At 28.7% G+C, this 288,358-nt stretch overlaps 1 protein-coding gene across 2 annotated transcripts; it reads left to right on the forward strand.

Annotated features, from left to right (window-relative positions):
* Window positions 1-27,021: 27,021 nt before the first annotated feature.
* On the forward strand, window positions 27,022-192,039 carry LOC107441897 (synaptogenesis protein syg-2). Of its 2 annotated transcripts, none has more exons than XM_043044077.3 (14): window positions 27,022-27,543; window positions 114,785-115,120; window positions 117,697-117,807; window positions 130,322-130,525; window positions 137,383-137,682; window positions 139,129-139,419; window positions 141,989-142,276; window positions 155,608-155,907; window positions 158,275-158,400; window positions 166,500-166,527; window positions 168,764-168,855; window positions 172,714-172,860; window positions 179,814-179,935; window positions 190,064-192,039. In XM_043044077.3, exons 1-12 carry the CDS (start codon window positions 27,462-27,464, stop codon window positions 172,821-172,823), a joined length of 2,268 nt encoding a protein of 755 aa, XP_042900011.1. In that variant the 5' UTR covers window positions 27,022-27,461; the 3' UTR covers window positions 172,824-172,860; window positions 179,814-179,935; window positions 190,064-192,039. The 2 variants fall into 2 exon arrangements, with proteins under 2 accessions (XP_042900011.1, XP_042900008.1); XM_043044074.3 differs by having other exon boundaries at window positions 27,074-27,543; window positions 158,272-158,400.
* The last annotated feature ends 96,319 nt before the right edge of the window (window positions 192,040-288,358 follow it).

Here is a 288,358-nt window from a genome sequence, read left to right on the forward strand (position 1 = left end):
AGGTATAATGTTGTTATTGTCATGTTTCAGATAAATTAATGATAAGTACATGCACGTGATATGCTATAACATATAAAAAGATCGGTTTGACGCTGATAGATATAGATATCTTCATTAATGATATTTTTTAAAATTTGTTTCAACTTAAATAAACAGTTAAATAGAACCATACTTTCGTTCAAAATAAACCATAACACTATGACCGTAAATTTAAGTTTAAGAAAAATGATAACTTGATTCAATCTCTTACATGATAATTTCTGTTTACGATAAATGTCAATTGATGCATTTTCTTCGAAAAACTTTTTTATATATTTTATTTTATATTTGCATTTATTATATTTGTATATTGCGGATTTATTATATATTTGCAAAATTACCATTAGGCTGAAAGAACAATATTTTACAGAAATATTTCAGATTAAATTAATATTTCTAAAAGCAATGATAAAACATTAGTAATATTTGAGTCAATATTTCAAACCATAAACAGATATAATATCAATAATGAGAATAAATATTCAAATAGAAAAAACCTCAATCATATTTAAAAAAATTATTGCGGATTAAAACAGTAAAAATTTTTGTAAATATAATTTTTAAATGCCAATATATAACAGACTTTTTGTTCTGAATGGTCTGTAAAATTAGGAAAAAAATAACTGAATACTTTTTCTCGTTAGAAATTTATTTTTATAACATGTTCTACAAAATAAATTCCTAGTGTTAGTTATGAATCATTATTTTTTTCTATTATCTAATCGATATCCATCTTAACAATAATAGTAATGTTCTTCATAACATCAATGTCTGTTAGATAATTGACATTCTTCTATTTGTGTGATAATTGTGGTGGTATACTTTCTGTTTCACTTAAGCTTATTTGGTAGAGGTTCGATCTAATCCGCTTACTACCATCTTCTAATCACCTAAGGAAGAACAACAACGTAAAGAAAAAGAATAACACAAGATCGGTTTTACTTCAGCTATACTATTACTAAGTTAAATCGTAAACAGACTCATAAAAAGATTATTACGTTGGGTAATAGAATTTAAATGTGCTATATCATTACAGTGAGTATAATGTTGTTGTAGATCGGAAAAAGCTTATATTCCTGTGCATGACTTATCGTTGTTCTTTATTATGGTTTCGTTTATTTCGCTTAATACAATAAAGTGAAATGTATTTTTATGAAATATTTATTTTATAGATATTTGAAATAATATTGCATGTTCTTTTTTGTAGATTTAAGATTAAAGATTTGATTTAAAAGTTTTATTTCAGTGTCGTGGTTTCTTTTTTTAAATACTAGAATATTGAAATAAAAGTTCTTTAAAAATGTTTTTATGTTGGATTTTCATATGTATGATATGGTTTTGATAAAGTCATCTAAAGACAATTAAAAAAGGTGTATCAATTGGATTTGGTGCGATATTTATTGTTTTGATATAAGGTATTATTTCCACCTAGGATGTGATGCTACAATGTTTTTGTAAAAAAAATTCCGAACTTAGAAGACAAATTTTTTGGTTCCTTATTTTTGACTTTGTGTCTCCAAACGCGAATAATTCTTTACCAACTTACTAACTAGACACTATATTCAACCAACCTTCTTAAAAGACTAGGAAAAAAACATTATGTATTACGGCAAGACTATTGGGGGAGATCTTTTTGCATTATTTACTGGTACTTTCACTGGGAAAAGAAGGTAATCACATAAAGCACTCAACCAGACGTTTATACAAAATTTCTTGTAAGCATTATTTAATTCTCAGAGTTTTACTGTGACCTAAATAAATTGCATTAAGCTTTAATGTTTACGACTATGTCATCATCTAACTAGATATTTAAAAAAAATCATAGTAGCAGAAATAATCAAGGCATAAGCAGAATTCTTTTTGCATTTCTAAATGTATTAATCATTTGTACAACAGATTTATTAAGAAATCATCAGTATATCTATAAGTTAGTTAAATGAAATTTTTCTTCACTTTTTTTTAAACAATAATATAATAAAATCGTATTTTTCACTTAAAGAAAAAAATATCTCGAAAATATTATCATTATAAGAACAGTGACTAGCTTTCCTTGTTCTTGTGCCATCAAACTGCAAACAATCAATCATATAAAACTGAACTAGCTGACCATAGTTTAATGTTACGGGAATCTTGAAGACAGACTTAATTTTACCTGTCTTCCATGCTACGCAATAAAAATTTTTCTGAAAGCTAAGTCCCTATTTATTTAGTCAAAATTTAATATTTTGGAGCATTTTTATTCAATTTCATTTTTTAAAGCGGAACTTCGGAAATTTAGTTTAAAAAAGCAATAAATTTTAAGATCCTAAATGTTTTTTAAGTTCATATACAAGTCCTACAGAAATTAGTGATATTTTAAAAAATTCTTATAAATTGAAAATTTTAAAATTGGCTAATAATCTACAATAAAAACAGTTTAATGAATAAAATTGAGCAGTAACTATTACAAAATATTAGTCAGTGACTAAATACATAAAAAATAAAAACTCATGAAAATCTCCATAGGTCAACAAGTAGAACAGGAGAAGTAAAATCTTAATTCACTCTTTTCAGCGCTCATTCAGGCAACTGATTGTTTTAAATATCTATTTAATAAAATATATTTCAAATCATAAAAAAAATCCATGGATGTTTCGATTATTAAAACGATAAATAAAGAAATTTTTATTAAAGAAATTATTGTTAAAAAAATAATATAATATATAAAATTGATGCTTTTTGCTTCAATTAAGTACTTTTCATTAAAATATTACTTTTCAAATTAACAATTTATTATTTACATAAATACCATCAACATTTTAAACAGAATAAATCATAAATTTTTTTACAAACATATAGTAATGAAAAATTTTAATGTTAATCATTTTTAACTTAGTTATTTTTTGAAAAGGGCGTGTATGCATGCTATAAAAAAAATACTATAATATTTCTTTAGAATGAGAAATATCGTTAGCATATATTTAACTAAAAAATTATATTTCTTTTTAAGCAAATATGTACAGGATAAACAAGTAAAGATTTAATTTTAACCTTTTTTAACTCACTTATATAAATTCTATTGAAATGCTTAAGGACATAGAAATGCATAAAAATACTTTTTTTAAAAAAAAAAAATCTTTTTCCTTATAAATGGGAAAAAATGCTTTTGTTTTTCTAGAAATATATACTAGTTAAAAATGTTAAGTTTTAATTTTAACCTTTTTCTCTATTTTAGTTATATTTTGAAGAAAAACTGATGCTGTAAAAATATAAAAATATATCTTTTCGAATATTTTATTCACTTTACTATTCTATCATCTTATGCCTTTCATTTTCACATGTTTTCCCATTTTTTCTCCTCTACCGTCGTCAAACAAAAAACTACTTTGCAAGCATTGCACAAGTGCTCCCAATTTTTTCTTCTTCACTTTGGGAAATGTCTTTTTTTTTTTTCGCTTCTTAAGACTTATCCCCTTTTACAGCTGAACATTGTCCATGACAATGAAAAGAGATAGGAAAAAAATATCCAGACGTTTTCCACAAGGGTATAATGAAAATAATTCTTTCTTGGTTAGTTTTTTACCATCCATTCTTTCTGGTGACACCATTAGAATATAAGTGCCTTTCTAGTTTCCTTACCTTTTTTCAAATATTCAACTAAAGAAAAGAAATTCTAATGATGAATAGCTTGAAGGTGAAAACCCAATTAGCCGACCCTGAAAGAGACCGAAATTGAGAGAAGTTCCTTTATTTGACAAGTATATGGTTAAATCAAAAATTTAGATTTTAACTTGGAGACATGCAGCTCAAAATGACTTGAATAATGCATCTAGACTCCTTAAATTCAGCATTTGGAGCTTAATTATTCTTTGATATTTAATTTTTAATAAAATAAAATCTTACTCTAGATTATATGTTATATACTTAATGCAATTTCACCTGATATATCTGGTTTAACTATTACACCAAGAAAAAAAAAGTCAAAACTACTAGAATATCGTAAAATTTACCATGTTCTAAATCCTACAAGAGCACTGAGAAGCTCAATATTTTTTTCTGAAAAGCATTGGTAGAATTAACAATAAATAATAGGTGATAAAATTTAGTAAATACTACGAAGTTTGGTAATTTTACTATGATTCTTTAGATCAGGGGTTTCCAACTTACATGAGGACGGGGGCCACAATTAACATCACAAATCAAATGGCGGGCCGCAATTTTAACAAAATTTTATGTAGGACTCTTTTATGTTTGAAGGAACATTAAATATTACTGTCAGATTTTTATATCAAGTTGTACAAAATAAAAGTATTGAATTACAAATTAAAATAAGAAGTAGATTTTTAAAAATATTTGATTGCATATTGAAAAATTCGGGCTACAATAACTTTAATGTGCACCTATGTATTAAACAATTAATGTGCAACAGATATCTATTTGTTAAGATTTAAAACTTGGTGTAAAGGTTGGTATTAAAACTTACATAGTAGCCACCAAATTGTAAAGTGAGAAAATTGAGATTTGCCTGCTGCAACCACCAGAGAATAGATAGTTACATTTTAAATTTAAAATTGACAAATGTGTCTAAATATTTTCGTCCAAAATGAGTGGTTTCAGAAAGTTAAACCGGAGAATTTCTTCGAGAAAATTTATGATACACACATGCTGAATTATATTCACAAAATACAAAAAAAAATGAAATAAAAAAAGAGCAATAAATACACGATTATTTTTGTATTTGAATAAATATTTTCCTGGATGCAAAACGTGAGAAATAAATTTTTTTGCACCGTTGATATGTTAAATTTCACAGAAACGAAGAAACTAGGTTTTGATTAACGAGAAAAGTATTTTGAACCCATACAGATTTTTTTACGAAAATTGTCCGCAAAAAATGACAACTAATATATTTTAGTTCGCGGGCCACAAAAAAAAGCTTTGCGGGCCGGATGCGGCCCTCGGTCCGCCAGTTGGAAACCACTGCTTTAGATCATGGTATAAAATCATTTATTCAGTTAAATTTATTTTCATTTCTGTATTTCTCCCTAAATGCGTGACAATAAGAACTACAATTTTGAAAACCAGAATTCCCTATAAATTATTACTAGAACTGTAGCGGAAAAAATATCAAATTAATGGTTTGGAGTTTTATTACCACAATTATGATTTTTTTTACCTTAAATGTCATTACTATACAGTATGGTAATTTCATCAAGATTTTTTATAAGATACAACCGTTTTCTACCGTGATATCATGTAAAGTGTCACATTAAAATATATTTTCCATAGCTTTGAAACGCTGATATTAAATATATTAGTGTATTGCCATTCAAATATACCAGTACAGTGTATTTAAAGAAATCGTACATTAAAAATCTGAATTATCGGGAACTACTATCCAATTTTGCTCAAATTTTGAATTCTGCACAATTACATACAATGTACAAAGAATTTGTAAAATTACATAATGCACATCAAAATTATATTATTTTAAATGATGCAGAAATTGTATATCTTACATTTTAAAATTGCTTCGATCATTATTAAAGAAAACAAAAAGTAATATACGTTACTAATAGTTTATCTTTTGATAAACGAATTTTATTATTGTGAGTAAAAATGTTTCAATTCGCTTAAAAAGTTATCGAAATATGGGGAAATACGCAAAAAGTAAAATTGACTTTAGAGTTAAGAACTTTGGACCACTCTCCTGAAAAATTTATTAGAATCATATTTTCCAGATTTCAACTACACTCTCATCTACCCCCTACATACTAAGGTAAATATAATCCTTAATAAAATAAAATCTACAAAGGAAATATAGAAATCAACATCACAAACATAAATAAAAAGTAATCATTTGGAAATATTCACCTCTTAAAATATTCATTTCAACTACATTATGAACGTATCTAAATTTTTACATAATAACAGAAAATTCTTTGAAATACCAATTACGACTAGTATGCCTGTTATTAGATGAAATAAATTATTTATCCTTAAGGTAACATGTATCGATCATTTTCTCGATGCTTTCAGGGAGCATTCGGTTTTTATTTTCAAAATATGCGGCTTTCTTTCTTTAAGCGAAATTTCGAAATGAATAAGCAAAATTATTCATAAACAAGTTTTATTCCTGTATATTTATACTGCAACAAAATTGAACAATGAAGCATTATTGGTTTGTTTTGCTTGAAATTTAGAGGAAGGTTGAATAATTAACTTTACATTTCAATTTCGAAGTAAAGTAAGCTGTGTTAAGGTATCCTGATATGCCTGACAAGTTTCTGAATTGAAATATTAGACATGAATTTTTACTTTTTCAAAATTTTGCACTAAGTACAATAAAAAACTAGATTTTAGTTACTACTAGACGGAGAAAGAAATTCTGATGAAATTATTAATAGGCATCTTAATGACATTTCTAGTAAAAGAACGATGCTTCTGCTAAATAAAATCAAAATATACGTTATTTAAACCAATTTATATTATTGGCAGTTTTCCAGTTCATGTGGTAGCGGTTTACCGGAAATACTGGTCTTCAAAATTAGAATTCTTATTACCAAATATTTAGTAAAAAATTCAAAACTGAAAAATAAAATTAACTGAATAAATGTTAGGCCATGCTCTAAGGTATCGTGATAAAATTACTAAATTCTCCCACATTTATTAAATTTTATCACACATTGTAGAACCATTTATGTTATTGTTAATTTTACTGAAATAATTATTAAAGCGCATCGGTAAAAGTTACCTAGTTTTATGATTTAGCCATAGCTCTAGAAACTTACTATATTTTGGTTGGTTTTACCTTTTTTTCTCAGTGAATAATTGGTTGCTGATGGTGATGATAATCAATTCACATCCTATGTTAATAGTATGTGATACGTAAAAACGTACAGGCGTCTGATTTCGTGGCACGTGTGTTCATACGTAAAGTAATTAGTCTTAAGAGAAACTATTCTTAGAACTTTTATGCCTAGAACGTTTTGTACCATGACTTGAACCCTATCTCCGAACCCTCAGTGCGAAATCTTTTCCTGGAATATGTATTCGCACCAATGATAAATGTATTCTTAGGGTTACATACCCTCATTGCACTACGTCAGGGGTGGCGAACCTTTATACACCAACGTGCCATTTTTTCTAAACAAATGTTTAATGAGGTCATAGACGTGCCGTCAAATAATTTTGACCTCGTGATTATTGGGAAAATAATAATACTAAATACTATCAACTCAAAAAACTCTTTATTTACACTGAAAAAAAAACATTTTGCCATGTCTTAAAACAGCTTAAAGTAACATCAGTGTGACTTCTGTTGCTGCAGATTCGATGACAAATAACTTGTATTAGGTTGTAAGATGTTAGTTTAAGCAGGACTGTTAATTTGTATTGCTAGTTATTTATTGTTAGCTTGCTTTTTATGGTTATTAATTGTTTTTTTAGCATTAATTGTTAATTTTTTTATTAATAATTGTTTAGTATTTTTTTTTTGTGAATTTAGTATTTGTTTTATTTTAATTTTTACACATGCTTTATAGTATAATAACATGTGTGTAATAACAATTCATAGTGTAATTACTATTGTAATCGGTGGCGTGCCCAATATATTGTGTCTCGTGCCATAAATGGCACGCGTGCCATTGGTTCGCCATCCCTGCACTACGTGAATCCGCATACGTAAAGACTGTGCTCGCTGCATTAATTTAATTTATCCACGTGGATATATTGAAATAGAAATGGCACGTAGCACGTAAGAGTGTATGAATGCGCATTTGAAAACTGGATACAATGGGAACGTAACACAGACAGTATTTAAGGTGAATTGTTTGACGGAACTAAAACATTAATATATACTTGTTAATAGGAAAAAAAACTACATTTTCTTCAAGAGTACTTAAGGTGGAAATAAATCGACCTGTTTCGAGAGCTCCAAACAGTGAGCTCAAATTTAAGATCAAATAGCCATTCACGTTTGAACTTGTCCACTCTTTCCACTTGAAGTTCGAACATCGTTTTATGTAGCTCAGTAATTACGCTTCACGATTCCTTCACATCCATGCTCGTTAGCATTAATTGGCAAACTAGTTTACACATGTAGACCCTTAAAAAGTTTAGTTTCGCACAAATGTTCAATAAGTCTTTTCATTTTTTTTTTATTTTCCAACTTATTCGAGCATTTAAACCATCTACAAAATCCTACACAATATAAATATTGTTTTCCGAAAATATATTTTAAAGTAATTCTATGCTTTTCATTCATAATAATATTATAATATAAAAAGTAATAACAGTATAATTAATTAACAGTATAATGTAATTGAGGAATTTTATCAGTCACTAGTACTTCACAAGCGCAATATTAAATTATATTTTAAAACGTGTATGCAAAAGCTTATTTTCAAATTAATTTTCTAACAATAACTTTTTTTTTAATGCTGTGGTTTAAATATTTATGCACTTTCTTATATACTTAAAACCATATTATGCTTTTATAAAATTAGCTTTTTCTAACAATATCCAGTGAATAATTCAAAAAGTTGTTTTAAATACGCTTAATATTCTATTAACAGGTGCTTCCGAGAACTTTAGAATAAAATTTTGGTTACAAAATGTGTTGTGTATTATCCCAAGTGGATCATATCTTCGAAAAGATAGAGAGAAAAAAATTACGAAACTCGAAAGTAAATCCCAGAGGCTGGAATTTAAATATCTAAGGCTGAAGTAATGCTTGCATTTATTTACTTAAATATTTAGTGGAAGTAAAGTAATCTTTACATTAAAATACAAGTCTGAAATTTTATACATGAATAAATTATTTAACATAGTCTTGATTCATAAAGTTACGGTTGAATCAACCCTTATAAATTTGGTTACTACCTCAAAATTAATTAAAGTTAGGAAACTGCTCCATATAACATTTTAACACTCTAAATATTTTAACTGAAAAAGCAAAACTTTCTAAATACCTTACTTTATTTCGCTGGAATTCACATCATAAAATGCAAAAACGTAGTCTATATTTAAAGAAGCAGCATAAATATTTAATAAAATTTGAAGGTTTAATGTAGCATATTTTTAACTTGAGAAATATGTTAAGTGTAAAAAAAATATTTTAATGGCAGGTATTAAATTATTTAATTTATGCTTCATTAGATTTAAATTTTTCATTGCTTTGTATTTTTTAAGAAAGATAACTTTCCTAAATAACAAAAAAAAAATTGTTTTTTAATTTTTTTTTTAAATTTATCTTTTTAAACATTAAGATGAAAAAATGCCCATAAGAGTTGAATTTTTTGAGATTTTTTATTCTATTACTATTATTACGACAGTTATTTCTAAATATTATTATTTTGCTAGAGATTTAATACTTTGCTATGAAGCTCTATCATCCGCTCAGTAACGCTTGCCAAATTCCGTAATTTCTGTCGCAGTTCCCTTTAAATTGCCTCTCAATCTGAACTTACTCCAGTCACTCATTGAGTACGTCATTTCCGTCTAATTTTGTTATTGTTTTGCATAATTTGTTGAAGTTTTAAGTTTAGATTAAACAGTTCATAAAGCTTTTCGACAACAAAAAATTCCAAGCATATATTTGGTTTCTCTGTAGAAAATTCTAAATGTATACATTTCAATAATAATTGGAAATGGCAAACAGTTTAATGACGTTTTTTTGAGAGCACGATTCGAAATTTTAACGTTAATAAACACAACAGCTATAAGTTCTCTATTTTATCGCAAAGTTCTAAAATTCTAACAAAATTAAATTTATAGAAAGTTTATTCGTTTCTATAGTATTCAAACATTCTTTTAATATATCAATATTGCCTAACTAGTAATTCGGCTTGTTTCAGACTTCCATTGCCCTTGAAAGAAATATCTAAATAGAAATAAGTTATTCGAAAATTTGAATTTGCTTATGTCTGCTTCCTTGCTTGATATTGCAATTCATTGTTGCAACGCGAAAAAAAGAGACTTCATTGAATTTTTAATATTATGCATCGAATTTCAGCAATAGTGTTTTATAGAATAAGGCGATTATAGAACATATTTATTTTAATTATACAGTTTAGTTGACTGACATTTAACTTTTATAATATTCTCGTCCATTATAAATGCTTGATTTGATTCAGTGGTCAAGTTAATGTGATATTCCAATGCACAAGTGTTTTTAACTTCCAGGTTTTCGCAAGACCTCTTATTTTCATTCCCGTAGGATTGATTATTTTTCACGCATTTCTTTATAATTTATAGTTAGTTCTTTCTGTTCCACGTCTGAGACATAATGAAACTTGAAGATCAAAAGCAGCATTTCCTGTATATAATAGACAGCATACTTTGCTATTAAATAAAAACGTAACAGTTGTAGGTTACTATTAAGCATCCCCATTTATAGTGATTTAAGAATCAGCATCATATTGCTTTAAAATTCGTTGAAATTTTGAACGAACCTACAGTCTCGCACCACTCACTGTTTTCCTCTTTCTGCCCGATTGATCTCTTTCTCCTTCTGTCAAGCAGGGTTTTGTAGCACAGGATTTGAAGACGTTGCTTATTTATGTATTGCAAATTTTAAAAAACATTTGATTTTCAGTTAAGTTGCATTACGGACAAAATATTTCCAACAGAATTGACGCATGCGCAATGGCTTTACATCTTACCTACGGGAGGGTACTGAATGTAACGCTAAAGCGTATAATCTTCCTAATATAGATTTTTACTTTGTTTTGTAATTACTATGTGTTTAATTGACCTAGCTTTTGAACGTTAATTTATATATTTTTTATTTTTAGTTTTAAAACATATCCACTGTAAAAAATACTTCATAATTGAAAAATACATACATTTGGGCTCAAAACAATTTCAGCGAATGCAGCCTTTTTAAAGTCAATTCCATTCCAATTACTAGATCCATATACCTTACACTATTTTAAAAAGTGCTTAAAATGCCTGTTGCATTTTAATTAAAATTTAATATTTTATCTCTTTTCTTTTCCTTTGAAATTATTAATAAGAAAGGAAAAGTAATGGATTGAAAAGAAAGAGATAAAATAAAGATTCATTCCAACTTAAAGTTTCTTCTTGGCGACTAAATTCAGATAAAGAGCCACACGTGTCTTTGTATCCAATAACTTTATTCCCCCTTTTGATGCACAAAATAAATGTTTTGCATTCCTAAACATATTGAAGAGTCTTATTTGAAAGATAAGATTCCCCCAACGCTTTCTAATTTATTGACGATCAGTGAATGCTGGATCAGAACCGTAAATCATTTAGGAAATGACAAAAGAAAACAAGAAAATAGGAATTCCCTTTTTCACTTCCAATTTTATGACTTTGAAAGAGAAATAGTCATTTCTTACAAAAATGGAAACATTTACTGAATTTTCTTATGTTTTAAAACTCGGTTGTTATGATACAGTATTTATGGATTGGATCCTTTCCAAATGTATTTTACCGAAATGAGGTAGTTTAGTGGCATCAAATTAAAATGAATATAAAATTGTGGAAACCAATGTCGTGATTGTTCCGAATTCGAAAATCGATTTTTTATGCATATTGTGTTTAAAAAGAAAACCTTTGTTCACTTTTAGTTATTCCTTGAATGTTTACATTGAATCGATACAAAGTTTCAAGTTTTATTGAATTATTTGTCTGCACGGATCAAGTTATAACAAAGTAATCATGAAGTTTCCTATCATGCTATATTAAAATATACTTTTGAAAACGTTTAAGATGATAAATAGATTGAGATATGATTAAGAAATTGGATTAAATCGTAATTAGTTAACTTGAAAAAACTTAAATTATTTTATTAATTGGGGTAAGATGCGAATGAATCTTATGTCGATAATAAATAACTGATGCAATTGAAAATTAGTGCAATATATTATATATGCTCATTGCATGCATTAAGGTAAACAGTAAAAAAAACCCTGCTTAAACTACCGTACCGTATGGTAATGACATTTCTGGAAACATTTATTGAATTTTCTTATGTTTTAAAACTCCGTAGTTTTGATACCATATTTATAAATTGGACCCTTCCCAAATGTATTTTATAGACTTGAGGTGGCTTAGTGGTATCAAATTAAAATGAATATAGAATTGTAAAAACCAATGTTGTGATTGTTTCGAATTTAGAAATGGAATTTTTATGTATATTGTGTTTGGTAAAGATACATTTGTTTACTTTTATTATACCTTAATTGTTTACATTGAATTGGTATAAAGGTTCAAATTTTATTGAATTATTTATCTGCATGGATTGAGTTTTAACAATTTTATTATGAAGTTTCATATCTTGTTTATGATATGTGGATATGCTATATATGAGGTTTTATGTTTGAAAATGTTTAAATAATAAATAGATTGAAATTGAATTAAATTATACTTATTTTGGAAAAAATCCAATTATTTTATAAGTTGAGGTAAGATGTGAATGAATTATATCATGATAATAAATAACTGGTACAATTTAAAGTTATTGCAATATATATTACATCCGGTCATTTTACGCTTTGAGGCTTAATTTGCTACACAATAGAAATAATAAAAATTTAAAAGTCTATAACTCCCTATATTTTTTTGAGAAATTTGATTGCAATTGATTAACCATACTTTTTTTCTTAGTGTAGAAAGAAAGTGTTCTTAGTGTTCATTCAAAAGTATGGACTACCAGAATATGGTAAGTTTTAACGCGTTTCCGGCTCTATCAAAACACCGAATAGCTTGGTAATTTTTAATGAAGTGCATTGATAATGATCATGGTAAAAATAACATTAAAACTATAGTGTTTTAATACGTAATAAAATTTAATAAATGTCACAAAGTTTGGTAATTTTTTCAAGATACCATAGAGTGTGCATGAAAAATTGTCTTTTATGATTTAATTTACTTTTTAGTTTGGTATTTGTTGCTAAATGTGTGGTAATAAGATATTTTGAAATCCAGATTTTTCGGTAAGCCCGTATCATATGAGCGGGAAAAAATATAGAATGAAATACCAATATTTGGTTTTATTACCAGGTTCTTTTTAACAGTACGGTAATTTTACTTGAGCTTTTATCACCGTGTATAAATTACTTTAAGTCAAAATTTACATTCAATGATTAGATGAAAATAACTTTTTTATTTTATTTTATAACCGTCTTTGAACAGCAGACCCAAGTCGTTGAACAGCAGACCCAATTTATAGGTTTACGATTACTAATGTTCAACTCCCTAGCCTTATAAGACAAAGGAACTCCCCAATCAAGTATTGAGAGAAATATACCTTCGTGAAACACACTTTGATGGAATTAACTCGAATTCGCGCTACATGTAGAGGAATACCACGTGAACATCCCATGGTTTGCCAGACGGCAAAGGGACTCTAACCCATGATCAGTCTACCACTGTGGATATTTCACTTCAGCACTACGGTCAGTGCAAGCTAGATGCGAACTCGTATCGACCAGCCTTCGCAGGAATTCGAACCCACTTCACCTCATTGGAAGGCGAACGCTCTATTCCCGGAGCCATCGTTGCTCAGAGATGAAAATAATTGATAAATTTCTTGAATGAATGCTTATTCGTATATAATGCATACAATAGCGATTTGAAGTATTTTGTTATTTTATCATTATGTACCTTAACAATGAAAAAGGTCTTATGCAATAGTTTATTTTACAAGCCAGACGGAATTGTCTGGAAAGTAACCTAAGGCGTAAACTATCAAGTATCAAAAGAATTATTGTCTAGACTGGTAATATAATGTAAGGAAAATATATTATTTTCATTACGTTTTATACAGGCTGTTCGGAACTGAAGGGAAAAGACAAAAATCTATCTTATGAACTATTTGATTGAGTTTACTATTATATCAAAAGTATGCACTGAATAAACAAGATGAGCAGTAAATCTTTTTTGCATGGGTATTAATCCAAACGTGTGCATGATAGTTCAACAGAGATAAGTTAATTTTTAGTATATGTTTAGTGATTCAGTTTGTAATAATATAAAGAAGAAAAAAATCTTTTATTGGAGTGATTTTATGGCATGAAGCACATTGTTAAAAATGACAGAAGTATACCTTGGTTAAATAAGGTTATGATTAATAACTTATATTTATATGGATATTAAACTCGTTCTTTACATATCGGTCCAGCAAATATGAGATAACTTTTTTTGTGCACTAAGAAATTAACTTATAGTCTTCATATATGATCATAAAAATGTCGTATATTTGAAATTCAATTTCTCAGGAAGTATTTGACTGATTTCACCCGAATTTTGTATTTTGTCATGTAAAGTTACATTCTTTGAAATGATGTAAAAAAGTGTATACCTTGCAATTCAAAATCTTTCAGACAATAAAAAAATAAAATAATAAAAAATTGTAAATGTTTACTAAAAGTTTATCTTTGGATAAACGAATTTTATAATTGTGTGCGAAATTTTCTCCATTCATTTGGAAAATTTTCAAGATAATGCGAAATACCCAAAGTTAAATTATTAAGGAATCCAAATTTTGCAATGCTTTTTGGTCGAACCAGTTATTCTTAACCAGTTGACCATTTGAACCAGTTATTCTTAAACATTTTAAGCAAATTAAATTAAACCTTTCTTGTAATAAATTATTGTGATATTAATTTCTTCCTCAGTATTGAATTTTAAATTAATTGATTATTTTTAAGGTCGTCAGTAGAGGGTTTAAAATGAAGATAAAAAAATGTATGTCAAATTATTCTCGATTTAATTAAATGCTTGACGAAATTCAAATGTTTTCACTTAATTTTCCACTTCTTTTATTTAATTCTTTGATTGCTTGTGTATTTACTCATTAATATCAGCTATTGATTTTGCACAATTCTTAAGTAATGCGGCGTGTATTATTTTATAAGTATTTTAAACCAGGACTGATGCGTCATGGCATTATCTATGTTAAACAAATTATTTGGGAATTTTTTCATTTTTAGGAGGATAAAATTTTTGTATTAGAATGAAATTGCAGACTAATTTTTTAAAAACTAGTTTGCAGCAGTGATTTTAAATCGCTAAAAACTGTAACTATGAATATATAAGGACCGAAAATGTAAATTTTTTATATAACTGATGTAATTGAAGTATATTTCTTAATATTGGTTAATATAAAAAGGAATGCACAATCACATTTATTTTATCAGATAAAAATTTTACGCTATTGCTTCTAAAATTGAAAATTTATATTTATATTTTTTATACAATAATTACTAATTTAAATTTGAAAGTTTTTGTTTTCATTTGCTTAATAACCAACGATGTGCTTACAAATGTAAAGCATAATTATGTAGAAAAAAGTTTGTTGTTATGCATAATTATGTAGAAAATATTAGATAATTTAGTGAGGACAAAATGAACTTTCTCTAACTGAAAATATATTTCGAGTTAAATTAGTAAAAACTAATTCTAAGTATTTTAATTGAGTAAAAAATTTAGTTTTAAAAGCAATTAAAAGAGAATTAATGGATTTAATTTTATGGAATAAAAGAAACTCAAATATTTAACAATTTTTTGAGCTGGCTTACTTTAAAATGGTAAATCATTTAGTTTTCTTCACAATTTCTCTCAAATAAGGGAGACAATTATATTATTGAGCTTTAACGGCGACACAAATTTTCTTAATAGTGTCTTGTTTTTCTAAGTAAACAAATTAATCAGTCATAGCAAGCATTCTTGTTCGTATTCTTGTTTTAAAATTAATTAGAATTTAAAATACTCTGAGAATTGCAGAAAATAAACTCACAATGAGACTTTTTCAAATGATAAATGTGAATTTATCTTAGGGCGGATTTTAAAGCTATAAAGCCCAAATCCAGGCTGTGGTGCCAGTGATGAAGATGAGGATGAATTTATCATGTTTCTCCTCATACAGTGTTCATTTCATCATTTTACAAGTAATTTTGTATGTTTTTATTTATGTTATGGTTTACTAATAATTACCATTATATCTGACTTTATTTGTTAATTTCATGATCATAAATTGGACGCATGCACTTTGAATATTGAACTGTTTTTAAACCGTGTGGTTGGCTCAGCGTGTCCCATTTTGCACCATGTGCCCTTAAACTATATTTTCAATTATATCCTTCCCACCCATAACCAGAGAAAGAGTAAACTCATAAATTTTTTAATAATTGTAATCTAAAAAATCATTCGGCCGAGATAGCCTGGTTGGAGATGGACTCGCGTTTGTAAAACGGATGTTCGAATCCAGCCAGCCGAAAACTCCTCGTGTATTAAATGGTGACTGATGCACGTTAAATCTGACGGGTCACAAACTCCTCCATGTTCGCATAACAAATCAATACCGCTGGGGGTACTGAATTGGAATTTGATCATTCTTTGGTTCAGGGCAAAATCGAGATCTGTGAATGAATGAATGGATGCATGAATTAGTCCTCCTCATAAACCGGTGTGACGTATGGGTGTAGCAGAAGTCGAATTTTTGGTCATAGATGGCACAGCTGGAAAATAAGAACAATCGCACCCTGTGACTGACGACAACAACAAGAACAACAAAAGATCATTCTGTGATACCTATATATCCTAGTAAAAGTGAATACTCAAATTTAGCTAAACTGTTTGCTTTTTTGGCGAAACCTTTTCCCAGTGCGAACTTCGAATTACATTTTGGATTACATTAATTGCATTTTGTCAAAGTAATGAAATGACTATCATATCTAACTAGGAACCATATTTCGTCAAAAGTAAAGATATATTTTGTCATTTTAGTTCCGATCGTTTAATCTTGATTCTTATTTCGTCATTCAAGTTTTCACTTTCCCATATTGCACTGCAATGAAGTTCCGAATTGAGGAAACATTTTCATCAGTTATTTGAGAGTTCACGTTCCGTCATATGATTTTGTAACGAAAATATTCTCAAAATTAACGAAATACAGCTCAAGGAATGCTGAATCATCAAGTGAGAGTTTCATTTTTGAGAATGCTCTATCATCGAATCCATTTCTGACAATTTTAATTTTTTAAAAACAAATTAGCTTATTTTAAATGACTTAATCATAATTATTTTTGCTCATCAATCGAAAATAAAATACAGAAACTATTAAAAATACATCTTTCCATTTATTTGCTGGCTTAAAAAAAGACTTTATTGCCTACTTAAAGATTAAAAGCAAATGCAGACAATATATAGTAAAAGAAAGCAATTTAATGTATCTACGTACCTAAAAAAGGATTTATTCATAAATCAATAAAGTTTATTTACTAAAACAGTCATTTCATTTCAAACCTATCATTGCACGATATATTTGTCATTTAAAAATATAATCAATGGAACCGCTCTTGTTTATCCACCCATATGTCCACAACCCCCAAATTCATCATTTAACATTTTTAATCGTTTTCTTAATTGACTTATTTAAAATTATGATGGTTTTTCTCGACTCCAATTGAGACTAAAATCTAAATTCGTCGGAACGAAAGTATTTTTAAAATTAAAGTACAGTTTTTTAATTTATTTATGTTCTAAAAAAAATATTCCATTTCATGCAAGATAATTAAAAGTAAATGTAGACAGTAAAGCATGAAAATCAATTACAATGTCTCTCTTTCGAAAGAAATAATTCAACTTGTCATCTCTCATGTCGTGCCTTTTAGCAAAACTATCTCTACATTAAGCAATAATAAGCAAATCTTATTACCCTTTAATATTTCAACATCTTTCGCAAACACGCATCTTTGAAAATCTACCGACCAAAAATGTAAGAGACATTTTCTTCTGATATGAGATAATTATCTTGGCATTTTCCCATGGCAGAAAGAATTGGGTAATTTGTCGCCAAATCTCCGATGCACGTCATGTCTTTCTCATTCAGTTGGGGGATTTAGAGGGCCCCCAAGCAAATTTTCAAGTCTTCTCCTAACATCGATTCTGGAAAGCATACGTAATTCTCTAAGACAAGTATGTTCGGGTAGGTTTCTAAAGGGACCAAAAAGTATAAAGTAATTAACTATCGCACATAGTGAAGTATTTTAACTTAGTTGAAAATGCACAACTTTATCTTTGCACAATGAAAACTCAGCATTAATGTTTGTTAAAAAGTAATTGACAACTGGATACTATATTTTTGAAATATTTAGATTCATATGTGACAGTTTATTTTATTTACATTTGGCTAAAGTGTAATAAATATGCATTTTGTCTTCAGATATTTGCATTTTGCATTAAATTATTTGTAATTTTTTGTTTTAGAATGATTACTAATGTAAATAATTTTTCTGGCTATTGTAGAATGAATCTGAATTTTATTTACATGAAAACAATATATTACAGCTGTACGTCACTTAAAACTTTATTAAAAATTGTAAACACAAAAAAACTGTGGCATATCTTAAAGAGTGTAACTTATTAAAAATTTTAGAAATTTTTAAATTTTTAATTAAAAATTAAAAAAATTAATATAAGTTTTGCTTTTTATTTATTTTGTAAGTTTATACATTTTTTAATATATTTTTTTTTCTTTTCAAGTTTATGACAAATCAAATGTAAATGAAATTTATTTGCTCAAAAACAATAGAAAAACTGAAAATTGTTTAATACTTCGAAAATCGGAATAAACCAGTTTTGTATATTCGGCACTGAGAAAAAAGTATGGCCAAAACTACCTGAATATTGTAATACGTAACATGTTTCTGGCTCTCTGGGAACACCAAACAGCTCGGTGCTCTTTGTCAAAGCACTGCGTTAATGATTTTGATAAAATAAACGATAAAATGTGGCTTTATAACACGTAATAAAATTTTTGAAAAGTTTTAAATTTTTTTAATTTTATCATGTTATTTAAGAGCTGGCTTAAAAGGCATTTATTCGTTTAGATTTACTTTTCAGTTTTGTCTTTTGGTTTTTATTACAAGATTTGTTTTTCATAAATGTTCTGATTATGGAGAACGGTAACTTTACCAGAATTTCTTTTATCCGTAAGGTTATTTTAAGCGTAAATCTAATAAACAAAATTCTAAAATCTATTTAAAAAAGGAAGTTACGTACTGAGTCGATTACCAGGAATCCATGGTTTTTTTCAACTTGAATAACGAACATGTCTGGTCAAAAGAAGCATTATGGCTTTTTCAATTTTACTTATATTTTAGTTTTTCAGATAATCGAGTTTCTAATCTATGTTAATCATAATAGTTATATACTAAGAAAATTAAATGAACTTAAAAACTCTATTTCAAGGAATGGGAAAATGGGAAATTAGGATACTAAACAGATTTATTTTATGTTTTTTTTATCAGTTTTCACATCAATCAATGTATCGCTCTTCAATTTTACTGCAATGTATGCATTAGTACCATGTATGTGATTTCCTTTTAGATAAAGTTTATTTACTTTTTTTAAAACAGTTGCCCTACTATTTAACACAGCGCTCCACAAGTTTCATTGTTACAGCTGCATATTTTGATGACTAGGTTAGAACGTGGAGCTTTCTGCAAGGTATTATTTCTGCAAATAAATCACGTTTGTCCGATCAGCTCTTTGTATAAAATTAACACTATGCAGCAGATATATATGAAATTAAAATTTAGTATTATAAAGACGTGTTACAGTGGTTACGAAAAACGATGACTTCTCCGGAATATTGCCAAATACCTTAGGGCCTCTTTCAGCCTACCATTTTCTAGGTATAAGGATCAATATTTAAATTCACATAAGATGAAGACTTGCATGTTTAAACAGACATCTAAATAGAATTGTTTTAATGTATGTAAAGTTGCATTGATTTAAATTTATTATTTCTGAAATTATGCACAAAAAGGAAAAAAGCTGTAACGTAAACACTCGGCTCCAAATTTCTAGTGGTTGTGATTTATAATGCAAGAAATTCAGAATTTTTCCGAATATTGCAGTGCAAGTATTGAAAAGTTTCTGTAAAGTTGGTGTGTTTAAAAAATATGACAAGACAGGAACACTCATACAACGTTGCGAAAAGTTTGTCAGAACTGTGGCAGAAAAGCATGTTTTAAGTGACATTCCGGGAGTAATAAAAATGTGATATCTAGAGCAAATAACTGCAGGGTGACGTTCTCGAAGTACATTTTCCTTCTAAAACAGATTTTTTTAACGAAATAATAGAAATAAATTTATTTCACGCTGACAGTAGATCATAGCATCATTTTAAACTCATAATTAGGAGAGTTCCATTAACTTTTTTATAGTTACTTTCACTAAATTCTTCAAGTGGCAAATTTTCGATGTTTCTTGATTTAAGCAAAGCGAAAATTCTTCCAGCAGTTGTAAGAGAGTTACAGGATCGGCATTGCCGAAATGAAAAATAACGTAGCAGCGTGGCTTTTTTTTTCTGTATCCAATGATTAAATATTTTGTATAGGAATTTGATTATTAACTGGAGAGTCTTATTATCCACTGACGTTATTCTAATTGAAGACTTTTAGAGACGTTTATTTTAACTATCACTAGAGTACACTCGACGCTTTCTGCGCCCTTAACTTTTTTTTGGCATATTTTTATTTATGGGTGCAATTTAAGAGGTTCTTATGTTCCACACAGGAGAGAAATCTCAAAAATCAGGTGGAAAATGTGAACTAGGTGAACTTGCTGAGTAAGAATATCCATAATTAGCGCAGCAGAAGCTACTTATAAAACTTGAGCCGACTCCATCCACAGGATAAGTCACGGAATGGTATTCATACAGTGCTACACTCTAAAAACAGCACAATTTAAATTAAAGTCACACGCACTATGTGACATTTATTTTCTTCATACAACAGTAACATAATTATTGTTTCTCGTGGATATAAAAGGCACCATGAAAACCAAGGTACAACAAGTTCTTTGTTCATTGAAAGGCACTAAAGTAATTTGCTGCGCTTTTGCAATGCTGCGCCTTTCCAGCATTATACCAGATATAAATACAAACATAATTTTCGGTAAATGCGCATCGTTTTCACGCACTTCGTTTCCGCCATCCGATTCCAACTGCCCTTGCCACAACAGTGCATTTTGTTGCAATATTGTCGTAGACTTAGAGCACAAATTTACAAAAGACATATTGCGACGGCTAACGGTTAATATGGAAGCAAAAAATTAGAAGGGAAGTTGGAATTGTGAAATCATCCAATGTGGTTTTCGTCAATATTTCACTTTAACCTTAAAGTGAAATATTGTTACTTATATTTCATAATTATTAGAAATAATATATTTTATTCAACAACACATCTTTTTTGAGAATAACATCCTACTTTATAACTGTTGTGAGTTTTATAACTGCTATGCAAAGTTTTGTAGCCAGTGCACTGTATTGATTTTGAAAATGGTGCATATTATCAATATAAAATGCCGCAGAAACATTAATACGTGTCATCACTTAAATGTATGAATCATTGAAAGAAAAACATATGAAAATAAGAGAGGCATATATATTGTATCTTTAAAATACCTGCTTCAATGAGTGGTACATGAGCGTAGAATGTGATTCACTTTGTGATTGCAAATTTTAGAGGTACAATTTACATTTTAAATTCAGAGGCCAAAATGCTTCATTTCTGCCTTTAGAGGTATTGTTCTTAGATTGTACACACAATATTAGGTGATGGTCGTTATCATATAACAAACAATATTAATGTAGCGAATCCTAGCTTTTGAGTTTTCCGCTTGAAATTTCCCTTATTCGAAAATCTGAAACTTCAGCATTCGGTTTCACAAAAGTCAAATTTTACTATAGTTTTTCCAACCACTAAGGTTCGTTCTTATTTACACAGGGCACACTTTAATCAATACTATCTTATTATGTGAATTTTTTTTGTCAGTACTTTATACATAAACGCAAAGAACAACATGGCGACTGAATAGTTTCTATCATTCTTTAATCTGAGCAGAAATTCCCCCCCCCTCAGGAATCTGGTATAAAGTATAACTGAAAAGCATAGTTTCACAGGTTAAGGGAAAGAGAAGACAAAGATTACTTGGCCCTTACCCTCGAACTAATTTGGATTAAATCAATGCTAACAACTTACACATCAAATATAAATATTTAAACTTTAAGGTTAGCGTGTGAAAGCTAATACTCATTCAAGATTTGCAAACGGACTAATCTACTCTCTGCTAATCTGTTGTACGGCAACTAAAGAAACCTAACAAAACCGAGTTAAACCTAAACAAAATATCTTATTTTACTACAAATCAACGTTTTTCAGTTCTGTAAACGACGAGACGTTACATTGTTCATTTTATCTGCATCATTACTTTTTTTGGCAAATATATCATTGTATCGAATATAAAAACTGTCTGTAGCATTTTATTGTTCGATATTTGTTACGTTTCTCATAGAGTGATTTTGTTATGCAGTTAATCATCATTGCCCTCATATCCAAGTATTTGCAATCTTAATAACTGCGTATCTGTGAAAACTGCAAAGACAATTGGAATGTGTTTTAATTTCATGATAATCACTGTCCTTATATTTTGATTCTTGTATGTATACATAGAAATAAAATGCAGTTTTAAACGCCGCTGTTGAGGAGTCGCCTAATTTTTTTTTTATCTCTGAGAGTTTTTCAATGAATACCCTGCAATAAACTGTTAAGCCAAAAAGTAATACAGCTATTATTAACTGGATATTGTTAATTTATTGTTTAATGCAGTATACGCGGCCCATTAACTCTTCACAGATTACACTCGGTAAAAAAAAAAAAATTGTCTGTTGCATGAAATTTTTTCACGGATTTTGAATATTTTCTAGTCACTAATTTCAAGTCTGCAATAGAGGTTTTTTTCTATCTAAGTGATATTTATTTAAATGACTTTTTAGGCTATTTTTTGTCGAAATGAACAAGTTTGGAAAATTATGTGCGACAGTGGATCACATAAATGTTGCCACAAACTTCTGGGGTAGGTAGGACAGATCATCAGGATAAAAATTACAAAGAAACTCATTCCAGGAAGTGTGGTCATATGCCTCTAGGGGCGATTTCCTATAATAACTTTTTGTGTGTGTGTGTGTGATTCTAAACAGGTCATAATAGAGAAGAGCTTCTAATCGCGTACAGTGACATTTCCAGTCATGGTCTTTTACGCAGTTTTAATACATAACGTTTTTAAATCTTGTACATTTAAATAAAAAAAATAGACTAAAAAGGACATTTAAAAAAATCTGTAGCCTTAGGAGCAAAATTAATTTCAGATTTGGAATCCCCACATTCCAAATTATGCAAGTTTAAGTATGCACCAAAAATATTGTTTCTTAGTATCATCGACATAAATTTAAATATAAATCTAAGTAACTATCAATATCATGCATATAATAATATAATAAGGGGTGTTAAAAAACTTTTGAGCAGTTATCATGAAACAGTGGGAGTAATGATTTTTCTAGAAAAAATTAAACAGATTAGCACAACAGAAATAAATTAATTGTAATCTTAAATTTATTGTTCATATTCGCATTATTTTTTTCTCAATAAAGCCATTTGTTTACCGCTTATAAATCTGCATTAGTTAGAGACGTATATTTAAGTATAAATACGCATAGCTATTTCTATTACATAGATAATAATGTATGATTAAAAAAAAATATATTTTTTTTTTTCAGAAGGAAGTGCGTGATGATGAACCGTAAGTCTAATACTTATTCAAGAAGAATGTTTAAAATTGAAATGAAAGTAGTTTTTGTAAAAAAAGGAATAAACGCTTTAAGTGAGTTCGTGAGTTTTCACCTCAAACCTATTTTTCGCAGTAAAAAATGTTGATGACAGCAATGTTAACACCTCATATCGTGATATTATTTTATGTATATGAGTGATTTATAATTTTATTTTGTTTACACAAATTAATTTACAAATTATGTATGTGGCATATATGTTTTTCATTCTTACATATTTATATATTTTAATTTTCTTTAAAAGCATATTTTTCTCATGTTGCAAAACTAAAAATGCAAATTCATTCCTTGTAAAATCTTTTATTTTATAATTTTTTTTCAGAATTTTTTTTAAAAATAATTTAAGCAGTTTAAATATTTAAGTAATTACCATCGCAGTATTTTCAAAACGCATGTTATGATATGATCTATTTATTGATTTAAAGAATATTCTAGTAACCAGAAATTTATTTTCTATTCATTTATACGCTTATAATTTTCTTTATAATATCATTGATTTAAATAAATCGCTTTGCGTAAAATATTCTTATAATTGCCAAAATTACTTGTTTTTATTTCTCTATTTATTTTTTTCAAAAAACGACTGATCTTTTTAAATTTGATCTGCTTTCTGATATATATATACACACTCGCATTGAACTAAACAAAAAATGAACAAAACAACTGGTAGCATCGGTAGCATAATTTTTGAAAATAAGACTAACATTTGTTCGTGGTGAATTAGTTTCCAATAAGTTTCGCAGAACAAAGAAGAAGGAAAAAAAATGCAAGTTATCCACAATGTGACATCAAATAACCTGACTTAATTAACTAAGTTAAACTAAACAAGAAATTATTAATACTATTAAGAAAAACGGTTATACATAATCCTGCTTTATTTTATGAACTTATTTTGACAAATTTCGCAAGGTAATCCATGAAGCAACAGTAATTAGTTCGAAGCAATAATAAATTAACCAATCTTATAATTTGGGAGAAACAAACTAAAGTATATAATAAGCTTCTTCATATTGAGGCAAGAGTATCGATGAAATTTCACTGTTTTTTTTCTAATTTTTTTAAACACTTTCAAAATTAATCTACTTATTATTCATGATTCAAAATATTTAAAATGATTTTTCCCCAAACATAGCAACACGGCATTTAATGTAATCTAATGTATTTTTTATCTCTTTTCAATCTGGCATAGAGATGTATTTGCAAACTAAACTCACGCACCTTTCTAACTTACTTTGTAAATCAAATATGTCTCTTATCTTTGAATCTATTTTTAAAATAACGATAAACAGAAAAATACTCTAATTTGCATAAAAAATAAATAAATGCTTTTTTTAAATTTTTATTTACATGAGAACATTACTTTTCCAAACAAATATTTATTAGAAATATATCGTTTTGTTGAAAGCACGAAATCTTCTAAAGATTCGGTAGTTTTAATTGTATATTAGATAATTAAATGACTAGGCATACAATAACGTTTTAATCAAAGCTAGTATTTGTACATATATTTTTAACTGTAAATGTTATTAGATATTTAAAATAAGTGCTAAAATAATATTTTTTTAAAAACCTTTTAATATTTGTTCCTTTTATTCCGGCTATATCCTTCTCATTGCTAATGCTCGAAAGCTTTTACCTGGGTAACTATAGGTAATACCTTTTTCATTAATTAAATGTCAAAAATATATTTCTCTTATTCCATCAACTAATATGTTTATTGTTTTATGGTAGAATTTTGATCAAATGAGATATCGAAAAAAAATTTATCCTACTTTTGTTCACTACCTTGCATTAAATTAATTAAAATAATTAGTGGAATGACTGATCCTACATATTTTATAAGTAACATAATTTATCTAATAGGAACTTCTCGCTGAAGAGTTAAAAGAAAAATGAAAAACTACTGTACGTTTATTTATAAACAATACTTCATAAACAATAATTTCATTATATTACCAATATGGTGGTACACAGTCCGTTTCATAAAGGTAAAAATTCACCTTTCAAATTTCAAAGTCATTGGTTGATTTCAAACTCAATGGATATTTCACTGTTCCATGTATACTATTTACAAATGAAAAAAGATATACTGAGTGGTCCTAAAATATGTGTCAAAAATGTAAAGGTAGGTAGAGGGGACATAAATAAGCATATTTCGGATAGGAATGTGTGTGCGGTAATGGCACATTAAAGCACAAGCTTGTAAAGCAGTATGAATCATAGGAAACTGAAAAGACAAGTAAAGAGTAAAGAAAATTCGATTCCCTACCGGCTCAAGACCGTACACACAATCTTATGCGAAATATGCTTAGGTCCCCTCTACCTAAATTTGCATTTTTGACATATATTTTAGGACCACCCTGTATATTTAGCCTGATGATGAGTTCACATTGGCTTAGATGAAAAATTAGAGAATATCAAAATGGTAAAAAAATTGACATGGTGAGGTTTCTAACTCGTCCATTGTGAGACATGAAGAGCAAATAAAATATTTCAACATAAAAATAAATATTGGTTTCAAAATCTCTCATGATATCAAAGAAAACCATCAATATTTTCTCTACATTTGTGAACTCATTAAAAACTAAATATTTATCTAAAATTTTAATCAAATTAAATGCAATGCAAAATATTTTTTGCTGCAATGTGAAAAATTAAGCCTTAATAGCTACGCAGCCAATTATAAACTTATTTGTATTGTTTTCTCAGGAAATTTTGACCAGAGCTGTTAAGGTTTCATGAAATCAAATGAAAATATTTAAAACAAATTCAATTACAGAACAATTTCATTCACCTATTTTTTCAAAATTATTTATTATCATAAATTGATCTATGCATAAGATAATATAATAAAGATAATTAAATGAGATTATTTAAAATTTTGATGGAAAAAAAAAGATGGTTTTATGAAATTATTTTTCTAACTCCATCAAAATAAATTAAAAGTAGTCTAGTAAAGGAATAACTTGCCACATCTAATGATTTCTGATTTTTTTCTAAATAAAATATAACGTATATAGTATTATATATAGAATTTAAAATAAAATTCGCAATCTATAAACTTCTACTTCTTTCTTATTTATAGTGTTTTATTTTAAAATACAGTGAAAAGTCTAGAGAAAAAGACATATGCATGGCACGTTTCGAAATGCCAACATAAAATATTCTTAATTTAAATTTTCTTCCTCGGCTTCTGATAGAGCTTGCAGGATAAAAAACAAATTTCCAACAGTTGATTTCTTCCGTGAAAATCCATTTATTACAAATCCTGCCCAAAATCATGATAAGATGTTTTTCACACCCGTCCGAATAAAGTAACCCCTCACCCCTCTTAAAATGAGAGACATGGACTCGTTCAGCCAGCGATTCGGTCGAAGAGGAGTTTCAACCAGAGATCCTAGAGTTCTTCTCCCGAAAACACCTCTCTTCCGAATTCTAACGTCGGAATTCTCTCATCTCTCTCTGAAGAAGGAAATTTTTTCCTGAAAACAGGAGAGAGAGAAAAGTTTTCTTCAGAAAATTTAATTCCCGGAGCTTCGTGCAAAAGGAGTTCGTGGAATTTTTATCGTGCTCTTACTCTCCTATTGTTTAAACTGTCTTCAGAAGTCATTGCTTGGAAAATTGGAATTTAGTTAGTGCGGTAGTTCTTGAACAGGAAAATTATAAAAGGGAAATAAAAAGAACCTTCTTCGTTATGTTCTTATTTTGCAGGAAAAGAAATTTTCTTTTAGTGTTGATGTGAGGTATTATTTTTGGGAGTTTTCAAACAAAAGGCATCATGATACTTTCAGTGGTTTTGAAAGGATTATTTATTGTTTCTTTTCTTTGTTTAACCTCATTTGCAATGGATTCAATTAGTGGTGAGTAAACTTTTTTGTTTAAATAATTGATTATGCTTTATATTTAAGATTAAAATGTGATAAAATCTGCATATTTTTTACAGAATATCGTATACGGATTTTTCTTAGATTTTAAGAGATCTCTAGACTCTTTCTAAGATTTTATTAAATTTGAAAATGTTTAAATTTCTGTTTCAAAAACTATACAGTATCTCATGCGATTATTGGTTTAGGAAAATAGAAGCGTGTATTTAAAATAAATTACTACTTTTTTTCTTAATTAGTTCAGACAGTTTAATTTTTTCAAATATAATAAAACAGGATAAACACGATAATTTATTCATAAATTTTATGTATTCTGTTAATTTTTTTCAGTGCAGGTGTCTTTAGTAATAATAATAAATTAGTGAATATAAAATGGCTATATGTTTTTCAAGACGTTTTTCCCATTGATTCGCTGTTAACTGTCAATTCATATAGTTTTTCTTTAACAATATTATCAAGCATGTCGATTATATTTGGGAAGGGAGGAATGAAAAATAATTTACACTAAATAGTTTATCTGTAGCAGAAATTTATAAATATTATGAAATAATTAAATAATATGTATATTACTTTATGAACATCATTTAAAAAGAAATTAAGAGTCTAATCGTTCTTCTGCATTTATTTTACACATAATTATAATTAAGTAATTTATAATATAGTAATATTACAGAATTATTTAAAAAAATTATTGCATGTAAATATTAAATATATTTTATTTATTTTTGATCGTGTAAGTGCCAACATGTGTCTTTTAATTAATTTTATCCCTTTTTCTCAATTAATTTTATTCTTGTATATAAAACATAAGAGTTTAATATTCAAATTAAAAACGAAAAATATACGTCATACTAAATTTAGATGGAGATTTTTATAACTAAGTAATTTTTTTCATGTGATAAAATTCCTTAATTCGCATTTATAATCACCATATTAAACATGATAAAAAGTTAAGAAATTGAATGTGAATTATTTAACTTTTAAAATGTTATTTTTTTAAACTATTTTCCCTCCCGAAAGGTCAGATAAATATGTTTATTAACAGTTTCCATTAATTCAGAAATATAATTCTTTTGTTTTGTAAATGCAATATTTTTTTTATAAAACAATATTTAATTTTAAGTCACCTTAGTAACCATGTACACTATTTAATTAGATATATATGCAAACGTTCACATTTATATTTTGTTTTCCACAGGTTTTTCAAGTATGTAGATGTAGATGATAAATTGTTTTTTTTTTGTAGTTATAGCCCACAACTATATTGGAGATTAATAACATTGAGAGAAATAACCAACAATGTAACCACAATTTTATACAAAGCAAAAAAAAAAGATATTTGGGTCAATTGGAATTATTATAATACGAGTGTGAATCATATCTTTTGGTAGAGTCTTTCTAATAATAAATATTTTTGGCTTTACTTTATAAGTATTTAATTTGCTGTGCGAAGTCACTACTAAATAAGTCACTATGAAGTGATTTGTTTTATTGTGGGATAAAACATAGACTAGAAAAAATAGTTTATCCGAGTCCAATTAATTGAGATTTTATGCTCACTTTTCATCGTTTAGTATATATTTGCTTTTCACTTAAAAAGTTGCTTTAAATGCTTCTTTATTACGCTTCGAAATTCAACTTGACTATAATGAAAGTCGTCAACAAAAAAAGATTTCAAGAGTGGAATAAATTTGCATGAATTACTTATGAAAATGATAATGCACAGATGATTTCGTTTAAAATTATGCAATTTTAAATATAGTCTTTATAAAGCAATGGCCCAAAGGACTTTTACTAATGAAGATTGCCTTTCATTTCAAATATCCTATATTCCTTGCTTCAAACACGCAAGAATAAATAAAGATTACCGTTTGAAAAATGTTTTGCAATTTCAGAAGAATGTAAGTAAGGAAATATTTGTGTGAAAGATGCAATGGATTTATCTTCTTCTGTAAGACACTCGTGAATAGTAGAAGCTTCAAGACTGCAGAGATAATTTGTCATCTTTCGTTAAGACTCTGAAGAATTTTAGGTTAATTTCAAAGAATATGATTCGACCAGAAATTTCATAATAGTTTGATCAGAACATATATATATATATATATGTATATATATATGTCCATTTATTCTTTTCTTGTATACAATAATCTTTTATATTTATTCTCAAAGCTACTTATTGAATTGGATTTTATTTTTGCTAACATAAATTGTTTTCTTACTTGGTTCGAACGAAAAACAATGTTCGGCAGAGAAACGTTTAGTTAGTTAATCGTTTAATCCTGGCAAAACAATAGTTTCGGGAAGATAACTCAGCTCTTAATAGGAAGCATGTAATAGGGACATATTTTCTAGATGTACCGAAATAATTTATCAGATCTGTTTATATTTCCATTTCTATACGTAGCTTTATTTTATATTGATAATTCCTAATAATTTATTTTCAATTCGTTTCAAATTCAATTTTTAAAGTTTACCCTTACTCAGACCAAAAAAAAAATGCTTATTTAAGATACAAATGTTTGACTTTTTAAAGTTAAAATTATCACCTGACAACGACTTTCAAATTGATAGCTCAATTGAATTGAATCCATTCAATTGAAATAAATGATAGCTCAGATTACGCTTCTACTCAAAAACTCTATAGGCCATATAAAGTACATAGTATTTTTTTATAAATACTTAAGAACAATCATCCAGTTTTGTTATAGAATATTTGAAGTGTTATTTTTCTGGAATTTTTACTCCTATTAAACCAATATTTAAATAAATGAAAAATAATATGACAGTAAATTATTATTTTTACCACCATTAACACAAATTATACATTTACTAACTGTTGTTTAGACATAAAATGTTTTGATTGATTTGATGATCTGGTTAGAGATTTTGTTAACCATAGCAAAACACAAAGCAAACTCAAAGAATATTTAATAAAAATCAAATGCTTTAGGAATGGTATCACCTGCAACTAAATAAACGATTCCACTATAATATGATGTTGCATTTTAATTTTTGAGAATAATTATTATTATGATTAAATTATTACTAAGTTTTCAGGAAGTTTTTAAATTACAAATAAGTTTTTAAATTTATTCTTTTGCTTTTTGCGCAAGTTTATAATTCACAAAATATGAAACGTAGTTTTATTTTCTATTAAACATTATTTGACTAAGTAAAGCAAATTTATATGCATGCAGATCACCTTTGAATTATATATTTAAACATACAGATCACCATTGCTTATCTTGTCAAATTATCTGAAATATAACTTACAAAAGAATACCATCATTTATTGTTGAGGTTTCTCTTAAAAAATTTATTTTAAAATCTCTCATACATAGGGAAATGTTAAAAACAACAGTATTTCTCTTAATTAATATCCATTTCACTTATTTACGGTACAAGAAATTAACTGTATCACTTATATATTTTTTATTCTATTTCATATTTCATTATTCTGATTCATTATCAGTTTTAGATGTACAAAGAAAAATCTTGGAATTAAATTTTATTTTGAAGGATTTCTGATGCGATTTAAAACCCAATACTGTCCATAATAACTCATGACACCATCACTGCAGGAAAATCAGAGTGACAAGCAACATGATTAAAATGAAATATCTAGGTTTCCACATTTGTTTATTTATTCAACTCACATACATAATTTCCAGAAAATATCCACTAATTTGTTCTTACGTGCTGGTTTTACCAAACTAAATATTCTACAAAACTAAAATAATGAGTTGTTTTTTTTTAATCATGCATAGTATTAAAAAATTTATAATTTTTCATTGAAAAATTTTTTACACTGTTTTGTAACTTTCTACTCCTACTATTAAAATAATAATTAGTAAAATATTGTTTTAAATACGTAATTTTAAAAGATGTAAATTGTGCAAAAGAAAATGAAATAATTCGCTGTTATTTTCTTAATTTTTTATTAGTTAATAGTAACTCGGAATAAATTTTTTAACTTTATAAAGGTGTACTTTGCTTTTATTCTGTGTCGTCTCTGGTAAAACAAGAATGGATCATGAGAAATTGTTGTTCGTTAAAAAATACCCAATACTTTGTAAGGAATATTTCAGAAATTTTTTTTACATATATTTAATGCATTTTAATGCGTTTGTCTTAGAGAAAGTAGTTTCATATTTTACCTACAGTCACAATGAATATTAGAATTTAGAGGTCAAGAATAATGGTAATAACTATTTTTACCTCAATTTATACTAAGGTTTATGAACCTCACCCGATTAAGCGTTGGACTCGCTTTTAGTAAATTGGATAAGAGTGAATCAAACTACCTGACATCTTCCCAGATTAGACCCGTTTGTTTTAGCTTTGCTTTACAGATAGAAATCACGGTGTATTTCTATTTCAATTTTTTTCTGGGTTTTGTGAAAGGGACGTAATTTAAAAAGAGAATTCTAACTAACAAATTTATTCACCCTTTTTCTTATTCTATCATCCAATCTATATCCACTGAAAAGCTTGGAAGATTGACGTAGACGTGTGTATGTAAATAGAATAGATATGCTTCCAATCAGAGTATCACTGAGGCAGTTATCAGAGCCTTCAGAAGAAAGTTTCCACACAAAAAAAATTAGATCGGTTCTTGCAGCCACAGTGACAGGTAATCGAAGTTTAAGAAAGTTTAACAGAGTGACAGTCGGTGCATGACAGATAGAATTTTGCACATCCGAGGTAGGGATAAAATTTGGATCTTCGTGCTGGAGCATTTTACAAGTGTACCGGAAATATCGTTAATATTGTAAAACAATTTATCTTCGAAATCACCGCCGGTGGAAAGAGATCGCGAGAGAAGAGCGAGACCGAGGATTGCTCACGAGAATCATTATATGTGAAAGAAGTGCAAACCTTCTTCAAATTGCCAACCGGGTTTTAATACTGGGTATTAAAAAGTAAGTGCCTGCGTGCTAATGAAATGTTCAACAGACTATCACTGATATTGACATTCGGAGTTCAAACACTATTCACATACCACCGTTGACTAGACGACTGAAAACTTTAAGGCTCAGCTGGGTCCACCAACACCACTGTTGTTAACTGCAAATATGCTTTACTTGAGAAGTTTTATTTGCAATTTAATCTGATGGACGGACAGGTATGGATATGCAGACAAACTCTAGAAACCGTAGAACATATCAACAGATGATTACTTAAGGTGCTGGATGCTCCGTCATAGTATAAGAGGTAAGTAGGGAAATGCGACACCTAACTCGGCAAGAGAAGCTAAAAACCCTTAAATAAAGGTGTAAAAAAAATACACCTAAGTCAGAAAATGAGATTATGTTTTGCACCAAAAACAGCCTCATTAATAAACCTCAATTTCAACCACATTTACATCTCACAAAATCAATCTCATGTATAATTCATAAGAAAAAAAATTACTTGAGTTCTGGTGAAATTATTCATACCTCAAATATACGTAATTGCTTAAAGTGTAGCAAAAATTATCTGTACACCTCAAAACCAACCTCCTTAACTCGTTGCTCTAACGTAGATTTCCATCAACATCAAAACAATATCAAGTGTGAATAGAACAACTTTATACACCTTGATTATATACCTAGGGAGGTAGATATTTTAAGGTTGTCTTTCAACTTCGATTAAACCTCAAATCAACCTTGACAACTCAAACCAACCGCAAATAAACCTCAAAAATACATTAAATTTCTGAAAGGGAAATGGCTCCAAAAACACTTATTTGACTTTAGACGCTTCGATTGACAATTAAAATCTCCTAATCTGAACAAAGTTGAGCACATTAGGAATGCTTTGCAACGTGATAATCAATAGAGATCTCAACCACATCATATGCTTGTAAATTCAATGACAGCCCGATAGTTTCAGAATTTACAGAAGTGAAACCACTAAGATTTAAAGGAATATTATCCAATGACCGGGGCGACAAAATGGCATTAAGCAGTTCTACCTTTTTTGAGGGGAGGAAGGAGTTATGCATTAATTCAAAATTGAATATTAAATTCTGAAAGCACACAGAGATTCCTAAGTTTTGAAACAGTAATATCCAGTTTAATAAAAATATTGGTGTCATCACCAAGTACTACATACAATTTCGCTTTATCGTGGAAGGCCTTCTGATATAATTCCTATTTTTTGCTGTTAAATAAACTAATGAATGTGATTAATTAGATAATAATCATAACAAAATTAAGATAAATTTAAATAGATGTTTGTTTATTATTGATATTCATATACTATTCGCAATAATTATAGAAATTTTACACATAACGTTATATTTACGAGTTAAAAAATTGACTTTATATTTTATTGGATGACGTTGTCTTTAGAAGTACAAAATGTGAATTATAAATTAAGTTACAAATGAATTGTATAAGGAATAAATATGAAGAAAATATTTTTCATATCGTCTTTAAGCATTATTTGTTTGAAGATTATCGGAAGTTGAATAAAATTTAACAAATGAAGTTTCTTTCTCCCATTTACCAAAAAGTTAGACCTGATACTCTTGCCTTCCAATTTAAAAAACATTTCTTTAATAATTACATTTGGCTAACCATTATTGCGGTTGCTTTTGCGTAATTTGATGTCTGTTCTCATAAGAAGGAGCAGACAATTTACCATTTTCATTGCTTAAAGTCATAGAGAAGATCTGTCAGAACGATAGCAAGTCAGTGTTTCTCAAGCAAAGACTTGAAATACACATTGATAGTTGCCTAAATACACTTATTATCAACAACAGTCACATGATACTCATATCACATTATTGTATTATATCGGAATATTACAATATCGAGTTACCACTAAAATAACAGGCAGAAGTAGTTAATCACGAAACATAGTAAAAAAACTTCATTATTTAATCAATTTAAATTCAATTAACATCAGTTCTAAGTGTAGCTAATCTCGAACTAAAATATAATGTACTGCATACTATGTATAAATGTTTTAAAACAGTAGATTTGGTGCGTAATGCCTTTATTTGAACTTTGTCCCTTTGAACCCTACATTTAATTCAATGCAATGCATACTACGTATACTAAAAAGAGTATAAGTAGCAAATATGCTACTGGACAAGAAGCTAAAATAGTGTACTAAAAATATTTTACTAAGTTTCTGATTACTTTTTATTGATATTTCATATGATAAGTTTCATTATTTTCTGTATAAGTGAGAAAAGGTTATAATATATATATATATATATATTACTATAATATACTATAAAAGATATATATATACTATATATTATATCTTTTGCTCTGATGTAATATTTTTCATTAAATTAGCAAAATGAGTAATGAATACTCAAAAGACATATCGGATACTTAAAAGGAATTATTGTGCATCTTCACCAAATAGTAAAAAAAAAAAAAAAAAGGACAGTTTTAAGAAGAAAAGGCTTGTAAATACTTCAGGAACGACTTTATTTCGGTTTTCAGCAAATTCAGAGACTTAAATAAGAAGCCGCGCTGCATTATCTTGCTTTGTTTTGTCTAGATAACAAGGAAAAAACACAGCTACTGTAGTTTTGCATCTTAAGATGCTTTTACAATGCAGCGAATATTCATTGTTAACGATGCAATAAAAAGTACCGCCAGGGTTTTAGTTCTTTTGTTCTTAAACATTTAAGGTGGCTTTTTAGCTACTTTTTCTTCTCGAATTCAAACTTTTCTTTCTAAGACATTTGTAAGAAATTATTCTGTATAATACTTAGGAGACATGTTAATACCTATAATTAACGTATGATTTTATTTATTGTAAAATACATTTTTTATTAGTTGTAAAAAATACGTTTAAGAGTAAACTTAGTTTTTTACTATGATCAAGATTCATGCATTCATTTTTAAAAAAAAAAAACATTTTTCGCTAAAAATGAATTATTTGCTATATATATATATATATATATATATATATATATATATATATATATATATATATATATATATATATATATATATATATATATATATATATATATATATATATATATATATATATATATATATACTGAGTTTACGACTGGTGACTAGCTTTGCATTTTTGAACCCAATCGAGAAGACTCCTGGATCAAGACAAGCATTAGGAAAAACAAGCCTTTGTGGTGGAGGACTTTTCGGTGGAACTAACTCGCATTTGCTTTATATGGAGAGGAAAACCATAGTTCGGCTGACGACAAGGGGATTCGAACCCCTAATCTGCTTGTCATTGAGGATATTTCACGTTAGCAGTGTGGTGGGAGCGAGCCGGGAGCAGAGTCAGCATCAGTCAACAATCGGTGTAATTCGAACCTGGGCCACCTCATTGGGAGGTGAATGCTCTATCCCCTGACAAATTGGGCCTAAAAGTATATATGTATATAAGTACATAAGTATATGTATAATTGGAATTAAAAGAATAATAACTATGAGGTATTTATTTTACTTGCCTCCACTAAGACCATCCATACCCAAAAATATGGTGTTTTCGAGGTTGACAAGTGAGAAACGGTATACTTGATGTAGAAAATGAGGTTATGCTTTCAGCCAAAAATAGCATTATCAATAAATCTCAATTTCAACCACATTTACACCTCATAAATAGTTAAGCACTACTTTTAGTTGAAATGAGGGGAAATAATTCACACTTCAAATATACTTATTTGCTTGAAGTTAAGAAACTAATAGTAGAACTAATATTGATTCAGATGTATAGAGGCCGGTTCAATATTTGGATCCCTTAATGTTAGTTTTTTTGAGTATTCTCCATATCTCGATAAAGTTTTAAAAGAAATGAAAAGTTTTTGCACACAATTATAAAATTCGTTTTAGCTAAAGATGATTCCATGAAAAAAAATAAATTTTAATAATTATTATTTTTTTTATTTTATTTAATAATAGTCAAAAAAATTTTGAATTTTGAAATATAAAATTCTTGACATTATTTTAAAGTATTTAATTTTTGCATGGCGAAATACAAATTTTCAGCGAAATTGGTCGAATAGTTCCTGAGAAATCAAATTTTAAAAATACGACTTTTTTAAAATATGGTATATATGATAACTTTCATTAAGAATGTAGATGAGGTACTCTGTTTTGTTATCCTCGTAGAATTATGATTGTTGTAAGCATACTAAACATATCTTTAATATTTCCCTGTAAAACTGTTTTCCCAATTTATAAATATATCAAAATATTTTTCTTTGTCTTTAAAATTATCAGCTGTTTGTATCCCACAATCTGATCTAACTTTATAAATAATACTGATAATACATTATAAATAATACTGATGATACTTTATAAATAATACTGATAATACTTTATGATAATACTCCGAAAATGTTTCAGAATATCTAAAAAAACTAAAATAGTTTTGCTTCTTCATATTCCATTACACCTTTGAAAAATATTTGTATAAGTGAATAATATCTTTTGAAACTATACGAATTACTTTAAAAGCTATTTTTGCGAATTCTAACGGTTTTATAAACACAAATAAAATATAAATAAATGATATGTAGACAAAAAATATCTATACGTTTATTTTCTTTCTCGCAAATTGAAAAAAAAATTCCGAAATACCTGCTACTTTTTTGACTCTCAACTGAATAACAACGGAAATCAATTTCAAATGATGGCATACTTTTTCCTTTGGGTATAGAAGATCCATTTCATAAATACTCGATTTCGCACCAAAAGAATGAAAACAACTTTTCAATTTTTAGCTCCCTTAGTATCGATGAGGACGAAAAATATCTTATAGATACACTTGAAAAGTTAGAATAGGAAAAAAATTTGACTTTTTTTCTCCATTTTGAAAACTGAAGAAGACTTCAATGATTTATGTATGCACTGATATGAAAATCGATGAGGTCGACTAGTCGCGAACTTTGGCGTCACCCATAAACGATTTAGTCTCACATATGGCCTGCAGGAGACGAAAAATTGAATATCTTTATAGAGTTTTCATTATCACTCAGTATTGGATTTTTTATGTTTTCTTATATTCATAAAGGAGAAGTTTTTACACTGAAAATATTATTATGACTGCTAATTCTTTCTTTATAAAAGTCTAGGGGTAATTTTAAATAACTTTCGTTTTTAAAAGAAAATGAAAGTAATGTTAAATTTTCGGTGTTTTATTTTCTGCAGTCATAAGTGAAGTAATTTGTTCTTATTTAGTTTTTAAGGCTACAAATTTCAGAATTAAATGTTTCAAAAGTAACGTGATTTGCAAAAAATAATACGCTAATAAAAAGTGACTTTTATTTATGTAAATTTTTTTAAATGTTCTTTTCTTCGTATAGAATACTTATTAAATAATTAACCTAATAATTATAACGTTTTTGAAGGAATTTGGGAAGTAACTAAGCGTTCCAATGGCTACGTAATTCGCAAAAATCATGTGCTGATAGATATAGGCATTAACATATGTTAATTTGCTTAAGGAAATCGTTTTTTAAAAAAATAATATTTATTAAATATAACAATACTATCATCATTGATTTGGTTGACGGGAATTTTATTGCTAACAATTATTAGGTATGCACTGATATGAAAATTGATGAAGTTGACAAGACCCGTACTTTGGCGTCTCCTATAAACTTTTTAGTCTCACATATGGCCTGCAGCAGACGAAAAATTGAATATCTTTATAGAGTTTTCATTATCACTCAGTATTGGATTTTTTATGTTTTCTTATATTCATGAAGGAAAAGTTCTTACACTGAAAATATTATTACGACTGCTAATTCTTTCTTTATAAAAGTCTAGGGGTAATTTTAAATAACTTTCGTTTTTAAAAGAAGATGAAAGTAATGTTAAAATTTCAGTGTTTTATTTTTGACAGTGATAAAGGAAGTCGTTTGTTCTTATTTATCAAGACTACAAATTTCAGAATCAAACGTTTCAATAGCAATGTGATTTGAAAAAAATAATACTCTGATAGACATTGAGGATTATTTGCGCTACTTTCTTTCAAAAAAGGTTCTTTTTCATGTGGAATATTTCTTAAATAAATAAACTAACAATAATAACGTTTTTGAAGAAATTTTGAAAGAAACTAAACGTTACAACGTCAACGCGATTTGCAAAACTCAATGAGATGATAGATATTAACAGTAATACATGCTAATTTGCTTAAGATAAATGTTTTTAAAAAATTTCAAATTTCTTAAATAAACTAATAATACAATCCTCATTGTTTTGGTAATCGGGAATTTTATTGGTAATAATTATTAGGTATAACGCACTGATATGAAAATTGATGAAGTTGATTAGTATTGAAGTTTGGAGTCACCCATAAGCGAGTTAGCCTCACATAAGTCCTGCAGGAGACGAAAAATTAAATATCTTTTTTAAGTTTTCATTATTCCTCATCATTGGATTTTTTATGTTGCTTTTTATATTCATGACGGAGAAAGTATTTACATTGAAAATAATGTTTTGACTGCTAATTCTTTCTTTGTACATGTCCAGGTGTACTTTGAAATCACTTAATGGAAAGCAATGTTAGAATTTCAGTGTTTTATTTTTTGACAATGATAAATTAATTCATTTATTCTAATTTAGTTCTTAAAGCTACAAAGGTCTCAATAGAGACGTGATTTGCAAAAAATAATGCTCTGAAAGAAATTGGCATGCTAATTTGTTTAATAAAAGTGTTTTTAACATTTTGAATATTTATTAAATAATTTAACTAATAATACAATCTTCGTTGTTTGGGTAGACGGGAATTTTGTAGATAATAGTTATTAGGTTTTCACTGATATAAAAATTAATCATGTCAACTTGTCACAAACTTTGGCGTCACCCATAAACGATATAGTCTCACATATGACCTGCAGGAGACGAAAAACTGATTACTTTTAATGAGTTTTCATTATCACTCAGTATTGATTTTGTTTCGTTTTTTAATATTTTTGAAGGAGAAGGTTTCGTCTGTGAAAATATTATTATGCCTGTTAATTCTTTCTTTCATTTGAATAATTTCCGAAATTCGTTTGTTCTAATTTTGTTTTTTAAAGTCAGAATGCCCTGGATTAACTGTTGCAACAGCAACGATTAATGAGCTGATAGATATTGACATTAATTTACGTGAATTTGTTTAAAAATATTTTTAATATTTCAAATATTTCTTAAATAATTAAACTAATATTACAATATTCATATATTTGCATGACACTGATTATGTAGACATTATTATGTCCACACTCATATAAAAATGCATGAAGTCGCTAATCGTGAATTCTCACGTCACGTCACCTATAGACAATTTAGTTTCCAGTAGAGAAAAAATTTTATATCTTTATAGAATCTTCATTTTCATAACTTGAGTTTATGTTTTTTATATGTTTCTGAAAGATACGTTTTTTACGGTGAAAATAATACCACTGCTGACTTTTTCGTTGTGAATGACTCCGATAATTGCTTTTATTTTTGGAAGAAAATAAAAATTAGTTTAGAATTTTAGTGTTTCATTTTTAAGCAGTGATAGAATCACTCCTGCGAAATATAGGATTAACTTCCAATAAATAACGTCATTTTGATAAATAGCGTCGTTTTTAATGGCGAAAATACCAGGATTTAGTTTTGCGATAGCGATAATTTGTGTTATAGATATATCAAACCTTTCGAATATTCATTTAAAACTTATCTAATACTACAATCCTCAATATGATGATTGACGTGACTGATGTTGGCAATACTTATTATAATTGTGCTGATATACAAATCAATGAAGAGAACTTGATGCAAATTTTGGTGTTTTTCATAAGTGGTTTAGTCTCTTATAGAGCCTGCAAAAAACGAAAAATCAATTTTGGCTATTGAGTTTTCCGCATTGGTTTTGAATGCGTCATTTATATCTCTCTCTTTCGTTGGGTAACATTTAATAATTATTCAGGTAGAGACGTGGTGGCTCAGGAGGTAGAGCGTTTGCCTCCCAATGAGGTGAATCTAGTTCGAATCCCAGCCATGGTCGATACGAATTTCGCACCTATTTTGCACCAACCGCAGTGCTAAGTTAAATATCCTCAGTGGTAGAAGGATCATGGGTTAGAGTGTCCTTGCCATCATGCTAACCGTGGAAGGTATTCTCAGTTTCCCCCTCCATGTAAAGCAAATACGGGTTAGTTCCCTCAAAAAGTTCTCCAAGAAGGCAAATTTCTTCCAATACTTGATCTATGAGTTCACTTGTCTTCTGGATTAGGTATTAAATTACAAGGCTATGGAGATGGACATTGGTAGTCGTAATTTAAAAATTGAGTCGGCTACTCAACGACGGTCATAAAATAAAATAATTCAAGTAGTGTTGAATAATTAATTAGTTATATGTAAAATATTTATTTAGAATAATTTTGTATTTTTATAAAAATCAAAATAATTATTTGAATTTATGTTTTATCCTTTTTAAAATGGCTATACAACTTTTAAACATTATAACGGTGTTGTGGTGCCACAAACTGTCATACTAATGATCGGTGAAGGGTCCTACCTTTTTAAAGCAATAGAATGCATGTATTATACAATACTCAAATTATTTGTCAAGTGGTGAGTGAGGAAGTAACACAGCACGTAATGGATCATTGGAATCATTGGAACTAATTTATCTCACAGCAGCGATGGGAGAAACTTAAATACTTCTGCCACCTACTATGCTGAAATGTCTAAAATTAACTCAGCGTAGTTAATGTGATTTAATGACTACCGGCGTGGTTTGAAATTATTACTAAAATTCAATAAATAAAGAACTTTTGCTATATCGTGAACATCTCTAGAAAAAAAGTTTGTCGAAGTACTTCCGCGCTGACTTAGCCACGACCAACAGTTAAACAGGGAAATGATTTGGTTAATATATTGTTTAAAACTAATAAAGGTGTTAGGTTTAGAGGAAGGTTTGAAGAATTAGAATATTTAAATAAAGTCCTGCTGTACATTCGGCTTGGTTACCAGTAAAGTTCATATGTTGTACAAAATAATTTAAATAATAAAGGTCACCAAGCTGGTCTCCAAAGATGGCTAGTACATTAATAAAGGAGAAATTTTAGGTATGAAAAATATTATCTTTATAAATGTCCCTAGGTAATTTAAAATTGTTTTTTCAAGGAACTTGAAAATTATATGAGAAATTATGTTTCATTTTTCAACAGTGATAAAACCATTAGATAAAAATACCAAACTAATCTCGAGTATATGATGTCATTCGCACTAAACTAATTTTTAAAGCATCAAATTTGAATATGAACAAGAAATATCTACGAGTTATAGAGAGATTCATGATTTAGTGAAGATTGATATTATTTATTCATGCTTAAAAATTTAATTAAGAAAAATGTAAGCTAATTCTGAAAAATATTTTTTGATTTGGTGAGAATTCTGCACTAAACAAAATCTGATACTCTTCCGTACCGTATTACCGTATTTTATGACAGAGATATTCTCGTAAAAATAACATAATTCTTGTAACTTTAAGCCAAATATAAATAAATCATACATAAACCAAAGATAGATAGAAATAAGATATTCTAGTAAGCACAAACAGAAATATACATTATTTAAGCCATTTATATTGTAAGGAGTTCCGTTCTTATGGTAACGTTACCATATAAATGGTTACAAATTTATTATGTGTTTAAAAAATATTTTACTAAATATGTAATAGGTTGTATTACCACAGATTTATTAAAAAATACAAAACTGAGAAGTAAATTTAAGTAAATAAATACTTTGTATGCCATACTCTAATGTATCATGATGAGATTACCCAATTTTATTATAGATTATAATACAATATGTTATTTTTAAAGTGCTTCGGCAAAAATTACCATGCTCCTCAGTGTATAAACCTCTGTTGATAACACCTCATTCAGAAACACAATGAGTTTTACCATATTTATGTAGTTTTGACCATACTTTTTTTAAGTTTGTATTCACTAATTGTATGCATTGATCTAAAAATCAATGAAATCAGCATTGGTGTCTCCTATACACAATTTTTTCCCACAGGTAAATTACAATGGACGAAAAATTGATTTCGCTTATAGAGTTGGTTTTCATTTTCAATCAATATTGCTTTTTATAAGTTTTTGTTTCTGTTCAAAAAGCAAAGTTTTAATTCTGAAAATACAATTTATTTCCACTTATGTATTTATCCTGGTAAATCAAATCGTGGGGAAATTTTAAAGAGATTTAGTTTTTGAAAGTAAATAATCTAAAACTCTGTCTTTCATTTTTTTCATAAGAACATGTTTTTTCTATTCATAAAAGAACATTTTCGATGGTGAAAATGTAATTAATGGCTTTTAATCCTTTATCTGAGTAGGTGAATTCATGGGGTGTTTTTTTAAATTGGTGAGATAATCGGTACAGTTGCTTATTTGCATTTATTTGGTACTGTTTTAAACATTTATAACGTTTTTTTTTTTAATTGATAAAACTAAATACACAAACGCTATTGTTGGGAATTATGTAAGCACTATTATTGTGAAGGCTCTGATTCGTTAATCTAGGAGGTTAACGTGTCATACACATTGCTGTCACGTATAAACGAAATTTGTTTTCAATAGGAATTTACGCTTTTTTGCAGTAGATTGGATTAATCTTATAATTTCTATATAAATAAAAATTGTAATCGGAAGCATTTATAATATATTGTCAGTCATGTCCTTATTTTTGTGTATGTCTAGTAGCAAAATGTATTCTCTATTAAGATGAGTCTTAAAACATATATTTAGTTATTGAATTTTCATAAATTTCCAAACTTTTTATTAAAGCACATAAACAAGTAAAATTATTTTATTTTGGAAATAATTTCTTTCCAATTTTTGAAAGATTCGTTTAAATTTTTGAACCTTAGTTGAGGTGTAAAATAATGATATTGATTTCATAACAAATGATATTATTTTGTTACTTATCGTATTTACACATTCTTGCAATTTTGTGTGCATATGTATATATATATATATATACAGGTGGTTATCAAAATAATGGAAACACCCTAGATTATGAAGGTGTTCTGCTGTAAATGTTTTCTTTATGAAGGTATCTCCTAACATAATTGTTGACACTGGAGACCCCAGACGCTGATTGAGCTCTGCGGTCACTTTGGCTGCAGTTGTTTTCTTTTTAGACATTACAATCCGCTTCACTACCCGTCGGTCTCTTTCTCCTTCCGTCCACTATTTTGCTTTGCTGAACTTGTCTTTCCGCGCTGTGTGCATGCTGTCATGACTTTAGACACCGTACCTCTAGAAACGCCTAATAACTGGGATGTATCGGTCACTGTTGCTCCAACTAGTCGGGCTCCTACAATTTGGCGACTCTGAAAATCTGTGAGGTCTGACATTTTACGCTTCTAACAGAAAATCAAAACGTAGACAACTCTGCTAAAGCTCTCTCATACCACCTAATATATTTACTTTTTATATTAAAAAAAACTGATGTGTAAGATTATATTTTAATGCTTATGAAGCGAATTCTCAAATGTCGCTTTTATTCACAAGTGTTTCCATTATTTTGATAACCACCTGTATATATATATATATATATATATATATATATATATACATATGCACACAAAATTGCAAGAATGTGTAAATACGATAAGTATATATATATATATATATATATATAAAGTTGTATATGCTTTATTAAATATTCGGTAATAAGAAATACAATTTTGAAAACCAGATTATTTGGTAATCAGTTGCCCTATTAACGAAAAAATTACCGAATGATTAATTTAAATACCGTATATTTTGGTTTTTATAAACCAAATTATGTTTTTTTTTATCAGACATATAATTAAGATATAGAATGGTAATTTTACCAGAATATTTTTACTCCTTGCATTTTGGATCCTGAACAGAATTAAAAAGAGTGTATAATGGACATTTTTACTTTCTTAAAAAAAAAAACAGTTTTATGCTGAACCATAGCTTCCATACATTTAACAAAGTACGATACAGATGTGCTGCAGCTTTAATAAAGGGTTAAATTTAACCGTATTCTAGTCTTAGTCAATCATAATATCGACTATATTTGAACTAAATTATAGTTCAACGTAGTTCTGAATTTCTAACTGTGCAATTTAATTGAAAGCGTCTTTTAAAACAATACTTTCTAACATATTTGTTTACTTCATACTCAATGCACAACTGAAAAAGGTCATAAATTATCCTTTAAATACTCTCAAAAAATATAGTTCTGCATCAAACCTTAATATTGTATTTATTGTTTTTTTGAATCATAAATATGATGAAAATGTGCTGTAAGCTTCATAAAAGGCTAAATTAAATCATATGTCAGTTTAAGTTAAACCAGAGATTTGTGAAACCATTCTAAGGAGATACGAAATACTAATCGCGAAATTATATTCAGGAAGTACGATTATATGATTTAACTAATCATGGAATTAGATTTATGAAGTAGTATTATATGAAACTTAATGTGAAATTATGTTTAGAAAGAACGATTATATTATTTAACTTATTGTAAAATCATATTTAGGAAGTGCGATTATGTGATTTAACTTTAATCCATAACTGGGTTGAAAATAATATAAACGATATCATCGCTCAACATATTACAAAGTGTAATTAAGTTTTTTTTATTAACCGAACAAAATTTTAGACAAAAATTTATTTAGCAAAAAAGACTTGCTTCGACAATAAAATAGTATTTATAAGATACAAAACTATTTTTTAATGAAGTTTTCTATTTTAAAGTTGAGTTTACGTTGGTATGCATATCATTTTCTGCAAAAGTACTGCACTGCTCAAAGCAATTAAAGGATATTAAAAGTCTTGTATAAAATAACAGTAAAAGCAAATTCTGTTTACATAAAATGGAAGAAGAGAGTCACAATTGAGATTTTTTCTTATATTAAAACTTCACAGTAAGAAAAAAATTGAGAGTTTGACGTCAAAGAAGATTCTTCAACAGCAGCAAATTTCAAAATTCAAAATTCAACTTAATGTAAGACAAACGGAAAAGAATAATCGACATTCAGTAAGCACGCTGTCCTGAGACCTATTGTACTCCCTTACTCTGCAGTGCAGCAATTGGAGATGACAATTGCAGGGCACATCATGCTAACTTGATAAATGATTAACGTTTGGAGGAAGGAATCACACGAATCATTTGGCCAGCGTGTTCTCCGGACATGAAAAAAAATCGAGCATGTTTGAGACGTTCTAGGCAGATGAATTGCTGGACGCCTACCACCCCCACAATATCTCCAAGAACTGGAAAGAGCTACTCTGGAGGAATGGGCAGAATACCAAAGTCCTTCATTAATAACCTCATTGACTCGATGCAACGTTGCTGACCGTCCTGGAAACCATACCTCCTACTAAAACCGATTTTCTTTTAAGGAAACTCCTTTTGTTAGTTGTCTTTCTCATATGCACAAATTGTGTTTTTTTTTGTTTTTGTACCCAAATGCGCAATCAACGAATTTTTTTCTGACAAACAAGTATCATTTTTATCTCTAATAGCCTACTACGCTTGTCAATAATGTATCAATCATTCACACAATTTTCCCGATGCAAGATCAACTCACAACCTCAACATCCTTTGATGGTTTCGAGCAGTGTATTTTTTATAACGACATTGCTTTACGGAATTATTTTTAAAAATGAAGTTTAAGAAAATATGAATATAAAAAGCAAAATGGAGTTCCTTAATGTATACGAATCAGTAAGCATCTTCAGCGAAAATATTTCTCCCAAATTGATAGTTAATTTAATTGCTTAATGGCCCAATTTAGGTAATTACCTAACTGGCAATTCTATTTAAGGAGAAATAAGCTTTTTGATAAGTTAATCTAGATAGGTAATATTCAGGAAAATAAAGGGAAAGAAACATTCTTAAATAACTGAACTAAGAAAAAGAAAATCGATTCTTCTGAGACCATTATTATTTCTTAAGTTCATGACTACATGAATATCTATTTTTTAAGAATGGGTTGTAATACAACATTAAAGGAATATAATTAATTATAAATATTATGGTTTTAGTGCAAATATATAAATATGTATTCTTTTAGTTTTAATTGTTGAAGAGGTTTTCCTAAATAATACATAAGATAAAATAATATCGCTTATAAAAAAATTCTTTTGAGTTTGTTTTGAAGTTTACAGCGTAAAAAAATACACCTGAGGTAGAAAATGAGACTGAGTTTTGCCCCAACAATAACCTGATCAGTAAACTTCGATTTCAACCTCATTTACTCCTCATGAAATCAGCCTCATACGAACTTGAGTGATACTTTTAGTTGAAACCCAGTGAATCATTTGCACCTCAAATAGTCTTTTTTCCCCTCCGTATAGGAAATTAACCTGCACATTTCAAAAACAACATGTCTAAGCTGGTTGCCCTGAGGTAGATTTTTATCAACCCCAAAACAACCTCAACTGTGAGTAAAGCAACTTCATAGACTTTGATTATGAACTTTGGAATGTTGATTTTTTAAGGTTGTTTTTGAAGTCAACTTCAAATAAACCTCAAATAAATTTTAGCATTTCAAAACGACCAAAAAAAAAATCTAAAAAAAACATTAAATTTTGGTGGGGGCTATTTTCGAAAGTTAATGTTGAGAGCTAAAAATAAATATCCTTTATTTTCATATCTCAACAAAGTTAAAGCCATTTTACGACATTTTCTTCTAATTTTCCTCTTCTTTTTGTTCAATGTGTCTGCATACATTTAATTAGGATACAATTTTTGTTTCTCATTTTCCGAGTGTAGAAAAATAAACTTTTCATTTAACACATTTCTCTCTCTTGAAACAAAACTCATCGCCCTTTTCTCAGAAGGCTTTTTCTCGTGTTCAGTACTTGTGGCATTCATTATATGATCCTACGATAATACTATTGTTTTTTTTTAAATTGTGAATTACTTTGGAAACGTATTTAAGATTTTTTTCGGTGAATCAACCTATGTAATTACAGTGCGAAAAAGGTTACAGTTGCTGACCATCCTGAATAATTTTTGATCTAATCATCGAATTTTCAAGTTCTGGAATTGAAGCTAAATAGTCCAAACCAATTCGACAATGAATAGTCCGAAGGGGGTCTCAAATATGCTAATTTATTAGCACAAACAATATATAAAATATGATATTCGATATAAAACGGTACTTTTTTTAAATAAACATACCGTTTTTTCGACGAATTTAGATATTTGACCCCAAAATGTTCAGCAATCTGAGAAATATGGGTTCAATAATTTGGACAGGAGAGCGGCCCAAAATTCGAACTTTTTAATAAAAGTTTTATTTCGCCTTAATCGAGCACTTAAGCATATTTAGAAATAATTCTAAGCGAACATAATTTGCTAAATAAAATTCATTTATCCGAAATTACTTCGATGCAAAATGTAACTTTCAGTTAATATTTATTTTTTTTATCATTACTTAATAACAATCGAAAATCGTTTGAATTGCAATGTATACTATTTGTTCACATCATTCTGAAGAATACAGTTGCAATGGCAAAGTACAAAATTTCAGCTGAGATAGTTACTGAGAAATCGAAATTTAAAAAAGTTATTTTTGTTAAAACAATTTTGAACCTCTCTATGACAAAATTCTCTTGAAAAAACTATTGGAGTCATATTTCCGGGATTGAGGCTATCCCCTTCATTTTGCACGTCAAAAATTTCAATCCGTTGAAAAACGTCTGTCTGTTTTCAGTCTGATTTCACAACTGAAAATATCGTCTGCATTAAGTCTAATCTGTCTAATAATTTAGCACATTATAAGTCACAATCTCGAACAATTAAGGTTGAGTCATATCCGATCATTAGACCAAAAAAATTACAGGAAGGTCAGTTTTCATTATCAGTATTTTAATTTTTTTATTTTGTGACCGGTACGTCGTGATGCATTCCATATAATTCGTGCAAATTGCGATGAACATTTGTAGTGTTTTCATTTTTATCGGTATTAAAATCATTTTCTGAGCCAGCAGTGCTTGACTGGACCTTGCATCATTATTTCAGTTCAATTCCCTGGGGAAATGCAAACTTCAATAAATTTAAGAACAAAATTGAATTCAGGAAAATTCTGTAATTAGTTTATTTTTTAAAAAGTGACAATTTGAGAAATTAATTTCATTCTCAGAGGAAAAAGAATGAATAAAAACGAGTAAAATGTTAAATTAACTTCTGATTATTCATTATTGGGACTATATTTATTCCTCATAAAAGAAAAGGTGCAAGTAAAAGTTCAACTTTGGGCAAATTACTGTAAAAAACCAATAAACATAATGAGCATAAACTGACAAAACAAAATAAAATTATTATGATTTTCTCCTCACCACCATAAATTATTTTAACTCCACTGCCTATGGATACTGAAAAATATCTTTTGCTGCACTCTTTTAACACACTTCTGTAATGAATTGATTGCATCACACTGACATATGATTGCATCACACTGACATATGATTGCATCACACTGACATATGATTGCATCCCAGAATATGTTTCGAGGAAAGGAGTTCATTATTCAAGCATTATATAAGATTTAAATAAAGAAAATATAAAAAAACAATACATAATTTAAACTATTTTATTGGCTAATTTATTTTCCATAGAAAAAAAAGGAAATGTAACAATTGAAACCTAATTTAAATTATAAAATTTATATAAAGACTCTATTCTTGTCAGTTTCTTCGTTAAACCCAGTTTCATAATTTCAAATATTATTTGTAGCATTCTACAAATGCTTATGTTAAGATGATGAAACGTGTGGCTACAATATCTGGAGATTTGACTGTCATTAACGGAATCTTTAATTAACGTTTTGTGTTTTTCTCCTACAGATTATTATTTTTTTCTTCATAAATTTGATTTTTATGGTGCCTTTTTTCGCCACAAGACGTGCAGAATTTTCTGTTTGAGTACATTAGATAAAATTTTGTTAATTGCAAAAAAGAAAACAAATGTCTATTCTTTCATGTTTTAATAAATAGCAAAATAAAATAAAAGATCATAGTTATAGTAAAGTAAATACAGACAAATCAAACATTTACCGTACACAAAATATTTCGTTTTTTCGAATATTTATTTTGTTCACTGCACGTTGATCATTGTTGCAATATCAATAATAATATCATGTTGTTATCCACAAAAAGAAACGTTATTTTACATTTTAAGAAAATAAAAGTTATTATAATTTTTAGATCCCAATTGTTTCCCTCTAACAATAAAGTATATTTTTTGTTTAAGCCTTTAATTTGTATAATGGATGTTTTTTGTTGTAACAACAACAATAGGGACCAATTTTTAACTAATTGACAAACAAAGACAACTGCATTTTAGATTTAAATACAAATACATAATAATTATGTTTACTTCTTAATCCTTTGCTCACGTATAACTAAGAGGAAGAGTTGTACTCTGAGAATCAGAACTGTATTACTTTCTTAAGTATTTTACAAAAGAAGTGGTTCAGAATTAAAATAATATCAAGTTTTCTACACTCTAATTTTTTAAACCAGTTACATATATCACTTTTCAAGCATCTTGTCATAAGTATAATTTTGGTTTCTTTAGAGATTTTAGATTCCATTTTACTTTCATAGATTACAAAGATTACTTTTTTAAATAGTTCACAAAAAGAATGAAACTTTATTAAAGTTTCTATGAGTTAAATAGGATAGAGTGCAGACAAACATTCTGAAAGCATATTTATTTTCTCCTTTACACATTCAATTAAAATGTCGTTTACGATTTGGGCCAGTTTCAATAGTTAATCAACAGTTGGTCCAGTTTCAATAATCTATATTACTCCTCATGTAGGATTTAATCTTAACTTGGATAACATCCATTTATAAGCCTATATTTAAATTCTATAGTAATATGGATTTTAAATATGGATTATATTGAATTATTTTCCATTGACTACATTTCTTAAGTACTTTTGAGTACTTACAATCATGAAAATAGAATAGAGTGCTCCATATCTTATACACAAGATAAAATACTCAGTTTTTGCAGTATCTATTCTTATTTACCTATTTGATTGAATATGTTATTTCTACCTTTTATTTACTCAAGTAATCGAAAATGTCACTAACCGATCTGACCATTTTCATGATTTAGGAATTCATATTAATAATATGGAATCTAAACGTGGATTACATCCCCTGATTAGATTCTATTCAGATTCCATAGTAATATGGTATGTGAAAATGGATCAAGTGGGTTCCATACTTATGTGTCTTATAGCAAAAGTGAAACTTTATGGAAGTTTCTAAAAATAAAAATAGCATCAAGTGATGTATTTTTTAATCGCCTTCAGCAGAATCTCACTCTTTCACTTACGTATTTATCCACTAAATCAAAGATGTCATTTACCATTTTAACCATTTTCAAAATTTTAAATTTAATATTGATATGAAACTAGTAGCTGAAAACAAAAATACATAAAATGAAAAATAAAGACTTTTTGTTTTATTTTTTCCTTATCAATATTTTTGCCCATTGTTCTTTTTGGAAACATTTAGGGCGGAAAGAAACAGACCGTTGAGTTTGCTTCAGATTTCCTAAATATGTTTCGATACACGTTAACGGTAAACGCCAAAAAATATTTCATTTTTTCTAACTTTTCCTGAACAACAATTTCTTATCACTAAGTAACGGCATAGCTTGTGGTCTGCACATGAAGACTTGTTTTCTTATTTTATTTATAACTTTTTATAACTTTCTCCTGGGCAGATGGTTTAAAGAAAGTAAGAAAAAACAAGAATGAAAAACTTAGAAGAAAAAAAGAGGGGGGCAGTGTGTACCGATGTCATTTTTTAGAGTTGGCAAAGTTTCAAGATTGGCCGAAGTTTAAATGAAAAATAGAATCTCCAGAAACTGAAAATTTCTAAAGTGCACTTTGTACATTACGTAAAAGAATGGGGCCAATAAAGTGCAGTGAGAATTTATCGTGTCCTATCAATTTAAATTAGGAATTATTTTTGATAAAAAAATATTTATGTCAAGCAAAAGCTTTCAAAACTGACAAACCGGATCAATTTCATTTTAGCTTAAATAGAAGAGGAATTAAAATAATTAAAATGAAATAATTTGTGAAACATAATTGCGTAATTAGTAAAAAAGGAACATCTAACAGATATATAATATTCTTTTTTAAAAAAAAAAATTTTAATTAGTGCTCTATTAACTTAAATGTATTCGTGGTTATGAATTATGCTTTTATAATATATTTAACTCAATAATTTAACTTTCTAATTTTAAATTATACTATTTAAACTTTGATTTTCAATTATTTCTGTAATTTTAATTCGCTCATATTGATTTGATTACTTATTATTTAGTGAATGCAAAATTATCACATATCTATTATATATTTATAATTATGTATTATGCTGAAGGAAAAAGGAACATAAACATTGTCCTAGTAGAACTACAGGTTTAACGAAGTCATAAAATAATTGATAAAATACACTTACAAGACTCCTCAGACTGAAATATATACCACATACAAAATTTTAAAAAATAAATGAATAAATAACGAGGAAAAGCTTAAATTTCATATTTTTAAAAGACGTACTTTTCTTAATTGCACTTACAGGAAATACTTGTTGTTTTTCGTAAAAATATATTCATATCGAGCTTAAACTACTGGGAAATTGACAAAATGACTTTTCTTACGTAAATTTATGAAAACAGGTCTTTAAAGTGTGTACGTTTCATTGCGATTACTAGTTTTTTTGTTTTATAGCCTTTGCAGATGTTAAAATTATCATTTATAACACTTTTACATTAATAAGTCATTGAACCTACTGATATTGTTAGAAAGGCAAAGATGATATCTAATGAAAAGACTTGTATATTTAACTTCTGAAACACTAGAACTGTATTTTATCATTTCATCTTGTAATCCTTTTTGGTAAATTGGCCTGTTGATATTGATCTACAATTCACTAATTATACAGTATAAGACATTTAGAGTGCTAAATTTTATTTATTTGAGTAACAGTATCTAAAGTAAGAACAATGCAAATAATTAGGCATTTTTTACCCTCCCGAATTATATATATATTGTTGTCGTGTCAACTAATGTTAATTTATCACATGCAAAATGCATATATACCTCACAATTATGCATAGTCACTAACACTTGGTAACTCTAAACAATGCGCCTAATCTAGTTCCCGATGCTTTAAACTGCAAACTACTGTATCCATACGATAGAATGCGGTATTTTGATAATATACAACATTTAATCTACTAACAATGCGAGGACTGGAGTTATTGTCGTGTGACTCAGGCATCTTCTTTAAAACGTATTATATTATTTATGAAGGTATTAGTAAATATTTGTGAACCAAAATATAGCTATGTTACAATTTAATATACATAAATATAAGTTTTTTAATGCAGCGGAATATGGGATAATACCAAGTTTGAATAATATTTTTTTTCGAAATCTAAGAGTTTTATCGTGAAAATTAAAAGAAAAATATAAACGTGGAATGAGTATATCTTCTTACCAAATAAGTCACGTTCTTTTTTGTGCACGTCAGCGTTGTAGTAGCGTAAAATCATCATGCAAGGTAATTGAGGAACAAAGGTAAACCACAATTTTTGTTTTAACATGCTTCGTTTGGTCATTACAACACTTTTAGGGGTTCATAAATCAATATCGCGTTTTAATTAACGATGATTAATGAAATGGTTGTCAAAAAAAGCTTTATAATTGCTGGAGAGAAAATATTTTTGTCAGAAATTGCATCAAGGCTATATACTTTTTTTTTTCAAGCTTTGAAAAAATTTTTGTAATTTACATTAAGTTTTAAAAATAATCAGTGCTATTGATTTTCAAAAAAAATTAAACAATATTTGGAAATAATTTATGGAAGTATTTTTGGAGAAAAATTGAAAAGATTCAAAACATATGTATATTTTAAACATTTTATTTAAAATATTTCGTTCCTTTAACTTGTTATAAATAAAAGTTTGATTATTTTAGAATGCGTGGTAAATTATTTATTTATTTATATTTTATTTTTAAGAACATGTTTTGTATATAAATTACGAATCATGAATGAATTTTATCTTAAATAAAATGCAAATTTGAATTTAGGAATTAAAGTAATGTTTAGATAAATATTAAAAATGCATGTTCATGTTTGATCATTCGCATGTTTGAGCATGTTCATCAAGTTTGATTATTTTAGAATGCGTGGTAATTTATTTATTTATTTATATTTTATTTTTAAAAACATGTTTTGTATATAAATTGCAAATCATGAATGAATTTTATCTTAAATAAAATGCAAATTTGAATTTAGGAATTAAAGTAATGTTTAGATAAATATTAAAAACGCATGTTCAAGTAGAATTATATATATATATATATAGTATATATATATATATATATATATATATATATATATATATATATATATATATATATATATATATATATATATATATATATATATATATATATATATATATATATATATATATATACATTGTTTTGCATTCAATGTTATGTCGAAGTGATTTTTGATACTTTCAGCATCTACCCCAGTGTGTATTTTAATAAAAGGCAAAAATCACTGCTTCATTTCTATTTATTCTAATAAAACTGACAGACATAAAGATTCGCTTAGTGGCATATTTTTACTCATTTATACCCTGTCAGAAATTTCTTTTTTTTTAAAAAAAATAACAGAAAAATAAACGAAAATGAAATGAGATATAAGATAAGAACATGAATCATTTCATAGAAGATTTCGATAATTTACAATGATATCAAATAAAATTCATTCTTTTGTTTGTTCTAGTAATTGTAGAAATGCAGATAAATATCTCAATTATTATTTTGTATCCGTTACTTTTGACATTTTAACGATCGTAACTGAAAACAGTAAACCTAAAGTTGTCAAAAGCATTGATGTAAGGTTTAATATCATAAATGAAACTTACAAAAGTCAAACTATTCCAGTCAAACGCAGTAAAGTGGCTTTTACGATTTCTTACAAACGAAAAGGTAACTTTCTTTAGAGGCACAGAAGCCATTCATAAAGCTCATTGAGATGTCAAAAACATGAAACTTCATTTTATAGCATTTTCTACCCTTTAAAAAAGACACAAAATGTTCAAAATAAAACTCTTTTTTTACTATTTGTTTGCAAGATGGAAGAAATTTGATACTCTTCATAATTATGTTGTATGAAAAAAACTTTTTGAAAAAAATGCAAAATTATAAGTAAAAAAATTTTTTGTGTTTTTTTAAACAGTTGAAAATTTTTTATCGAAAATTGCATATTTTCTTTTTCAAATCTGCATAAACAGTAATATTCGTCACTTGTTCATAAATTAATAAATGCGTCCATTAATTTAATAGCTTTAAAAGTAAAATTTATGAGACAATATAATATAAAATTTTAATTTAATGTGTAATTTTATATCTGATACCGTTCACAAATGAATAAATGCGTGCCTAAATTCAATAGCTTTAAAAGTTAAAATTAGGAAACAATGCATGTTTTAATAAACAAAATAAAGAAAAACTATAAAAATGGCTTGTTTAGTAAATATTTTTTTTGTTCTCATCTCATATTAGTTATATTTTTTTTGCAGTATTTGGTAATGTAGTATTAAGTAATGTAGCATTAAGTAATGTAGTATTACGTAATGTAGTATTAAGTAATGTAATACAAAGTAGCCAATTTATTTTTTGATCACTTGATATGCAGTATATAAATATATACAAGATGGATATTGTGGTATATAAATATATGCTACAATTAAATTTTTAGTTCAAAATTTTAACTTTATTTTGATTTTCTTAGTCAGAATTTCTATATTATACAGAAACATTGCATTTGAACTTGAAAACGAAATATTCTTTTTAAATATTTCAATTGATTTGTTTTCTATTTTTGAAAAATTCAGATTCCTCCCATAAATTATACTGATCCTGCAAGTAATTTTTTTAAAAAATTGCAATGGTATATTTTAATTTAATTAAATAAAAATTGTCTGCACGACGAGCTTCTCTACTTTAGTTTGAAAACTGAGTAAGAAAGAAATTATGTTACTATATTATCCTAAATTTTGATATTATTTTAAATTTTAACGAATGTTTATATCTCTTTCAATTTATTCCCTTCTTTAACCTTTTGCTTGTGTAAAGTTAATTATTTCAAAACAAAATATGTATTGTAACTTTTCAGTTTATGAACGTTTTTTGTTGCGCCATTAGTGTTAAATTATAGATTTTGAATAAAACAACTATTTTTAACTTTCCTTGTATTGTTGAAATTAACTCAACCGGCAAATCAGAAAGAAAGAAGTCATTTTAAAATTAGTTTATTTTTGGTGGAGGCAAAGCATGAGAAAGGTGTGAGCATGAAAAAATCTAATATCTTCTAAATAATGATTATATATTTTTTGAAAACAATTCCTGAATAAATAATATTTTCTCTCAGAATTCAGGACATGTCCGAAAATTATTAAATGTAAAGTAAATGTAAATTTGTAAAGTTATGTATAAAAAAAATGCAAATTTGTAATGTAATGCTTCATATAAAATTTCTTTTGTATAAAGATGTTTTCTTTTTAATTGTGCAAAAATATCATTTTTTTTCTTCAAATTATTAAATATTTTTTGTAAGAAAATAGTATTAAGTATATACGTTCTTTAAACGATTTTGCAGCATTCCCTTGAATCATATTTCGTCGATATAAAATTACTTATTATAAAATCAGCTATATATCAAGAATATACGCGGATGGCATTTCTAAAAGCGTAAGGAAGCGGTAGTGCGAAGAATTAAGCTTAAAAATTTTTATATTTATACTTGTTCACTAAATAGTATATAATGATGAAAAAAAGAGTGAACAAGACAAGACAAGAAAAGAAAAAGCTCAAATTCATTCGCTTCATTGAAATAATGTATTAATTTAACGCAATGTTAGAAAAGTCTAATTTTTTTTTCAATATAAAAACTTTTAAATAGATATTAAAAAATATTGAAAAAAGTTAAATTGTTCAAAAGTTGTTTTCCTTTTTCTTAGTTTAATAGGTGCCGCAACTTTTTTGGCAATTCATCACGACGAATCTATGTTGGAAAATTAATTTGATTTTTTTATCCAAAGTTCGCTATTAATCTTGCTTTTCTCTAAAGTACTCCACATTTTTTTCTGATTTGAACTGTAAATATTCATTCTGAAATAAAATCTATTTACTTACAGTCTTTTGTTGAATTCCAACTTGCATCCTCTCAGGTATATAAACCCTTTCAGAAAACTTCTAGCGAGAATTCCCATTTTCTAGTCCATTAAATACGTGTTGTTGTTATAGATTGTTTTCATGTACGTCGTTTTCAATGAAATTTCTGTTTTATACAAATTACCTTCCAAGTGTGAAATCAAAATACAATCAGAAGGAATATTGTGATTGTTCATCAAAAGTTATTTCAGTTTTCCAAATTTTGAATTTTTCGGGAGAAAAATTAAGTAAAAAGTACTTTAATTATGAATAAAAATGTTAAATAATTCAAGTTTTTTACTTTAAAAGTTTTGATAATTTTGGATCATTTTCATATATCTATAAAAACAAAATCACATGGCGAAATAAATTTGGATGTTATTTTTTATAAGGATTTGCTTTGTAAAAGTATGCTGTTTATTTTAGATATTAATTGTAAGTTCTTATTCTGAAACTATGATTATTTATTGTGCATTTTTAGTATAAATTCCCATTTTCTTGCACCTGAAATACACGTGCAATGTCTGTTGTTTTCATTAAAATAAGTTATTTGTAGAAATTACATTAGAGGTGCAATTTCAAAATATTATAAAAAATGTTTTGTCTGTATTTAGAAAATAATTCAATTTCCTTATTCACAAATTTTGAATTTTATATAAATAACGTCTAGAAAAATAGTTCACTAACAATGAACTTTTTAATAATTTTGCTTATAGCAAAATTATCAAAAAATTCGAGAAGTGATCTTGCAAGTCAAAAATGTATGGTTATACACATATTTATTGGGGAAATTAACTAACTCATAAATTATTCCTTTTAGTCTATTCAGGAGAAATTTGTGACTCTAGCTTAACTTGACATTGTTCAAAAACTATGCTTTCAAGAACTTTCGGACTATCTATGTACACATGATTACTATAGTCAAAATATTTATGTTTCTACCAAAACTTTTTTGAATTTACCCGTTTACGCCACGTTGTTTTCTATATAACTTTCAAGCAATGAGGGGCAGTTTTATTTAAATGCATGGAGACTGTGATGACGGAACTAAAAACGTACAAGTCCATCAAGTAATGTGCTATTTGTGTAAAATGATAAGTCATCATCTAACTATTAAAGCATCAAAGACAGAATTAATAAAATTTAAATAACCGGATTAAATAACCGTATAAAGAACCTGTATTGCGGTTGCATCATCCGTGGAGTTCATTTTTACCGTAAGATATTAAACCAGGATTTTTACTGGAATATTTACATGATGAGTGTGACTCAGTGATTTTGCAGTAATTTTTACTTTAAAAACTATTGTATATCAGATTGTTTGTTCCAATAAAATAAATATTCCTACAAAAACGGTAATAAGATACTGCGCCCTAATTGCTGGTAGTTGTTGCCGTAATTTGATCCTTATCTTTTTATTTATTTTTACAGTGTACTTGAAATACAAATGGATTGGTATTATAAGTTAGAAGGCATCGAACTTTTTAAACTTCATTACTTTTAATTCACTCTTTTTTTAATCGTATTTTTATAATAGGGAGCTACTTAAATGGAATGTTGCAAGAGGCTGCCAACAGATGGAATAATAAATTCCACCTTATCTCATGAGTCAGATGGAGAGAAAGAAAAGTGTGATAAAGCCAATTCTGCTAACGAAATGGAAGTTAAAATTGAGCTTCTTTTTTTGCTGTTGGAATAAAGTATCGATGCTAATCATTTTAATACGCCAGTAGGAAAAATTATATAAAAATTGTCAGTTGTCATCAAAATAGTAAGTTGTGTTGCTAAGCATCAATTTCAAAAGACTAGGTTTCTATAGGTAGACTTGACACAATTGATAATGTTAAAATATAAACACAACTGATTATTTTTTTTTGAACTTTACCGAGTAATATTGCTATCTTGTGATTTAAATTCGGAATTACATTATTTAAAAATTGAACGCTTTAACAGCGATAATTTACTGTCTTCTACAAATCACTGACGTTGCTAAAATATAAACTCAATTTTTACCGTTTTTTTAATTTTTTTATTATTTTACTGAGTAATATAGCTATCTCGTAATTTAGATTCGAAATTTCAAGGTTACAAAATTAAATACGCTATCAGTGATAACTTACTTTCTTCAACAGACGGCCAATGTTGCTAAAAAGCTCAATTTTTACCATTTGTTGCTATATTTTACTGAGTAATATCGCTATCTTGAAATTTTGATTCAAAATTACAGGGTTAAAGAATTTAATGTTTTATCAGCGAGAACTTATTGTCTTCGACAAATTACCGATGTTGCTAAAACATAAACTCAGTTCTTACTATATTTGTTTTTGTTTTTTTACTGAGTAATATTGCTATCTAGAAATTTAGATTCGAAATTTCAGGGTAACGAAATGAAAGTTAACAGCGTGAATTTACAGTCTTCGACAAATCACCTATAGGTTTAAAACATAAAGAAAATCGATTTAGAAACATTCGTTGAAAGTTCCCTCTTTTGTCGTTTTTTTTATACCAAAACTGAATAAAATTGAAGGTGTATTTTTATTCGAATTTCTCAATAGCAGAAATTTTTATTATCCAATTTATCTAATTGCTCTCACCATGAAAGAAAGGAAGTGATCGTTTCAACAGAATGGAACTGCCCAAAATCGTACAACCAGCTGAAATATATGAGGTTTGAAAGTAATCAATGGAGAAGAATAAACCATACTACTTTCGAGTCTTACCGAGCTTCTTTTTCCAAAGGCTGTTAAAAATGGAAGTAGGGTAATTTTCGGAGTGGTCAAGAGTTCAAAGAAATTCAGTTTCGAACCATTCCAGTTGATTGGATTGGCGGAAAAAAGAACTTACACAACAGTAGCAAATTCGTTTTGGCTCCATTCTGATTCTTACTTTTTTCTCTAAGACACCTTTTGAAAATTAAAATCAAAAGCGTGCTAAGAAAATAGATAAGTTTAGTCTCTCTGAAAAAAGTAAGTTTGCGTTTTCAATATTTAATTAAATGGTCATTGTTTTATTAAATATTTCAACATCAATGATAGCTCGCATAATCTCCATTGTTTGATTTGAGTATTTTTTTAAAATAAAATACAAATAATAGAATAGATTACACAATTATATAAGGGTAGTATCTATTTACAATCAGTTACGTACATTCAGAAATAAGATAAACGTAAGAAATGCCACTTTCACGAAATAATATTAGAAAACTATAAATTAGAACTATGAAAACTATTAATAAGAAAACATTTAATAGGAATCAAAAGCTTACTTTAAGTTAAAAAAATAAAATTTTTGTTTGAAAAAAAGTTTTGTTATACGTATTTTCGTATTAAAAAATTTGCTATTAACTATAAAAAAACAGCAATTTTCTATTTATTTCACCCCTGTTCACAATTTCTTTTTTTGAAACATTTATCTTTCTCTTTTTAAAGAAAAATTTAAAAGTCATAGACATCAATGTATTATGTTTAAAATTGAATAATATAAGCTGGAATATATATATATGATATAAGATGGAATGTATATATATGTATGTCTATAAGTTCAAAATGAAGATAAAGCAAAGAAACATAACAGGCATATTAAAAAAGGGGTGAGGGAGGGAAAATAATAGTAAAAGAAAATAACAAACAACTGGGGGAAAAAAAAGCATGATATTTTTTTTTAAATCTGGAAAATAAAAGATGTAATCTTTTCATCAGCAAACACGATTATATCCGCAAAAAAAAAAATCCGCAGAATCAAAAAGCGCTGTTTTTGGGGGATATAATCGTGTGGGCTGATGAAAAGATTATATTTTTCATTTTCCGGATTTTTTTTTAAAAAAAAATTTTTTTTTTCAGTTGTTTGTTATTTTCTTTTATTATTATTTTTCTTCCCCCCCCTTTTTTTTTTCTTCATATGTCTGCTATTTTTCTTTGTTATATCTTCATTTTGAACTTATTTAATGAGTTCTGTTTGCTTGCAGCTCATGCGCAATAAATGAAACTTATTGTTTTTCTTAATTTTCTTCGTGTTTTTTTGTATTTATTCATTTTGCTATATATATATATATATATATATATATATATATATATATATATATATATATATATATATATATATATATATATATATATATATATATATATATATATATATATATATATATATATATATATATATAATGCTTTTCTGTATCGCACTGTTAGTAAAATTACTAAATGGAAAATTGGAAGAAGAAAAAAGTAAAGTGTGCTAAAATGGAAATATAAATAAAGGAGAAACATTTTTTTATACAGCAAATAACCTTAATGCCATGGTATACCGAAAATCTGTCTTTCACATTTAAGAGATACAACCAAATCTTAGTTGGTTTTCAGTAGGCTTAAAAGCATTTTTAGTGAAATCCGTTCATCAACTTAGTATTTCATTATGCTTTACACGGTGAGTTCTTTCTCAAATTTTTGGAAAAGGAATCTGCTTATCTCAAGAACAATAAAGACTGAAAAAGACGAACACAAAAGACGGAATATTCAGATTCATTACAAGGGAATGTTAAGTTAGAATGTTATCACTACAAAAGTCCATTTTTAACCTCTGCTGGCAAAATTTTTCTTCACGACAATCTTTGCTTTCTTTTCCAAAGTGCATAAAGTGCGTGACAAAAGAAATGAAAAAAAAAGAATAAAAAATGGTTTTGCGGTATACCGTGCTTGTAGTTTGACTTTTTGAATTAGTTATGCCTTATTTTTTCTGTACCCCTCTTCTCGAAGTGTTTTTGTAGATTCTATCTTGTTTAATTTTGCAAATACATTTGCTTAAATTTGTGCCGCGTTTCAGAAAAAAAAGAAATATATATTGCATGTATTTTTTATGCTTCTGTTTCTGTTGAATAATTTAGTAAGCAGAATTAGTGTATTGGTGAAACGAATGTACATTGTGTGGTTAACCTTGAAGTAACAGTGGTTAGATTAATAAAAAAATATTCTCTGTTTCATTTCAAAAATAAATAAAAGAGTTAAAAATTCAGTACGGAATGTTTTTACACGAAAACTTATAAAATGGAATGAAAATGGTAAAAGCATTTTTAAATACCATTGGAAAATATTTGTAATGGAATAATGTTAGAAATATTATTGGTATATTATTATTAGAAATTTAACAGAATATTAGAATAATATTGTCAGAAAATATTTGTAACACATAATTTTCACTATAACCGCAATTTGACATAAAATATTTTTTTCAAACTTCTTAAGTTAAATTCAACAAAAACAAAAATATCCAATAATTTAATAAATAAAATTATAATCCGTTACAATTGTTTTTTCAGTAAATGCATACGCATAGCCTCCGATAACCATTAATTTAGCGTAGTTTAAGAAGATTTATTTTGCGTTTGTAGCAAAGGTAATAAACTATTATACCTTTACCAGGTAATAGGTTTGTTCTAAAGTTATAAAAAATCTTTATTCAAATTTTGCGTGCTTTAAAAATTTCAGCTTCAGTTCGCTACCTTTAATAAGCGTTTATAATATATTTTGATAAACTCTGATAATATATTTTGACCAAAGTTGTAATTTTATGGAGAAAAAATCAAACATTCAATATAGACGCTTAAACAGCTCAATAAATTAAGATAAATGTTCGAAACTGTGAAAAATACAAAACTGCCATTCGTTTGGTTTTAAACGTAATCGCGTTTGATTCCCCCTTAACCTGTTTTTCACACATCCTTTTACATTGTGTATTAAAAATGAACGACCAGTTAAAAAAAAAAAAAAATTGAACGTACAAGTTGTAGAGTCTAACTCTCAGAGAAAGCTTCTCTTTTTGCTCCAAAGTATGAAAACGGAAATTTTTCAATTTTACTTTCAGACAGATTTGTGTCACAAATTTTTTTTTTTTTTTGCTAAAAATATTTTTTTAGCCTTTTTCAAGCAATTCTCTTCACGGTAGAACTTTGAATAAGTTAAAATTGACAGAGAATAAACACTAAATTTCCTTAGATAGGAACAAACAGTAATTTTTATTCTCCTTTTTAATTTTTGCTTCAATTTATTTTCCATACATTGAAACGAAACAAAATTCACTTTACTCCAGGCAATGTGATACTCAATGTTGTCTTTAATGGATTAGGGGAAATTTATTATAATAAATAATGAGTCTATATCCTAATTAAAAAACAAAGACAAAAACTTGTAAATCAATTTTTAATAACTTTCCGAAGAAGAAAAATTTAATTATTAATTGCACATCATTCATAAGTCAGAACTAATTTAATATAATTATTTTAATTCCTTAACTTTTAATTTTCTTTATACAAATGGTTTTTTAATGGTCGATGCAATTTTTATTCCTATTTGAAACTTTCATTTAAAAAAGCCATTCTTTTTTCCCCTATAATATTTCCAGCAAAATGCTTTAGTTGTTATGATGTATCGCTCTAAGTTATAACGTACATTAAAATGTATTTGTAAAGTACTGTTAGAGAAATCTGTATAATATCTTCCCAGATAGCTTTTTAATCATGCTTTTAATAGAGCAGCAATTTTTATGACAAATATCCAAAAAGACTTATAAATGATAAGCAAATATACCTTGCCAACTTTAAACAATGCTAAATTTATGTTATTATACGCGAAATGAGGTTCACATTAAGAGAGCATACAAAGCCGATATTGAATCGGAAAATACTCTACACCATCTTACCACGGTTGAGAAAATGAAATGCCGCATTTGAAAACCTTAACTTTCAAAGGAAAAAGAAAGTTCAAAAACAAGGTTTGCTATAAAAGCAAGGGAATTATATTTTTTATAAAGATTTATGCTTGCCTTTATTCTATCTATAAAAAAGTAATAATGGCACTGTATGAAAAATGATTACAGGTATATCCTGCCTCCTGCTGTAATCCTGTATCCTGCTTGTTGTGATTAACCAGTCAAACTTTTTGTATCAATCAAAAGAAGAGGCAAGTACTACGCTTGCTGTAAGGTTGCTTGCTGTCTGGGATAGCATAAATTTATTTACATTAATTATTATATGTTATTATTTTCCCTAAGACGAATTTTTAAAGTATTTAGAAATTGACTTTCGTTTTAAAGCATCTTCCTATTCCAAGCGTTGAAAGGCTTCCTTTTCAAGGAATGATCTCTGTGTAAAGTTAACACAAAAAATGTATTTTTAAATGTCACCATTTCATTAATTACGTAATTTGCGGATATCTCCTAAGTTTTGCAGATGAGATAAAAATTTTATTTTTCACGCTTATTAGTTGAATATTCAAGTACTGTAGTGTAGTTGATAATCACAGCAATTTTAATCTGCTGCTTTTTAAAAGTATTTGCATGCATTTAAAACAGAGTCTAATTTCAAATGATTAAACGGTAAAATGAAAGCATATCTGCCTGAAGCAGGCATATTTAAGCCATTGGTTCCTCCAGAAATCTACTCCATTCGAATGACTTTAAATTAAAGCAATAAGCTTTGAAGCCCAGTCATTATAAGATAATTATTAATCATTTAAATTAAGTAGCATTTCCCCCTACTCCCAAGGTAAACAGGAACAGATAATTTGCATACTGCTTCCGAATCTGTTGTTTCCTCTCTTAGATATCTAGAAGCCTCAATTACAACCTTAAGCTCTTGAAACTTAAAATTGTTGAGAGGAAGAAAAAAAAATGAGGACGCTCGCTTAGTTGCTTAATCAAGAGTTGCGAATCAACAATCTTCCCTGTAGTGGGAAAATGTACCGCATTAGGGCGGTACTGTACCCATCTCCCCTCATTCTGCACGTCGTTCATTTTGAACCCCAATTCTGACGGACTCTAATCCAACTCTTTGATTAAATTCTCTTGTCTTTTTTCTATTAACCGATTTGAGGCGGAAAGGATTTTTTGAAATCACTTCGCTTTTTTCTTTTTTGTTCTTCTCTTTTTAAGGAATAGAAGTGTGAGATTACTCTTTCCGCATTGTGAGTTTTTATAACTTTGTATAATACGATTTACTCGAGAGACTTTTCTTTTGTCCTTTCGTGAAATAATTTTCGTTTGATCAACTCTAATAAGTAGTGATACAATTCTTAGTTTTGTCAACTCTATTAACTGGTGTGAAGAGAAAAAAAATCTTTGCGATAATCGATACTATTTTTTTTCTTTTGGCTTTTTTAATTTGTTTTGATCACTACTCTTCTGAGGTTGTTTTTTTACTGTTTAAATATTGCTAAACTCTACAGTTACATTTTCGATGATAAATTAGTAAAATTAGATTTTGTAGAATTAATAAAAGGATTTTAATGCTTCTTGTCGGTATTTTTCTGGAATCTATGCTGCAATAATATATAAAAACGAGAATTCGTCAATTATGGATTAATTACTGGAATAATTACTGAGAATTTCTATAAATTTGCATATTACGATTGACTCGAAAGACTTTTCTTTTGTCCTTTCGTGAAACAATTTTCGTTTGTTCAACTCTAATACGTAGTGATACAATTCTTAGTTTTGTCAACTCTATTAATAGGCGTTAAAGAAAAATGCCATTCTGATGTACAATAGTTTCTTATTAATGTGGCAAGGTTGTTTTTGGTTTTGTTTTTTTGCTGTTAAAACATTGTCAAACTCTATATCTACAATTTCCTTTAAGAAACTATTAAAATCAACTTTCCGTAAAGTTAATCAAAGGATTTTAGGGCATTATATTCCTCTTTTTCTAGAATCTATAATATAATACGATTTACGTGAGAGACTTTCCTTTTGTCGTTTCGAGAAGTAATTTTTGTTTGTTCAACTCTAATACGTCGTGATATTCTTAGTTCTGTCTACTCGATTAACTGGTGTGAAGGGGAAAAATCCTTAAGTTGATCGACTTTTTGTTTTCTTTTGCTGTTAAGGTTGATTTTTCTTGTTGTTAAAGTATTGTCAAAATCTACATTTATATTTTCGATGGTAAATTAGTAAAATCAGCTCTTATAACACTAGTAAAAACATTTAAGTGCATCATATTCGTCTTTTTGAGAGTTTATGCGAACACTAATAAATAAAACAGAAAATGCCTCACTTACAGAATTGTATGCTGAAAAAAAGTTTGAGTATTTTTTTTAATAAATAAAACAGAAAATGCCTCACTTACAGAATTGTATGCTGAAAAAAAGTTTGAGTATTTTTTTTATTAATTTAGTAAACGAAACATTGAAAACAGTGTAAGAGTTTATAAAATATGACATCTGACATTTTTAGATAAAAATGAGGCGTTTTAAGAAAGTATATCGTAGGATATTATAAGATAAAAACAAGTAGACAAGGCAATATAAGGTATATTGCATGATAAATACATTATAAGACATCCATTAATATCCTCCAAGATTTGATTTGAGGAATAATCTCTAGATGCTTTTATACAGAAATTGCATCTCTGCATGGTGATTTTATGCATTTCAAACTTATTAAGTATATAAAAGCAGTTAGGTTATATTTAGTAATTTTAAAACAAAAAAGCTTTAGCTCTTAACCCTAGCGACTGACGCAAGATAGCAATTCTTGACTCCTGTACAAATGAACCTGAACCAACTAACCAACCAACCTTCAACATTTGATATTTTGTAAAACATTTACTGGTGGTAGTGAACTGGAGTTTTCTTTTTCTAAAAAAATGGTATTTTTATAAAGTTACTTTCTGAACATTCAGGTAAGCGAAACAAAATGAAAATTTGGTGCAGTTCAGAGATCATTCGTCTATCTTACTTTTTTTAATTCGTTTTAATTATATGTACTGGTGAACTAATTTTTTTAAATACAATCCATAAAAATATTAATTCATTCCCTTTGTTAACACTATTAGAAATATTTTCTTAAAGTGAGGAAGTTGCGTTGTAGTTGGAGAGTATAGGCGTTGTAAAAAAATTAAAACAAATCATTGCCATACTTTTTTGGAAAAAAGTTTGCAGTTTAGGAAAACGTTCTTAAAACTTGAAAAATAATGATTACATAGTTTTACTTATAAGTAAAGACAGGCAATAGAAATAGCATCATTAAAAATATGTTTTAAGAACTAAGTTTTGTATGCATGGTGATTTGCCGGTTTTGTCACAATCATGACACATGAAACTAATTAATAGCTTTTTCATACGATATTTTGTAAATATTTATCCATGCTTGGAATATAGCACGATGTATCAATACATAAGCCAACTTTATTCGTATTCATAAAATACTTGGGTAAAATTAATATTTCTCACTGTTCTTTTGCTGTGAATCACTCTACAAGTTCTTTAAAGAAACTTAAAATTAAAATTGATGTCGAAAAATAATTTTCAATAAAGATAGGAAATATTGTGTGCTACGTAGACTGAAACCAAAAAAAAAGAAAAAAAAAGAAACGTAAACAAAGCACAAGTGAAAGTATAGAAATGGACATACTATCTTTTTTGTTCTATAAACAAGATCTGCTTCAGTGTGTAAACACCATTTTCGGTGATTGATATATCCATTTCTATACCTTCCTTTGTGCTTTATTTACTTTTTTTGGCTTTAGTATAAATTCATGTTTGTATTGTTATTGTTATTTAAAAGCACTGCTATTGACCTCATTTTTATTATACAGCAGGCGTAACAGTGATACTTGGGCATATTCAGCGTTTCTAGGAATTAGAATATAGAGTGATTATACTGCGAAGAACAACAAAAAACTATAATTTCATGAAGGTCTTTTTATGAATGTGAGTCAGGGCATCAATATATAAAATGATTTCTATATCTTGTTCTGTGCTTCCGGGAATTAATATTTAGGGTGATTCTAAAATCCTATTCAGTGCCTTAAGGAATTTATCTATGGAAAGATTCCACGGAGGAAAAACAAAAAGATATTGTTATTTTAGTTAGGTTTCTTATAATTCTAAATAAAACTATTTTCCTCCACTGACATTTTTTGCTAAGAAATCACCCTAAAACTTGCAAATATGTACAAATTCAATGCATAAATTGTTTAGTATTATGCATTGCAGGCTAAGCAAATTTTATTTATTAATGCGCGAATTTTTTGAAATCCGCATTGTTTCTGAGCATACTTATGCAAATTAGATTCATTAATTACTTCACTTAATTTATATATGTTACGCACTACTTTTTACGAGATATACAACAAAAATAGCTTAAAACATTTTTCGTAAACAAAGCGTAAAAATAAAATTTTATAATTAAGGCATTAAGAAAAGAAAAGAAAAGAAAGCAATTTATTTACTAACGATTTTGAAAATTGAATGATAGCAGCAAGGAAATTTAAATAAAAATATTCATTTAAGAATTATATTCCCCAATATATGTTTAGTGCATTTTAATGCAAAAAAAAATAAGCAAATCAACATATGTAGATATGTAAAACAACAGTCTTCACAAATACACTTCTCTACGTATAATGTATATTCGTTATTTGTACAAAAAGAAATTTGTTTACACAAAATAAAATTCATTTTTTCAGATGTACTTTTGCATGAATTAGCATAAAACATATTTTATAATAATATATTCGATATTCTCTTTCAATACTCTATTTCATTATTTAGAAAAATTTTACATCTTTCTTTTTTCTTGAAAAAAATAACTAAGTCTTAATAAATTCTAAGTTGAATTACTACTTTCATTCTTAAATTATGCAATATACGAAAAGTAATTATTTACTTTTTTTGATATTCATGAGCTGGAAATCAGGTGCCAGGAGATTCAAAATACACATAGCAACAGGCAAGGAACGAGTTTTATTATTTTTAAATGACAATATTTGAGGTGTGAACTGTACAAAAATGAAATATTAATTTCAGAAAGAAGGAAAAATACACCTCTATTTCCGTCTAAAGAATGACTTTTAACCTTTCTGTATTGAATTATTGTCCTATGACTCTAAACGAATATTACTGCGTTCAATTAATTTCACACGCAACATGATAAATATTTTTTTAACAGATGCTCCATAGCAATTTCAATTCAAATTAGACATATGCGTATCTGTTTCGCATATCATATAATGAGTTAAATGGAATGGTAGAATTTTTAGAAATTTTTTTTATATATTAACACTTTTGTCTTTAAATGTTTTATCTTGTGTTTTTATATACATTTTACAAAAAAAAACTGTATATGCTATTTTCTTACTATCGTAAAATATTGTATTTTTTTACTTTTGAAATATTTCTTTCCATTACACGGAGAAAAAATGTTTTGTAAAATTATCGTACTGAATGGTATTGACATTTCTGTTCAGAGAATTAACATAATTCTAGTTATAATAACCAAAATGTACGGAATTTAAACCTCTCATTTGGCAATTTTTCTGCCCATTTGTTAACGGTTTACCAGAAATACTGGTTATTCAAAATTACAATTTTTATTACCACGAATTCTGTAGGAAAATACAAACCTGAAAAGTAAATTCAATAAAGTAAATGGATTTTATGCCATGATCTAAGGTATCATGGTAAAATTACAAATTTTACCACTGTCACCAAAGTTTAACGCAACTCATAAAACAGCATTTATGCATTAATATTTTCAAAGTCATGAACAAAGCGCTTCGGTAATTTTTACGGTGCTTTATAGTGTTCCCAAAGAGCATGATACGCTGTAAATTCCACCATATTCTTACAGATTAGACTATACATTTCTTCTCAGGGTAATAATACAAAAAACACATTTCGTTCAGTTCATACTAAAACAGTAAATTAACAAATGTTGTGTAAGAGAAGATTGAAAATGTATAGGATAATGACCATGACTTTACATATTGACTCAAAATGTGATTTTTAGCTCCCATAGTTAATGTAAATAATTGTTTTTATTATGAAATAATGCTATAGCAATAAATTTCTTTTCTCTGATACGTCCCGCTAGGGACTGGTCGTAAAGACACTATTCCCAGTTAAACACCATAAGTCAAGCATTATTGTTTACGGTCAGTAAGCAGGTGGGTGACCACTTTGAACAGCATGCTTTGGAATTAAGGATCATATCAGTCCTCGTTACTGTAATTCCTCGTTAAACTGTTCTATCTTAAAGTGTTCAACTTCACGCTCAGGTAGTTGTGCTACCAAAGTGAAGGATTCATCCCCCTTAAAGAGCATCAAAATTGTGATGACGTGTCTTCGGATCATCCTCAGGGATATTTTCCAGACCGTCCGTATATAAATTACCAAGTACCATTGTTTCCCTGATGCAATACTAATTTTTTTTATATTTCCAATGCAGCAGGCGATACAGACATTATCCTAACTCCGTACAGAGATAAAAAAAATACAAATACAGAAAGAGATGAAATATACAAAATACAAAAACAAAAGCAAAACATCAAACACAAAAATTAAATCAAGAACTTAAATTGAACAAATGTTCTCTGGCCTCCCAGTATCGGGAGTAGATGTAGTTCTTTGTGAGAACTGAACAGTTTAGAAGATGCTCAGCACTGCGGCAGAGGGGGTAGGCAGGATTATCCACTATTTTAAGACGGAAAAGATGAGCGTGTAAGCAATCGTGCTTGGTAGCAAGACAAAAGGCAGCTACAGCAGTGCTTCTTGGGCAATCGAGGAGATTAAGGATGTCATTTCCCCACGATTTTTCTTTTGTCCGTTCTTTTAGCAATGATATATGTGTTGTCTACAATACAATACTAACTTAATAAAAGCTATCTTTGATAATTATGCTTATTATCGATTTATATTTTGCATGTCGTATCTTGTTTTTTTTAATGTATTTTTTCTTGGCTAGTTATGTTTAATTTGTTTGTAGTCAAATATAGCCAATATTCTGATCAATTCATTCGTATTAAATTTCTTTCCCTGTCTTAAATGATAACCCAATACTCTTATAGCCTCAGATATTGTATATAATATTGCCAAGGAAAATGCACACGTGACACGAATTTATAAAAGACACTTTGAACGTTTGAGAATGGAGAAAAATGCAGGGAGAGAATTTAGCATTAATATTTCACCCTCTCAAAGTATTTTAGAAATTGTTGGTGCGTGTTTGCCAGGCACTTCTATTAAGTTGCATTGGGGTCTAAACACCATAAATTCATCATATAAAAAAGAATACGAGATGAAAATTTCAAGGTGGCACATATTTTTGTGGGATAAACCTAATGCATTTAGTTATAAGTACACGTAGTCAGCAATCGAAAAATCTACTCTAACTTCTATATCAATCAATTTCTAACTAACCATGGAGCTTAAGGCAGTTATCAGTCAAAATTGTTCGGGAAAGACCCGAACTGCAAAGTTTGAAAAACTTATGAAGATATCGAACACATACTTACTGTCTGTCCAGTTTATGATGATTTAAGAATGAAATTTTTCCCGAGAAATTTCAACTTTGATACCATTAAAAGAAACTATAACCAAAAGAAACTAAACAAAGGGATTGAAGAGATTTTTAAAAGACTTTTTGAAAGCAGAATGGAGGATCTGGCCAAAACCGACCCTTCCTGGCTGCACCGAAATGGGGGCGCGACAGGGTAAAGCCGAACTATAAGTACACGTACAAATTGAAAGGAATCAAATAGTTAAAGGACATTCTTAATTTACAAAATAATGCTTAGCTAACAATGTTTAAAACAAAACACCATAGTTTTTAGCAGTACTTGCTAATGGCATAATAATAATAATACTTTCGATAATTAAGATAATAATAATTTCGCAATACTTGCTACAAGATAAATTTGCTATGTATTGTTAATTCAAAAAAGTAAATGCCATGACCTTGAATAAATTTTTGCCTCGTTTAAAAATTCTAGGTAAATTTCACGCAACTTTAGCTATTATGTATTTTTTGTTGCAACAAGCTTCGAAAAATAACAAAGTACATACGATTACTTAAATATATAAGTTGTAAATTAGTTAAGCTCTTTCCTTGTATGGATAGCTTTTATTTAACAATGATTTTGTCTGGGTAAAAGACTAACTTACGTATAAGTTCCAAGATTCGAAAGTTAAATGTACGAATCACATACTAACTAAACATGTAACCTAAACGATTAATTAAATTCCTTATTTCTGAATTTTTATTCAATTTAATGCAATGTATTTTATTTCAAAAATTTTTATCGCTATATTTTATTGATTTTTCTGTAAATATTATAATTTCGTGTTTCTTGTATATTTTAATATAAAATTCAGATCTAGTCCATATTTAAATGCATTTGAAAATTTAGCTGGTGTACATTTGTGTTTGCTATCTCCATTAGATACAGTTTTTTGCTAATTATTACTTTTACAATTTTCAAAATTGGCATTCACAATATTAAAATGATTTTGTATCGATAAAATAAATGAAATTGGATTATTTTATATTTTCAAAATGATTTCATCAAAAAGTGTTAAAATTTATCCAATAAATTTTATAGCAATAAGATTTATTTTCGTCTTTGATTGTTTTTAGAAATTTCTAGAAGTAGATGAGACAATAACTGTTTTGATTAAAATTTTTTCATAAGAAACGGCATTCATGTAATTTTTCAAATCTTTTAATTGTCCCAATAACTTGTTTGAAATTCATGCTTGCATGACCTTTTATCTAAATAAGAGAAATTAGTTTCTTTTCCTAATGTGGACCTATGTGTGGTCTGTGTGTTATTCTGTTATTTTTTTTTTTTTTTTTTTTTTTTTTTTTTTTTTTAACGAAACAGTGATTTGTCGGATTTTTTGGGTGTAAGCGTCTCTGTTTTAGCAAAGTTAATAAACTTATTCCTTTTTATATACTGTAATGCAGCAGTTATGGTATTATAACTATTGTATGGATAAGTCCACACAGAAACTAATTGGTTTCCTTATTGAAAACTCTTTTATAAAAACTGATAAAACTCTTTTCATAAAAACTGATTAAAAAGTATAATTTTCTAATATAAATATCTTATCTGAATCATATCTAATATAATTATCTTTATCTGAAATTCTGAGGTTAAAAAATTTAGTTATTTTATAAATTTAAGTTACTTTGTATAATCTAACTGCAATAATAGCATTTGAACAAAACTAAATATACTTGTTTATAAGTCTGAGATTAATTACGTCTTGCTGCAATGAATTATGTTCTAAGAGATGCTAATGTTAAGGTGTAAAATAGCTTTTAAACATTAATCATTGTTTCTTCGTAAACAAATCATCAATCAAACCAAACGCATCAAAATAAAACAGTGGCTAAATATATTTCACAGTTTTTAACTTTCTATGATTTATTTCCGAATTCCTGAAAATTGAATTTTTTCTCCTTTTTTCAAACACTTGGTAGAGCGGGTTTAGCCTCAGTTTTCATGGTTGAATAAGAAAGTATATGGCTTCAAAATGTTTTTATGGTTATATCAAAATAGATTTTCAAAGAAGACCTGAGTTGTTTTGCAACAACTTAAAAAGGCTGAAAAGTCTTAGGATAAGTCTATCGTGTTGACGAGTAAGAAGTTGCTATGTTCTAAAAGCAAATATTTCTATAATTCTTTTTTCTCTAGAATTTAAAGGAAATGCTTTATAATATTGTGAATTCTGATTTTCTTTATGTAAGTTTGACTTTTTAAGTTTGAAGTGGCATGTATTTTTAGAACATTTCACGGAGATTTCCGCTTTCTCAATCCCACACTAAGATAAAAAAAATTCTCAAAGCTACCGGAATGCGGTATTCTAAAGACAAATATTTCTATAATTCTTTTTTCTCTAGAATTTGAAAGGAAATACTTTATGACATTGAGGATTATGATTTTTTTTATGTAAGTGTGGTTTTCTTAAGTTTGACGTAGCATGAATTTTTAGAACATTTCACGAAGATTTTGGAATCTCTAAGAAAAAGAAAATGGTCAAAACGATTAGAAGGGGTAAGAATCTATGTTTCTGTCTCCATGGGAAAACCAAAATGCAGGTCAATTTCTATCGAATCGTCTTGGTAATGATTTTGGTACAATTAACAATAGAATATGGTTTTAAAAAATGTGATAACATTTTGTAAATGCGTTGAAATTTGGCAATTTTATCACGATACCTTAGAGCTGGTCAGAAAAGCTATTGTTTTGGTTTGATTTACTTCTAGTTTTTTCATTTTTTACTAAATGTGTGGTGGTAAAAACTATATTTTTTAAATATAGAATTTCTGGTAAACCATTACTATTCGAAAAGAGGAATTTCCAAATGAAATATTGTTTAAAACATGCATTAAAATTCGATAAATGTGGTAGTTTTATCTTGAAAACTTACACCATGGCGTAAAGAAAATTAAATTGGTTAATTTTTTTTCAGTTCTATATTTTTACTAAATGTGTGGTAATAAGAACTATAATTTTAAAAACCAGAATTTCCTGTACACCATTATGATATGAACGGAAACCATTAAAATATGAATGGTTTAAATACTGTAAAGTTGTGTTTTTTTAACCAGAAATGTCATAATCACATAGTACAGTAATTTTTCTCGATTTTTTTCTGAGCAAAACTATAACAAAAGTATAATAAGAAATAAAAAAATAAAAAAGGTATTTTGCTTTGATATTACTGAAATACTAGTATTTTCATTCTTCGAAGCTGTTGTTTAATTTAAGAAACATGCATATTTTTTGTTCTTTTTTTGCATAAGTATAAACGCAAAATTCATAGTTTTTTGTTAATATTTATTTTACTATGTAGAACTAATTATACGTTATGCTGTAGACAGAGCATACTATTAACTTTGTATAACCAACCCATTTGCATACTACTTTAAGAAGAAAGCAATTTTTTAACCAAGTGGGTCGCGCAATATATATAAAAAGCTGCGATTATGATATAAAAAGCTATGATTGTAAAGTGCTTCAGAGCATTTAAGTTGTCCCTTAAAATTTAAATAATCAGAAAACTGCAGTTTAACGTAGTTTTAAAATCTTCGTCTCCCTGTGAAGCTCCAGTTAGTATTTAACTAAGCCCAACAAGTTTGGATAATATTCAAAACTTTACCCATTCTGTTAAAAAATATTACCATCCCTTAAATTCCAAATAGTCTGTACAAGATTATACTTTTATTGAGTTTTATTTTATTGTTACCAAATAATACCTGAAGATCAGCATGAATTTCCATAAGATCTTAGAAGAGTAAAACCACAGAGTAAAAGCTAGGCTTTAGCCAAAGTTTTATGAGTTTTGGAAATACATTTAGCCAAGTCTTTAAAATGAAGCCATCAGTCCTAGGGGAGAACTTAAAGGCTTGGCTTTAAGCCAGTTTTGAGGGGGATCGTGGATGACATTTGCTTTATTCCTTACTACTATCTTCTTCACTTTCTTTGAATTAACTCTTCTTCAGACAGTCGGCAAAATATATCTGAGACAGTCAGTGCTGCTTGCTTTTTTATTATTCTTCACAGTGGTTATAAAACAAAATAAGTGAAGAAACCGATCAAGATAAGACGTTACATTACTTTTTCTCTTTTTGATATTTAATGGTAAAAAATGTAATTTTTTGATACAGTTTTTCTTTTGAACTGAATTTATGAATTTATTTTAAGAGCCAGTTTTTTTCTGATTTTCAATTTCCTTTGTGATCGTTTTTTTTAAAAAACTTATTTCTTGATATGAAAAAAAAAGGTTAAGAAGGCTTAAAGCATTTTCAAAAACTGTTGTGCAAAAAATGAAAAAAAAAAACTATTTAAATAAATTAAAAATATCTGAATATTTTAAAGATCTAAAAAAGTGGATGTAATGTAAAGATTTAAAAAAAATTTCCGTAATGCATAATTTTTTTCTCGAATATTCATGTGCTGCCTCGTTAAAATACATAATCTCATTTTATTAAAGTAAACTATATATTGCAAGTCAGATTAAATTTTAAATAAATGTATTTATTTTTTAACAAAAATATTTACATTACTTGATAAAAACTCATATAAAAATATGAAGAAATATCAATGACCACATTTCTAAGAATAAATTAATTGTAACAAACGAAAATTTCAAAGGAAATTTACTGTTAAAGTGCTTAATTATTTCATAATTTTGTTGAAGACAAGCATTTTCTTCTGATAAATGGCTAAGCAAGCTTGCTTAAAATTGATTTTAATAAATCAATTTTTTTAGAATACCGTTTTAAATAATTTTACACTGTACTTTAACTTTTCATAATTTAGTCCTGTAGTTATGTCAGGAATATCACTCCACTATGTTATTCGCTGTTTTTGAAAATATTGAAGTGCAGTTCATTTTAAATTAATAGCAAATATAAATAAAGAATTGCGAATTTTCTCTTAAAATTATATTTTGTCAACTAAAGGAATTAGTACTAATATATTAGTACTAATATATTAGTATTAATATATTAATACTAATATTAATGTATTAATAATGTATTACTATTAATACTATATTAATACATTAATACTAATGTATTAATGTATTACATTCAGAACTGGTGCTAAAATATAATATACGTCTTTATTGACTATCAATAAAATATTAAAATATTCGGAGAATATATTAAACACAAATAATTAAAATCTGTATGTTGAAATTTATTGAGTTACTATTTATTTTTGAAAAATAATGAAAGGTGACAGCTTCAATTTGCGAACAAGTTATATGTGAGAATTAAAACCAAGAAGTTGTATTTCTAAAAGTAATGCAGAACAGGATATGATTAAAAAAAGTATAAACTTTATGCATCGGATATTATTTTTAATGTATAGCATGTTTGTGATCATCCTTCAATCAACTCAGATTACGCATAAAAAAGGTCGCTTCTTTTATTTCCCGTTTTGGTAAATATGATTAAAATTTTTTGGGGGGATGATGAATGTAAATAACGGAAATCGTTTATGTTATTTACTTTTTACCTCTCGAAATGTACCTCAAGTTTTAACTACATCTTGAACATAATCTTTAATGTTTTTTTTAATGGAATGATCATAAGGAAAAGCTTTATTCGCTGTAGCTGCTTGTGCGTTCCGTTCATTAAGACTTCCAACTATAGTGATTATAAGTAAAAGACAGTAAGTAGCATTTGATATTTAATCGTAAGTGAAAAAATGGTTACGTATCCACACTCCACGTGCATGAAATAAAGATATTTTAAACTACTAGTGAGCTGCACCCCCTTCTCGCTAACTCTGGCCAACCCCCGAAAATTGCTACGCAATCTTATATGGTTTGCTTCGCTCGCTACAAACTTAGATACGTTGCAAATGCACGAAATTCTAAGAATTCAAAACAATCATTCAAATCCATATAACAACTTTTTTTTTTAAAAAAAATTACATCTTTTTAGTAAATACTAAATCATTAAAATAAATTTGAATTCAAATAAAGGACATGTAATTCGTTAAACCTATTAGAAATGTGCTATAGTGTAAAATCTTAAAGCGTAACAGCACGACTGAGACTCATTTTTCAATGAATAACTAATAACAATAATAAAACAAATAAATTCGGGATATAAATCAAAAATCGACAAATAAATTCGCAATATATAAATTCGTGAAAAAAAGCGCTTTCGACAAAATACTTAAATAGACATCTATCGGAAAAGACTACTCACTTCTGCCTAGCTTAATAGTATGAGATTGCCGCAGCTGATAGGGTGAATTTCGGAAGAGATCACATTTGGGGAGAATGCTCTCTCTAGTTATTTCAGTTTCCGTTTTTAAAAGCGGTATATGTTGAGCCACCTCAACTAGATTTGGCATGTGGCATTTTTAGCGGCAATCATTGGTCGATTTTCCACCGTTGCCATTAGGGGAGTTGTAATGAGGCTTTTTTTTGTCGCCGTGTAAGAGAAATATATTTAGAGATTATACAGAATTGTACTTGATCTTCTTCATAAATAAAGAATTCGATATTTTATTAACATACCTTAAGTACAGCTATCATGGGCTTTACTCTTTATATTAAGAAAAATTGTATGGTCAAAACTACCAGAATATGGTAAAATTTATCATATTTCTAGCTCTATGGGTACATAAAAAAGCTCGGTAGGAAGCGCTTTAGTTAGGAATTCAGTAAAACTAATAATAAAATATTGTTTTATAATATGAGTCAAAATTTGGTAATTTTATTATTATGCCTTAGAGCAAGGTATAAAAACATTTATTCGGTTAAATGTGATTATTAGTTTATTAGTAATTTCTAAATTTAATTATCAGTTAAATTTAATTATTAGTTTAAATATGTGGTGATAAGAACTATATATATATATATATATATAACTTTTAAAACTAAAATTCCTGGCAAACCATTACTATATGAGCGGAAAAAATCCCAAATGAATGGTTTGATTAGCTAGAACAGTATATTTTGGTTACTTATCGCATATTTTGTTTTTATTAACTAAAATTATGACTTTTGCTTACAAGAAATATCATTAGCAGGCAGTATGGTATATTTATCAGATTTTTTTTTTCTGCTTATAACAGAACGTAACAGGAAATATTTTTTAAAATACAATGAACTTCCCTAACATAAGAAGAGGTATCGATAATAGCTTATATAAGAGATATAGAAAATAAGTATAGCTATATCTAAAACAAAACGGCACTATGCAATGCAATGGATATGAGAAAAAGAGAGGCTGTTCCTGCATTACATATTGCAAGAGTAGCTTTCTGTTCTATCCTATTTTAGCTCAAAATAATAGCATTGTTGAAGGTGTAAAATATGTCCTATAGCATAAAATCTCACCGATTATGAATTGTAAGCAACTGATAATAACAATGTTTGTTCGCCTATTTTTCACAACTGTTATGTCTCAATAGGTTACAAATTGCAATTCTGTTACAAATATGGCTTTCTTTATTTTAATTACCGGAACATTGAATTACGCCCATTAAAAAACTCGAAACGTGCGCATATTCTTATCTATTTTTATTTTATACTGCACTTACTGATTTATATTATCAACAATATCTTACCAACAGCGGGGACATAAATATTGCTTAGCAATAAAATACAGTTTTAATTAACATCTGATTCTAAAGAGAGTAATAAATTATTTGGAATATAATTTTCCTAGAGGTATTAAAGCCATTTGCGTGTTTTCTATTTCCTGCAACAATTAAAACGTTGATAAGAAACACCACAAAATTAACATAAAACGTTATCGCGCGTAATTTGAATCCCAATCTTTTTCAATAAATCACGGTCACACCCATACTTCACAAAGTTCTTGACATTAGGCCAACGATAATCCTCGAAGCCAAAATCGATAGTCTTCGTAAATTTTCGATATCTGTCAGAAACTTCGAAAGCTGAGGAACCGATAATTAAAAGGGCTTAACGTTGCCACCGGTTCCAAAACATCACGCACTCAACTATCGCGATATAGAATTATTACTCTTATATAATCGCCTCTGAAACTCTTGGTCGACCAAAAGAGATTTATGAATGAGATTATCGTAGTTCTACTTCTGATATTTTAATTTTTAAAAGGGAACAGGCCATTAAATTCTAAACTAACTCAATTTTATTTCCTTTTTCAGGCGTACACAAATAGTTCCGCATTACACACAGAGAGAGTCCCAAAGCGAACTTCAATAAATTACGATAACCTTTACTTTTAATACGATAATAAAATGTTCTATTTAAATGAAGCAGAATTAATCATGCCTTATTATCCTTTCTTGTAGATTTTAAAGGGATAAATATGATGGTTTAATATTTTGAATTTTATCTGTGATTAAAATCTTATCATTATACATTTCTAAGTTTTAAAGGCATATGTTTTGTAAAAAAAACAAAATATAAGTTGCTTTCTAATGCATGAATAAGCTGATTTCTAATACTTAAAATATGTACCGAGGCTGAAGATGCTGAATATGCTGCCATTCTTTAAGCCTCATGGCTTCTCTCCTCATGTCCTGTACAAACATATTGTATAGTTTTGTATATTTTTATTTTTTTTGTATATTTCTAATCATCTTGCGCCATCTAGGACATATTGAAAGCAAAACTTACGAAATTTTAGGCTTTATTCAACATTTGTTAGTTTATCTTAACAAGAATGTAATTTGACATTTATTTTACTAGATTCATTTTACTAGATTCATAATCATGTTAAGTTTGCGGAAAAATATTAGACAATTTTCATGCCTGATGTTATTTATTTATTTTTCTCTGAAGCTAGTTTAACGAAATAATACGACTGCAGGGATAGTGGGATAATGTTTGGGACACGGCTTGCTTGGTTATTCCCTAGACCCAAATATTTTTTTTTTTAAGTTAGGATCATTGGCTGTTATTTCTTGCATGATTCTAGATTCCTTACAGGATTCCTAATAAGATCTACAATGTGTTTCTTCAAAAGTAAAATTAAAACCTGAGCCATGTGTGTATTAAAACTCATACATGCATGGCAATAAAAAGTCGCGAATGGGCAGTGAAATATTAAATATTTCTTGTCCAATATTCCTTACAATAACATTTTCATGACCATTAAATTTCCAAACAAAACACTACCAAATCGAATCTAACAAATATTTCGAATCAATTTTAAACATTTAAAACTCGTTTTGGATAATGCAAATTTTGCATGTTTAATGTAGGCATGCAAAATTAGCACTGGTGATTCATGTATGATCTTTTGATGACGATCCTCGGGATCTTTTCTTTTGCCATGTAAATATCATCCAAAACATTTGCTCCTAAAAGAAAAAATATTTACGTAATGTTCTTATGGTAATATTTCCCTTATTTTGATCAACATTAAATGACATTCTATGCTTTCAGCAAATTTTCTGATTCTATACTTTGTGTAGTGAAAGCATTTCGCATGTTTTTTTTCTTCAAATTTATATAGATAAAAATTTAATCGCATAATAGATATTCAATAATGTATTAGAGTGAAAAATGGTGAAAAATGTCATTCTAAAAAAGTATTAAACATTTCTTGTCCAGTATTCATTACAATGATGTTTTTATAATCTATCTTAATTGGATATTATTATTAAAAAATATTTAAGTTTTAAAAAATTCATTATAAAATTAGATATATCAAATAGTCTGGACATTTGCAATAGTCGTTACTTACCAGAAAATGTGAACGTTCACCTCATTTCGGTCTCTTACTGAATAATATGAAGAGAAAGATAATACAAACCTCGAAACAAAATTTTATAACAAAACATAACACTAAACAAATTTCTATTCTTTCCATAGATATAAAATCTCTCCGTAAAATCTACAATATATTTTTTGAAATGTATAACCCAAAACTGTATCATATCTAAATTCTCAACCATACCTTATTGTGAAAAATGTCACAAAAAATAATCACTCTGAAAGAAATATCAAATAATTATTATCTAGTATTCCTGACAATGGTGTTTTTGTAATATATCTTAATCGGATATTCATAATATGAAATAAATATTCAAATGTTAAATAAATCAATATAAAATCAGATATATCAAATATTCTGGACACTCAAAAAAGTGACAATATGAATGTCGTTACTTACCGGAGAATGTCAACATTCAACACATTTCGTTGAATCATATATACCGAAAGAGAATACAAACCTCGAAGCGAAATTTTATAATAGAAAATAATATTAAACGACTTTCCATGCTTTCCATACATATAGAATCCTTCCGTAAAATCTACAGTATGTTTCTTCGAATGTATAACAGAAAACTGAATCATGTCTAGATGCTCAATCATGCATTATGGTAAAAAATCGCAAAAAAAGCCCTTTTGAGAGAAATATCAAACATTTCTCATCGCATTATAGTTATACAATAGAATTCAAGATTACATTTTGTTCAACGGAAAACTTATCGATAATATAAAACATGAGTTTATAAAGTTTGACAGGGTTTTTCTCATAGGAATAAAGAATATTCGAAAATGGTGTAAGAGATGCCATATTTTTCTTTTTCTTTAGACGAAATATTCAGTTGTATTTTGGATTCAAAGCTACTTTCAACGTTATGTTGAATTTAAGATTACGCTCACATCAAATATGTTTGGAATGCTCTACGTGAGATGTTGTTAAGAATTTTTTCTACAATATTTTCCAATTCCATTGAGCATAATTGATAAGAATAATACTAAAATTTCCCGGTTTAAAAAATAAGCTAAAAAAAGTACTGCTAACAATATATTTAACGTAAATCATAAAATGTATGCAGTCAATTAACTGTTTTCGTTTTAACTATAATATCCATAAAATGGTGTAAGAAATGCCTTATTTTTATTTTTATTTCTATTTAGATGGAATATTCAGTTGTATTTTGAATTCAAAGCGACTTTCAACGTTGCATTGAATTTAAGATAACGCTAATCAAATATGTTTAGAATGCTCTGAGCGAGATGCTGATAAGAGTTTACAATTAATAAAAACAATAGTATGTTTTCAATATCTGGAAACTAAACTAAAAGAAATTAATTATAATGATAAATTTGATGTAAATCGTAAAATCTATGCTGTCAAATAACTTTTATAGAACAATAATATTCATTAAACGGTGCAAGAGATGCCATATATATATTTTTTTGACGAAATGTTCAGCTTTATTTTGAATTCAAAGATACTTCCAACGTTCCATTAAATTTAAGATTACGCTTACATCAAATATGTTTTAAATGTTCTACGCGAGATGCTGTTCTGGGTTTTTTTGTTCGATTTTTCTAATTACATAAAGTTTAATTGATAAGAACAATAATGTGACTTTAATATTTGAAAAATAAGCTATGAACTCAATTAACGTTTTTTTAAGCGTCTTACATTCATTGAAAATATGTGTAAGTTACATCTTTTTCATAAGTTAAGTTTTAAATGTTTATACTATTTATAATGTATTTATAAGTCGTGATCTTGATAACAAAATAATATAATACATCTTATACTCTGCGAGATGCGTTAAGTGTTTTTTTGCAATGAATTTCTTATTTGAATGCTCGTATTTGACAAGAGATATTGCGTAACTTCAATATTTGGATAATAAACTATAAAAAATAATGATGATGCTATTATTACAAATAATAATAATTATAAATAAGAATAATTATAAATTTTATGTCAATCACAACATTAATTTAGTCAATTTAAGTGTTTTAATTACATTCACTAAAATATTTAAACGTTATATCTTCCTTGGTAAAATGAGAGTCCCACTGCCTCTAGTCATTGCTGTGATTCTTGTTATTTGCTTTTTTATCAGTCTTCGCTTCTAACTCCATTTAATCATCTGATCAAGTTATTTAATGTAATTTATGTAAAACAAAGCATAACTATTAGAATTCAATATTCATCTATTTAAAAAAAACTTACTTTCCCTTATAAAGAGATTCGGAAATGTATTTGTCGTGGCAGTATATTTCGAGAAAAAGTAGTATTTTACAAGTAGTATATATATATATATATATATATATATATATATATATATATATATATATATATATATATATATATATATATATATATATATATATATATATATATATATATATATATATATATAAGAGCGCCCAGGTGGCAGCCTGACCCTTCAGTGCAGTAGACGGGATCAGACGGTTATATCATGATTTCGAAGCGGTCACCTAAGAACTATGTTGTTCAATAATGGTTCAAGAGTTTTCCCTGTTTGCACTAAGTGTAACGACCAACAAGCTACTCCTGAACATATACTTCAATGCCTAAATATCTCTAAAGTGGACCTCTTTTCAGATCCACTTTTTCTTACAGACTTGCTCAGAGTCTCTGGAGTCATGGACTTGGTTTAGCTCCGCTAACCGTGGGGGCCAGCAACAACAACATATATAAAGAGAGAGAGAGAGGGAAATTTTTACAATAATTTGTTATGCACTTTTTAACTGATATCAACGATGTGTTCTAGTGACAACAATACTCAATTTTTTTATTATTTTGAATTAATGATACATTATTCATTATAACTAATATATTTTCCAGACTACTGAAGACATTAAATTTTATCCAACTTACAAGTAAATAAAACTCTAACAACCATAAAACCTCTTCTTAATCAAATAGTTTACTCAATCAAATGGAATATATCGTTTCCAAATATATCGCTATCTATAATAGAATGTATATGTATCATAGAATATATCGCTTGTTTCATTATCGTTGAATCAAAAAGAATACATCGTTTCAAAAATATACATCCCTTTGAGCATACATTAATCCAATAGTTTTCTTAAAACACCTGCAATAAACGCGAATCCAATAAATCATAAAGAGAACTGTCAATTCATTACATTGAATACCTGCAATTGAAGGAGAGCAGATCCATGTGAAGGAAAGGACTTGATATCCAGCTTAATCAGAGCAATCGAAATCCATTTACAAACTCATCCAAAGCATGTTTCTGATTAGTCAACTCTCCGGTTCGTGACACTCGGTGTAGAACAGCTTTATTTCCTGACATTGGTAGAGTTAGCGCTTTGTAACTAACACCCACTGAATGTAACCAATGAGTTGGAGCATATTGAATAAGTCGAGTTACTCTCGGTTAATTCAAGCTTTGTAGAACCGCTACAGGTTGTTTGATTATAATAATGTGCAAGGTAATTGGAATTTCAATTTGGATTTATAGTCACAGGGATTGGGCAGAAATGAAATTAAACAAGTTTAATAAACCCGACTCTATAATACATTCAGTAAAGAGAAAGATAAAATAAACATACATATAAGGATATCAAGAATTATATTTCAAGTATTATAATAGAGTTAATAATAAACTTAATTAGTAACGAATTTAACGAAAATAAATTAGTAAATAATAAATAATTAATATAGAATGGAATCCAAATTATTAAAACTAAATTGTTCGTTTGATTTTAAAATCGATGTCTTTACATTTTAGTATATTTTTGAAAACGGTTATCTTGAAATATTAAAAGAGAACTCAAAATAAATTAAATATTAAAATAGAAAAATGAAGTATATTTTTTTAATAAATTAAGCAGTTTGACAGTAAATATATTATGGAGAATACTGGTGAAACTAACATGCCTATTCTAATTTATTATATATAAGCAGTTCTATTTCAATTAAAATAGACTACATTTTCGTTTGAAGGGTAAAAACGAAAAAAAGATTATAAAGATTTAAACAAAAAAAGATGTTATGTCCAACTGAAATGTCAGGGAATTCCGGATCAAATTACGGTATGAAGTACGGGCAGTTTGTGTGCACCATCCATAAGAACCATTCTAACGTAATATATTATACAATAATTTTTACAGTAATATTTATTAAATTAGACTGAATCAGAGATTTTGTCCTATTAAGTGCTGTAAAAATTACGGTGTATAAGATTTTTTGTTCCATAACATATTCCATTAAAAATTGATTTTGCAATAAAATGAACCATCACTCTGAATGTCAGTAGTTCATCCGAATATTTTTACAGTGTATCTCTAACCACTAGATTTTAAGTAATAAAAAATAATTGGTAATAAATAAAATGTAAAGATAAAATATTTTTAGTCCACAACTCTTTAAAAAAGACAAATAATAGAGAATATAAACAAAATTTAAAGTGTTAATAACATTTAAAATGTCAATTTATACCGCATTTAGAATCTTATTGCTTAAAACAATTAAAATAAAAATAATTTAAGTGAGACTTGAAATATAAATGTGATTCATCATAAATTTCAAATACAAAAAAAAATTAAATAAATATATATTATATAAAATTATCAAATATATCTAATGTCACGAAGGCTAAGAAATTGCACGAGATCCACTCTCACATTGCTTTACATAGGAGCATTATTTTAGGGTCAGTAGGCACAGCTTAAAAAATATCATAGAGATGATTGTTTTCTTTTGTAAAAAATTAGATAAATAGCTTAAAGTCGGTTATAAGCTTATGCAGGCGTGTTAAATAGAGCATATATTTGAAGAGTTTATTATTCTTATGCGAAAGTCTCCAATTAAGAAAAGTTAGCACGAATTACATGAAAAATGTCTTGCATACCTGAATTGAAGTTTGAACAAATTTGCATGTTCTCGTGTTTTTCTTGTTTTACAAATTCCGCGATTTCAGCTTGTCACACACTGTCTGTCGCTTGTGTATTTTTAAATGTTAAAAATATATATCTTTTAATAAAACATATTAGGTATGAAAAGCTTTGGAAATTTTTGAAAAATTTGGATTTCTTATAATACTTTTAAAAGAGTTATATGTCAGTTATATATTTATTATTAAAATATGTGTTTCGTTTTTTCAAAATTTATAAACCATGTAACAGACATCAAAAAATTTGAACATTGAAATAAAATTTAAAAAAAATAACGCGAAACCCACTATATATAATTTTAATAAATATACTTATTTTTAATTTTGCATTTTTAATTATACATGCCATAAATATTCTTCAAAAAAGAATTGAAAAAAAGAAGGTTATACTATAAGGTTTACTAGTCAACTTGTCTTACATTATATAGTTTAAAATTTTAAATGTCCGAACTTTAGAAATCATGAAAATTAAATGGTAAAAAATAATTGTGAATTAAATTTCTGCATAAGTTAATTACTATTATATAGTTTAAAATTTTAAATGTCCGAACTTTAGAAATCATGAAAATTAAATGGTAAAAAATAATTGTGAATTAAATTTCTGCATAAGTTAATTACTCTCTTCAAAAAACATTGATAATTAATCCTTAAACAATGCTTAAATGCAAATTGAAAGCGGATTTTATTTAAATGCACAACACAATATCAAAAAAAAAATTCAACCAAATCACATTGGGCATTCAAATACAAATAAAATTCAATTAAAATTAAGATTCCTACAAAACGGTTAATAAAGAACGTTTATTTTAGATTTAACGAAACCCAAAAAATTTTGTAATTATCAAACTATATCTATGCCTTTAAAACTTTTGTCAATTTAATTAAATTTATCATCTGCTAGAATGAACCTCAACAAATTTTTCTGGAAAAAAATATGTTATGGATTAAAGTGAAATTGCAGTAAAAAAGGAGGCTTAGTTAAGTAAGATTATAAAAATGTATTTTTTTTAAAATCTTTTTAGAACAATATTAAATTTTCCCAACGAATAAAGACATTCTTAGGAAATCAGCTTCTTTTTGTTAAAATGCCTTCATTACATTGTATAAAACAATGTACCATTTTTATCCAATTTAACTACATTTATTTTGCATTGTTATAATTTATTTTATTTCATTTTTATAATTTATTTGGATTTTCAGATTTTTATAATTTATTATATTTTATTTTTATAATTAATTTGGATTTTTATAATATATTTTCATTTTCATTTACATTTTTTTTACTTTTTCAAAATTATATAATATGTTTTAATATTTTTCTTTTATATTCTGTTTAATGTTTTAACCTTTTAACGAACAACTAACTTTAATAGGCAATTACGATTTAAATTTTAATATTCGTTCTCATTGTGATCCATTTCTATAATATTATTTGAACGAACAATTAAAATAATTGGTTCTAAAGTTTGTTTCAATTAAAAGGCATTTTTCAACAATTATATTATCATATGTAAATCTTTTTTTGTATTTATATTTTCCAGCTCCATTTTATAATTACGAAGTTAAAAAAATCAGCGAATTGTTAGGGCAGGATATTCAGAATTAGAATTTTGACAAAAAAATCAGCAAAATGTTAGAGCAGGATATTCAGAATAAGGATTTCGACAAAGTAATGAATTCCTTAAAAAGCTGTTTAAGGAAAATTTTGGTACTCAAAATGGTAACCAAATATTATATTTTTAATGTAAATCTGGCTATATAAGAATGAATCTGGGAGAAATTAATTTTATGATATAGTTCTTATCAATTCGTTAAAAATATATTGTCGTGAGTTGCATTATATTAGACAAGCAGTGATTAATAAATATTTTTACAAATTGCAACTAAATTACAACTGAAGTTTGTCATCTGTCTTTTACTGTTTAGGTAGTTTAAAAATTTTCAATTTAGTGGGTATAAAATTTTTTGTTAAAACCTAATTTGCAAAATTAGATTCTCATTTCTCGCCATATACTATTAACTCCTTTTATTGAGAACTATTATCGAGGGTGATATTATTGACCTTCTAACAAAAACAAATTCATTAAATTTTCCGAAAATAAAGTGATTCAGTTCTAGTAATATACTTTCAGCTCTAAAGATTACATAAAATTCTTTAAATGCTCCAAGATATTTGGAAAACCGAATTGGGAACAATTAGGTGATTCCATTATCATAGACAATCTGTAAAGAATAAATATTTTGGCAACCAAAACTAATTGGAAAAAGGTAATTAAATTACAATATTAGACTTATTATTTTATACTGAAATGAGTATTTATCACTATTTGTGTTTTTCCTTTCAGTTATTAAACAAAATGACCCTAAAAATCTTGCATTAAAACTTTTTTTGCAAAAATTGAGTTCTATTTTTTCCCAAACAAGGAACATGCGATATATAGTACCAGTTAATTTTATTGACAACGGCCATCGACGGGAATATTATTGTCACTCGAACAAGAAAACTCGTCAAATATTCCTGAAATAACGCCATTCAGCTCTAATAATATACTTTCAGATCTAAATAGAGATTCGATAAAATACTCTTCTGGGAAGTTTTGTTTGTTACCAATCAGTTAGGAAGTTCTTTGCCGTGAATTCCATCATTATAGAGAATCACTGAATAAATAATATTTAAAAAATTAAAACAAATTTGAAGAAATGGTAATTACATTACTATTTTAGATAAAATGTTTTACACTGAAATAAGAATTTTTTTCAAAATTTTCGTTTTTTTTTCAGTTATTCCAAAACGTGATCTTTGAATTCTTACGTTGAAGCATTGTTTACGAAAATTGAGTTCTTCAAATTTTTCGTATACAAGGAGCAAACAGGATACATCACCAATTCATATTATTTGCAACTACCACAGATAGGAATGTTATTGACATTTGAAAAAGAAAACTCGCCAAATGTTCCAGAAATAAGGCCATTCAGTTCCAATAATATACTTTCAGATCCAAAAAGAGAGATTCCATAAAATACTTTCGGGAAGTGTTGATTGTTACCAATTCGTTAGGAAGTACCTTGCCGTGAATTCTAGCATCATAAACAGCCCTGGGATTGGGCAAGTAGTGGGCATTTCAGCCGTTAGTTTTGTGTCAGCTCACTGGAGCGAATCAATGCTCTTTTGATCTAGATTAATCTTTGCAATAAAGAGAAACAGTGAAGGGTGATACAGCTTAGAATTTCTAGAAAATATGAAATTTATATGAGTTATGAATAAAATGGTTTCCAGTATATCTCTTGTAATGATGATTTTGATATTCTACATAAAATTGAAACATGAGTGGTATTAGTAAACAATTGAGTGAAACTATTGAGATATCAGAAATCCCAATTTCATCAAAAGGTTTTGAGGACAGATGTGAGGGATTTTTTTAACAAATGATTCAATTATAGATGAATATGAAAAGATTCTTTCACAAAGATGACTTTTATAATATTTGACAAGTTTTAAAATTTTATCAGTTTGTTTTATTTTTATTCCTTTAATGTAACTATTTAGATATAATCATCTTTAGGAAATATTAACTAGATGCAAAAATAAAATTGAGAACAAAATTGCATTTCATTTACAACATTAAAGGGGTGTTTAAATAGTTTAAATGTGCCAAAGCGTATTGCAAAACTGTAGCTTTCTTTCTCATATATTTAATCACTAATTTATATTTAATAAACAACGTTAAAAGGGTGTTTAAATAATTTAAATACATCATACATATTGTATAAATGCGACTTTCTTTCTCATTAATTTAAGTAAAAAATTATATTTTGTTCACATCGTCAAAAGTGCTTTTAAATAAATTAATTATATAGAATTTTTTGCATAACTGCAACTTTCTTTTTCTCATAATTTTAAGAACAAACTTATATTTTATTTACAAAGTTAAAACTGTGTTCAAATACTTTAAATTTGTCAAATATATTGCATAATGCAGCTTTTTTATCATTATTTTAAGCAAAAAATTATAATAACATCAAAAGTGCACTTAAATAACTTAAATGTGTCAAATAATGTCTATCAATGTCAAATAATTCAACTTAAATGTGCTTACTTTAGCTTCAATTGCCATTGATGTTGCATATGCTGAAATAAAATCTAATCCTTCAAAACTAATTGCATTACAATCTGCAGAATATAAATTTTTAACTTATTTTATTAATCTTTAACGTGCTTGAATATGAAGGTACCACGCATTAATTATGCATTATTACTTAACAATTCTAGATTTCTTGAGATTTTAACGTGACATTTCAACATAATGGTTATCTCATGATTTTTGAATAAAACTACGAGGGTAAGAAGTTTTATGAGTTCTAATTCACAAAGTTCAGAACTTAAAGGCATTCTGCGTTTCTCAAAGCATCATTATGATAGGGTACATCAGCTATTTTATAATTAAAATATTTCACTAAATTTAATAAAAAAAGTGATAAAATTGTGTTTAATAATCTGTGTGATCTAATAAATTTGAACAGTTAAGATATACTGTATGAAATCAGTACACCATAATAAACCAAAGCGAAGCAAGAAAAGTTTTTACCATGCACAACCAAAGTATAATACGATCAAAGATTACCCGCAGAAGATTACCCTCAGATTAATTAACAGAGATTCATATTTCTTTGACTCTAATCAGTATAAATTAATAGAAATTACAAAAAGAATTTTTCTGTGTAAAATATTTTTGTTTCCCTTATTTAAAACTACTTTCTTTTCAAATATATTTGTCATTATTTCCTTGTAGTATTATGCGCTATTATTATATTTTTGAGTTTTGTTTCATAAATTGAAAGATTAAAACAAAAACTTTTGCTTCTTCATTAAAAAGCAATCTACTCTTTAAAAATGCTACTTGAAATCTTTTATCAGAAGTGTATTGTAAAATAATGAAGAAATTAAAAACGAGAAGTTTGCGTAAAATTACAGATCGTCCTCGCACTGGAGACTCGGTAATTTCATAGAAAAAAGCTAAGCACACTGAGTCTTAGACATAAGGCTGTTTCCTGTTCCAAAACCGTTACAGGCATAACATTAGAGAAAAAATAAAATCAGAGAGACTAAGAGAAAATGCAAATCCATCACATCTTTTATTTAGAGCCGGGAATCGAACACTTGTTAAAGCTGGGGTAGGTAAACACACAGGAGCAGCTATTTTCCAATGAAATAAATATCATTGCATTCTTATGTCTGAAAGAAAATCCTTTAAGATAAATGTACAAGGAAAATCCGACTATTTCTCAAACTTTGTAATCGAGAAAATCAAATTAATTAAGAACTTGCGTAATTTAAAAGAGGTTCTTTTTTCTCGCTGTAATATTCTGAAATTTTTTATCGTGCATGGTATTACCTTATTACGCAATATTTTATGATAAACTTTTTTAAACTGTATTTATCATTGTAAATGATCGATAGATATTTAACAATAAATAAATTGCAGTTGCTTTCACGATGAAATTTACGTAAAAATGTGTTCAGTCAAAATATGCAATTAATATAATGAGTAAGAAATTATAAAATATAATTACGAATTAATGGTAATACTTCATTCGGGGGTGTAAAAATCTGAAATCTAGATCCTAATCTTGAATTATTACTTCATTGAGCAGCGAGCCTAATTTTTTTAATTGTTCAAAATTAAAAATTTAAATGGTAGTTTGTTATGCATTAATCGCCAATTTAAACTAACACAAGGAAATTTTCGTCAATAATAATTTAGAAGTCTTTTTACTGTACCCTAAAATATTTCACACCGTTATTAAATAGTCGCTATGGAAAAATACATTTAACGAGTTTTAATAGTAAACTAAGCTTTTATATGAATTTCAGGAAAAGAATAAACATTATTTTAATGCAAGCAAGTAATAGTAGCGCATGTTACCATTGGGGAAAAAATAATTAGGTTTATATTTTTTACCAATAAAGTATGAAGCTAAATCAACGAAACTAAATTTGCACTAATACAGTAATGTATGTCAGAATATTTCAATTCAATATATTCTATTGAATACGAAATAATAAATAATAAAAAATAATGAATAATGATATTGTTCTGCATTAGTAGAGCTTGGGGATCTAAGCACGCCGGAAGAAGAACAGTATAAAAAATACAGATGGAGAGGATACAAATTCAAAATTTTTTTGGCAAAAAAAATCTAATAAAAATCAGGGAGGAAATAATTCAGATTGATTTTTCACAAAAATTGCGATACGATCACCATTTGTTGCTTTTTGAGAATTACTAAGTTTTGACGAATCAATAATATGGAAAATTGATTCCAGAAGAGAGTTATTGTATAATGAAAATGACCCGTGCTGAAGAAAAATGTTCGACAGTCTGGTTTTTTTCTTTCAGAATCAGCCTTCATGAATATAAAATGTTCTTTCAGTTAGATTTTCAATTATTTGAATTCGTCAAGCGTTCTTCTCAATATATTCTCAATATTCTTATTTTTTTTGTTTTCTTCGCATTGTCTGACAGAGCAACACCCTCGCATTGAAACCATTTCGAACGTTTGCTGGCCCACTTTGCAGTGATTCTTCGAGCCCATCTCCGTCAAAGTGATTTACTTTTTGGAAGATCCAAAATGACGTACTAGAATATTGTTGGGTTCGTTCGCACCTTTAAATGCTCTTATTTATATTTGCTCTTTATATCTTCGCACTTTTGCGTTTATATATTTTGCAACTGTTTTTTTACTGATGAAATCAAAATCTTAACATTCTAGCGTCAACATGGTTAGTCAACAATACAGAAGTCAGTGAAAATAAAATTTTATATTTTAAGTAATCAGTCTGTTGAAACTATAGTTTGTATCAACTTGTATTATCATTTTACTTACATATTTCTTAATAACTAAATATATTAATCAAAGTGAACATCTCTGCATGCCTTCAAAATCTTTAGAACTTCCGATGATTTTGGTAAAGCTAACAATAAATATGGTTTTATAACATGTAATAAAATTTGATAAATTGCCTTAGAGCATGGATAAAAACTATTTATTAGGTAAAATTTTTCTTGTATTTTTATTGAACGTATTGTAATAAGAGCTACGATTTTGAAAACCATAATTTCTGGTATTCTGTTAATAGTAATAATCAGTGGTTTAAATACTTTATATTTCGGTTTTATTACCCACTTATACTCTTCTGACCATAAATGTCTTTACCAAACAGTACGGCAATTTAACCAGAATTATTTTCACCATGTGCGATGATTTTATTTTTATGTTTAATGTAGCATAAATTTTACCGCTTAGCTATTTCAATTTCATTCGCTCTAACAAGCATGCCAGCTTCGTAAGGAGGTTTGCTGTCAGTGAAGGAGCAGTTTCTACAAGTTAGTGTCAAAATATCACGAATATGCCTAAGCCCTCAACTATCCCACAATGAAAAAAAAACAAAAACAAGAATCATGTCAAATGAAACCTACATAAGAACTGAAAGCTTAAGTAGAAGTATGTGTATTTAATTGGCGACAAACTCAATCTTTAAGATGAAAAACAAAAGTCGTGGGTTCGTGAAGTGAATGGTTATGAATCAACCCGTTGGAAAACCACGAGTCTATGCGTGAAATACCTTAGTGATATGAAAATGCATTAAGCTTGGAAATAGTTTTAATTAGAGATTAAGTATGAAAAGGAAAAGCCAAATATAAAAGGCATGGCTTATCCTACCCTAAGATAATATTTTTTTACCAGTATCATGAAATCTGCACCTTGAGCATTATTTTTCCTGTGATGATAATGTGAAGACAGGAGCATAAAATATCCTCAGTGGTAGACGTACCATGAGTTAAGAGTCCCCTAGCCGTCAGACTCCCCCTGTCAGGTTTTCGTGGTATTCTTCTCCATGTAACGCAAATGCGGGTTAGTTCCATCAAAAAATCCTCCATGAAGGCAAATTTCTCCCTATACTTGATCCAAAAAAATTACAAGGCTATGGAGTTGAACATTGATAGTCGTAAACACAAAATTAGGACGGCTGTTAAACGACGGTTAAAATGTGCAGATAGCAGTGGCTCTCTGGTATTATTAACAGGCAGCCAACTGTATGGCATTTAATAACGTAAACTTATTCTGCAGCATGAGAAGTGTTTCAATTCTGCTGTTTTTTTAAGTTAAAATGTTGCTGAAATATTCCACTGTGAGAAATTACTTTTTCGGGTGACTCTCGAAGTAGCTTATAAAATTTTGACTTATGACTTTTTTTGAAATTTTATTCTTTAAGTGATCCTATTTTTCTTTATCTAGATATATGTTTATAAAAAAATCTAATATGTTTTATGTAGAATGTTTCAACTTTAATTTACTACTAGTTTAAAAACAAATCTCAAATAAAAATTTTATACAGATTCTTCCTCTTTTTTTTTTTTCAATAGATGCAACAAAATATCACAACACGACAGTATAGAGGTTAAATCTAGAAACACATCAGATATCAGTAATATTTATTATGATCAGTTAAAATTAGCAATATTATGTATTGTATTTTTTTAAATTTTTGTCGTTAGCTTGACAAGTATAGTTTCTTTATCTGAAACAATGTATGCTTATTTACCTATTGTCATTTTATTACTCTCTATAAATCTTTCAAGAAAAAATGGTCATTATTTATTTTATTGCATAGTATTTTACAATTTTTTTAAGGTATGCATTTGTATCCGTTTGATACACATCCCGTCATTCTATATGATTTGAAAAATTGAAATCTTCTAAATATCACCATAATAAGTCTAGACAAAGGCAGTGGGTTCGGTGGGAGGGGGTGTCTTAGCAAAAATTTATCAATAATTACACATTGAAACTCAGAGAAAAGTGTTAAAGTAATATCATTACATATTTCGTAACTTTGTGAAGTTTTGAATCAAAATCAATAAACTTTTTACTAGAAGACAAGACAATCAAAAAATGACTTAAATAATAAAAATATTGCATTGCATATTTATTAATTATTATACAGGTTTTTTGAAAACATAAACTATTTTATTGTGTCTTTTGGCTGTATTTTCTATCTCACTATATAATTTTGGGCAATAAATATTGCAATAATTAATGAAGACAATCAAAGCAAGAATATCCAAAGCAATATTTAATTTAATTTGAATTGATTCCTTTTTCATACATTTTTCAAAAACTCACTAATCAGAGTAATTTCTCCTTTATTCTACAAAATCATATGCATATTTTATTATTAAACAGATAATAATATTACTGAACGTTTCGTAATTCTGAGATGTGAATTCTTTTAACGAAAAGTGTTTCATAATCTAATTTACAACTAATCACACGTCAAAACGTAAAAAAAAGGTAAATACATATTTCTTCACATTATATCACTATAGATCATTTTGAAATTCAAATACAATAAATACCTCAGTAATAAGATAAATTTTATTTTACTTAGATATACGGGAATACCATTGCAAGAATGAATTAAGAGAACAAATTAATTTAGACAGCCCACGTGAATTAATAAAAGTGATAATTAACTTTATTGCCCCAAAGATAGCCTTAGACATTTTCGATCTTCTTAGAATTTTACGTGAACATGCCATTATTTCTAAGTTAATAACGTCAAATACTTTTAATTCTTTTGTCTCTGCTTCAATTGTACAGTAAATTAATCCTTTCTCTAAAAGCCTGTGTCGATTTGCACGGTCGATTCATTTGATTTTCTTTATTCGAATGCCTCTCTTCATGAAATTTAGCGTGAATTATTTAGAAAGTTCCTAAATTTCATTATTGCTTCACTGAATTACAGATAACTTCCGTCATCCATATGAATGACGGACAGTAATTATTGTAAATGCTAAACGTGATTTAGTTTGACTTTTCTAAGTATTTCGTAATTCAAACTTTTTTGCAGTACGGGTTTACTTGGTTTTAATTAATGTTATAAAATAAATATTAAAATCATATTTCTGCATATCTTTTCACTCTTATACATTTTGGAATTGAAATCCAGTATATATTGAAATAATATTAAAATCGGTTAAGCAAAATGTGACTATTAAAGTTGGTAATATTATTTATCAACTTTTTCTAATGCAGTCCTTTTAATAAAAAATGCTTCATTACGTAATTTATTTAAAATTACGCATCAAAGCATTAAAAAAGTGTTAAATATATCTATATATTTATGGATATTTCGAGAGTTCAAAAAATATTAAAATTCAAATGCTTTAATAGTAAGACATTACAATAAAAACGTGGGAAAAATTATTGATATTATACTGTCCAAATTAAAAATCTGCAGATTTTTTTAAAATGGAAAAATTGTTCATTTCTGCAATAATTCGTAGTTACGAATCGAAGCATAGAAAAAAATGCCTACTACATAATTATGATTATAATGTTACTATATAGGATGTTGGAAATCGAATGAACATTTTCATGAAAAATTGAATAATAAAATTGTGGCATATATAGAAAAAAAACGCTCAAAATAATATTCGTTTCAATAAATATTATGAGTATATTTATTACGAGCATATATTATAAATATATTACGTATTTTGTATACATTCATAAATACATAAAGAAAGTAACAGATTGTAATTTTCAAGATTATAGTTCTTTTGCGCATGCATTTGTTAAATATGTACCATAAGTCAGGAAACCAATTTTAAAACCAAATTTAAAACGTCAATAAAAAGAGAATTTTATCGAATTATTTATTATTGAACCCTTACCCTTGGTTTTACCAAATCGTCACATATATATTAGGTCATGCACAAGAGAAAATTAGTAATAATCTGTTGAAAAGCATCCAGTAAGTCACCCAGGGTATGACCGGAGCCAACGGATGACATCGTGACTACCCGATTGATGCATACAGGTCAATATGCACCTCCCGTTTACCTTCAGCATGGGTGTTGGGGTACCAAGATGCCCCTCAACTAACACAATCCCCTTCTCCAGGGACACTAGTCTCCACGCACTGCGAACAAGTGGGTGGTTTCTTACCATCAGGGTCCGATACAACAGGGTGGTAGCTGAACACAGACGAGAAGCCCAACCACGACAAGGGGAAGAGTAAGGAGACAGCAGGAGTAAAGGTAGAGGAAAAGGAGCTGAGGACAGATCACTAGAATTGCCCGGACTAACGCGTGACTCCCAGTGTTTAAAGAAGATAAACCCCCTAAAGGGTGTTGAAATATTCCGTGCCCAACGTGTGAAATAAAAAGCATCAAAACCTTCGGGAATCTTTCTCTTTTTACCTCAGATATTAAATAATTTGTGATAATTGTTCTAAATAAATATTGAAAAGTTTAATGAATTATAGTCCAAGTGGCATTCTAGTAAGTATCAGTGAATAGGATATGTTAACAATACGAAAAAATAATGCTTTGACGTTATTTCTTACTTAAAAGCTTCCAATTAACCAATTTATAAATATTTTACACTCGTTTAAACTGTTCGCGTCTTAGCGGTCGCATTGTTGACTAACACTACGAGACAAACATTTGATTAAGTAATTCCCTTCTTTCAATAAATAAAAAAAATAAATAAGGAATAGTTTTGCAAAATCGAAGTACTACCGTTGTAGATAAATAGATTTAATTTAACGCCAAGCGTCATTCATAAACATTCGTTGAGGAATCTTGGAAGATAGTTAAAAGTTCATTTTTCTCTTTCACTTTAGAAGTTACATGTCGTCATGCATTTTCTGCAGTTCCAGAGACTAATATTAATGAGTCTAGGATGAAATATCACAATCCATGTAAACAGATAATTTCATAAGTAACATAAGCAGTTGATTGAACTTGCCAAAAATTAAATAAATATCAAAGCACTAAAAATTCTAAGATTTTTCATAGTTCTCTTCTGGGCACATCCATCATGATCCTTTACATTTACATTAAATGTCAAGTCGTAATGTTAACAACAAGAAAAGCAGTTATACTCAATATGCAATTACTCGTTTAGATTTAACCATGAAGAATGGTGCGTCTATTATTACTGAATTTCTGACTGCTCATATACTGGTGAAAAGCAAGAGAATATTGAGAACAGACGCAGAATTCAAATGGCGTGGCATTCGATAGAATAACCCATCGATGTAGTGAGCTCGTGTTGGAAGCTTTATCCAGTTACACCTAATTATTTCAACAACATGAAAATTCATGTTTTGCTAAAAATAAATAAATATAAAATAACTATATGTAAATAAACTAGTTATCATTAAAACATTATCTACAGCTCCCTCAAGTGCTTAGAAGAACAAAAACAAACTGAAGAAATTTAGTTCAATTAAAAAATTAAAAAATATTATATCAAATGTTATGCAATCAATACAAATTGTAATTCAACTAAAAAAGTTGAAAAGCTGTATGATTTTGAATGTTTTTAATAACAATGATGAATGAAGTTTTGTTAAAAGTTCATCTTCGTTAATAGAATCATAATTGTGTTTGAAAATTGTATAAATGCGAAATTGTTTGAAATTACATGTTTACTTTCCCCTGATTTATGAATTTATAAGTTTATATATATATATATATATATATATATATATATATATATATATATATATATATATATATATATATATATATATATATATATATATATATATATATATATATATATATATATATATATATATATATATATCATGTAAATTATGTTAAATGAATTTATAAGCATATATTAAATGAATCCAGTTCATATAGTAAAGTAACCGGAATTTATTTTAGATAAACTTTCATTATTTTAACGAATGCAAACTTTCGTTAGAAACACAACATGCTAAGCATATCGGAACAGAGCTTACATCAATTATTATTTTCCAGGATTAAAACTTTCTTTGTAATCGTCGAGTGTCTCATTGCGTTCAACATTTCTCCTCTTTTGAAATAGTTTATAATTAGTCCTTCTGAAAAATTAAGATTTCGAAAGACTGTTAAATTGTTTGTACAGATATTCGTAATTCTAAATATTTAAAATTTTGTTGAGATTTCTAAATTGTGTTAGTTGTAATGATTCTACGAATAGTGATTCAATACGAAAATGGGAATAACACGGAAAAATAAAATAAAACTTAAATTGTTATATTTACAATGCCGTAAGATTTGGAGCAGACCGGCCGTTATGTATGAAGAATTTAAACTTGCACGCATTTTTATGCATTTCTATGTAATAACTCGTAACTTTTATTAATTGAATTGCAAGTCTCATAATTATTTTTATTGTTGTTATAATTGAAAATATTTATTAGTTTATACATTAATTGCAATAGCACTAGCGTCTTCCACATTTGACATTCTTAAGTGAATTTAAAGTTAAATGCTAGGTTTTGGTACTCGCATCAGAATTTTTCAAGACAATATTCACAATTGTCTTGAGGAATTTTCAGTTTTATCAAAAGCCTTTTAATTTAACTACAAATTAAAAATATAAAATATAATAAAATTGGGATTATATAGTTGCATATGAAATGTTTTTTTTCTTCACAAATCCATCATTTTTTTTTACATATTTCTGCAACCCTTAAATTAATAGCGATTTTTACTAATTCAGGAATTTTCAGTTTCGTCAAAAGCTTCTTAATTTTACCAAAAATTAAAAATACCGATAAAATAAGTTGATGACTATTTTTTGAAGTGTTAATTTTATGGAACTTTTTTTTCGATAATAAACAAAAAATATACGTTATAATACTAGATATTACTTCAATTGCACATTTTAAAAACATTTCATGCATCTGAACACCAAAATTATTGGCAGCTGTATTACGCCAAAATCGCATTTCTCCAAATGTTTTTAACCAAACTTCTCCTACACCAAAACCAAGAATACCTCCTGGTGTAATAAAATCGTCTACACTAGATCACTACCCTGTTTGTTATTCAGTATAACACTAAATTTCATAATTACAATAAGATATGATGAACATAAGAATAAGTAAAGTTACTTTCATGATGCAATATAAAGAAATAATAATAAATTTACGATGTATATATATAATATTTCTTAAGAGAAATTAGCTTCTTAATCCAATATACACACATCATTGATATAATATTAATTTGAACTCGAACAAAACTGAAGCGAGTAAGAGTTAAATGTTATAAAATTATTTTATACAATTGACAGATTCATGTAAATCATATGAGGACATAAATGTGTTTATTATACAGCTAAGAACATTCACGCATTTTATAACAGTTTACATGATTAGTTTGTCAAAATTGATCCGACAAGAATATTGAAATAACTACCGACAGAAATACTGAAATTACTATGACAAATTTTCTACCACTTAATAAGGAGGATTAACTCTTACTTGGTATTAAATATGCTATTTCTATTTTTTGTCAATTCAATACTAAAACATGTGCACAAACCGCCATCTTGGCCGTCATATTTTCACTAACTTGATATTTCGCAATTATTCAACTTTAAATTTCTACTAATAGTCCAAAAGCATTTGTTATGAGTTCAAAGCATGCTATACTACCATCTCATACAAGATTTTCGTTAAACAGCCTAAATATAAAATAATTATTCGCTAAATGTACGGAGCTCCGAAAAACACGACCTTCTTCACCAACAAGGTGCAGATTAGAGTAAGCTTTATAAATTATTCTCATTCGAATTTGACTACGCCGGTTGAAGTATGCAAGAATGCTCGATTTGGTATTTACTTGAAATAAAGTAATTAGTCGTAAAATTTGCAAAGTTTTTCAACAATAATTTCGGACAGGTATTGCGTCACAGGTCTTACAGTCCACAATTTTTTTTGTCAAAATAGAGACAGACATTTTTTATGATGTGGTTTCTTGATAAAATAAGTTGATTTTCCTTTAGACGATATACATATTTCTAGAACTCTCTAGTAAACACTACATTCAACACAATAAAGATAATTTAGAGTGTATTATTTGGAATTTAAGTTTATAAATTATCTTTTAGCTGCAAAAAATCTAAAAATTAGCTGAATGGCTTACATATGTTATTACACAATATACAGGTAAAAATATGCATTTGAAAAAAAAATCTATTAATATTGACTGACGACTATAAGATAAATAAGATTTAAAAAAGAAAATGCTATTTATCTTTCAATTTTATTTTTACTGTGTACTGTTTGTTGCATTCCAGTGAATATAGCTGTTCCTTCTGTATTGGAGCTGTTTCCTTCATTTTAGTGCAGTGTTAAAAATTAAATTTAACAAAATACCAAGAAGTATTATTTTATTTCTTCCTATGAGGCAGCATTTAAGACTTTGAATAGAAAACGCGTAATATTATTTATCTTCACATTTTACGAACACAAAAACGTGATGTAAATGTTAAATAATAAATCGTGCTATTGTGTTTAGCTATTGTGTCAAAGGGATTGAGATTATCCATTCTATTAATGCCACTTTTAAAACAGGCATTACTTATAAACTAAAAATGCATGCATATATGCATAAAATAAGCATATATGTATGTGTGCACGTATGCAGATATGTACAAGCACATGTGCACTTTACAAGCATAACATTCATAAAAGTATAAGATAACTGCCTAAATATGCTTCTAAATATTAGTTTTCGTTGTTATTGTGATCATTAATAGCTATTATAATATTTACCATAATTATTAACATAAATCAATAATTTATAATTTTCTAATCATATTTGGTCTACTGTATTTGGTAAGTGTCTTTAATATCCGCTTCATTCACTTAGTTAAATGGATTATTGTTAGCTTGAAAGGTAAATTTTTAAAGCTGTTAACATAATGATAAATGTTTGTGCACAATAACAGATATAATTTAAGTATTTAGATCTATTAATTTGTAACACCAAGTTATTATTATCGTATACATATAAATAAATTTAAATCTTTTGAAAATTTAATTTACCATTATTTACGCGTTTAATGCAATTAGAAATGCTATTTACTTTACCTTTATAACTTCATGTCTAACTTCAAATAAAATATGTGCGATTATGTTTACGTGTATGCGTTACAAATATAAAAACATGAATTAATTTTTTAAATTAATCTAAATTTTCATATTGTAAAAATTTAATAAATTATAATGAGTATGGAATTAACCGTTTAATCAGTTCCAATTTTAAAATGAACATTACGCTAAATTCATTCGAAATTTAAAAATTAAGCTATATTAGCTAAATGTCTGCTTTTAAAGTGTAGTTTTTTTTCAGATCTCCACGATTATTAATAACTATTACAGCAATTGCACTAACTATTCACAAACATGAATAGTTTTTTAATTCTTAATCACATTTATTGCAAAAGCAAACACTTTTATGTATTTAAATATGGTATCTATCAATTAGCTTCATGAATTATCAGTTGCTTAAAAGAAAAAAAATTTAAAGAGAAAAAGTATTGCGAACAGTTTGCATGCTTTACGAGGTATATATATATACCTATCAAGTTTCGTAGTCTTTAGTAATTCTCAGATAAATAGAAATATATAAAATTATTACATAAATTTTTTTTTGCAGTGAATTGCTTGCTTTTTGTAATTTAATGTCATTTATATGCACCATTATAGTTACATAAACTACAGAATAGTAATTTAACTATTAAGTTAAATTTCGTAAAAAACTTTCATTTTCTGAACAAGATTTAAATATTTTGTAATATTTTTTCTTTACATATGTAGACATTTACAGAAATATATAATATTCTAAAAAAGTATTGAAATGTAAGACACACAGATCTATAGTTTTCATATATTTAAACATTACGGAAATGTTAAAAGTTAAATTAAATGTAAATATATAGTATTTATTTTCAATTTAACTAACACATAGCTTATATACTGAGAAAATAATTGTATTTATTTATACATATGGCTTATGTTTGATATTAATTAAAATAGTTATAATTATTATTTCATGCTCCATAATGTAAGAAAAATAAACAGTGAATAACACATTTTTTCTTATTGAGTGAGATTTTAACAGATCTTTGATAATTTTGTATTGCTGATTTGAAATCTAAAATAGGTTTCTTTCTCTAGTTTTTTTTTAATGATTTAAATTGCATTTTTGTCTAAGTGTACAAGATTAAAAACATTATAAAAAAACAAAGAGTGGCATAAAGGCTGCAACAAATTTCTTGGGATGTTAAAACACATCAGGATTAAAATTGCATAGAAGCCTTTGCCTGTAAGTGCCGTCACACGCCTCTAAAGGCGCGGCACTATTATAAACAGTTTCTTCATTTGCTTCTGAACAGGTCATAATAAGTTAGGACCCATAGCCATGCATATCCGAGTATCAATTCCTATACTATTTCAATTCTGATGCTGTATTCTAACTCCCTTAGAAGTTTGTCACAATATTTTATTTAACTTTCTTAAACTTTTATAATTCGACATAAAGTAGATTAAAAATGTCATTTAAAACGAAACTGCTCTGTAGGAGCAAACTATTTTCATATCTGAAAACCCCACACCCAAATTAGCCTGAATCAAATATTTACATAAATTCAACAAAAAGTTTATTCCCCAGTTTAATATTTTATTTTTTAGAAACAAATCACTATAAATTTCCAATCCTTGTATTAGTATTTATGCCCATTAAAAATAAAAATAAATAAATAAATTATTCCTAAATATTTATATTATTATTTGAGATATATTTCAAAATTTTTACATCTTAAGAGTTTATTCTTATAAAGTTCATTTGCCCAAGTAACATCATTGCATGAAAGCTTTTTTTTTTGTATAAAAGCTAAAAACTTGGCTTGCCTCTCAAGAGAGATAAACTAGATCAAATAACCACAGCTTAGATGAAAAAAGAGTTGAGAGTAGATAACAAACTAACGTCTCGGGAAGCCATTAAACTAGAATTTTATACCCTACCATTTTTCCACACTTACAGAAAATGCATCACTCCCATTTCAGCTTTTCTTTTTCGCCAAATGAGGAATCCATCCAAAGTACTATAAAATACACATGGTGAAACTACAAACATTATTTTTATCCAAACTTTCAGAGCAAATAAATATGGGTTTGAATTCCATAAATAAGGCATGAAGAGATTAGGAAAATTATTAAGAAAAATGAATTTTATTTTATCAATTCCTTGCGGTTGATAAGAAAAACACTGTTTTATCGTTTTTAAACATATTTTTTTCTTTTGAATTGGCCTTTTGCTTATTTTTGAGAGCTGAATTATTTCCTTTTAAAATAAAAAATTTAAATCTATGAAATATTTTTACATAAATTTTGATTATTAAGCCGGTTTGGGATACTGCAATTTAAGAAGTTTGAAAAATGTTTTAAGTATTGTTGTTCTTATCTTAAAAATAAATGAAAATTAATATTAAAATCCTTTAATGTTTGTTTGTTTTTTTAAGAGGCAAATATTTATTAATGTTTTCAAAAGAATCTGGCGTAATTGGTCTCTGTGGGATTTCGTTAACAGAGTGCACTAAGAAAAAAAAGCGTGTTCAATAATATGGTAAAATGTACAGTCGGCAAAAAAAAAAAGATATCACCCTGAATAACTTTTGTTCTAATGATCGGATTTTCACGATTTAAGTGTCAATTTTAATGGTTCCTGGGGGTGACCTCAAATATGCTAATTAATTAGTGCTAACTATTAATTAAGTTACGAAATCAGACACAAAAACGTACTTTCTCTGAATAAACATGCATTTTTTTTTTACATATTTGGAATCCTGACCCTTAAAATAGGGGGGGGTAGACAAAATTTCGAAAAAAATGGGTTGTAAATTAGGTCGCAATAAGGATTTATATATCTGGCGATGGTTTAAAAATATGCCAAATTACCTCGCCATAGAAGGGGAAATAATTTATAACAACCATAAAGAAACTGAATGAATCACAAGATGGGAAAAGATAGTGCTTCTCGTTGCTAAGCAACCAAAAGAATTTTTCGCGTTGCTTTCTGGGCCTTTTTTTTTTTTTAAATCTTCTTTAAAAAGGAAATTTAAATAAATTAATAAATTATTTTTGATTCTCCAAGATTATAGAATCTTTGACTTTTTATCTGACATTATTTATTTTTTTAAAGCTGTTTTAATGTAATTTGTAGGACAGTTTTGAATTAAAACCAATTTTCATAAGTTATCATAAATTTATGAAGAGTTGTAGGGTTAAATGCTTTTGCCCCTCACTTCGAGTTTCTTAGGAAAGGAAAAAAAAGTGATCAAGCAAAGGTGGACCTGAAAAAAGATAGCTATTCTAATGCATAATCGCAAAATTTTATAGAAATCACGCTATTTATTTTCGATAAAATTGTAAAACTTAATAAAGTTTATATGGCATTTTAAAAGCATTTTGATATATATATATATATATATTATAATAAATAAAAACAAAAAAAAAAACACGAAGAAAATTACGAGTTGATGTTATTTACACACTCCTTTCGTTAGTTCTTTAAAAAACATGATTAAAAGAAAATTAGGTTTATAATACCCTTAATTAAACAAGAGTAACAATTGTTACAGTTTTTACAATACTTTTTCAACTCTGACACTCTTTTCATGAGATAACTTCTTTTGCCAACGATTTTGTCCCTTTTTTTTGTTAATTGAAACCAGCTTACGCATTCTTGTAATTTTTACATTTTATCTTTGAAATTTCAATCTCGAAAGACATGCATGAAGTGACGCCTAGTCCAAAGAATCTAAGTTAAATAGTTGTAAGGCCGATTATTACGAAAACAATTAACTACTCTGGTTCAATGAAACAATTACAGTAAAACTTGTGTAAGTTGATCACTTCATGTGCATTGTTTTAGTGGCCAACGTAGACAAGTGGTCAACTTATAGAAGGGGTGGGACATTGTTTACTTTTTCGTTTCCTACATGTTGCTATACATTTAAAATTTTTTTTTTTACTTGACTTAAAAATTTGATTTAGCAAATGGCCAAATGAATATCTCATGAAATGTGTTTAAACCTAAACGAACTTCAATTTGTTACACAGAAATAATTTTAATATTTAACTAACTTTTTAAAAAAAATTATTTTGTTAGTTATGCATGTGAAGTGTTTAATAAAAATAATTTCTTAAAATATCAGAACACGAAAACATTGAAAACTTTAACAAAACAAAATTATTTTAACACTTCAAAATTTATTCTGTTATTACTACACATATAAGCCTATTTGCTCACTATTGCAACTGGAAGAGCAACTTTTCAACTAACACACCTGTTTTCAATGAATGGTCAAAAGCTGAGTCCCTACAGTTTCCCCAGATGGTCAACTCACAAAAGGATTTAGATTAGCTTTTTACACTATTTCACCAAACAAGTGAAATATTAACATACATTGCAAAATGACAGAAACTTTTCTGAATTTTTTTTTCTGGTCAACTTATGAGGGTTTTAGAATGAAATTTCATAATACTCCTAGACAAAATTAACTTATTTCAGTGGTCAACATACAAGATAGACAGGTGGTCAAGTTACAAAGGTTTTGCTTCTTTATTATGTAGGAAAATTTCCGTTCTTGATAATTGAGGTCAACTTATTCAGATGTAAAACTTACAAGTGTGGCAACTTGGCAGGTTTCACTGTATAAATAAATCATTAATATTCTTGTTTTTTTATTACGAAATATTAGGAATTTATTTACATAATTTCTTCAAAACGTGTGTTAAAACTATGATTATAAGTTATTTAAGAAGAAGAAAGTCAAATGGAGTAAAAGAACAATTTTTGAGATGATGATTCTAAAAATAGCACGTTTTTCTAATCTTTTTACAATTTTTTATTTTAGTAGTTGTTTAACAAAACAAGGCATATCAAACATTTTCCTGATATAGCAATATTTTTTTGAACTGTGCAAAAGTTGAGAAATCATACAAACAACTTTTAAAGCAAATATTTTCAACTTTTTAAGACAAAAGGGTTAGCGCACAAGATTTTCTTTGAATGTTGAATTAAAATTGCATGCCCATAGTTTTTTTGTTCATTTAAAAAACAAAACAATCTGTTAAATTTTTCCCCTGTGCGCACATACGCATTTACTTTTCATTACTCGAATAAATAAGAAGCAATAAAGAAAATAAAATTAATAATTCATCTTCATTTTTCGTAAACAATAGTATTTTTAGTAAATAGTCAGCTGTTCTGCTTCGAATGATATTGTGTGTGATCAGTAGAATATTTTTAATTTCTTAACAAGATTTAATTCTCAGATAGCTGGCAATAATTCTAAGTTTTCTTTCAATAAGAACTTAGCAATAATTTAAAAAGTAATTTTATTTTAAAGAAAAACATAAATTAAAGTACTTAAACGATTGATTAATATATTATTGGACAAAAATATACATAATAGAATTTAAAAAAAATTGCATTAAAATTCAATAAAAAAGTTAGAAAAATAATTCTGCGAAACACGCACAGACAGGTAATTTACAAATTTATTTTAAGATTAAGGCGATATATAAGATGTAAAGAAGTTTTAAAAAACTCTACTCTAAACTCAGCTGCACGACAGCCCATGGAGGGCCAAGGCCTACTGTGCCCATCTCAGTTTTCTGGACCTAGGGCTCTGGGGTGCAGGAGCAGATGTTCCGTTCAGGTGGTCAGCTGAACGCGGAACCCCCAGTGTTTAGTTCCCAATCATGCTTGGTACTTATTTATCGACCCACTGAAGGGATGAAAGGCTGAGTCAGCCTTGCCCGGCCCGAGGAACGACAGCGCGAAGCGCTACCGCTCAGCCACCGGGCGAAGTTTTAAGATGATTAAAAATGTTGACTACGCATTCGTATTAATAATTATAAAATATATATTCAAGAAATTGATAAATATATTATTCCAAATCTATGCATACGTATGTATATTATTGAAATTGTATCAGTTATTGAAAAAGAAAATCAAAAATTAAAAAATAATCACATTAAGTAAGCACAATCTGGTGCATAATCATATTCTATCAGAAGCACGCCTTTATAAAACTAGACATTCGTTGAATAAAGTGTTTTTTATTCAAAATGCTTTATTTATAATTTCTTTACTAAATTACAAATAAATTATTAAATGACTAAAAAGAAACATCGTATTTTATAGTTTGAAAGAAATAAAAATAAAAGGATTAGAAAACGATTATTAGCGAAAAAAATATGAATGAAATTTTACACTACGCGCGAGAAGTCAAGTTCCTCGCAAGTTTATCACATTTTAATATTAATCGCCCCATTTAATCATTTTTTTATTGTCGCCAAATTATTTTTTCAAAAATAATTAATTTTAATTTTTTTCAGCTTCTAATAAATAAAAACAGTTGAAACTTTAGATTTTTGTATTGAAAAATATGTAGATTATTATGGTATAAAAAAATTCATACCTTATAATTCAAAATTTTTTCATCCTCAATTTAATTAAATAATAAAAAATAATTAATAATTACTAAAAATTATTTTTTTCATGAAATTATCTTTGGGTAAATGAGTTTTATGAGTGGGCGCAATTTTCTTTAAATTGCTTCATTAGTTTTGAAAATATGACTAAAAACGTAAAAAGTGAAATTAACATTAACGGGTACGAACTTTGGATCGCTCTCCTGACCAAACTATGGGGACCATATTTCCCAGATTGCGGCTACCCCCTATATTTTGAAGCTTAGAAATCCAAATATGTAAAAAAAAATACATGTTTATTCAGAGAAAGTACGTTTTTGTGTCTGATTTCGTAACTTAATTAATAGTTAGCACTAATTAATTAGCATATTTGAGGTCCCCCGAGGGAACCATTAAGATCGACGCTTAGATCGTGAAAATCCGATCATTAGAACAAAAGTTATTCAGGGTGATATCTTTTTTTTTTGCGGACTGTACAGCGTTTTTGGCTCTATGAGGATACCAAAAAGCTCTTTAATTTATTCCTGAACGCTTTGTCAAGGGATTAACTGTAAAAAATTGTTTTATAATTTATAATAAAATTTGACTATTTGTTAAATTTTGGAAATTTTATCATGATATCTTAAAAAATGGAATAAAACCCATTAATTCGATAAGCTTTACTTTTAAGTTTTGCAATTTTTACTAAATGTGTGGAAATAAGAACCATAATTTTAAAAGCCAGAATTTCTGGTTAACCGTAATAATATTAACGAAAAAAATAACAAATGAATAATTTAAAAACCTTATATATAGCTTTATTAATTAGAATTATGGTTTTATACTGGAAACACACGATAATTTTACCAGGATATTTTTCTACTTGAGCTTATTACTTATTTTGTAATTTTTCACTTTACTTTCTGATAAGATATTTAAAATTTATCATAATTTAACACGAAAACTTATGGTTTTAGTTTCGAATAAAAATTTCTCTTTAATTTTTTAACTCAGAAAACACTTACTAGATTCCTCAGTCTACTAGTTTGCAATTCTCGAAAACAGTGCAAAAAATTATTTTGTCATTATTGTATGAAAAAATACATTTTATAGCGACTTTTCATTGTTTTATACTCTATAAAATGTCTGATTATCATATAAAATATCTGGCATTTTTAGCAGGGAATGAAATATTGAAAATATTTTATAGTTTGTCTAGTCATTACATAGATTGCCTAGGTACTCTGCAGAAGTAAAAATTCTCTTTGCGCAAAGTATTATGAGTGATAACTAAAATACACTGCTATTACATGTATTCAATGTTAATTCTGCAGAATACCTATAGGCAATATGGCAAATATTAATAATTTATACTTGCTTATACATAATTAGGCATTCCAAAAAAGGGCTGGGAATTCTTTTGGATATTGTACTTTACACATTAATGAAAACGTGTATATCATTATATTCATTTGCTGATTTACGCATTGCTTGATATAGTTATACATAATAAAAACATATTTCACAGTACAAAAGAGAGTAATTATTCGTGATAATATAAAATTCCATTAAAAACTACTTTTAAACATCTTAAATTGGTCCATTTCTATAAAACGCTACATACGTTTTGATGTCACATTGAACTCATACGCGTTTACTCATACGCGTCTACTCATTTCGATAATGCATTGGTTTGTATACGAGATTTATGTTAAATATATAACTCGTACATATTGGTATATATTCGTATATTTATGTGCCCCATTTGCACAAGTCCTTCAGATTAAAACATTTGCATGTTACCGTTTCAAGTATGCCCTCATCAGCACTTCATCGGGTTTCATCACTGGTACATCAGACGCTCGAACATCGGCTCAAAGAACATCAATTCTACGTCAAGAATTAAGAACTCAGCCCCTCGTCTATAGCAAGACAAAGCTGAAAGGAAAGTTATAAGTTTGATACTTTCTCATCTCATATGTGTATTTCATGCTTTGACCTGGATTTTAAGAAGAGTTTCCACATCATCAAAAGAAAAACCTTATTGTTAATTATAGAACTAACATACCATATTTTTTAATTATTTGAAAAAATAATTATCTTTTTTTTAAATTCCCTACACTAACTGCCAATTAAGTGTTATAGGTATGACTGTATATTTAACTCATTAGTGTGGCGTTAGCTCCAACGAATTAAATCATCTCTATCATCTGTTCCCATTTTCTTACTTTTAAAGGTTATCCAATTTAAAACCGAAACGCGTATAGATTTTAATAAAATGTATAAAATTTGTGTTACACTGTTTGAATATCCATTTTAAAACTAACGTTGAAATAACAGACAGCAGTCTGTCTATCCAATTAACCATAAAGTTCAAGGTAAAGATTTTTGTTTTTACCTTTACGTTTTTAAAACCGTTTATAATTCGTGCTGTGAAAAAAAACATGTATCCAAAACTATACGGTTTTACCATAACAATTAGCATGGTTTGAAAATCATAAAAAGGAAAATTAACTGGACTTAGGAGCTATGTTTTTCCTTAGGTAATGGGTATTGAAGTTACATTATGGTTGAGTTTTGTTTTACCAAATATATTTGGTTTAATTGGTTTACCTGATTGTTTCACCTATCGTAAGAGACGGGTAATACCAGATTTTTTTGTGCAGAGCAGCTTTACGGTATTGCCATTAACACGTGAATGAGGGTAATGTATTCTAAAAGTTCAGACTGGAAACTCGTCATGTGTTGAAGGGAATGAAGGAAACTTTGTGATGTTAACGTTGAGATTCAATCCCCAGCTCTGTTGGCCATGAGACTGACAGATTAGTCTTGTCGGCTATGATATGTACCAAGCTGCATGGAACTAAGTAATTTTACTAGATGGGCCTAGTTGGTGTGATAAAATTCTAGTTATTTAACCGTATTATGTGAAAGCAGTTAAAAAACGTTTTTTCTTACGTTTAGATGTTTAAATACTATCTTATTTATGATCATTTGACAGTTATGCTGTAATATGATAAAATAACAAAAAAATACATTTTTATTTAACCATTTTTTTCTGAGAAATGTCTAGCAGGGAAATAAAACATTGTTTTCAACGAAATTTATATTTCACATTATTTGATAGAAGAAAAAAATAGCAGTTCATGATTTTGATTTGTTTATAGTTACTTTTAAAATCATTCTAAAATATAGCCTTTACTTGAACGATAGTGATTTGAAAAGTCAATCAAAGGTAGAAAGATCAGAATCAGATCAGAAAGACCTTGCATCTTTTGAACAAATTGTTCCAAATTGTTAACAAACTGCAAGCATTCAAACAAATTTGAATAGTTTTACTGATCAACATATTTTATAACATAAAATGTTTGCAGATAGATTTTTTTTAAAATCTATTTTTAAAAAATGTTTTGTGTTTCATTATGTTACCATTAGTTTGACTTAAATCATAAATTGAAAAAAATTTCTGTAAAAAAAAAGTTCCATGATTTCAACAAATATTAAATAAATATAAGCAAAATAATATTTCTTTTCATTTGTGTGCAAATGAGAAGAATAGGAATCACAATGTATGAATAGTAATATAATATGAAATAGTATTTAATGAAAATTTTAAAATATGGGAATTTATTTCTATAAAAAAATTTTTTATTTAAATTTGAAGTTCATTAAAATTATATTTTAAGTATTTATTTATGCAAAATTTAAACCAAATGTCGATTATAATAAGCCAAACTGAAAATTATAGTCCTAATGAATGAGGTTAAAAAATTTTAAAATGAAAAATAAAATAAAGACCGAAAAAACTTATTTTCCGTAAACAACAAAATTATTCAACATTCATAAAACCTATTTGAGTCCTAATAAAATATTTTTCAAATTTACTACGTATGTCTAGATGGCTCCTTCATGATTTTAATATATATTTTAATAATATATACTACGAATGTATACACTTAAAAATCTGTTTTTATTTTAAATAAGAGATGAAAGGAATATTTATTTTAGTTTAATCAAATTTTTCCAGTTGAAAAAGTGATATCAATAGATTTGGAGCATACAAAAAAACTTTTTATTTCATTGGATTTATTTGGCAATACCATTTTCTCTTCCATAAACTAGCTAGAAATAAATTTCCTTTTTTTTTATCCAAAGTAATCTTCACAATACGTTGAGTTAATATTATTCAAAACCTTTCATATTTTCAACTGAGGGCATTCGGAAAGATATGATTTTATTTTGACATCAAAATATTTCATTCATTTTTAAACAACTTCAATCCAATTACTGGCAAGTCAAGAAATTGCCTTCATTGCTTGTTTCATGACTTGAATAGAATAAAATCCTATCAAATTTCAAACACACCACACTCATCGAATAAAAGAGCAAAACATTTCAACAAAAATGTTGTGGTAGTAAATTTGTTTGGTGGCGAAAGTAAAGTTTGGTGACAAGAGTTGAAACAGGGACACCAAAGCAGGCGAGAGTTAGTGGCCTCAACGGCATTTATCTGACAGAGCTGTTTCTTTTTGTTCTCCTAAAATAGATAGAAGCAAAATAATTTTTGTCTTTTTCCGCCAAGATATACCAATCAATTGGGAAATAACGAAGCATGACATGTTTGGAGGAATTCTTTTGTGTATAGAGTAATGCGTAAAATATGTAACAATGACACAGACACTCTATTGCTTGTAACAATCCCATTCAAGATGGACGGAAATTTCTTTCTCTGCAACTCTATTTATATTTCTTTTTATTTGCAGAATAATTTTCTAGATATTGCAGGAATAAAAGTTGAATGAAAGTTATTATGATTTTCAGAGTATAGTAAATTGACGAAACTTAGGATTGATTTCTTGCTTTTTGAAAAATAAATGTTTTAGTGCGATTATATTTTTATTGACAATGTTGACAACAATATATTGACAATGGAGAAAATTTATTTTCATTATCTGCTGCAGGAAATTCTTTAATAGATCTGATTACTTTCGTATCATTGATTTCAAATCTGCCATCGGTTTTTCTCTCCAAGAATTTTTTATTCAGAATTACTTTTCTAGTCTATTTTTTGTCGAAATGTACATGTTTAAAAACGTTTGACAGTGGGTCACATGAATGCTGCAACAAACTTTTAGAGGAATCAGGGCGTTCATCAGAATAAAAATTATTCAGGAATCCTTATCCAAAAATGTCGTTGTATACTATTAGGGGCAACGCTTCCTTATTGTGAAGAGTTTTTTCGTGAGCTTTTGAAGAGGTTATAATAGACAAGTGTCCCTAGCTGAGCACGATGATATTTCCCGGCATGAGTTCCTATGATATTTCAATAATGATGACAAACCCTTAGTCCCCTAAAAGTATATCGCATTATTTACGCGAACCCCTGCTGTATATACCGCTTTTAAACTTGTACATGTCGACAAAAAATACATTGAAAATTTCATTAAAAACAAATTCTGCAGATTTTGGAGCAAAATTGATTTGAGATTTGAAATCCCGCCACCCAAATAAGGCAAGATTAAATATTTGTATAAATGTAACAAATATTTGATCAGGAGTGTAATTTATAGTAAATTCACTATACTTTTTGAGAAACATGATATCTATAATTCATAGGGCTTGTACTGTTTTTATATTGGCAAAATGGCAAAATATTGTTTTTATATTGGCAAAAATGAAAGATAGTCAATTTGGTGATTTGAGAAGCACCATCAGTGCCCGAAAGTAGGATAAAGCGCCCCTAGACACTCATGGTGAACGTTATATATCTGGAATTTCGCACCTCGACATTAATGAATGAAGTATGTTTTGAGTTATGTGCTTAGACTCTGATGATAAAGCTATTTTTAGAACTGAAACAATCCCTTATATTTATAATTATTATATTTTGCGTGTTGAGGTCTGTAAAGTAAATACAATAGATACAGATTTTGTTTGAATGACAAGAATACTCCAATTGTTTAAAAGCGCAGTTAACTTCACGTTTATGTTTTTACAAATTATTTCTCTCTTATTTCAAACCTTGAACAGCATACTATAAAAACACCACAAGAGAGAACAACAAAAGAAATTTTAACAGTCTTTCAATTTTATGACTGTAACTTCAAACAGTTTTAAAAAAATATCATTTTTAAGAACCATTTACTAAAATTCGGTGATAGACTCAAACTTAAATATTCTTTCAGAAATTAGTACGAACTTTTCATTAATTTAAGCAGAGATATTTTTGCAATGTTTGACTAGAGTATTATAAAGAAAAAACTAAATTTGTTAGGTAGCAATCCCGAATTTGAAGTCCTATAAGTATCATTCTTTTTGCTGTTCAATTTTTTTCTAATAAATATTTGAGGAAAAGATCTCTTTAAATTAATGTATGTTAGTGAACTTTGCCCTCTACTCACTGACACTCTCGATCTTGAAAATTTTTTTCTTTTGTTACTTGATATTCAGTTAAAAATAAATAATTGAAAAATTCATAAAATCATAAACAAAACAGTAGTGAAGTACAAGAACAATTCAACAGATCGCACATTATTTAACACTGCTGGACTGGCGTACTGATATCCAGCTAGGTGTTGCACATCACCACTTTATTTTTTCTATCCATTACACTTTTTAACACCTTTTTTAGAAATTATCAAATAATATATGATAAAAATTACAATTCTTAAAAGAAATGTTTAACATGATTTCTTTTTTCTCTGCAGGTGTCCCCATTCATTTCGCTGTTGCTGGAGAAAAAGCCGCCATTCCCTGCAATATATCCACTCCCTTATCAGATGATCAAGTATCTTTAATTTTATGGTACCGTGTTGATATGCCAAATCCTATTTATACATTAGATATCCGTAAAAGGACTATAAAAGAGGCCAAACATTTTCCAAGTCCTGAAATTAAGGATCGTTCTTATTTTAATATGAATATACATCCCCCAACACTTTATCTTGAACCAGCCAGAGTAGAAGACGAAGCAGACTACAAATGCAGAGTGGATCTTCGTAGGTCTAGAACTTTGATACTGCACACGAGGCTTAACATAATTGGTAAGTCTTGCATGTGATTTAAATGTAACAAATTCCAAGCTTGTTTTAATCTATAATGATTTGCTGTGAATTAACTATTTCGATATGTTTATGAGTAAGAAATATGGTCGATATTCAAACTTATATGGGAATTTGTGTAAGCAATAATGCTTTTAGCTGTAATTTTGTACAAGTTTTTCTTGGATAAAAAATTTATATTTTAATTTTGCACAATGCTAAACAAATATCAAAATATATAACTAAGTAAAAGCAATGATAAAATCACAAATAGTAGGATAGAGTTGTAAAAAAAAAACAGGCAAATGGATAACACTGGAATCGAATTTTAGACTATACTTGTGTTCATACTTAAAAAAATTTGCAGATCTCCTTTAATTTCTCAAAAACAACAGAGCGAAATGTATAACTACAGCTTTTAAACAAAAATCAAAATATAGTGTGTCAAATACGTAAACATATATACGTGCGCAGATGGAGCTAGTAGAGGAATATACTTCATTAGTGCTCATGGCAAAAACTGCATTTCTTTTGCTCTACCATCTTATCAAATTTCTTTCTTTTTATGCAGCAATCTAAATCAATTCTTTCAATTTCAAACAACAAAAAGTATTAATTACTAATCTTTAGGTAATGGAACGAGGGGAGAATTGCGCAGGACTTGAAGCAAACCTGTTTCATATCCAAATTTGTAGAGAATTTAATTTAGCTTCCTACGACATGTACTACTTATGGAAATAGTTTCATCGAGAAAAAGCCTGACCAAGGTCGATCAAGAGCCACAACGGTGAATGAAGACCGTTATTTGTCGACTACAGCGAGGCGCAACAAGGAGGCTGCAGCTTCTCTGCTGTCTTGTGGCCTCTATGGGGTTACTGAAAGCCGAGTTTCAAGAGTTACTGCTTTCAGAAGGCTTCATGAGAGAAAATTATCTACATTAAAACCTGCTGTTTGCGTCTCACTGACTTCCGAAAGCAAAATAGTCTGTTTTGAATGGTACAGAAGTCAATTAATAGTCAAATGCTCTCGCCACTGATGGGCCTCGCTTCTGCTTTGCCGTAATTTCTTAGAAAGAGAACCAGGGATTCGATACATGCCATCTAATGTCAGAGAAATCAAACATTCAGGTGGCAGATGTTTGCTGCTCGGGGCTGGCCTAATGCTTTTTTATCCACCTTCCCATCCATGTCTTTGAAACTATGAATGGTGTGATGCATAGGGATGAGGTCTTGTAGCCCCATGTTCGCCTTTTCAGGGGTGCAATGGGTACTGAGTGCAATGCAACACCATCCCTTGCATTTCTAGTCTACCATTCTCTGGAAAATGAAGATATTTGCAGGATGGATTGGCCAGATCTGCAGACTTTAACCCGATAAGGAATGTGGCGCTTTGGGGAGGAGAATTACAATTAGTTCGAGAACCGCATATGTCTCAAAACAGCATTGCGGAATGAGTGTGGCAAACAGTGACAGGAACTCATAATATTCTTTATTTTCAGTATGAAATCATGGCATGAGGACAGCATATCTGTATGAAGGAGGCATATTTCCTATCAAAACATTTTTTAAAAATTTAATTCTGCAACTACTCTTTGATACCATCCTACTCTGATAAGTACAACGCACGATCTTACGTGCGTACAATAATTGTTTATTAGTTATAATTTTTGTATAATGAACCAAACCAAATTGTTGTATTATCAACCAAATTTTATTAAAATCTAGCCAGTTGTTCTGGAGATAATCGACCAAAATTTCTCCTAATTTTGAACACCAGTGTAGCCTTTTGAACATCAACTGCCTTTTATCAGAAATCATATGAAACTAGTTGAGACAATCTCTGTATTATTTTAAAATGATAATGATTCTTTTTTTGTTAACTGGTGCTCTTAAACTAAACAGGAACACAATCCATAGATATAATCAGTTCCACAATAAACCAAGTCAGAATCCCTTGAACTTGAAATGAAAGAATCATTATCACAGTTTTTTTTTAAATTTCTGTACCTAAATGAAGTTAAATATTTTAATTTATTAATGAATTTGAAACATATTCTTTACATTATTTGTTTTTCAAACTCCTGAGAAGTTTCTCAGTGTAGGACGTGCTATGAATAATTCGACTCTTCTGTTGGAAAAAAAGTATTTTTATAATTATCATTATTAATATTTCTATATATACCCGGTGAAGTAATACGGTCAGGTTGCATAAGTTCGGGTAAAAGCGTACTTCCATAAAATAATCTATTTACTTCCCTAAGTATATTTTCTTAGACCTAAAGAGATAATTCATTATTTCAAATAAAAAAAATTAAAGCAATTTGATCTATAATGTTGTTTAGCAAAAAAAGTCAAGTTCCTTATCATTTTTGAAGAATAACTTCACCCTATCAGACAAAACAAGATATCGACGAAGGCCAAATACGTAATGGTGGCATTGACCTATATCTTTTTATAGAAAAAGCATCATTAATAAATATGAAAGTTTAGATAATAAAAGAGAGTGCCATGCAGATGAAAAAGTGTCACATAAAACCGTATATCTAATCATTAAGATATTTATAGACAATTTTTTGTCAGTTCCCCCAGGTGATCCATATATAATGGATGAACATGGGCAGCGATTGAGAGATATCATCGGACCTTATGATGAAGGAGCTTTCTTGACCTTAGCATGCGAAGTTGATGGTGGTGAGTACAATACTTAAGATATATTTTTTAGATAACGTGGTATGCATATATGTATTCATATGATAAAGGAATAAAAAGAAGGTAGATTTCTTTTTATTCCATCTATAAAAGATGTAATTTTAAAACACTGAAGAGGCAAATTCAAATTAGATGTAAAAAAAAAAAACTTAAAAATAAGCACGTAAAAGTTGAATTAAGCAACGAATTTTGCTTTATGATAATACTCAAAAACATTCTCCTGAATTAATCATAATTACTGAGCTTTATTTCGCTTTGTAAAACTAATTTGTATTTGACTTAAAAGAGTGTTAAATAAATAGAGATGCGTAAGCACTCCTCTTTTTTTACATTATACTTATAAAAATAGAAACTGAATGTGCAATTATTATTTTAAACATAGATGTATGTTTTTCACAATTTATTTTTCATAAATGACGAATTTAATCTATAATAAGGAAGCGAAGAGTTTATCTGACAGTCTATCCTTATAACTTCAGAACAATTTATGCTAGTCTCCTAAAATTTGGAAAGAGGGAAAAAGCGCACTTTCAGTCATTGATATAAATTAAATTGAATGCAATAAAGATGCCCCAACTAAAGATTGATCTATATCACTGAGTAGAATAAATCAAACAATTGTCGTTTGCATCTTTTCTATTGGATGATTCATTTTCCCATCTTAATAGAAACGTATTCCTATTGGTTACTATTTGTACATGATTTATCATTGATGGATTTCCAGTGAACAGGATAGTGAATGACGCCAGCTTAGATATTTCCAATTGGTTCTTAAAAGATATTATAACAACATCAGCACTGTTTGCTCATTTTCAAACTCTGATTAATCAAAGAAGTAAATTATTGCAGATTCTTTATCATTTAATTAATTTTTATTCATTACGTCAGATAAACTCAATGATCAAGGTGAATGTGGTACCATTGATGGACTACGTTAACGAAATTAGAAACTCTAAAATTATTTAAAACCGCGTTTTTATTTGACTTAGAGTTATTCTATTGAAATGAGTTTCTACGAAACTAAATAATTTAAAATCAATTGTAATTGAAATGAAAAATAAATTACGTACTGATAAGCAAAATTAAGAGAGAGATAATATTAATTTGATTAAGAAAAATGTAAAAAAAAAACATCATGTCAATGTTAACCATTGACGCCAAAGATTCTTGATTTAGCGTGGAAATAAGCAATAATCTCTCTATTCTAAAAAAAGTTTTTGCAGTTAATTTTGTCCCCTGAAAAACTTTTTAACTACGTGATGAAAATCTAAGATTAAGGAATCAATTCATTCAGAATCTTTCAGGGAAGACATTTAGGGCATTCAAATCTTTTACATAATTTTAAATTTTTATTTATTTTAGTTTTAAAGCACGATTTTGCAGTTAATAATGAAGAATAACCACCGTTCACAACAGCCAATCACATGTCTGAAAACGGCAAGCTTAAAAAAGCGATTTACAAGTCTGAATTTTCTTTTTCAGAGATGCAACCAATCACAAAATAGTTAGAATTTCATTCTTCAGTTTTACAACATCTCAACTTATTTCGTATTGATATATTGATTAATCTGATTATTTGTTTTCTAAAACGTTAATTCGTAAGTTTAATCTGGTTCCGGCATATAAGATAAAGTTGAATGACAAGGAATTTAATTAATATGCAATACAGTAAATAAGCGAAGAGATATTTTATAAAAGTATTTAATGAAAAATAATAACAGCGAAATATATGCGTTTGCGAAGCGTTCTATTTACATCTCTGAATGTTGCCACCTATTTTTATGAAAGTTAAACTATTCTCTGCTATAATAAAATTAGACTTATGCGAACCTTACATTCTATTGATCTAAGTGACGATGGGATTTGTATTTTAAAAAAATGTGATAAGATTCGCTTAAAAAATGTTGACGTTATTATATGGGACGAAGCAAGTATGATTCCCAGAAAAGCAATAGAAATGATCGATAGAACTTTTCGTGATCTTCTAGCTAATGAGATACCATTTGGTGGTAAGATAATAATTTTAGGTGGAGATTTTCGACAAGTGTTACCTGTCGTTAAAAAAGCTACACATATGCAGGTTATTAATGAAACTATAAAATACTCTTTTCTTTGGCCATTTTTTGAAATCCTCCATTTGACAATTAATATGAGAGTTAAAGCTGGTAACCAAGAATTTGCCAATTGGTTGTTGACAATTGGCAATGGAGAACTTTTACATCTTGATGCAAGCACTCCTGATCTTTATTGTAAAGATATCATTTCTTGGTTTTTTGAAAAAATCGATTGTCTTAATACTAACTTCATTAATCACATCATATTATCACCGCAAAATGATGAAGTTAACAAAGTTAATGAAAATATTTTATCACGTGTGCCAGGTGAAGAGGTTATAAGTTATAGTATTGATAAGGCCACACTATATGGAGTAGATAAATCAGACGGGAGAGAAGAAGAAGCTACTTTAAGGTATTCTATTGAATATTTAAACTCCATAAATCTCCCGGGACTGCCACCTCATCAGCTCAAATTAAAAGTTGGATGCATTGTAATGCTGATCAGGAACATATCTATTGTTGATGGCCTTTGCAATGGAACTCGATTGACTGTTCTTAAAATAGGGAAAAGAGTATTGACTTGCCAAATTGCTACTGGTAATAAAAATGGTAGTATTGTCAATCTTCCAAGAATAGAATTAAATACATTATCAAGTAATTCTTCCTTACCATTTGTGCTTTATCGACGACAATTTCCTGTTAGATTAGCTTATGCCTTAACAATTAATAAGGCCCAGGGCCAAACCTTCGATAAAGTTGGGCTATATATTGAACGGCCTATTTTTTCTCATGGTCAATTATATGTGGCATTGTCAAGATGCACAACGAAGGAGAACATTAAAATATTTATTAAAGATGATCCTGTCATTAACAATATTGTATATAGAGAAATATTATAACATATATATATAATGTCAAATTTATAAATGTATTTAGCGTAAAGAAAATACTATTGGTGCATTGTTTATTTTAATTTCGCAAAATTAATGTTTTCATTTATAGTTATTTTGCTGAATATTATTAAAATATTTTTTTAAAAATTACCCTGTTCTTAACAATATTGCTTATTGAAAAATATTATAGTGTTTGCATATATATATATATATATATATATATATATATATATATATATATATATATATATATATATATATATATATATATATATATTGAATTAAATGTGTTAAAAATATATTCATTTCTTTGGGACAAAGTCTGTATTATTGTGATTATAATTTTTTTTAAACAAGTTTCATATTAAGATTATATCTGCACATTGATGTTAATTTCTGACAATTTTGGCTCATTTAAAGAACAAATAGGACATAGAAGGAACTTCAGTCAACGAAAAAAAGTGACATTGATATTGACACACTGCTTATTCTGCATTTAAGAAAATTAATTCTTTTCGATGATAACAGTTAATATTCAGTTTAATATTGAAATATATGAAATCAAAGCATTCTTGGTTTTGCGAAGCAAACCAAGCAAGAATTGCGAAGCAATTCTCCGGGGGTTGGCGAGCGTCAGCGAGCAGGGGGCGGAGCCCTCTAGTTGATATAAAAAATAATAAGTTATGTAGTAAAAAGGAAAATAATGGAAAAATAATACTAATTCATTTAGGAGAAAAGTAAAAAAATACACTATACTATTATTGATGACAGTGATAACTAATTTCAATAACATGCACTCCTGGCATTATGGTCATTGGTGCTGTTTTAATAAGTATTAAATTTACTACAGTAAGTATACAATATGCACAATGAGATATTTGGTACAAATTAAAACTGCGGCATTACTGAGGAATTTTATTATTGACGTTGTGAAAGAAAATATTTACAGGTCACCAATAGGAATGAAATAGCGTAAGGTCACGGGCAGAGCAAAAAATAATAATGAATAAAAAAAATGGGTTTGTTTTAGCTTTATAAATTGTTTTGAAATATTTTTTTATCAGTTTTGCGCACGATTTCGCTGTGTTGTTTAGTACTAAACAATCGGTTCTTTCCTTTTTTAATCTCAAAGTAAGAGAGGGAATTCAGATATTCCTGTATAAAGACAAAATGGATACAATGATGCTTTGACTGTTTTATGAAATAAAGAAAATATTTTTTTCCGAATGCATTAACCAAAAGCCAGTTTGTCAAAAAAAGCAAAGAAAAAAAAAATCAAATGTCATGTTTTCAACTTGATGAAAATATACAAAATTCCTCCGTTACAATTTTATTTTTTTTCCAACCAATCAGCACAGTGAATTATATCTATTATGGGAATCTCCCGTTATGGGTACCCCTCCCCCCGTTCTTCTATTATGCGAACAACTACTCTTTATTTTTTCCTGCACCCCCTTCATTTATTAGCTTAAATTCTATTAATGTATCACTGAGTATAAACTATGCTTATTTTGTATTAATTTTTATGAGATTGAAAAATATTTATTAAGCATTCAAATTTTATAAGGAACATAGGTTGAATGAGAAAATTTAAACGTTTTTTCCAATCACTATTTTGAACACAATCCTTAAAAATAATTTTCCTTGAAATGGCAAAACAACTTTCAAAGAATATCGTTTGCAATAGCTGTCAAATGCTTATTAAAAAAATTATTACAAGTAGTTGCCAATGACATTTATGCTTTTGTGTCCCAATATGGCAGCTTTGGTGGGAAGTATAGAGAACGAGTAATGAAAATGAAAATAATAGATTTTTTTTTTGTACAAAATATTTTATCCTGCTTTACATGTTCATTGATAAATTTAAATTTGAAGAAAAAAAGAAAGAAAAAATCTTGTCATTTTACGTATCCGCACCAAATGAAAATCATAATTTTCGGTAAATTTACCAAACTTCCTGATGTAACGATAAAAAAATCACTCTTTCGGGACATATAAAGTTTAAAAATACCCACTTTTTGCCACCTATACAATATAATCGTGCTTATACACTGAGTGTCCAAATTATTATGACCCGTAATATTGCTCGAATTCTTCTTGGCATAAATTCTATGAGATGTTGGTCGAAGGTAGGAGGAATTTGACCTCATATCCGATGAACTGCACTTTTCAGTTCGATCAGATCGGATGGCATTGGATCCAGCTGTCTGATGCCCTGTTCGATCTTATCCAACAAATTCTCAATTAGATTGAGATCTGGTGATTGTGCGGGCCAACAAAGCAAAGTAAATTCACCGTCATGCTCCTCGAACCATCTGACGACAACACGAGCTGTGTGATAAGGAGCATTGCCTTGTTGAAATTATTCATCCCCGGCAGGATACACCATTTACGCAACAGGATGTACTGGATCTGCGATTGCACTTAAGTTCCCCTATGCATTCAGACGTTGTTCCTCATGAATCAGAGACATCGTGCAATGCCAAGAAAACATCCCCCTAACCCTAACATTGCCTCCACCAGCTTGAAGTGTTGTGGCAATGCAGTTGAGGTTCATGCAGGGTGCAATTAAATACATGATTCATCAGACCACATGACCTTTTTCATGTCATCTACTGTTCAATCCTTATGCTTCTTTGCAAACTGGTCTGCTCTTGTTTTAGGCTGACAACAGTGACTTTCGAGCAGGTTGTCGGCTCCCACAGCTTATACGATGTAATGTGCAGCACACAGTTCGCTCAGAGACGCTTGCAGTTGCACCTTCATTAAGATTCCTTGTCATTTGACGTACTGTTACTCTTCTGTTGGATTGACTGGACAACTCTGGCAAGTCGACTTTCAGCTCGAGGATTCAGTATCATTTGACGACATCAAACATAACATTGAGATCCGGTTTTCTGAATGATAGTTCACTCTTTGTACACATTAATAACTGCTGCTCTCGAACAATTCGCAAGATCAGCCGTTTGGCTGATATTGTTCAGATGCTTCGAGGGCCAACAATCATCCCGCGTTCAAACTCAGTTAAGTCAAGTTTTTTGCTTTTACTCCCCACGTGACACAGAGCAATTTATGGTTCACTTGCCTTGCATTCCCTTTTTGTAGCTAGACTCTCTACGAAAGTCTATCTACCGCTCTACTGCGTCCCCTAACGGGAACACTGTGATGCAATAGCTCATTTTGCACAAAACTGTCAGGTGGTCCTAATAATTTGGCGTCTCAGAGTATATCAAGAAAAAAGAGACATTTTTCTTTATTTTTAGATGGATTTCGATCAGTTGACTTTTTTTGATCTAACTATTAAGATCTTTCATTAAATCTGTTTTCTTTAGGATTCGCTCCCTTCTTCCAGATTTTTTGAAATTTATCATGATTTTCTTAGAATCCAACAAGATAAATATAATGTATAAATACAATTTCAATCTGATTACCTTAAGGAAATGCCACTGTTTCTAACAAACTGTTGTCGAAAAACAGGTTATACTATTATTGAGGGGGTCGTAAAAATGATAATCCTATATGAGAATTTTTAATTTAAAATTGTATACATTTTGAAATTTTCATTAAAGATAAAAAAAAATGATTAGCATATATGAATTTTCGTTTTGTAAAAACATAGGCGGAATAATATTTATCCCTTTCGCCGCAAAGTGGAATCGATTCTATTTTTGAAATTTTTAATTTTGTATGCCTGGTTTTTCTTAACTAGATAAATTCGATTTTGAAATTCTTGAATATCCCTGCGATAGAAATGAGTATTGTTATATAGTAATTAAACAGAGGAATTTGTTATTTGGGAGAACGTTAACCTAAATTTTTATGTTTTCTATCGAAATTATAGTTGTTATCTACTGTTTTTATTTATTCAACATATGTTTTACTTCTCACAAATGATTTCCAAAAATCAGAAATGCAGGACACCAGTGCTTTAATGTATCAAATAAACCAAGGACTCAAACATTTTGCGTCTGTATTCAGACATAATAATAATACATAATATTCTATTTTAATTTTTACTTCCATTGTGTTCTATAACGGTAAAAGAAACATTGCTGGGAAGCTTTTTAATGGCCCTTATTTTTTGTTCTGACATACGTGGAAAATACCATTACGCATATATCACAATGTTTTTATTTCTTTCCATAACTCTAAGTTACGGTTTATAATACAAAGAGAGGAATGCAATCATGAACTCGTTTTTTCTGTAAAGAAAGCAATATGAAAGGTCAAACTGAGTTTATTACAAGAATGTATGTCCAAGCAAGATAATTTTATAAGTACTCTATGTGAATATTCAGGAAGTTGTGTTATTGCTAATAACATTATATACTTCTTTTCTAGCAGCCCATAGTAGCATATAGTGGCAGTAAAAGTTGTTTTTTTTTTAATTTATTTATTTATTTATTTTTTATTTCTCCTCGATAGTAGGAAAGATTTTGTCTCCATACCAAATAAAAACATTTTCATTTTGTCATATGAAATTTGTCTGGATACAATTTTCAGGATATTAATACTTTTGGAAAACACTTATGCCCATCTTATGTTAATGGTGACTGTTTTCAAGGAAGGCATTATACTATATGATACATGTTCGAAAGCAACAGGAATTATGTCAAATAATCAGTTTATTATTAAATAAAATCAGTTTATTCCTAACTCGTCTTTTATAAAATCCTTTGGATTAATTGTAATTTATTGTGAAATTACTACAGTTTAAGGATATATTTCTCTATAAACTCCCAGTGTTTTTAATAAAAAAAAACATTTACCAGATAACGTATGTTATTCTTACAAAAAAACAAAACACTAATGGTGAAATAGTCAGTTAAATGATCATTGTCATTGTCCATTTAAAGAATAATATGCTTTTCTTTGAGAGTCATCAGTAAACAAAAACGCATTTCTGGTATATTAGCACTGATGAAATGATTCCTACAAAGGGGGAGAATAATATACAAGAATAGTAAAAATTACAATTCAAATCATCAAATATTTATTTATCAGTATATTTTTTTGTCTTTAATTCTAATATAAAAGATTAAAAACATAACGTGAAACAAAGTCCTTTTTATATGTATTTCAAAAAGTTTAAAAAAATGAAATAAAATGTAATTAAAATTTAAATCACATTTAATTCTAACTTGCAAATTGAATTGAGCTGGTTATTACTGAAAAGCATAATCATATATGGTTATTGCTGTAGGCAGAATGTGCACCAATTTTTTTTTGTCAGGAGAGATTTATGGGATGAACGCATTAAAAACTTTTCTTATTCTTACTTGAACACCAAGAATGTCAAAATTGTCAAAAGGAAGTTCTCAAAAGTTTTGAGCGTAACAAGCACCTGAACTTTAAACAAGGAAAACAATTCAATTTAAAAGAAAAGCACAGTTAAGGTTTTTGATTAAATTTATTGTCCTGTCTAGTGTCAAAATAAACATATTGTAAAATGGTTTCCTTAAATGTCTTTGTATTATTTTTCTAACTAAAGAAGCAAGTTTTGGAATTTTGGATATGTTTCAAAATAAGCAAATTACTAGATAATCTAGCAATGCATATCCAAATGTAACGATCCAGAAAACAGAACATTTTTAACAAAAAATAGATTACATAAATATTCTGAATTTATTTATCGATCCTTAAAATAATTTTTCAAATATTTATAATATTTTCTTACGTTTTATGAAACAATTTAGCTTTAAAATGTCCTTTTCCTACACACGAAATAGCGTAATGTTCAAATCCCGATTGATCGCAATAGCAATAATTTCTAACATTAATTTGTTGATGAAATCATTCTGATGAGCTCACATTCAATGAAAAAAAATTTTAAAGGTGTATTTTTTTAAACAGAACGGTATTTTGATAAATTAATAATTATCCAGTAACATAAGTATTAGAATAATTTAAAATTATTCATGGCAAACATTCTTTGTGACTTTTTAAGATGCTCTAAAGTTATTTTTGATACTTTTTTAATAAGTTTTTTATACAATTTTTAATTGAAAATATAAAATTTTACCAAAACACCTGCTTCCTTTATTCGTTATACAAATAAAAATAAGCGAAAGTCCAAAATGAAGGGGGGACTAAACAAATAATTTGATATTTTCCATTAAAAAAAAAAAAAACCTCTATTCGATTAGAAATGAAATGCTCCGTGAGATAATATGTTTGTAATCGTCCAGAAAATATTATTAGAAGTACATCTGCGTGCACAGATATCTAAATGGGACGAAAAGAAGCTTATTTTGTCTCCAAAATCACGCAATGGGCAAACTTTGAGATAGCAAGTCAGTCACTTAGAGAAAAATGATAAAGAAATAAAGTAAATGATTCATAGGGCAGAAGAACTCTTCTCAACTGATAGATTTCGAAATTGGTTTGGGGAATCATAATCGATAGCCTCCTCTGCCCACAAATCCCGAAAAAATGAAAGCAGGAGAATATATATCTTTTAGAAATATATCTGAAATTGGAATCGTGAGAGCACATGACCATTATTACCGTTCCCTCACAACCAGAAATAATGTAATATCTACTTCTATAAATCCTTTGATGAATTGAATAAATCGTTCAATACTGAATGGAAGTAGACGTTGGACGTCCGATGGTAGAATTATGTTTTGAGAAATAGTGTTGTGGTTTTTATACATTAAGGGGAGTTGATTTACTGAATAATTGAACGTATGGTCAGTTTGACACTCGTATATCACATCTACTGCTTTCGTTTATGCGATATTTTAGCTTCCTAACACATAATTGATGATTATCTGTAAACTTATTTTATGGAAAATATGATTATAACCCAATTAAACTTTTTTTAAAAATTCTTTTAAATTTTATAAGCAATCTTGGTATTTTTTGGTGGAACAAAATACATTATTAGTTTGTATTTGCAAATTTAAAACAAGCATGTAATCTCTTTTAAGGTACTACATCATTCTCATAGAAATTTTTCGTTACAACGTTCTGTATAATTTGTTAGATACCTAAAAAATTCCGTAATTATAAAAAACAGCACAACGAGTAGACGATATTTTATGCAAGGAAATAACGATAATTTTAGAACTTCTGAAAGAAGAGGATGTGCTTTTTCAGGCTGTTTTTCATTTTTTTTTTTTTTTTTCGTGCGAAGATGTTTTGTAAACCTTTTACGGGAAAAGATAAAACTTAGTCGTTATTAAGAGAGCTGATGTACACAAGGTTGGCATTGTCGAAAGCTTGGTGACCGGCCCCACATTGGTGACCGGCGTGGACGTGATAGGAGCTCATCGAAAGTAACGCCCACTTTGATGGGTGGTCCACATTGACCAGTTGACTTGCTATTTGTGACTGCGTCATCTCATTATGTACAGGCTATTTGGAAAATACATTACACCGAAATGAGAAAAGCCTCTATTTGTTTGGATTTAAAAGTATGAAACTAAACTAACTTGCAAATTCCGAAAAAAAGATGTAATAACTACTATTATGAATCGTTTAATGAATTGCATAAATCGTTCAATACTGAAGTAATTAAATGTCTAATTTGTACTATTATATGCTGAGAAATAGTGTTGTGGATTTTGTGTATTGTTGAAGTTGATTTACCGTATTATTAAACGTAAGACACTCGTATATCACCTCTATGACTTTTGTTAATGAGGTAACTTAATTTACAAACCTTAAACTAATTATTAACTGCTAACTAATTACAATTTATAAAAAATGCAAAAGGTTCTTATCTAGTGTAATTTCACGTTCTATTTTATGGATTCATTATTTTCTTCAAACATGTAGTTAAAGTGTATAATAATATGTAAGATCAAAAAAAAAATCTGGTAAGATTACCGTATGGGATATTTAAGACACTCTTCAAAAACTATAATTCTAGTAACAAAACCAAAATATACGAAATTTAAACCATTCAGATACTATAGGTTTCCTTTTATATGGTATCAGTTTACGCGAAATTCTGGCTTTCAAAATTACAGTTATTTTTATAAACAATTTTCGGTGCTCCCATAGTGATAGAGATCTTACCTCCCAAGTAACCCTGGTTTGAATCCCAGCACTGGATGGCTGTCACGAATTTCGCACTCTGCTCTCTCCGACCACGGTGCTGGCGTAACATATAAAATATCCTTAGTGATACACTGACCATGAATTAGAGTCCCCTTGCTGTCACGATAACAGTTAAAGATTTTCGTGGTTTACCTCTCCATGTAAAGCGAATTCAGGTTAGTTTCTGCAAAAAGTGTTCCTCGAAGGCAAATTTATCCCAATACTTGATCACGGAGTGTCCGCATCTTCTGGATTGGTTCTAAAATTTCTAAGCTTCAGAGTTGAACATTGATGATCGTTAAGTAAAAATTGGGGCGGCTATTCAATGACGGATATAAAATGAAACACCATTTAAAAGTGATTCCAAAGGTACATTGCACATATAACAAATAATCGCAGGCTGTCATGATGAGAAGATTAAAATTCTTATTGCAGATGAAATTGCCTGACGCAAATTTGTGTACATATTAAGGAAAAAAAAAACTATCAGCATGATGCTTAGTAAAACTGTTTATGAGAATTTTTCTGGGCAGAACTTTAATATTATGAAAATACCATATTTTTAAAAAAATAAGTCACGTGTAAAAAAACAACACTTTTTTAAACATATTCTATGGAAACGCAAGAAAAAGCACGCCGCAACGAGGTATGAAAACTTTTTTTGAAATTAAAACGGGAATATTTTTCTAGTTTTTGCTGGGTAAAGTTAATTTTTCTGGTGAAAGTACTGTGTTCAGTTAGGCTAAGACGCTAAAAATTTATAAAAGTTTTGTTTTTCTATACAGTTGTACGTATTCCTTTATAACGTTGTGTAATCATATCGTTGTGTAATCGTATCGTTTGAGACGCAAAAAAAAAAATAATGAAAAAAAAATTAAGATTACTATTGGAGTAAATAACGGTTTTTAAGACAAAACAAATAAAATGTCCGAGGTTAATATTTTCCCCATAAAAAGAAGTATTCAAATTTATTAATCTTTGAAAAATTTGAATAAATTACAAAAATTTAGATGCATTTTTCTTAACTGTAGTAAATATTTCTCAAAAGTTATAGATATAAATCTTTTCTGAAATATATCATCATATGAAATCGTTTTAAATTTTACGCTATATATTAAGAAAATATAAAACCTAGAAGATGCAATAATACGACATAATACACGAAAACAAACAATTAAGTAAAAGTCTGAATAATAGATGAATTAAACTCTAAGGCAAGACGCATAACAAATATTCTAGTTTCAAACTTAAACTAAGTTTTGCATACCAACATTAATACTGTTCCCTAATAAGTAAATAACTATTGCAACAGCATTTCTGTTTAAGCTCTTGCAATTCAACAAACTTTCCAAGTTTTGAATGTAAATTTAAATCCCCGGAAACAAATTACGCAACATGTTAACTTCAGTACGCATTTATCATGGCCAGGTTATTTAAATTACATTACTGCATGTTTATGATAATATTTATCAGAGTTATTAATGACGTCCTGTTTTCCAGGTGATCCGTCACCAGAAGTGACTTGGTGGCGCGGAACGACCCTTTTAGATGACAGTTTCAACGTCACTCCCCAGGGGTTCGTTCGAAATGAATTGTTCCTTTTTGAACTTAGAAGATCTGATTTGTTAGCAGAATACACATGTCAAGCAACCAACACTAACTTAACTCGACCAAGAACTTCAGCGGTCCGGATTGACATTAATTGTAAGTATTACCATTTATTTCAAGGTAACTTGACATGTTAGTTTTAAGTTATGGTGTTATGAAATGAAACTAATTATAAATGAATGCTGCTTTTTTGAATGCAGGAAGGATCTAAAATTTATTTTTATTTTTAAAGCAGGAAAAAAAAGTCTGGTAAGCGTACCTTATCGTAATGCCATTTCCAATGAAAAAAAACAACGTAATTTTAGTTTATAAGATGAAAATAGACGGTAGTTAAATCATTCATTTTTTAATTTTTTTTCTGTTTATATGGTAACGGTTTATGGGAAATTCAATTTTTCAAAATTATAGTTCTTAATACAATACATTTCATAAAAGATACAAAATTGAAGATAAAATAAGTAAATTTAACAGTAAAGTAAATTTTACGGAATAAATGCTTTTTTTTATCATGCTTTTAGGTATCATGATAGAATTACCAAATTTTACCAAATTTTGTGACATATTATAACACCATGCTTACTGTTAATTTTTAAAAATAATTATCAAAGCTCTTGGGTAAAAATTATAGAGCTTTTTGGTGCTCATATAGAGCCGGAAACGCTGTAAAGTTTACTATATCATGGTAGTTTTGACCATATTTTTCCTCAGTGCATTAATTACATTTTTATCAGAATAATTTAAAAGAGAACATTTTAAAAAGTCACCGGATTTCAGTTATTTGAATAAGTAATTGTTTATAAATTAAAAACTGCAGAAAAAGAAAAAAAAATTCTGAATTAAGTCTAGAAATATTTTTCATGAAACTTTAAAAGCAAATGATACGTTATTCTTCTGACAAAATCAGGATTTACACTCTCAGAAATAAAACTCGCATTTTTGATGATTTTGCAAGCCTCGAACAGTATTTCATTAAATTTGAGAATCATTTCATCACAAAATTACGTATTTTGTGACGAAACGCGCACTCTCGAATACATGACGAAAATGTTTTCCCTACTCTGACCCTCAACGCAGTGCATTGTGTCAGATTGTTAACTGGAATGATGTAACTAGACTGTCGTAACTGTCTGTGGTCAAGGAGTTGCTGATACCAGGAAGATCAGGGGTTCGAAACTCGCTTCGGGCAAAGGTGTAATTTATCTCTCTAATCTGTCTATGCTTGTTGTGTTATTTTACCTATATGTAGTAAGCGATAAAGTGATTTTTAGAAAAGTTAGGTACATTAGACAGTACTACTTTTTTGTCACTTTGACAAAATGTTCGCTTGGAATATAAACTAGGAAACGGTTTCGCCAAAAACGAAGAAAGTTTTGTGATATTTGAGTAATATTTTTACAGTGTATACAGGAAGTTTAAATAATTTGTAAAAGGGGGTTTGAAAGAAAAGATTTTGCTAACTCAACAAATAATCTCAGGTTTGGAAAACATGCACCAAAACGAAAAAGAGTACGAGAAGTTTTGGCTTCTTAGAAAAAAATCTTGAAATCCTGAGTATCAATATATTGAGAAACATAGTGACATATGAAACCAGTAAAAAAAGTTGGGTTGGAGAACTATGACCTGATATTGCGTTTATGCTTAGGATAAAAAGTGTCCCAAAAAACTTAGAAACTGGTTACTAATTTAAAGAAAAATTGAAAACTCACCGCCTAACCTTTTTAATTATTTAAGAAAGAGTATTTTTCTGATCGAAAAAATTCTTAAAATTCAGAACGCTAGCTAGCTTATTTATGTAGATGAAGAAGACAAAGACGATGCTGACGAAGAAGAAATATTGTTATAAAATTTCATTTTAATACTTAATCTATAATATGTTCAATAATTTTAATTACTAATTCAAAAGGCTGTGAGAAATATAAGGAATTGTTATTTCTCAGAATTACTGAAGAAAGTGTTTTTTTCTTTTTTTAAATTTTGAATACATTGGCGTTTCAGTGAACTGTTTATTGGAAATTTTGATAACTTGTAAAGTAAACAATAATAAGAAAACTTAGAGAAAATAGTGAGGCTTATCACTTTATTGCCTAAAGCTCTTCATTTAATAGAATAAATTTGATAAGTGCATCAGAAATTTAGCATCTAGTTAATTTTCAATGTATGTCAGAATTTTTAAACACTCAAGCAACTAATAATTCTTAGACAGAATGTATTTTTAAATTTTAATTTAAATATTTCACTTTTTGTATTACTTGTTTGTCTCTTCAGCATTCTGCAATTTCTCTTACTCACTCAATCACGCCTTCTCTTTTAAAATCACGTTTATCTGAAATTTGAAAATTTTGAGAACTGCTTGATTCTAGAGAGTCTTTTTATAGACAATACATTTCGCTACAGTGTTATCGAGTACCTTCGAAAGATTTAAAATAAACAAAAGTACCTTATTAATCTATACACCAACGGAACGTACTTTTTGCGAAGATATTATTAATACGTTTGCTGCCACTGTCGATCTATTTAGTCACGGTCATCATAGTGGCATTCCATCCGAAAAAAATTCTTAGTCAGAATGGTTTTGAATCCTACCAGAAATAAAAATGATTTCTGTAAATGTTACGCAGGAAATCCATAATTACAACAGCATTTTAACCTGTGGTAGCAAATTTTTTCTGTGAAAGTAGCTAAGTAAATCTGTAATCGTAACATATCACGTTATTTTATGACAGCACTGTGATCGATGCTACTTGGAAGCACAATTCTTATCGACTGATCATTGTTGGGATTCATGATTTTAGTCTTACATATTGAAGTGCAAAAAAGTCTTGCATATTGAAGTGCGAAAATGTTTAAAACTATAAGGGCGACTGAATCAAATGTTTAAAACTATAATGGAAACTAAACCACTAAATAAACTGTGAAAGAAATTTAGGAGAAACTATGCTAGAAAGTAAGGGAAACTGACAATAATAGTTAAGTTTGAATAATAGTCAAGCTCCATTAAATAAAAAAATATATTAAACCTCACTTTTATCTGTATAAATACAATTTCCATCATATATGACTTATACAACTGCAGCTCATGTCTTTTGTCAAACAGATTTCAAATAAATGTTGCATTTCTTCTCATGAGATAATATGACGAACAAAAATGATATTGAAAAAAAAAATTTTTTTTTTAAAGCTTTTTTTTTAGTTTTCCTTTTTAAACAACCTATACATACTAAAAAGCAATATCACTCTCAATACGAGAATCTCTTCAAATTCTAAAAGAAATAATTCACGAAATAAAGTTCATGTTCTTTCAAAATGATCGTTAAAAAGCAGGCTCTTATGAGAATAGTTAGTATCTTTTTACTTTTTAAATAATCACAAAAAAATACAACGTTTTTTTTATTTATTTTAATTTCAATATCTAAACCAAAGATCACAGCTTGCTATATCTTTTCAAACATAAAACGAAAGGCAATGCTACTAAAGATGAATTTTTAAAATATGCAACGGAATATTTAAGCCTTAAAAGACTTTCTTTTAACTGTTGTTTTTCTTTCATAGTTAAATATCTTCTTTTTAATTTTATTTTTTTGAAATTTTCGTTTTAAAAATTTTTTTCAGTTAATAAGTTTTTACTGAATATTATTTTTTTTAAATTTAATTTTTTTAAATATCATATGCATAATTAATAAAATTTTTTTGGGAGTTATTTTTATGGAAGTTCATTTTTGCTATGTTAAACCGCAAGTTTACTTTTGCTTTGTATGTTCTTTTGTGTTCAGAATAAATATTATTTACACTATTTTTATTATTTTCGTTGTGTGATGAACTAAATATATTTTCTATGTATGCTGTTATACATGTAATTTTACATTATTTTTAACGACTGTAGACGAGTCAATTACTTAAGAAACAATTTTTTGCCAGATTTTATCATGATTTTAAGTATTTGCTTTGTGACCCTATACATCACAGCCTTTTAAAGTTTATTAAGACTATAAGGCTTTATTCTCTACTTTAAGAAAAAAAAGTCTGAGTTTGACCTAAAGACCAACTTTAAACGAGAGGCTGTCGCAGTGTAGCTATTTCTGACTCTTGTTACTGACCAAATTATACATTCTTTTCCGCTTTTATATTAGTTTTGGTTGAATGTGCCGAATCAAAATAAACCATTTTTAATAATAAAAATAATATTTTTTTGTAATTTTCATAATATTTTTATCTAAAAATTTATAATATGCAGTTAGAGAATTAAAAATTCGTATTTAAAAAATATGACAAAAAATAATAATTATTATTATTGTCTGGTAAGTAATAAGGTTCAGTATCAGAATTTAATAAGTTTAAACGCCTTGAAGATGAAATATTATTTGGACGAATAAGAATAAGCATATTTAAGTTTAAAACTACTTCTTGTTATCGTTAATAGTATTTTTTTAAATTCTTAATAACTTACGTTTGCCTGCGCATTTGTTCCTGATAGACGTTTTTACTTCATTTATAAACTATGAGCTTAGAGAACATAATTTTTTTCTCGAGATTCATCTGCTTCTCTCTTTAAAACATTTCCTAACGTTGCTGTTTCGATGACAGGACAACGTAATAACAAACACATTTTTCAATATTGTATGCCAGGGGTGTCAAACTCGCGGCCCGAGATGAACATTTTTGCGGCCCAGTCAATGCATCCGACTCAAAGCAAAAATAAAAAAGAAATGTGAATTAGAAAGGAAACTAGCATATAAAATTATAATATACTTATAAAATTATAAATTGTACGCACGAAAATGTAAAATTTTAATTGGCTTGCGGTATTTGACATTCCAGGGATACTGCATCGTATCAAAAATACGCAGAAAAAATTTCAAATCTTGAATTTGAAACAAGGTTTAAAGATTTCAATTCCTTGGAAGAAATTTTTTTTTGTTTTCTTCGATTTTCTCATTAAATATAGACTCAGTACCCAGTAATATGCGAATGGAAGTGATTGAGATTTAGTGCGACTCAAATTTGAAGGCAAATTTCATTGAAGTGGGTGTGCCTGAAATTTACAAATATTTACCGGCAAGGTTTGAAAATACTCGAAAATTGGCATATGAAATTATTTCAATGCTTGGAAGTACTTATCAGTGCGAGCAATTATTTTCTGTTATGAATGGAAATAAATCTCCCATTCGAAACCGTATCAATAACGCTCATGTTGGGTCAATTTTGAAAGTAGTCTCAGCCACTAAAATTTCTCCCGAAATAGGAAAGATGGTAGTAGAGAAGAGATGTCAAGTATCAAACAATAATTTTACTTTATATATGTTTATTATAATGTACTATTCAAAATAAAAATATTTGTTTCTATGAACACTGATTTTTTTTTCTTTTTCTGCGGCCCACCTAAAGTTAAGCATTGTTTATTTGGCCCAAGTTAGCTTTTGAGTTTGACACCCCTGTTGTATGCGAACCACTCAACGTAGAGGGTTGGAAAATATTGCAAAATAACACAAAATATATTCGCAATCTGTAACGAAAAATGGCGTATCAATCAAAGAAGCCATTCTAAAGATATTAGAGGAGGTTTAATCTGTAACAATGGTTTTCAACGATGGCATTTTGTGCTTTTGATATTACGCCTTACAAACCACATCATAAATTTTTACCGACGGCAAAAAAAAACATGATCCAAATTTATGCTTTTGTTCTCGAGCTATTAGCGAATATCCAAACAGACAGACTCTCTTTCATATAAAGGCAGATGGGAAGATATATGACTCTAACTATAATTAAATACATTACGTATAAACTATCCAAACCAAAACTAGCTGATCAATGAAACAACTGTTAGAAACAAAGTATTTATTAAAATATGCATCAATATTCAAACATCCCATTCTATAACAATGAAACTAAATACTGATCTAAATATTACGAGCATGATAATATCCTAAGTTTATTGTAAATAACCCTTCCGTAATCTTATCAAGTTTGGTATACTTTCGACAGTCCTTGAAATCCTAGACAAAGATTGTTTACTTTTGCTAAAGAGTGAACGAGAAGCCTCCTGGCTTCAAAAGCTCCTGCAGATCTAGAAATTACAAGGTTCACCTTAAATGAATTTCCTCTTTGAGTTTCACAATGTTTCTGGTTCTAATTTAGCTTTCAAAGTAAATCAAATTGGTAGCTCATTTATTGATTAATTGTTGAAACACTCTAAAAATGAAGGCTTCTCTTCAGCTATTGATTGGATAACTGTAAGGAGATCATAAATTAATTATGGGGTTTTCTTTGAAGGCATTTATACATTAGCTTGGTATCTTAGCTTTGTAGAATTTTAATAAATGAGTTGCTTAAATAAAAATAACTGTTACAGGGAGATGATAGCTAACTTAGATTGAAGTAATAGAGTTAGATAATGGGTTTTATAAAAGTTTCATATTTAAAAAAAAAAATTCTATATTATAGTTTTCGCATTGTTCATCACTTTAATATTGCTTAATGATAGAAATGCTATTTCAAATCAATATGAATGCATTTCTGGATATAATATAGCTTTCAAAGTAAATCAAATTTTTGGCTTACTTATTGATTAACTGTTGAAACAGTAAAAATGAGAGCCATTAGCTATTGATTTGATAACTATTAGAAGATCATAAATTATTTTTGGGTTTTCTTTGAAGGCATTCAAACACTTGTTTGGTAGCTTGGTCTCAGAAACTTTGAATAAAGAGATACTAAAATTAAAATAACTCTTATCGAAATATAATAATGTGGGGGCGGAGTTATCGACCATGCCCACCTTCATCTATCAAAAGGTACCTCGTCATTGAATCAAGTGAGCAAGTCTTATATACCAGTGAATTGATGTTTAATTTTCGTAGTGGTAGTTACAACACAATAGCTAACAAAAATTGCAGTAATGTTGCTAGGTAATTGGTTTTATAAAAGTTTTTAAAATGTTTTCGTTTTGTTTGCAGTAAGACCACTGGAAGTAAAAATAGCTGCTCCTCATTATCCTTTGAATGCAGGGAATCGGAAGCAAATTATATGTGAAACAACAGGGTCAAGGCCTCGAGCAGCGTTATCATGGTGGCTTGATGGCAAAAAAATTGGTGCAGGAACCACTGACACAGTTTCAGATGGTGGTAACCTTACTGTTAGTACCCTTCATTTCGTACCGACACCAGACGATAATAACAAAATCCTCTCTTGTCGTGCAGAAAATTCAGCATTGCCAAATTCAGCAATCGAAGATGAATGGGTTGTTAGAGTACATTGTAAGTATCTTTTACGGCATTTTAAGAATAAAAATACATTTAGCAGACACATAAAATTCGAGCACCAATTTAAATACGTTACCAATCATTATATTTAGTAAACTGGAATAATAGTCCAATGTGTAATACTATAAAAATGTATATGTTTTTATGCTTGTATAGTGAAAAAAATAAGTTCATATCTTGTATCTTAAGTATCTTATAATTGAACTATACATTGATCTATGGTTTCAGTTTGATATTAAAGATAATGATTTCTTCAGAAATAATTTTTTTCGTTCCAAAAAAACTTTTTTTCTATTCCTTAATTGTTTTAAAATAATAATCATGCTGTCCAATATTTGAGGTTGCAAATTGAAACAGTAAAGGTTAATTACTTGCGTAATATTTTCTGCCTCCTGTTACTCTATATATAGCCAATATAGATATAGTTATGTGGCATAGTAGAATGCTAGAATCATTAAGATAGACACAGAAGAATGTAACATAATGTATGGGAAACTAAAAATAAACAGGGGGGGGGGATAATGAATTCATAGCAGATCGTTGCAATCATATTTTAGAAAAAGAAGGAAATGAAATCATTATAAAAGATAAAATCAGTTAAGATGAAAACGAAACGGAACCGTAGACCATTAACATTTATCAAGGAACTTTTTGAACCTTTTTTTTCTTTTTAGTAAAATTAACCGATAACGATTGAGTTGTAGACTAGATTCCTGATTTGTTTATAAACTAAAAATGAAAACATCGTTTAAACGATGAAATTCTCTTTATTCACAACTGGAGAAGTATTTTGTAGGATCTCTCTGGTTCTAAATTCCAAGAATGAACTACCCGAATCTCAATGCACAATGAATTTAATGAAAAAAAAATCAACTAAACAAAGAATATCGTTTTCGAATTATTAAGCAGTACGGTTGCCATATCAACGCATGCAATGACTACGCGTGGGCAATGTTTGTTCCTGGACAACAATCCTCCTTAAATTTAAAAAAAAAATTAATTTAATATTAAAATAAATGTAATTATGTCAAATTTAAGTCATACACTAATAGAAATTTCCATAATTTGTCATTTTAAGCTAATAATAAATAATTTGAAAGATGGAACGATACTTTTTAACCTTATAATCGATAAATAAATAGATACATTATCATATGTGCTAATATATTTCATTATCTCAATAAACTATTTTGAATAATTCATTGTATTAACTTAACTATATATATTATTGTATATGTATACATACATACATACATATATATATATATATATATATATATATATATATATATATATATATATATATATATATATATATATATATATATATATATATATATATATATATATATATATATATATATATATATATATATATATATACAATATTTATATCTTCCTGGACTATATCTAACTCCTAACTCTTGCTTCCTTTTAAAGATGCACCAATAATTAACTTGGCATTTGGAGCTTCGATCAGCTTATCGAACATTAAGGAAGGGAGTGATGTTTATCTGGAATGCAATATTCGAGCGAATCCCTGGGTGAATGATGTGACGTGGCAATTCGAAGATCATTATGTTCAAAGTAACAAGTCCGCTGGTGTCATCATAAGCAACCAGACATTAGTCCTGCAGAGTGTTAGAAGAGAGCATAGAGGCAGATATCGATGTCTAGCCGGAAACTCTGAAGGACAGAGCGTCAGCGATTATTTGCACCTACTGGTGCAATGTAAGTTTGATAGACGTTGGTATTTTTTTTATTGCTTATTGTAAATATATCTTGTTTCAGCTAAGTTTAGTTTTACTATTGTTTAGTAGCTTGTAATTAAATAGATAATATAATTAAACTGTTGTAAATATTTGAATTTAAAAAAAAAACTTGACTTGAAATATTTGGATTTCGCTATATAACCCACTTTGTTTGTATAATAAGCTGCAACATCATATATAAGCCTCACTATAAGATTTTTCAGAACTTTTTTTGAAAGAAACAATACGATTTGAATATATGCGATTCAATGTTTCTACGTAGCGTGGTGTGTACTAGAAAATTATCAAGTAAATTATGGATCTTGGAACACAATTAAGAAACCGTTTGATATAAATTTCTCACCTTTAGAGAAAGTTTTGCTTTTTACAATATTACAGTATTTAATACCGAAATTAAGAATATCATAAACTAAATTTATTTTAAGAAAATCTTTGCTATAACAGTAATTAATTTTAAAATCTGTCTCTTCATTAAGTTTGTTCACTTATCATATGGTGAAAAGTTTATTGACATTTAATTTTGTTTCTCTACTGTTTTATTTGTATTAACTAAGATAACTTTAACTATAGAGTAGTATATGATAATTTCAAAATTAATTATAATTAAAGTGTAGTAGATATTTTAATTAAAAAAAATTAATTCGAAATATTTGAATTTCTCATCATGTGATAAACCTTTTTTTAAATGGTTAGGGAGAGTCTTTTCCTTAAAAAACAATACAATTTGTATGTAAGCGATTCGATTCTTCTATGTAGTGTGATGTTAACTAAGAGAAATAAAGTGTAACATATAAAATATAGATCAGGGAACAATAAGAAACAGTTTGATATAAAATTTTCTATTTTGGAGAAAGATTGACTTTATACAATATTACGGTATTTAATATTGAAATTCAGTAGATCATATGCTAAATTTATTTTAAGAAGAGATCTATTACAATTATTATTTTTAATATATCTCTCTTCATAAAGTTTCACTCAGCATATGCCGAAAAGTTGATTAACATTTAATTTTGTTTCCTTCGTGTTTGTACAAGCTAAGTTTTCTTTGTCTATAGAATATTTGATGATAATTTAATAGAATATTTATTTAAAATAAAATAAGTGTAAAATGTTAGTATTTCGCTATATAGTAATAGGTCCAGAAAAGCACTTTTCTTTAAAAAAAAAGGAAAAAAATATATTGTATGTATATGATTTGATTTTTCTGAGTAGTGTGGGGAAGCTAAAATAAAGAGAAGCATGCGAAATACAGATCAGGGAACATAGAAACATTTTGATATAAAGACATTTTTTAAGACATGTATAACGTTATAACTTTTTGATTGTTTAATACAATATTGGAGTATTTAATATTGAAATTGAGTAAATCATATACAGAATTTATTTTAGATAAAGAAGTTATTAAGGTATCCAACTAGTTTCTACAACTTTTTTTTCTTCTACATATTAATATGAAATTTTAAAGAAAATTAGTTTATTTGTTTTGACATGTGTAGAAACTTATAAAACTAGTAAAAAAAATATTATTATTATTTTAAATGGCCATTTTTAGGTAAAAATAACATACATTTTAAATTATACGCTAAACACTGTAAAACATTTATTTCACTAAAAACAAAAACTCTTTTGAGACAAAAACTCTCTTGAAACTATCAAATATGTTTTGAACTACCATCTTAAAATCAAGTGCCTATACTATTGAGTTAGTTATTAATGTAATAAAAAAAATCAAATTTTTAAAAATTTCCCCTTTAAAATTTGCAAAAAAAAAAACATTCATAAAAAATGAAATTACACTTTTTTTTTCTTAGTCTGTAGTTCAAAACATGTGTGTATCATAAATACGCATGAAAAATTGTAGACAGCTATTTTAAAATCAACAGGAGATATCATTTTTAAGGTTGTGTAGAATGCGAAAAAATCTGATTTTGATATAAAAGCTTTTAGACTTAAGATTATTAGTCTATCCACTGCTATTACCTTACACAAAAACTAGTATAGGTTTGTAAATATTAGGAGTACAGAAAAAAATATTTTTAGAAAGCTAAGAGTAAATGAAATCTAAATTTAAAATAAACTCAATTTCAAAATTTTCCCCCCCAAAATCAGGTTTTTGAACTAGTTATATACCTTAAATTTAAAATCTCTGTCTCCATAAAGTTCATTTCCTTAACATTTGGTAAACAACACTAAAAATGTAAAAAATTTAGATTAAGAATTCATATTTTATTCTTACTAAAATACTTTGCTCAAAGCAAAAAAAATTTTTTTTAAATAAAATAAATATTTGAAACATAATATTAGTTTTTAAAGTTTTAGTGTCCATCATCATCAAATGGATGTTCTCTCTCATGATGATGGACACTAAAACTTTAAGACCACCATTGTAGTGACCATTGATCATCAATTAGATCTTCCCTCTGGTGGATTGCTTAGGGACATTCCACCCCACTGCAATTGAATGAGTATATTATATTTTTAAAATGAGATCTCATTTTATCAACACTTTACATCTGCCATTTCAGATGCTCCTGTTTGCAAACTGTCCGATCCCAAAGTGTATGGCGTAGCTCGGACGGAAGTAGTGAACGTGACTTGCGAGGTGGAAGCAGATCCACCAGACGTGAACTTCCGATGGGCACTCAACAACACCCTTGAAGTTGTCAATCTCCAGAAGTGGTGGAGTGAAGGTTCAAGGAGTGTGCTTAGTTATACACCCAAAACCCTGGCAGGATATGGTCTCCTTCTGTGTTGGGGAAGTAATGGTATTGGTGGACAGAGAGAACCCTGTGTTGCAAAAATTATACCAGCCGGTAAAGTGTTTTTATTTTTTATTAAATTTCTAAATACTGTATTGGCAAGATAGTAAATTCGTTTTTTTTCTTCTTTCTCTTCTTTTTTTTGTGGAAATTAGAAATCAAATTTCACTATACAAAAAAATGAACTTAGATAAGTCAAATATACTTTCACTTCCGTTTGATAGCCTTTTGTCACTTTCCTGGTATCTTCCCTATAAAAATAGACGTTCTTTTCTGGAATTTTCCCGTATATTTATCGGCTTTTGGTTGACAAAACGGTTTTTCTCCGTTTTTCACCCTAATCAGAAACAGAGTAAAAGAGTGCCGTACAGTTTTGCGTTTTGTAACATAACTTTACCTTTTCTCCAATAATTTTACTATTATTTTCTATACTTACTCATACTTTTCAGCAATTACTTTATGGTTTTAAGCATTGTATTAAAGTGTGATCTGACTTTATTGCCAAATTGATAAAATATTGAAGCGAAATTCTAACTATCACTATTCCTTCATAACAAAGCAATTGAGCTGCATTGGCTCAGGGGATTTCACAATGAAATGATCCAAATTCGAATCCCAGCGATGATTGGCCGATGCTAGTTCTGTTGACGCAAAATATTCACATCTAGTGCGAGTACAGATTTACTTTGAAACGTTCAAAGAGATAACATCTATTTTCCCTAGAGCTTATCGTTAATAATATTATTAAAACTATACATAATTTGCGTTAATTTAATACGTTTTCAATCATACTCAGATGAAATAATTTTTACTAATAGGTGCTGTTATCATAGAGTTGAAATAGTAGCATTCAGCATGCAGTATTTCAACTCTATGGCTGTTATCTGAGTATTCCGTAAAATATGTACTTCATAACTGACTGCACTAATTATTATGAGTGCTAAAACAACTATGAGTTTCCTAACTGTTTCATCATTAGGTTTTACTTTGTCTTTTATTACATTATTCGGTCAATTTCTTAGCTTAGCGATTATTTTGGCAGAGTTGGGTGCATAAATATAATTTCTAATAAAGTGAAATCAAATTCCATTACTTCAGCAGATTAATAGCTCGTAGTTTCGCTCAAAAACCCTTACATAACCAGATTTTGCTTTGATTTATTTCCAATAAGTCGAATTTTTTTCGAATTAAATATGAGAAAAAAATTCTCAATTTAAAAATCCTTCTAAATTTCTTAACAAATCTCAGCCTACTTCACAGGAACAAACCATTTGAAGAAGAAAACATATCTAAAATTTTCTTTATTATTATTATTCTGAGAACTACTCAAAAAGTTCCTATTTACTAATCAAAGAGCAGTAAATAGAAAGATGGATAAATTGTAATTTGTGTTTATTGTTACAGTGGAAAATTCTGAAGATAAGAATGCAAAAGGATTTCCTTTCATTATTTCCTACACTGTTGCAATAACTTTGAGTGTCTGTTTCTATTCTTCTTCCTTATCTGCTATCTTCATTTATTATTCTCCTACAGGTGGTACCATGGGGCTACCATGATTGTTCACAATTTTTATTTCTGGGGTTTAAGTTGAAATGTTTGATGTATATTCGAACTCATTTGTTTAGGGTGTCAGGTAATTCCTGGATATTATAAGATTATTATATTAGCTTTTGACCACGTGAGCAGTCCTATCATACTAGTATGTTATGCTGAGGAATTCTGTTTTTTACTTTAGTTACACAGTTGTTTGGTTTGCAAATCTTTTTGATAAAAATTATAGAGTTTCAATATAAATTTAACATACATTTAAAATTTTATTCAAGCTTCACAACATGGAAGAAAGAGAATTCTAAAACATTTAAGCACCCGGGGGAAATTAAGACTAAACGAGGAAGTAAAAAAAGGCAATAAAAAGAAAGAAGAAAAAAAAAATCGCTTCCGAATTTGAAATTCTTTTGAACCCTTTTCTACAATTAAAAGGAAATAGATAAAATAAGAAAATCTGTTGAAAGGTAGCACCATGCATATGATAGAAAACGTTTGAAACAATCGTGTTTGCACAAGTTGTAGAATTTGTCGTGTTTGAGTAGATAAAACAAATGTGAGATAAAAATGTTCAGGGTGGTCTCGTAAGAGAAAAACTGAAAGATTATGAATTGAGAATAGAATATTTTCAAGTAAGTATCGAATGGCTTTTTGAAATTAAAAATGTAAAATAGAAATATGCAAAGAGTGATGGCCGGTGAAAGTGCTAGTGTAGTCGAAGTTGATTGCGAAGATTAATTTTGCTATATGCTCCTTTCTTTCCTAACAGCAATAATCTTATCTAATGTAACACAGATCAAACTGATTTTAGTTTTCAAAATTAGTTCGAAAGAATAACTACAGGTATGAAGCAACATGACCAGCACAGAAAAGTTAAAGCTACTAATCATTGGAAAATCGGCAGGACCGAGATGTTTTAATGGAGATAATATTTTGCCCTCAAATTATAAATATAACAGAAAGGCTTGGATGACGAGTAAAATTTTTGAAGAATGGCTATTATAACTTGACTATAAATTGCAACGTAAAAAAAGGAAATATTTCATTGTTTAGTGTCAATTTCCCAATCCATTCTAAAATGATTTAAAATTTGCAATGAATTCAGAACATGAGCCGGAGGACTAAGACTCAAAAATATTTAAGCAAAGGAGGTAAATTTCGAGATCAAAATTCTCGAAACGATTTTGATTGTTCAGAAATCTCTGGAATAGATTAAAAAAAAAGTACAATTGTAAATTGTTTCTATAACGCTGAATTCATCTCCACTGGAAGTAATGAAGTTGTTTCTAAAGAATTACACCTTTACCTAAAAAAAATATTGAATAAGTAAACAGTAATTTTAAATAAGTTTCATATAAGAATTAGAATTAAATTATTAATAAGTATATCAAATTTAATTAATTATTTCAAACATATTTTACTTAGAGATTTTAAACTTCACTGTAAAGTCAATTTAAATTAGTTTAAATCAATTTTATCACACAAAAAATTACTTAGTGTTACGTTAAATGAAAATAATTAGTCAAAGAATTTTTTAGTGTTACGCAAACGGAAATTAATTAGTAGTGCATTTTATTAGCAGTGAATTTTATAAGTGAGAATTTCTTTCTTTGCAGTTTTGTAACTGAAGTACATAATATTTGAAATTTTATTTCGAAAATAGTAGTTAGCTTTTATTTTATATATCTTTAATTCTTCTTAATTTTATAAGGAAGAATGAAAATAATTTAATTAAGTGGAATATTTAATTAATTAGAATATTTATGTCAACTATTATGTAAGAAATGGTCATTTTTTTTCTATTTTTAAACTATTTATTTCGAATTTCATTTTTGAATTTAACTTCAATTTGTTTATTTTTAAAACGAAAAAGTATCAGTTTTAAGAAACTTTACACTCAGGTTAAAACAAATTTAAAAAATAATCTTCCAATTAGTGATAACGCAATTTATACTTTTCCGGAATTAATTCATATTTTAAATCTGTTTCAATATTAATATAAATCCTATTTTTCGTATCCCATTGGCCAACAGAAGGTTTTTAGGACTTCTCTCCAGATAGAGATCTCACTTTCTTTCCCGAAAAACAAAAAGTCTTGTCTATGAAACTCTCATTAGTCTAGTTCAAATGTATTTTTCAGAAACCTGGCCTCTAACTGAAAACAGAAAACGCAAAATAGCAGTTTTTGAGAGAAATATTCTCTGGAGCATTCTCGACAGTGTCAAAGAGAATAGCTTTATGTGAAAGCCGAAAATAAAATTTGATTTTTAAAACCAGATAAAGAAGTTTTAAAGAACCTGATATCATAGATAACATTATAATTTAAAGAATGAAGAGGGCTGCTTGAATCGACAGAATAATTGAAAAACATCCAGAAAGAATATTTTTGCGTCAAAGTACTTGAGTAGTCTAGAAAAGGGAAGGCCAAGATAAAAATGGCTCGATTCTGTTAAATCAGATTTTAGAGTTATCAAATTTTTGATACATTTATAGAATCAGATTTTTGGGATTGAAAAAAAAAAAGAAGTTTTCCTGGGGAAATTTTTAGCAGAAAGCATTGGCCCGATCTGGGCCGATGTGCTAAAGTTGATGATGATTATTAATTCCGATAAAGTATCATTTTCATCAAACATATAATTTTAATTGCCCCTTTTTTGCTATTCGGAAAAATTTTCATTGATTTTAAAATTTAAAAATAAATCTCTGGATTCAAAATATTTTATAGACTCTACTGTTTCTTCACATATTCAAATAACATTTTCGAATGACTCTAATAGTCACTTAAATAGACGTTTTATTAAGCTATGTCATAAAAAGTACTTCGGTTGTACTAATGAATCACACAGTACTCAAACTTTGGAAGTACAATGGAAGTATATTGCACTGGTATTCCAATAGTATTTCCGTTTTACTCTTGGATTAACTGGGGAAAGTACTTCCATTTAAGTGCTTGATTACACAGTAACTGTTAATTCAAACATTCGTACTATGTATAATCTAAGAATTAAGTCAAGATGATTTCAAATGAATAAAATTATTGAGGTTTATTTTTATGGTAATTTTTATGTTATGATTTTTTTAAATAACTAAGATGCTATTCCTCATGATCATTCTACTCGCAAATTCACATGGTAGCCCCGAATTCATTTTTGGTTTCTTTTTAAAGTAAAATCAATAATTCAATTGTAAAAACAACATTATTTATCTAATTAGAAGAATCCATTACACTCAAATAAAAAGTTCAATTTTCATTCCTTTTCCTAAATATAAAACTTTAATTAAATTAAAGAACAAAATTAAAAAAACACACACCCAATTTTAAAAACTCAATTAACCTTAATTTGTATTATTTTTTTTTCAACTTTAGCTGCAGCAGTTGCACCAAAACTAAGACATTGATTCATTGCTTTTCATAGCTCAATTAATGGAACCTTGCCAAAAGAATCCATTCAATTCGTTTTTCCCATTCTAGAGAAACTAAAACTTTCATTTGAGGACTTAATTCAGTTTCTTTCTAACATTTAAAACCTTTTTCTGGAGAAGACTTGATTAAGTCACCAAAGAAAGAATGAAGTTACACAATTTTTACGAATTTATTAAAGGACAAATGTAATTTATATTCCTTCTTTTATTATTGATATGTAAATTTAACTAAAGGTAACAAGACTGGTGAAATAAAATCCAACTACAGAATTGATAAAATATTTATTTCAGAATTTTCCTTAATATACCTCGGGATTTAGAAGATCTCATCTCATTTTTAAAGTACATCTTAGGATTTACAATAAAATGTTTTATTTTAGTAAATTGAATTATTTACAAGGAATCTTTTATTACATGTTTTTGGAAAATGCTCCAGATTTGAAAGTTTTTTAAATTTTTTTCACTAATTTACTCATTTGGTAATGTTAAATTTTACAAAATAGATGCGAATATTGTATTAATATTATTATTTGCAAAATTACGAGTTCAAACTGTTAAATTTTATTATGAAAGTAGTTCCAATAAAATTACTAATATTAATTGTCCCTCGCAATATTAGATAAGTAAAGTATGAGTAAAGTCATTTTCTCTTTTTCGAAGTAAATATTAAGTTGTAAATTATTGGGCGTTGACGAAGTCCCTATAGTTTTTTGTGTTTAACTTAACTTTGCGTTTTGTTTTGATACTCAAAGAGTTTGAAACTTAGGACTTAGAAACTTGAAATTACTAAAGCTTGTAGAAACTTTAACAGGAATTACGATGAAATAAAATAATTAAACATTCGATAACAGGAATGCAGTCACACAGTTGAAATTTGATATGCATAAAGGGCCATATCTGTTTATGAACTTAAGACAGCATTGCTTTACAGAAATTATAATTTTTCAATATTTTTTGCATTTCTAATAATTTTTTGAATTTTTTTACAAATTTTTTTTAGAAATTTATGTTAAATTTGATTTAAACGAAGAAAAACTATAAGACTTAACATGAAACTATGATGGTTTATGGAAAACAATTATGATTGATTCCAATGTGGACTGCTGCATGATATAAGGTTATCGTTTTATGTTATTAAAAAGAAAAATTACTTTTCCTCTATTACTTCTTATTGTATCACGCATTCTGCATTCCTAAGTTTTAATTTTTCAAGTACAGTTGATTATTTTCAAACTCCTGGTAAAGTTTAAAAGTTGTATCATTTAAATTAAAGTTTCAAAAACATTGTGATGTTTATTTCCTTCTCATGAGAGTTAAATACCTTTTGCACCAATTTAATGCATAAGACAAAAACGAAAAACAACGGTACAAAAAAGTTTTTTAAGCCACAGAAACAATTTGTCATACTTTTGTACTTTTAAAGCAGTGATGTTCCTTTTCAGCGGTTGACTTAGTAGAAGTGGACATACGCAGATAGTTTTCGGTACACACATTTTACACTCTAAGTTCTTAAATTCCGAAAGAAGTAAGAAAAGACCTACAAAGCTATATCATTTATTTTATCAATTGTATTTATCATGGTAAGATTTAAAAAATACTTGGATTGACTAATACACTATTCTTTCAGTCATTCGAATAATATTGTGCATGTGCTTGCAAGCTATTAAGACAAATTGCTTTCGATAATTAATCATTCATATTTCCTACGGATATTTCGATGATTATAAACATTATGTAAAAATGTGCAGTGTACTATGCAATAATTATCCCTAATAAGTTAATTTTACTTTTATTTCAAACATGAAGTAAACATAGTCGAATAGGACTCTAAAATTACCATTTGAAACAAGATGAAACAAAACATCGAATCATGATGCATCCAAAACTTTTGATGTTTTCGATCCAACATACTTAACTTATGACTCGTTTTATCTCTATAGACTTTCTTCGGATAATTATTTATTTGCGTCTCATAATCTGTTTTTTTAATAACTCTCAAGGATTCCGAAAATGCATTAACAGCGATCTTAAAGTGAATATCTGTTTTATGAAATCCCTATGATACTAAATACCCTCTAAGAATTAACTAAAACATTGAATAAATTTGATTAAACTTATTGATTGCTTCTATCATCTTGGGTAAAGGTTCAATTATAGTAATCCATAGTAATCTCTGATAGTAAACCATTCTATTCACTTACAAGAAATGTGGCTTTAACAAGCATACATATGTATGCAGACAACAAACAGTGATTAATAAAGAATAAAAATGTTTGATTATGCTTGTCTTATTCGTCTATATAAATATACGTTAAAAATAAAATTAAAATATCAGAACAATATAAAGAGAGTTACATAGGTCAAATTTAGAATACAAGGGTGGTTCTCACCTCGGGAGAACACTTAGTTTCACCCTTCGATTCTTTCGAAACTTATTTCGACTTTTAAACGTGAGCAACAGATTTTTAATTTAGTTTTAATTTAGATCTATTACTTACCTTTCTTTCGATTTGATCAGTTACTACAGATTGCAACTCCTGCCGCCAACTGCTTCAACTTTGTCCCCTGATTTTACACCAAATGGTTATAGTCAATCTATGGTTCAACATAAATGAAGAAGCAGGATAACATTACAATAAGATTTATTCAACAGCATTATTCAATTTGTATTTTTGTTTGAACAATTAAAAAGTACGTGTTCAACAAATTAAACAAACAATTAAATCGTAGTGACCAATAGAACATAACGCTGCAGGTACGGATCATAGAATTTTCATCGATTAAAATTTTTTAGTTAAAACTATTTCATTTTTAAGTTGCTCTTGAAAAGAATGAAATTTGCTCTTGAAAGGAATGAAATGTCAGTGACTACCAAGACCAGATAAAATATAAATTTACGAGAGAAATGTTTTGTAATTTTGATTTTAAATAAAATGAAAGCTTGTAGTAAAATACTTTTAAGATTTTTATCTATGGGCAATGCATAACTATTTATTTTCTTTCTGTTGTATTTCTTGTATTTATATTATAACAATTAATAAGGCACTGTAGTCACTGAGATTTCTCACCTCCCGAAAACAATTAAAATAATAAGACTCTTTTATTACCCGATTTTACTACCAGATTTCCTTAATTATAAAAAAAAAGAATTCTTTTAGAAATTATTTGTTTTCTAATTTAATCTTTGTTTACGAAAACAAAGCTGCAAGTCTTCTATTTACCGTAAAAAATATACTTCTACTTAACAATCCGAGAAACACAATATCAATTCACTAAATGCAATGTTTCTTCGTTTAATCTATTGAAAACCTGTACAACTACAAAAACTACGCCTTTAAATAAATAAATTTTTGGAAAAAAGGAAAATAAACAAAAAGGGGAAAAAAAGAGAATATATTTTCCCTCTCAACCTGTACTTTTTCCTATAAGCAAACAGAGTAACAGTCTCTTTTCTCAGTTACTTTAAATTAGCCACGAACTCTAAGTACACTTAAAAGTATCACAAGACTTGTACGATTGCCATTCTTTCTTTTCTTTAATTTTACTTTTCTCTGACTGCAAAAGATGAGATGGGCTATGCATGTGTGGACATGTTTTCCTAGTTCCAACTGGAAGTACTTCATTAGTAATGATTAGGACGTGTGATGAATAATTCACTTCTAGGGTACTACTCGACTCCTCTTTTCCATTTAATGCCGTAAACTATTTCACTAGCTCAAAAGGCAAGATTTTAGGGAGATGATTGAGGTAGGGAATTATGCACCGTGATGTACGTTCCTCGAATTCCAATCAGCTACTGGTAAAAGCCCTGGAGACCTTCCCCTTCACATAAGTGACAAACAAGCTATCTGATGCTTGTCAAGTCCTTAAGTCGATAGGATCTTCTGGGTCATTGAGAAGCTTACATTTTCATGAGTAAAAAAGATTTTGTAGTGTGTATGTTGACGTTTTCTAAAGTGAAATTTAACGATAAAAGGCTATTTAATAAAGTTAAAGAACAGGTAAAAGACCTTTTAGATGTTAATTACATTACTCTTAATTGGGTGCAAATTGCAAAAGAATGATGTTTTGCATTGAATTTTTATTGCATAAAATTGTGTTGCTCCATTGTAAACATGTAAAGTGTTAAAATCTATCATTAAAACTATTTTAAAGCTTAAATTAAGTAATTAGGTTTTGTTAAATGAAAATTATGTCGAACTACTTATTTTTTACTTGTTCAATAAATAAACTAGTATTGTGAATGAGGTAGGAAATCATGCATCGTGATGAATGTTTTTCGAATTCCAATCAGCTACTGCTACAAGGCCTACTTCCCCCTTTACATAAGTGACAAAGCTATCTGTTTGACTATTTGATACTTGCCACGTCTTTTTGTCAACAGTATCTTCTGGGTTACTGAGATATTAACATTTGCACGAGAAAAAATATTTTGTAGTATGTTTATAGTCAATTTCTGAAATGAATTTTAAGGTTGAAAAGCTATTTAATAAATTAATAAGTAGAACGTATAAAAACCTTTTACTTGCTAATCATATTACTCATAATTGGGTGTAAATTGCAGAAGGAGTAATGTTTGCGTCAACTTTTTATTAAATGAAATATCAGAAGTGTTAAAACTGTAAAAAGGGTAAAAATCTATAATTAAAGCTATCTGAAATCTTGAACTAAATAATTAGGGTTTGTTAAATGAAAAATTAGTTGAATTATCCATTTTCTAGTTTGATTAAAAAAATAATATTTAGTGTTCATGAGTTACATTTAAATTATTTGATAATGTAATTCGGACTCACTAAATGGCAACCACATAATCTTTTTTTTTTTTAAATTTAAATAAATCAGTTAATATATTTGTGAAATACTAATATGATGTATAGTAAAAATAATGAAATATATAAACTTCTTTTAACTTCGAAATATTTAGTTTAATGTTATGTTCTATGCTATTTTTTTGCTTTATGTGTCAGAAGTTAGAATTTTCAAAGCAAAAGATTAGATTATCAAATTCGAATCCATGGCACTAAGCTATAAACAGTAATCAAATCCCGCATTATACATAGAATAAAAATTGATTTCTTACATTAACTTAATTTTACCAGTGAAACATATTATTCTCATGCGAAATTCTCGCTAAGCGAAAGGACAGCTAGCGACAACTTTAATTAGAAACTCTACAGTCAATTTAATTTAATTTTTCCTCGTATTGCAAATTAAAAGTGTAATAAATTCTAGGATAGGTGAAATAAATCCATTTGTTTGCATAGAAAAATGACGGGAAAATAGATAAACATTCATTTTGATATTGCTATAACTGTAAAATGCATGATAGTATGCGTTTAACATAGATATCACAATGCATAATATCACAATGCATAAACATGTATAGAATTACTATATTATATAGACCATCTATAGAATTACTATATTATTATAATCGATCTTTACCAAACTGAGTTACTTAGTTATTAATATTAGACCATGACTAATAGATTAACCTCGACTAGACTTAACCAAAAGCAGCAAAACGGAATAAAAAAAAATACGTAGTTTTATTTGGCAAACTATATCTACATGCAGAAACTTTTATAAAAATTATAACTAGTCAAATTGGTTTTATTCTCTAGACTATATGTAAAATTATTATTATTCCTTAGAATGGAATAAAATCTTTCAAAATTGTTGTATTTCCTTGGTGTGATACCACTTAATACATCCACTCTCATTTTCTTCTTTTGTGAAACGAAGAAACATAAGTTACAGTTATAAAACTTCCGAAACATTTGTTTTATGTTTGCAGCAAATTTAATGCTGGCTGCACTTTTTCGTTACACTTACCTCAAAATGTTTTAAAGCAATGCTACTTGCTACTTCTTTAAGTTAATGTTGTTAAGGTTACAGTCAAAGTTAAAAGGAGACTTGTATAATTAATGAATTGGAGAAAATTGGAGTGCTATTTGTCGGTAGTAACATTTTATTTTAAAAGTGAGAACTTATCAATAATGCATGCACGTTCAAAATGCGTTTCAATTGAATTGTTTGGCGCATTTCTCTAGAGGTTTTCGGAAATTAAAAATTCATTCACGGAAAAAATATATCAACACAGATTTTACTGTTGAAAAAATGAAATCGGTTTCATTATTTATTGCTACCAAACATAGAATGCTAAATATTTACATTTTATCAAATCTAATTTTTCAGTACTGTACAAAACAAATATTTTCTAAGCGCTATCTTAAATTACTTCAATAAAAATTTTATGAAAGTAATAAAAATTGGATACTTATTGCCAGAAAAAATATCATGTCCTTTTTTTTTTACAAAATTTTGAAAACATGAATGGGTGAATGAACTATGGGAATACTCTAAGACTTTGAAAATTTTACTGATGCGCTTTGGTATTGATTTTGGTAAAATTAACAATAAAATATGGTTTTAAAATGTGTGATAAAATTTTGCAAATGTGGTAAAATTTAATAATTTTATCACAAAACCTTAGCATGAAATAAAAATCATTTATTCGATTAAATTTATTTTTTAGTTTTGTATTTTTTACTAAATGTGTTGTATGAAGAACTAAAATTTTGATCAAAGCATTTTTGGTAAACCATTACCATATGAATGGAAAAAATGAAATGTTTAAATACCGTGTATTTTGGTTTTATTAACCAGAATTATGCTTTTTTTCAACAAAAATGTTTTATTATTCAGTATGGTAACTGTTATATAATTTTTTCTCCACGTGATTCGAAATGAATTTTTTAGACAGGGATGGAAATCCTGATACGTAAAGTGACTCTCTTAAATAATAAAACAATCGCTCATTAGTGAGAGGCTAGTGTAAGTTCTATAAACACATTTCTTAATACATTTCACCCATTTATAATAAGCATTATAAAGTAGTATAGATTAAATATTATAAATACTATTTTTATGACATTGAAAATAAATTAACAAAGATATTTCTTCGAGTTCTTTATGATGGTAATTTAAATATTAGATAATTTTTCATCTTTTAACAAATTGAGACATCTAAAAACAATTGTTCCCCTTCTTATTTAAATACAAAATCAATATTAACTACATTCTTGATAAAGTGTTTGATGTATTACCTAAACTGACTTAACAAATGTCTTTCTTTTTCATTTCCTAAGTTCTCCTGTGAATTTTCGAGTATTAATAGCTCCCACTTGCTTTGTTCAACTAGCTGTTTAAAAGGTTCATTTTTCGTTTACGTTATAGTAAATTTCGAGCATGTTATTTGCTTTGGCTATTGTTCTGTCTCATTTATGAAATTTACTATCTAGTTGTTTGTCTTAGTAAAATAAGAATGTAATTGCTTTCTATCTCAACATAAATCTTTATTACACTCTAAAGGGCGTATATTTACATTTGTTCTTGAAATGCATTTTACTTACGTACTGTGTCAAGAAATATTTGGAACAAAGAAGTATTGAAAAATTATTTTTATTTATCTTATCCATTGATATAAGGATATTTAAAATTGATGTAATGATATTAAAATTGGTGTAAAGACATTAATTCTGCTAAACTCTTAATTGTTTTATAGGGTATGCATTTAAATTATAATAGACAGAAAAACAATTTTAATAATGTTGAATTCAATTAAATTGTTTACATAATAATCTATAAGTTATTTCAAAATTAAGAACTAGAAAAAGTTTAGTTTTCTAAAGAAAGTTCTTAGGTTTTTCCTGAATTTTCAACTGACGGAGCATCCAAAAAAAGTGATTCCGCAATTAGGAAATTTAAAAGGAATTTTCCCCGGTCATCGACGCTTGGTGTAACTTTTAAATTAGTTTTCAATTAATAGTCTCATAAAAATTACCAAACATCTGGTAAAGTTTAAAAAATTCTGGATCAAATTATGGTATAAAGAACTAGCAGTTAGGGCGCATCATCTTTCAAATTCCTTTTACCATAAAATCTGTTCTTATCTCAAAATATTATGCCGCAATTTTTACACAAAATGTTATACCGCGATTTTTGCTTTGGGGGCATCGTCTGTAAAATGCATTTTACCTTAAAATCCATTTTTGCCTCAATTTTTACAGCAACATTTATTTAATTAGAGTGTTTCAGTAATTTATCAGTATGACACAGTATTAATGTGATTAACAGTATTATAGTGATTATCAGTATTATAGTGATTCAACAGTCATTACTGTAAAACATACGGTAAATCAGATTTTTTTGTACCTCAACATGTCTCAGATTTTGCATTAAAATTTACCGACACCCTGAATGCCGTTACTTTTCACCGCAATTTTATCCGAAACTTTTTAGAGGGCAATATCGTTTTCCTTTTTGTTCTTTTGCACTATGATTTCTAACAATCCATAGTAATTAATTATAATTAATTTAAAATAGTTACAAGAAATCATTTAATTATATTTCAGGAGCACCTGAGTCTCCTAGAGAATGTTCTGTTACCAACCAGTCCTCCCAATCTCTTTCTGTGGAATGTGAGCCTGGATACGATGGAGGCTTGACTCAGACATTTCACCTTGAACTTTATAATTCAGTTGTAGAACACTTAGCTGCTAACTTAACAATGATGGATACACCAGCATTTAAAGTTTCTGGATTACCCTCAGGCACAGCATTTGTTCTTGTTCTTTATGCGTCCAATGGAAAAGGGAAAAGCAATTCAGTGGCACTTATGGCATCAACATTGCCTCCACCAGAAAGAAGGACAGGTAATGTTCCTGTAACGGTTGTTTGATTTTTTCCTTGTGGCTTAAAATATTAAATTATTTATTATGTTCAATATCTTGTTTAAGGTAAGCACCTAAAGTATTTATGCCGTCTGGACCTACTTATTTTTCCATTTTCTAACTGCTACCTGAAATTCGTTTTAAAATTTGGTAGAGGTTGGTTGGGAATACAATTCCGTAAAACATGCTAGAAGCTTTCACCGGTAAGGGTTATGTGTTTAGAGAGCGTTGATTTAAAATCTTTTTTTTCCAGTTTTTTAACATTTTTATTACGCTTATCGTGAAATAAACCCTTTAAAATGTCTCTTTCCATTCACTCATAAGTTGTGCTTTGTTTGTAACATGTTAATTGTGCAGTTAAATATAGGCTGTGCTATCATTATCGTTGATTACACTTATAGCTATAAAATCTCGGGTATTTACTCTGTCTTCAATGTTGAAGCCGTTCTCCTTCTTTTTGCTTGGTAGCGTATTTTTTCTCACATGTTAATCTCAAAATTCATTGCATTTGAAAATTTGCTCAAGTTTCAACCTACATTGTCTTGCCTCTTCTGGTAAGTTTATTTTACTCATACGGAATTTTTTGGATGAAATGCTTCATCCAAAAATGTTTACGTTTTAACATGATATTGTTATTTTAAATTGTTTATAAATAATTTATTGAATTCCTTTTTATTGTGTACGTTATTACATCAGAACTATTTTACCTGTTTTATCTAATTTTATTGTATGGACAGTAAGTAAAAGTGTAGAATGTATTTAACCTTTTATTCTAGAGCCAAACTCAGTTTCGCGACAGCCCATAGAAAGCCAAGGCCTTCTGTGTTCATTTCAGTTTTCCAGACCATGGGCTCAAGAGTGCAGGAGCAGATGTTGTAGTTGGGTGGTCAGCCGTACGCGAAATTCCTAGTGTTTAGCTCCCAAGCATGCTTGGAACTCATTTTATAGACCTACTAAAGGGATCAATGGCTGAGTCAATTCTGTCCGTCCCGTGGATTGAATTCAGGACCTGTGGCATGCGAGCGCGAAGCGCTACCACTCTGACACCGGGTGTCACCTTTTACTCTGATTTAACGTATTGTTTGGCATAGTATTTTCTCATCTGGACCTTGTGCTACCAGAAATTATATTTAATTTACATCAATTCAATTACCCATGAGCTCACCTTTATTTAGGGGCGTGTTTCAGTATGTTTTCAGGGCATTTCTCTAAAATATATGAGAATTTTTAAAACTACTTGGTTTACTTTTGTAATCAGTATTTTCTCTATTTTAGAAATAATTGAACTGGAAAAAAAAGTTAAAATTTCATCTTTCCATCTATATGTTGAGACATTGTACGGAAAAATTACGCTTTCCATCATGTATTATCTTTATTTTCTTTGAAAGGAATTCATAGTCTTTTTTTATGCAAAAATATCACGCATAGTTTTGCACATTAAAATATTTTAACGATATCTTTTGTGCTCTCTATGGTTTAATTTGTTTTATAGTAAGTACAGTATATATGAAAAATAAAAATAAAACATTTAATAAGAAACATAATTTGAAACTCTGCTTTCAAAACTTTAATAAATAAAAGCTGTAAGCAACTCATAATCTTAATAAATATCTAATTTACTGCATTGCTATCATTATTATTGAACGGAAAAATTATTAAATTATTTTTAAGTAGGGGGAAAATAACTTTTAGTTTGAAGTTAAAAAAATACAATCATAATTATCATTAGTGAAGCAATGCAACAATGCAAATATAGTTTGTCAAAATTCTTAAGCTTTTACCTTTAGTTAGTTTAGTACATCTATACATTGTAATTTTTTTAACACAAATTATAACAGTATTTTTAAAAATTTTTATTGTCAAAAACAAATTAACTTTATTTTTAACTATCAAATACTTGGCATTCGTAAGCTAATTTATTATCAAGTGCAATTCAGTAAATCCTTTAATAGGAAGTAAGTAAAAATATTAGCTAGAATACACACTTCTCTTGTTATAGGCACATACGAGAATCTGTGGGGATTTAATCTTAGACTATGTCAACTTTCATCTATCAAAAGGTACCACGTGATATAATCAAGTTAACGTGTATTATATACTAGTGATTTGGTATTTAATATTTATAGTGGTAGTTACGCCATAAATCTTTTAATCGATTATCATTTGTTTTAAGACACTGTTTGGTTTTTAATTGTTTATTTAACACAATTAATAAAATGGCAATCAAGAACTATGTCTTTACATTACATAAGTTTCACCTACCTATTTGATTTTGGATTGATAAATTTAAACGTTATATTTATTTATTCACTTTAAAAGTAGCTTGATTACATTTATTTTTAATAGCAGAGGAAGAAATGACTGCAGTGAACCCAATTTTAGGAATACTAATTGGAGCTGTGGCTGTTTTGGTTCTCATAGCTGTTATTGTTATAATCATTGTTCGAGTTCAAACATCCAAGGGCAGTTCTAAAGGTAAAAAAATGACTTATCTTAATTGATATGGTATGAAATAATTATGTTATCTCAGTTACATAAACAGGGTATTAAGTATTAAGCCTTAAAATAAGCAAAGAAGGAATTTTAAACTAAAGACGAAAAACGAGAGTAGATTGCTCTTTAAAACCACACTGTACTAAATGTCAGCTCAAATTACTGCAACAAGTATTGTCACTGATAGAAAAAAACCCATTGTTACGGAACAAAAAATCTTATATAACAATTACCATGAATAATTCAGTGATTTTGCAGCATTAATTATCGTAAAATCACTGAATCTCATTAATTTAACAAATATTTCTGAAAATATTGGGTTATAATATTTTGCGGTAAAAATGGATTTTACAGATGATGCATCTGAATTGCCGGTACTTTTTACTGTCATTTGAAACAAAATTGTTTACAGTGTACTTTCTAAAAATATAAAATCGTAGATATTAAGTTTATTTTACACATGTTCTCAGTGTTTATTTCAAAAGTGATAATTACCAGTTACCAGTGATTATTTTAAAATAGAAAGGAATGCGGCTTAACGAATATGCTTAAATAATAGATTACAAAAATGGTATAAATAAGACACTTTCAAACAATAGATAAATCCAGCAATAGGCTCAAGGTTCTAAGCAAATTAAAAAGTAAATACAAATAAATATCAAAAATACTAGTTTTGTTGTCCATATAATCTAAAATACGGTAAACTTAAAAATCCCAGCAAGCGATCTAACAAAGTTTTACATAACTTAAAGCAAAACAGAGATAAAGACCTATTACAGTATTGCTTTTATGCTCTTAGAAATATTTATTCGGACAAGATTGTAGCTAGGATTGGGTGATATAAGAAATTTTATATCGTGATGCATCGTCAGTTTCGCATTGCGATATAGCGATGTATCGCGATATAGTATTTTTGAAATTCATTTACTTGTAAGGCGCAGAAAGTCGGAGTTCTATCAAAACTTCGTACTCAGATTGATTTAAATCAATTTATGAATTTGATGTATATGTTTTGCTTAAGAAAGATATTAATGTTATATTTTCGAAAAATGATCACGCAAATAACGAAAGATTTCCTAGTTTAAAAATAAATAATAAAAAAATAAATAAAATTGAAATTCATTAATATATTTACCTAACAATATAGAAAGAAAATTTAAAAAATAAGTTCGTTAAAAATTATTTGTATGCTTAAAACAAAGTGCTAAATAAATTAAACAAAAGAAAAACACTTTTAAAACAACACTATTTTTTATCATTATTATTTCACATAAATAATAAAGTTAAATTGAATAATTATCGAATAATTATCGAGATCACGATATATGTTCTCAAAACTGATTCTGATTCTACCGCTCATCAATCAAGGCCGTTTCAATATAACGATACGTCTTCCCCAGCCTCGAGTTGGCATCGGAGCGTAAGAGATCCTTGCGTATCTTGTATCGCTATATCGTTCGTCTTCTTTACTCGACGGCTTAAATGAGATTTCTGATGCATCACCTGGAACGAAAGTCGCTGTATCGGCCTGCCGATACAGGCGTTAAATCGATATGTCGCGATATATCGATTTATAGCCCAGTCCTAATTATAGCAACTTGTTAAGAAAAAATAAGTGATTTTTTCATAAAACCACTTAAAGTACCAAAATTGTTTAAAGCATAACTACTATACAATTTGAAGTATGATAAATCTTTTTATTCAAAACAAAATGGGAAAAAAAACCATAATTAAGTGTAAAATAACGAAAAGATAAAATTTGGAAAGATTAAATATAAAGTAAATGTATTTCTTATATATTTCTAGAAACAATTGCTTAAAAACCGGAGTAAAGTAATAAAATGAATTATTTTTATTCCATTTCAAAAATTAGCCGAATCGACACAGTTTTTAAAAATGAATCATAAACGTATTTATTTACTTGCTTTCGGCCAAACGGTGCGTGTTTTAAGATTTACAAACGGTATTTGCTACTGAAGTAGAGAAAGACATGAATTATTCAGTAAATCCCTCTTTTTTCAAATCTATCTTTACCCAATCATAAAAATGACATATGCAATACGTATTTTCATGATGATATGTAAATGTTTGCACAAACATAAATATTATACTTTCTTCAGAATTAATGAGAAAAGGCAAAAACTCATATTTGATGAGATAAAATGATATAAGAGGAACTAGGTTACGTCAACAAAATATGCATTAGATTTTAAAGTAAAGTCAAAGGTTATTTTATCCAGTGGTAATAGAGAATTAAACATGCATTTATTAATACAGTGATAATAATACATTTAATGGTACATTAATAGAAATAATTTAATAATAGATTTAATAGAAAGTAATAATACATTTAATTGGAAACATTTCTACACATGCATTAAATTTACCTAAATTCGCAAATAATAAATTACGAAGCTCTAAGAAAGATTTTCTTCTGGGAGTGAAAAGGAAAACTTTCACATAGTATATAGTTATAAAAACGCGTCGTTTTATTGCGCAGTACATTACACAACGAACACAATACAAACGACTTTTTTTTGCCAAAATAATTGCATGCCTATTGAATATTATTTACCACAAAGCTGTAAATTATTCACACTTAAAGCAATACTTTTTAAATCTATTTTTGAGAGCATTAATACAACACATTCAAAGGCGATATTTAAAATTTTTTGTTTAGATTTTTTCGTTTTTTTTGTTTAGGACTTTTAAGAAACTGTACTGGATGTTTTTTGTTTACGCAACCTTATTTATTTGCAGTATTTTTTTTTGTTGTTGAAATGTATCTGCAAAAACTCATTAAAATATCAAACTAAATGGCATAAATTACAGTGACAGAGTAAAAAATCATGCCAGTATATATTTGTCACCTCATATTCTCTCTGGCCTGGTTTCTTAATCGTAGTACAATATGACCGCTAAAGGCAAAATGCTCAAATGAAGTTCTGCAAACATTTCTCTATACCATTAGAATTTATACGTGATGTTCTGCCATGATGTATTCACGTTTAATGCAGCAGTTAATATGATTTTATAAATATAATAGAATAATCTTAAATGAATAATATAAGTTCCATTTGCTTTGTATCTCCATTGCATTCCTTAAAAGTTAAAAAAATAATTATAAATCGTGCAATATAATAATGATTATGTTTTCTAATAGAGGGAGATACTGATAGTTTTTGTACTTAACCTTTGAAACGTTAATAAATTGTTACTATTTTTAAGTAATTAAAATCGCATTTATTACCATTGTTATAAATTTAAAGATATAATCGTTGGCGTAAAGTTTTAATAACTTTTGTAAAAAACGTAAATTCAAAAGCTAACAATATTGTGCATTGTAATTCCTTAAAAATTTACACTACAGTTTTTTAAATTTGCATTTTTTTGTGAGAATCGGATAAAATATTAAAATGTTTAGATTTGCTCCTTTCAAGTAATATCAATTAGTTATTTCATGCTATTCAGTTATTTCAAGTTATCCAATTAATTCTAAATAACTGTTATGGTGTAAATTATTTTATTAAATTATATTACACTTATACTCCGTGAGTTTTATTCATATTTTTACTGAGCAACAAAATATTGTTTTACGTGAATAATTACAACTGAAATTTAGGGAATTTCTGTAGAACTGTTCATAGTTTGGTTACAATATTATCGTGACTGTTTTCCATTCTATGGAATTTCATGTTGTATAAGCATTTTAATACCTGAATGACTTGACAAAATGATGAAATGACTTAAATGATATTCTGATGGATAATTGATAATAAAATGAAACTTCAAATATATAGGAAAAAAATTTTTAAGATTAAAATAAAAAATCTTGAATTATAAATATTAAAGAATATAACTATGCAGATGAATGTAAATTTGTCAATCCATAAATTAATAATCTTCTTTAATACCGTCATAACATTTAATCATTTTAATGCTTAGGTATCCTGCTATATCACCTGGAGGTTTATATTTGCAGTACAATTTAATTAACTTCTTCTACAAGTAGGAAATCCGATTAATAAAATCAATACTAGGATCATTTCTGCTTCTCGATTTTTAATCACCTCATATCCCTTAGTGTTTTATTTGATTTAATCATTTATCAACGCAACAATGCCATCAGCTACTCGAAACAGAATGAGATGAGTTGTTTAGGGGCAATTGTTTAGATGTGTAAAGAAAAAAGAAGCAGAAATGGACGAGAAGGGAAAAAAAATACCTCAAGAAGGGAAAAATACACTCACTCAGAATTATTTTCCCCATCACAGTAATGGGTTTTATTTTCTCTTTTTCTACATTCAGAGGAAACGGAGGTACTTCACTAAAGGGTTAATTTTACGCGTTCAAGAAAGGATAGTGTACTTCGGCTCCAAGTAAGCGAAGATTGATTTTGATGGCGTTCCTTTCACGTAAATGGTTTCTTGTCTTTTGTTTTTTGTTGCTTTCGTATGAGATTTTAAGTTCCTTTCACCCTCAACGGAGAAGGATTAGGCGACGAAAACTAAGGATTCTACTAACTCAAAATGAAAGCTGCGAGAAGATAGGGTTTTGAAGTTGATTTATTTTAAAACAGAAATGTCGGAGATAGGTTAAGAGAAAGGAAGAGCTTTGGTCTTATATTATGAAAATTGAGAGGTGATGTAACGGTTAAGTGAAATTTTATGTTGTCCTTTAATTAAAACACCGAGATAAAAGAGAAAAGGCATGGTTTGGAATTTATATATAAATTTCATTTTTCATTTCGGAAACATAATTTGAAGTACAAAATTCTAAGTTTTAGCTGCTGTAAGCAACCTCTGAAAGTGTTAGTGCTATTAAACTGACATATTTTGTATGAATTTTGAAATAAAAGCTTTGATCTAATTCAAGAATGATAAAAAGTTTAGCATACTTTAAATATCACAATTTATTAAGTAATACAATGTCTTGCTTAAAATGGATATAAGGGATCTAGTTTGCACTAATAAATATATTCAAGATTAAGTTTAAATTAGATAATCTATTAGATATTTAGTATTGCATTGATAGTTTTATCATATTTTACTTGTTTAGGAACAAAAATATTATACATAAAATAAATTAATTAAAAAAAAAAATTTATAATTTTTCCTTTATATTTTTTTACATATTTTCTTTTATATATTTTTTGTATAAAGTATTACATATAGAAATTATTAAAGAAAACTTCACATCATTATTTACATAATTTATAATGCTGTTCATATTAACTAACTTATTCATTATATTGTTTTGAGAAAAATTATTACTTTTATTGCTATTTATGCAGCAGAAAACAGCAGAATAACTCTTCAAGTAATTAACTTTTGTAGCATTAATAAATGCTGCAAAATTTAACTTTTTAGAAAGAGCTATTTACTAAGTGTCAGACATTATTTATGTATGCATTTCTGCCATGAATTCCACAGTTATTACATTATCTAAAAAGTAAAAATAAATAAACTTTCTGTCCATAACATTTCACAAAACAATTTTTCCCCCTAAGAGAGTCTAATTTAACTGAAGTGACTACTTTTTTCGTTGTATGGACTAAAGCACACACTTAACAAAACAATAACTTACTATTATTAAAGACCTTTTTTTATTTACTCATCTCTTTAACTATTTATTGAGTGTTAAAAATCACACGATTCCCCATGACAGAATTAAATCGAAATAATTTATTTCCGTGGCATTCAATATCTATTAATTCATCTTGCAACTATTTTGAACGTTTCCAATTTCATTCAAAAATAATTGGCTTGCAAGATAATAATTTTTTCTTATTAATTACATATTTTTAGAGTAAAAATGAATTCAACCGTTATGACAACATTTTGTAACCTCCAACATCTAATTTGAAAAACATTATCTAATTTCTTTCTATCTTGAAGATTTACTGACTTCTCATTGTTTTTTTTAAATATAGATGTTGACATTTTTTCTCATTAACCCCTTCCTTCTTGCTCCCGTGAAAATGAAGGGGTGAGATTTCGCCCACTATTTCTCGCTCCCGTGATATTGACGGGCTGGAGTGTTCTGTAGTAACGCGACAATAAGAATAAAACTGATTCGTTTCTTTTGCCCAGAGAACATTTTATTTCTCATTTTACATACCTGATGCCAGTACCAGGATATTTTAAGGTAGTTGTAGATAGTTTGTTTATTTTAAACTAGTTGCACCACTAATCAAGTACGTAATACAAATGCAAAAGCCAGAAAATAGGCACTTTTATGACCGTTTTCTTGAAAACTAACCGATCGTTAAGGGATTAAATATGTAGCTCCATGTTGAAATAGATTAACGCATTTTTTTTCATTTTTATAATATAGTAGGAATAAAATTCTCCTGATTTATTTTAATTTTATAATAGCATTGAACAGCAGACCAAAATCTTAGTTTACGACTATAAATGCTCTACTCCGTAGCCTTATAATTTTAAATCCAACAGAGGAGTCAAAGGAATTCCTGGATCAAACATTGGAACAAACTAGCTTTCGCGAAAGACTTTCGGATGGAAATAATATGCATTCGCGTAATATATAGAACAAAACCACTAAAACCCCCCAGATGGCAAGGAGATTCTAAACCACGCTCCGTCAACTACAATAATGATTTCACGTCAGGACTGTGGTTGGTTCGAGCCAGGTGCAGAATTCGTATCACCCAGTCACCACGGCTCGAAATAGGAATATTTTATTTTATTTTATTACTGTCGTTGAACAGCCAACCTACATCTCTGTTTACGACCATCAATGTTCATCTCCGTAGCCTTGTAATTTTGAACCCAACCTGGAATTAATGGTAATTTCTGGATCACATATTGGGAGAAATTAGCCTTCATGGAGGACTCTTTGATTGAACTATCCCAAATTTGCCTTTTATGGAGAGGAAGATAACGAAAATATTCGATGGTTATCTGACAGCAATGGTACTCTAACAAATGATCCGTCTACCACCGAGGATATTTTCCGCCAGCACCATGGTCGGAGCGAGCAGATGGTCATTCGTATCAACCATTCATGACTGGCATTCAAACCTGGATCATCTACTTGAGAGTCGAATGCTCCATTCCCTGAGACACAGTTGCTCAAAATTATCATATTAATTAAAACAGTTTAATACGCCTAACAATTTAAGATTAAGTCTTTCTTAATGTTATATTTTGCATCCGCTCCAAATAGTCAATATAAATTCATATAAATAATTTCTTCTTTATGCTCTATATTTCTTTCCTTGAGATAGTTCATTACGGAGAAAGATGTTTTCCAAACGTATCATTTGTCACTTTTCTCAGTAATACTAGCACAGATAAAAATCTTTGATAGTTACAGTGGCATTCTGTTTTTAATCTTTCCTCGTAGGAAAGTAATCGTTTGTGATTGATATGGGTAAACTCTGGTGACTAAAACTATTATTCTGTAGCTTTTGATAAATTTGTCTCATTAATAACGATTCTAGAAAACGTGAAGAATAATATTACTTTTGGGGCTACTGCTGAACGCCAGGAATGTTTCAAAACCTACCTACTTCAAAATATTGCAGAATGATACTTTTGATATGAGGGAAAGATAAATTATAAGTGTCTGATATGTAGTTAAAATACAAGTTTTTTAATTTACGAAATATAAATATAAATTGATGTTGAATGTGCCGTTCATTGCAATTAATTACATATACAGTGCAATTTGATCATTACGAATTTGCACAGCCAAGGAAGGTTTTGCACTAATTCTTCAGTAAATCAACCTAGGAATTTTAACTGTATTCATCCAAGAAACAATATAAAGAAATAAAGTTACTATGGGATAAGTAATTTTTGTGGCAAGTATTGAATCACAAATAATAAATATCATTGGTGTATTCATATTGTTTAATGTAAATTTGAAATTAAAAAAATATAAATTGCTTAGCGCAATTGATTTGGAGGAGAATTGAGGATTATTTTTATTGTTCACGCTGTAAGAAGAGGGACATTGTTTAGAAATTTTATTTCAAAATAATCAATGAATTAAACTTTATCCATATTTTAAATTACTAACACTAAGTGATAAGTTATTTATTTCTTTTTTTTTAGAAACTCCTTCTCAAGAAGAATCAAACAGGTAAGATATTTATTTTTGGAATTTTTCAAAATACTGAAACTTGTTCTTTTTAAACTATTAAAATGAAAAAATTTAATGTAAGTATTCGCAAGGAAACTTCATAAATCTTTTGTCAATCATCACACAGCAAGTTCAATAAACTTTTTATGCATGTCACATTTAGTTGTAATCAATAATGGTTTTTCAAACGAATGAGTCATGCATTTCATATTTTGAAGAAAAACACTTATTCAAGAAAAAAACATATTGAATAACAATTTCACAACAAAATATTATGACCTACGTGACTAAATATTGTGACTAAAATGCATGTGTTTATAAATCATTTATTTCAAGTTTGCTGGCAATATAATGTAACATATTATGCTGCAAATTTTGTCCCAAAATTTAGTAGAAAATAAATATTTCAAATTTAGATAAAAGAAGCTAAGGAGCAACCCAAATAAGGAAAAAATAAATCATGAATCATATTTTATTACTTAAAAATGATGCATATTTAAATTCCGTAAAATAAATATTTTATAATTGCAATCAAAAACTATTAATGAGAAATTTAAAAATTTAACTATAGCTTCGTAATCTGAATTTATTGATCATCATTTTTAGAACACTTTATCATTATTACGATTATACCAGTAACAGAACTGATGCGACATGGTAACAATCACCGTAGATTTATTTTAGCCTTGCAAGCAAAATATATCAAGCCTTTTTTTTTTTACTTTTCTTAATTATTTTTGTAACTGTAGATAAAATTAAGTTAAACTAAAAGAAACTATCGCCTTTGCTTTTTTTCTGTTTTTCTTTTCATTTCTCAGTAACGTATTATAGCTTAATTTATTCCCGAAAATATGTTGAGTGAGTTTAAGTCAAAGAACTCTAAAGCTTCATAAAAACAATTATTGCACACTTTCATTTCCTTTCTCTACGCTCTGTTTTAGTTTTCAGAATAGAGCTTGAAATGCAAAATCCTTTTGTTTAAAGAATAAATTTTAATTTTTAAGTTTTAGTATATTTTAAACTCTTTTAAACTTGGTTTGCTTTCCAAATATCTTTTGTTTACCTGAGTTTTAATGAACTTTTTGAAAAAAAATAATATTGATTTATTTAAGAAAGCTAAAAATAATTTAATTTTACTGTCGTACAGTTTTATTTTCTTTATTTAATAAATTTCAAACTAAAAGCATTACATTTCACCCAATTTATGTGCTTTCTTTTTGCAGTGTAATTATAACATTGTGCATTAGATATTCTTATCCTTCAAAACATATAGAACTAGAGGGTGCTTTATTCAAATATTTTGGCACAAGCTCAACACGTTTTAGAATTTTTAAATGATGTAGAAGATGAATACAGGCGTTACTGCTGCTCAGAATAACACGTTATCATTACTGTAATTATATTAATTTACACATTATTATTACTGAAATTATATTAAAGAACACAGTCCATATCTACATGGGTCACTGCAGTTTAACAAAAAAAATAAATAAAACTAAGTGTTAACAACATGAAGGTTTTCGCACATTAATTGCCTTTAGTATACACATTTATAGAAGCTTTAAAAATGAAGTTGAAAGTTGTATGCACCTTAGCCGTGCCGATATATTTAAGCGTGGAGGAAAAAAGTAATGTTAGCAGAAATTTTGAATTACTCGTTTAGGAATCACCACCTCAGATTTAAAAAAAAAAAAAAAAAAAAAAAAAAAAAAAAAAAAAAAAACTAGCTTGATTACCTGATGAAACTTTGAGACGTTTCACATGTTCACTTTATGGTTTCTCCATAGATTAAGCAGGTTATGATGTTATCAGTCTCACATTTCTCGGTATTGATTAATGAGATTTTGATAGAGCTTTTAATTTTTTCTTTGTTTTCCTTGGTCAATGTTTTACTACATTTATAAAAGGATTCTAAAATTTTATATTAAAGTTGCATATTGCAAAGCTCCATGCACATTGTCAAAAAACATTTTCATTGTTTATGGCCAGAAAATGGTTTTTGAAACTACAGTATACAATCAGGAATAGTTTAATTGGTAAATTTTAAAATGCAAAAAAAGTTAAAATACAAAATATCGCTTAATAAAAGAGTACCATACGTCTCTACATCATGGTTTTCATTACATTTGGTATAAAAAGAACTACGGATATGTGTATCATATTTTATAAAACAATTCTATTGATATGCATCCTTGGCGAAATAAAGTCTACTGATTTATTTCCCTCTCATATTTAGGTGTGAAACTCCACTAAAGAAGGAATTGGAAGACAGCCAAGACACCAGCGAGAAGGGACCAGACATCATTCCTTTCGCCAACGATACAGAAGGTATGCAATATTATTTATACATTGAAATATTGTTAGATATAGTTTGAACGACAAAATTCGAAATGGAATTCGTAAAATATTTGAAAGATCTGGTAATAATGTTGAATTTCTTTTCTTTCAATATTCTTAAGCTTATTTTCTTTAGAATACCCTTTAAGAATTTTGCGCATCCGTTCCTATATTTAAAATTCAAGGCAATGTCTGAAATTCGCTTCATAGATGCATGACGTACATGAAGAAATATGTACAATAATATGATAATAAAAGTTTCCCTATTTAAATCAATGTAACTTGGAGATATCTAAATTAAATTTAAGTGTTGCCATAAAATGATAAAGTTAGCGTGAATAGTTTCTACATGTTTAATATGTTATTTCTGTGGGATAGGAACTCTTCAAGAACTTCTAAAGTTACATTACTGTTCACGATTGCTACAACCTTAGAACGGTTTCATCTATATAACTGAGTTATATGAGACAAGTATTTTCAATGTTTTATTCATGGTACCAAGTATATGAGACATGTACCGACCCCAACAGACCATGATCGCACAGACGTGATTTCAATTTGGAATATTTCATTTCAATTTTATAGCGTTACTAAGTAGCAATTGAAGTTCGTTAAAATTTCGAAAGATATGTCTCATGCGTCTGAACTTCAAACTGAGCTTTCATTTCCGAGTTGTTGTTTTTTTTTGCTTTTTTAATCTAGAGTATTTAAATAAATTAAAAATTGCGCGTGTTCATCTCTTTCGAGTGGCTTAGACTACTAGACTATTAAAGTTACAGCTCTGCTTGTTTTCGTTTATATTTAACAGGAGAGGGAAAATGATTGAATGCTTATTGGGTGTAAATTTGTCTTTTGCAGATTGCAATTTGCTAGATAGTATTTAATATGCAATGGATCCGTTTTTTTTCCTTTACTTTTATATTTACTTAATTTTTTTTAACTATCTCGAACGTTTCATGACAGTGTACTCAAGTACTATCAATTATAATAAACAGTAAATGTCAGCGTGTTTAACTACAGCTGTGATTTTCCTAAAATTTTTAAATGAAATTAGGGATCAATTAAAGGGAAAAATTACCCTGTCCCGTGCGTAAGTATACACTGGGGGTGTTCAGATCTGGGAAAGACCTTATCTCTGCTTTCGCCAGTTATGAATTTATACAGTTTAAAATACTGACAAAACGTTTCAATTTTGAACCAAATGTTTTGAGAGTGAGTAATGCTTCAATAAAAAGTTTTCATACTTCTCGAAAAAAGTAGAAGTGTTCATTGAAAGAAATCTTACGCTTATATTTCGGAAAAGAAAATACAGCCTATAATTACCGGAATACTTGATTTCTTTTCAGCACACAATGTTAAATTCAGGATAAATTTATGGTATATAGTACCATAACTTTGTATGCATTATTCGGAAAGGCCATTTTACCGTAAAATAGACCTTACCAAAATTTTTAAAATAATATTTACTTGATTAGAGTGATTCAGTGATTTGACAGCAATTATTACTGTAAAAATTATGGTGCATCAGATTTTTTGTTTCATTGCATATTTCAGTAAAAATAAATTTTACTGTGAAAAGTTCCTGCACCCTAAGTGCCAGTATTTTTTACTGTAATTCAATCCGTAATTTTTTACGACTGTGCCATGGAACGAACATTGTTCCATGTTTAACGACGAGCTTCCGATCACAAGGAATGTCCCACTGGAATACCATCTTCTAGATTGATTTTTACGATAAAGAAATTTTCAAAATTCTTACAGAGTCTGCATTAGCGTTTTCCTTTTTTTCCGTTCAAATAATTTTCAAGGATTATATTTCAAATATAATTCGAGGATTTCAAATAAAACAACTCACTTATGTTTCATGTTTCACAAGACTGATAACGTTACAATTAGACGTAACTAATAATTTAAAAAAAAAACTGTAAGCTATTAAAAGTATTTGAGAAATTAAAAAAGCCTTTTCGAAATAGGAATGTAACATTTTGTGTTTGCAGTGACTTTTGACAGTTTTTCTTTTGCATGAGAAGATTCCCTAAAACTGTAATTTTCTAATCATTTGTGTTAGTTTAGCTTATTCTAGGTGAAATAATTTCTTTACTCCAGAGAGACGACTTCTGGTTAAAAGGATTTTTTTTTATAATGAAATATTTTTTAAAAACTATGCATATAACAATGTCTAATATAATTCAGATTTTAAAGCGCATAAAACGTTTCTTTATTGTTATTCTGAGAAAAAAAAGTATGGCAAAAATTACCAGAAAATGGTAAATTTTAGCGTGTTTCTGGATCTATGAGAACACTAAAAAGCTCGGTAATTTTCTCGAAGTGTTTTAACAATAAAATATATTTTTATAATATGTGATAAAATTTGGAGAAATTGAAGAAATTTGGTAAACTTATTATGATACCTTAGAGTATGGCATAGAACGATATAAAACCATGGCATAGTTTGTTAAATTTAATTTTAAACTTCGTATTTTTTATTAAATGTGTGGTAATAAGAACTATGATTTTAAAACCAGGACATCAAGTAAACCATTACCATATCGATGAAAAAATTACCAAATTGGTTTAAATACAGAAATACCATATATTTCAGTTTTTTATTACCAGAATTATGGCAATTTTACCAGAACTATTTTTTGCGTGTATTCCCTGTAATTATTTCGCAACATGTTCATGAAAGCCTAAATACACATTTACATTTTGCAAAAATATTTATTTTCAAACTTATGAAACGACATTCAATCACAACTATTTGAATTTAGATAAAAAACAATAATTCGAAACAACTTTAATGAAGTATATTATATCTTAGAATAAAAATATCTTACAATAAGCGACAAATGCATGTTGCTTGAATTCTGTTACATTCCGTAAAATTTGTTTCGATAGAGACATTCCATGATATTACAACAAACTTATCCAAACTTTTATTTAAAAAATTTTCAGAAACAGCTCGAAAGAAACTTTAAAAAAAATATTTTAAAACAATCGATAAGTACAAGTCACTTTCATTCTCTCTAAACCTATAAAAATAAATTTTTTACGTGTTTAGATAGATAGATTAATAAGTCACATTCTGTTAATTGTGTCTCGATAGAAACTTTCCATGATATTACAACATATTTATTCAGACTTTGATTAAAAAAAAAGAAAATTAGAAACAGCTCCAGAGAATAATAATAAAAATTAAATATTTCAAAACAATTGATAAATGCAAGTCTTTTTATTCTATTAACACGTATAGACATCTAAACACATAAAAAAAATTTTTTTCATGCTTAGATAGGTAAATAAATAGATTTAGATAGATAGATAACTAAGTTACATTCTGTTAAATTGTCCCTCGATACCAACTTGGAAATTTTCCATGATATTACAATGTATATAGTCAAAATATTTTTAAAAAAATTTAGAAACAGAGCCAAAAAAAAGTTTTAAAAAATTGTTTCATAACAACTGATAAATGCAAGTCAAAAAGTCACTTTCATTCCATCTAAACAAATAAAAAATTATTTTTTGTCGTGTTTTGATAGATAAATAGCTAGATTTATATAGATAGATAAATAAGTTACATTCTGTAAATTATCTCTCGATAGAAACTTACCATGATATTGCAACATACACATTCAATGGATTTAAAAAAATTTTTAGAAATAGTGCCAAAGAAGATTAAAAAAGCAAAAAAATGTTTTGAAACAACCGAAGTAACTTTCCTCTTCTCTGTAAAGAAAGTTAGTTTTCTTGGTGTATTCTAATTGCTAAAAATAAAATGAATGGTTTTTATAAAGTTCAGTAAAGCACACTCTTAAAGAGAAAAAATTGTTATTTTCGATCTTTCAGTCTACTTCACTGGTGGCTCCACAGAACAGCTGCGACATATCCGATCAATACAGAAGCTGTCTGCGTCTCCAACAGAATTCAGAGAAAGACCTTTGGATACCAGATTATAGCCTAAGTTGAGGGATAAAACTAATCTCTCACTCGATGGTAAGCAAAATAATTTGTTAGAAGAATTATCTTTTTTAACAGCATCTCTTTAAGCACTATTTATCCGAACCACATGGTTTATTTTTAAAAATAGCGAAAACTTATTTTTTTAGGAGAAAAAGATAAGAGTTAACTGAGTTTGAATAATTTTTTTATTTAAAAAATATTATTTATTTAAAGGATAAGAACAATAGAAAATAGAAAACAATGTTATCTTCCTTCTGTTCATGTGCTCAACGTTTCAGTATGAGCCCATGAGATCCATTAAGAAGTCTTTCCCGTTGTAAAAAAATCCTGATTAAATTGCGATAAAAAGTACCGGCACTTGGAATGTCAATATTTTTTACAGTAAAATCCATCTTTACTTTGAAATTTTACGTAACAAAAAATGTAATATGCAGATATTTTTGCAGTAATATTTAATGCAAAACAACTGAATTATTGTAACTAAATTAATATTACTATAAAAATTACTACACTTTTACTGTCAAACAGTTATAAAATTCATTTAATAGATTCACTCAGGATGCCAGTATTTCTTGTTCGAAATTTCCAGTTCGTTTTATGAGCCATGTGACCATCTCAAATTTAGTCCGTTATTTTCCCTCGTATGCTTCTTGATATGACTTTAATTATTTGTTTTTTTTGGTTAAGTGGTCTATATCGAATATACTTTAGCAATTTGAACAGAATTATCTGGCGTACTTTGTAAAATCAAAATAACGTATCGTTGTACAAGTATTACGCTGTAGAAATTAATCCATATAATGCACATTATTATACAACACTATGTTTTGAATGAAAATATAGTTCAGTTTAACACTCTGTTACGGTTACAGTTAATTGGCACGATTCTGTAGACTTCAAGAGACTACCACAGTTCAAAATACCTACATAAAATCTGACACTTAAATCTGTTTTAATGAGATTGCAAAATCTGTTACTATTTTGGCATTATTGCCAATGAAGTAAAGTTGTGTAGCTCTTGCAAGAAAACTAAATTTTTGGCATAAAAACTTTACATACTAATATTTTTAGAACATTACTTACTATATACATACATATATACACTGGTTATCATAAATTAAGGAAAAATCACAAAAATAGCGATAACTCTTTCAAAAGTAAGCCAAACCGTGCAAAATTTGCATATGTTGTCCACTAAGAGTAGCTGAGTAAAATTGCAATATGCAAATTAGTGGCGCTGCACTCGGCTTACGTCATCTGCCTGGAGCATAAAAGTCCAAGTTTGAGAGAAAGCACACAAATTTTACTGTGATTGCGACATTGAAAATCTGAGATAGCCAATTCGTAATAATGACCTCTAGGCATCATTTGCCTGAAGAACTACGATGGAGAGCCATCGGGAGACTAGAGGCAGGGCAGAGTCAATCAGAAGTGGCCAGATGGCTAAATGTGAGTCCATCTGTGGTTCATAGACTTTGGAGGCAATTTCAAACCACAGATTCGGCATCTAGGAGGTTCAGTCAAGGACGGCCAACTGTTACGACCAGTGCCGATGACCGATATTTGACATTAAGTGCACGCAGGAATAGAACCGCTACTCCGACACATCTTAGATCCTCTCTTGCTGCAGCCACCGGAAGGTTGGTGTCAACGTCAACTGTGCGCAGAAGGCTCCACGAAGGTGGTCTGTATGCGAGACGACCAGCCATTTGCGTGCCGCTCACATCACGCCATAGGAGAGACCGTTTGCAGTGGGCCCGACAACATGTCCACTGGACGTCAGATCAATGGAGGCCTGTTCTCTTTACGGATGAGTCCAGGTTTAGTCTAGAAAGTGACAGTAGACGTTATTTGATATGGAGAGAACCTGGGACCCGTTATCATCCATCAAACATCCGTGAAAGAGATGCATACGGAAGAGGCAGTGTCTGTGTTTGGGGAGGCATATCCTTAGGAGGGCGCACATACCTCCATGTCTTTCCAAGGGGAACCGTGAATGCTCAGGTTTATCGAGACAACATCCTTGATGCTTATGTGCGCCCATATGCCGGGGCAATTGGTGATTGCTTCCTGTTACAGGACGATAATGCAAGACCACACAGAGCTCGCATTGTTGATGATTATCTTCAACAGGAAACAATTACTCGCATGGAGTGGCCAGCTCGATCCCCGGACTTGAATCCTATCGAGCACGTTTGGGATGCTCTAGGGAGGCGTGTATCTGCCATCAATCCGCCCCCTCAGACCCTTGCCACGCTTGCAACTGCTTTACAAGAGCAATGGCTCTCACTTCCTATTGAACTGATAGACCGCATAATTGAAAGCATCACACATCGCTGTTTGTGCTGTATTGCTTCTAGAGGCAATCATATTCCATATTAAAGGTACTTTTTCTATTGCAAACCGATACTTCCAATTTGTTTATTTTATACATGTGCTAATTTCTATACTACTATTAATGTCTGATAATTTCTTTTTATGTTGTTTAATACCTTACTATGTGTTGTATATTGTGGGTAAGTTTCATAAAATTCCATGTGTAATTTCTTGAGTTATCGCGATTTTTGTGAATTTTCCTTAATTTATGATAACCAGTGTATATATATATATATATATATATATATATATATATATATATATATATATATATATATATATATATATATATATATATATATATATATATATATATATATATATATATATATATATATATATATATATATATATATATATATATATATATATATATATATATATATATATATATATATATATATATATATATATATATATATATATATATATATATATATATATATATATATATATATATATATATATGTAGCATAATAAATAAATGCAAAAAACGCGAAGAAAATTTCGAAAAACAATAAGTTTTATTTCTTGCTCATAAGCTGCAAGTAAATAGAACTCATAAAATAAGATCAAAATGTAGTGAAAACAAGGGAAAAATTACAGAACAATGAAAGAAGGGGAAGAAAGAGAAATAATAATAAAAATAACAAAAAGCCGGAGAAATTTTTCTTCTTAAAAAATCCAGAAAATAAAATTTTGAACTTATTTTATGAGTTCTATTTACTTACAGCTTATGCGCAATAAATAAAACTTATTGTTTTTCTTAATTTTCTTCTTGTTATTTTGTTTTTATTCATCATGCTATATATATATATGTATATATATTGTGTGTGCAGAGCCGGATTATACCGTTCGTAGGCCCTAGGCACAGCCGTTTTTGGGCCCTCCCCTCCTTCCCCCACTCCTCCCCTCTTTTCAAAATATATGCTAAAATTTTCTTGCATATTTTTTTTTTTACATTTTTATTAATATGGATTTTAATTTACAAATTTGTTTATCGAACTTTATCTGCAATTCGACAGCATAATACAAGATTTCGTTGAATCCAAAAATCGCAAAAAAGTAATATATTAGATCATAAGATTCTGCAAAATAATTTATTAACGAAAAATATTATATTTTTATTTGTATCTTCATAATTTTGTGCAAACTACACCTGTTGTTTTTGAAGCTAAATTATTTTTGTCAACAAATTTTTTTCTCCCAAGTTTTTCGTAGGCCCCTGAATTTCGTAGGCCCTAGGCACGTGCCTAGTGTGCCTATAGGTTAATCCGGCCCTGTGTGTATCATGAAATTTCGGTGAACCGTAACAATAGCACTCGGCAAAATTATTATAAGAATGGTTTGAATACATTTATTTTGGTTTAATTATTAGTTAGTTTGGTGGCTTTGCCAGCATTTTTTTCTCTGCATGGCATAATAGCTTAATTTAGATTGAAACATAATTAGTTTAACACCTTATTACTGTTACAAATAAATTGCATAATATCATTGTTCAAGGTTCTACATGTATGTTTGAACTAAATTTGTGGGATTTAAAATAATGCTATCGTTAATACTTCACCATTTTTACTTTGACCTTACATACATAATAGCCTTTAAAATCATGTCACCCAAATTTCATTAGTAAACACACCATTTTAATGTTTTTGAAATATCACAGAAACTGCTTACATGCTTATCAACAAAAGCATAATTTTTTTCAAAAAATTTGGACCGTTATTTAAAGTTTTAAAGACGTATTACTATTTGTTTAATAATGAGATCCGTAAAGCAGGCTGTTATTTATTAAACGATCAAAAAATCCAGATGGTGTATTAAAATGTTTTACCCTATACCGAACTTAGCGTTGTCTATTTTATTGAAATACCTCTAATATTATGTATAACTTCAATACTCATCAAAAGCATAATTATTTTTTGTGAGTTCTAGTTTTTAAATAAAATAATAATTCTGAGAACTACAAAGTTTTATAAGATTTTGTAAGAAATAACATATTTTTTTAAAAAAAAATTAAGCATAAGCCGAAACGCAGACAGATAAAGATTTGAAGATTGCACACGATAAGATTTTTTTTAAAAAATTTTTTTTGATTAAAAATAATTGGAAAGCTATTAAATAATTGGATTGCTATGGCTGACGTCAAACAAGAAAACCGTTATTGGTTTACTACTGAAAACTGAAGAATATTATATTCTGAATAAGAAATCTAAATCGGATTAAACATGTATATAATAAATGACATTCAATAGTTAGACTTGAAAGAAAAGATATTAAAGAAAATTCCTTAAGACTATTTTTATAATTATCTTATAAAGATTTTTTCTAGTAAAAACAAAAGCTAATCAATAGAATTATTTTTCTATTTGAACCTGAAACTATTTTGTTAATAATCATAAAACATCCTCAGGCATTATTTTTATTATATTTTGGAGCATAAATTAAATGCGGTTTGGTTAGACGTTGATTGCTATACATCATTGCATAGTGTCGCATAACATCTTAAAGAGAAATATTTTCAAGCATGATTTTTTCCGAACTTTCCATTTACGTAACATTTCTTTATATTTTAAATTACGTTAATTGTATTACAGTTAATAGTTTTACAGAATCTCAGCTCACTCCAAAATATCGAACCTTATTATTACTTATCTTAATGTTGTGTGTGCACTTAGACTGATAGTTATTACGAAATGGGAATATATTGTGCATTTGATCAATATGTTTCAGTAAATATTAATCACCTCTAACATAATTCTAATAGATTTCAATTTAACAGTAATAATATTTTTATTATAACCTGTTCATTTCAGTTCCAACAAAAAAACGTCATTTTGCATGTTATGGCCGCTTTTATAAATTTAACAAACAGTTCTTCAACCTATGCACTATAAAAGTAACATTAAATATATAGAAATGTTTTACTTGTTAGATTTGTTTTCTAAACTTGTTTCTTAAAATTTCTTGTTGTTAAACTAAAGCAGTTTCGAAGTAAAATATTTTATGAATTTCTAAAGTTATCTCAGATTAAAGTAACATACCTTTGGTAAATTTGTGACTAGCAAAACATTTAAGTTTCAATCTTTATTTTACATTCTTATGCATTACACAAACATAATATGTTTCTCGAAATTGATCTAATGACGTCAGAAACATAATTCTGATTTTGTATTCGTTCCTCACACAATTTATATCAATCTATTTAGCTTTTTCTGAATTTTTATTAATATAAATATATAAAATTTGAAATAATTATTCATAATACTGTAAAATTTTTTTTAAATAATTCAAGTAAGAGGAGAAGTGCACTGATAAACCAAGAATCTTAGTTCAAATAAAAGTTTCTTTCAACTTTACCCTAATATTTTCTTATAGCACCTTTGAAATGTTGGCAAAAGTCACTTTTAAAAAAAAATATAAAAAGAACTTCTTTTGCTTAAAGGTTCAGAGTGAAACATTTGTAGTTCTATTTAAAATGTATGAAAAATGTTCTGAAAAAATAAGATCGTTGAATACTTTCCATAATAGTGTCATACCTTATGAAAAGACGAAAAAGCTCTTATAATAATAATAAGAAGACATAAGTTTGATATTTTTTACTGTTATATTTTTTTAAAAAATGGAGATTTAGACTGTGCTATATGAACTGTAACGTTTTTTTTTAATTTCAATCATATAAATCTATAAAAAAAAAATTCAATCAAAAAAATTCAAAAATTAAGCGAAATAATGCAGAATTTTGTGTCAAATCAACTTTCTTGCCCAAATTTATTTTCTATCAAAATTTACCTATAAATTTCTGAGGCACTACAAAAGAACATAGAAAGGAGAAGAAGTCCTTCGGATGCTTAACTAACGCGGGGAATTACTGGGTGTGACATGTTATACCAGAAAAACAACTTACAGGATGCGAAACATACTCAGAATTTTGCAGTGCATACCCAAAAAGTAAGGTGACAGTTAGCAGGTATGTCGCCCGTGAACGGGTTGTTAGGCAACTCTGCAAGTATGTTGGAATACGCTGCTGCCTACCAACCACCCTTTTATTCTTTCTCTCTATGTCAAAATGTGTTAGCTGATTTAATTAACATGGATGATATAAATAAATTCTCAAATTTTTTTGCAATTAAAAGTACAGTACTGTTTGCGAATAGGATAAAAATACAGAACATACTAATAATACATAAAAAATAGAAAACATTTCTTCTTCACAACACCAGTGGTGGTTGAGAGGAGAGGAGGGTACAAACAAGTTTCAAAAACCTCTACCGATGTTGCCCTAAATGTTGTTTTTTCCTTTATGCACAGAAACCCCACTGAACCTTGGGGGGCTGATTTACATTATGTTTACGGAAGTTAGACTTCTTTCCCTATGAATAATATTTGGTACTACATTTTTCCTTAAGATGACAAGTTTCCACTCAAATGTACAGACAGTTTCTTTACTTCGTAATTTTACAATTAATATAATATCTGTAGTTATATATGTGTAGTTATATGTATGTATATTATGTTCCGTGTTCATCAAAAGTCTTTTTTTTTGTTTTGTTTTTCTTGGTTTATTTGAGCAGTTAAAGAAATAAAAAAAAATATTTCCATTTGAGCAGGCTTTCAAGGATATCTTACACACTCTTCATCCAGTCCATCCATTGAAGAATTTACTGTGCGAGTATTTTTGTGATGATGATGCTGCATTTGCCCAAAAAACTTACTCCATTAAATTTGGTCGGTAAGTCAAAAAATATAGTTCTTGTTTTCTTTGTTCTTTTCATGCCTAGCTTAAAAATAAAATATATATACTGCGTTATTTGAAAGAAAAAAAAACTAACTTATGTTAAAATATACATAATTACTACAATTCAAGACTCTCAATTCCGAAAACAATGTGTTACTTTGTACATAATACAAACTTCTCCTGCTAAAGAATGATTTATTTCAGCACTCGTTGAGGTTGTTATGGAGAGTTTTAAAGAAAATAAACTAAAGACGTTTTAAATTTCATTTTCTCAAAAATAAACATTAAATTAAGGTTTAGTTAAAATAGTAATCTAACTCCGCTTATTGACTAATGGAGTAAATTTCATCTTATTTCAAGCCAGTCCTGATGCATTTTGAAGCAAGTATCAATGCTGTTCATTTTGACTGTCTAAGAGAAAACACCATAAATCTCACAAAATTGGTGGGTTTAGGTTTCCTTGGATGTTTATGCCTTAGTATTTTTCTGCCTTTTGTATTCATATGGATTCTGATAAGAACACATTTTACAGGAAATAGATGAGGAATCGGAAATATATTTGGAAATTCAAAATTAAAGAAATTTATTGTGTGGCATAAAATTCGTTAGTGAGAAAATATTTTTACTACTTTATGCTTTTCAAAAACGCTGTACATTAAGTTAATTTTTTTAAAAGGAGACATCTTTTTCATCATATCGTCTCAATGGGTAATTTGCATAATTTAAATATTATGATATAGTTTATTAAAATGTTTTTATAATTAATTCTCATTGGTATAAATCTCATTAATATTATTCTTTTAAAAATGATGAAAAAATAATGATTAGATGAATAAAAATAGAATTACTTCATTGAAAAATGTTTTATATGTTTTCATTTAATTAAATAAAAAATTAAAAATAAGCATTTTCCTTTTTTTAACATTTTTTAAAAGTTGTGTTAGGTAGAATTAACGAAAAAAGACTGAAATTCTCCCGAGATTTGCTTTATTTAAATTCATGTCACACATACCTATGCTTCTCGGTGCCTTAAATTAAGTTTTTATTTGAATCCTGAAAGTTTTAATTGCTCTTCAGAAGACACACTGAATTTAATTTAATATTTTTTCTGGAAAAGTATGGTTAGAAATTTAAAGAATTTAAACTATTCCTACATTTTAAAAGGGATTTTTTCGATTAAATGCGTATATTCTTTTTCGCGTTACAAGTGCTTTTTTTCCATAGTTGTTTTATATTGTAAAACTATTAGAAAAATTACATGATTTATATATTCATTTATGCCATTTAAATGAGTTTATGTATACTAAGCCTCCGCATACATTAATGCCTTATTTGTGTAAAAAAATTTTCGAAAATAAAGATATAGTTCATGCAGTAATTCATTGCTATTGTATGTATTGTTCGCATACATTGGCTATTTAATATTAAATTATACTGGTGGAAAACAGGGCATCAAACACAAAATAAACTTTTAACGAATGAAATTACAGCTTTAAAAATTAGTTGTTATTCTCTGAGTATTAATATCAATGAAAAAGTCTTATTTAATATAGATAGGTAAACATAATAAGTTAGTGCTAGGACATAGGAAAACAGTGATAGTTCTTTGCTGAACTAACAATTGCGCAAATTATAAAGAAAGCTTAAAAATACTCAGCAAAAGTATTTCTTTGAATTCCAAGCAATATTAATATTTTTATTTAAATGAGCAGAATTTTGGTGCAAAGTATTGTACATTGTCAGATTATTCTCATTTATGCTTCGTCTTTCATCACTTAATACATTTTTAAACTTAGAAAACGATCTTTCTGCGTCAGCGCTGTTTTTGGGCATCGACAAACTTCGAATTGCCACTTTTGCCAATTTTGGAGCGTTCGGTCTTTGATTTCCAAAACTCGATCAATTTTCCTTCACCAACGCGCAATTCCTTGACCGTTGCTTTGTAAGAAGTAATTGCTGTGAAAACTCAAACATTCTACATTCAAACTACTAGTTACAAGTCCCTACTAACTACTAGTCCCCCCCCCTTCATCTAAGAAAACTTATCCATATTTAGGAAATCACAAGAAGCCGCCGAGGACAAATTAACTGGATATGTAGAAAGGCAGTAGAAATTTCATTGCCCAGTGCAATAGCATGTATAACAATTTTTTTATCAAAGATTTGATTTATAACATTTTCCTTCTTTTGTGATTCCAATTTATTTCGTACTCTTACCGACTTCAGGGAGGTAATTACCCTCCCTAAGTCCAGAAAGACCACCTTAGTTGACAAGATTGTGATTATCTCTTATCTCTGAACTATTTTCATGTCATTTTGCTATTGATTCACTCCCCTAAATATCTAATCAATTTTACATGTTCAATTTAAGGTTCAGGAAAATAAAAAAATTCTGTTTAATAAAAACAAAAAATGAAAAAAAAAAATCAAATGTTAAGCAATTTTCGCCAAGTCAAGACATATTGAGAATTTCGCGGAAAACATCGCGGAAATTCACGCCGCGACAAACTTGCAGCCCTAACCATGATGACGACTTGAAATATACACGTTACAGATAAGAAACACGGTGTGACAGGTAAACAATTCGATTTTTAGCGCAATAGTGTTAAGCAGGCTTCAATGCATGTGACGACAAAAAATCTGACTTCAGTAAATGGATTTTGAACGTTATTGTCTTTCTTAGAAGACATTGTGATACCTCATGTAAAAAGAAAAGTATTTACCAGCTCAAGTCTGTCACTATTTGAGGTTGAATTATAGCCCAATAGGACTCCGTGTTAATAGTTGAATATTATAGTACCGTAACCCAGGTTTGTGGGACTGTATTATTGCTACTATCGCTAATAGAGATCGCATGAGGGTCTGCCAGAATATGGAATCGATGGATTAAAGAGAGCATACGGACTACTTACAATTGAAAAGGCAGGCACTTTACCCGCATAGTAATTTTGGATAACACAGCCATGTCACAATACATTGATCTTGATAGGAAGTTATTTGAAAGACATCAAATTTTCGTTTACGCATTTCCGTAGCACTTGCAGCAGCATGAACTCTCAACTCGGAGTTCACGCTTTTGGCTATCTTTGATACTATATCACATGCAGGAGTGCAGGGCAATACAGGACCGCATGCTATCCGGATCAGCCTTATATTCTTAATAAAGACTGTTCGGATTTTGGAGAACCAAACTCTCACCATTCATTTCTGTCAATTAACTTTGGCTTAGTATCGAAGCCGCATAGACTACCATCACCGTAAATGTCATTAACACGGGACATAAGAGATGCATACATAGAATACCAGGCTATCTGAACTCAATCCCTCTGTATAAAGACATACCTAAACTGACAAATGATGTATTTGCTGCTAAGAGTGTCCATATTTGGTACTAATTTTTAAGGTTTTATCGGTCGTACTTTACTGTAAATGTGATAATTTGTTTGTTTTTTTAACACAAAATGTACATGTTTCATAAATGCATTGTTTTTTTACCCCTTCTTAGTGTAGCAATTTCAGTAAACAGGAATGCAATGTGTAATGATAAAAAAAAGATTTTGAAACTCGATTTCTATTGAATATCACCTAACACAAATAACTAATTCTTAACAACTTCTAAAAATTTTCATTTAGCATTGTGTTTTTTTTTCTATCACTATATCGAATTATTTTTCCATTTATTTAGTCATAAATTGTAAATGAAGTGTTCTTTATTCAGTGAATCAACGTACTGATAAAAATAACTTTGTTACTTTAAACCTTTTATCTCCTCTTTAATTTCAGTTTCTATACAATAGTTAGCTAAGACACAATAAACTTTTCAATTGTTAAAAAGCCGTGATACATCCTTATATTTATCACATTACTTTCAGAAGAATATTTTAAATAAATTCTATTGTTTGAAAAAATTGGACTTAAATTAAAGTTTAAATATTAACTAAAAATTTCATCATCAACGTCATATATACACTGACTGAGCAAAACTCATGGGATACCCACCTAATATCTGGTCGGACCCTCTCTGGCCCTGCGGAGTGCAGCGATACGGCGTGGAAGTGAGTCTGCAAGGCTCCAGAACACGTCCGGAGGTAGTTGGCACCACACATTCTGCAGAGTGACAGCCAATTGTGGCCTGTTCGTGGGTTGAGGTTTCAATTCCCTGAGCCTGATGTCGAGGGCACCCCAGATATGTTCAATGGGGTTCATATCAGGACTTCGAGGTGGCCAATTCAGTCGTTGTATCTCACCTGCATGCTCGTCGAACCAGGCACGGACGATATTGGCGCGATGTGGGGCTGCGTTGCCATCTTGATGCACAGCAATGTCATCAGGGTGTTGAAACATGACAAAAGGGTGGAGATGGTCTCCAAGCAGCTGAAGATGCCGCTAACCAGTCAATGTGGCATCCAGAATGACCAGGGGGTCCATTCCATGCCACGAAAATGTAGCCCGCACCATGACTGATAGGCCACCGTCCTGGACTGTGCCCACTTGGCATGCTGGATCCATCGCTTCGTGCGGTGTGCGCCACACACGGTGCCTCCCATCAGCATGGAACAGTTGATAACGTGATTCGTCAGACCAGATCACGTTACGCCACTGTTGCAGTGTCCATCCATGGTGATTGGTGGTAAATGCACGCCGAATTGTCCGATGACGCTGGGTTAGCAGCATATATGGCTGCGTTACTTTTCAAAAGTAACGAGTAAAAGTACAAGTATTTTTAAAAAAAGTAACGAGTAAAAAGTTCTTATTTTAAAAAGTAACGAGTAAAAAGTACAAGTACTAAACAAAAAAAGTAACGATTTAAAAGTACATTTCTAGGAAATCGAAAATTCAAAGTAAGCTAACATTTTATTGAATAATATTATGTTCTTTAATGTTTTTGCAAAATTTTTGTTATTTATTTAATTATTTTAAATTTTTTAAGTTATGGGGATTAATTTATTTTTAAATTCGGAAGAATACTACAATATAATTTTATAATTTAATCGTATAACATAATTTTAAAATCAAATATAATTTTAATATCAAACTTTTTATGGATTTGCACGAAAAAGAAATTTTATCTATTGATTTTAATTTTTAGTTCATTATTTTTATTTATTTAAATTATCATTGATTTAAAATTGTTTTACTCTATAGAAACGCGTTTTAAAAGCACAAACATAAACAAAGCAGACACGAGGTTTCAGATAGCTTTGTGATCTTTGAGTTAGTAAAAAATAATTGAATGTGCAGTATAAGTTGAAACAGAACAGTCTGCAGTTTCATTTGTAACAATGGCTAATGCTGAAGTCATGCCAGAAAATCATTTTTCGAACATTTCTGTCTAACGGAATAAAAAATATTGTAAACGAATTTTAGTATCAGCGGCTAAATTAATGCCTTCGAGTTTTCAAGAGTTAAAATAGTAATTATAATACACTGGTTATCATAAATTAAGGAAAATTCACAAAAATCGCGATAACTCAAGAAATTACACATGGAATTTTATGAAACTTACCCACAATATACAACACATAGTAAGGTATTAAACAACATAAAAAGAAATTATCAGACATTAATAGTAGTATAGAAATTAGCACATGTATAAAATAAACAAATTGGAAGTATCGGTTTGCAATAGAAAAAGTACCTTTAATATGGAATATGATTGCCTCTAGAAGCAATACAGCACAAACAGCGATGTGTGATGCTTTCAATTATGCGGTCTATCAGTTCAATAGGAAGTGAGAGCCATTGCTCTTGTAAAGCAGTTGCAAGCGTGGCAAGGGTCTGAGGGGGCGGATTGATGGCAGATACACGCCTCCCTAGAGCATCCCAAACGTGCTCGATAGGATTCAAGTCCGGGGATCGAGCTGGCCACTCCATGCGAGTAATTGTTTCCTGTTGAAGATAATCATCAACAATGCGAGCTCTGTGTGGTCTTGCATTATCGTCCTGTAACAGGAAGCAATCACCAATTGCCCCGGCATATGGGCGCACATAAGCATCAAGGATGTTGTCTCGATAAACCTGAGCATTCACGGTTCCCCTTGGAAAGACATGGAGGTATGTGCGCCCTCCTAAGGATATGCCTCCCCAAACACAGACACTGCCTCTTCCGTATGCATCTCTTTCACGGATGTTTGATGGATGATAACGGGTCCCAGGTTCTCTCCATATCAAATAACGTCTACTGTCACTTTCTAGACTAAACCTGGACTCATCCGTAAAGAGAACAGGCCTCCATTGATCTGACGTCCAGTGGACATGTTGTCGGGCCCACTGCAAACGGTCTCTCCTATGGCGTGATGTGAGCGGCACGCAAATGGCTGGTCGTCTCGCATACAGACCACCTTCGTGGAGCCTTCTGCGCACAGTTGACGTTGACACCAACCTTCCGGTGGCTGCAGCAAGAGAGGATCTAAGATGTGTCGGAGTAGCGGTTCTATTCCTGCGTGCACTTAATGTCAAATATCGGTCATCGGCACTGGTCGTAACAGTTGGCCGTCCTTGACTGAACCTCCTAGATGCCGAATCTGTGGTTTGAAATTGCCTCCAAAGTCTATGAACCACAGATGGACTCACATTTAGCCATCTGGCCACTTCTGATTGACTCTGCCCTGCCTCTAGTCTCCCGATGGCTCTCCATCGTAGTTCTTCAGGCAAATGATGCCTAGAGGTCATTATTACGAATTGGCTATCTCAGATTTTCAATGTCGCAATCACAGTAAAATTTGTGTGCTTTCTCTCAAACTTGGACTTTTATGCTCCAGGCAGATGACGTAAGCCGAGTGCAGCGCCACTAATTTGCATATTGCAATTTTACTCAGCTACTCTTAGTGGACAACATATGCAAATTTTGCACGGTTTGGCTTACTTTTGAAAGAGTTATCGCTATTTTTGTGATTTTTCCTTAATTTATGATAACCAGTGTAGTTCTGAATTCTGAATAGTAGTAGAAATAGTTCTGAAGTTCTTTGAGATTTGACTGGGCGTTGTTTGACAAGGTCGGGCATAAGCATAATTTTAGTAAAAAATGTACTAGGTAAAAATGTGTTTAGTAAAAAATGTATTAATAATTAAGACAAAAATGTATTATTAGTGAGTTCAAAAAGAAAATTGAAAAACGTAATAGCAAAATCTAACATTTTTTATTTAAAATGTATTAAATAAATGCACAAAACTTGAAAATGAATGAAAATAACTTACTAATAAATATTTTTATTCATTTTGCAAAATAATTGCATTTCGAAAGTGGTGTCACTGAGTCTGCTGCGAGAATTTCTCAGAACGTGCTTAGCCACGCTGAATAAGCGCTCCACGGGAGATCAAGGTATTTAAACACAAAGTTAGCTGTGAATGCATATATATTGCGCATTAATTTTATAAATTAAAAAAAACATCAGCATTTTTTTAATAATTTTTTTTTCTCTTTTTTTTTTAGAAAGCTTACCGAGTTTCAGAAAAAAGTAACGATTTCATTCGACATTTCCGTTACAAATACTTGTACTTTTTCCCTAAAAAAGTTACGAAAGTACAAGTAAAAGTACTACATTTAAAAAGTAACGAAGTACTAGTAAAAGTACGTACTTTTTACTTGTACCGGCGGTACAAGTAGCGAAAGTAAAAGTACTGCCATGTATGGTTAGCAGTGGCACACGTGTGGGGCGACGACTCTCATACCCGAGAACACGCATGTTCCGACGGATTGTCCACCGGAACACGTCTCTATCACGACCAGTGTTGAATTCAGCCGTGATTTGTTGCACATTTGCTCACCTATCTCGAGTTTCACCACTCGTCTCAGGTTTCGTCTGTCTCGGTCATTTAGGGCCTGTGGGACGCCCGGTATTTTGTCTGTTATGGACTGTGGCACCCTCATTCACCCATTCACGGTAAACTCTCAACACGGCTGACCTTGGGAAGCCGAATTCCTGAACCACTTCCGAAATGGAATGTGCCATGCGTCGGGCAGCCGCAACCATGCCGCGTTCGAAAGCCGTCAACTCACGACGACGTTGGATTTTACCTGATCACTCACACAACCACTTCAAGCAATTTCTAACACACAACCAGGGACTATGCACACAACTGAGGCAGTCGCGGAGGCCACCAGGTGGCGTTGGTAACACGTGCTGTCCATCCACAAATCAGAGCCCTGCTATCCCATGAGTTTTGCTCAGTCAGTGTATATATTAATATTAAAAAAGACTTTGTGTTGGAATAAAATTAAAATATTTCTATTAATCAGTTCATAACATTTGATGAAGAAGAAACTTTATATAATTTACATAACAATGCTTAGCAATATTTTTATTAATAAAATTCTGCGAAGATAGAATGTGTACTTTTTTGCCTTACCTTCTGAATTTTTTTATATTTTAGTCTTACTCGTAAACATGTTTATGAGTCAAATAAAATGTTCACGCAGCTGTAAAATTTACTGATCTACTTTCCGCATAAAACTTTTCTTCAAACAGTACTCAGCCTCAAGTCAAATATTTGCACGATGTTGACGCAAGATATATATAACGTTGAGTAAACACATAAAATAATTTGGAATAAATTGGGGTTTCGTAAAAGAAATATGGCATTCATTATTTTTTAAACTCTTAATTATATCTTTAATTAACGTTACTATAGTCAAGGCTATTAAAAGAAATAATAAAAAATAATTCTGAAGCCAAGGCTCTTTATGTTCATATTATAATGAACAATAAATTATAAAAGAAGCAAAATGTGCGATTGTAGACTACTTTAATTATTTTCTGAATAAAATGAAGCAATTTTAATCAAAGTTTTCTAATTTTTTCAGCTGTTTAATTTTATTACGGTCCCTTATAAAAAAAAACTGAAACTAGTAAAGATATTATTATTTGAAATTTTTATGCTTAAGTTCTCGTGTTAAAAAGCTCCTAAAGGCTTTATTATTTTTAAAAAAAATTGCGCATTAATATCATTCGAGGATACTTAAGAACAATTTAAAATTATTATTAAATAGAATTATCCTCCGATCGATATTTTGAACATTGATGGTGTTTTCTCTAGTTCATAGTTAAATATACATCCCATGATTTGCATGCTATTTGTCACCGAAAAATCTATTATAAAACATGCCTTTTTCAGTACTAATAAAATGTGGCGTGCCATTGTATTAAGCCTTTAAACTTTATGAGGTTGCCCATAAAATGTATTAAATACGTAGAGTCTCACTGATAGAGGAAAAATATTTTCAATTCAATAAAAAGCATACGTAGTTGATATTTTTAGAAGAACATAAAAATTCATACATACGTTATCGCTTCATATTTAAGCGCTTTGCTTGCGGCGCTTATCATGGTAAAGATTGTGGTTTTGGTTCAATCATTGGAACAGCCGTAAGCAAAAATTAAACCGAATTCGAAATTTTCAAGATGATTGTGTGCAGTTTATGGAACTTTAAATTTATGTTAAAGCAATTTATCTCCGTTCTTTGGCAAAACAACTCAAAAGAAAAGTATAAGGTTTAAAGAAAGTTCTAATTATTTTTGAGTGTTAATTAATCAGAATCTACCTGCAATTACTTTCATTTTCGTGCCTTTATATTTATAGGCGTTTAAGGCGTATTTTTATTAATGACTTTTTTAACTATATATATTCGTGCGTTTATGGCTTAAAGATATGTTAAACAAATATTTTTTAATAACAATTTTAACTGTAAAAAAATTCCTGATCATATTAAGATATTAAGTACTGGTACTTCGAGTCCAGCATCCGAAAAATCTAGTAGTAAAATACATTTTTGCCGTAAAGTACTTTATCGTAATTTGTACAGTAATATTTATGCGGATTTCTATCAAAAATTTCTAAGAATGAAGTTTTAAATCAACAGATGGGTAAAACATTATTTTCATTTCAACTGTTATAATGTGGAGTTCTTAAATTAATAACACAAATATAAGAAGCAATAAAAATAAAATTTAATTAATACTTAAAAATCTAAATATTGTTCCGATCAAAACAGACGCATAATTTAGTTGATTTAGTTCTAGTGCCATTATAATAATATATAATCTCGTATATTGCAATGATGATTTTTTGTAGACTTATATGCTATATAAAACCATTTGAAACTAAAATAAGTTTATTTTTTAGGGTGCAAGTGTGACTGTGTGAATGTTCAAAGAAAATTCTCCTGGAATGGAATATTCTTGTAATTTTGCTGTGATATTAAAAATAATATTAAAACATTTCTGAAAAAGTTGTCATTTCATCGAACACTGAAGACTTTAATCGAACAGAATTCATTTAAGCAGAAATCAACATTCCAAAATAGCTGTAAGCATCCTGTCATTTAACAAAATTAAACAACTTTTATATATTTTTACTCCATGTTAAAATGTTGAATGAATGGCATTATTCTTAAAAGCTGATAAGGAAGCAGTTTTGAGAAGCAGAATTGGGTTAAAATTTTAAATGAATCATAATAAGTATGGATAACACTGATAAAAATTTGATTTGTACGGAAATGTTGCAGACCTACTTATTCTACCTACAGACTAAAAAAATCTACCGATGCATATGAACAGGATTGGTATGGAAATTTACTTGCAAAATGTTTATACACGATGTGGTTTTTTTAAAATTATTTTTTTGATTTTTTTCTTTATCTTTTCATTATTTTATTACGTAACTTAAATTTTAGTAAGTGCAAAAGTACTGCTGTGAAGAAGATTTGACTCATTCAATAATTTGAGGAAGTCCAAATAATAGATCTGTGCTGCTTATGATTTTATGTGCTCTCTAATTGTATGTGTGTATAATATAATTTGATGTATATTATAAGGAATCAATCCTTCCATAAATGTCAGAGATTCGTAAGTACTAAGCCTAGAAAATAACTAATTTATAGTCGTGACATTTGGTTTGTTTATTTGGATACAGAAAGGAAGGAAAACACTTTTGACATTTTATTTTTATTTTAGAACCTTTTGATACATTGAATGTTAACATTTGAAATAGAAGTTAAGCAAATATTGACATACTTTCTTTCACCTTTCAGTTCATCCTAAAGATTAAGATATGATGAGCATAGTCTGATTAAGGTTTAATAGAATTAAAATATACTGCTTGCGTTTTATAATGTATGATGTTGATTAATAAAGTATTATGCTGTCTAAGATAAATTACGTTTATGTAACTTGGATTTAAAGAAAAGAAACTCTATTTTATTTGAAATCTCTAAATTTAAAATGTTTGATTTAGAAACTTGAAAAAACAATCTTAAAATCCAAACATTTCGTTCAATTTACTGACAAATATTTTCCATTCCTATAATTTTTCAGTTAAAGTTCTTTAAGTTGTATAGGCTTTAAAAATACTGTAACGAATCCTCCATTTTATAGGTAAAAGTAAATAATCATAAAACTATTTTTTCTTCCAAAAATGTTTATTTAACTTTTGAATTATGCACAAATGCTAAACGAAATCAAACAATCACTTGTTTGCTCTTACAAAAAAATTTTTAAAACAGTAGTATTTTCCAAAAAAAAATTTATTGTTAATTTTAACGTGTATTAATTTTAAACATTTATTGGAATATTTTAAACTTAATTTTCTTTTCAATTCAATGAAATAAGATAATTACCAAGCATCTGAAAATGGCTAGGAATTGTAAATTGAAGCAATATATTTCTAGATCTGCTTTAATATTAAAATTTCAGTTTTGAAAACCGAGAAGTAAAGAAAAACCAACTCGAGTAGTTTTAACACCAGTTAATTGCATAGACATTAGTTTATATGTATTTTCTTTGTAATTATGCACTGTTTCTTTCAAAAATTTTGAAGAATGAAATTAAAAATACTTTATCTGATCCTAGAAATTAAATATTGGTACCGTTAAGAAGGGAAAAAAATTCTCAAAATGTCATGGCTGGTCATATACATTATATCACCAATTGCTCATAGAAATACTTTAATGGTATTATTGTTACATATATAAATCTATATTTAACGCTTCCTGTTTAAAAACAAATTGTTTGGAAAATCTATTTGTACTGTTCCTATTGAAAGTGTATTTGCTACCAGTAAAAGAAAATATATTTTTGTAATAAAACAAAGTTTCTCCTGTAGTGTGTATTGTTTTTAGCGCCAAGTACACATAAAATACTTATTTCCAAAATCTCTCACTTTTAATGCTAATTCGTAAATAAAAATTATTTTACAACTTTTTAAATGTTAACAATAATAAGTCCAGAAAATATTTTCTGAAAGAAGTTTAAGAATTCTTTATTACTTTTTTAAATTTAATTTATCTTTCTATTTCTTTGGTAAACATTTTAAATTGAACTAAATCAACAGAAATTAGAGTAAGGCATATACATAATATTAAATAAAATTATATAATTAAGAAAAAAATGGTTCATGTAAGTCAAAGTTATTTATTGGGACAAAGTCATTTATTTTAATGACTGTTAGTTAAATTTTTTTGAAACAAAATGTACATTAATGTAGGATGACAGTTGCTAAGCAACTACATAATACTTTTTTTTAGATAGGACGTTTGATGCTTAAAGTTTCCTATATAGAGATATGAAAATACTTTAATTTCAATATTATATACACGGTGATTAAGGACTGGGGAAAAAAGTGCAGGGAATTAAAAGAAATGAGATTTTATAGAAAGATAAAGATGTTTTATCGTATTTTAGACTTTGATAAAAATAGCCGTAATATTTTTGAATTTTCAAGTAAATAATGCCTTCAATACGACATTTACCATTAATGCGATAAAGCCAAAATTAAAAGCTCTTATGTCACATAATATTAAAATGTCTTTAAAGAAGTTCGTTTTCAAGGGACCATACAATCAGTATAGTACCTATTATCGAAATGAATTAAGCATCATTGATTTTAATAAAACACGGTTAAAAATTTCTCGAAAAAATGCTTATTTTTTTTATTTAATTCCTATTTTACCATATTCAAACAAAACAGTCAAGCAATTATAAATAATATAGTATTGAAACTGTTAAATGTGAGAAATTCGAGTCCCAGTGTTACCACCACTCTATTTCCTCTATTTCTTTCAACACATGAGTTCCAGTATCCTGCATACCCGAACTTGTGACACAGGCCTAATAAAATTCGATACTCTTATTAACTAATAGATCCCAGCACCATAAAGCTGCTAAACTATCACCAATGTCCAATTAAATTTCTTTTTTAGGGATTGGAAACCGCTAGTTGTAAAGGGTTAAAAAGCCATACAGTTATGAACTCATGGTCTCTAACCATACTAGTAGTAAACGGTATCAAAACCGTAAAAGTAAAAATTATTCTTTACCTTAAACATAATGGTAAATTGGACGGACAGACTGCTGCCGGGAGTTTTATCATAATTTCAGAATGAAAATTATAATTTTACTACTGTGTTTTTTACGGTTTCCTTACAATAATAAGTCATTTTGCTTTTTAGTACATAAATTACAGGCTTGTACATTAGTTTATTTGGTACCTTTTGAAAAGGCACTAATTATTATACTAACAATAGTTAAATCACTGAAGATTCAGCAAGTAAAATGTCGTATTTTATTATGCAGTTTTCTCCGAATAGCTCAAGTGGTTTTTTCATGTTACTAGACAGGAAATAGTGCATTATGGAGAAACTATCTCAAAACTTTTGCCCATGTTCTATACTACCTATGGATTACTATTAGTAAAATTAATTAAGCATCATTGGCGCTAATAATATAATGGATCTCATAAAACCTTTTTTTAACCTTCTTTTCTATTATTTTTGTGTTTTCGTATATATATATAACCGGTTCTTCAATGTTATTAGATGGAGAAATAGTGCATTGGGAAGAAACATTCCCCAATTTTGCCCATTTGCTAAACCGCTTGTGGACAAAATAGAGCTATGAGCTTGCAATCATTGCTAAGGATATTTGTTAAATACTTAGAGAAACAGAATCATCAAAAATTTAATTTACAACAATGCCTAATGTTAAACCCACGAGGAGAGTTATTTTTTAAAATTTCCTTTTTAGGAATTACTTGAAATTTTCAAAAGGGTTTTCAAATCACGGCAGGAATTATCCTTTGCATCTGCTGTTCAAATTTCGAGATGGTTGCATAAATGTTACTATGAGAGTCACACAAATTAATGTAAATTATTCCGTTCGATGAACTTCGTGTAAATATGTGAACATGATAATTTTATTAACCCGTACGTTAAGAAATTAAAATAAAATCATCAACTTTATCGCTTCAGTGAATAGCATTCCTTCCTAGCCCTTAGTATTTCTTTCTAAATTCTCAGAAAATTAGTTGGATTAATAGGTATTTGAAACAAAGTGTCTTTCTTCTTTCCATTCTTTCTTCTTTTCCATTTCCACATAAATTGAAATTCATTGTTTTCCAGCAATGTGGCAAGGCGAATACAAATTCCGGGAAGGTTGTTTTAAAATTAGCACTCTAATTACACTATAACATTATTTTAGTTTAATTTACATTATTATTTCAATTACATTATTGATTTAATTACATTGTTTTAATTACCTTATTATAATTACTTTAATTACATGCTCCTATTCAAAATTTTAGAATGCATTATATTTTTTGTTTAGAATAAATTTTCATCTTGTTAAATGCATATATCATCTCATGCAGTCATATTTATTTTGAAAAACCACAAAACAACTGATAATGTATATCAATAAAAAATAATGCATAAGAAGAAAGTAAAAATTTAAGAAACTTAGAGAATTAAAAATTATTGTAATTTAAGAAACGGAGAAAAAAAAAGAAAATGAATATTTTTTTAGCAAATCATGTATGAGAACTTAATAATAGAAAAAAAATATTTAGTCATTTATTTACTAAGTTTAGAGTGGCAATATGAATCTAAAATTTTTTTCGTGTCTTTTTTAATCTTAATATGTTCTTTTTTAATAGATACAATTGGGGAAAAAAACGAACAACCCTGAATAACTTTTGATCTAATAATAAATTCAAAATGCCGTTACTTATATTTTGATTTCTCAGAAACTATTGGACCGATTACGTTCAAATCTTGTATTTTGTTATAAATAACTAATTTTTTTATTAAATAATGTAAACTTTGTAAAAGTTAATTTTTGTCGGGAATAATCTTTAGAAGGACAAAATGCATAAGTATGCTCAAATTTTTTCGGTTCACTCAATAGTTCTTGAGATATGGTAAAATACTCAAAATAAATAAATAAATAAAAACGTTAAGATTCGATTATTAGATGAAAAGTTATTCTGGATTTCTCTTTTTTGGGCATTATATTTCGTGAATAAAAAGGCAAACGCTATAAAAAAGAAAAAGAAAAAAAAAAGTCTGAAATAATAGTTTTTGATATGGTGATACGCTTCTGGTCTAGTAATTTTTCTCTCTCTGAGTCACAACAGTTGACAAGTAATCAAGAGAAGAGAATGAAAACTTTCAGTCCATAGCTATCAGCGAAATAGGAAAACTTTTCATTATATTCTGAAAATGATGCGTAAAGGAGTGACCATTCAAGAGAAGCCATTCTTTGTCCATTCCTATGAGCTGTGGAGCTAAGATACATGATTTAGAAACGCTGGCAAAACTCGAAAAAGTAATAAAATGTAATCTTTTCCATAAAATTTCTCACAAATCATCATATTTCGTACGTTTATGCTACAGGTGTGTGCACGCAACAGCAGCCAGCAATTTTTTTAAAAAAGGAAACTGAAACTGGCATCACATCAGCTCACGCATCCCGATGCTAACCCACAAGTTCCGCAATTGAAAACCAACCAACACATTCATTGAATAGTACAGATTTTCAAAAAGATACCTGACAAAATTCCGTGAGTTTGCCATATTGACAGCATTAATGCTGAAATAATGTTGACTAAAAATGTTGAAATAATGCTGGCTATTTCTCCAGACAAAAAAAAATTCGTTAAAATTTTACAAGACAACCAAAAAGTGTAAATACTGGAGATGTATGATACATTAAGGATGTCAAAAATCAGTTTAAGCAATATTTAAAACGAAAATTTGAGCTTGAAAAAACTTATCCATATGGGTTTAAACATTTGCTCACAGTGAGACTTATACTTCTACATGGTGTAGATAATTTAGATTTACATAGATGAAAAATAGCAATAAATAAATAAATAAATACATGGTAAACACTGTTCCAGGGATAGAGTTTCGATTCAAATGTTAAAATCATATCAGAAACAGAAGCGTCTTTTGTCTGTCGCGATAGTTCATTTTAGGAAAATAGTCAAATTGCTAAATTAACATTATAATGAGTGGATCAATATAATAGAATGCTTTGATTTCAACTAAATATACTTATAGAGTTGTAGTCAATACCTTTTGAATTTGAAATTTAAAAAATAGTAAATTCAATGAAATGGTCTCTGGGACAGTATTAAATATCACAACAATGTGAATTGTTTTGAAGTATAATTTTTCGAGTCGAGAAAATAAGAAAAAAGGTGAAGAAATTATTGCATTAGTATTTTTAAAAGCTACAGTTTCAACAAAAAAATCCATATTATCATGATTAATTTATGAATAAATCTGAAATTGAAAATGTTACTTTTTTATAACAAGTATGCTGTTAATAACTATATATTTTAACTTTATTCTGATAAACTTCTTCCCTCTTAGTTTTACTATTTTGAATGATCTTAGGATTTTTACTAAATCAGCTATAGTAATTGTTCGGAAAATTGTTTAATACTTTGAAACAATCAGAATTTTTTAATCAGATGATTTAAAATTCTGCTACATTTGCATTCCTTGTTTAAATTGCTTCAGTAAAAAGATACAACTTGTATTATGCACAATTATATCATTGCGGTTCATTTAAAAGTTAACGTAATTTAGATATATTGATCATTATACTAACTATTATAAAACAAAAATTATTTTACTCGAATCAATAACATCCACTGAGAAACTGCCCAGAGAAAAGCAATTTCCCAAATCGGTAACCATCTGCGCTTCAAATTATTTCTTTTAGTTTCATAATAGGATAATAACTAGCTTAAATATTTGTTTCGATGCAAAGTAAGGCAGGGAAAATGAAGAAAAAGAAAAGTAAATAATAAATGCTGTGGAAAAACTTCAAAAGTGTGCCATTTACCACCTCTAAATTTCTTTCTTCGGAATCATTTTCTTAAAAAAGGATATCACGCGAAAATTTTTCCATTTCCACCAAAGGTTTTATTCTAAATAACCCAACCTTACTTTATTTGTTCCTATTCCAGGCCAATTACCGCCAACATGGAAGTATTCTTTCATTTATTAACATGTGCATTCTTGCAGAAAATAATGCAAACAATCGCCTGGAGAACAACCTTCTTATTTGCAACTAGTAATGTTTTTTCTTCTTTTTATTCGGAGAATTGCAACAAAAAAAGAAAGAAAATTGTCCTTAAATGAAGACGATTCTAAAAGAATATTTGCTTCAAAAATGGCAAACCATTCCTGAAAGAGCGACGTCATTAAAATTTAAACAGAGCTTTAACACTGTGAGTTGTGTTATTTTCTGTATTGTTAAGATGGAAAATTGCAAAAGAAAGTATAGAATTCTTTCAGAATTTCTTTAATGTGAAAAAGCAGGAGCAGCTTAAGTTTCAAACACTTATTTTTCATCATTATTGCTCTTTAACTGAAACGTACGGGTAAGAAAAATTATTATAACTATTTTCTAAATTTAATATTTTTGAAAGTTTAAACAAAGTAAGTACATTTAATACGTTTCTGAAATGCATTATAGCATAAAAGCAAATTTATTAAGTCTGTTTATTTACGTTGTTTAAGTCTTCAATCATATATAATTTTATGTTGCAGAGAAAATGTAAGCAATTTTAGTAGCAATTTGTTAATAAACAGTATGCTTCCTCTTTGATGTACTATTTTTCTTACCGATGGTGAAACTACTCATTTTCATTAGATGCCTTTTTATATAGATATATGTTACCGGCAAAAATTGAAATACAGCATTCTATAGAATGCCTAGGCATTGTATTTAATGCTTAAAACTATACAGCAATGTATGAAACGATTTATATTTCACACATTTCCTAGGTAGTCTATAGAAAGCCAAATGAGAAACCGGCAAAATAAAAAATTCAACCCCGATTTGTATTCAATTCTGTAATTTAAGATGTCATTTAAGCCTGGCATGCTGCAACTAGCAGGTTAATTTCTTAGTTTTTATATGAAAATTTTGCTTCCCCTTATAAGAAAGACGTAAATTATTTTTTTGTACAATTTTAATTTTTCTTTGCGCATTTTGAATAAATTTTTTTAATGGCACTCTCATTATTTTTTCAGAATGAAATTTTTATTTTTGAGAAATGCACATCATTTATATAGCAACCTTATCAGGACATTTTTTCATACTTTGACTGAATAGCATTTGTCATTCTGTAGAATGTCGAGGTATTATATACAATGCCTAGGGAAAGTATGCAATACTTTTTATTTTTCAAGCCTTGCCTAAAAACATCCGACATTATATACAATTACAATGCCCGCGTCTCATATATTGCCGGTAACTAATATATATATATATATATATATATATATATATATATATATATATATATATATATATATATATATATATATACATATATATATATATATATATATATATATATATATATATATATATATATATATATATATATATATATATATATATATATATATATAAATATATATATATATATTAAGTTTAAATATTTTTTAAATATAAATACATTGTAATTTTATGATTTTCATCCAAAGTTATGAGGCAAGGATTTCTATATTGGCGTAAAGAAAACATTTTAAAATTGTTAGGATACCTGTAAGATGACTTTTAAAGTTTGTTTTTTACGCAACGAAAGCTTTTATCGATAAATGTATTATAAATGGAGTCTGAATTGGAAAACTGAATGTCTGACATGAATGAAAACTTTTGAAACATTTTTCGTTAAATTTGGATAAAAGCAAATCATAATTTGAGGATATGATTTTATCACAGAGCATAAATCATAGATAACTGATGTATTATTGCAGCTTCAAATTAAATTTATTCATATAATATTCATGTAAATCTGTAAAAAAAAAACTATATTTTTTGTAATAGCTCTTCGATTTCAAGTTCAGTCAACTCCAGTTTTAACGAGTGGTCTTTAATTTTAATTAGAATTTATTCTAAATTTTGATTTTCGGTTCAGTTCTTAAGGTTGAATTTCTTAATTGTTTTCTTCTTTCTGCACTTTTCTTGCGCACATCAATCATTATCTTACTATTATTTTCTCATCGGGCTTAGTGCTGACTTCGTTTATCTCACTTTCTCTTTAATTTATGGTTTTAAATAATATAGTAACAGGTAGTATATTCAGTTCCAGTAAGGAAGCATGTGGGAGGGATTTTTCAATCCTTGATATTCCATGGAAAGTTATAATACTTCTTATAACGTTTTTCTCAGAGTTTGTGTCGGATTTACAATATGTGAAACTTTATTGGTGTTACATTCATGAAGATTTTTTCTATTTCACTGAAGAAGTTTTTTTTAAATATTTAAAAAGGTAATACAATTTATACTTTAGAGCTTTATATTTGATTAAATAAATAATTTTACAAAGAGTTTCACTACCACTTTATAAAAGCGATTTAAACAAATATATAGAACTTGATAATCGTGAAGCAAAGTTTGTACCTAAATTTTCTTAATTGTTTTTTCGAGACAATTTGAAATATTTTGGTGTGCTGAGACCACCGTCTTGGCATTTATGGAGTTAATATGGCAGGTATTTTATCTTAATTTTCTTGTAAGAAAATATTGTAAGCAATATTTACAGTGGGTTGGATTTGAGATACTATTGATTCATAATTATGAGCCACTGCCCTAAAATTCTTAAAATTAAGAAGAAACAAACACAGTAACATAAAGCTTAAGAAATTTTAACCTAAAATTACAAATTTTTATGTTGTACATCTAAGTAAAAGTTACCTTTTAATTAAAACATTTACGCTTCAACCTAAAGAAAAGTATTTGTACAACACTCACCCAACTCAATAATCGCAAATTAACTTTTTTAAAGAAATTCAAGGACAACACTTGTTTTATCACATAAACGCATATTTATATGAACCTAGAAATATAAGATTTTATATTATCGTGTATTATACTTCAGTATTTTTGATTATTCTACCAAATTTATATGTTTATTGGTAGTTGAAACATTAATAATGCCGCCATTTTGATATTATTTTCTTCTATGTGACCCAAATTAAATTTCTTCAAAGTTATGCGGAATCTGCAGTACTTGCTTAAAGAAATTTTGACTGAGAATAGATTTTGCCCTTTACAAAGAAAGGTATTTTTGAGGTTGTTTTGCAATTGACAGGTGTAAAAAAGTACATCTGAGGTAGAAAATTTGGTTATGTTTTGTACCAGAAATAACCTCATCAAGAAATCTTAATTAATCTCATAAAATAACACCTTATAAAATTGCACCTAATAAATCAACCTAATATATAGCTCAGCAATAAATTTATTTTAAATCGGGTGAAATTGTTCACACGTCAAATAAACTTATTTGCTTGAAGAGTAGAAAAAATAGCATGTTTACCTCAAAATTAACCTCTCTAAGTTGATCGCTCTTCTGTAGATTTCTATCAACCTCAAAACAACCTTAACACATGAAACAAACCTCAAAACCACTTACAATTTTGGCAAGGGATTTGTTTCTTAGTGATATAAATATAAAATTAAGAAATGTAATTTACACCTATTTTCCTAAAATTGTGTTAGGAAAACAAAAGAGAAAATATTAAGACTAGGAGGACCATTGAGGTCTCTCTGATCGTTTTTTGCCATTCCTTATGCTATTTTTGAAGACACACGTGAGGTAGGAAGCTAATTTTTTTTTACTTTTTCTAAATTGTTTCTAAGAATATTATATCAAAATATCATTCCTTTCTGCTGATTAGTAAAACAAATAATTATGGAAACACCAAAAATTGTCTATGCTAATGCTTATTTAATGATGGTTCTTATTATTTAAAAGCATGTTGTGTGCTAATGTGTATTATTTATATTAATGTCGTTTGTTTATTTTCCCATTACTTGTGCTTTACTTTAATCTGAGCAGTATAATCTAAGCAAAAGTATAATGCAATATTACATTACATTGAAATATTTTCATTGTGTTAATAATAAAAGGACGAAAAATAAAAATCTTTAATATCTAAATACTTTTACATTTTTCAAGGGTATTCAACAATATTTTCAACAATATTCATTAATTAATCAATCTTTTACTTTGAGAAATCGCGAATTTCTTATGAGGATCAAATTGATTCCAAACGGCGGATTTAGGTACGTCCAAAATCCAGCTGCTCTAGTGTCAAGAATGTTATTGCAGTCTCTTGGTTAATGAAGTATGCTTTGCAACATAGGTTGATCTTTTCTAATGCTCAACTACTACTTTAAAACTAACTTAAAATTATCACTTTTTTTAAGTTTTATAATTTTTTTTACTTGCGTATATCGCTTGTGCTTCATAATTATAAATAGTATGCCTCACTATTTCTATTAATTAAAGCAGCATACATATTATAAAAGTTTAAAAATGAAAGCATAAACTTCTTTTTCAAATATTAACAAAATTTATAGATTTTGTGGAAATAATGTAACTTCAAAAAAGAAATTTGCGTCTGTATTTATCTCTGATTTAATAGTGACAAAGTATAATTAGAAAACAGTTATTAGTATCTCAAGAAAAATACATGCATACAAGTTTATATTATCTCTCAATGTTTCCAATCTTTAATGTTTCTCATTCGTTTCGTAATAAAATTAATATGTTTGTCTTCTAAGAATTTTTGAAATTACGAAGCTTAAAAGAATATAATTCACGCACATAGTATTTTATGTTACCACTTCCAATTTTAAATCAGCAATGCAATTAGCGGCGAAAGATTATAATTTTATCCATTTTTAAAATAAATCTAGTTTTTTTATTATAATTCGACAATAATTATGAATTTTAAAATATATTTAAATTACTTACTTACACAATGTATGAAACGTGGCTGTGATTTACTTAATACTGTACATTATCTGCAGATTTTTAATGATTCTGTAATAAAAATATCCTAATTAGATGCACTTAAAAGTTTTCATAATTAAGAAAAGGAAGACAAAATATTTGCTTTTATATATATTTTTTTCATTCTTAATATAACATGGAAATATAAGCTTCTAATTCTTCTTTATAAATATGTTTGTTCAAATTTGCTCCGATAAAAATTTAAGACTTACACTCTAAGTAACTTTATTATTATAAAAAATTTATTGGTCTTAAAAATATTTTAAAAAATATACATAGTTATTGTAGTAACATTTATTATAATAGTTATTGTATCATTAATGATAACTGTAAATATTTTTTAACAGCAGAACTAATATTCTATATAGATATTTCTTCTTACCCTTTTATTCTCTTCTAATTAGTAACTAATATGATTAGATAATTTTTTTGATGTTTTGATTCTCAATAGCTAAAATTTTCAATTAATAAAGTTAGTGTGAAAATTGGTTTTTGAAGTTTAAAACTACCAATTAGAATTTCCCAAAAAAATCTATTGTTACAATTACTAACATTTTAATTATTATTATAGCTTTATATTTTTACTAAGATTTTGAGTAGCAAATAATTTGTCATTTGATGGAGCTGATCATTTATATAAATGTATCATTCAAAAGATTTTTTTTCTAACTTTTTGAAATCAAAATTTTTTTAAGTTATATGATATTTGTTCAGATTATATTATTTATGTTTTTTTTTAAAATTAATTTATATTTAATTTATAACAAATGAAAAAGTTCTTCCTGTTTATTTATATGATCCAAATTATCTCCATAAATGTCACATTTTTGTATAAATGAAGACAGGCTCAACTTGTTATATTCTATGCGAAGCAAGTTTCTCGCTCTAAACTTTAAGATGATTATTTTAAAGAAAAATGAAAACAATTTAACTTTTCTCATTACCTACATTTTTTTGTAGTTTCATTGTGCTCTTAACTTTGATCTTTCTTATTAAAAATATTTCTATACGGTATGTGTGATGAAAAATTCAACGCAACGAGTTCAAAAAGAAAAGTACTTTTCATCATAAATTATTGTTGCGTTTACAAAATATTCTCCGAGAAAGGGTAAAATAAGATTGTAGAAACTCGTATATTCAGGATATATTTTCGCTATTTTCGTTAAAATATCAAACATGAATATGTCCGCTTTATTAAAATAAATATGGTTAATAATCCACGTCCTATTAAAATAAAATAAACGATAATGTCTTATAAATGATAAATAAATGATAATTCTTGGTCAATAAATTTGTATTTCATTATGCATTTTATGATTTGAAATATTTATGTTTTTATAGATGATTTAAGCAGTTTATGAATTTCAGTTTAGAACATTTGTTAAAAAAATATTATCTCAAAATTGAACACAAATGTATCAGAATAGCTCCGAAACAAATAAAAGTTGAATTCGAAAAACCTATATATTCAAAACTGAAAAATAAATTAAATTGAACAATCCTGAAATTGAAACTTAGTATTTCACGATGTGTCATCAGGGTAGCCACTCTATAAAGTCACTATTTATAGTTGCACACTGTTATAATTTTTATTCTAAAAGTATAGTAAAATAACCGGTAGCAGTACCTACCATATTATTAACAGCAAAAATTACAGTGAAGAACATTTATTACCTTTACTTTTTTGAAACCGTTTAAAAATTCTAGGATTATAAAACCATAAATATAATACTATTCGTTTTTTTAACCATTTACAACTAGAATGGTTTTAAAAACATTAAAAAAATTAAATGGACATTGGAGCTAAACTTTTCATTAAGTAATAGGCATTGGAGAGTGCAGGACACTGCAAACGCTTTATGCGTTGAAAGAAATAGAGGGAATTTTTTATTGCCAACGCTGGGATTCGAACCCCATTCCTGTCTGTCATGAAATTGACAGATAAGCTCTCTAAGCTATAATATGTACTCAGTTGCAAGGAACTATGTGGCTTTATCATGTGGGCTTAGTTGGTATTATAAAATTTTGATTGTTTAACTGTATTTAGTAAAAGCAGTTAATAAACGGATTTTCTCACAGTTAACAGTTCGGTTATAACTTATGGTTATAACCGAAGTCAATAACTTTAGTCAATAACTTATGGTTATTTGACTGTTTTTTTAATATGTAAAACAAAAATTAAATATATTGTTATTTAACTAGTTTTTAACTTTTAATTACATTAATATTATTTAATTAAATTGGCATAGAAACGTTTAAGTGCACATAACAAATACTTTTCCAAATCACCAAAACCAAACATTTCAAATATCCTGAATACAGTGTTTAAAATAGATTGAATAAAACTGTAAAATAAATACTAGTTGCATTCTTAAAAGGAAATTTAATAAGAAAGATTAAAGCAGTCTTATTAAGCTCCTCTTCAGAAATTTTATTTTATAATTTTATAGATACAAAATTTTTTTTATTTTTAACAGACCTTTCACTCACAAAAATTCAAAATAAGAGTATCAAGAATTTCTATGCTATACTCTTAAAATAATGTTTATTCAAAAAATTAAAGTTTCTGACAATTAGCAGAACAAAATTTTTAAAAACATTATTTCGTTTTAAGAATTGAAAGCTTTCAAATATTCAAAGTTATATCAAAGATTTTGATCAAGAAACCTAACCACATATTCCTTCCATTTTATTAAAATAGTTTAATATTATAAAGCTTTTAAATTCAAGTATCCAGGATTTAAAATACCGTTACTACGGCAACGCATAATTCCTGATACTCAAGACCGGGGAAACTTAATGCATCATATTACATTTAAGTTCAATAAATAAATATCTTAAATATTTATGTGGTACTCAAAATAATACTTAAAATGCTTTTGATTGCATGAAAGCTATTATGCGAAAAGTACTTAGGTAAATTTGATAATTTTTATTAGATTTATTTTCCTATGTCTAAATTCTATTTTCAGACTTATGATGCTATTTCCAATTATTTTAGAATAAATAAAAAATAATTAAATATTGTATAAATTAATAAAAAATAAAAATTGTTTTTGATTCTAGTGACAAAATTGAAAGATAATAATAATACAAAGCAATAATAATAATAATAGCAATGAATAATGTAATGATGATAATAATAGCAATAAATACAAAGAACCATATGGAAACAAACATAGAGACACACGAAGTTACATTGACAAAAAAAAAAAAAAAAAAAAAAAACAACTATAGAGATAGTCTTTAAATTTAAAAGGTTCCTGGCCTCCCACTAGCTGTCCACAACAGAACGTTTAGTTAAAGCTCAACAAAGGATGAGATGATCACTATCTGTCACACGCCTTAGATTTTAGAAACTGCAGATAGGACATGAAAGTATGTGGAAAAGGTGCGAGTGTTTTGGGAGGGAGACAGTCATGACCAGTGGTGAGCATAAGCAGAACCACCATTTTATATCTGTGCCATTTATAAACTGAAAATAATTTGCCTTTCCGAGACTTCTCAATTGTTCGTAAAATGAAGTTCGTTTTGAACTCCTCAAACATGCTATTTTTGATTAATTGTTTTAATGGTCCAAAAAATATACTGGCAGGAAATCTTTTAGAATCGAGATGCCTATTTTGTTCAGAGAATCAGCAATTTTGTTGCAATGGGGTCCATAATACCTAGTTATGGATTCACTGTGAAATAGTGTTCCTTTCTCTGAATGATAAGCTTCTTAACAGTCTCCCACATTCTAGGACCTCAAAGGATAAAGAACTCGGAGTTAACATCGGAGATTGGAATACTTCCTTGGAGATTTTAAATATGAAAGCTTCAAAGAACTTATTTGAAAGACAAAACAGCTATCTTGAGCAGTCTTGATTGCCAGCAATCCCCATCAAATGCAGTTGCAAACATGCCAATTGGCTTTGCAAATGATAATAAGGGTACAGGGGACCTCTGCTCTTACGTTGGATCCCTCAAGCACAACCGGGAAACAACAGTTTCTGGCTCTCACCGTACCTGGCTCTGGATATTAAGTGTTTATGGTCACATGCGGGCACCCTTAGAATCTCAGAATTTGGGACACTCTAAAAGAATTTCTGATTACGGTCAAGACACACTGCAAAATCAAGTGTCTCAGTAGGGCAAAGCAGCAAGCGCACATACTCAGGTTAGAAGAGCAATTACATTTCTTCCTCCAGTTGTACCTGATAGGATTCCTTCTGAATTTTACGATTCCTAGCGAGATTAAAAGGAATATAGTGCCAAAGCGCTAAATATCCGGGAATTCGCCTTAATTTCTACAACAGCAAAGTGGCTTTTTCGTAGAAAAATGATTTGATTGATCTAAGACCAGGATACAAACACATAACAATTATTGGAGTGGTAATAATGGACCAGTGATAATACAAGGAGCTTGGTAAAAATCAGTAGCTAGAAACCAAGGAATAAATTAAAGGAATAACATTACGTAACATAACATAATATAAACACAATAAAAAACAGCGCATAATTAGTATTTTTATATCTATGATAAATCAAAAGTATTTATTGTTCTAAAATATAGGTATCCAAATATCTTCGTATCTGTATCTTAAATCTTTCTGGTTTTTTTTTTTTTTTTTTTTTTTTTTTACAAGGCATTAAATTTCCAATAAACATTTCGAAACAAGCAAATTATTTCATTCACGTTATGGATATGTTATTTTTTTTAATTATCGGTATGTTATCAAAACAGCATAATTAAATTTTAATAACCGAAAATAAAATTGCTCTTAACTAAGAATAAAACTACTATTCATGGAGGCATTTTAAAATCAGAAAAAAATTATACAAAATTATACAAGGTAATTTATAAGGAAGTATACAATTTCAATGCACTATAAAACAAGAATAATATAAGATATTATATATTAACTGAAGCAGATTTCTATGATATTGTTTGAACTTTTGTTATAAGCAGCAGCAGATGTTCTGCGTGTGTCCTTTTGGTCGCATGACACACAGCTAGACTGTAATCCATTTCCGCTCGAACGCGTGTGAAGATGTCTGAACCAAATCCATTGATAGTGGCTGTGTGACGCTGTCTCGGCTCTGTTAGGTAAACCAGAAAAAGAGAGACAAATACCTTGTCCTGTACGTAACCCTTCAGAAAGAAATTACTAAGTGTTAGAGGTTAGTTTAGGATTTTGTGGTAACTAATTTATAAGTGTTGTAGTCTGCGGTACATCCAATCCATTGGTGAGGGAGATATTCATCATTGTAATCTCACTCATAAGTTGACCAGAATGGGGTTTGCCCAATCCAATTGAAGAATGAAACTTTCAATGTCCTGCTGCAAGTGCGGTATCAACCCAAGGGTTAACACATCCCAAAATTGGTTAACATAACAGTTTGTTCTTGAAAAAAGTAGGTGTCGAATACTTTCTTTCTGGACACAGCAAAGAATATATTTTTCTTAGGGGAATCTCACTCATGTTGCTCTGTGAATTTGCGATTTTCTGTTCCCAAAAGGTGGAATGTTGCGTCATCGGTGAAAGCTAAGCAGAATTGATCACGGATGAAAGCAGAATTGACCATGGACTTGAATCAGATACTTTAAGATGCGCTTGGGCGGAAATGGATTACCGGCACGTGAGACTACGAGGTCACACATTATTCTATGACCCTCAAAAGTGGCGTTTTCTGTTCCCCAAATTAATTGTTAGTATTTTAGACGCTATCTCACATGTTTGCTTTTCATTTAGGATATATTCATATTTTGGTTTCATTAGTAATGTTGTATCTGCTTAGTTGAATTAATCTGCTCACTTGCAAAACATTAATTACAAGAAATAGGACAACAAAATCCAAGATCCTACAAGCACATATTATAAATACTGTTACAAATAATATGATTCATGAAAATTTTGATTCAATCAATTGAATTAAATAATTTTTAATTTGGAAAATAATTTTGAATTTTAATCTAAATTAGCTTCTTCGGAACAAGAATTTAGTCTTTCTTATAACGTTCTGTTAAGAAACGAAGTATTCTTGATTAGATAGATTACAAAATCAATTTTCTTTTGTTTTCTGGAAAACTAGATTATTGATTTATGAATGTGCTTGCTTTCATAGATGTAATTACTCCTTTCAAATTCGGATAGACAAAGTTTGACGGTTCAACTAACATAATAAGGAAATTTCTTTTTAAAAGTGTCCTCAGTGTAAAGAAACAAATGGCACATTATTTTCAAACAAAATACGCTAATAAATATTATTAACACAGAGAATTTATTAAAGTAATGATAAACAAATCCGTATTTTTACTTTGTAACTTTTTCTAGCCAGCATAGTAAAAAAAGTATGGTAAAAATTGCCTTCTTCTGGTAAGTTATTAACTATCGTAAAATTTACTCTATAAGAATAAAGTATCTCTGGATCTATTGGAACTCCAAAAATTATAGTAAATCTGACTGAAGTGCTTTGGTAATGATTTCTGTAAAATTAACAATAAAACACTTCTTTATAATGTGTGTTAAAATTTTGTATATGTTGCAAAACTTGGTAATTTTATTATGATACCATAGAACACTGCATTAAAACTATTAATTCGATTAAAATTACTTTTCTCTTTTGTATTTGTAACTAAATTTATAGTAATAAGAACTATAATTTCGAAAACCAAAAATTTTGGTATACCATTATTATATGAACAGAAAAAATACCGAATTGATGGTTTAAATATCATATATTTTATTTTCATTGTTTTCTTTTAATTCGTTTTATTTGATTAGAAATGTGTTTACCATACACTACGATAATTTTACCAAAATTGTTTTCCTTGCATACTATAGATTTCGGCAAATTTATTTAAATATTATTTTCAATGCGCTTACGAAAGGATTTGATTTATTCGTTTAAACTTAAATCTGTTTGCCTCTTTGCAGCAGCTATTAAATTTCCAAATCACATGTCGGAAACATCAGAAATGTTTAATTAACCATCAATGTGTTTTTAAATGCTAGCATTCAAATTGTCCTGAAATATATTTATTAAATAACAGGTTCATAATTGAAGAAAAATGAATTCTCATTCAAAATCAAACTGGTTAAAACTCAGCCAGCAGTTTGGATCCGTTAATATAGCACAACTAAATCATAGCGCATAGAGCAAAGACTTTTATAATTAAAGTATATTGTTCTATATTGAAAACCGGGTCTGAATGACATCAAAATACTTTAAATAAAATTTCAAGAAATTTTTATACTTTACCAATATTTTACATTTGCAAGCTGATCGAACAGAAACATTTAATCCTGTTACTCATGTGTTTCGTGGTTAAGAAAAAAATTTCTCGAAATTATGTTTTATTTAAGTACAATTCAACAAACAATATTGTTCTTAGGGGCAAAGTATTTTGTGTATTTGTGTTTTGTATTTCTGTCAGGTTAGTCAATAAAATTTCGAATTAAAATTCAAAAGTTATGTTTAATTTCAGCTACTAATTCAATTTCTGTCTTTAAATTCAATATAACAAAGGTCTCTGCAATTGCATTGCTTTTCGAGTGTCACTGTAAAGCGATTGCTTAAAATGTAATTTCCAATAAGCGTTAAAGATACAAGTCTTAGCACTACATTCTGCTTTATTAAATACTGTAATATAAGAATTTCGTTGTAAGAAAATTATGTTGAAATAGTTAATGTTTATCTTTGTTTGATATATTTTTAGTAATACAATTCCTATTTTATTTGAATTAAAAATTCGCAGTTTGAATTCATTTGCGTAGTTGATAAAAAATATTTTGAACTGCTCTGAAAATGTAAATACAGTTTCTACGAAGCAAATAAAAATGTTGCTACTCACTTTTTTTTAAACGGATTAACTCCTAATAAGACATTTTACCTTTATTACTGCCATATTTGAAAGTTAACAAAAGTTCATTTGCTTCATAGTTTCGAAAGGATAAAATTTCAAAAGGAAAACACGACTCTCGTCCTCAGGACGAAAACGTGAATAATGAAAACTGAGAAACACGTTGAAACAAATTAATGACAGGGAGAAAAAAAAATCTGTTAGCTAAGTGGATGGTGGCAACTGAAGGACGTAGATTTTACTGGAATACATTTATATGATGCCACAAGATATGATGATACATCAGGAACTAGCGTCGTGCAACGATACACATATTTGATTCACGTAAAATGAAGAAAAAATTAATGATGGGAAGAAACGAAGAAAAAGCTCGTGAAGCAAAGTCTAAAAGTGGTGGCTGAAGGAGGCAAATCTTACCAGAATACATTTACATGATACGACAGGAGGAGCAGATGTATCAAGAACACATTTTTGATTCACAACATACTGTCTAATTGACTGTCATTTGATTATTTATTATTAAAGAAATAGGTTTCCTCTTAAGTTCCCATCGACTTAGTTGGTACAACTCTGCTTGTAGGTAATGCAATAAATAAGAAAAAAACTATATATGATTGTATAATTTTCCAGCACATTCACGCCTTGTTCTTAAAAAATATTAAACAAGTTCAAACTTATTAATCGTAAACTTATTACTTAATAACTTATTACAAACTTATTAGCCAAAATTTTAAAAGCAGAAAGTTAGAAATTTCCCAAGAATATTTTTAAATCTTTCATATGTTCTGAATTACATCGAGGATATCAATTAAAAATAATTATAATCAATCATTCAATCATTGAAATAATTACATTCTTAATGTATCTGACAGATTGTCAAATTATTTCTATGTTTTTGATGGATGGGTGACAGACCTTACTAAATGAATGATCGTGCCTTACCTTCAAATACACGCACTTTCGGCGTGATTGTAACGGAGAAATAACAAAATTTAGCTAATTGCTTTATCACACGAACTTCCGGCGACTGCAGAAGTGAATTCCTAATTTAGCAATGTATTGTAATGCTAATAAGTACTTCGTGAGTATCATAGGTATTCGTTGCCGAAGGTATCATCTATTTCCGAAATTTGGTAAAAGACAAGGGGGTTATGCTTTAATTTGTGTTTTGATATCTTTCTATTTCTACGGTTGAATGAGTTGTCAGTTAGAAAGTTTTGGTTACCATTTCCCAATTATTTATGAATTAATAAAATATAATCATTATGAATTATGAAAATTATATTGATTATCGTATATTATCCTAAATTTTATAAAATTATTTTGAAATGATTTTATATGTTGTTATATTTTTAAACAGCTGATGCCTTTTCTGAATATTTTTAGCCACAGATTATAATAAATGAAAAGAACATATTAATACCAAAATTTAAAGAATATTTTTTTAAAACTTTTTATACAATCTTCAGAAACTTGTTTTTAATGTGACAAAAATCAATAAAGCAAATCAATTTCTAAAGATGCTATCAAAAGCTTTAACACAAGATGACTGTGGCCATTTTGACTCCTCTCGCTTTTCTGTAACTCAAAAGATAACTTACTGAAAGTATTTAGTATTTTTGATTTTCCATAATTTAATCCAATTCAAGTGCCTATTTAACCATTCATGGTATAAAGTATAGGGTAGGTATAATGTGCCCCAGTTAACTTCAGAAAACAAGAGTATTTCGTCATATCTTCAATTATTGTTTAGAGATAAAATAGACTAAATAATCTAAATTATATAAGAAACTAATATAGAAATATAATTGAAAAGTCAGTGTTCAGTTTAATCAAGAGTTTTCGTTAATCAAATAAAATAAAATAACATAGAAACTTGATGTCTGTAGTATATTTCTCATTAAATTAATCAAGATTATATTTTAAGATTTTAGGTGTGAAATTATTTCGCACGAAATCAATCATGGAAGAGCCAGACTGATGATTGTTAGTAGATGATTTAGCATCATAGTATTATACGATTTTTCATTTAAATACAATGCTTATAACAGCATGATTTTTGGAAGACTTTTATAGTCTTTCTCCATTTTTCATGAAGTTTGTTGGATAAGATCTATTATGGATGATTTACAATTTAATCTTAAAACATTTCTTAAGTGAGAAAAATTTTTGAAAGTCAATCTTTTGTTTTTTTCGAAGATTTTTTTGTGAAGAGAAAATTTTGCTCATTTTTATAGTAGTTTCTTCAAGTTGATTAAATTAGTTTGATAAAATCTGCGCATTACAATATTCCGGATGAAATAATGATACTTTAGGTGTATCGTGCTGTAACTTACGGTACTTGAGGTGATCATTCGTAAATTCCATTTTACTGTAAAAACTATTTTCATCGAAAAATATTGTACCGTAATTTATACAGTAATTTTTATTTAATTAGAACGATTCAGCCATTTTACTGTAATTATTACTGTAAAAATTACGGTATATCAAATCTTTTGTTTCGTTGCATGTGCCAATAAAAATGGATTTTATGATAAAAATTATCCGCACACTGAATGCCGATAATTTTTACCGTAATTTGAAGTGGAATTTTTTACGGTGAGTGTTAGATAATTCGAGAAAAAAATAACTAATGTAATAATTTTGACAAATTTTAAAAATCAATTTTATTTATCACCAATGAGAGAGAGAGAGAGAAAGACCCCACTATTCACATTAACCAATAATATTTTGAAACATGATACTTTTGCATAAATTCCTTGTTATTGTTTCCAGATGGGTATTTCAGAACTTCCACGTAATTAAAACAAAATAAACAGGAATTTCTTATTCTCGAAACAGTCGTGTGTTTCCTCACAAATGCTATTCTGCAATTTTAAAAATGTTGCTTATCACTGTATCTTACCAAACCAGTTATTTAAATATTTTCGAAATAGTTTGTTGTAAAATGCAATTAATCCTATTACCTCTGCAATATCTTGTTGAATATTTCCATACAGAACACGTACGAATAGTGAAAAAGGAGAATTCTTTTGAATTTCTAAAATGAGATAATTATAAAGATTCTAACTGTTCCTGTTCTAGCGTGATACCATTTGTGCATATGCTTTTTGTCACGCGCTTGGGTCATTAACTACAAAGTTAACAGAGTCAATAAAGAAACCAACACCAATTTGAAGCACTCTTAATTACTATGAAATGGAACTTCTATTTTTGTTAGATGCAATCCTTAATCAATCTTTATTACCGATAGTTTGAAATCGGATACATGTAGCTTTTTTTTTAAACGCCTTGTTGCTAAGGGCAACGAAGTAAGCTACAGATTCAAACACAATGCATTCTTAAACAGAGGTTAATATGTAAGTTACAAAATGAACTGAGTCTCCTCTTTTACAATTCATGAGATTCGCATTTGTAAATTGTTATATTTTTTTAAGAGTAGCCATACCTTAAGTTGAATAGATTTTCGAGAAAATAGCTGCGTGGAAATGTTTTCGATTTTTCTACTTTCCTTTCAGTAAAAACCCGTGTTTTCGCAGTAATTACTAGAAAACACGCCTATTTCTTAGCCAAATTGATTAAACCTATGAATAAATAATTGTATGGAAATGCACTTTCTCATCTTTATGCTTTCAATAATTAACTCGTTGAGAGAAAAATGTTTTTCAAATTGATGGCGCACAGTCATCCAGCATTTAAATGATACTAGATTAAGTAAATTTGCTTGTGGTTATGGGTTTCATTATTTTATTTTAAAAGCTTCTTATTGTGAGCTAAATAGCAATAATAATAAAGGACATGATACGAGCATCAATGTTAAACTTTTATAGGCATAATTTTATTTATTTTTGTGTTATTTATTTTTTAACTAAATCTTTTGAATACTAATAGATATGAAAAATAATTTATATTCTCATTTTTTTTAAAAATTTCATCGCAAAAATGTTATTGAAACATTGTAAATGAATTAGTTAATTTTAAATTCTGAAGAAATGAACACTTGCTCGCAAGCAATGGTTTTATTACTTTATTATTAAACTAATTTACCATGAGCTAAATAATTTTTATAATATTAATAATATTAAAAATAATTAATGAAGATACTATATTGCTGTAAAATTAAGGGCAAGATTAGTTTTATTTTATGTATTTTTTTCAAATTAATCTATCAACAACTATTAGTAAATATAAATATTTTTTTAAATATTTCATGGAGACAATTTATTTTAGTGCGTAGAGTTTAAATATTAAAAAAAAACACAGTAAGTAAATAAATCTTGAATAAAAAAAAGGCGTATATGTAAATTTAAAAAAAAGTCAAACTAGATGGTAACCAGCATTTCTATATTTCCAATTAAAATGTCGAATATTTTATATCCATGTAGATTGATTACTTCTGACAAATATCAATTTACGTTGATTCACATAAAAATGACAGTTTTTAATCAGCTATCCTTTTATAAACATAAGACAAGCTTTGGTGCTTTAGGAATTAGTTGATAATATCAAACAATACATCTAGAAAATATTAATATATTTATATTAATCAGCATGTTAAAAGGAAATGAACTGAATGCTTTTGCAACAGAATGTAGTAGTCTTGCTGAAAATAATGTTTTTTATCGATTGTAAAAATTAATGTATCGCCAAACACTTTTTTGCTTCGTTCGACAAATAAATTATAGTCTTCATTCATTTCGAAAACTTTAAAGATTCCACTGTGTAAAATTAGCAGATTGTCTTTAAAAGCCTTACGATACTTTGACACTTGCCCTACAAGTCACAATCGTCAAGGTACTGACGATCACAATTTAGATTGCTTAGAATTCTCTCGGGAGAATATTAACACCAATTCACTTCTGGAACTCGACATTTTGAGAGCCAAGGATTTAGGCATCTTGTCTGACTTTCTCAGGCTTCTAAGAATTGGTGAAAACACCAACAGCATTTCCAATTGCTTGTAACAATTTCGAAATTAGGCTAATACAAGTTACCTCATCAGTGATTTAACTAAGATTCTTTAAAAAATTTGAAAGCTAAGTTTTTTGTAAGCACCTATCATGAACATCTCATGCTTCAACATCAAAATCTGATAAACGTAAGTAAGTTCAACATTGCATCCTCTTATCTATGTGCTGGGGAAAGTACAAATTTAGATTATCCTAGAAATGTTGCACCCAATTATCCAATTTGTTTTTAATATTATGAATATTTATTGCGATAGACACCTAATAAAATGAAGCTCTTATATGAAAAACCAAATTATTAGACACTTGTTTCAACACTGTACGTTTATTATGAAAAACAACTAATATAAATTCATACATTATAAACTTTTAAATATCCAACTAATCATCTATCATGATATTGAGAAACGAAATCATTCAGTGATATTGAGAAATGTAACAAATTGACACTTTCACTATTGATTTTTTTTAAACGAAAAGATAAAATGGATATTTAAACAGAAGTAAACATTACAGAGTTGAAAAGCGGCTAAAAGACTAACTTAATTTAGTTTGCTTATTTGTGAAACTGACATGAATTTCAACAAATACCACAGTTCTAAAATTGTCAAGTACTATAGCTAATGTTTAAACTTCTTCTAAAAAGGAAAAATGAATTCATTTCCTTCTTTAGTTAAAGACATGACTTTCATTAAAATGCCGTTTTAAGACAGTTGGACCTAAAGATCATTTCTCAATCAGTAAGTAAGTTACATAGTTAACATTTCAAGAAAAAGGAACGAAATTGTTTTAAGGAACAAAGAAAAATTATATTCGTCACATTAACTTCCTACATACTTTTGGCATAAGCAAAAAATATTTGTAAAGAAAGGAGCATCAACCGAAAGATTTTCACAAGCTGTTTGTTTCACTAAATGAATTTGAATGTTGATCGGCTTATTTATTTAAAATTCCAATAATGTATATCGCAATTAAAAATTCATTTGATTGATTTGTTTTATGTTTTAAAGATAAAAAGATTCTATTTCTAAGTGAAAAGTCCGGAATTACAATTAAAAAAAAATAAATCCAAATGCAACTACATTTATAGTAAATAACGTGATTTATTTTAAGTTATATTACAATAAATATTACAAGACAATGTCATTATCATAGGTGCAAGTTTTATTAGATTATTAGCTTAATACCAGTTCTTCGTTCAGGGTGAAAAAAGTAAATTAACAATAAATCAAAATTAATTAACACTACGCAACTTTGCACAAAACTGAAAGATATATACTGACACAATTAATTAACTTGAAACAATTATATACTTTTTTATTTCTATTATTTGTCATATTTCCCGGTGGCCTTATGTTATAAGATTCAGCAAACAATGATTTCAGGAGCTCTTCCCTTCAAAATAAAGATTAATTAGATTCAATATCATTTGCATGATACAATTGCTTTTGTTCAAATCCATATAGTCAAAAATTTCCATAAATAACAATTTTCTGTAGTACTTATCCTTTGCTTATGTCCTTCTTAGTGACTTTATCTTATCAGATTAAGTAAATCGTGTTTTTAGAAGTTTATCCTTTCAAACTAAGAATAAAAATCTACTCCTGATAGACGTTAACCTTCAATAGATAGCGCTCACCTTCCTATGAAGTGAACCAGGTTCGAATCCCAACGATGAGTGGTCGATAAGAATTCCACACCCAGTTCGCACCGACCACAGTTCTGACGGAACATATCTTCTGTGGTAGCCGAATCATGGATTAGAGTCCCCTTGTTGTCCAAACAACCGTGGGAGATTTTCGTGTTTTTCCCCTCCGTGTAACACATATGTGGGTTAGTTTCATCAAGAAGTCCTCTATGGAGGCAAAATTTATTTCTCCCATTACTCGATAAAGGGATTCTCTTGTCTGCTGGGTTGAATTCAAAGCTACTTGGCTACAGAGTTGAATATAAGTAGTCGGAAACCCAAAATTGGGTCCGCTGCGCAGTGATGGTAACAAAATTTTAAAAAAAATTGCTTAAATAATTTTGGTAATGTATACTAATTGAAATAAGAACTTTGTTACGTACTTAAATCAAAATTAATGTAAAAATGGTACTAATTCGTTTAAAAAAAGTGTAAAAAATTGCCGTACTGTTATTGATTCTAACGATGCTGAATAAATTTTGGTAACAGATACTAAAGGAAATAAAAAAAATCTATGCATTGAACTGCAAATATAAAGGAAAAATGGTAATAATTCGTTTAAAATAGAAGTTTAAAAAAATCGCGATACATTTTTATGACACCAATTCAGCTTAAATACTGTGGGTAATTGGTACGCATTGAAATAAAAATTAGGCTTTTTACTATAAAATCAAAATTTCTTGAGACATTATACTAATTCATTTAGTACAATTTAATATATTTGAGCAGTTTATTTATCATTCATGTGTTCCCCTAATAGAGACGTATATATAGAATATTTTACCTAGAAAGACGTGAAATGACAGTGTTGCTCCTTAGGTATTATTTGTATGTATCTCATTACCACAGAAAGGCTTACCATGGCACCTTAGTTTCATTAAAAAAAAAGAGTATTCTTACACATCTATAATTATTGTTTACAGAGAAAGGAAACTCAACTAACTAAGTAAATAATGTATAATTATAATTTATAAGTCGGTGTTCCCTTTAATAAAATATTTTCGTTATCCAAATCGAATAAAATAATGTAGAATTTTGATGATCAAATTCATAATATGCTTTTATTAAATTAATTATTATATTTTGGATGTCTAATTGTCTGGGAAGAGCCACACTGGAACCTTCAGTCATTCTAGAAATACAGTAATGTTCAGTTCTTCTTGTGTTAAATGGTTAACTCGCATAGAACGTAGAAATCTTGCTAAACAGCAATCAAGTAAATGGCATCTTTTTCATCAATCATAGTGTTTACCTTCAGATGCATTTCATCCATCTCTGGATGTACTTTCTTTTCACCACTCCTTTATACATTCTAATCAGAAAGAATATCACCGTTTATTTTTTTTTTGAATTCTATCACTCGTTGTCTGATGTCAGTGAATGTCTGAAATATAAATGATACTTTCACTAACATTTCATTAAACAATAACAAATGGTCTTTCTGAACCTCAGTGACATACATTATTTAAGAGTGAAAAGATTCCTTGCTAAATTGGAATTTCTGCAAAAAATCTGACGTAATGAGAAATTAGATTTCCAAATGTATGCAAATTCATGTTGACATATACTTTCGAAATCTTTCATAGTGAAGACATATTCTAAATAGCCTCTTTTTAAATTTTCTTTTAATAGGTTTAGCAAGTTTTATCTGATAGAGCAATATTTTGTACATTCCTCTCTTTATCCTAAAGTAATATAGACTTATTGTATAATAAACTTAAAAAAACTGTTTGGTAATTTGAAATTTCCAATTAGAGACTTAATTTTCTTCTCATCTGATTGCAAAATGTCAACAGTATTAATCAAATATCATCTTGTTTGATAACTACCGGCAAGGCTTATTATAAAACACAAAATGAGAAAACTTAATTTTCCATGTTTTACTTCAGAAAATATAAAAGCGACATCAAATAAATTATAAAATGTACTAGAAGAATTTCTATGAATAAAAATGTATTCTGCTTTATGTTTTTCGTTTAGACATTCATGAACATTTATTAGCCATTGAAATCGATACCGTTTCTTAGTTTTAGGTAGAAAAGAAAAAAAATGGACAAGGACAAATAAAATAAAATCCTGAACTTCAAAAATAAAATTTAATTATGCTTGATTCTTCCAATTTCATAATGTCATTTTTAATTTCATTTTTTGATGTCATGTAACTATAAAAGTGCCTTTATATGATTTCTTTTGTTTAACAGCAAAAGTCGAAAACTAGACATAGAAAACGATACTGAAACGATAACAACAACTATTGAGAAATTTTTCTAACTTTAAAATATTATTTTTTAATACCATAAGGGTAATATCAGGAAAATGTATGAATACTATGTCTGTGAACAGAAAAAAATTACTAGCTGTTTAATGTTGGACAGCTATTATCAGAAAAGTATCGAACATTCAACTAATTTCTTAAGTATAAACAGCAAAGTTTTCAAATTCGTTAGTTGTGATTTTCGAGATCTGTGTGACACGTGACCTCATGAAATGGGTAATTGTAGCTTCAGCTTTGAGAAAGGAATGAACCAGCCCTTCTCTATCTTCAAATCTCAAGTGAATGTGTACTTCCAAACTAACGCTTAAAAGTATGGGAAGAGATGCATTATTAGCAAGTTATCGGGAAATTACACAGCCAAAATAAAGTCATCCTTACGTTATTTTCAATTAATTTAAATGAGCCACGATGGCTCAGGGGATAGAGCGTTCGCCTTTCAATGAGACGAACCGGGTTCGAATGCCAGTCGATACGAATTCCGCATCCGGCTTGCACCGACCACAGTGCTGACGTGAAATATCCTCAGTGGTAGACGGATCATGGATTAGAGTCTCCTTGCCGTTAGGCTAACGGTGGGAGGTTATCGTGGTCTTCCTCTCCATGTAACGCAAATGCGGTTTAGCTCCGTCAAAAAGTCCTCCACGAAACGTTCTCCCAATACTCGATCCAGGAGTTCCCTTGTCTTCTAGATTGGGTTCAAAATTACAAGGTTACGGTGTTGAGCAATAATAGTCGTGAACTCATAAAAATTGGGTCGGTTGTTCAACGACGGTGGTAAAACAAAATAAAATTAATTTAATTAAACTGGCTTATAAATTAACGGCCATCAAAGAAACCGTTCGAATTTAATATAATAATTTAGCTAAAAAATTGCGTTGGAAAAAAAGCAGCTTAAAGAAAGGAAAATTGAAAATTTGATTTGTTTTGTCACAATATGGAATAATAAATAATTATACACTTGTATCGAACAAAAAAAAAATGACATAACATTTATCAATAAGGGAAAAGAAAAGATATATTTATATTCGCTTTTTATGAAATGGAATAAACATTGATTACTTGTTTTATTTAATTAGAATGGAATTAGGTATGATTAAAAATTATTATAAATTTATGAAATAAAAACAAATTTAAAAAGCTAGGAAATATGCAATACAATAAATGGGATGACATACTCTATTCCTGATCACTTTGCTAATCAGGTTATTATTCTAGGTATTTTTTAAGGACATAATTGGTTTTCTTCCGAAAATATAAATTATATCTTTTTTATAAAGTCGGTTCTTTTTTTCAATCTCCTTATCACCATTTTTTAAAGAATTTAACTATCCCAAAGCATTTTTTAGAAGTAATAAAGCAGTCATTGTTTAAAAAGCTAAACATACTTTTTTTAGTTGATGTAAAGCAAACATAAGTTTTTTTTTTCTTTCTGGAAAGCTATCAACACTAACAGGAGGGAATGGTGAATAAAGAGTTTGAAAATAAGGAACGAATTTAATCATTGACGTAGGATAGGCAACATTCTCTGTATCGCACACGTGGCTTTAAAAATACCATTTTGTCAATGCATCTATGAGGTGACAAACTGAAATAAGCATGATCCTAAAAGCAATCATCGTCTAAAAAGCAAAAAAAAAGTAGTTTTTTTCTTTATAATGTAATCAATAATAATTGCGCATGTAGTCAACCTTTTTCTTCTTCTTTTTTTTTAAAAAAAATACAATATTAAGGCAATATCAGTTCCTTGGAGTATTGGTCCATCTTTCCTCCTATGTGAATTTCATACCTTGGCCCTGTTATTAGTCTCTGAGTGATCGTTTTGAAAGATTCCTGAATGCTCTGAGTGTGTACCAGGCATGATTCTTTATCGCCTTTACGAGATCATCTTCAACAAAGCCAATTGTTTTATTATTATTATTTTTTTAAAAAAATTCCTGTGTGAAAAATGTAGCAGAAGAGTTTCGATTTCTGTTTGGATGCTGGTTTCTGTTTCTGTTGGATGGTTAAACTAGTTAATTAAAATGATTCTTCGCTTACTCGACTTACTACCAAATCTTACTATCTATTATTCTTTCCTTCCTTTTTCTTTCTTTTTTTCTTCTTTTCTTTTGATTCAATCACTTTATTTTGTTATTCACAGATATATTTTAAAACAAAAGGATTCATTTAAATAGATTATTTTTCACTAATATCTTATGTGTAATTAAAATTAAATGAATTAAAATTTTTAGTATGTTTTAAAACGTTTTAAGAAGGGGAAAAAGTATCATATTTATCAATTATTGCTTTCTGACTTTGTTATTTCAATTATAAATATTTCCCAAGTATTTTATTTCCTTAAATCTAACAACATATTTCGCAAGAAGGCAATTAAAAAATTTCTTTACAATTATGTAAAAACTATTCGTTTAGGAATAAACAAATTTGTTATGTAATTTGGTTGTAATGACGCAGAGATGTATGTTGCCGGAGCAAACACCTCGATACAAAGCATTTGAAAAGAATAGTGTAATAATGTAATCCCTAAGAGAACGGAGATTTTATTAAATAAAAATGAGGAAAAAAATTGGAATAATATCTAATCATATTGGTCTAATCATATATACAGGAGTTAGACAAAATAATGGAAACTCTTCAATATTAACAAATTTTTTAATATTTAAAAAATAAATACTTCGAAAATCAGTTCAGAAATTTAGAGGTGATTAGATCGTGCGATTTCTCGAACATATAAATGAAGTTTAAAGCTTTTTGAGGTTTGAGGTACTTACAAATTACATTTGAGGTAAATGAACTACAAATTGAACACCTGTAACAAAAGATGTAGTAATACATTTGTAACTTATAACTATTATGTTGGATGTCATATGCAATAATTGCACAAAACTTCGTAAATATTTATAGAGATATATGAACATTTTTATAAAAACTGAATTTTTCTCTTGGGTGTTTTTGCAATAACTTTAAAAATCTTCAATAAAAATGCTCATATTTCCATAAATATTTAAGCTAGGTTTACGAAGTTTCGTGCAATTGTTGCATATAATAACCAAAATAATAAGTTACAAATTTATTACTACATTTTTTGGCATGGGGTGTTCGAAAACTTTTTTCCGTTCGTAATTCATTCTCGGTGCCTCAAGCCTCAAAAAGCTTTAAATTTCATTGATATGTATGAGAAATCACACGATATAACTTCTAAATTTATTATTTGATTCTCTATAGGTAATATCTGAGAAATATCAAAAAATTTGTTAGTATTGAAGTCTTTCCATTATTTTGTGCAACCCCTGTGTCAAAATTCGAACAACTATCTTCAATTTGAATTAAACAATTGAACAATGTGAATTTAATAATTTGGAAGTATACTTCTTTAATAATCATTTTCCTTAAAAATATTAACCTCACTAGTGTAGACATGTGATGGGGTTACTGTGGATAAGTTATAAATATATTTTTTTAATCTATTGTTAATTATAAAAAGTAAATAAATAAAAAATACCACTTAATTTTCAATTTGGTTAACTCGATTTGTTAATATTCTCCATCACCGCTATATTTTTAATAAGACGCAGCTATCACTGTGTTTATAAATGAACGAAAGAAACTATAGTAATGTAGCAAGCTTTTAGTGTTAAAAACAGTAGTTTGAAACAGCGCAAGTGTGAAAACCATAAAATTTTCTCCACAAATTCTGAAGAAGCTGCATTTGAATAAGGAAAAAAAATTAACATTATTGGCAATTAATAATTTTTTGGAATTTATAAAAAGAAAGTATATGGATAAGGAAGAATTTTAAATAAATTAGATAAATATAAAAAACGTGTTAATCATGCTGTGAAGTTTATATATGATAACAATATCGTGCAATCATTCCTTATCTTAATTGTTAATTTTTTTGATTTTTAAACTGATTTTTTTCCCTTCGCGATTTTAACAATGCAAATATTCAAACATTATTAAGAAGATGAAAAAAATAGTAAAAAAATCCATAAATCAGTATTGAACAACGCAATAACATAATTTTCAAAACCTTAAGAGAAATACAGAAATAATAAACTAAAATAGTTCGATTTTTCCCCTTTACTATTAATTGTTGCTCTTTTTGGTGGCTTTATGCTAGTGGATTAAGCAAAACACGTTCTTAGAGTCGCTCATGTCCTCAAAATAAGGACTAACTATATTATCATATAGGCATCATTGTATAGGCAGTTTATTTTTTCATAAAATATTCTGTACTTATGTAAGAGTATTTGGTACTGAATAAAATTGCATCAATCTCCATTATGCCATAAGTATATATTACCAAAATTCAGTATCATTGGTTTTAATAATAGTTTGCTGATTTGTTACGTACTCCAAAACGAATTAGTGCAATATCTATATTAATTTTGTATTCTGTACAAAGCTTATTATTTTACTTCAATTAATAATTGGCATCAATATTAATGAACAAAGCTGAAATGTTTGTAGTTTACTTTAAAATAGTGGCTTTCGCTACACCAATGAGAAAATTTCATTTTCTAAATTTCTCTGAACTAAAAATATAATCACAGAACCTCAGTTCAACCTCTTACTTAATTACTGGTGCGTCACCCCCACGGACACCAAACCGAAGGGGTGTCCCTTTCCTACGTAAAAACGAAGGGGTGTGCAACCCTAAGTCTACCAGCCCATCTTAATTCCCCATCTCATCCATCAAAGATGCAGCTTCTTAGAGGGGTAGGGGCAGAAATTCAGGTGCATCTAAAAGTGGACAAATACCCCACGACACCGTTTTAAAATTAGAGAAGCAGTTTAATTTAGTTTATCTGAAATAAACTTAAGATTTTCCTAAAATAAAATATCAGCATTAACAGGATTGAATAGCGAGATAATTATTTTGAAAATAGTAGAAGAGTTTTACTGCTTATGAAGTCTTTAAATCATTGAAGTTTAGAATTATTTATAGCAACCTCTTGAGTTTAGTTCGCCAGTTTCTTAGTTTTCAGCTTGGCAAATAATAATTAATAATTCCATGGATTTGCAAATAAACTGCATAAATGATTAAACACTGTGTTAAAAGGGAATTTTTATTAATCACCTATTGGGAAAAATCATCAAAACCGCGTAAGGAGTTCTAAGAATATGTGGATTTCAAAGTGAATAATTCAATGGTATTTACTTCTAGCTTATGTGCAGATATATTCCTTAAATATCTTTTTTTTTGTTTCCGTAACATTTAAGCACTTTTTTATAGTAACTGACTATAACAAAGTACAATTTTCATTTTATTTAAAGCTTGATATAAGATAACTAGAAAAAAGATCCGGTAAATTATTCCCAAAGGCCACCCCTTCTACATTTCCGCTAATGCATTTAAAAGTAAAACACAAACTCTCATTACGTTTTTTTCTTTTTTTCAAAACTGAATTCCTTTATCTTTAAATCAAATATAGGAGGCTAAATAAAAAGTGCACTAACTTTACGCTTCTAACTAATTTCTGCTGATGGGATATCCTTAAATGCACACATGCTTCAGTAATGTTTGTAATAGAAAGGCATGCAAGAAAACGGCTGCTTACTTAATTTGGCCTTATTCCAACGAATTCCTTCTTACGTCATCACATTTGCTCATTTATATTGATAGGGCCTCAGTGGAAAACCTTCTCGGATTTCGTTTTCTTTAGTCACAGTTAATAGGTACGCAGATACTCATAAAAGAAGTTCATAAAATATGTGATCTTGAAGAACATCATGATAAGAGTGGATTTAATCTTTCGATACGCTTTATTTAGATATTGTAAGACTTTACGTAGATTAGTTTCCGTTCGGATTAGATTTAAATTATTTAACTCAAATATATTTAATTCATTCTATAAATAATATTATATATTTTAATATGACATCTTAAATCTAATTTCTTTTACTCGTGCCTTCTTAAATTTCTTATCTTTGTTTATGTTTTATCTGATTTATTTAAATATTTATAATTCCTTAATATTATTTCCCAAAAAAAATTTATGCACTTCTTGCAGCTGCAGATTAGACATTTATATTGATAGGGCCTAAGTGGAAAACCTTATCAGACATATTCTTTTGTAGCAGTTAATAGGAACGTCCGTACTCCTAAAATATGTTCATAAAATAGTGATCTCGAAGAACATCGTAGTAAGAGTTGGCTTAATCTTTCGACAAGCTTTATTAAGATATTGCAAGATTTTTGGGTGGATAAATTTCCATTTGGATTAGATTTATTTATCAGAAATATTTTTCATTTCTTCAATTAAAAAATATTATTTTTTTCAATATAACATCATCCATATAACTAATCTGCTTACATAATAAGGATAATTATGTAGGAATTCTTAAATTTTTTACTTCTTTTCATGTTTTATCTGATCAATTTAAATATTTATATTATGTTAGTATTAATTTAATATTATTTAAAACGTTTAACGCGTCCTCTTGTATCTGTACATATGCTTATTTATATTGATAGGACCTCAGTGGAAAACCTTCTCGAATTTCGTTTTCTTTAATCACAGTTATTAGGAGCGTAGGTACTCATAAAAGGAACTCATAAAATATGTGATCTCGAATAACATTATAATAAGAGTGAATTTAATCTTTCCATACGCTTTATTTACGTATTGCAAGACTGGGTAGATTAGTTTCCTTTGGATTGGATTCATATTATGTATCTCAAGCATTTTTAGTTCCTTTAATAAATAACATTATATTTTTAATATAACATCTTAAATATAACTATTTTAATACATAGAATGCATAATTAAGCATGAATTCTTATTTTTTTAAATTTTTGTTAATGTTTTATCTGATTTATTTAAATATCTATGTTTTAATATTTATATTTTAATACTTATATTTTAATATTTATATGTCAATATTTATATTTTAATGTTATTTAAAAAGTTTAATATACTTCTTCATGCTCATTTATATTAATAAGGCCTAAATTTAAAACCTTCCCCTATTTAGTTTTCTTCAGTCACAGTTAATAGCTACACATATTTTCATAAAAGAAGTTCAATAAAAATGTGATTTTAGAGAACATCATCATAAGAGTAGACTTGATCTTTTTATTCACTTTATTATGATACTGCAAAAACATCTTTTTGTTGATTAGTTCCCTTTGGAATTAAATTCATGTTATGTAACTTATATATTTTCAGTTAAATCAACTGAAAATATCATTTAATGAATAATATGGTTTCATATTAAGTTCAATTATTACATTATTACTAACTGTTTTAACTAATTGTATTTACTAATTGTTTTTTTGTCCACAGTGAGGAAAGTACTCATGATTTCTCATATTTAAATGTCTTTTTAAGTTAAAATTAATAATTTAATTTAATATATATATATATATATATATATATATATATATATATATATATATATATATATATATATATATATATATATATATATATATATAATATGTAATATAGAATTTCTCATACGAGTCATTCTATATTAACTGGGTAAGCTTAAAACATATGTTTCATATCAAGTTTAAGATGTAGAAGTCGGTCTCTCACAAAGAGCCATAAAAAGTCAAGATGAACCAGATAAGGCCAGATAAAAGAGTATTTTCTGAAGTTAATGGGCAATAATTCGTCGATGAAGATAGTCCGAGAAAGTTCCCACCGTCAGAGTGGCGAGAGACTTTTAGCGAATCAAAATCTCTAAATTTTATCAATTTAATGACGTTTCATTGAAATAAAAAGATCCTTGCAACCACGCCTTCTCGGAATCTCACTTTAAAAGCTCAGGACAGGCAAAATTGCGTGTCTTTTTCATATTTTCAATGGCTAGATAAAGCTGGGCCAAATCCAAACAATCCCTGCAAAGGGGGAAACCTGATGTAAATATCCCACGCATAATGTTTGCAATACTCCATCTAACGAAATCAAATGCCTTTTTAACAGAAGACGCCTAAGGCTCTTCAATTATCTAGCCTTTAAAGACATAACATTACATATATATATATACACTAACTAACTAACTCAGTGGCGCGACAGCCCATTAAGAGGGCCAAGGCCGACTGTGCCCATCTCAGTTTTCTTGACCTTGGGCTCTGGGGTGCAGGAGCATATGTTCCGGTCAGGTGGTCAGCCGAACGCGGAACCCCCAGTGTTAGTTCCCAAGCATGCTTGGTACTCATTTTATCGACCCACTGAAGGGATGAAAGGCTGAGTCGGCCTTGCCCGGCCCAAGGATCGAACCAAGGACCTGTGGCACGACAGCGCGAAGCGCTACCGCTCAGCCACCGGGCGTCATGTATATATATATATATATATATATATATATATATATATATATATATATATATATATATATATATATATATATATATATATATATATATATATATATATATATATATATATATATATATATATATATATATATATTGGCGATGTTATAATTTTGTTGTTGAGTTAATAAATCTTCCTTTTTATAAACGTAATAATAGAGCTTTCTTCATTAATTGATTCGAATTCCTCTGAGTTTTATTTGAGGTCAGTTTGTATTGTGTATTTTTTGACAGCATTATTAAAAATTATTACCTTTTCCCATACATGCGTTCTCAATTTTGATTGGCTGATTTGTGCGTTACTAACCAGAAGTCTTTTGTGATTGGCTATGTGTTATCATTTCACTCTCTTCTTATATATAAAGATATACCTGTATATATAGCATAATATTATTAGAATATAATTTAAGATAATTAATGGACTACATTGGTTTTTAAGCCCCAACGAAGGGGATAAATACCAGAGAAAAATGCTGATTATGTAAATTTTGGACTATCAGTTGTACACATTGAGCAATAGCAGTATGCCAAATAATACTGAACGCAATGAGCATTTTTTTTTGTTGGGATGAGCTTCTACAAACATTTTTTGCTTTATTTGACTACAGAAAAATACTGAAAAGGGCACAAAATAGTTAAGGGGTAAAACCGGAACTGTTTTAGCTTAATTATATGTATTATTATGTCTTTCCATTTTGCGCACGATTTCGTAGTGTTAATTAATACTGATTTTATGATTATTTACTTTTTTACTCCTTCAAACGAAGAACTAGTATTTATTCTAGTCAAAAATATATTTCACACAGAAAACTCAGAAGTTTTAAGATGTCTTAAAAATAAGGACATCACAATAACAGATGCCTTTGGATTTGCTCCAATGCAAGTAAGACAGAAGATTGTCAAAAGACAAAGGACGTATCCAAACTGTTTCTGTGATCGAGGACATTTACAATACGAATACTTAGGAAACAAACTCTGTCAAAAATAGAATTTTTATATTTAGTGACTCTCTATACTAGAAGAAGAGGGGCAGATACTACAACTATTTGCTTTTAACGTAACACAATTTTCAAAATTTTAAATGTTTTGTATCATGTTAAAATATTTTAAATTTTTTTTCAAGTAATATTTATTTAAACATATTTTAAAAATTCCAAAGTTTTCCTTTAAAGCAATAAATAAAAAATTCTTCATATAAATATTTTAAAGATATTCAGATATCTAATTAATATCTGTTTAAAAATACATTAATAATGAGCCACTAATCATCATCTAACTGCAATTTAAGCTTTGATTTTTGAATAAAAATTTAATTAATGATTTTATCGATATCAAATATAATGTTTTATACAGAGCATAAAAAAATGTAATTTTCTTTGACATGTTCTAAGAATATAAGGAAAGGAATGGCAAAATAAGCACGTTTTACGGTACAAGACTCCTTATTCTAAGACACGAAGAATATTATGTAAATTCTTAGTATGTAAGACAGAATAGAAATCTTAGAATGCTATTTTATCAATATCATTACAATATATTAAGTAAAAATAAATAAGAAATAATCCAAGAATTTAATTAGTGAGATTGAATTCTTTATTTAAATTTCGTAGCTCATTGAACAACCATATCGTGCAAGTTTATTGTTATAAGCCAAGATGAACCATATTAACATGACAATAAGACTTATTTTAATTTGATTACATAAATTTTCGGTTCTACGCAAGCTGAATCATAAGGTATCTTAGTGGTTTTGATTTTATTCATATATATTGAAGAATCATCAATATGACACTTTTTTTTACTTTCCATAACTTATCTAAAATTTTAATTAGCGATCAGTATTTATTACAGGAGTTTAACATAAGTATATACATAATTTAAATGTAAATACTTTCGTAAAATATTTTAATGAACTTTTATAATGCAGTTTTTTTTTTGAGAACGCTCGATGAAAGCTATAGAATTATGTTAATTACTCAAAACAGTTTTTAACATGCAGTCAAATATTTTTTTTTTAAATCATAGTAAATGAAAGAAATTGAAAATAAAAGAATTTAATTTATAAAAACTTACTTTTCTGGATTAACAATATTCAGCAGCTATTTTATTTTATAACTGTCGTTGAACAGCCGACCCGAATTTTGAGTTTACAGCCACCAATGTTCAACTCTGCAGCCTTGTAATTTTGAACCCAATTCAGAAGACAAGAGAACTCCTGAATCAGTACCACCAGATATATTGATTTGTTATGGGAACTTGGAAAAATTTGTGACCCCGACTGATTTAACATGCACCAGTCCCCATTTAATGCACGCTTATTCTACGGGTGGCTGGTTCGTGAGAATGGGAATTCTCACGAATCACACCCTACCAACCAGACCATCTCTCCCTATAATTAGGTGCTAAAATGAATTTAAGCAGCATGCTATGCTCAAACCAATTTCCTAGCTTTAACTTTAGAAGTTTATTAGAAGGCGAGTAATCTAGCAAGCGAGGTGAACTAATTTGAATTGAGAAAAACAGATTTAAACCCAAAACTGTGAATGATTAAGTTAACAAAAAATACTTGAGTTTGCAGACTCCAATTTAGAAAATAAGCATCTCATTTTTGTATTCAGTGAGTGTGTTTGAGTATTTTTGCTGTAACTTTCAAAGATTTTTAAGTATTGCATTTTATTTAAAAAACTTTGGCAAATTGCTCCGATTAAAACGGGTCATAATATATATTTTTTCTTCAGAAAACTGAAAATTTTGTAAAGAAAAATCACCTAGATACCTTAAAAACTTTTATGAGTTGCAAAAAATTTTGAATTATATTATTTTGCATCAATCAACACAACGATATTAAGATTTTGCGTTGGACCTATTTTCCTGTTAATTCACTCTATGATTTGTTTCAAAACCTGATTTTTTTCTTAGTATTATTTTGTATAGAGCAAACACATCCATATGAATACTATTTGGAATAAGGACATTATTTTTCTTTTTCAACTAAACAATGCGTGTTTTGTTTCCATTTCACAGTGAAAAAAATGAAGGACATGATGAAGAAGTGACACTGAAAATAGGCGGAAATTTTTACTTGCTCAGACGTGCAATCCAAATTATATGTGTATTTCTTTTAACGAATAAAATTCATCTACAAGCTTTAGTGAATTAAAAAGAATTATTAGCTGTCCCGCTGCGCACGGACTTTAGGTGTGGCTCCATGCTTTAGAGCACTATATTTTATCAGAGTTGTAATTCAGTAGCCATCTTTGAACTCTCACAAATAAAGATAAACCTTCAAAAAATGCTTTTTTTCAATTTTACGTCATTTGGAAACTAACATGTGTAGTCAAAGGATGTATGTGGCTTCTTCGTACTGCGAATATTTGCATTTTGATTTACACGTCAATAAATTTTTAACTAACAGTTCTTTCGTGTCCAGAAAAAAAAAATTGTTAGCAGTTAGGATGCGCATTTTTTTTAATTTTAGACGCAATAACGAATATGTAATTAAATATATAATAAGAGCACAACTAAGCAACTTTGAACACCGAATCTGACATACCATATAATTAATCGGAAGCTATTCCCTTACATGGTTGACCTCAATTTCTCTTTACAAGGTTTGCAGTCTTGCAAAATCAAGAAAAAAAGTATGAAGTTACAAAAATAAACGTTTTTCTTGAGGGGGGGGGGGTTCACCCCTTTTGTCTGTTTTAGGTATTTCTATGAATATTAATTTTAATAATCAACATAAAATCATGAAAGTTTGATACAGTATACTTAAAACAATTTAGGAAATAACAAAAAAAAATGAGTTTTGAAGCGCACGCGTACCTAAAAAATAAAAAAAATGAGCAAAATGCTCCTAGCTTAAAATTTGAAATGAGTGCAACATTTTTAATGTAGTTTTCCTCTTTTCCATATAAAGCAATAATATAGAGAAAAATTAAATTGACAACAAGGAAAATAATTTATTGCGTTAAATTTTTCTTCAAAAATGTTATTCGAATTTATTAAAATAGTATTTTAATAAGTTTTATGTGTTAAACTTTAATCTCGTTCTGCACCATTTGAGAAAACAAGCAAAACAATCTAAGTCTTTTATCGAAAACATTCCAGTTTAAAAACTTCCTTTCGTTCTATGAAAGACAAAAAAATTCGGAAGAAAATATATTTTCGGCACCCTATGTTCATTTAGATAACACGCCTACTGCTTGTTTGGTTACAGTTACAGTCCAAAAAGAAAGGAAGAACTTTCCGCTTCTTTTGTTTATTTTTTCCTCATCAATCATAATTGGGCCCAGAGGAACAATTTATAAATGGTACAACCTCGCACTCTCTCCACAGATTTTTCGCTTGCTCGTCAAAAGCTAAAAGACAAGAAAGGACTACTATGTTCCATGATTAACGCTTTTTCTCTTTACTCTTTAGTATTCTTTTGAGGGTCTGTTGATGGGGGTTATTGCAGAAAGCTGAAGACACTGTTGTTGTCCTTCTCAATGAAATGATTTATTCAGCATTTCTTGAACAAAAGAGTACGTTATGTATATGTCAAAATATGAAATGTTGGCTTTCAAGGCGACCAAAAGGAAAACGCTTTCCCCAATTGAAAATAAAATGTATTTCATTAATAACATTAATGTCTTTCATATAAAAATTGATGTTCTCTTTTCCTTGTGTGTCTTTTGTCTTCTTGAGAAATTCCTTTTATAACGATTCAAATAAATTAAATGGTGGTTAAGCTTCTCTGAATTACTGAGTTTCCGAATTTCAAACAATTAAATACTAATCTCAATAAACTTTATTTTTCTGAGTAATTAAATGCAAGCTTGTTGCATTAAGGTGTAATTATCATTTAGGGATATTTGAAGCTGTAGATAGATTGTTCTTTGCATTCACTCAAAAGTAAAATTCTTACTTTTGACGATTCAACAATCCGTGAGCTGTATTTTGTTAATTTTAAGGATTATTTCGTCTCAAAATCACGTGATTTGTAATGAAACGTGAACTCTCAAATGCGTGATAAAAATGCGTTTCCTAAACTCGAAACCTAATCGTAGCGCAATGCCGGAGATAATTAATTAGAATGATAGAATTAGAATAAAGACTAGATACTTGAAAATAACAATGGTCGAAATAAGCCGACCGGCCTCTATGAAATTCTCCTCATGCCAGGAATAACTGGCTTCGAATCCCGTTTCGGGCATGACTGTAAATTATCTCTGCTTGTGTAGTTGGAGTAACATTGATTCACCTATATGGTGCCATAGTAAAGTATTTAATGATTGGAAAAGTTAGTACATCAAAAATTGAATTTTTTTTTTACTTTTTTGAAGAAAGCAGAATGACGAAATAATTCTTTACTTTTTTCGAAATTTGTCTCCTCGAAGAAGTGACCGTAATCATTTTGTCATTTTGAAACACTTTTTTTTTGCTCCGAAATGGTTTCTTTTTAAAAACGACGAAAGTTTCGCGATGTTGGAGTTACCATTTTTTACAGTGTAAGAAAAGGTCAACTTAATTCATTTAAATCACTGTAAAAATCATTGATATCACTTTCATTAAAATCATGTGATGGTAGTGAAGTACTAAAAAATAACACTTAGCTCTTGAATGAATTTAGTTAAAACACTAGACGCGCTTTTCTGCTTGAAAAAAAAAGTTTTATTACAAAGTTGCTGAGTTTAAATAAGATTATTTCGATAATACGAAAGTAATAACGAAATATTAATACGAAGAAGAAGAAAAATTAGATATAACGGTTAACGCCATCTAGAGAGAAAACTAAAGAAATGAAGTGTTGCCAAATAGTTCGAAGGTAAGGAACAACTATGTGATTCTTCTCTGAAATGACAGATTATAGAAAAATGGAACATTTTCACAAAAACCCATGTTCTTTTTTTTTTACTATTGGTACAAGGCTGTAATAAATTTGAAAGTTCCTGAGCTTCTGTTCTGCCTACGTACCCAAACTAATACTTCATATGTATTTAGAAAGGGCAAACAAAATGACTTCATAAAATTTGACGAAATGGCATGGATATTTTTTTCTTTATATATTTTTTTTTCTTTTTGCGAATTTATATTAGTTTAATAAATTATTAACATAAAGAACTTAGAGTTTTAATTAAGGGCAGTTTTGTAAATCTTATTTAAAGCCATTAAAATAATATTGTTTTCTTAAAAATCATAAGGATGTGTGGTTTTTTATTATACTATCTCCTATAGTTATAATTATTATTTAAATCTTATAAACAATGCTTTAAAATAAAATTCCAGTAATAAAGAATAAGAAGCAATATTTAAAAGAGATTTCCAAAACAAAATGTACATAAACATTCATATATTTATTCCTTTGAGCAAATAACTACACAGGATTACTAATTGCATCATTAAAGGACTTACTAGTAAAGTTATAGCATATGTGCTTAGAAGAGATTTCTCAATAAATATACTAGATTTTCATGGCTAGTTTATTGTCTTGTGTGCAGTCCGTAAACCCATAAAACTGCTCTTTTCTCGCTGTGGAGCAATTTCGGTGTCCCAGTTGACCCATACAGGACACAGCTGACCACCTTTATTTCTCGCCATTCTCTGTCACCATCCGTGTAAGTTTTTGATACTCAGAGGAATCTAACGCGATTCTCAAATTTATTCTTTTACTGACTTATTTTTCTTTTACTTTGGAGAAAAAATAGTTTTTAGGACGAAAGAAGAAGAATTTGTGAATTTGGAGAAAAATTTTGCAGAATTTGGGACTTGTAATTTAAAATACAAAACGCATTGAAAAAATAATATTTCATTGGTATTTTATTGATAGGATATGTGGTTTTAATAAAAATTAAGTACGCTAGTTTCATTTTATAAAAGAACTTTAAAAATATCTGAATCAAGGTATGACGCAAATAGTTTAAAAAATTGATATAAATTAAACTCATTATTCTATACCTTTTTTCTAGTCCTTCTCTGTCGCCATCCGTGTAAGTTTTTGTTATTCAGAGAAATCTAACCCAATTCTCAAATTTATTCCTTTTCGTCTGTCTTTTGATAAAAAATAGCTTTTATGTCGGATACGTTATCGAATTTGTGACATCTTAGCTTATTTAAAATGCAAAATACGTGGAAAGTATAAGATTTTGTTTGTTTTTTCGTTGTAAGACAAGCGGTCATAACAAAAATTTTGAAGTTAGCTCAGAGAAATCTAACACGATTCTATAATTTATTCTTTTACCTTTGTCTTTGGATTAAAAGTAGTTTTTAGAAAGATGATATGTTTTAGAATTTGCAACTTTTAAACTTATTAAAATTAAAAACTCATAGAAAATGTTAGATTTTGCTCGTATTTACTTTCTCTGAAAAGTGTAATATCAAAAATATAAATTCTTTTTATTTTATTTTCATCTGAAGCTTTTAAATCATACCAATCAAGGTACAGTACAAATTGCTTAAAAATTGAATTTGATCGGAAAAACTTTGTCCAGAATTTTAAATTTTGATATGAAATCAAGAGTATTCGCCAGTCGCATAAAAAATTGGATCGTCTGTAAATCGCAGTGCATTATATGTATGGACTATAGCACAAAAAAACAGCTTCATCACTTTATTGTTTCACTTATAATATAGTGATAAATGAATAAGACTATAGTAATAGTAAAATTGTATCTGAAATTGGAAAGACCGCATTTTAGACATAAAATGATAAAAAAATTTCCTTGTGCTCATTTTTTATCTCTAACATGCTTACTAGATATCTTGATATTTTTACTTTTATGTTCCTGAAAACTTATGCCACAATATTTTAATGTCACAAAGGCCTTTTTATTGTTTTCTTTTTTTTATTGCAATAATAAATATACACAGAAATTATTATAAAATAGTATTAATATAATTCCGAAGTAATTAGATTCTTTATTTGTATTCCACATTTTCTCGATGCATAAATAGAAAAATAAAATTTATTTTAATAATGTATTAAATTAAAATAAATTTTATTATTAAATTTATTTTAAAAATGAACTTATTAAATTAATTTTATACTTTCAAGAGTATATGTTAGATCAAAATACGTAAATACGTCCTTAAGAAAAATCATCTGATTTTTTTATTTTTTATTATCACATATTTAATGATTTTCGTTTATTAAATTTCAGTTGTGTTGTTCTCATCAGTGATGAAAGTGCTATTAGTAAATTTTTTCTAGACGATAGCGATCATATCGAAGCATGATTAAAGCAAAGAGCTATGCGAAGTTAAATGAAAACATCGATTGACTTATGCAGTATTTTTTACGGCAAATTTCTTTCACACTATAATAAGAAAAGTGCAGATTTTCTTGTCATAAATCGGATTTTTATCCCAGTATGGCATGAAGCAGCTTATTATTATCACTACACTATTCATTACTGAATACGGCATGATACAAAGAGATTTAGATTTTTAGTTGCAATCAAAATAAAGCATTTCAAAGTAAAATATTTTGCTAACCCTATTGAATGTTACCCATACTTTACTTATAGCCACTATAAATATTTTCTAAGAATTCATTGCTGAATCATTTTATGAATATGCAAGAGCTATGTTTCATGGGGGAAACTGATTTTCAGACTTGAATAGGACATTCAGTGTTATGTTCGTGCAAATGAAATACATTTAATTTTTAAACATGAAATCAGCAACATAAAATCATTTTAAACATGAAACAAGTAGCAAATATAATATAACCTTGGAACAAATTACGTTGCAAGTGTGCAACAACCTTAATAAGGTGTTCGAATGAACCATATTTTTTCAAGTTCAACTAATAAGGGTGTCTCAGAACTATTGGGACAAATTTTAAGGGGATGTAGACATCACAAGAATTCACATTTACATCACAACACATGTTCAGAACGCCAACGTTCTTGGTCGTACGCTGGTACTCGGACTCCTTTGTACAGTATTCAATATAATTTGTTCCATCCTAGGGCTCCAGTCACTCATGGTCCACCCTCATTAAGCCTATTATTTCGTTATAATCCATATTTTCACAAATTGTAAAGCAAATTAGTGAACATCCGGTGCATTTCTCTTCGGTATCTTTCGCGATGCAATGTTTCTGCTTCTCGTGCAATTCCCTCCGTCAATCCTTACATCATGTGCATATCTGCCACCTCAGTGTTCTCATAACGTTGCATACTACTCAGCGATCGATGCCGGCTCAAATGATTGCGGCAATGCAGGTCTGTTTCTTCTAAAGCTCTTGTGAGCTACAACACCTAAAGAAAAACGAAGTCATTCCGACAAAGGGTTGTTATGTAAATCTAAATCTTGTGGAGTCCCCTTCCTCCCCATAAGGTTTGTTCCAACAATCGAAGGACCAATAATCGTATTTACATGAATGCAAGCTTAAGAATTTGCGATAATATGGTTCATCTCAACATCTTAGAATAGCATCAACTCAGAATTGCTGAAATCTCAAAGATTTTATGGCTTAATACACACACCAACATTTCAGAAAGTGTATGTTTAAATGATATCAAATATGTTGTTTTTTATTTAAACAATATAAACTAATTGTTAGTGTTTTTATACAAAAATAAAATTAACTGAATAAATTAATTATAGGTTTCTTATTAATACAAAATTTAAAAAAATATATATGAAACTGTAAAGCTAAATATGTAATTATAGTAGAGTCTGCTACACTACAGAATCGGACAATGGAATTCAGGAATCTAAAGTTAAATTTAACAAAGATTTAGAAAGCAATCCAAAAAGAAAGGATAAAAAGAAAAAAGAATTTTAAGGACTGAGTTTCTTTAAAAAGTGATGGATAGAATGTCACCTTTGATCCTTCAAGTCATTATTCTACTGCCAAGGGTGAGAGATTTCCTAAAACTTGCCAAAGTTATTTATCACATATCTTATAAGCGTAGCGTTTGATCACATATGACATTAAATGACGTATGATTATCGGTCAAAAGAGCATATGTCTTATGACAAATTTGGTGAAATATCCCTTGCTAAAAGTGGAAGCATAACTATGGAATAGCAAACCATTTATTCTTATTAGTTATAAGAAAAATCCTCTCTGTCAAAATCTCCTAAAAGAAGTGCATCACATTTTTATTACGTTTCAATTAAAATAATTGATTTCTACTTTCTCATATATATATATATATATATATATATATATATATATATATATATATATATATATATATATATATATATATATATATATATATCGAATATATATATATATATATATATATATATATATATATATATATCGAATATATATATATATATATATATATATATATATATATATATATATATATATATTGTTTATCTTAATTTTCTAATTTCATGTTACATTCATAATTTTACTTGGAATACAAGATAAAAATAATTGTTCACTCTTATATTACTTGTAATTGTTTTTATCACTTAGCATCATCGCATCATTTGCTAGAAAAACTAAATTTCCAATAAAAACTGAATAAAATATCTTTAGAAAATATTTAACATGAATGAAGCTCATTTACAATTTCATGATATGAGTTTTCAATATTTCTTATTACGCACTCTTGGATTCACATTCAACATGAAAGCATATTTTTTTAAAAAAAGTTTGGCTGCTTTATGCAATCTCAGCCTATTTAAAAGTGCTTGGGTCACATCTTCACTTCATTCAAAGAATCATGTAATACAATAAAGTATCCACAAAACTCAAAATTATAAATTTGCAAAAATCATTGTGTTTGATTTTTAAATCAAACCAAAAATAACATTTTTTTTAATATTAGCATTTTTTGTTTAATACAAATATGCATTATTAAAATTTTTAATCTATTAATTCTCTTCACGTTAAATAAGTATGAAAACATTCTAAATTATATTCGAAATTAACATTCTAATTAATAACATCTCTTAACAAATAATATACCTGTAGAAAGCGAATCAATGTAATTTATGGTAAATACTTAGTTTCTATAACAAGGAATAAAATTTATATTCATTAATTGAATGAATATACATACAATCCACCGAATTTGATTAAGTTATTTGCTTTAGTTTTTGAGGCACAGTGCCCTCAGTTTAGTTTGATCGCTTCGGTTTCTCGAAGTTGGCAAACGGATGATTTCACTAACTAAATATATCTATCTACTTCTAATTAGAAGTGAAAGTGTATTTTCTTAGTTCTACATGGCATTATGAGTAAATTATTCAAAAGATTCGTTAAAATAGATTTACGTAAATGCATAAAGTCAAAATGCTATGTCAAAATTTTAATTAGAGTGTAAATGTTTTATTTTAAATTTAATGCATATAAAGTTAGAGATACACGAATTAACTTAGATTCTTTTCATTGATTACTTAATGTTGTTCAAGAGAAAAGCAAATCTTCAACATTTCAAATTAAGCATTCTGTATGCTTGTTAAAAATGAATATCCCCGCTTTCTCTGCATAAACCAAATTTCAGGATTCTAACAAATCCTAAATCCGGTCACCCTTCCATAATAATGAAAAATAAACAAGTGATGTGTCATTAATGTAAACATGAAAAGTTACCTAGCATTTCTTTTCGCCAGTCATATAATGCCATTCGTCGTAAGAAAGGACGATTCCTTAACAAAATGGTGCAAAACATCCCTTTGATCCCTTCAAAATCCCAAGGAATAGGACACAATTTTAGTATTGTTCAATGAGTCAAGTATTGAGTCAAGTTCAATGAGTCAAGAATCAAGTATTTTAATTTGGATATCCAGTGGTCGTGATCCTGATAACCAAAGAAATGTTGATGTTATCATGTATAAAAGATTCTGTTCTGTGAAATTTGAAAATAAGAAGCTTATTAAACAAAACACTGATTGCACTATTCAGCGGGTATTGCGATTTTCAATTAAAATAGTATTTAAAAAATCTCAGAAAAAAGCATTATAGTATTCAATATCATTTGAAGTTCAATACGAAAAGAATACGAAATAAATTTTCATATAGAGTTCCTGAAACCACAAGATTATATATGTATATATATATGTGTATATATATATAATGCCCCTCTCATGATGATGGTACCACATTTGTCAGATGCTTCCGCTTCTATTTTCTTTATTGGGTTATTTTTTTGTGTGGATATTTTCTTTATAAAGGTTTAGATGCTTTTTCCTGTTTCTGCTTTTAGGATTTTTTTTATAATAATTAACTTCTCGGTTTCATGTCAAGTAACAATTTATTCTGATTTATATTTCCTTCAAATATTCTTCTGTTTATAACATATGCAGTTTAGTGCTTTTGCGAGTTACAATTGTATAAATTGAGTTGTATATATATATATATATATATATATATATATATATATATATATATATATATATATATATATATATATATATATATATATATATATATATATATATATATATATATATATATATATATATATATATATATATATATATATATATATATATATCAAAGTGAAGGTAGAACAAAGGAAAATTATAGACATACGCAAAAAAAGGGGGGGGAATAATAATGAAAAAAATAACAAACAACTGATTAAAAAAAAAAGAAGAAAGGATGAAATTTTTTAAAAAACCGGAAAGTAAAAGATATAATCCTTTCATCAGCCCAGCGATTATATCCGCAATAAAGACTGCCTTCTGATACTGCATCCATGTAGCCAAAGCGAAATATATTAATACAATTGTGTGAGGAGCACTCAAAAAAAATTTTTTTACAAGAATTATAACATATAAAATAGAATACAATGAGTAAAAATAACACGTAAAAGGAGAAAATAAAATAAAATAAAAGGAAAACATATAAAACAAGCAGTATAAAACAAAACAAAAACTCTAAATCGAGTAGCGAAATCAGATGTACTTACATGAACAGGAAATTTTTCAAGAATGATTCAAAAATATTTTCGCAACAAGATTGCCAGGTTTCAAAATATGAAAACAAAAGCGCAAATTGAGCGTAACTAGAGGAGTTTTGTTTTGAAGTGCCATTCTTACTGCATTACTGAAGTGCGTTTGATTTGTTAGTTACCAAGGATGGGCCTGAAAATGGATGTGGACAAGGTAATATTATACTGGAGAATTTAAAGAAGTTGACCTTAAATAATTTTAGAAAATACGTATTTATTTAAGAAAAAAATAGAAAAGAGAAACATGAAATGCCTGTTTTGCTCGTAATTTTAGCCACGATTTGCCCGAAATGGATTTGCAAGTGGAAAAATTATATAAATTATCAAAAAAAAAAAAAAAATTAGGGAAAAAATAATTTATTAAAAAAAATTTTTTTTTTAAATTTAAAAAAATGAAACTTATTGCTTTTCTTAACTTTCTTCGTGTTTTCTTGTATTTATATATTTTGTTATATATATATATATATATATATATATATATATATATATATATATATATATATATATATATATATATATATAATATTATAAATCATTATGACACACACTTATTAAACCAATTTGATTTGATTTTTCCCACATTTCCCTCATATATATGTTGATTTATTAATAACATTATTAATACTACTTTTTAATAACAGTAACCAAGCCGCAAATGCAATTATACGCGTCCCAATACTGGCTACACAAGATCCTAGTAACCACTATTAATTTGCAGTTTCCTTTTCAGTGCAATCGATTTTCCAAATAAACGCTTGAAATGATTCCTACCTAGATGTTCGGAAATTGAAGCCGCCTATTAATCACAACTTCAACCACAATGCGGAAGAAATTGTCCATTGTATAACTTTCCTGCATTAATTATCAAGAGTAAATGAAAAGAATAGTCTCGAAGAGGAGACTGCATTTTGATTTATAAGAGGGATTCGTTCCTCGCGAAATAAGCAGCCTGATTCGCACCGTCACGTCAATCATTTTGAAAAGAAAGATGCGAAACAGCAATTCCATTTTCGTAAGATTACTATTATATTTGAGCCTTAAGATGTAATTAGAAAACAAATTGAAATGGAAGTTTTCGCTGGAAGGCCTAAGTGTTCAATGAAGATGAACAAACTGAGAATAAATCTTTTAATTATACGAAAGGTAATTGATTTGTGCAATGTTAGAATATTTATTTTAAATTATGGTAAAATATTGTAATGTAAAATAATAAAAATATAAAGTAATATTTCCATACGGAATGTGTAATGTAAAATTTAGCGTAACGAGTTGAAAAATAAAAGTATTTTTCATCATAAATTATTGTTGCATTTATAAAATATTCTCTGAGAAAGGTAAAAATAATATTTCCCGACTATATTTTTGCTTTCTCGTTAAAATATCTAACATGAATCTGTTCACTTTATTAAAAAAATATGGTTTATTATCCATGCACTATTAAAATAAATAAATACTATTAAAATAAATAATAAAAATATATGGCGTCAATAAATTTGTATTTTATTAAGCACTTCATGATTTGGAACATTGATGATTTACGCAGTTTATGATTTTTAGTTTAGAACATTTGTTTAAAAAAAGGGTTTCTCGAAATTGTACAAAAAGTAGTCAGAATAGCTCTGAAGCAAATAATAGTCGAATTCGAAAGACCCATGTATTCAAAATTGAAATAGAAATTGAATTGAACTACCATCTGTACCATTGAAATTGGAACTTCCTATGTCATGATGTGTGATTGGGGTAGCCGCTATATAAACTCACTATATATAGTTGCACACTGTTATAAATTTCATTCTAAAATTATTTCAAAATAACCAGCAGTAGTCTACAAATCCAGTTAACCGTAAAGTTTACGGAGAGAAAATTCTTTACCTTTGTGATTTTTAAACCATTTGCAATTAGTATGGTTAAAAGAGCATGAATACAAAACTATATGTTTTTTAAACCATTTACTACTACCATGGTTTCAAAACCACAAAAAAGAAACTTAACTGGAAAGGATTTAACAGTAGTTTGGTTGTGGTTGAGTGGTGTTTTATCAAATGATCCGTGGAATGTGTTTTACTTTGTTTTTCTCTTTGATTCACCTTGACTTTTTGGTGTCAAGCAGCTTTACGGGGCTGCAGTCTATGCTTGATAGAGAGTATAGTATTCTAATATCCCAAGGTCACATATTGTGGGGTGCAGGACATTGGGAACTCTTCAGGTATTTAAGGGAATGGAAGAAATATTGCGATATGGTAACCCTGGGGCTCAAATCCCCGTTCATGAATCATGAGTTTGACAGATTAGCCCTCTCTGCTATAATATGAACCCATCTGCAAGAAACCAAGTGGCTTCATAATTTGGATCTAGTTAGCTAGTCTTGGTGAAAGCTGTTAATAGACGGTTTTTCCCAAAGTTAGCAGTTTCAATTCCATCTAATTTAGGATTATTTGGCTGCTTTATTTGAGTATGATAAAATAACAATATAATAAAACTTCATTTAACCGTTTTTTTCCCTGAGGAATTTCTTGCAGTGTGGTAAAAATTCGAACTACTTTTAGAGCATTAATATCCGATGGAAGGTATTATACGAAAAATATAAAAACTTTAGCTCTATGTTGAAGTTAAAATATTCGTTGTATTAATATTAATACAAATTACTCTTTTTAACTCGATTAAAACAAATTATTTTAGAAAATTACTCCAGTTAGCAGTAACTTCAGTAATTTTATTAACATTGATAAATTTTTTCCCCTTTTTTGCGTAAATGTTAACTATATTAATAATTTTAAGTACTAAAATAGTTTTAAAAAAATAGTTTTTATAATTACAGCTAAGTCATTTACATGAATGCATAATGAGATATGTTTAATCTAGATATCAAAAGGTAATTAATACTTTAAAGTAATCTGTATAAAACACTTAATGGTATCCTACAGAACTGACGACTGACATTTGATACAAGATGAACTTTACAATTCAAGGTCTAAGTATCAATTAAGCTGCTGTTATATTAACTGCTAATTAAAATCTATAATTAGCAGTTAAGCTGCTATCACGTTGAGTCGTAGTTGTATGATAATAGCATATCTGCTAATTTTCATTTATTAATTTCCAAAAATGGATTGTTTTGAAAACATGCAGGATATTTATAACATTATCTTAAATTGGATTGTTATGAGAACTTACAGGATGTTGTAACTTTATCTTTAACTATATTGAATCATACGAAATTTATACTAAGTCCAAAAGTAAATTAAAGCTGGCACATTCTTGTAACAAATACTAAACTGGATTAAAACATATAAGATGTTATTACAATTTAATAAATTAAATATTTATAGAAATATACAAGGCATTGCAATGATATTCTTAAATAGATTGTTATGAAAAGCACACTAAATAAATAACCTAAATAATAACACCCTCTGTTTAAATAACCGAAAGTGATCAAATTTGCGAGATGTAAAGATACATAAATAAGTAGTGTTACATGCTGATTTTCACAAGGCAACGTTACGTGGTTTGCATTTTATGAACTTTGAACTGTTCTAAAAAAGGAAAATTTTGTCTTTTAATATCAAAATTCAGAAAACTTTTTTAAACGCAATCAATTTATTTTTAATTCGAAAACTATCCAGCTAGTTTTGATAGATATTGCGTAAAAAACAGTTTTAACCCAATTTAGCTTTGGTAAAGCGCATACAACCGTTTCAAATCTATCAAACTGAATCACAGATTGTTTACCTAATTAAAGTGTAGGATATGATAGAAACTCGGTAAGAGAGTGTTTCAGGCACTTAGAATCATGAACTCCTGCTCAGATATATGGCACATATTTATTAGTAATGTGCAGACATCATTTATGTTTGTTGATTTTTCATCTGAGCGCTGCGTCGGTCGTATTGGCTTAATAAACTGCTTCTCATTCTACACCTTTAAGTTTTCATTCTATTTCGATAAGTTATAAACAAACACAGAAGGTAACTCAATTCACAGTCTAAATTACTTTTTTTTTCTAACGCCTAAAGAAAAAACTCAAATTACAAATTAATATTTTAATCTTAATTTTTTTTCACGATATTTTTTTATTGATCTTCCGATAAAATAGTTTATGTATACAAATTAATAGGGTTTCTTAGGGGCACTAAAACATTACTGATACTCAATTATAAATAAAATTAAGCACCTATATACTAATTTACTCTAAAGAGAATTTGAAATAATCTTCTGTTAGAACTTGAATCATGCAAACATTTTTGGTAATGAAGTTTCTAACGAAATAGCAAGTGGGTAGTTTCTCAAACAATCCACTAAGTTATTCCCGTATAAGAAATTTTACCGACAATACACTATTTCCAGAGGCAAAATACTTGAAACAATAGAATTAAAAATTACACGCCATTAAAAAATAATATAGAGGCTTACAAACATCGTAACATTTATCGCAAACTTGAAATGATCTGAACCACTTACGTAATGGATATACTCACTATACTCGAACAACTTTTTTTTCTCAATTTATCCACACCTATATGTTGCAGTTGTAAAGAACGACCACTTACAGTAAAACTCATTTTGAACCAGTGCAAAAAATGTTGACTTCAGAGACAATGCCACTTTGGTAGCTTCAATCTACCTTAAGAATCCATTTTAATAAGTAGAAACCATCCTCATGCCATCATGAGAACTTTTTCTCTTATCTCAAAAACATAGATTTACATTCATCAATATGGTTTTAAACAATGTTAGAATTGGATGCCTGCAAGTGACGTACCATAGGTAAATCATGGCATTTTTCTATTGAGAAGCCAATTAAGTTTGACATACATGCGTGACGTCGCTTACAGGTATCTAATTAAATCTGATTCAAATCTTATTGTTTGGCATAATCATTTCATTCCTTCTTGAATTGTGAGTAGCTAATTGGTAATAATGAATACAGATGTAGGTACAATATTGTCACTAGTGACGCTTGCGCCTAAAACTGTAAGCCGACTAATCAATTAAAAATCGAAACTTCATTGTATCCTGTTTAATTCTTTCCAAGCGCATTTAATTTAATTAGTTGTTAAAATAACTTTGCAGTATTATTTTGGTGAAAGATTTTACTCTTAGATAATAATTTTTAGAGCAATTTTTCTGAAATCATTAACGTTAGTACATACTATTAATTCAGAATGTTAATATAAGCATAAGTTTCAATTTATATCAAAATGACTAATTGTATTTAGAATGACTTTGTAATGCAACACATGCTATTTTATAAATTCAAGATATATTATAACTAATAGATTTCTTTGCAAACTTTCACAAAATGGAATTAGGAAAACTAATGTTGCAACGGAATAAAGTAATCCATTCTATGGATTTCATTGTTATAAATTAGACAGCTGGTAATTTTCATTCCATACACTATTTCCTTTTGGTATTTATTCACATTTAATAAGATTCAGTAAGATATGAATCCGATTAATACAAGTGCTCTGTTTTTAGAATAAATTGCACAAACTAAATGAGAATACTGAATTAATCATCATGGACAGACATATTGAATTTCACTTTGGTATGAAAGTTCTATGCAATATATGGTGCATTAGTTGCAATAAATTACGTTACTATATTTCCCTGGAATAAATTATTACTTGAATAAATTTCTTGCGTTGCTACCATTCAAAATGTGACGATATATCTATTATTTCTGGTTTTGAAATAATGGATCGAGTTTTAATGATTAATATTTATCAATTTGACATATTTAAAATATATTGTATTTAAATATAAAACGCATTCTCCAAAATAATTATATCATGCATATATTTCAAATTTAATTTAACTTAAATTCAGTTTAGTTCATTTTAAATTAGATACCCAGCTTAAAGCGAATAATTGGTTTTTGTTAAAAAAAAGGAAATTTACTGTCATATTGCTATTTAATATTACTAATAAAATTTTCAAGTAAAAAATACATTAGATGAATCAAAATATTTTTGTGTTTTTGTTTCAACAATAATTAGGGCAACTGACGCAGCCGCCACTTATTTGCGTGTTCATCTTAATGTCGTATTTTGTTTTACTACATTAAAACTACTGTAATATTTAGAAATTTGAAATTTCTAAGGTTTATAGAAAGATGTACAGGAAGTACGAAAAGGTAAAAAACATTCAATAATATGCACAAAAATATTAACTTTTAAACTTATCAAAGAAACATCATACAGGCCGCGAAAAGGCAACAACAAAGTTGAAATTTGACATATTGAAAGGGCAATTTTTAAACAATGAGTTTTTTTTAAAAAAAATCCTGTATATAAGTGGATATAAAAAAAAATCCGGAGAAATCGAATTTTGAAGAAGGCATATACCTAAAATTTGATTTCTCAAGAACTATTCGACCGATTTTGCTCAAATTTTGGTTCTTGGCATGTAAAGTTACCTTCACTGAATTGATGTAAAAAATTGTACATCTTACAATTCATTTTTTTTGACAATTATGAAATAAAATAATCAAAAATAATAAAGATTTACTAAAAATTATTTTTCACATAAAATTATCTTTGAATAAACAAATCTTATAAATTAGTGTAAAAAATTTCAATTATTTTAAAATGTTTTCGGAATAGAGCAACATAAGCAAAAAGTAAAATTAGAATTGATTGGTTCAAGCTTTGAACTGCTCTCTTGACTGTACTATTGCGATTATATATCCCAAATTACGGCTATCCCCTGTATTTTGGAGGTCAGAAATCCAAATCAGTCGAAAAAAAGTATCTCTACGCAGAGAAAGAATATTTTTGTATCTGATTTTGTAACTTAAAATATCGTCTGCACTAATTACACAGCATATTTGATGCCCCCTTCTCGAGCCATTATCTTTGTCGTTGTTAAGTGAGTCCCAGAACGTGAAGATCCGATCATTAGATGAAAAGTTATTAAGGCTGAATCATATTTAATTTTTCTCAATGTATAATTAGATTTCCCAGAGTTGGGCTACCCCCTATATTTTGGGAGTCAGCAGTCTGAATCCATTGACAAATGCATGTTTATAAAGAGAAAGTACGTTTTTGTGTCTGACTTCGTAATTTAAAATAACGTCTGCACTAGTTAATTAGCATATTTGAGGTCAGCCCCTCAAACTATTAAGATAGAGTCCAAGAACGTGATGATTCGATCATTAGTTCATAAGTTATTCAGGGTGGTCCGTTTTTTTTGGTGGTAGAAATAAAACATCTATTATAAAAGTATAATTTTACATTATTTATCTATCCACTTTTCTTTTACGTTTTCCCCTTTCAACAAATTGATGGTACTCTACAACTTTGCAATTAACTTCCCCTTTTTCTATACTGCTTTTGAGAACAGAATCATAACAACACAGTTTTCCACCAGGTGTCTCTAAAAGAAGTTTCATACTACAGGAAAAACATTCTTTACCATACTTAGATGCAACATTTAAATCAACTGCAACAGCCGTTCTCGAAAGTAAAAGTACTGAATGTGGGCAACCAGTATAATAATACCTTAACTACTATTATAGTTAGTTCTATTTCAAATTACTTTTTTAGCAGTTTCATTAGTACAACAAAAAATACTGTATGTTAGTCTGAAAATAATGATATTAAAATTCCTTCATAAAGAACATGGACACAATGAATTCACAGTCTTTGAAGACTAAATTTTTGTCACATGCATTTCATCATTGACACAAATTATTAACTTTGAAAAAGAAATCAAGTAACGCCTAAAGTTAAACAATAGTTTTTCAAATTTATTTTTATTGTAGTAAGTAAACTTAAGGTGCGTGGTTATTATTGATAAATTATAGTTTCGTAAATATGATTTTAGCATTCACGCATTCGAAGAATCAACTACTGCATTTATATATTGCACTTTCATTTATGTATAGCATTCACATATATATAAATAGTAGATAACTTATCTTACGTATATTTTAATATTCATTATTACTAGTAGTAGTCAATAGATAGTCGAAATAACTATTCATTAAAAATAATTATGAATAACAATGGATATTAAAGGGTAAAATTTGTTAGTTTTTTTATACGATGAAAATTTTTTCCCTACTTTATCTTAGTTCAAAGGATTAAATTTCTTCTCTTTTTACTTCAAAACAGAATGTTTTTGAGTTCAAGTAATCTTTTTATCTGGTAGAAAAACGCTATTTTATTATTACTATTTTTCTAATCCCAAAAAATGAAAGTTAACAATATTGAATAAATTACTTTATTACTTATCTTTTTTAAATTTTAATAAAATTAATTTAATGCAAAAAATCTCATCAAAAGTTAAGTTTTCAGCATCATTCATTGGAGTTTGTTTTGGATGTTTTTAATGTATCTCTAACCTACTTTTTTAATTTTCTTGAATTTTATATTTTTTTTTCATGTTCAGAACACTGACGGAAAGTAATACTTTGTGAAATACCCAATTTTTAAACCAATGCGTGTAAAGACAAGAAAAAGTATTATCATGGAAAATATATGCATCTTAAAAACCCCATTCACTTAAGAATAAAATTGACTTTTCTCGGTGTCAGATTTTAAATAATTACAAATTAGATACATAAATATTATGATAAAGAACTTTATCTGAGAAATTTTATGAAGGACGTTGGCTTGTGCGCAAACTGATCCACACTGTAAAATATAACAAATCAAATTACTATATAAAGTACCCCCAATTTGGATGCATCATCTGTAAAATCAATTTTACTGAATAATCCATTGTACCGTAAAATATCATATCGTAATTTTCACAGTAATATTTATTCAATTAAAGTTATTTCGCGGTAATTACTATTTTAAAAATTACTGTTTATCAAATTTTTTGTTCCGCAATGTGTTCTGTTAAAATTTAATTAGATGGTAACAGAATTGTTATCATAATTTGATCCGGATATTTCACAGTGCACTAGCTAAGTAGTGTGAACAGCTGATTTATTTGACGAGGTGCGGTAACTTTTAGTTCTAGAAAGCAATACAGCTATTATTCAACATCACTTTTTTTCTTCCAAGTTTTTATATCAGTTTTTAAAAACAAAAGCTACTTTGTACAGTTGTTTCTATGTTTTCAAAAGCTTATGAATCGTAATTTAGTAAATTATCATTTAATACCTTCTCTAATAAGTTCTCTACTTATTGAGACAGAAACTGCTTGTACAGATTTCTATTAATTTTTTTTTTAATTTCCTAATTAGAATTCTCCATCTGAATAAAATTTTTTACAACATGGAGTAAGGTAAGTAAAGCTAAATAAACAAGAAATAAACTAGCCTTACTCATTTTGATACTGTATTAACGTATTACTTCAATAATCGGCTAACTCCATATCATGTTTATATTAGTCATTCCTATCTTTTTTCAAATCTGTTAGACTTATTTCTAATACTGCAATTTAAAAGTTTTTGGTGCATATTTACCACCATTTGTGGTGTTGAGGTAAACTAAATACATTAAGTACGGAACTGTAGTTTGCAAAAAGTTACACGAATTTGACAAAATAATTTTTTTAATGAATTTGTGCTAATGAAAATTAGCCTCTTTTTAAACGATGTGTTTTTGCAGATAAGTCACCATGTTTTTTCTATTAAGCACGAGAGTATGCGTGGAAATTAGTAGTTATCGACCATGTTAACCGTCATGTATGAAAAGGTACCCCGCCATAGAATCGAGTTAATATGTCTTATATACTAGAGAATTGTAGTTTTAATTTTGTAGTGGTAGATACGCTACAGTACTCCCCCACCAGAATTATATCTGTGATAGAATTCGACAAATGGATACCACTAGTTGAATCACTGCTGTTTTTTTTGTGTGAAGCTGGGAGAGCTGTATTAAGATCACCGCACTTTTTGACCGCTGAATGTGAGAGGTGTATTAACTTCACGGTCGTAGTCGTTCCTGTGTTGCCTTTAGCAGTCAAGTGTATACGTTGTACGTTGTGTGTGATTGAAACTGAGCAGCAACAGCTCTAGGAGGTGGATGATGTAGCAGTCACAAGTAGCAAGTCAACTATTCAATGTGCACCATCCAACGAAGTAGGCGTTGCTGTGGATGTAGGCATATTCTTATCGAAGTGGGCGTTACTGCTACGGTAGGCGCGTTTGCATCACGTCCGGGTCACCAATGTGGGAATTAGTAGTTATCGACAATGTCAACCTTCATCTATGAAAAGGTACCCAGCCATAGATTCGAGTTAGCATGTCTCATATACTAGTGAAGTGTAGTTGTAATTTTGTAGTGGTAGATACGCTACAGTATGTGCTATCAGTAAACAAGCAAGCAAAAATGATTAAATAAATAAAACTATAACAGTAAAAAGTAAATTAAAAAAATTGCCACAGGTACAGTAAAAATTTCACTAAAATAGTGGTATAATAATAGCCTCATCAACAAAACTAGTGGCAGCTATACACTAAAATTTTACGTAGAGCAAATAAAGAGAGATGAGTTGTCTGTTTGCCATGTTTAAAGAAGTTTCCCCTCTCTTATTTTAAAATTATTACGCATTCAGATTATTCATGCTGCCTAATAAAGAGTGATTGGTTGTCTATGTGAAACTTTTACGCAAAACATTCCTACCAAATTTCAAGACTGTTACTCATCCAGCATATTTCTGTATCAAATCAACAATTGACAAGATGGAAAAAAAAACTAAGCATTATTTAGTTTTAAAACTCAGCATCCTAAAACAAAGTAGTTAACCCACTATTTAAATAAGGCATATGTATATTAGTCTTGTTCAACATTCTAGGTATTTTATCTTTCAAAACACTTGCGGAGAGTGTTATTTGCTGACATATTAATACTGAGAACTCTAAATAAATTATTTTGTCTTCATAAGAATCTTTGTAATTTTTGTAACATTTATTGTATTTTCTGATAGGGCTTATTTAATTTAAATAACCGACGTATTATTTTGATTTCACTTACAGACTAGATACTTGAAATGCAATTATACGCATGACATACTTCCAAGTCTTTTCATTTCATGTATTTTTTTTTTAAATTTACATTCATAATTCTTATTTGTTTTTCAAAATATATAGCAGTTTTTCCCCTTCAATTTAAAAGTGAGTTGTGTGTAAATTACAAAAGTTGCACTTGACAATAAATTATTTTTCATTGTCACATACAACCGGGTTATTTAAATATATTATTTTTTAAACTCATTTCTTCTTCATTGATTTAATATTAGCGTAAAAATGAATTCCGCTATAGGTTTGTTTTACTTTTTTAGTCAATTTTGGGATTTTTCCTCTTTCACCTAATTATCTAAGCAACTACCTTCATTTTATAGTAGGTCTGGCTGAACTGGCTTCATTTTTTGTAAGACTCATGTTCGATTATCCATCAATATTGGATCAATCCTAATATTACAAACCCTTGTTTAACTCTCTTCACATCACTTTTCATTTGATCTGGTTGCTGCTAGATTTGAGTGGAGAGGGCTAGAGCCTTCTCCTCTTACCTGACCACTGACATATATATTTCCCACAATTTAAAATTAATTTATGCGTGATTTTTGATTAGATCATTAATATACCCATACTGCTTTAAACTTTGATTAATTAAGAAAAATAAAAATTACTTGTTTTATTTTTTTCTTTGCGTCGATGTTTTAGTCTTATGTTTTTATATTTATGAACAACCAAAGTACAATTTTACTTAAAACACACTATTAGATTCAAAGCTAAATTCCTCAAAAGTGTTCAGTGTTAAAAATTATTTAATTATTTTAAACTGTCATTTATTAAAAAAACATAGTTTTGAAAATAATACAGTTTGTTAAGACCAGCACGGAAGTTAGTTTTTTTTAAATATAAATGAATTATTAAGACTATTAACATTTTGCACCATAGTCATTTATTTAATTTTAGATTTAAAAAAAAATAAATTTATTTCTGCAAAGATTTTCACTTTCCAAATCATAAAGCTAATTTTTTTAATGATAAAAATTATAATCTTTTGACGAAGGTTTTACGTGATTGGATTGAGAAAAACCCATATTTAAAAGAGTTACTATTTAGCTACCATCAGAATAAAGATTGAATGCATTCAGTTTTATCTGGTATATTGCTGCTGCACGAGGTCTCATGATATTTAAAATTTACCACAGTCAAGAAATTTTCTCCTGTATTTATACCTTTGAAGGACAGTGTAAACCTAGTTCCACAGTTTGCATAAGTATGTATTATAGTAATATTGGTGCAGCTTTAATAGGTACCAAGTTTACTCATAAAATACTTTATATCTACGTAAGAGTATATTTTGTACCCATTAAAACTATCCCCATAATGCTAGTAGTACCTATATTACCAAAATGAAGCTTTATTGTCAATAATAGTATGTGTCGAAGTTTTACAGTTCCTTATAACAAATAAGTACATTTTCTCCGTTAATTTCATTTTTTAGACCATAGCTTGTTATTTTACTTCAATTAATTAATATTACTAAAATTAATTTTCATTGTCGTCAATAATAATATCGGCATTTTTTAAAACTTTTATCGTCAAATAATTAGCACTATTTCTCCTTTTATTTTGCTTTTAAGCACAAAATTTATTTCAATTATTACTGTTGACTTAAAATTCATTTTTAGTTTTATTGTGAAATATTTTAAAATCATAACTATTAACAAAATAAATACGTTATTTTTGAAAACCTTAGAAAAAGAGCCCATAGACAGGCTGACTCATCATCTATTTTTGCTCCAAAGTGCTAACATAAGCTTAATACTAACATAACGTTAACTTGTGAACTTTTTTGCTCCAATATTGCTTGATAGGTCAGCTAGTTAGATAGAAAAAATAATTTGGTGACGTAGTCCACCTATGCTACCACGATCACATTAATCATTCAGATAACCCAACTTAAGGAATAAAAAATAATTAAGTGTTACGGAAAGTTCAATGAGCAACTTTTTTAATTAGAGCTACAAGCTAGCAAGCATCACTGATGATAAATAATTCTTATATATAAACTATTGTAAAATCCTTAAAAAATTTGGCAAAACTGAATTAATTATAGCTTATTTAAAAACACTGGGACAGTGAAAAAAATTCCATGTTTTAAATGTCTCTGAAATTAAAATCTATTTAAAAACTCAATCAGCTTCGTAATTTATTTACAAATGAACTCTTCACCTTCATGTTGAATGCCCTATAGAAAGAGCTTATGCTTTACCCACACTCACGGCTCTTTATTTTATAATGTGTATAGATGTGTATAGATTATCATATTACCCACCTTTCAGAGATTTTTTACACTTGATTAACTGATAATACATTAGACCAAACAAGCTTTTGAATTTAGCAAGTTGTGAAACAAACTACAGGAATTTTATACTTTTGAGAATACCACAGAAAAATGAAACTCTCATATTTTTAAATTTATGCTTTCTAGTTAACGCTCCCTGAAATATTCTATCGTAGAATTAGGAACAACTTTCCACTTCGCTGACGGGAAAGAAAGATATAATTAAAGTTTATTGAGTTAAGCAGCCCCATGCAGCTTACACTTCATTAGAAGGTAATATACTTCCAAAATGTCACAACTATCAAACTTTTCCTTTTCCATAAATTAATTAGCTTATCACATATACTGGAAGAGTGTTATTTTAGAGCTCTGATTAATTTAAACTAGATGAAATGGCACAGAAGAAATTTTAACTGTCAAATATATGTTAAATTACAGAGCTATCATGGCTGTTATATAGAAATGAATTAGTTGAAATTGAATGAAAAATTTGTTAATTAACTCTAAGCAAACCTGAAAAAAATATCTGAACTGGAAAAATAAAAGTTATTTAAATGAAAAATTGAACTGCCAATGTGGTTGCTATGAAAGCTAAATATTTACCTTTTATTTTGTTAATCTAAGATTTGAGAAATTAAAAAAAAAACGCTCATTGATATTTTGCAAATTAATTTTGACACTTTCAGCCATGCACTATGTCCTCCTCAAAAATAATTTCTCATATGTAATTAAAATATATCTTTAATAATATATAAAATATTAATTTTGGATTCTGTTATAGTTAGTTTAATGATGAGAAATAAGCTAAATAAATGTACTAAGAAATGTAATTAATAAAATAAAATGTACTAATAGATCAATGATGCACAGTGGGTGAAAAAATAAATGAAACACTGCGATTATCTTTTGGTCTAATGCTTGGATTTTCACTCATTGGGACTCAATCTTCATGGTTTGAAGAGATGATCCAAAGCATGCTAATAAGTTAGAGCAGACGAGATTTGAAGTAATGTAATTAGACACAAAGCGTACTTTCTCTGATAATTTTTTTTCCAGACAGATTATGGTTTTTGACTCCCAAAATACAGGAGAGTAACCACAGCATGAGAAATATTACACAATTAATTTGGTCGGGAGAGAGATTGAATCCCCCGAAGTTAATCTGACTTTTGTGTAATTCGCCCATATCTTGAGAACTTTTAAAGTGAGTTGAAACTTTTTTGAAGAGATATAGAATTTGTTTTTCTCCCAAGACAATTATACAAAAAATTATTTTTAATATTTTTTTATTTTATTTGATATCAGTCAAAAATTTTCAAATTATAATTTAATTTCTAAATTTTCACAGCATTTTGAAAAAAACGTAATTTTATAAAGCAAGTTACAAAATTTCGAAAATATTGGGCGAATAGTTCCTGAGCAATCAAATTTTGAATGTCTACCTTTTTTTTCAAAACTGACACTTTTAACTGACTCCAAAATCTCGATGCTTATAATATTGAATGGTGCGACTCAGAAGTTTTAGAATATATATAAATATCAGAGACAAATCTTTTTTCTTTGTTTCATAGAAAACACTATCCTTCACAGAATTTTCTATAGTAAAAAAAAACGAAATTAAAAAATTTGTACTTTAATTTAAAACTTTTTTTATCTTTAATTTGAAATTTAATTTAAAATTTTTTATGTACAGTCAATAGCAAAAATACAACAAATATAATTGACAAGTATTAACTTAAATCTGAATCAAAAGCTATAGTTAGCGAATAAAGGGAATGCTGATATTGTAGCTCATCGTCATAGGATTCTGCTGGTTTTGCAGCATAATTTTCAAAGGCATATAAAACTTATGCTCAGTTGAATTTGCCATGGTTTCTTGAATTCAGTTGATAGAAGAGTTTACTTAGAAATTAAAAAGCTAAAAGAAAAAGAAACACATAACCGAAATTTGAGAAAAAAATAAAGGACACATTTAATTCTGATGTAAAATGAAAGAAAAAAATATAAGAGATCATTAGTGACGCTTTAGGGTCATGCTATCTGTTTTCACCTGGGAAGGCAAACCTACAGAAGTGAATCACGAAATAAAACAAAGCTTTTTAAATTGCAGGGGAATTGCAGATTGGTTTATTGCTAATTTATTTCATTACACAAATAATGAGCCCACTAGCCGTTATGGCTCAGGGGATAGAGCGTTCGTCTTCCAATGAGGTGAACCGTGTTCAAGTCCCAGCGATTGGTTAGTCGTCACGAATTTGCATCCGGCTTGCACCGACCACAGTGCTGACGTGAAATATCTTCAGTGGTAGACGACTCATGGGTTTGAGTCTCTTCGCCGTTAGGCTTAACGTGGAAGGTTCTCGTGGTCTTCCTCTCCATGTAACACGAATGCTGGTTAGTTTCATCAAAAAGTCCTCCATGAAGGCCCATTTTCCCAATACTTAATCCAGAAGTTCCCCTGTCTTTCAAAATTTCAAACATAAGGAGTTGAACATTAGTAGTCATAAACCCAAAAATTGGGTCGGCTGTTCAACGACAGTTATAAAATAATATAAAATAAAATAACACAAATAAAGATACTTCGAACAGTTTCATTCCAAAAGTCTTCCTAAATTTTCCTTTATTCCGATGACTGAATCAAGAAATACCTTTTTCATTGCCTTACGCTGAAAATTTTAAACTTATAAAAGTGCCTCAATTAAGTTTTATTTATCAATTATTTTTATCGTTAAAATAGAATATAAATGTTACAAAAGTATAAAACTTTCATTGAATAGTATATTTTGTTAGCGGTGTACACAAAATATAGTCTACTGAGTTACTAGAATTATTCCAAGGCAGGAATAACTCGAAGAAAAAGAATTGAAAAGAAATTAAACAAAAATATTTGTACAGATTTAAATTAAAAGCTGATATATGGATCAATACAAATTTCTAATTTTCCGTATCATTAACAGTCTAATATTATTTAAAAAGAGCAACTCTGATTTCCAGTATCTTGTCTCGAACAAACATTTCAATGATGCTCATATATAAATACACTTTTAATCAATATAACTTTAATCTCAATTCATTTTCTACCAAGCATCAGAACATAATTGCAACAAACATTTAATCTGCCTTTTAATTCTTAGTCAAACCATCTTAGAGCATTCCAAGCCCGCAAATGAGACAACATATTAATTAAAAATAGTCTTAAATCTTGGTGGCATTCAATATTTTAAAAATGCTCACCAAATTGCCTTTCTACTCCCACTCCCGAAGCCATACTTTAATCGATACTTTAGTATGGAGATCCTCGTCTTAAAGTATTTGTGGGAGAAATCTCCTTAAATTGGACGTCAGCACTCCAACCAATTAATTTTATGATAATTAGATCAAATTTCGCGATCGCCGTTTCCCCTTGAAAACAGGGATTTCAATTATGTGCGAGGGAACCTCGCTCAGGTATGATTACTTCTCAGTGAAAACTAAGATCGCATGTTATGCCTTAGAAAGAGAATGGGGAATTTTTAATTTATCGATCTTTTAAATATGGAATGTCTAATATTAGATGGATTTATTTCAAGAAATGGTGGGGAGATACAAAAATTGTCTCTTGGATATGTGAGGGAGGTTTTTTCGGAGCAACTGTGAAATACCTGGTCCACTTTTTTTGCAACTACTCTGTTTATTTAATTCTCAGTAACTACTCTGCAACTACTCTGTTTATTTAATTTATTTAGTTACCTCTTGAAAACAGGGATTTCAATTATGTGTGAGGGAACCTCGCTCAGGTATGATTACTTCCCAGTGAAAACTAAGATCGCATGTTATGCCTTAGGAAGAGAATGGGGAATTTTTAATTTATCGATCTTTTAAATATGGAATGTGTAATATTAGATGGATTTATTTCAAGAAATGGTGGGGAGATACAAAAATTGTCTCTTGGATATGTGAGGGAGGTTTTTTAGGAGCAACTGTGAAATACCTGGTCCACTTTTTAAGCAAATACTGTGTTTATTTAATTACCAGTAACTACTCTGTTTATTTAATTTATTTAGTTACCTCTTGAAAACAGGGATTTCAATTATGTGTGAGGGAACCTCGCTTAGGTATGATTACTTCTCAGTGAAAACTAAGATCGCATGTTATGCCTTAGGAAGAGAATGGGGAATTTTTAATTTATCGATCTTTTAAATATGGAATGTGTAATATTAGATGGATTTATTTCAAGAAATGGTGGGGAGATACAAAAATTGTCTCTTGGATATGTGAGGGAGGTTTTTTAGGAGCAACTGTGAAATACCTGGTCCACTTTTTTTGCAACTACTCTGTTTATTTAATTACCAGTAACTACTCTGTTTATTTAATTTATTTAGTTACCTCTTGAAAACAGGGATTTCAATTATGTGTGAGGGAACCTCGCTCAGGTATGATTACTTCCCAGTGAAAACTAGGATCGCATGTTAGACATCAGAAAGAGAATGGGGAATTTTTAATTTATCGATGCAATGTCTAATATTAGATGGATTTATTTTGAGAAATGGTGGGGAGATACAAAAATTGTCTCTTGGATATGTGAGGGAGGCTTTTTTGGAGCAACTGGGAAGTACCTGGTCCACTTTTTTTATCAACTACACTGTTTATTAAATTTCCCGCAATTCCCCACAACTACTCTGTTTATTTAATTTATTTAGTTACCTCTTGAAAACTGGGATTTCAATTATGTGTGAGGGAACCTCGCTTAGGTATGATTACTTCTCAGTGAAAACTAAGATGGCATGTTATGCCTTAGGAAGAGAATGGGGAATTTTTAATTTATCGATCTTTTAAATATGGAATGTGTAATATTAGATCGATTTATTTCAAGAAATGGTGGGGAGATACAAAAATTGTCTCTTGGATATGTGAGGGAGGTTTTTTAGGAGCAACTGTGAAATATCTGGTCCACTTTTTTTGCAACTACTCTGTTTATTTAATTACCAGTAACTACTCTGTTTATTTAATTTATTTAGTTACCTCTTGAAAACAGGGATTTCAATTATGTGTGAGGGAACCTCGCTCAGGTATGATTACTTCCCAGTGAAAACTAGGATCGCATGTTAGGCATCAGAAAGAGAATGGGGAATTTTTAATTTATCGATGCAATGTCTGATATTAGATGGATTTATTTTGAGAAATGGTGGGGAGATACAAAAATTGTCTCTTGGATATGTGAGGGAGGCTTTTTCGGAGCAACTGGGAAGTACCTGGTCCACTTTTTTTATCAACTACACTGTTTATTAAATTCCCCGCAATTCCCCACAACTACTCTGTTTATTTAATTTATTTAGTTACCTCTTGAAAACAGGGATTTCAATTATGTGTGAGGGAACCTCGCTTAGGTATGATTACTTCTCAGTGAAAACTAAGATCGCATGTTATGCCTTAGAAAGAGAATGGGGAATTTTTAATTTATCGATCTTTTAAATATGGAATGTGTAATATTAGATGGATTTATTTCAAGAAATGGTGGGGAGATACAAAAATTGTCTCTTGGATATGTGAGGGAGGTTTTTTAGGAGCAACTGTGAAATACCTGGTCCACTTTTTTTGCAACTACTCTGTTTATTTAATTCTCAGTAACTACTCTGCAACTACTCTGTTTATTTAATTTATTTAGTTACCTCTTGAAAACAGGGATTTCAATTATGTGTGCAGGAATCTCTCTTTGGTATGATTACTTCTCAGTGAAAACTAAGATCACATGTTATGCTTTAGAAAGAGAATGGGGAGTTTTTAATTTATCGATCTTTCAAATATGCAATGTCTAATATTAGATGGATTTATTTTGAAAAATGGTAGGGAGATACAAAAATTGCCTCTTGGATATGTGAGGGAGGTTTTTTAGGAGCAACTGTGAAATACCTGGTCCACTTTTTTTGCAACTACTCTGTTTATTTAATTACCAGTAACTACTCTGTTTATTTAATTTATTTAGTTACCTCTTGAAAACAGGGATTTCAATTATGTGTGAGGGAACCTCGCTCAGGTATGATTACTTCCCAGTGAAAACTAGGATCGCATGTTAGGCATCAGAAAGAGAATGGGGAATTTTTAATTTATCGATGCAATGTCTAATATTAGATGGATTTATTTTGAAAAATGGTGGGGAGATACAAAAATTGTCTCTTGGATATGTGAGGGAGGCTTTTTCGGAGCAACTGGGAAGTACCTGATCCACTTTTTTTATCAACTACACTGTTTATTAAATTCCCTGCAATTCCCCACAACTACTCTGTTTATTTAATTTATTTAGTTACCTCTTGAAAACAGGGATTTCAATTATGTGTGAGGGAACCTCGCTCAGGTATGATTACTTCCCAGTGAAAACTAGGATCGCATGTTAGGCATCAGAAAGAGAATGGGGAATTTTTAATTTATCGATGCAATGTCTAATATTAGATGGATTTATTTTGAGAAATGGTGGGGAGATACAAAAATTGTCTCTTGGATATGTGAGGGAGGCTTTTTCGGAGCAACTGGGAAGTACCTGGTCCACTTTTTTTATCAACTACACTGTTTATTAAATTCCCCGCAGTTCCCCACAACTACTCTGTTTATTTAATTTATTTAGTTACCTCTTGAAAACAGGGATTTCAATTATGTGTGAGGGAACCTCGCTTAGGTATGATTACTTCCCAGTGAAAACTAAGATGGCATGTTATGCCTTAGGAAGAGAATGGGGAATTTTTAATTTATCGATCTTTTAAATATGGAATGTGTAATATTAGATAGATTTATTTCAAGAAATGGTGGGGAGATACAAAAATTGTCTCTTGGATATGTGAGGGAGGTTTTTTAGGAGCAACTGTGAAATATCTGGTCCACTTTTTTTGCAACTACTCTGTTTATTTAATTACCAGTAACTACTCTGTTTATTTAATTTATTTAGTTACCTCTTGAAAACAGGGATTTCAATTATGTGTGAGGGAACCTCGCTCAGGTATGATTACTTCCCAGTGAAAACTAGGATCGCATGTTAGGCATCAGAAAGAGAATGGGGAATTTTTAATTTATCGATGCAATGTCTGATATTAGATGGATTTATTTTGAGAAATGGTGGGGAGATACAAAAATTGTCTCTTGGATATGTGAGGGAGGCTTTTTCGGAGCAACTGGGAAGTACCTGGTCCACTTTTTTTATCAACTACACTGTTTATTAAATTTCCCGCAATTCCCCACAACTACTCTGTTTATTTAATTTATTTAGTTACCTCTTGAAAACAGGGATTTCAATTATGTGTGAGGGAACCTCGCTTAGGTATGATTACTTCTCAGTGAAAACTAAGATCGCATGTTATGCCTTAGAAAGAGAATGGGGAATTTTTAATTTATCGATCTTTTAAATATGGAATGTGTAATATTAGATGGATTTATTTCAAGAAATGGTGGGGAGATACAAAAATTGTCTCTTGGATATGTGAGGGAGGTTTTTTAGGAGCAACTGTGAAATACCTGGTCCACTTTTTTTGCAACTACTCTGTTTATTTAATTCTCAGTAACTACTCTGCAACTACTCTGTTTATTTAATTTATTTAGTTACCTCTTGAAAACAGGGATTTCAATTATGTGTGCAGGAATCTCTCTTTGGTATGATTACTTCTCAGTGAAAACTAAGATCACATGTTATGCTTTAGAAAGAGAATGGGGAGTTTTTAATTTATCGATCTTTCAAATATGCAATGTCTAATATTAGATGGATTTATTTTGAAAAATGGTAGGGAGATACAAAAATTGCCTCTTGGATATGTGAGGGAGGTTTTTTAGGAGCAACTGTGAAATACCTGGTCCACTTTTTTTGCAACTACTCTGTTTATTTAATTACCAGTAACTACTCTGTTTATTTAATTTATTTAGTTACCTCTTGAAAACAGGGATTTCAATTATGTGTGAGGGAACCTCGCTCAGGTATGATTACTTCCCAGTGAAAACTAGGATCGCATGTTAGGCATCAGAAAGAGAATGGGGAATTTTTAATTTATCGATGCAATGTCTAATATTAGATGGATTTATTTTGAGAAATGGTGGGGAGATACAAAAATTGTCTCTTGGATATGTGAGGGAGGCTTTTTCGGAGCAACTGGGAAGTACCTGATCCACTTTTTTTATCAACTACACTGTTTATTAAATTCCCTGCAATTCCCCACAACTACTCTGTTTATTTAATTTATTTAGTTACCTCTTGAAAACAGGGATTTCAATTATTTGTGAGGGAACCTCGCTCAGGTATGATTACTTCCCAGTGAAAACTAGGATCGCATGTTAGGCATCAGAAAGAGAATGGGGAATTTTTAATTTATCGATGCAATGTCTAATATTAGATGGATTTATTTTGAGAAATGGTGGGGAGATACAAAAATTGTCTCTTGGATACGTGAGGGAGGCTTTTTCGGAGCAACTGGGAAGTACCTGGTCCACTTTTTTTATCAACTACACTGTTTATTAAATTCCCCGCAGTTCCCCACAACTACTCTGTTTATTTAATTTATTTAGTTACCTCTTGAAAGCAGGGATTTCAATTATGTGTGAGGGAACCTCGCTTAGGTATGATTACTTCCCAGTGAAAACTAAGATCGCATGTTAGGCATCAGAAAGAGAATGGGGAATTTTTAATTTATCGATGCAATGTCTAATATTAGATGGATTTATTTTGAGAAATGGTGGGGAGATACAAAAATTGTCTCTTGGATATGTGAGGGAGGCTTTTTCGGAGCAACTGGGAAGTACCTGGTCCACTTTTTTTATCAACTACACTGTTTATTAAATTCCCCGCAGTTCTCCACAACTACTCTGTTTATTTAATTTATTTAGTTACCTCTTGAAAACAGGGATTTCAATTATGTGTGAGGGAACCTCGCTCAGGTATGATTACTTCCCAGTGAAAACTAGGATCGCATGTTAGGCATCAGAAAGAGAATGGGGAATTTTTAATTTATCGATGCAATGTCTAATATTAGATGGATTTATTTTGAGAAATGGTGGGGAGATACAAAAATTGTCTCTTGGATATGTGAGGGAGGCTTTTTCGGAGCAACTGGGAAGTACCTGGTCCACTTTTTTTATCAACTACACTGTTTATTAAATTCCCTGCAATTCCCCACAACTACTCTGTTTATTTAATTTATTTAGTTACCTCTTGAAAACAGGGATTTCAATTATGTGTGAGGGAACCTCGCTCAGGTATGATTACTTCCCAGTGAAAACTAGGATCGCATGTTAGGCATCAGAAAGAGAATGGGGAATTTTTAATTTATCGATGCAATGTCTAATATTAGATGGATTTATTTTGAGAAATGGTGGGGAGATACAAAAATTGTCTCTTGGATATGTGAGGGAGGCTTTTTCGGAGCAACTGGGAAGTACCTGGTCCACTTTTTTTATCAACTACACTGTTTATTAAATTCCCCGCAGTTCCCCACAACTACTCTGTTTATTTAATTTATTTAGTTACCTCTTGAAAACAGGGATTTCAATTATGTGTGAGGGAACCTCGCTTAGGTATGATTACTTCCCAGTGAAAACTAAGATCGCATGTTAGGCATCAGAAAGAGAATGGGGAATTTTTAATTTATCGATCTTTTAAATATGGAATGTCTAATATTAGATGGATTTATTTCAAGAAATGGTGGGGAGATACAAAAATTGTCTCTTGGATATGTGAGGGAGGTTTTTTAGGAGCAACTGTGAAATACCTGGTCCACTTTTTTTGCAACTACTGTGTTTATTTAATTAATTGTTATTTTAAGTTTTTGAATACTGAACTATACTGAGGCTAACTAAGTCTAGCTACTAATAGTGATGCTAACAATGAATGCATCTCTGCGTAGGAAAGAAAATGGACTAATTTTAGTTTGTAGAACTTTTAACTGAGCAATATCTATTATTGGATGGATTTATTCTAAAACATCATGAAGAGATACAAAAACTGCCTGCTCCATTTACGAGGAAGGGAATTTTCGATCAACGCTTTAATTAATATTCAGTTTGTTTATTTTTCTTAGTTTTAGTTTTTAATTAATAAATATTGCCATGAAGGCTATCCAGGAATATTTATGCGTAAAGAGTTCATAAATTTTACAAAAATAATAGTAATTTTGATTATTAAAAATTCATAATAAATCATTAATATTTTTATAAAAAAAAATCCTTGAAAACTGCGAGAAATAAGTCATTTATGAAAAACTGACATAATTTGTTAATTGCACTTGAGGTACCTTTTAATGAAATAACACATTAAATAAAATGTTGTACAACAAAATGAAGGTAAACTTTTTATTTTAAACTTTTTTTCTTTCAAACTGCTTTATATGGGAATTAAAAAGGCAAGTTAAATTTCACTACTTTAACTAATTTAATTTAAATTCATGTAAAGCATTTTTCAAATAGAATTTGCAACGAAAACAAAAAGGTTTCCTTCTTATCAGTCTACATAAATAAAAATATAAAATTATCCGAACTAAATGGAAGGCTTCCAGAAAAAAGCATTAGCTTACTCTTGTTTTGCACCTTAAATAGAAGAAATTTTCTAACACTAAAACAAAATAATGATAACACAGAAGAAAGATCAGAAAACACTGATAAAACTGAAAAAAAGTTAATAAAGAAAAGAACAACATGAACAAGGAAAATAAATACTTTCGATTGGCAGAAAAAAATACTTAAGCACATTTCCTCTTTCCTTAGTGAGGGAAATATTGAATTTAGTTTGGAAATTTTCTACTGCTTCAACGACAATTTTTTTTCCAACTTTTTGTATTATTAACTTATTTTACAAACTTTTTGCGTGCTTGTTTTAATACTTTCTTATCTTTTTAAGCAATTTTTTTAGCCAAAAATCATAAATTGGAAGCTACTTGAATTAAGGGTTAACTTTTTTCTCATTATCTAAACAAAGTGAATTTTTTTTTTATTACATATGTTATGTTGATGCTGCTATTTTATTTGACTGTAAACTTAGTTCTTTGGAGATAGTTTTCAAAAATTTCATTGATTTTGTATTAATTTGTATCGTTTTCTTTGTATCATTTATGTATCTATTTTCGTTTTTTTCACGAACAATTAATTATGGAAATTTATGAAATGATTTAATTTCTTTAAAAATTAAATTACTTTAATTATCTGATAAGTTTTTTTTGAAAGTCATGGGGAAAATTGGCTTTCATACCTAACGTTTTTTCTAATTATTGTTTTCATATAGATACTTCATAAGTTTCCCGAATATCTTCCAAATTTACGCACAGAGAAAAAAATCTTGAATTATTACCGTACTCTATAGTAATGACATTCCTGGTAATAAAATCAAAATATGCGGTTTTCAAACCGTCCCATTTGAGCTTTTTTCTGTTAGCATGATAAATGTTTACCAGAAATTCCAGCTTTCAAAATTATCGCTCTTCTTATTACACATTTAGTAAAAATACAAAATTAAAAAATAAGTTTCTCCAAATGGTATTTTTATGCAATGCGCAAATTTATTATGATATATTTACCATGTTTTACGTAATTTACAAAATTTAATCACTCAACACTATATTTTTTTTGTTAGTTTTACTAACATCTTTACCTCCTTGCCATAGCGCTTCAGTAAAAGTAACCGAGTTTTTTTGGTGTCTTTAGAGACAGAAACACGGTTAATTTTACCATATTCTTGTAGTTTGTAGTTTTTGAAGTCTTGCAGAGATTCATACTTTACCCAAGTGGAAATGTTAATGATTTTTTCAAATGAACCCTTAAAAAGTGTTTAAAAATATGGCTAATCTTTATCTTATCTAACTCCTACATATTAAGGTAAAAAAAATTATCAAAAAATTAAATACGTAATTAAAGCTGGATTTCAGAAAACTTTAAGACTTTAAATGAACACGCATTTCAGTATCATTAAATTTACGGATTGTGTTTATTATTGAGGGGGAATACTAACATGAATTAAACTAACATGAGCCATCAAATAATGAAATAAAACTAAATTGCCAAAATATACTATTTAATAAAAACTTTAAAATAAAAACATACTTAGAACATACTTGAACTTCCAAAATAGTCGGGAAAAGGAACTATGTGCCTTGAAGCTCGCATAAAAGCTGAAGTAATAAAAATAAAATAAAACCTTGAAGAATTCGACGATTGAATTCTAAGGTAAACACGCTATACGAAATAGCTAATCCAACTGACAAGCAGACAAAATATCCCAGTAAACAAGAGTTACAAAGCATCAAATAAGAAAAAATTTCTTCTAACAAGTTATTGTTAACTTATTCATCTACTGCTGAACAATTATTGATATCAACTACCCTAATTAATTTATCAATAATTTAGGATAAATTCTTACAAACTACGAGGCTAAACATAACTCACTTGTTACCTTTCAGGTAATAAAATCAGAATAATTACATCCTTTTGATCTAGCTTACTTCCTCATATGTAAACTAAACTAAACTCAGCGGCGCGACAGCCCATAGAGGGCCACTGTGCCCATCTCAATTTTCTTGACCTCGGGCTCCGGGGTGCAGGAGCAGATGTTCCTGTCTGGTGGTCAGCCGAACGCAGATCCCCCAGTGATTAGTTCCCAGGCATGCCTGGTACTCATTTATCTATCCACTTAAGGGATGGAAGGCTGAGTCAACCTTACCCGTCCCGAGGATCAGACCCAGGACCTGTGGCACAGGAGCGTGAAGCGCTACCACTCAGCCACCGGGCGTATCCTGATATGTATCTTTCTTATTTAAACCTTTATTTTTGTTCTATATTTGACATTTATTTTGACTTCATTTTGTTCTTACTCACTTGACTTTATTTTGTTCCTCAGATAACACCACTTTCTTGTTTTTCATGAATACATTTCTTAATACCTTCTAGAAGAAACTTTAAGCAGTTGAATGTTTTTCCTCTTGAAATTGACCATTTATAATTACATCTATTATAAAATTAAACATGTTATTTCGAAAGAAAGTAAACATTGAAATAAGTTACATGCTTTGTTTTAAACACATATTTTTAAGTATATTTAAAAAAATCATATGCCATTTAATCTAAATGTCTCAATTTGCAAGCGTGAAATAATTAAAATAATAATAATCACATCAAAAGTCATAGTTTATTTGCACTTTCATATTCTAAATGAAGTTATAAAATATGTTTTAAAGCAATTTTCATGTAACGGTTGTTAAAATGGGTTTGAAATTTCTACAATAAATGTCCCATTAAATTATCCATACTAAACAGTAAACTTCAACTAGCCACAGTTTTTGTTTTGTAAAGTCAAACATACTAATATATATTCCAAGCAAAAAAGAACAAATTATTCAGCTTCTGTAAAATTAAAGAAAGAAGCGTAATTAGTATTACATTAAATTTTATTAGCTGAGATGTCATATGATACGCTGAACTCACTGTTGAATTGTAAGCCCTTTTCATTTTTTATTTCTTGCTGCGTTAACTTTTTTGGAAAAGCTTTTCAAAATAATAGCCCTTCAGGGAATACATAAATTTAACTGCTCTGAACTTTTATTTTATTTTTCAGACATGTTTTAACCATTATTTTTCCCTTTAAATGTAAGAAACATTTAGTTTCATCGAAAAATAATATATTTGGGCGATATTTTACAATCGGTGTAGGTAGACGAACTTTTGAAGATATATACTGAAGTAAAATAATTTTCATAAAAATTACTTCTTTTCATCAAATTTTGTTTACAATTATCTTATTTATTAATAACTTTCTTTTTTATGTTCTTGCATGAAATGAAGTGATCTTATTTACGGATGTTTAAAATTTCATTATGTGTTGACAATTTCTCTCTTTAAGTCTGTTTAGAGTTTTAGTTATCATAAATATATGCTTTGACCTTTATTACATCTTTCACCGATTAATAACTGTACGAACAGTACTAACAGTGCCTTTACAATTGGTTTGTATGTTGAAATTTTCTTACTTTCTTTATGTTTTCTTAGGGTTTATGTTATCATAAATGTGTGATTCGACCGTTTACATCTTACACAGAGTAATTAATATGTGAACAGTATTAACACTGTATTTACAGTTGGTTTGTACGTTAAAAGTTTCTCGCTTTCTTTATGTCTTTTTAGGGTTTATGTTATCATAAATATTACTTCGTCCAGTTACATCTTACACCGATTATTAACTGTACGAACAGTACTAACATATACAATTGGATTGTATGTTGAAATTTTCTCCCTATCTTTATGTCTTCTTAGGGTTTATGTTATCATAAATGTGTGATTCGACCTTTTACATCTTGCACAGAGTAATTAATCTGTGACCAGTACTAACACTGTATTTACAGTTGGTTTGTATGCTAAAATTTTTTCGCTTTCTTTATGTTTTTTTAGGGTTTATGTTATCATAAATATTACTTCGTCCAGTTACATCTTACACCGATTAATAACGGTACGAACAGTATTAACTGCATTTACAGTAGGTTTAAGTTATCATATATATGTACTTTTACTGTGCTTTAAGTTATTGTACATACGTACTATAGCCTTTTTTTGTCTTACACCGATTAGTTACTGCGTGATTAATAACTGAGCATTTTCAATTCCTCTTTATGTCAACAGTTTATCCACTTTTCGGAGCCTACTTGGATTTATGTTCTCATAAATATGTACTTTGCCCTTTTATATCTTATACTGATTAATAAATGCGCGATTAATAACTGAGAATTTCAAATTTTCTCTTTTTATTTATTTATTTCTTTTACACTTTAACAGTTTTTATTTTTTCTTATGTCTATTTGGGGTTTATGTTCTCATAAATATGTATTTCGACTTTTTATATATTATACCTATTAATAACTGCGCGTCTTATAAACGATATTTCAAAGAAAATAATACATTTAATTTTAATTTTCTGGACATAAGGGCGAAATTCATCCTTTTCTTACAGTAATTTTTGACACTTACTTTTGGCAAAATATACTCGATATTCGTAAACAACTTTTTGTTCATGTCTCATTTGAAAAAAAATAGTTTTATCCATTTATCTTCGTTTCCTAAAATTATGAACCAATATGGTTCATGAAATAAATTATTTCATTTTTGCTGAATGAAACTCTGAATTGGAATAGACTCCCTAAGTCAAGCCTTGGAGACTGATATAATTTTATGCGAATTCATCTACGTCAATTGAGGCTGTCTTTCCACCCACGTGCACTTAATTTTTAAACGAGCAATTTTAATTAAAGAGTAAATCTATTTTGGTGTTCTGTTGCTATTTTCGTACAATATTTCTGTTTGTTAATGAGGCTGGTAAGTGCGTATTGGCTTTTACGGGATAAATGTTGCATTAATTTTTTAATCAAATGTTAAGTTTCAATAAAATAATACTTTCGACATATATCGATTTACCTACTACACAATACAATAGCATGAGCATCGTTTATGACGCTTTAAATCAGTTTTAACCTTTCGAATTCTGAAAAGTGTTGTATTCTGAGAAGATTTTTCTTCCGACTGACGTATTACATTTTTTATTGAATGCTTGATATGCGAGGGTTGTTTTTTAACCAAGGGTCGTTTGAAAATAAAAACCAAACGAAAGAAAACTTTTAAGAAGCAAATTTATTTCCTGATTCTACATACGTTTCTCTTCTTTTCAGCATGGTTGCAAAGTTTGTTTAAACACTTATCATACATTACCACAAGATTTGGAATACCCTCTTCTTATAAACTTGTCGCCTGCTCCGTTAACCAAAAAGTCACGGCCGTTTTCACGTATTCGTCATCATTGTAGTGATTGTCCCCAAAATGATGTTTGAAATATCGGAAAAGTTGAAAATCACTCAGTGGAAGGTTTGGGCTGAAGGAAGGTGTGGTCCGATACTTCCCAACCAGAAGAGTCCGAGTGGGCAGGATGCGATAAAGCTGGGATCTGAGCTGCGGAGAGAGTCATTGTCACTGAGTAGCAAAATTCCCTGTCAGCATCTTCACAAATCTGCCAGTGAATCCGTGCAAATAACAGGTTTTTTGCCGACCAAAAACGTATCTCTGTCCGCTTCTCAGTCGTATTGGGCGATTTGTTGAAATTGAACATTTTAAAGACACATAACTGACAGTACAGTTTACCTTCACAGCTGTAACTTAGCATAGTTGTTCCTAAGGAATACTGGGACACGACTCAAGCGCTCGTTGTGACGCACGCGTCACTTATTAGTGTGCACAACAAAACTGCCATTATTTAAAAACCAAACCTCATATACATATCTGAAACTGAGAGTCATATATTTAGCTCGTTTTTTTAAAATTTTACAATAGAACAACTGACATTTTTACGTACCTAGAACGACTATTGCAGGTATTTTGACAGCTGTTATTCGTTCTAGTTAATTTGTCCTTTTATGCGTTCATTATAGATTTTAATAAAATTTTACTCTGATGCTTTCGAAGATCTCAAAATATTAAGTGAAGTCAACATAGTCTAGTAAGAACGTACAATTTATTTATGCCTCTCAGAGTTATTTTGCTGTCAAAATGACCACTCTGGTCTTTCTAGTATTAATTAATTTATTGATTTTTCTTCTCAAATAACTTAAAGACGGTAGAAAAATCTTACATTATCAAACTCTAAAATTTTTACAAGTAACTCATTCATCCTTAACATTTTTTAATGAAGAAGAATAAAAAGGAAATGGAATTGCACAAATTTCAGTTAATCGTGTTATTTATTTACTTATTTAATATCGAGGAAATATAAATGTTATTCGCTTAATTAAAAGCTAGTGTTTACTTTCGTGAAACAGCATTGTGATGCCACAATTGGCATTACATATTTATTTTCTATCCTTTTAAAATATCTTTTATTACTTAAGCTTATTTTTATTTATAGAATTACATTTAAAATAAATCAAAGACTTAATCCTTTAAGTGAAAAGAAAAAATTTATTTTTCTTTTGCATAGATCAATGTAACGGATACTTTTTATTTCATTACTAATGCAGACTTATTAATTCACTGTCGCCTCTAATCGAAAACAAAAATCTATTAATAAATTTTTATTCTAATTTCCAACTGCTAAATGTTTCAGTTGCATGGTTGTAATAATTCTCATAAATTTGTTGGCGATTCGTGATCGCCAAGGTATTCTTTCAAACCCAATATTGATATGCTGGTTGGCTTTGTTTTGGCTATGTTATATTTTGATAATTCGCCAATTTTGGATCTCCAACCCATGCTTCTGTGTCCGATGGAAACTAATGACGCGTACTTTTTAAATTGGCTTTTGATTGGGCATGTCGTGGGGGGATTTGATTCCCATGGCCTGTCCTTATTAATACCATTATGCAAAATTGGTTCAACTGAAATTCTTATGGATAATATTTATATTTGTTATCTCGAGCTCTGCAAATATATTAAATAAAAGCTTTATATGATTCGGTTTTCATTTTAAGTGTTATATTCATCTTCTGTTTTCATCACAATCTTCAACTAGTCCACTATACCATATATAAACTCCAACCCCTGAGATTTCCATCATTACCACTTAAATTGGCTCACTGAAAATTCCTTCTCCATAAGCATAAGTATCTATAAAGCCATGAAGGAAAATATACATTGCTTTCTACATTCATGTTTACTGGAATTTTTCTATTGATAGTTAAAATTTGTTGATTTTCGGTATAGAATGATTATTTCAGAAAGAGACACCCCACTTTTAATTTTTGGTGAGGTCTGCTTAATTCGCGGTTCGACTTCAATCGTGACGGAAAGTAATTCCAGTTGTAACCGGAATGTCGGGTGTAAATGCCACAGCCACTGCTCTTGTAGCTTGTACGTATTCTAATTTCCCTCACATAGTCTCCTATTTTTACTGATTATTGACTCAGTAATTTCCCTTTTTGATTTAAAATTAAAATTACAAGATTGAGGAAATAACGTCTGAAGCCATAAATTCATTGGAGGATGATCTTGGAACTTTCTGTCGTCACATGAATGAAAGATTTTGTGTGAACTAATAAGCGAATTTTTGAAATTTTTGTAAGCTTGAAAAATTTTAATGTTTTTTGTGTTTATCATACCCCAATGATTTTGATTACCCATATCAATTTTGAATTATAAAAAAAATCTCAGAACTTTTGTAAAGAGTTAATTTGTTTATTTTATGTTTAGAAATGTCATTAATAGAATATCACCCTGAAGATACAATAAGATCAAATTTATCAGAATATGGTGAACTTTACTTTGTTTCCAGTTCTGTGGGAACTTCAAAAAGAGCAGTAATTTTTACCGAAGCAAAATAATTTTAATAAAATTTCCTTTTGACCAAATGCACTACTTTTAAAAAAATTTTTTATTTAGTGCATGGATTGAAATTATTTATTTGGTTATAATTAATTTCCAGTTTTGTATTTTTATTTTTTGTAATAAGAATCGTAATAAAATTTTATAAACCAGAATTTCCGTTAAATCGTCATCATATTAACGAAATAATTATCAAATGAATGGTTTAAATACCGTATATTTTGATTTTTTTAACCGTATTTTTTTTACCAAAAATTTGCAGTGCAAAAATTGCTGCATACGATGCTTCTTACTAATATTAAAATAAAATAAATATTATTTCCACGTATTTATATGTATTAATATATAAAACAAGCATAAAGAAGAGGATTTTTAACAAAATTTTTTTAATAATCAATATTTATTCTACTTTTAATCTAATCGCTTTTTTAATAATCAATAGAAAGTGTACATTAAAATATTTAAATATGTCTTTTTAATTTAAAGAAAGTTATCACCTTTTTATACATTTACACAAAATACAAAATAAAACTTTTTTTCCTTTGGAAACAGTTCTTTTATCATTTCATAAATTTATAATTAAAAAGAAATTCTCGTGCTGATAAATTTATCATTTCCTATTCCAATTGCACAAAAAAGCAATTTCAACTTGAAAGAACCCATTTCTTTGAAAGAGTGCGTTAATTTCTTTGAAACTTCAAAAAATGCCGAAACAGAAAAGAGCGTATCACATTTGTTTAATAAACCATTTTTAATTAAAAAAAAAACAAATACTAAGCCATATTTATATTTTTTGTTACTCATAAAAATGCTATTATACTAGCATTGTTCGGGTTTTTTTCAAAGAATAATTACTTTTTTAAATCAAACTGTTAATAAAAAGATCTTTTAATGAAAATATTATTTCTAGTTTGATTGTGCAGCAGTCTAAAATCATTTTTAATCTGTAAAAAAGTGTTCATTGATAAGGCGCCAACAAAATAAGTGGTATTAGAATTTCTATTGAAATGAAAATTGAATTTGACAAAAGAATCAGAGATTACAACACCAGAAACATTTCAAAAAATTAAATGAAAATAATTATACTTTAGTTTTTAAAAAAAAAGCTATTAAATAATACGTGACTGTTTAAATTTAATTTAATGCTCGTTTGTTGGATATATTTTCTTATACAAATTTTAAAATGTTTGAAAATATTTTAATCGGATATTTTATTGAAATTATAACTGAAAATATATCAGCAAAAAAAAATAATTAGCTAAAAAGTTCCCTGTTAAAACTTCTGATTTCAATTAGGGTAAAAAGTACGGTAGTACTTTTTTAACGTGAATTCCATCTTTATCGAAACTTTTTGCTAAACAAAAATCTTATATACCGTAATCTTTGCAGTAATAATTAACCACAAAATCACTTAAATTAAATAAAGATTACCGCAAATATTGTGGAATAATGTTTTGCATTAAAATGTATTTTACGATAAAATTTATTTTATGTATGATGCAGCCAAGGTGCAAATACTTCGAACCGTAATTTTATCTGGAATTTTTTACAGTGTTCTATAATATTATGAAAATTCATATTTTTTTATAACGAAAGTATAATAATCTTAAAGTCTAATTTTTTTTTCAAACTATTTAGTTCTTGTTTATTTTTAATTTAGAATATTAGGTCATTAGTGGTCATTACATTTTTTTAATATTATTTAACTGTATCTATATGTAGTTATCAAATTCCTTGCTTAATTCTATTATTAATCACTTAAATATTTTTTCTTAAGAAAAAAGGTATAATTGAAATAATTGCTCATCAGATTGCAATCATCCAATTGGTAGATGGCATATTTGTTAATGCGTCTTGAAATAATCTTTTTCAGGCTAAATTTGACATAAGATGTTTTGATTGAAATTATGCTTTAATTTCCATTTTTCCGCTGATTAATTTTAGATTTTAATACCATTTTCATTACACATTGCTTGATTTTCGATAAATAGCCAAAAAATACATTTCTCAATATCGTAGCTTATGATTATATTTCAACCATATTTCACTTGACCTTTGAAATGAAAATGATGCCAGGAAAGAGTCCTTCATTCTGCTTTCTGTTTCTCAATGTTATTGCTATCTCTATATGTTATTGCTATATCTATCAATATTCTCAATGTTATTGTAAGTCCAAACTTGAGCGCTTTGAAATTTGTATTATTCATTATACTTTCTGCCATCTGGAGAGATAAGTCCTGAAAATATGCCATCTCTTAAACTATTTAAAAAATGTTTCATAAATAAACTTAATTAAATCAGTAACGTGCTTTCAACAAGTTTTTCTTCATATCACAATTGAAATCTATTACCTTTGAAAAAAATATTTCTCAATCCTATGTTTTTCGGCTTAGACTGTCGAGAAACATAGGATTGAGAAATGTTAAACCTCCAAAAAGCACCACTGTGTAGTGGAAATATTTTTAATAAATGAATGGATTTACGGAGAAAAAAATTCTAGTATATTTACAGTGCTGTATGGTAATGACATTTCTGGCTAAATATAATCATAGTTCTGGTATAAAAACCAAAATATACGGTATTTATCCCAGTCATATCGTAATTTTTCCGTTCATATGGTAATGGTTTATCGGAAATTCCGGTGTTTTAAAAATATAGTTCCTATTACCACACATGTAGTAGAAAATATTAAACTAAAAATCAATTTCAATCGAATAAATCATTTTTTTGCTAGGTTCAAGAGAATTGTGGTAAAATTACCAAAACTTACCACATTTTATCATATATTATAAAACCCTATTGTGTCATTTATTTTACCAAAATCATTACTCACTTCGGTGAAGAATTAAAAAGAAATTTGGTCTGCCCATGGAGCCAGAATCATGGTAAATTTTACCATATTCTTATAGTTTTGACCATACTTTTTTCAGTGTGTTATAATACAGATTTTTTTTTTAAATAAATTTTTCTCATTCAATTGTTATAATAACTGTCTCTCAAAGTGTATATTAATTAAGTTTGCGAATTTTCTTTTAAATATTTTCAATTATTAAGCTGTATTATTAAAAATTATGAGTATGAAGAACCAATTCCTTTTGTTTAGCATTCTTTTAGCTAATTTTTACACAGAAATGAGAAATCTTGACATCAAACAATTTTAAAATTACTAGTAATTAATTTCCAACATCGATCCGCATTTTCCGTTTACAAGAATTGATATAAAATTTTTAGAAATAATAATTTAAGAAATTATAAAAAAGAAATATATATTAAAGAAATTTTATATTTATCCATTGTTTATCAGCAAATAGTTTTAAAACTCATTAATAATTAAATATCATGCAATAAAATATCATACAATAAAATTAAACTGATGAATGCTGCCTTTAATTATTCATTTAGATTCAAACAATTATGTAAATTTAATCATTATTAAAAATGAAATGAAAAATAAATGCTGACTAATAATTTTTAAACTGAAAGAGAAAAATGCTTTATTTTCACTGTTAATCAAGATTTTTCTAGTTGAAATTAACTTGAAGTCTAGACATGTTAAAATATCTCTTTTCTGAGAAGTATGTAAAAAGTGATATTTAAATAAAAATATTTATTTTTCTAAATTTGTGATGAAATATGTATTTTTTACGAATATGTTTCTGAATAAAATCTAAGATTTTTGTAAATAATCAAGATTTTTTTTTATAACCTTTTTTCTAATTATTTTAAGTATCCTTTTTTATGGTTGTTCATGTCTGTACTGAAGTTCTATTTGTTCATGTGTAGTAAACTCTACTATTTAAAATAATTTTAACATTTATAAAGAAACACAAAATCAAATAAAAAATCAAACAGTTTCTCCTAATAATACCAGCTTGATCTGAAATATTTTTATAATTCGCTTAAACATATGTAAATGATTATAGCGGTATGAGACTTGGTTTACATAAGACATATGAACAGTGCATTGATTGTTAAGATATTGTTTCCAGTAGATCACCGACGTTAAGCATCATTGGCAGCGGTCTGTGAGCTGCAGGGTGAGCACTTTGATCAGTTGCAGAGGGACGAGGGTGTTCGCAATTAATTCCAATAACTGCTTTACCGTAAAGTGCTCAATTTCGTGCACAAGTAGTTGGGCTACCTAAGCGGGAGAGCCATTCCTTTTACAGAGGATCAAAGTTGTGATAGCACGTCTTCGGCTCATTTTCAGGTATGTTTTCCAGACCAGGATTTTTTCAGCTTCTACATAGATTATTTTATTATATAAGTTTTTTAATAATGGATTTTCAACAACTTGTATTTCTTAACGATAGAAATAAGCAAGACCTGCAACGATTTTTTTACCAATAAAATGAATCTTTTTATAACAGTTTAAAATTTCAACAATGAAGTGTTTCTTCCATAATTCACTTCATTATTCCAATGTTTTCAACAATCTTCACAAAAATTTTCATTCTGAAAGGCTACGGAGCTAAGCATTGATAGTCATTAACTCAGAATTGAATCGTCTGCTCAACGCCGGTTATGAAAGAAAAGAAAACATTCTTCACTCAAATTATGCGTGTGAGAATTATTGCATATTCTTTGCCTAATCATTGTATGGAATGAATGCACATTGTTTAAAGCATGGGTAAATAATTCCCGAGACAATGCACCATCATAACAAAAAATTTGCTTTGACAAATATTATTAGGAATATGGTTCAAGTGTGGTTGTAGTGTAGGTGCCCTCAGAAGCAATTTTCCTGTAGTTAAATGCTGGACAAAAGCAAAGATTACTCTTTAGAACAATTTTTCAGTGAAACGTTCAACCAAGGATTTGGCAAAATTTTGACACAAAAAAGGTTTCTCAAATGTATCATCTTTCCGAACGGATCAAACATCAATTGGGAATGTAAAGGCACTAATTACAGAAGTGTGCCCTCCGCAGCGATAGCTTAATTCTTCAAACCATTGAGCCATCTCGAGTCAAATTTATATATATATATATATATATATATATATATATATATATATATATATATATATATATATATATATCACGGAATCACATAAATGTTAGTTGAATATACCAATCCATGGTGAAATCGGCATGGGGTATTTCCTGGTATTTGCTTTGTGGTATTGATACCACATATGAATATTTGTTTATAACCTAAAAATGTTTTTATTACATTTCATTATTGGCAAATGGATATACATACGTTAAATATTTGGCAATCAATATCATTACGCTAATTTAATATGGTACGCATCTTTGTTAAATTAATAATTTTTAATTAAGTATAATGATTCTGATTTAATTGTATTAACTGTAATGTAGTTTGTGTGTTAGCTAAGCTATTTTGTTTTTATATATTACTTACACAATATTGGGCTTAAATATTTAACAGAATTGTTTATTATGTTAATATTTGCATATTAGAATATTAATTTTGTTTTTGAATAATTAATAACTATTTTGAACAATTCTTAGTTTAAATTTTCTCAAGAAAATGTAAAAATATTCAAATTTGATTTCACAAATTTTGTCTTTGCATTTCCCAGTTTGGTTTCCATTGATGTTGATTTTGTATTTTTACCATCTAAAATCAAGTATCCTTCTCTCCTGGGAATAACTGTGTGTTCTTTTGTGTATGATAATCCTCTCATCACCTGTTTAGGAATAATATAATTTAGATGTCAGCAGCTCCCACCAAAATGTTAATATCGTCTGCTCGGCTCTGACCTTCAAGTGAATATAACCCTATGTTGGTAAAAACCTAAAGTTCTAAAACAATATATTTCGGTATTGCATCACTTCTTTAGCGGAGTCAATTCTGGCATACGTTTTTACCTCTTTTCTTGCCAAATTTGGCTTATTTTTACCACTTTTCTTGCCAATTTTGCCTTATTTTTACCCCATTTCTTGCCAAATTTGGCTTATTTTTAATTTGAATCTTAAACTCTTATTAGGCGCACATTCATTTCCACACCCACTGTTTTCGCCAAATCTTTGAACATATATGGCGAGGATAAGTGATGTCATCATGGATAGAAATCATTCAATTTTGTGTATATTTTTTTTTCCTTCCCTGTCAGGGAAGATGATGGCAACTATGCCTATTTAAATTTTCTTGATATGTGTATTTATGTATTAATTTTTGTGATGGAGTTCAACAAAATAAATGCTTTATTTAATTTAAATTGTTCTCCCTTTTTTTATTTTGTTTCATTTAGCGGGTGAGCAATGAATTATTTTTAACTTGAGTATTTATGCTACATGGTTTTTCTATCTGATGTATTCTGCCGGACCTCGCGGTGCGTGCTTTGTTTCTTCACTGCGCTTTTAAATTTAATTGTTCCAAATCTTAATGTTTTACATTTTATCCTTTCGGCCACGTAATCTATAACGTTTTTATTTTATTTTTAAATCCCCTCACCGTACGCGTTCACTAGCATTGAGTTATTTTTTCGAATTTTTTTTGTTGTTTTAAATTTTATTTCATCGAACAAACACACACTACAGGTGAATAGTTCCTAAGAAAGCTATTTTTATATACTTTTTTAAAATTCGACTTCTCAAGAAATATTTGACCGATATCGTACAAATATTGCATTTTGCCATATAAAATTAAATTCTTTACGATGTAAAAATTTGTATACTTCACTATTCAAAATTATCTTCACTATTTTGAAAAAAATAATAAATATTTATTAAAAAATCTTTTTGCATAAAGTTATCTGTTTTTATAATTCATGCATGAGTTTTTTTATTCCCTTTAAATGCTCACGTGTGTAGAAATCACGTGTTTAAATGTGTGGAAGAATACGCCAAGCGTAAAACTAACATTGAGGTATCCAAACTTTAAACCTCTTTCCTAACTGAACTATAGTGGCCATATTTTTCATTTGCGGCTACCCTTCTCCACATTTTGAGGGTCAAATATCCAAATCTGTATTTTCTTCTTAAAACAACGTCTGTAGTAATTAATTGGCATATTTGAGATCACTCATTTGAATCATTAAGTTTGAGTTCCAAGTACATGAAAAACTAATCATTAAATCAAAAATTAAACAGGGTTTCCAGTTTTTTCTCTGGACTGTACTTTGAAAAAACGGAAGATCATTTTTATAATTAAACCTTTAGACGTAATTTAAAAAAAAACATTAAGAGACATATTAAAAATATCAAGATATTTGTTTCTATGAAAATTTTAAGTCGGTATAACCTACTACAATTCAGTAACACATTACATTTTACCGAGAATTAGCATTTGTTCGATTGGGTGTTACTTAGGAAGGTGACTGCGAAAGATTTTTTTCTTTATGCAGGAATATTAACTAAATGAGCTTTCAAATAATTTTTCATAATTATATGAGCTAATCTTTTGCAGAAAACTGAATTGTATTTAAATGTTGCTCACTGATGCTTATGATTAATGATTATTAACAAGAAGTCTACGGTAGGTGAAATTTTCAAACAAAAATCTCACTCAATAGTTCTGTTTATCACTTCTTTTTTAAAACTAACTTTAGACATAACCGTTTCCTGATATTTGCTCCGAGCAAAAGTTTCCTTAAAATGTCGAAATAACTATCGTCACTTCTTCAAGGAAATGAATTTCGTCAAAGTAAAGAAATAATTCGTTTTTCTATTTTTTTTAAAAAAATAACCCAACAACTCTTAACGTCTAATGTATATAAATTTTCTAATACTAACTTTACAGTGGGCACTAGGAAAGTGAATCAATATCATCTAAGCAACACAAGAAAAATTGAAAAAACTGAGAGATAAATTGCACCCATGTCCGAAGCGGCATTCGAACGCGGGATCTTCTTGGTACGAGGCCAACTCCTTGACCACCACACACCGATCTGCTTTATCGCCACTCTATAATCAATTGCTTGTCATCATTCTAGTTAACAATATCCCACAATACACTCTACTGAGGTTGTGATTTTGAAGAAACATTTTCAAATTCGCATGATTTGTGACGAAATTATTCTCAAAATTAACGAAATGCAGCTCAAGGATGGCTGAATCGTCAAATGTGAGTTTCATTTCTGAGAGTGTAATATCATAGAATAATTAGCATAGCTTCATCAAACAAACCCTTCAACCCTCAAAAATCTGATTGTTAATATGAGCATGGATTTAAAAACATAATTGTCTCAACAGTGATCTGAACTTAGTTGAATGAGTCCAACGGGACACACTAGAACTATTGTTTTCTTTTAGACAAAGCACTATCTGTGGTTTTATGGGCTTATTTGATGATTGAAAGAAACAAAAGAACCATTTCAAATCCTCTTGCCAGTTTTATAGTTGCGTATTTTGACATAAAACTACGAAGATATGGCAAAATCAATAAATTGTTTGATGTATAAAAACATAATAGAAATATTTTCTTTTGTTTATTGAGCTTGTGTCAAAAATGAATGCTAATAAAAATATTGAAAACAAAGATAAAAAATTTTAATGTAACCAATTATTCTTTGTTGATGCTAAGCTTTATTTCGGAAAAAGGACAAGATGGCTTCTTGATATAAAAAATATACCTTGAAGACGGTAATTAAACATATTTTTAAGGGAGTAACATTTAAAATTTTTGAGAAATTAAAATTTATTTACTTTCTCCGTCCTAGATTTATCTCGGACTGAACATTTATTTTCTTACAAATATTTTTCAATATTTCAAATTTAAATGTCTCAAGTTTATTTTATTTTAGACTTGAAGACATCAGTGACACACACTTTTGTTGTTTGGAGTCAGAGAAAAATACAAGTATGAAACATACTTCTGTTTAACTATTTCGAGTTGGAAAACTTATTGCTAAACTTAAGTTGTTCTGCAACTGCTATTAATATTTGAATAGAATAAAAACTATTATTGTATATATTAATTTATGTACGGTGAAAAAAAGTATGATCAAAACTACTAGAATATGATAAATTGACCATGTTTCTAGTTCTATGAGAGCATCAAGAATTTTTTACCGATATTTCTCGATATTTTTTAAAGAAGTGCTTTGGAAACGATTTGGATAAAAATGACAATAAAATATTGATTTATAATGTGTGATAAATTTTGGCAATTATGTTAAAATTTAGTAATTTTATCATGGAGATTGATTTCGTAATTCTATCTTAGAGCATGGCATAAAAACTATTTCTTCTTTTAAATTTACTTTTCAGTCTTGCATTGATTACTGAATGTATGGTAATAAGATCTATAATTTTGAAAACTTGAATTTCTGGTAAGCCGTTATGATATGAACAAAAAAATTATCAAATAAATGGTTTCAATACCGTATATTTTTTATTACGCAGAATAACGTTCTTTAATAATCCTTTTTACCAAAAATGTCATTACAGTTCGACATTACAGTTACTCCCAATAGATTCTAAGATTTCTATCTTGGAAGAGGAACTTACAGCTAGCGGTCATCGGCTAACCAGAGTGGAGCAGTTCAAGAAGAGGCGTGGCGAAGGATATAAGCTCCTCCCCTTTTTTCTGATCATACTTCCAGATAATCCTGAGAACAGAGAATGCATCAACATCAAGCAGATTCTTTCTACTACAGTGCAGATTGAGTGATTTCGAGGAGGTCGCTACGAAGTGCAATGTTACCAATGCCAAATATTTGGTCATACCCAAAATAACTGTCCTGATGATCCTGCATGCATGGAGTGTACTGGAGCTCACTTTTCATTTCAATGCAACAAACCCAGAAGTCTTCCTGCCACCTGCATTAATTGCAATGGAGAACACCAGGCCTGTTTTTCAGGCTGTGGTGCTAGGCCAAGGAGAAAACCACCGCAGAAGCAGAGACAGCACAGGAGTGCTACCGAAACAGCAAACAGATTCCTGCAGATCTTCCTGCAACTGCAAGAACTACTACAGAACGAGGAGCTAGCTCAGCTGCTCCGATCTTTACTCCCTGAAAACAAGACATAGTGATCTTCACTTCTCCATCATGCAGTCTGCTCAGCCAAGCCAACATCTTTTATCTACTTTGAATTACCATACTACTTACCACCTCAAGGAATTACCTCAAGGACTCTCATCACACGATTAAGGGGTAATGGGCCGTTCAAGCCTCAGGCACCCCGAACCACCTAATAGACTAGACTAGACTCGATCACGAGGTACCTTTTGATAGATGAAGGTTGGCATGGTCGTTAACTCCGCCCCCACATTGGTGACCTCCGGCCGTGATTTGAACAAGCAGTAACTCCCACTTCAATCTGGTAACGCCTATTTCGATGAATAGACCACATTAAACAGTTGACTTGCTACTTGAGAGATTATCCGATCCTCCTCAAGCTGTTACTACTCAGCCTCGTCTCGATTAAACACAACGTCAGCCTGCATACACTCACCTGCTATTGGCAACACAGGAGCGACTACGACTGGGAAGTTAATACACCTCTCACTTTCAGCACTCAAAAACCCGGTGACTCTCTCCCCCGGTCTTTCACAAATACAGCAACTAGTGAGATCTGTTCATCGAATTCTATCTGTGATAAAATTCTGGTGGGGCAGAATTGTGGCGTAACTACCACTACGAAAATTAAACAACAATTCACTGGTATATAAGACATGCTAACTGAATTCAATTACGCGGTACCTTTTGATAGATGAAAGTTGGCATTGTCGTTAACTCCGCCCCCACAACATTTTTAAACAAACACATTTGATTTAATCACAGTCAGATAGCCCAAAAATCTTTAGTTACATATTTAGCAATCCCACATCTATAATTGCTTTACAATGAATAAAACAAGAAGAAAAATTACTGTAATAAACTATTACTCTAATTATTTGATTTGTATGAGCTACCAAATGAGGTACCCGATAGACTTTCTCAAATTCGGAAATCATATCTAACACTTATTTTGTCTATTTTGAAATAAATATTACGTTATAAGTTTTTAAAAAATGCATCTTTTTATCTTGCATTCTTAGCCAAATTCTACCCGTTCCAATATGAAAAAGCATTTTCAATAAATATGCTCTCTGAAAAGTCAAATAAGATTTTTGTGATCTCGCGACTTGCCGAACTTTCTAAAAATGAACGAAGCACAAATTCTTGGGATCGGATTATTAGGAATTTAGAAACCCAATTTTGCTGCAAAATTTTAAATATTTTTCAGTTGAAAGCTATTTTAATCTGTTTTTAACATTATCTATTATATGGAAAAAATTCAAGAGGTCTAATAGAGATTCTGAACCACTTTGAAATATGTTCTTTTTATAGTAGATTTAAATACTCTCTGTGTTCCCAGTAAGCAGATTTTTATTATTGCAAACACTGTTTCATAAATTCGAAAAAATGCTAATGTGTAAATGTTGTTTTTAGCTAGGAATTTATCGTGTCCAGACTTAAAATATTTTGCATTAAGAAGTAATATCTATTTCCAGAATATTTCACTTTGATAAGTTAAAACACGATACTTGTAATTCGAATAGTTGAACAAATTTTTTACTACTATGCCAATACTTTGGTCTTAAAAATAAATGAAAAAGCAATACATTATCAAATAATTTTTACTCTAAGCACAAGAATCTTATTCCAAGGCTATTATTTAAAAATAAATACCCAAAATTTTTAAAAGTATTTCCATCATTTTATTTATAAAGTTGCAGTTTAAAATCTATATCATAGATTGCTAAATTTTGCGCATTTGGCATTTCGTATTTTATTTTTATGGCTCTGTTTTGAATGTTTGATTTAGTAATAAAAGCAATAAAAAGTCTTTGTCAAAGAATCATGATTTATTAACGAAGATTTTTAAAATATCTTCTCTGGGATTTATCAAATTCCTTTGAACAAATTTTAAGTATATAAAATGAAAGAAAATATAGCTACACAGAATCTTTAAAATTAAAGAATTTTTTTGCGTAGCTATGAAAAAAAGTTTCTTCAAAACTTTTCAAATCAATTCATTATTATCATTTTATTTGCTCTAATTCTATGTGAAAATAAGTTTAGTAATATTGACGTAGCGACTACTATCCTCCCAGGTGGAAGAATATGTTCTATATATACATATATATATGTATATATATATACTGATTTAAAATAAGCTCAATTAGAATACTTGTATCATTTTTTCTTTCGGTTCATTAAGAAATTCTTACGTCTTTGAACGATTATAGTTTCCATTGTTCGTAAAAAAAATACAAGTGATTTATTTCATGAGAAATTTTTATGAACTTTCAGATATTTTTGTTTCTCTTTAACAAAGCAGGATTTTCATCGCAACATTTGAAGTTTTAAGCATAACTTCATACGCAACTTCATTTCATTAATCGAAAGTAATTAATTCATGAAAATATTTAAGTGAAAAATATATGAATACAAAGTGTTAATATATCCTTAAAAAACTTAAAATTAGTGACTTTCTTTCACTTTCCTCGAAACTATTAGCTTCCTGCTAATTAAGATATGTTGATAACAAGAAACCCAAAGCCGACAGCACTAGAACCATGTTGTTTTTTACAAATCAAAGAGCAGAGTAGTTTCTGCCAGGTCACGTAACCCAAACTCCGATAAAATCTTTTCCTGTTACGTATCTAGTACAAATTTAGCGATATCTTGTTTTGCTTATCATGTTTTAGCCAAAAGAATACCCTTTAGTTCTGTACAAAAAACTGAGTGAGTTAACTTAATATCAAATAATAAAAAATCAAACTACATTTAATGCAAATTCTAAAATTTGAATGGAATAACTGTGCAATAAAATAAATATTAGATCCTCATACTTTGCTTATACTCGGCTTGTTAATTTTTTTAAAACAGAAATCTATATTCTGATAGAATAAACATCGGTTAAAAAAATATTATTTTTCAATTCAGAATAAAATTTAACTTAGCTGATTTTCAATGGTCTCACACTGTTTTAAATAACAAAATCCAACATCTTCATTTCAAAATGGTATTTTTGACATTCACTTCTTCCGTGTGGTTTCAAATTATTCACTTTGCCAGATACTGCTTTCTAGCACTATATACTTCAAAAGGAATAAAACTTTCATTTATTACATTTTATAATTAAAATGGACAAATTATGAAATAAGCATTAATTTTATATATGAAAAAATTAAAGTGAAAAATTTATGAAAACAAAATGTTATTTTTTTCTTCAAAAAAATTTAAATGAGTAATTTCTTTTACTTTACTCGTATTTATTAGCTACCTGTTAATTAAGATATGGAGATTACAAGAATCCCAAAACTGACAGCACTAGAACCATGTTGTATTTTACAAATCAAAAATCAGAGTATTTGCTGTCATGTTATGCACCCCGAACTCCGATAAAACCTTTACCTGGCACGTCTCTAGCACAAATTTTGCGATAACTTGCATCTCTTAAAGATTTAAACATGTTTTAGTCAAAAGAATACTCTTTAGTATTACAAAAAGGTTTGTATCTGGATTCATTTAACACCAAATAATAAAATATCAAACTACATTTAAAGCAAATACTAAATTTTAAAGAAAAAACTAAGCTTTGATTATCTCTGGCATGCTAATTTTAGGAAAAATTAATATGCTACTAGAATAACCATTAGTTAAAAAATATTTTTAAACTTAAAATTAAGAATTTTAATCCACTTAGCTGTTTTTCAATGGTTTGACACTCCTTTAGATAGCCACTTCCTACATCTTCATTTCAAAATGGTATCTTCGACATTCACTACTTTCGTGTGATTTCAAATTATTTGCTTGCCAGATCCTGCTTTCCTGCTCAGAAGAAATAAAACTTTTATTCATTACATTTTATAATTAAAATTGACAAATTATGAAATGCACATTTAATTTATAAATTGAAAAATATAATTGAAAACTGTATGAAAACAAAAAGTTGAAATATCTGAAAAAACTTAAAATTTGTAATTTCTTTTACTTTTCTCGAAACTATTAGCTACCTCTTAATTAAAATATGGACATAACAAGAATCCCAAACCCGACAGCTCTAGAACCATGTTGAAATTATAAATCAAAGATCAGAGTACTAGCCGATAGGGCATGTAACCCGAACTCCTAATAATCCTTTATCTGACACTTCTTTAGTACAAATTTTGAGATGTCTGGCTTCTCTTTTAGATTTCAAAGGATTTTCTAAATGGTATTTTCTGATATTTTTGTTTCTCCTTTTTCATAATATTCACTGGTTCGACAAATTAATATTTTGCTAGATTTTAAATGTATTTTGAAATGTAATGAAATAAAGTTATACGAGGGTTGCTATTTATATTTCTGGCCCAATAATGAAAAAACAAGCATGTAGGATCGAAATTGGTTTTATTGTTTTTCAAAATATTCTCCATGATGATCAATACACTTTTGCATGCGTTTGAACCAATTTTCAAAGCACTTTTTCCAGTCCGATTGAGGTAACTCCAAAACATGCGTTTTGAATGCATCAACCGCTTCTTCGGGGGTCGAAAATCGTTGTCCATGTAATTTATTTTTGATGTGTGGGAATAAGAAGAAGTCATTGGGTGCCAAATCAGGGCTGTACGGTGGATGACCCATCAGTTCGATCTTTCGCTCCGTCAGAAATGCCTTTGTTTGAGTCGATGTGTGAGAGCTCGCATTGTCATGATGAAGAATGATTCGCCTCTTCTGCTTTTTTTTGAATTTCTCCGATGACTTCTGGCAAATAAATGGTCTTGTACCATTCAGAATTGACCGTCCTGCGTTGCTCGAACGCCACTGTTGCCACATGACCGTTAATGCCGAAGAAACAGGCATTCATTTGTTTCGATGTCAACTTTTGTTGGTTTTGCCTCGTCTTGGAAAACCCATACAGTTGATTGCTGTTTTGTTTCCGGCTCATATGCATAGATCCATGATTCGTCACCTGTGTATATGTTATACACAGCCTTTGATGTACCTTGAACGTATTTTTCCAGCATTTCCTTGCACCAATCGACACGAGCCTTTTTTTGAGCGTTTGTTAGATTATGCGGGATCCAACGCGAAAAAAATTTTTTTACGCTCAAATGCTCATGCAATATTTTATTGATGCTAGTCATACTAATGTCCAAAGACGCCTCTATCTCACGGTATGTCACATGACGATCTAGCTTTATCAGTTCACGCACAGCATCGATCTTTTCTGGCACAACAACGGGTTTTGGACGACCTGCACGGGATTCGTCCTGGATCGAACATCGACCACGATTAAAATCGTTAGACCAATTTTTTACAGTGCTGTAGGATGGCGCTTTATCGCTGAATAAAGAATTAAGTTCATCGAAGCACTCTTGTCTTGACAATCCCCGTCGAAAGTTATTAAAAATAATGGCACGAAAATGTTCACGAATCAATTCCATTTTTTGAAAGAGAACTTTTCAATTTACTGTCAACAACACAAATGAAGCTATAATGGGAAATCATCTGCTGAATTTATGTTTAAAAATATCAAACTTTCGATAAAAATCGTCTGCGGTCGCCTAGCAACACTTACTGTTGCCAAGTCCAGAAATATAAATAGCAACCCTCGTAATTGAAAAGAAAACATTTTATCTTTTCATCCATTTCAGATATTTTTAGTAGTTCGTAAAGCTTAGCTAAGATTCCAAATAATATATGTGACATTAGGTCACAGCCTAATTTTCTAAATATCCTGTTTTTTTTTAATAAAAATACTAATTCTTTCGACTTAATTTATAATTTTATAATACATTTTTATTTCATCTTTTTTCTTCTCACCCCTTAACGCGTTAGCGCAATTTGGACATTCTCCCCTTAAAATTCCTCACCAGCTCCTTGCAGAACCCCTTTTTTTCTAGAACATTCCACCCTTTTCGTTTCTGAGAATTCGCACTGGTTGTCGGCATCTTTCATCTCCGCGTGTATGTTGTGTTTCTCAACCGTAACTTTTAACGTATAATCAATTTTTTCGTCTCAACTCGTAATTTTTAGATAATTTAACTTTAACTTGCACAACATGTACTACAACTTCAACTTTTAAGTTTTTGTCTCTTATAAAAAGAGCGCGCGAAAAATGACCGGCGCATTCGAAATTCTTCATCACCCCAACGTCACGCTGCTCCCTGGCAGTACGTTTCCCCCCCCCTTCCTCTTTTTATAGAGGAAGAGAACATCTTTTTTGGGATGGCGTCACGTCTACCGCCATGTTGGCAAGTCAATCTGCTGTGCTTTTCTTTTTCTCTGATTAATGTCTACTAAGTAATTTCCTTTTCACTGAATCTCCTGCTTTTAATATGATATTGATGGGACGCCTTCGCTATCCAGACACCGCCATTGACGGACTTCTTCACAGTCATTTATAGCTTTGTGCTTGGGATATCTCCTGCTTTTAATATGATATTGATGGGACGCCTTCGCTACCCAGACACCACCATTGATGGACTTCTTCACAGTCATTTCTAGCTTGTTGTAATGCTGCTTTTAACTTTTCAAAAAAATCAAAGCCGAGAAGAATCCGAAATTCTGGGAAATGCTCCAACCGATTTTTTTGCGGAAAGACCGGTGTTTCCAGTAACTACTCAGTTCCCGCTAAATGCTGGGATAAAATGATCCACCGCCAACCAACAGTCGTCTGAATCTCATCTAAAAATTTCCTTTTCACTGAATCTCCTGCCCTTCACCCACTACTCCACCATTGGACACTATTTTCCTGTCTCTCAACATGGATCCACCTAATAAAAAAGAACTATTGGTTTTTCATAAAGTGACTATCTTTTTTGAGTGATTTATTCATCTAGATTTTCTAGAAGATAACTTCAGGTAAATACTTGTTTT

Source organism: Parasteatoda tepidariorum, chromosome 3, assembly GCF_982258835.1.
Source record: "Parasteatoda tepidariorum strain Cologne lab strain chromosome 3, Ptep-v5.0, whole genome shotgun sequence".
Taxonomy (NCBI): domain Eukaryota; kingdom Metazoa; phylum Arthropoda; class Arachnida; order Araneae; family Theridiidae; genus Parasteatoda; species Parasteatoda tepidariorum.

Excerpts from the sequence above, each read along its gene's own strand:
- LOC107441897 (XM_043044074.3), top strand. The coding sequence starts at position 27,462 with ATGATACTTTCAGTGGTTTTGAAAGGATTATTTATTGTTTCTTTTCTT. Across the intron at positions 130,526-137,382 it reads GGTCCGGATTGACATTAATT|TAAGACCACTGGAAGTAAAA; the intron begins GTAAGTATTACC and ends TTTTGTTTGCAG. Across the intron at positions 158,401-166,499 it reads ATCCAAGGGCAGTTCTAAAG|AAACTCCTTCTCAAGAAGAA; the intron begins GTAAAAAAATGA and ends CTTTTTTTTTAG.